The 288,358-nt window shown below is 37.9% G+C and overlaps 5 protein-coding genes across 11 annotated transcripts; 1 reads left to right on the top strand and 4 right to left on the bottom strand.

Moving 5' to 3' along the window:
- Positions 1-31,228: 31,228 nt before the first annotated feature.
- efnb2a (ephrin-B2a) lies at positions 31,229-49,797 on the bottom strand. The gene is made up of 5 exons (XM_067443841.1): positions 48,973-49,797; positions 42,590-42,873; positions 36,977-37,069; positions 36,446-36,553; positions 31,229-35,232 (listed from the first exon to the last, which is right to left on the bottom strand). Exons 1-5 carry the CDS (start codon positions 49,083-49,085, stop codon positions 34,829-34,831), a joined length of 1,002 nt encoding a protein of 333 aa, XP_067299942.1. The 5' UTR covers positions 49,086-49,797; the 3' UTR covers positions 31,229-34,828.
- Positions 49,798-53,104: 3,307 nt separating this feature from the next.
- arglu1a (arginine and glutamate rich 1a) lies at positions 53,105-60,004 on the bottom strand. The gene is made up of 4 exons (XM_067443840.1): positions 59,522-60,004; positions 57,745-57,970; positions 55,555-55,638; positions 53,105-54,393 (listed from the first exon to the last, which is right to left on the bottom strand). The coding sequence occupies exons 1-4, from the start codon at positions 59,803-59,805 to the stop codon at positions 54,229-54,231; spliced, it is 759 nt and encodes a 252-aa protein (XP_067299941.1). The 5' UTR covers positions 59,806-60,004; the 3' UTR covers positions 53,105-54,228.
- A 54,685-nt stretch (positions 60,005-114,689) lies between these two features.
- On the top strand, positions 114,690-164,883 carry arhgap15 (Rho GTPase activating protein 15). Of its 3 annotated transcripts, none has more exons than XM_067443839.1 (14): positions 114,690-114,788; positions 122,923-123,065; positions 123,621-123,680; positions 124,003-124,064; positions 124,367-124,454; positions 125,311-125,400; positions 133,930-134,028; positions 134,246-134,384; positions 135,787-135,909; positions 138,011-138,109; positions 138,200-138,277; positions 138,610-138,744; positions 152,847-152,952; positions 163,996-164,882. In XM_067443839.1, exons 2-14 carry the CDS (start codon positions 122,931-122,933, stop codon positions 164,171-164,173), a joined length of 1,392 nt encoding a protein of 463 aa, XP_067299940.1. In that variant the 5' UTR covers positions 114,690-114,788; positions 122,923-122,930; the 3' UTR covers positions 164,174-164,882. The 3 variants fall into 3 exon arrangements, with proteins under 3 accessions (XP_067299940.1, XP_067299939.1, XP_067299938.1); XM_067443837.1 differs by lacking the exon at positions 114,690-114,788 and adding an exon at positions 121,149-121,392 and having other exon boundaries at positions 163,996-164,883; XM_067443838.1 differs by lacking the exons at positions 114,690-114,788; positions 123,621-123,680 and adding an exon at positions 121,148-121,392 and having other exon boundaries at positions 163,996-164,883.
- Positions 164,884-168,387: 3,504 nt separating this feature from the next.
- gtdc1 (glycosyltransferase-like domain containing 1) lies at positions 168,388-213,840 on the bottom strand. The gene is made up of 11 exons (XM_067443836.1): positions 213,776-213,840; positions 207,282-207,509; positions 200,913-201,080; positions 199,654-199,827; positions 186,664-186,759; positions 186,364-186,552; positions 178,028-178,137; positions 177,117-177,261; positions 173,125-173,195; positions 172,707-172,798; positions 168,388-171,937 (listed from the first exon to the last, which is right to left on the bottom strand). Exons 2-11 carry the CDS (start codon positions 207,458-207,460, stop codon positions 171,836-171,838), a joined length of 1,326 nt encoding a protein of 441 aa, XP_067299937.1. The 5' UTR covers positions 207,461-207,509; positions 213,776-213,840; the 3' UTR covers positions 168,388-171,835.
- Positions 213,841-216,185: 2,345 nt separating this feature from the next.
- zeb2a (zinc finger E-box binding homeobox 2a) lies at positions 216,186-269,997 on the bottom strand. 5 transcript variants are annotated; one of them, XM_067443833.1, is made up of 10 exons: positions 268,753-269,997; positions 267,307-267,437; positions 231,593-231,811; positions 227,276-227,344; positions 226,077-226,265; positions 225,360-225,574; positions 222,716-222,824; positions 220,317-222,283; positions 219,714-219,816; positions 216,186-218,131 (listed from the first exon to the last, which is right to left on the bottom strand). In XM_067443833.1, the coding sequence occupies exons 2-10, from the start codon at positions 267,428-267,430 to the stop codon at positions 217,527-217,529; spliced, it is 3,600 nt and encodes a 1,199-aa protein (XP_067299934.1). In that variant the 5' UTR covers positions 267,431-267,437; positions 268,753-269,997; the 3' UTR covers positions 216,186-217,526. The 5 variants fall into 5 exon arrangements, with proteins under 5 accessions (XP_067299934.1, XP_067299931.1, XP_067299936.1 ...); XM_067443830.1 differs by having other exon boundaries at positions 219,636-219,816; positions 268,753-269,994; XM_067443835.1 differs by lacking the exons at positions 267,307-267,437; positions 268,753-269,997 and adding exons at positions 235,537-235,759; positions 235,924-236,096 and having other exon boundaries at positions 219,636-219,816.
- Between the last annotated feature and the right edge of the window lie 18,361 nt (positions 269,998-288,358).

Here is a 288,358-nt window from a genome sequence, read left to right as displayed (position 1 = left end):
TGCACCAGTGCTGAAAGGTGAAATTGGATATTGTCCCATAACCCGACAGAATTTCACTCAATTTGCTCCTGATCACCCTGCGGAGAGTAGATTTCATTGAGGGAGTTTAAAAAATGTAGGAGCCTTTCTGTGTTGTGCAACCCCAAGACAGCTTTGTGTGTCACAGCACCAGTGGATTGCAGCACTTGTTGTCCAGGGACATTGACTGTGGCACAATGTTTATATTGAGCTGAACTTTCTGTCCAGCTTCTCTCAAGTAAAGACCATCATTTATGGCATGGTCAGTTAGGGGGGCTCTGATTTGTTAGGGTTGCTCTGAAATCCCTCCTATCTGAAAGAACTACTCACACGTTCAACTGCAACTCGATCACTCCGTTCAGCAAACTCAAACCACGTCCATCTTCCCATGACTAAGCTCAGCACTATGGGTCGGGCTTTCTGTTCTACAGATTTGGAATGGCCTACCCGACCATCTGAGGACACCTCAAGCTCTTGAGACTTTTCTCAAGAACATTTCTTGAGAACAAAAACATTTCTTTTTAGGAGAACTTATGACTTTTAACTATTACCATTTTTAAATGATCTTAACTGAAGCAATTTAAGATTTGTTCCAAATGTAAAGTGCAATACAAATAAAATGTATTCTTATTTATTATTATTAATGCCATTGCCTTCCACTCTACCATCTTTTCTCCCACTCCTCTTCCACTGTTCTTCTCCTTTTCAATATTACTTTTCCTCTATCCTCTCCAAAACCTCTCACTCTTACACTCTTCCCATTCTGTTTTTTTTTTTTTTTTTTTTTTTTTTTTTTTTTTTTTTTTTTTTTTTTTTTATAGTTTTTGTAATTTAGATAGCTGTGTTAACAATTGGGATATTTGCATTTCCTGTGTTGAGTGTATTACTAACTCATCAGATATCAGTTTGGGGTTAACTGAGGACATAAGTTGTGCAACTGTTTTGTTTGTTGTGTTTCGAAAATGGTACAAAAATGCTTGTTAAGATCAATGAAAAAGCTGCAAATGTTTTTCCTAATATATTAAATATTTGGTTGGCTGTATGAACTGCTGTGGTAACATTAGGGAATTTAGTGCACAGTGTTTTGAGAAAACGATGCTTTTGCTTTGTAATTTTTATGAAATGAAGGAGAATTTACTATCTGTTTAGGACAATTACAAAGTGTACAGATCACTGTGTTAAATGTTTGGAGAGCAGTTACCTGAGTTTGGAGAAATGTACCAAATTGATTGAACAAAAATGTAAATGCAGCTACCTGTTTGAATCAATTCTGATGAATCTTCGTTGAATGAACAGGATACTTTACCCTTACTAAAGGAAAATATATTTACTAATATATTACTTGAAATATATTATAATATATTGTAAATACGTGGAATTGCGATGGTATTATACAATATTTTATATGTACATGTAATATATTGCAAAATATACAAACACTGTAAAAAAATTATTTAGAAAAAAAGTTACCTGGTTGCCTTAAAATTTTGAGTTCATTGAAATTAAAATTTTGAGTTAATACAATGAACATTTTTTGAGATTCGACAACCTTTATTAAAATATTATTAAAAGATTTTGTAAGCATATTGGGTAACTGTTTGTGTTTTATTTCTGATGTTAGTCAGTCAGAATTTTTTTTTTTTTATGTGGTTCAGGTACAATAACATTTTTAATTTCTATTTATTAAACAAATTTCCTTCATTGTATCAACTCAAATTTTTAATTTCAATAAACTCAACATTTAAGGCAACCAGGTTACTTACTTTTTTTAAGTTAAACCAACAAAAATGTTTTACAGTGAATGATTGCCACTTTCAATATATTGCAATATATTGGAAAATATAAATATGAAATCCCATATATGTGAATATATTACCTATTACATGTATTACATGGTATTTTCCAATATACTGCAATATATTTTTTTCTAAGGGTAGGCAGTAAGTGAACATTTTTGTCCTCAAAGTTGATGTGTTAGAAGGAGGAAAAATGGGCAAAGTGTAAGGATTTGAGTGGCTAGATGATTGAGTCAGAGTATCTCCAAAACTGCAGCTCTTGTGGGCTGTTCCCGGTCTGCAGTGGTCAGTATCGATCAAAAGTGGTTTAAAGAAGAACAGTGGTGAACCGGCGACAGGGTTAACCTAATATAAAGTGGTTCCAAAAATAGACTATATACTGAATTTAAAAATGTAATATATAAAACATTGGTTTGGTTATAGTCTTGTTTTAATTTTCCTGGTCCTGGTGTCCATTACACAGGACAAATCATAAAATATTAAATTAAAAGAATTCCCCATTAATTATAGTGGGTTCTATAGCATGAAAAAGAGTTTGAACCCCTAAACTGCACTCAAGCACTTGACTTTATGTATTTGAACTGCATTTAAACAAACAGTTATGTTAAACTTTAAAATAAATCTGCATATTCTGTACATGACTCTGGATTCTAGTGAATTGTTTGGATACACTTCTGTAATTGCATAATTTCTTTATCACGGTAAACCAAAGCTCAGTACTGTAAACAGCTTTAGTGAGTGTTTTCTCACAGACTCCGTAATGTGACACTGGCGCTGTACCTGAAGGGTCTGGGGTGAAAGTGTGTGTTTGGGGTTTTGAGTGACGGTGCATTTGTGCAAGAGAGTGCGTGTGTGTGTTAGTGAACACAGCAGTTAGGTGTAACGTTACACCACTCTTCCGATTATTGTGACAGGTTCCCACACACTCCCACCGGCTGGATGAGACTCACACACCCAAATATCCTCCCACACACACACACACTGCGGATATGTAGAGTTTTTACTGTGTGTGAGCGTGTGTGTATGTGCGAATGTCCTAGTTCAACGTCATTCTTACATTACAGGAATGTTCTGGGTCGGACAGCAGATATGTCGTCCTATCTTACCGCTACAGGCTGTTAAACTCGACACACATTCACCATTGTCCATGTTGTCATCATATACCTGCATGTGTGTGAGTGAGTGAGAGAGAGAGGAGAAGTGAGAGAGGATAGAGAAAAATTGTTTTCATCAGCTTGAGTGCTGCTAGAATAAAGCTTGCCGTGAGGAACCCACGAACACACACACACACACACACACACACACACACACACACACACACACACACACACACACACACACACACACACACACACACACACACCTTTCACATATAAAAGCCTGTAGCCCATCCATACGAAAAAGACAATGGAGACTTGTTCTCTTTGTTATGAGAGGAGATTGCTCTCTTCAACACACACACACACACACACACACACACACACACACACACGCGCGCGCGAGAGAGAGAGAGAGAGAGAGAGAGAGAGAGAGAGAGAGAGAGAGAGAGAGAGAGAGAGAGAGAGAGAGAGAGAGAGAGAGAGAGAGAGAGAGAGAGAGAGAGAGAGAGAGAGAGAGAGAGAGGGTCATGTTTTTTGGGAACTTTCCATAGCACAATGACGTTTTTTTACCATACACAGACTGTATATTATATCCCTAGCCCATATATATATACATATTGTCATGGTCAAGAAACCAATTTGTAATCATTCGAGCTTTGTGACATGGTGCATTATCCTGCGCGAAGTATCCATCAGAGGATGGGTACAATGGTGGTCATAAAAGGATGGACATGGTCAGAAACAGTGGCATTTAAACGATGCCCAATTGGCACAAAGGGGCCCAAAGTATGCCAAGAAAACATCCCCCACACCATTATACCACCACCACCAGCCTGCACAGTGGTAACAAGGCATGATGATCCATGTTCTCATTCTGTTCTCATTCTGGATCCATGTTCTCATTCTGTTCTCATTCTGGATCCATGTTCTCATTCTGTTTATGCCAAATTCTGACTCTACCATCTGAACATCTCAACAGAAATCGAGACTCATCAGACCAGGCAACATTTTTCCAGTCTTCAACTGTCCAATTTTGGTGAGCTTATGCAAATTGTAGCCTCTTTTTCCTATTTGTAGTGGAGATGAGTATTATATATATATAATATATATAATACAAATAATACAAGTGAACAGATAAGTGATAACGTCATTTTCCAAAATAATTTTCTGTAATTTTACACAGAATACAGCAATGAATGAATATATGAATGAATGAATGAATGAATGAATGAATGAATGAATGAATGAATGAAATATATAAAATAAAAAAGACATATTAAATAAATAAATAAATAAATAAATAAATAAATAAATAAATAAATAAATAAATAAATAAATAAATAAATAAATAAATAAATAAATAAATAAATAAATAAATAAATAAATAAATAATAGATCATTAAATGTGACCCTGGACCACAAAACCAATCATAAGGGTCCATTTTTTATTGTGATTTGCCGAAAAGCTGCAAGCTGAATAAATAAGCTGGAATCTAAGGGTGAAACAAAATCTTAATATTGAGAATGTGGGACCAAATCTAGCAAAAATATTAAATGATTCAGAAACTACAAAAGGGGTGGTGGTGGATCTTTGGGATAGAAATACAAACTCTATTTTTGCAGTGGAAAGGAGTTAGTAGACATTGTAAGAAATTGCAAAAATAAATCTTCTGTGGAGTGTGGACACTGGTGAATTGTGACAACTGGAATAATATTGATATGAGTTTAGTAAAAAAAAAAAAGTGATTGAAGACATTTCAGAACCATTAACTCATATTGCTAATTTGTCTTTTGATCTTGGTACATTTCCAGAAAAAAAAATGAAAGAAGAGAAAAAAGTAATATCATTATATAAGGAGATAAACCTTTTTTTTTATTTTTTTTTACAAATTACAGGTCTGTTTCTCTGCCACAGTTCTCCAAAATCCTAGAAAAATAATTATATTGAAACACACTAATTTGTGACATGGTACATTATCCTGCGTGAAGTATCCATCAGAGGATGGGTACATGGTGGTCATAAAAGGATGGACATGGTCAGAAACAATGCTCTGGTAGGCCGTGGCATTTAAACGATGCCCAACTGGCACAAAGGGGCCCAAAGTGTGCCAAGAAAACATCCCCCACTCCATTACACCACCACCACCAGCCTGTCAATACGGATTCCGGACAAACAGATCAACATCTTTAGCTTTAATGGAATTAATTGAAGAAATTACAAATTGTATAGATTCTAATACATATGTGTTAGGAATATTTATAGATTTAAAGAAAACATTTTATACCACAAATCATTACATTTTAATACATAAATTAGATCAGATTTGGAATCAGAGGAGTTGGACTGAATTGGTAAGTAGCTATTTGAGAAGCAGGAAACAATTTGTGGAAATCGGTGATCAAAAATCAATATGTATGGATATATAACTTGTGGAGTACCACAGGGATAGGTCCTAGCCCCAAAACTTTTCATAATGTACATGAATGATATTTGTAGAGTAACAAATATACTAAAATTTAGTTTGTTTTCTGATGATACAAATTTTTTTTGGGGGGGGGGAAATAAGCATGTTTTGAATGCAATAGCAAAAGAAATTATTAAATTAAAACGCTGGTTTGATGTAAATAAATTACATCAGTAAATATAGCTAAAACAAAGATTATGTTATTTGGAAATTATATTAAACCTGAAATAAAACTGAAAATTACAGTTTTTCTCGATTGCTTAAACACATTTCTTGAAACTATGCCTCATATTCTCAAAACTATAAACACAAATCCATAACACCTCACCCAGTTTCCCAAACAACCTATTTTCAGGTCAAAATGAAGCTCTACAATCAAAACCATTCTCTCTTGCTGAAAAACCAAACTCTGCCCTCAGACAAGACACACAAGCCCTCAAAATCACACACACTACAACATAGTCTAACACACTGGTGCAATAAATTCAAAACAACATTTCCAAAACTGGTAAGTTATGTTACTTGTGGTTCCTCTCCTCACAAACCTTTTCACGTGATGAACAAAAGACACAACCAATGGATACATTGGCACATTTTTATTCATTCAATCATACTACACAGTACAAAAAAAAAAAAAAAAAAAAAAAATTGTATTCCGCCTCAGCCTCCCGTCTTTGGTCTGGGTCAGGCCAGAGAATCTCATCCACATCACAGGCTATATTAGCCCTAGCCTGGCAGCAGGGGTAAAATCCTCTTGCATGCCTGATTCACCCCTGGCACGCATCTACTGACACATGGCCTTGGATGAGGTGAAGAAGCATATAAGGTTCTCGATCATACACTTTCCACTAGTGTTGTAGTCAAGACCACCTAAACCGAGACCAAGACAAGACCAAGACTTTGAAGGGCAGAGACCGAGTCAAGACCAAGACCAAGACAGGCCGAGACCGAGTCAAGACCAAGACCAGTGCATGTCCCCACACTTATTATAAAATGTGGAATATGCATATGATTGGCACTTCTCTCGTATGATCAACTAAACTGGCTCTAATTTCATCTGAGACTGCTTGTCGTCCTCCTCCTCCTCCTCCTCCTCCTCCTCCTCCTCCTCCTCCTCCTCCTCCTCCTCCTCCTCCTCCTCCTCCTCCTCCTCCTCCTCCTCCTCCTCCTCCTCCTCCTTCACCATGTCCTCTTCCTCCTCCTTCACCACGTCCTCTTCCTCTCCCTCCTCCTTCACCATGTCCTCTTCCTCCTCCTTCACCACATCGTCTTCCTCTCCCCCCTCCTTCACCACGTCCTCTTCCTCTCCCTCCTCCTTCACCATGTCCTCTTCCTCCTCCTTCACCACGTCGTCTTCCTCTCCCTCCTCCTTCACCATGTCCTCTTCCTCCTCCTTCACCACGTCCTCTTCCTCTCCCTCCTCCTTCACCATGTCCTCTTCCTCCTCCTTCACCACGTCGTCTTCCTCTCCCCCCTCCTTCACCACGTCCTCTTCCTCTTCCTCCTCCTTCACCATGTCCTCTTCCTCCTCCTTCACCACCCACATCCTCTTCCTCTCCCTCCTCGACCTCTTCCTTCATTTCTTTGTGGATCCATTGTTCCAAAGCTCAAATGAACTGACTCTGGCACTTTTATGTAACTTGAAAGTTCTGATTGATGTGTGTTAAATTTTGACTCTTAGTGTTTTCACCTGGGTAATTGTGTGCTAATTGAGCTGAAACTATGCTGACTTGAGTGAACAATATTGAATGCTAGTGTTTTCTAAATGACCACATGGTCTAGGCAATGAGAAAATAAGGGATTTGTGTGTAGAGTTTTGCAGTGACAGTTTAACAAATCTGACTCATGTGTCAAAACAGGGAATAGCGTTTATAGTTTAATGAAATGGGTGTGCTTTTTCATAAATGGCGTTATGGTTTTGAAATTTTAGTTCAAAAGCCTGGTTATAGTGTTTAAGCAATCGAGAAAAACTGTAATAATATTAGTATAGAAAGAGTCTACGAAAATACATTTCTTAGTGTTATTTTAGACCACAAAATTAGCTGGAAACAACATATAAAACACATTGAAGCAAAATTGGTAAAAGACTATAGCAATATTAAATAAAAAAAGATACATTTTGAATGATAAATCACTGTATATTCTGTATAATACAATCATAGTGCCTTCCTTAAGTTATTGTGTGGAAATCTGGGGAAATAGGCTACCAACCAACCTACAGTCCTTATGCACATTACAAAAGAGAGCAATCAGAATTATAAATAATGTAGGATATCTTGAACCCAAATTCACTATTCTTGGAGTCATATATACTAAATTTTATTGATTTGGTTACAGTTTTTTTCAATCGCTAACAAGCACGTTCCCATACTTCAGATACTTTTTCTAAACTCTTAACACAGACTAACACCTACAAAACACAATTAGCCAAATGGATCATTTTCTTATCACAAACATCTTTTGTTAAATATATACTAACTCTTCATTTCAAAACAGAACACATCTTTATCTGCACACACTAACTTTACAAAAACACTGGAAAACTGACTCAAAATCTAATTATTCTATCAAAGAATAACACTTGTTTTCACTTCACAAGGTAGATGCAGTCAATCAAAGTACAGCAGGATTCAAAATACTGGCTATTGTTAACATTACTAAAACTGCACAGACTTTTGTTTCAGTTTTACCAGTATTTGCATGCAAAACATGCAATCCGCCGTTTTCTTGGTTGGGAACTGTATGTCCACATGTACAGTGTTCACATGTTCATATTCAAAAGCATTACAATAAAAAGCAATTCATTTTTTCTTTACTCTTTACTGCAGGAGGTACAGTAGATACACTGTATGATAGAACAGAAAAAGATTTACAGTATTGTTTACAGTGAACAAAATATCCATGAAACACAGAAGAGCATTAGAAACAAAACAAAAAAAACAACAGAAAAATCCCAGATTTGAAAAAAAAATTGAGGGGGTGAGAGACACTAAAAAAGGCACAAAATTACTGTATCTAATCTCTGCGATCTTCAGGGTTAGGCCACATGTTTTCATACATCACTTCTGATATTATCCAAGTCGATGCACCTGGGATAAGACCACTTGGTATGTCGGATCCACCCTTAGCAATTACGAACTGTGATGTCCCTGCAGCCAGCATCCATGGCTTCAAGGAGGGACATCTGGTCATGTGGCTGATGGTCATAAACCTTCCATCTCCATGCACAGAAGAACTCCTCTATTGGGTTGAGGAAAGGTGAATAGGGCTCCTTGACTCTCTCACTGTTCCTCTCAAAGAGAACAGTGTAGAGCTGCTTCATCCACACTCTGTGTTTGGACAATGCCCACTTAATGGTTGTAAGGCTAATGCTATCGATATTGTCAAAAATCTCATGGTCCGCCACAATTCTAGTTTGAATATCTTGCGGTTTTATTGCATTATTTTCAAGAACCATGTCTACAATGGCAAGCTCTTGTTCATTATTGAGGAGCTTCTCCCAGAGGGTGGAAGACGTTGTATTCTTTAGAGGGACAAAACATTCTACATATGCATTACTGTATGACCTTATTGACATATTGACATGTCAAGTGAGAATAGAATTATTATCAGCTGAGATATATATATATATATTTTTAACTGATATCATTGCTGAAGCAGGGGTTTTATACTGTATCTAAAGTTTGGAATATTGTTTTTGCTATTGTGGGATGTTGTGTGTTAGCATTCGTAAATACAACAAAAACAATCCATCATTTTGTTGGGAGGTATAGCTTGTCTGTTAAGAAAATGTAAGCACTGTGGAAATGTGTTCAGTGACTGCATATTGTGTGAAAACGACATGAAATGTGTGAATGGTATGGCCACAAAAAAACAATGCTGTGCTAATTGTGTTTAGAGTTTTGAAAATGTGACAACTGATTGGACAAACGCTTGTTAGCGACTGAAAAAAACTGTAAATTTAAGACTGTACAAGTCATGTTTAAAGCAAGAAATAATTTACTTCCGGAAAATTTACAAAAAAATGTTTATGAAGGGGCAGGGTGGGTATAATTTTAGAGATTAATTAAACTTTAAAAAGCTCAATATAAGAACTACTCTGAAAAGTATCTGCATCACTATATGTGGGGTGAGGTTGTGGAATAAGTTGGACCAGGTGTTAATATACTGTAAAAACTTAAAACAGTTTAAAAAGTTGTATAACATCGAGTTACTAAAAGGATATGAGGTGGAACAAGAATGATGAGGGGGGGTTAAAAGATTGATTAGACATTTTTTCATTTTTTTTTTTTTTATTTATTTAAAGTCCTTAACAAATCATATTATACTATTAAATAAATAGACAATAATAAATAAATAGACAGTAAAATGTATGAATAAACGTGATTTTTGTATAATGTGAGAAGACATATGGTATGATAATCATCTAAATAACGGTTGCCTATAGGCTGCAGACAACTCTAGCAGAGGCGCTCAATATTTAAATCTAACCAAAATCATTTCATTTTTTTCTACCTTTTTTATTGAATGGTTGAAAATGAAATTTTGTTTGTCAACCAGTGTCATATGGAAATTCAGTGAGGGTTAAAAAAGTTATTCACTTGACAAAATTAAATCCTTTTAAAATATCAAGTTTGAATATTATATCAATATAATATTAACTATTCTTATTCGTTGGTATCATCGACATAGATTTCTCTTGTTATAATTTTGTTAAAGTTCAAACGTGAGTTAAATTACAGCAATCATAATGTGAATGAGCGGTACATTCACAAGTTGAGTACATTTTCACTAATGAACAAATGTGCATTTAAATGGGCCCAATCGATGGGATGAAAGTTGAAAGGATGAAGACCTCCCAGTAGACCAGATTAGTTTGAAAGAGCCTGTCGGCGGTTGGTCTCAAACTAATGCAACATAACAAGACCACAGTGATCGATCATTAGCAGTCAGAGATATTACACGCTGTTCCATTGATTTACAAACGCCACAGCATACACTTATTGAAGCATGTGTGCATGTGTAATGGAGAGACAGAACGACAGAGAGAGAGATGGATAGAATTTATGGTTACACATAAGTGCAAATTAGGCCTACTTATTGTTGTATCGCAAAACAGTTTAGCTGATATTGAGGTGGGATACGGGTATTAGGGACAGGTGTGGTGGTATGGGTAAGTTTAAGAGTAGAGGTGTAAGGGAAGTGTCGTCAACTGTGTCATTATAAATGTTATTACAATTACAGATGTAATTACATGCAGGTCATTAAAATGTAGCCTAAGTATAATGTAAAAACATGTATGTAGCCTACAACCCAAAACTATGAAATAAACACAAATTATTACCTTATCATGCTTTGTGTGTAGACAAACTTGTTGCTGAAAACATATCATGCGTTGCATTAAACTTTGCAATTGTCACATGTCTGTTTGTTAGGTCTGTTCAGTTGTGTTTTTACTTATGGCTCGTGTTCCTTTGTTCTGTTGCCCGCCTCTTGTTTGTTTCCATGGTTACCGTCATTATGAGTTTATTTATCCCAGCTGTGTCGTATTAATCGTCTCTGTTTGCTTTTTAAGTTCCTCTTGTTCACTCACTAATTTGTCCGGTCACTGTTTTCTATATGTGTTTCCAGTGTTGTTCTTTCCATGTGTTCCTGAGAGTTAAATTAAAGTTTGATGTTTGGATCTCCTGAGTCTACTGCCTGTTCCTGCACTGTGACAAAAATGTTAATTTTCTTATATGAACATAAATAATAGTAATGGTAATAAATATAATAGAAGAAAACATTACAACATAACTTAAATAAACGGTGTAACAAATTAGAACACACACACACACACACACACACACACACACACACACACACACACACACACACACGCACACACACACACACACACACACACACATATATTGTATATATATTATTTACTGTACATACTGACCACAGCCCTTATATATAGGGTTGTGGTCAGTATGTACAGTAAATAATATATATGATCATATTTATTTGTCAGGATCATATATCATAAGGGTTAATGTTTTAGTATCACTTTCAAGAGACATAACTTAATCTTTCAATGTTGAAGAAAACTGTTCTTCAGAAATGTGTTTTTGAAAAATATTTTTCAAAGAATCCGTCAGTGAATAGGTTTCTCAGACTGCTGGTGTCATGACATCAGCTCTTTCACTTTCATACTGTAAATGAATAGCCACGACTTGCTTTTCTACACAGAAACAGAGATAGAGGCAGATGCTTCCATGAACACATAAATGACTGCGCAGAGCATTCAGACGTGGATGATCCTAATTCCTGACCACAAAGCACTCTCTCACACACATACAGGGTGAAATAAAAAGCTCATTATGTTCATGGACCTGAAGGTATGGCTGTATTCTCTCATTTCATCTCAAGGGCTGTGAATATTAAAGGATTTCCTCTCTCTCTCTCTCTCTCTCTCTCTCTCTCTCTCTCTCTCTCTCTCTCTCTCTCTCTCTCTCTCTCTCTCTCTCTCTCTCTCTCTCTCTCTCTCTCTCTCTCTCTCTCTCTCTCTCTCTCTCTCTCTCTCTCTCTCTCTCTCTCTCTCTCTCTTTACCCTACAGGCTCTGAAGTGGAAATAAATTGCAATTACACCCATCCAGTTTCTTCTTCCCTTTCCTTATTATTTCATTTTCATGACAACAATTTTTGTCCTCATATTCTGTCTAATCCTGATACCTGCTCACGAGTGGCATGCACAGTGTGTGTGTGTGTGTGTGTGTGTGTGTGTGTGTGTGTGTGTGTGTGTGTGTGTGTGTGTGTGTGTGTGTGTGTGTGTGTGTGTGTGTGTGTGTGTGTGTGTGTGTGTGTGTGTGTGTGTGTGTGTGTGTGTGTGTGTGTGTGTGTGTGTGTGTGTGTGTGTGTGTGTGTTCATGTTTTTCTATCCTCGATGGGGACTTCAAACTAAACGCACACAGACTTGTGTCACTGGGGACTTAAATTGAGTTCCCCATGGAAACTAGCTTATAAATCATATAGAATGAGTTGGTTTTTTGTATTGTTTTTAAATGGAAAAAAATGTTTTTTGGGATGGTAGATTTAGGATAGGGTTACTGTAAGGGAGTGAAAAATACAGTTTGTAGAGTATAAAAACTATTATGTAGAGAGAGAGAGAGAGAGAGAGAGAGAGAGAGAGAGAGAGAGAGAGAGAGAGAGAGAGAGAGAGAGAGAGAGAGAGAGAGAGAGAGAGAGAGAGTTCAGAAAGGTAGGGGGTAAGATATCGATCTTAACTTGAGAGTGATGCTCTTCTGATCTCTGTTGGGTTCTGGGCACACACACACACACACACACACACACACACACACACACACACACACACACACACACACACACACACACACACACACACACACTCCTGGGGTAGATTCCACAGCCCAAAGTGTACCCATGGCAACAAGAGAGGTGTAAGACCCACAGCTGAAACATAGCCAAGGGTCTCACTTGTGTGTGTCTGACTCTAAACATGAAAGAAAGCACCCTGAACATGGCATGATATGTAGGTTTGTGCTGTAAATAATTTTGTTTTTTAAAGCAACCGACTGACCATGTAAGAAAATATGTGACATCTTCAGGAAGCAAAGGTGTGTGTGTGTGTGTGTGTGTGTGTGTGTGTGTGTGTGTGTGTGTGTGTGTGTGTGTGTGTGTGTGTGTGTGTGTGTGTGTGTATGTGTGTGTGTGTGTGTGTGTGTGTGTGTGTGTGTGTGTGTACGGTTGTGTGTCAGGGCTCCATGCGTCAGTAACAGCATCTCATTAAGGCCAATTTAAAAGCAGCTGCTTCAGTTTTACCGCTCAAGTCTCTTGATGTAGCTAACACCCGTTTTAGCTATTAAGTGGCATTTCTCCAGCCGAATTTATAATGCTGGCGAAATGGAAATAAAAGGAAAACGTATATGACCCTATAGATTAAACTCAGCGCTTTTAGATGCTATCTAAGCACTGAAATGTAAGCTAAAGCTGGAAGGCATTACAGGTCTTTACTGTAAAGTTATTCATCATTTTCCCCCTTTTTTCCTCCATCTGTCTCCATTCACTCCTGTTTGCATATATATTAGTGTGTGTGTGTGTGTGTGTGTTTGTGTGTGTGTGTGTGTGTGTGTGTGTGTGTGTGTGTGTGTGTGTGTGTGTGTGTGTGTGTGTGTGTGTGTGTGTGTGTGTGTGTGTGTGTGTGTGTGTGTGTGTGTGTGTGTGTGTACAGTATGTGTGTCTAAACAATGCTGCCCATTGTGAGACTGGCATTTTTAGCCCAGATTACACACACACACACACACACACACACACACACACACACACACACACACACACACACACACGTTTGTTTTTGTGAATTGTGGGGACATTCCATAGGCGTAATGTGTTTTATACTGTACAAACCGTATTGTCTATCCCCTTACACTGCCCCTACCCCTAAACCTACCCATCACAGGAAACATTCTGCATTTTTACTTTTTCAAAAAAACTCCTCCTGTATGATTTATAAGCATTTTGAAAAGTGGGGACATGGGGTAATGTCCTGATATGTCACCATTTTCTGTAATACCTGTGTCATACACATGTTATTATACACATTTTTGTCCTGACATGTCACAAAAACAAGCACACACACACACACACACACACACACACACACACACACACACACACACACACACACACACACACACACAAACACATTAGCATATTTCCTATAAACCAAGTGAGAACCACTAAAATAAAAATATAGGCCTAACTTTCTGAAAATGAGCGATATTACACATATTATAAAAACTTCAGATATGGGCATAAGTACCGTTGTAAGCCTATTATCGCAAATGCAAGATTGATTTTCACAACAGTACAATAAACAAGAAGTTTACTGAACTGAATAACTTACATTTTAGACACCACCAAAAATAGTTCCAAACAAATCCATCTCCGAGCCTTCTAGCAACACGCAGCGGTGGTGTTTAATTTGTGAATTAATCAGTTGTTGAACGAATCGAGTGAATGATTCAATGACATTTTGTTTCAGACCTATGTGTTCCCATTCAGTCGGTCACTACCAAGTTGGTTGGAGAACGACAAATATGAATCTTGCTAGAGCGAGCCAATCTACTTTGATTATAACTAAACGAGCCAATGCACATTTGCACAAAGACAGTTTGAAGAAGCGCAGATTGGCCTGTTTGCCTCTCCAGAAACTTCCCACTGATGGTTGTTTTATGCGTGACCAAGTGGACACTCAGCACGGATGCACTGACACACAACTGGCCCCCGGGTCTGTGCAAATGTGCGAGCCTACTTGCACAGACCCTGTGCAAAGTCAGGGAGGATGAGGAGAAGGTCTTGCTAGTTGCACCGTATACTGGCCCAACCGGACCTGGTTCCCAGAACTGAGGCTCCTCGTGACAGCCCCTCTCTGGCAGATTCCCTGAGGAAGGACCTTCTTACACAGAGCGTGGCACCCTATGGCACCCGTGTCCAGACCTCTGGAAACTCCATGTCAGATCCCTGGACAGGACACGTAGGCTCTAGGCGACTTACCCCAAGAGGTAGTTAACACCATCACTTTGGCACAAGCACCCTCTACGAGAAAGGCTTATGCCTTGAAGAGGAACCGAGAAGACTCTGAAGATGTTCGATCTTATCTGTGCTTTCCTTCCTGCAGCAGGGGTTGGAGCAAAGGTTGTCTTCCTCAACCCTCAAAGTTTATGCTGCTGCGATATCCATGACCTGGTCATCAGGTTGCTTAGGTCAGGTTCCTTAAATCTTCCTTGACCTCATGCCCTCTTGGGATCTTGCTCTGGTGCTCAGAGCACTTCAGAATGCTCCATTTGACCCTCTGCAGTCAGTGGAGCTAAGGATTCTCTCTATGAAGAATTTGCTGCTGGCTGCACTGGCCTCTATCAAGAGATTAGGGGACCTGCAGGCATTTTCGGTCAACAAATCATGCCTAGAGTTTGGGCCGGGTGACATCCATGTGGAATTGAGTTCCCGCCCTGGCTATGTGCCCAAGGTTCCTATCACTCCTATCATTCTATTTTCTCTGTCCCATCCGCGCTCTGCGACTGTATGTGGATAAAACACAATGTTTCAGGGCCTTAGAGCAGCTCTTTGTCAAGGAGGCCAGCAGAAGGGAAAGGCCGTCTCCAAGCAGAGGATGGCCCACTGGATAGTGGATGCCATTGCCTTGGCTTACCAAGCAAAAGGTGTGCCCTGTCCCCTCAGGGTGCGAGCACACCCGACTAGAAGTGTTGCATCCTCCTGGGCACTGGCACGGGCCACCTCGCTGTCATATATCTGTAGAGCTGTGGGCTGGGTGACACCCAACACGTTGGATAGATTTTATAGCCTTCGTGTAGAGCTGGTATCCTCCTATGTTCTCACCTCAAACAAGTAGAAGCACTGAGTGGCCCAGGATCTTGGTGGCTTGTTGCATCCTGAACTGCGGTGCTTATATTATCCAGAAGCAAACTCTGTCGAGTCTTTCATCACCCTCGGTGCCAGACACATGGCGGAGCATCTCCCTGTATTCCCACTAAATCCTTGAGAACCGGTATTAGGCTGGGTAAATATGAGTTACTCTAAATGGAAAACCGTGTCTTTCCCTTTCAAAAGGACTTGAGCCCCCTTTTTGCATTGTAGGCAACAGCTCGACACTTATACCCCACATTACTCCTTCGGGGTACGATTGGGGCTCTATAGTGTTCCTTCCCACTAGGAAGGCACACTTTCCCAGTGTTATCCAATAAGTCAGCGACTGAGTCATGCGAAACAGCAGTGATGGACTTCTCTGTGTGAGCCCCGTTTCAGAAAGCTCAGGAAGCTCACATGGGGCACTGGAAGGGTCAGAGGCCATGGCGCTTTTTCCTCACAATTTTGAATTTATATTTCTTTATATCTTCATATAAAGCAATTCTGACTTTATAACTCACAAGTCTGACATATTTTCTCAGAATACAGAATTGTAATTACTTTTTTTATTGTTTTTATTCTGTGGCGGAAACAAGCTTCCATAGTGATGTAATACAAATTTAGAATGTAAATAAAAGTTTAACTTTTCTGATCAAATGCATTTTGATGCAAATGTGAATTAAATTGATTGTGATGTCTGAGGGAGGTAATTCAACTAATCAAGCTTAATTAATTTAGAAATATAAAAACCTTTCTACAATATTGATTTTCTTACCACTAGCATAAATTTAATATAATACTGTATTTTAATTCAATACTACACCCTTGGATTCCCACATCCAGATTCGATCTTCCACAGGTGTCCTTTCATTCCATTAGCGTGTAATCTAGTACCATCATCTTCAGCATTCTCTCTCTCTCTCTCTCTCTCTCTCTCTCTCTCTCTCTCTCTCTCTCTCTCTCTCTCTCTCTCTCTCTCTCTCTCTCTCTCTCTCTCTCTCTCTTACTGGCTAATGTCCTGTTCTGTGATTCTTTACCCAACAGCCCTCGCATTGTTCTCTTCTCCTCCTCTCACACTCATCTTTCACTGCGTTCCCTCAGTCCGTTTCTCTCTCTGTACCTGATTGTCTTCAGATGACCTGCCATGAGATGACAGACTGACAGAAATGTGACAGGAGTATGATAGTAATGTCCATCACAACACGAATGTGAGGAAAAAGTTAAAAGAACCTGCTTCAGACATAACAAAGCTGGTTAGTAGAACAAAACATAAACTAAAATATAATGAATGGGGTAGAAGTGAAAATGCTAATATTATCGTGTTAATGTTGTAATCCCTTAAACAGAAAAAGAGTCAGAAACTGAGCTTAAGTTTTAATAACAAATGTCATTTAAAAAAAGAACATTGAATAAAGGTGAAACTTTACAAGTACAGTCATTTGACTTTCCTACTTTCACAATGTGTGTCATTTTTAAATGAGTGGCCGGTTTACTCCTTGTTTTGGCTCTGTCATGGCCAACACCACATTTTTTGAAGGAGTTTGAACATGACTCAATTATGAAGACAGGAGGAAGTGGAACCATAGAACTGAAACACATTGCAGAGAAAGACAGAAGGTTTCAAAAGAACTCAACTTAAGATGACCCTGAACAATCCGGACGTCATTCTCTCTGTAAGACATGCAAATGAATCAACAGAGTCAATGCAAAGTCATGGACAGACAATGGTTACAGGGTTGAAGAAAAGTAGAGCAGAGAACCACAAAAGTGTGATTCTTCCTGTATGGCAGAGCATCATAAAAATCATGATGTATATATCAAGCATGATATTGTTCAGACTGTCACATTTTTATGAAAAAAGGCAATGGGAAATCTACTTTGTGTATATTCTTATAACAATTACAGCTGCCAGCCAAAAACGCTTTGGTGCTCTCATGAGCTAAAAATAATTGTTTTATGCGAAAATATTAAGTTACACATTATTTTAGGATGACGTAGTTACATTGTATTACTCAAATAAGTACTGAGTAATATTAATTAACTACATGAACTTACTAGAGTTACGGTTAGGTTTAGGGTTTGGTTTAGGATTAGGGTTAGTTACGTAATTATGGATAATTTACTGTTATTATATAGTAATGTTAGCCTGACAAGCCAGACCTACATCAAGATGTTTGGTCTGGAAACTCACCATTGACAGGGCTCAATCTGAGAGGCGGGATAAATGGTTGTCTTTCAAACTCCCTCTGCACGCGATAGGATAGCGCTACCACCAACCAGAGCAGCGAAGGTGAAGCAAAGCTAATTGACAGATCAAACTTTCACCGTATCCGGTCAGCAAAACTCAGAACACATCTTGCCTTTTTAAGATTGACTTCAGTGCTGTTCTGTTTTCTTTTCTCAGAGAAAAGAGAAATTTTAATCTATCAGCTAGCTCTGCTTCACGTTGCTCTGGTTGGTTGTAGCGCTATCTAATTGCGTGCTGAGGGAATTTGAGAGACAACCCTTTATCCCGCCCCTCGGATTGAGCCCTGTCAATGGTGAGTTTCCTGGTGACTTGTCAGGCTATGTAAATACATCTTAAGATGATGTATTTACATAGCCTGGCAAGTCACCAGGAAAAGGGGGGGTGAAATGCTGTTTCATGCATACTGAGCTTTTTACACTGTTAAAGACTTGGATTCCCATCCTAGACAAAGATATAGACAAAGTTTCAAAAACTAAGTTGGACGTTTGATGGAGTATTTCTGTTTTAAAAATACTCCTTCCGGTATCTCACAAGTTTCGGAGAGTTTTTTCCGAGTATGGCTCAGCTTGACGTCAACAGAGCGGAAGGTCCTTGTATGGGCCGTACGGGCTCTTCTCCCGGTAGGGTGCACGCACGTGACTGAGGCGAAAGAGCAAATGCACACCCATAAACACTGCTCTCAGGTGCAGATCCAGTCGTCCGTGCAACACTTCTGTGGCGCCGCGCTCCATTTTATTCCTATGGGTGACGTCAAGCGACTTCAACCCTTCAGCACAGCATTCCGGGAAGGCAGCGCTGCATTTGAACCGATTTGAACGCAGAAATGACGGGAAGCTTCAAGGCATCGCTTCAGTCGCGTCGCAAAAGTGGATCTCCATGGTCACTGCTGTCAGGACTTCACGAAATCGTTGCGTAAGTAAACATCAGTAAACGACAAGATCGTGTATAACGTTAGTTAATTTATCAATGGAGCATGCGATCTATGGTGTGTGTTTAAATACATTTGTTTAGCTGATGAATATAGGTGTCAGTTGGTTTATTGTAAAACCACCCAAACATAAACCTAGCGTTCTCACAAAGCGTGCTTCGTCATTCAAATGCGCTAACGGTTACTCCATTGCTGTTCTATGTATAACGTTACACTAGTCTGACGTGCAAAACCGTTTTGCTTGCTACTAAGGTTTAGTCGCATACAATAGTCCATAAACCGAATCATGTCCTCATAAACTGCGAGTAAACACACAAATGTTGACAGGCCACTAAATACAGTACATACCACAGAGACGGACGTCCTGCTGCTGCTGTTTCTCCTGTTCAATTTATTTCAGCCTCCGGATCTGATTCTGGATCATATATGTATTAGTTGAATCTGATTTAGGGTAGCGTTTTCTTCTCCACGCTTAAGGACGCTCGTCATTCTTTAGCTCCGCCCACTCGATACGCCTCCATCCTATATTTCTTTTATAAATATAATAAAACTAAAGACTTTTCGGAGATATGAAGGATGCAATACTACTCTATAGGTACTCAAGATTGACATGAGATTGACTGAAACTGAGTGCCCCCCCCCCCCTTAAAATAACGTGTTACCAAAAGTTTTTATGTACAGTATTTTATTATGTTTGGTACTTTTAGATGCTACTAATGCTACACTGTGACGTTGTGATTTGTCTCTGATTGATTAAGCACTAAACGGATATTTCTTATTTTCATAATGCAGGTGCACTTGATGAAATAAGTAATCAAGCCCTGACGATCTCAGGCAAATCTGGATTTGACAGATGAATTTTCAACCCTGTCTGTGTTTTTCTTGCACAAACTCAATAAAAACTATACAGAGCAAATTTCCTGCTGTTGTCCTGCTCACTCCAAGGTCCAGCGGGAAATATCTGGCTCACTCTGGGGTCCCAGATAGGAATGTCTGTGATTGGAGTATTTTTTTTCCTCGTCTCCTCGTTTGTTTTGACCTTCGTTGAATACCGCGACTAAATCAAAATTTCTCGTTGAGCTGCCTGGTGCACCTTCATTATGGATTTAGACCTTTTTGCCAAGTTTTGGGGTAAAAGTAACAGATGGTGGTTCAAGTACTGCTGGCATCCCAGACGACATAAAAAGAAAATGAAATCAATAAGGAGAGCCTAATCACAGAAACTGCTCGAGAAAAAAAAAAAATCCCACATGATCTTCCCCTTAATTAATCCCTTCCATTATTACATAATATATCACACACATAAGTCTTGTGTATTATTTAGGTAGGTTTCGTGATGCACTTGTCCTTCCAGACAGGCACTCCCATCTTAGTAAATATAATGAGATCCCTATCCCATCTGAATCAGTACATGAAATCACAGATGTCATCTGTTCATATGTTTACTCAAACATTACTAATTTCATCTGAATAGTGTTTATGCTTGGCTTTATTGTATTGCTGATTAGTAAATTATTATTACGTTCTCATGTTCAGACTCGCTACTGTGACACGCATATCAAACACAAACACATAATGAGGCACATTATATATGATTGCTTTCAGATTGACAGCTCTCTGTGGAGCGCACGCAAAAGAAAAAAAAGAAAATAATGTCAAACATGTCTCTCGCACAGTTTACTGAAAGACTTTGGTTTATTAAATATGTAGTTAGGATGAGGGGCAGACAAAAAAAAACCCATAAGAAATTGACACATCTAAAAATCTATTGCTTTTCCATATAATAAATAGCCTTTAGTACTTTGTGAATAGTTCATACATGCACAAATGAGGTGTGAGAATTCAACAGGTCACTTTAGCATAGAGCTCACATGATCAAAGGCTTAACTATCTAATCACAGAGGCAAGGAGCTAATTTATCAATTTATATTTATGTATGCAAAGATCCACCGCCGTTATTCCAACAATGCAAATGAGCGGAGAATCAGCGTGTTAATTCAGATCTTTTACGCTCAAACCCCAGCGTGGCCTTAAATCCCGACCTCAGCTTTAGTCACACATGAGGGAATTCTGGAAATAAAAATGATTTTAATAAATGCATAATTCTGCATGAATGTGCGCGCCAGGGGAAGGACAGGCAGACTGTGTCCTATGCACTATTCAAGCATAGGGTGGTCTCACGGGGTCTTTAGAATCAGATTTTAGAGTTATTGTGTGTGTGTGTGTGTGTGTGTGTGTGTGTGTGTGTGTGTGTGTGTGTGTGTGTGTGTGTGTGTGTGTGTGTGTGTGTGTGTGTGTGTGTGTGTGTGTGTGTGTGTGTGTGTGTGTGTGTGTGTGTGTGTGTGTGTGTGTGTGAGTGTGTGTGTGAAAGTTCTTTCACATCAAGCCGAAATGGTGTGATTGCTATGACAACGTATTGATGGACAGCTCAAAGCTTCTTCAGTGACAGGTGGAAGTGACAGAGGGTGGGGTATCTGTTGTGACACGCCTCCTGAGAGCTGTCAATCACATTGATTGGTAGGCTTCAGTAAGCTGAAGCTCTCTAGACGTTTGGCCGTTTGACAGTCCATGACAGCAGAAGAGGAGCCACTGTGGGAATGAGGACAGTAAACAGTGTTGTTTAGTTTACCAACCAGCCCAGACTTAGTCTGTGGAGCTGTTTACATTTCGTACAGAATCTGTGGTATTCTGCAGAATTGATGAAAATGTAGTAATTTAATATTGATATTTATATATTGTATATATATAAAAATTTCTTTGGTAGGATTTTTCCAAATGTTTTTTGAAACATTATTTTGATAAAAAAAAAAAAAAAAGTCAAAAGTAATATTGTGAAATATTGTCAGTTTTAAATATATTTTACAATGTAATTTTTTCTATTGTGAAAATAAATATGACTGTTGTGAGTGACGTATATGGGTTCTGCGCTTCTGCAGTTGGTTATTATTGCTTTACACTGGCTTCCAGTTACATCTAGGATCGATTTTAAAGTACTATTACTTGTTCATAAATCACTCAATGAGCTGGGACCTCAATACATCGCAGATATGCTGATTAAATACAAACCCAACAGATCACTCAGATCAGCAGGATCCAGTCAGTTAGAAATACCAAGAGTTCACTCAAAGCAAGGAGAGTCTGCTTTTAGCTATTATGCCAGCTGCATTTGGAACCAGTTTCCTGAACAGATCAGATGTGCTCCAACAGTAGCCACATTCAAATCCAGACTGAAAACACATCTGTTTAGCTGAGCATTTACTGAATGAGCTCTGAGCCACTGTATGTCCGACTGATTGCACCCTATCTTATATGCATCATATTTTTTTTATATTTTTTATAACTGCTTTAGTTTACCTTTGCTCTTATCTTTGGTAATCACAATTTAATTATTTTTAATTCTCTTTACAACTGTATCTTTCTATTTCTTATGCATATGTTGATTATTGTTTTTGGTTAGGGCTGTCTGACTGGAAGCGATTGGAAAATAAGAGCAGTGCGCTTCGCTTCATTCTGCTTGTTAATGGTGTAAATAAGCGGACTCAGCAAAGGGGAGCCCCCAGGGCATAACATCCCCTACAGAAGCCCGTCTTGGACTGACTTGTAAGGTCCAGAAGACATTGCAAACCTGCTCCATCTCTTCCATCTAAGATAGGGGTACCCACATTTAGAATCAGGCAGATAGGGATTTATTTCTCACCATTTTTGATTTTTTTTTTTTCTTTACAACTGTTTTAATTGTCCTTATTTTTATTTTTATTCTTACAAATGGTATTCTTATTTATTATGCATGTTATCACCATTTTAGTTAATTTATATTAATTTACCTCTGATGGTAAAGCTGATTTTGTAGAAGCCATTATTGCAGTTTCACATGATCCTTCAGAAATACTTTTAATATTTTGATCTGATGCTAAAGAAACATTTGTTGTTGTAATTATTATTATTATTATTATTATTATTAAAAATATCAATGCTGAAAACAGTTGTGCTGGATAATAATTTGTGGAGACTGTTATTTTCTTCTCAGGATAGAACTGCATTTATATTAACAGAAATAATGTGTAACAATACTTTTTCTTGAGAAACTTACCATTCAAAACCCATTAAAATAAATCTTAAAAATAAGTAATAATATATATTTTCTATATGAAAAGAAAAAGAAAAAATAAGAAAGAAAGAAAGAAAGAAAGAAAGAAAGAAAGAAAGAAAGAAAGAAAGAAAGAAAGAAAGAAAGAAAGAAAGAAAGAAAGAAAGAAAGAAAGAAAGAAAGAAAAGTATATTGCTTATGTAGAATCATGAATCTTTTCTAAGCTGACTGTGGGAAGAAACATATTAATTCTGCAGAATTCATTTAAATGTATGAATTTAAATTCTGCATGTGCATGGGCACACAATTCAAGACCACAAAGAGAAGCTTGTCACGTCCATTATTAGCATTCACCAGTGCTAATCCATTAAGGTCATGGTGCAATTGCAAAAAGTTACAAATTTGACAAATAATGGGTTCCTCCCATCCTTTGGAATTGATTTTGGTTTTGTATTTATTTAGTCATATTTACAATACAGACATTCATGTGTCAGCATATTTTAGTGACAGATAATCTTTTTCACGTTGGCCAACCTGAAACTGCACTGGCTGAAAGCAAATACTGATCCACACACACCCAAACACACCCAATGCACCTCTCACAAGGCCGTGCGTTTAAAAACACTCAACATTTGTCGTCTCGTGTAGAGGGCGTATGTGTGTGTGTGTGTGTGCGTGTGTGTGTGTGTGTGTGTGTGTGTGTGTGTGTGTGTGTGTGTGTGTGTGTTGTCATGTCCAGGTGTACAATAGCAGTTAAACAGGCTCCGGATTCAGAGTGAGGTGAAATGCAACCAATGGCTATAAATAAAGACAGCCACGTTCCCTAAAGCCGAGGTGTGAAGATGAGCAACTGTGACGTCCACATTCTGGACATGAAACTCGTTCTATCCCAGATTTCTTCATTGACACATATCTCGGTGTTTTTCTTTAGTTTTTGTTGTCAAAAAAACAACGGATTATTCATGCGGTGATGACTCTTGTCAAGTGGGGATTTTTGACATTGTGTACATATGTGTAGTGTAAACACTGACAAATTGTTTTGTCATGAGCCATATGTGTATGGACAGGCTTTGTACTTGAATCATAATCATATGATATTACAAAAAATATGTTTTGGTGTCAGTAGACTGCCTGCGCTGCACCTCTGGTCCTAAGTACGATCATTGTTTCTCATTTACTCATCATTAAAGTCCAGAACTATCAACACATCCAGCGATGAGAGAACTAGACACTGCTTGAATGGCAAATCCCAGAGAGAAGATCTCTTGTGTTAACCCTATGCAAAGAAAGAATCAACGTTTTGAAACAATAACATTATTATCCCTATCTCAGTTTGATGTTTGCTCTTTAGTCTTCCCCAACGGAGACGTTCCCGGAAAACAAAGAGTTCAACTGCGACATGTGGCTCCTCTAAAAGTAATCGGCAGAGATTATTTTGGAGTGGATCTCCGGGGACTTCAAGCTCTCTCTTATTTTTTCGCTTATCTAGGCATATATATAATCAGAGGGGGGCTAAATAAATAAAATGTGGTTTAACAGGAACAGTTACAACTATGCAGTTGTTCATCCTAGATCAAGAAAATCGTGTTTCATCTTGTTTGTGTGACACGCAAAACGGATTTCCAGAAGCTTAGTCATTGATTTGAGGGACTATTTATGAACCTTGAAACTCATGACCTCATGAAAATGCTCCTTTATTCTTTACGAACACTTTAGAAAGACCTCTTTGATTCATTTTCCACTTCAAAAGGGGGGAAATATTATGGAAGAATGCGTAGAGAGACAGAAGAGCGATGAAGAAGCTCTCCAGAGTGCTGGAAGGAAGTGCTCTAGGGAGACCACCATGTAGATACTCCACTGCTTCACACCATGGAAAAACAAGAAAGAGCACGGGATGACAAAACTCAGCGTGCAGTCAAAGAAATGAATGTTTGTACAGCCTGAGCGAAGATCTTCAGATAAACTTGAGGAGAGAGAAGGGACACACTCAGTTTAATTCCTCTTCCTCTTTTGTTTCGCCTCAAGTGCTAAAGCACGCAGATGTTACGCATGAACTTTGCCTTAAATAATGACAACAAAAGACATGGACAAATTCACGTGCGTAACACACTTCCTCTAGGCATTGACATTTGACAGCTGCTGGGTAGAAATATTGATTTTCAGATTAATCGTGATATGCATTTGAAGGTGCTTTCCTGTTTGCAAGTGTTTCCTATACTGTTTTGAATGATGGCACAATGCCGTTGCTCAGGCTTATGCCAGGCTGTTTTTGTTGATGAGCTCTGCTTTTAATATCATGCAGCCACACCTTATGCTCTCCAAACTAGATAGTGTGGTTGTTAACTCATGTATCATCAAATGGTTCCATGCATTTCTTATTGGTAGGACTCAACAAGTTAGAGTCTGTAGGTCATATTGGTGTCCCCCAGGGGTGTATGTTCACCACTGTTATTTACACTGTACACCAATGAGTATACACTGAAAAAATAGATATTTTGCAAGTTTTTACATGCAGATTTTTAGAGTAAATTTCACATACGGACATTTTCCACCCAAAAATAAAATTTACCCCATTTTTTACTGACCCTCAAGCCATATGTATATGCCATTCTTCTTTCAGATGAATACTATCTGAGTTATATTAAAAAATGTCCTGGCTCTTCCAAGCTTTATAATGGCAATGAATGGCAACCCAAAATTTGAAGACCAAAAAAACAGCATCCATCCATCCATCCATCATAAATGTATTCCACACGGCTCTGGGGGGTTAATAAAGACCTTCTGAAGCAAAGTGATGGGTTTTTTGTAAGAAAAATATCCATATTTAAAACGTTACAAAGTAAAATATCTACACTGTAAAAAAAATGGTGTTGTTTTTTGTTGGTTTAACTTAAACAAAGTAAGTAACCTGGTTGCCTTAAATTTTGAGTTTATTGAAATAAAAAAATTGAGTTGATACAATGAAGGAAATTTGTTTAATAAATAGAAACTCAAAATATTTTTGTATCTGAACCACATAAAAAATTTGATAAATCAAAAAAATAGCACTGTTTGGCATGTTTCACTTCGTCATCAGAAATAAAACACACATAATTACCCAATATGCTTACAAAATCTTTTAATAATATTTGAATAAAGATTGTTGAATCTCAAAAAACGTTCATTGTATTAACTCAAAACTTTAATTTCAATGAACTCAAAATTTTAAGGCAACCAGGTAACTTTTTGTAGCTTCCGGCAGACTGCCTTCCATATTCAACTTACAAATAAAGTGTAATGCCTCTCGCAGTTCAAAATGCTGAATACTGAAGGCGGTCCACTGGAAGCTAGATATTTTACTTTATATTTTTCTTAAAATATACTCAAGAAAAAAAAAACAGCGATTCGCTTCAGAAGGCCTTATTAACCTTTTATTAACTAATAACCCTTTGTTAACTATTAGCCTTTACCATATTTTAGATTAAATATCTAAAAATAAAAATCTAAAGTAAGCGCAGTTTACTTAAAACAAGTAAAATTAACTGCCAGTGGGGTAAGAAAAATAATTCCATGCAAAAGGAAACCAGATTAGATGATTATTAAAAACACAGAATATTTTCCTACCCCAATGGCAGGTAATTTGCACAAAAAAGGCACTTAAAATGTTTTTTGTTTTTCAGGAAAGAAGACAACGTACCTTATGTATTTTTTCTTATGTATGCATCTTGATTTAAATTTTTTTTTTTTTTTTTTAGATATTTTGACTGGAAACAACAAGACAAAAATACAAAATAAGAAAAGCATTCTTTTGCAGTGCAGGAACATTCATTCATTGCGCACATTTTCATCATGAGGACACCGTCATGACACAAATGACATGTCCTTTTATACAGGATCTTGATGTTCACTTGATAACCTTTGGAAGTAACCTAATAATTAGAATGTCTTTTAGGATTTCCAATGATTGGATGCATTGATGACACGTATATTCCCATCATCACACTACTGTATGAAATGGAAGGATGTCAGATGGATGGGTAGTCCGACATATGCCATAACCACCACCACCTCCACAGCTGTTAAATAAACACGAATTATTCACAATTTATATTGTCATCTTTATTTCCTACAAATACTTTATTCTTTTTTCCTGTTGGATGTTAATATTCTTCCTCATCTCCTCTTCATCTGTCAGTGGTGCTGGAGTTTTGTGAGCCTCTGCCTTCTTGCTATTGGCTGAGTAGAAATCAAATGTTAATTTTATTACCCTAATTAAGAAATGTAATTAATTTAATTATGTAAAAAGAGATGACTATGACTAGACTATGTGGAAAAAGCTTCGAAATAGAAACTGAATGATATTTAATTTGTCAAATGTTTATAAAGTCATGAAACTTACACCCATGAACCTTTTATGCTTAAAGCTTTCCCTGCTTGAAATAAGGTTTTATGCCTCATTTTTAGCTGCTGCCACAACCTTTTTTTCCCTCTTTTTTATTTGTATTTTTTTTTTTTTGCCTGTGAAAAATATCATGAGAATTAAATGAAATTAAACTAATTAGGAAATAAAAGTACAAATTGACCTGGAAGTATGCAGATGTCTTTTGTCGGGTGCTGTTGCCATGGTGAATCATAATTTCGGAGCTCCGTTGATCATGTCTTTTCATAGCCGAGGTGCACACACTTAACTCAGAGGCTGAATCCGAAATCACCCCCTATACCCTCAAATAGGGCATTAGGCTATTGGGGACAGCCTTTTGTAGAGGTGTCTGAAACCATAGTGGACGTTGAGAGCACTCATTTTACCCCACATTGCACCGCAATAACGAGTGTACAGCCGACACAACGGCTGTCCGAATTCACTCACTCGTTTTCATTCACTCCTTCAAGTGGATTAAGTAGGGGACAGTGCATGAGGGTTTCTGAGTTGATGGAACTCAATTCAGCTGTTCTGAAACCCAAAACTCACATCTCAGGGTAAGTCAACTCAGAGTTCAAGTTTAAACTCAAGAGTTGGTTGAACCTCCTTATTGAAACGAGCCCCAGATGTCACAAAATGAAAAATACAGTTGGAAAACAACCGTATTAATTTTTCAAGTGCATGATGGTAACACCGGTATCAGAAAAGTTACTTAATTTTATAATGTTGATATTTATGCATTATTTTCTACGAACTTGAATTGGGTACTAATATAGAATTTACTTTCAGTTTTTTATTCTTCCCTGAATGAACTTTTTCATTTTCTGTAGTATTTACATTTTTATCACGCGTCCCCATCCTGGGAATCGTCCGATGATACTGCTATTCTTGGTCTTCTGTAAGGATAAGGACATCCAGCATTATACAGCAGAGTATGTTCTTGTAATTAACATTAGAAACAGTGGAAATAAGTTAGTAGGCAGCCGCTCACCTATAATGATTAATGAGCCCATTAGACAGGTTGCTTCGTACAGTCCCTTATCTGCTTTCTTATACTTATAAACTTTTCACCCACTTGATGGAAGGTGCATGTGGGTAATCTGTGTCTAAAGGTGCAACAGAAAAAGGAGGGTCATGTTGCATGTTGTCATGCGTGTATTTGAATTCATCTTACTGTAAGGTATAGCGGCCTGGTTTGGTCATTTAACAGATACTTTTGATGAACCATTTCATGCGTACGGCTGCTCTGAAGGTAATATGTTCATATTTAGTCTATATTCAACAAAATACATTTTAAACAGGCAAGGAAAACGACTCTGGAGCCTTTTCATGTGTTTTATCCAGAATTTGAATAACTTCCTTCAAGTCGATGTTTTAAGGTAATACAACTGCTATAAAAAAACAAAACAAAAAACTGTTAAACTCTGTTAAAGTGTTAAAATGGCTGTTAAACTCTAGAGCAAAGGACACAACTGTGTGATTGTTATGTGGTATCTTGTTATGCAGCTTAACCTGTATTGTCCAAAACAAATTTCCCTTGTATTAGTAAGCACAGTATGTAAGTTTGTACAGTATGTAAGTTTGTACAGTATGTAAGTTTTACATTGTACAGTATGCACAGTATGTAAGTTTCGCCACTGGAGGTTGCTTATTCAAAACAGAGGCGTAGATGACGCTGTATATGAGCATGGAATCATGGGAGTTGTAGTCTTGACTCTTTACTTGTCTTGACAATAATTTATCATATTAATAAAAACAGGATGACTACCAAATGACATGCAATTAATGTCTTTGGTTTTCTCCGGAAATCATGGGTAGTGTGGATATGACATCATTGACAGATGATGCAAGGACACGTAAAACTGCTTAAAATAGCTGATTTTTCGGGATTTAAACATTGTTGGGAATATTTAGGATAATGCAAGTACATGTTCTGGTCAACAAATAAAACATTGTGCTGGTGGTTTTTGGATATTTTAATCTAAGAATCATACATATTGTCCCTTTAAGGGGGGGGGGGATGTTTCATGCATACTGAGCTTTTTACACTGTTAAAGACTTGGATTCCCATCCTAAACATAGACAAAGTTTCAAAAACTAATGTTGGACGTTTGATGGAGTATTTCTGTGTCAAAAATGCTCCTTCTAGTTTCTCACAAGTTTCGGAGAGTTTTTTCCGAGTATGGGTCGGCTTGACGTCGATAGAGCGGAAGGTCCTTGTATGGGTCGTACGGGCTCTTCTCCCGGTAGGGTGCACGCGGACGGAGCGGTCCCGCAGCGATAAAGGTTCGGTCCTGCTTTGGAAGCAGTCGGTGAGTTAAACCTTATTCAAATGTCTGTGCTGTTGGCTATCGTTACGTGAGTAAACATCAGTAAACAACACAATCGCGTGCTTCGTCATTCAAATGCGCTAACGGTTACTCCATTGTTGTTCTATGTATAACGTTACACTAGTCTGACGTGCAAAACCGTTTTGCTTGCTACTGCTAAGGTTTAGTTGCATACAATGGTCCATAAACCGAATCATGTCCTCATAAACTGCGAGTAAACACACACAAATGTTGACAGGTCACTAAATACAGTACATACCACAGAGACGGACGTCCTGCTGTTGCTGTTTCTCCTGTTCAATTTATTTCAGCCTCCGGATCTGATTCTGGATCGATAGCCATGGGTTTCTCCACGCTTGAGGATGTCACCGCTTTGTGCGCATTCGTCATTCTTTAGCTCCGCCCACTCAATACGCCTCCAGGCGCTCGTTTTTTCCGGAAAGACTCGGTACAGCCTATATTTCTTTTATAAATATAATAAAACTAAAGACTTTTCGGCGATATGAAGGATGCAATACTACTCTATAGGTACTCAAGATTGACATGAGATTGACTGAAACTGAGTGTTTCACCCCTCCTTCAAAAGGGACAAATAAAGTAAAATCTAAAACCCCAATGCAAAAGAAATTAGTTGAAATAGTTGAGTTGAAATTCCAGACTGATTACATAAAAATGGCATTTACTGTTCAGAATAACTCACTGAGTGACTAGTGTAGTCTGATTTACGAACAAATGACTCTTTTGAACCGGTTCTTTTCAGCGAATCAATAACACAGTACATTACCGCTTCATCCAATATGTGAACACATGACTCATGAGCCTATCCGTTGTAATAAATTAAAAATATACAGCTTGACCAGTGTGTTCCGAGTCCTGAACAAATGACTCTTTTAAAAAAAAATGTTGAGTGTCAATGTAGTCCGATTCATATACAAGACTCATGAGCCAACCCTTTATTAGCGAATAAAAATATGCAGCTTAACCTGTGTTTTGATTCAAGTCAATTATTTTAATGAATAATTAAAAATATATATAACTGAACTGTTCATGGGTTCATCCTTTTATAATTTTACACATTTACCCATCTAAAATATGCCCGAATGAATCAGAATCAAGTTGATGCCCTGCCCTAACCTGATATTATTTCTTGAAAAGATTACAAAGCCCTCTGAACTCGTCTGTTTAATATGTTCGTGGTTGAGAAGAACGATCAAACGATGCACCACAATATTGTTAACAGCTTGTGAACCAACCTCAAATGTGTCAGGGCAGGTTTTCATTCATGAATGTCAGACAGAGTTCATTCATTTCAGGAGAGATGTCGAAAAATTAAGTCTAATTGAAAACAAATGAATTTTTCTTGACACAGTGCGCCAAACCCCACTGAATAAACATAAGAGAGAACTGAAAGTTCCATAGGAAAAACATTTTATTGTAAAACATTTTCAGTTTGTAACAGACTGGTGGAATGTGTGCCATTTCATTTCTATGACTTTTATAAGGTTGCACGTCCTGACCAGATTTTACTGCGAGAGAAAGATGGGCCATCGGGAAACGATAGCAACAGAAAGATAACAGGAAACTTAGAAGTTGGGGAAAAACTCAAATGATAATACTGAGCTCGTTTACAAACTGGGTAGAAGAATCCAACAGAAAAAAACAAAGAAAAAAACAAAGAACTAATTAAATAAATATCTATGGTACACACGTATGGCACAAATATGCAGCAAGCAGTCAGTTTGGCAATTCTCTATCTCATTTTCATTTTTAAACCAGATCACCATGGGAACAGTGCAAAAGGGTTGAGTGGGAGGGGTCTGACGAGTGCTAGCTAAAATACATAGCAAAAAATTCCAATTCTATACAAAACATCTTACTTAAGAGTTTATAAAAAACGATTTATTGGGTTCGTTGTCGATATTTACACAAGTTAATTACCAAAAAAATTAGTATGCTCTCTTTTAACTGAAGTGATTCATGTTTTTTTTTTCTTAACTTTTTTTATTTGCTAGAAATGTGAGAATAAGGCTATTGTAACAACCGGGGATCCATATACAATACAAACAATAATGTATTTACAGCCTCTTACTTACAGATGTACGGTGCAAAAACTAGAGTCTCGTGAACTCAGGGTGACCATACAAGCAAGGCATTTTACAGTGGGCCGAAGACACTTCTCCCAGCGTCTCGCAAACCTTCCGTCGACATCGGTGCAACATCTTACGCTACTAGTTAAGTCCTACCGCTCCTAAAATGTTACAGGAACATTTGCAACTTGCTTGCCGGGACAGTGTCTTCGGATTCAAAGAAACTAAGGAGATTGTCATATTTAGCCCATACGGGACAGCAACCGAACAGCAACATGTTTGTAGTTTTTGTAGCATGTTTTGTGTCTTCTATAGTTTAAAAACAACTGCTCAGTCTTCAATATGTGTGTGTGTGTGTGTGTGTTTGTGTGTGTGTGTGTAAGTGTTCATGTTTCACAGTTTACCTCGAACCTACAACACAAAGTAAAAAAAATAAAAATAATAATAATAACACACCGGGGTTGTAGTGTTTTCTTATGCTGTATTGTTTCATTTAATTTTCAGTGGTTAAGAACACTTTTCCATAGGTGAACGTATATCATCTTTTTTTCTCAATTGTTATAAAAATAAATAAAAATTGCATATTTGCAGATTTTGTGGCCTCTTACAGAGGCACAAAGCTCCGATCACACAAGGCTTGGCTTCTCGGTGAGATTCAAGAACCTCCATGAACAAGTGAAAACAAAATGGATGAACAGTTAATGTGCGCCTGTGGACATTTTCAACGCTCAAAGTCCACGTTTGGTGAACGATTTCAATTTCAATGTAAGAAACAAATGAAGATAACTGTCTGCAGGCTGGCATTGCTCACGAAGGGATTCGCACAAATGACAACACACACACACACACACACGCAAAGAGTTCCGAAATCCGCTGGGAGCTGCGGGTTATGGGATACGCTGGCCTCTGCCCGGTGACTTCCTCTCTAAAACGCATGCTAAATCCACTTGTGACCTCCATCGATCATAATGTGTTTTTTCCCCTCCAGAAACCTCCCACAATTTGAGCCTGAAAGATCCCATTTCATGCAATTTACTACATTTAGCCTGTGCTCGCTCTCATCTGGTATGCTTGCTAACCCACGTCTACTGCTTTCCTTCCAGATTAAGGGGCCTAATTTCAACCCAGAGCACATCTGAGCTTCATCAACTGAGACAGGCAGGCCGGAGAAGTTGGTTTAGTCAGGACTCTGTTAGACAGGCCCTTCCTTTGGTCCGTTTCTGGCCCTTCCCTCTCATTCCTTTCGGCTATTTTAAAACCCAACATGCTGTTTTCCCTGAGGGCTCCTTCCAAAGCCGCCCCTACCCTGGCCACGAGCGATGTGCTTTTTGTGCGGGTATGTGTGTGTGTGTTTGTGGTAAAAAGGCAACTATTCGTGTAGAGATCGATGGAAAAATGAAGAAATATCTGTTAACGAAAAGGAAAACTCGAAGCTTGCATAATGTGCACATTCGCCATAAATTATTCATATTCTTGCTGTTTCGCGCCGACCTGTCTGTATGCTATCATAAATAAGTTCTACGTGCACTCTTTCCAACCGTTTTCATCTACACCTAAACAAATCCACAAAGAAAGGCTAATTAAATCATTTGTTTCATTTAAAACTAAATAATTATTATGCGATTAGATGTCCCTGTGCTTTTAAGCAAAAAAGTAGAGCAGCAGTTCCACTTTTCCACGACCTGCACTGGCCACTGTTGAGCGAGTGTGTGTTTGTGATGGCAGAAATACTAGAAAAACAGGAACTTTTGCAGCCACATGCCTGGGGAAGGCAGCCATTTTGAGTCAAAAATGTTGCTAATAAGCCTTGAGTGATTCGCTCCCTGCGATCTCTCTCTGTTTTAGTGTGTTGTTCTTGCGTTTGTACTCCATGTGGGCAAGGTGTTGAGGCTTTCAAAGTGCTGCTAAAGTGTTCATGTGGGTCCTCCACCTTCCCAGCAGGCAACAGGACAGCAACTGTACCAAATATCGACGTTCGTTCGCTCATTCCCTCTCTATCTCTCTTGTTTTTCCAGCCCAGGCAGCGGGCATATACAAAATGAAATGTGTATGTGTCTTCCACGCTACTAAACGGCACATAAACCAGCACAAAAGGATCTCTATGACGATAGCTATTAGTCTTCTACCGAATGAATCTGCAAGTGGACTTCACTGGGAATGACAGAAAGAAATGCAAGTAAGACGCATGACCATACAAAAGACTTCAAGTAAACATTGTGAGCCATTTTGTAGAGGTGAGCAAATGAGGAGAGCTAACGTAAATGAAAACAGTACGAGTGAACGTGCAAAAACAGATGATGTCCATTCAAATGTCCGACAGTGCGCTCCGGAGAGCTTCCTGCTTCCTCGTTAAATCTACTTCCTGTAGCTGTGACCATTGGGCTGCATTCACTTCCTGTTTTGCGATGGATCAGCCAATCGGCCAAGCTAAATGAACAGCTCATGTTCTTATTTCTTGCTGTGTGATACCGACATGTCACTTCTCTTCTCCATCTCCATGTATTGTGTCTTTAAGGGAGATGATGTAGTGGATAAAAAAGAGGAAGAATCATTTTCTTGACCTCTCTTTTCACGCCCACCCCCTCAACCCCCCCTCTCCCAGCTCGTCTGATTCACACACGCTCCCTCGTACACACACTATAGTATCCAATATAGTGCACGTCAATCCCCCAAAAGGGTTTCTGGTTTCCATTTTTGTCATTTTCTATTTGTTTGTTTCATTTTTGCAGTTGCAAGAGCAGCGAATCAGGAGCATCACTCCACCATCAGCAACATCTATACTGAGAGTAATAATCAGGAATATTGTAAAATAAACAAGAACAACAAAAAATAAGAGGGGGTAGGACGAGGGTGAGCTTGGGCGTCGATGCCGCCTACGGGGGGTTCATCGAGGGGCATGTGAGGGGTTAGAGTTAAAACGTCCGAAAAAAGTGTGTCCGTTTTCACACTTTATAATAGATGTTCGCTGGGCTCTGCGGCGGCATTTCCTGTACGATGTAAACGGGGTGTCCGTAATCGCCGCTCACTTTCTCGTAATGTGGGCAGAAGACGCTGTCAGCAGTCCGCAGTGGGATGATGATGTCGCTCGGCTCCGAGCCGTTGTTGTTGCCGCCGCTGCCGCCCCTCTTCGGTGTGGCTAGCGTGCTGAGCGACAGCGTGGTGGCATGCTGAGGTGAGTGTTTGCGATGGCGTCTTCGATACTTCAGCAGGAGAAAAACCAGCATGATAATTATGATGATGACGATGACGCTGGCTGAAGCAATGCAGGCGAACAGGGCGACCTCTGAGCCGATGACTGATGACGATTTATTTCCGTCTCCCTTCTCTTCTCCATGATGAGACGCATCTAAGAGTGAAAAAAACAATGTAAAATTAGCAAAAAAAGCAATGAGCAACTAGTATTAAAGGTCGTTGATGCTGATAACTATATCTATGAAGTTTTGATAATCATTTTAATTCTTAGAAAAGGGAAGTCCACATCTATAACGATAACATCACAGAGGAACTATTTTCTAGAACAATATTTTCCAATGAACGATAAAAATGAGCCAATGAGCCAATCAGAATCCACCCGACTTTATAGAGCTTAAGCATTTCAAGTGGCAGGAAATATAACTGCAGCTCACGTTAATAATAAACAGAATATTAATAAAATATAATAAACAGAATGTTATGTCGGTTCATGTGGATGCAAATATATTTATCGTTATAGTAATTTTAATAATTAGCATTCTTGGTCTTTAGACAAGAGAGGAAGAGGCACACTCATAAGCAATTAATAAGATGCCTTGACACAAAATGAAATGTCTTTTAAGTATGGTGAAATAAATTTACATGTATTTATTTTGTAGATGCTTTTATCCAAAGCAACTTCCAAATGAGCGAAAACACAAGCGATTGATCATAAAAGAGCCGACGGTATTAGCAGTGCTGCAAAAACAAATTTCAAGAAGAAACCAGAGTACAAAGCTTGAGTAGAAGCGTAAGTGCAGTAGAGAAAAGAAAGATAATTTTTAATAAGAAGTGCCTTTATCTAAATGGCTTAAATGAATTAGTTATGTCATTGTGGAACTAGTCAGTTTTCCAAGTCATTTTGAATTCTCCAAAATGCATATTAAGGATAGATCACATCTCAGAAACAGCCCGTGTTCATGGAAAGCAGTGGACAGAGTGACCTCTCACGGCTTTGGACTCCAGTGAGTTTGTCTGGGACGGCCCGAGGCTGGCGGAACAGATGAACTAACACTCACACTCAGGCTGTTTTACAAGTGGCTTGTACCTAAGACACTCCACTCAAATAACTTTGATGTCCATATGCTTCTCTGTGGAGGGAAAGAAGCTGAATTCTACAAATGAATGTGTTCCAGCACTTCCCATCTTGCTCTGTCACATTAACGATTTGCTTGTCAGAAGGATTTTATGAGAACGAATCAGTGTGCATGTCGTTGTGACAAAGGACTGGCACTTGCTCAGCAAAAAAAGCATGAAAACGCAGAGAGAATGATGAATCAGTGAGCATCTCCTTACAGGTGTATGAGGTGATAAAGTGTTTGACGTACCGTGTTTGTCAAGTACTTCATTTGATTTGGTGTCCTTGCCCCCTGTGTCGGGGTTTTTGGGAGGGTAACTGGTGGGGTATTCTTTGGGGGAAATGGGATCGGAGGGGTCTGCAAAACATAGATAAGAAACACATTCATCACTCTGATATATGTATGGATTTTCATGTGGAGAGCTATTACTTTCACGCTGCTCAGCGAAATAAAAGTGTGCATGTGTGACTGATAGCGGCCATGAGGGTGCGTGTGTGTTCGTCATTAAAACACAAGCAGCCATGATTAATCTAGTGACCTTCAGAATGTGTCTTTATGTTTGTGAGAGAGCGAGGAATTCAGTCGCTTGTGTTGTTGGGTGTGGCCTATGGTAATTGCCACGGATGTCACTGGTGAGGTGATTTATGAATAATCTTCATTAATTACAGTGCAAGGTCTGCAGCAGGTTCGAAGGACTTTGCAATTGTTCTACGCCCTCGTGGCCACGGTAAAACAGTTATTAGACACCCACATACACACGACAATGGAAAGAGTACTCACTTTGTCCAACCTTCATGATGATTTTCATCGACTTGGTTTTACACACCCCTCCTTCCTGATTATCCAGGCCTTCCATCGTTCCATTAGATGTAGCTGAAAGATGACAACAAAAACTATAAATTATATAGGCAAATCCATTGAGATTGCTCAACAAGCTATCTATATGATGTAACTGCAACATTTACATAACTAATGAATGTTCATTCAGCTTTTTAAAAAAGTCTGCAGAACTTCATAAATGAGGAAATGAACTTTTAGTAGCCCTAACTGTGCTGTGCCATTTTTGAATTAGATTTTTTTGTACAGGGCAAAACTGTTTATTTTGGCGGTGAATGATAAAATGGTCAGGGCCCTTTAAAAGTGTGGCACTGCTGTTTAACAATTCAATGGGAAATAAGTAGGATTAAAGGAATAATAAAAAGCTGATTTTGTTCACCAGTGAGGCAAAGGCCTCTAGCACCAGGAGCGATTGTTAATAATTTAGCGAATAAGGCACGGCGAGAGAGTGCTATTAATGATTGTGAGGTTTGGAGCATATTTAAGAGTGTGTAACGCTTTAGCCGCAGCAGATGTTTGTCAAGAAACAAGTGTGGGAGAACAAAAGTCTAAATAATTAAACACAAAAAAAGCAGATGTTGGACTGGCCACAAAAACAAAGGGATGGAAAATAGTTTTCTGCATGGAATTTGATGTACATGCAAAAACATTTTCTTTTAAAGCAGAATGAAATACATTTAAACTGAATTAAGCCATGTTTGACGTCATTATCTGCTGCTAAACAAACGAACAGCGGTATTCTGGCCACTGGTCCCACGTGTCCCGTGTGGGCTTTTAACCGAACAATGCAGCTATGCCATGTCTGCGTGTGTGTGTTGTGTGTGTCCGCGCCCGGCAGGCTTGTGGTCTATTGGGTCAGTAACACAGAGCTAACGAGCTGCCAAGGGCTTAACGTCTGGTCAGCGTCCAGAACAATGTGGCCTGCATTCAGAGACAGAGAGAGAGAGAGAGAGAGAGAGGGTGAGACGGGGGAGGGCGGTGATGTTGGAGTCTATGAGGCGCCTGTCCCCCCATCATCACTTTTTTCCCCAATGCTGCCACTTTGATGAAGCGTACGGAGTGCGAGCGAGTTTATGTGTGAGCCATGTGACGAATCTTTCTGTCCTCTGATTCTACTTTTCTTCTTTATCTGTCTGTAAGGACTGCAGCATGACACCATCTGACTCTCTCTATTAGTTCTTTGACCTGTGGCTTTTTAGTGTTGAGAAGAACACAAGCTCATTACATGTAAAGCTCCTTAAAAGCTTGCGTTCCTTTCAGTGAGTTCATTTCATAAATCTGGCAAATGAGCCTACACACACACACACACACACACACATTATATATTTAAGCAAACACATCACTAAACAATAATCACATGATGATCTCACATTCCAGATCAACAGTATATTCACCATCACATGCCATTTAGTTTTAGTTTCCTTAAAGTTGATAAGGATACAGAGATACTCCTGAAGAATTTCTTCATAGTTGAGTTTTAACCAAAAGCCAGGCCACTCACATAAATGTATATTGTCATATAAAGTGCTCATAAAAATAATTTCAAGGTTAAGTAAAACTAGGAATAAAAGGTAATATTAAATAATTAAAAAATATATATTAGAGCTGTTTAAAAAAAAACAGATGTCAACAATAGACATTTTTGTTGTTCAATAACAAAAAAAATCCCTTCTCATTTGAAAAATAAAAATAAATTAAATATATGAATACATTTGGATTTACTGGATTTGGATTAGACCACTCAATTTATTATTTTTACGATGCATTTAAGACATTTTTGGATCTTTTAAGTTTGAAAAGAATGGACTTTAAATGGAGGCACTCTGGTTTCTTGAAAAATATCTTATTTTGCGTTTTGAAGTTAAATGAAAGCCTTAAAGGTTTGAAACGACATGAGGGTGAGTACATGATAGAATTCAGAATGGAGTGAATAATACCTTATAAAATACTGTAAGCTGAGCCTTGGATAAAACTATCTATATCGCATAACACATCGTTTACACCAGCGATACATATCGGCAAACCTCGATATGCGACATATCGTTACATCCCTAATATATAGTCTTATATAACAACAACTTAGTGGGGACCTGGTTATGTCTCCAGGTAGATAAATGCTTCTGTGTGCTGAAGGTAGATACAAAAAACTGATGCTCAAACCTGCTCCGTAAAAACCGGCTGTGAGGTATTTAAAGTCCTGCCATGACCTAAGGACAACCAGTGGGCAGGACTAGAAATTTACACTGTAGGCATTAAATGCATATTTGCCTAGTAATGCAAATATTATTATCATAATTTTAGACTTCTTTTTTAATTATTTTATTTTGTGTATATATACGAATGCTTTAGCAATACAGCTGCTTGAATGTGATTGTGAGTTGCGATGAGCTGTAGCTGTTCTTGTGTAGTTTGACCTGATCAACATGGCGTCAGGGTCACAGAATGGTGAATAGCACTCAGGCCAATAATGAGAGCTGACACACCATAATACACACACACAAACATTGCACATCTACTCTAATAAGATATGGCACAGCACCTCGAAAAGCCCTCACTGCCTTTGAACAAAGCCAAACAACATGCCTCTCCCTTTATGTCTCTCTCTCTCTCTCAAAGTCAACAATGCTTTATTGGCATGATTGTTAACGTTTATAATATTGCCAAACATATACAGTACAGAAATGACAACACTGAAGTACACAAGAATAAAACATGAAACAAAAAGGGGGAAACATAGGTTAAAAATAGAATATGATGGGGTATAATTTAAACTCAATATTTGATTTAAAGTTATAAATCACTTAAGTCTCATCGGTAATAAATGCTCATCATCGGTGAGCTCTGCTGTCATGTTTTCCCTCAGGCAATGTTACATAACCCGCTGCTAAGGTGCATCGTTTTAATTGATCATCACCCAGTATGGGGAAGTCTGAAAACAAATTCTTTCTCTCGGTTTCTGTTTCTGCCAATCACAGGACACACATAACGTTCCTACTGTTGTATTAGATTACCACAATAGATTGAATAGCCAGTCAAAGAGTCTTTCCTAATTGGAACTGATGAAGCAGTAATTAAAACTGCAGACAAAAACCTACATAACAATCAGATTTTTATGCACTAGCTTTTCTGTTACTAATGAACTATTATTCTATTATTTAGGGACTAAATTACTGAGTGCACCTTTATAATTTACATAGGTGTAGTTTGTCTCTGCTCCATTCAATTAGCACATCTTTCTGCAGATTGTGTTGTTTCTTTTTATCAAACATTCCTGCTCTCTCTCTCTCTCTCTCTCTCTCTCTCTCTCTCTCTCTCTCTCTCTCTCTCTCTCTCTCTCTCTCTCTCTCTCTCTCTCTCTCTCTCTCTCTCTCTCTTTGCCATATTTAGATCATGTATCTCTCTTCTTGCTCCCAGCTTGAGGGCAATCTGTCAGACCAGATCACATCAAGCTCATATTCACACACTCACACATAAACAATCATATCAGAGTCATCAGCATCAGGCTGCATATGAACAATAGAAGAGCCATTTTACAGTTTGGTCAGCACACATTAACACACCTAGGCTCAACAATAAAGCAATAAAAATGTACGATGACCTGGGGTCAGTGTGAGCAAGTTTGCCAGCTGACCGACTGCACGTTTTTTTAACCAGCAAAAATGTGCTCATGTACATACATCTGTCATGATGTAGAAGAATGTTTGGGGTCGGTAAGATTTTGTTGGTAACAATTTACAATAAGGTCTCATTTATTAGCATTAGTTAATTTATTAACCAACATAAACTTACAATGAGCAATACATATATTAATCTTTTTTCATTTTAGTGAATAAAAATAATGCAGTAAAATACAAATTTGATTTTAATAATGTATTATTAAATGTTGAAGTTAACAACTAAGATTACTAAATGCTGTAGAAGTATTGTTCAGTGTTAGTTCATCATAACTAAATTAGTTTAATAATGTTAACTAAAGAAACCTCATAAAAAAAGTCTCTTATGCGGCTGCATTTATTTGATCAAAAAAATCCAGTAAAAATAGTTAAAATGTGGAGCACTATTATAATTTAAAATAACTGTTTTATATTTTAATGCAATTTAAAATGTATTCATTCATGTGATGGCAAAGCTGTTTTTTCAAACATCATTACTCAAGTCTTCAGTGTCACATGATCCTTCAGAAATCATATTAATATGCCGATTTGTGCTCAAGAATCATTTCTTATTATTGTCAATAAATTATTATTTTGTAAATATATAAAATAATTAAAACATGATACATTTCAGGATTTGATTAATAGAAAGTTCAAAATAACATAATTAATTGATAATATTTGTATAACAATGTAAAAGTGTACTGTCACTTTTGAACAATCTAATGTGTCTTTGCTGAATTTCTTAAAAAAAAAAAAAATCCTGACCAAACTTTTAACAGTAATACACTGTATTTGAAGAATATAAACTAAGCATTAAAACATTAACTAAAACATTATAAACTAAGTTGCTCAAAGATAGATGCTTTTCATATTTATGTGATTATGATGTCAGGCCAAGTAAAAATCTAAACTACTGGCCTAAAGATAAAATCCTCATTGTTGAGTCCTGCACACACACACGCATTTGGCTTGCTGAACACATTTATAAGGGACTGAAATCATCTGATTGGTTTCTGTGCAGATCCAATTGATAAAGACAGAGTGATTAAACTGAGCTATTAGGATTAAACTTTTTAATTAATGACTTATCGAATAAACCCCCAACCACACAAAGCAGTCATATGTCTTTGCTCTTCACAACTACACACACACACCAGCTGTACACCAGGGCAATTATCATCTACAATGCAGCAAAATGAACTAATTTCTCTTTCTCCACCTACTTTTTCTCCTTCTCACTTTTCTCACCATAAATTAGAGTCGCTTAAGAGAAACTGAGAGACAGCAAAATAAAGGAGGAGCAAATTTTCCCAGAACTGCAAAATTGGATTTTCTCCTTATGCTGGAAGTGAACTCTCATTGTGAAAGAGAGCAAGAGAACGTCTCATGTCTGGGCGATGTGATTGACGCGGCCTATGTTTATGTGTGTGTGTGTGTGCCTTATTCCATTTGCTAGATCCCTGTGCTGCTCTTCCACCTTACCCGCTGTTTATACAGCTTGCTTTGAGCCTGAAGTGTGTGTGTGTGTTGGGGCCAGGTGAGCAGTTATTGTTCTCGCAAATGTGAAAATTAAACCCACATGCAAAACGATACAAGGCAAATATGAGAAGTCATCTGTGTTTGTGTACATACGCATTCATGGTCAAATGCCACTCGCAAACATAAACTTCTAGTCTCTGGAGTTAACAACCATTCCAACCGATGTAAACAAACACTTGCAAATGTGATATAAACGTGTCATTATTTGCACCACGACCCACTAAAACATAACTAATGTAATTCATACCGCATTGTCAACATTTCCCGATACTCAAAACCACATAAACAAACCCAAGCAAATGTAATTGGCCAGAATGGTGTGGCAACGGTGGTGTACAGATATATCTGCCATCATACTCACAGATAATGTAGTAGTCTTTCCCCCTGAAGAACTCCAGGCCCCAAAGGTTTGGGCTGAACTCCTGGAATTTGAGGGTGAATTTGACATCCTGGTCCGGTTTGACACAGTTGAGGAGAGGCGTGTCTGCCTTTGTGACTTGACAGGTCTTTAGCTGTTCCAGAGGAACCATATAGAGTTTATAATACTCCACTCCTTCCAGTGAACCACCCTCCACGCGTGGACAAACGATGTCCATCTTATCCCCGATCTGTGGATACAGCACCAGACCCTGTCCTGGCACAAACCTTTGAGAAAAAGAGACACACAGAGAGAGTGAGACACACCACAGATGTTAAATCATATTTTCGCACTGCTCTCAGGATCAAAAATACGCTGGATCATGAGGCATGGTGTTGATCAATAATTAAAAGAGGGTGATCAATTATTTAGCAGTGACTATAAAGGATAAAACACATTCTGAAAAACTTGCTGGATCATAAAAACGTAGGAGACTTAGATGATCTTAAACTGCATGCACGAGTGTTTTTTTAAGTTCCTTTATGAGACACCGGAAAAGAAAATGGAGCAGCTAGAAAGAGACAAAGGTGTTGACTCATGGCTCATACTTAAGAATAAAGGTAAATAGTCTCTCTGATGCCAAGCGCTCAAACAGAAGCACTACGAAAAGAAAATGATGTCATGAGAAATAAGGAGGAAAAAGTGCAGCAGCTCGTATCAGGCGACGCTCCCAGCCATCCGCCTCAAGGGACTGAAGCAGGAGTAGCTGGGAAAACTGCTCCGCTGTGTGTGCGTGTTTGACGTGCAACGGGGTAGCTGTCAGGACTATCTGTACGACAGATCTAGCCACGCAAATCCTCTCGAGCCGAACGCTGGATTGCTATCTTGCTCATGTCTTATCTCTACGCTAGCTTATTTAAAAAGCCAAGAACAGTTTGTTTGAATATTTGCCTTGGGATCGTTCAAAAGAATAGGGCGAGACTCATAAATTCCCCAAGTAAAACATGTTCACACCTTAAAAGTTTACACACACACCTACAAAACCACAAATCTGCACTTTTCCCCCCCAAAAAAGGAAATAGCTAAACATTTTAACGGAATATTTTCCCCTTCTTTTCAGAGCAATGCCACAGAAGAACCATTCTGGGTTCAGTGAACCTTCCAGGGAACAGTTTTCTTATAGTATGAAGAACATTTTGATAATATGAAGAAACTGTTTCCTCTATAAAGAACCTTTTGTGCATTACATATTCTTCATGGAACAAATCAATGCCGATTATGAACATTTAGAGTGTGTACATTCATATATACCACATGTTAATTCTATAAACTTCTATTTTATCGCATTTAATGGGAAAACACAATTGAGCAGTGAAACGGAGAGATATGGGGCAAATGTAAGCAAGTCGCGATATACATCTTGCAGCCCACAGTCATTATACTAAACCACAGGGTATACAAGGTCACCCCGCAGCCCATACACACACATTCCGCTCTTAAAAGGGTGTTTTACTCGTTTGTATTTTACAGGAGCTGCTGTTAAAACATTCTAGTTTTAGTTTTGAGGGAGCAGGTTGTAAAAGTGGGGGGTAGTTGAACAAATAAAGCCAGGGGTCACACTCATGTTTGTAAATTGCTTTAATCCCTGTCTAAAAGACACACTTTAACCCCCCAACCTTAGCCTTGGTGATTCTCCCAGTGGTCATAAATATTCTGGGACATGTGAATGTGAAAAAGAAAAGGACGACAGAATAAGGGTTTGCACACGTTTAACACAGACCGCTCATTCTGTTAACAAGACTGCAGCTGCACACAGAGAAGCCATTAAGTCGGAAAAGGCGCGCGCGTGTGTAAGAGCGAACGGTCAGGACATGTGCAGTACATCTAAGGAGACATGGCCGTGCCACTCGAGTACATTTCTCCGTAATTTCATTTGTGATCCACATTTTTTCCCCTCATATATCTGTTTTTTTTGTTTTTTTTTGCTCACAGGGCATCTGTTTTATCTTTTCTCTTTGTCTTCTTCCCAGTGACTCATTCAATCGAACTCCGATAGAAATTCATTTTTGGCAGCATTTCTAAAAGCACTACAAAATGAAGCCATTTAAATAAAGTTGGCCATAGACATTAAAGGAAAAGAAAATAACGCACAAACAGCGCCTAATGAGTCTAAGACTTTCAGGACTCTGGCAACTTAAACATGATATAAAACTGAAGCTGAGAAACAGGTGGGCTGGATGGACGGCTGAAAGATGTTAAAGAGCAAACAGTGAAGGATAAGACATCTGTTTTTTTCTATCTCCACTCCCATTTTCCTTGTTTTGAATGACTTCTTGGGGTCAAAATACATATTCATTTGCTAAAACCCACACATGTTCCTGATAAACTCATCTTGCTTTCTTTAGATGCTGCTTTTACATATGAATCTTTGTCCATCAGCTTTCCTCTTTCTTTCTTTTCCCATGTTAATCTCTAGCTGTGTGGGCCGAGCCGTGACACAGTGACAGCAGTAGCCTAATCCTGCCCCAATAGGAACACAGCGCTTTAACCCGAAGATCTAAAACAACACGGGGCGACGGACGCATATGGGCGGAGGGAACATAAGCTGTTTGACTTTCAATAATCAGACCAATATGGAGGTTCACTGGGCATAGAAAGACGTGGATGGAAAGCGGGGGACAAAAGAAATCAACAGACATCTCACGGTTTAATCGCTCCATCATGCTTTGCAACAGAGACCTGCGTCGGGTGAGAAGGCGAAGCGACCAGACAGGCGCCTTATTCCTTTGTCACCCTATCCCTTCATTCTTTCAAGTTTTCCTCGTCCATTCAATCTGTAATCCCGAAAGACCCCGTCCGCTCTCCTCTCACATTTCAGAGCAACATGAATGTCATTTTAATAATCAACTTTTATTCTCTTTGTTTTCGTGACTAGACGTTTTTTCCCTCAGTCCCTTTGCCTTTTCTCTTCTCTCTCTCCCAGCAGTGACACAATCCCCCCCCCCCCCCATCCACTAATATGAAGACGATAAATTTGGAAAATGATTAACTCTAAATCATAACAGCCTTTCGCCTGCAGTCTATCATTAAGTTCCTGCACCCCTAAACGTAGAAGGGGTGGGGGTGGGGTGGTGGGTTATTATTCATGGCCCTCTCGCCCCTCGTTCTTTCATGCTGTATCTGCATGTGTATAAAGCCGTGGATGTGCCCCCGTCAAAACCCTGCTAAGCGATGTAATCTCCTAATGAAGAGAAGGGGGAACCTCCTTTGACTGAAAATGTGTAGAGCAGACTGCTTTTGTTTCTCCACCTTCAACAAAATGGATTATCAGAAGGAACAAGAGAGAGAGAGAGAGAGAGAGAGAGAGAGAGAGAGAGAGAGAGAGAGAGAGAGAGAGAGAGAGAGAGAGAGAGAGAGAGAGAGAGAGAGAGAGAGAGAGAGAGAGAGAGAGAGAGAGAGAGATGCCTGTCTTTACATGCCTGATACATCCAATGTAAAGTAGTGGAGAGGTCAGCAGTGGAGGAAAGAAAAGAACAGCTCAGTGATTCAGTGTTGTGGGAGTTGGTGACGGTTGTCTCATGTACAGAAGGCCATAGGGAGTAGAGTACAGATTTTAAGCACACTCCTCCCATTATGCCCCATTGATACTTTAGATGGAGGCATGTCCCATAGCGCTGTTCGCTACTCAAAAACTTACTACCTATGGGATTTGTCTCTAATCATCAGAGAGTAAGTTGTTATGTGTTGTTTGAGTATTCGTGTTTCTAAAATGAAATCGGAGTCAATACAAGATGGGTGTCTGGTTCTTAGATCAAGCATTATTGAAAAATGAATTCATATCATGAAATACCATTGCTGAAAGAAAGAAAGAAAGAAAGAAAGAAAGAAAGAAAGAAAGAAAGAAAGAAAGAAAGAAAGAAAGAAAGAAAGAAAGAAAGAAAGAAAGAAAGAAAATGTAAAAAGATCCCTGCCATGTCCAATCGTTTTGCTCTGTTTATCTTGTCTGGTGGTAAATATACAGCTACAACGCTAACAATGCTATCAGTGCCATCACTCTTTAGTTCTGCGCTACAAAGAACTATACATTGAACTACCCCAACAGAACGGCAGGAATGTGCGCAGCGAGTAAGTCCATGGAACGACAGCTTGCCTGGGAGAATGAGGCCTGCATATTTACAGTGAAATACAATAGAGAGACATGCCGTTAGAGGTCAATTCATGGTCACTCGGGGTCTGCATCAATGAAGATGTCACAATAGATAACAACACGTTGGTGACACTTCAGTGTCAAGTTAATATACAAATATAATACATTAAATCATTTGTAACAACAATTACAAACTATTCCATAAAACAATTGCATAGTAAGTACGATTATCGGTACTTAAATATGTAATCACCCATAAACATAAACACTAATGAGAAACGTTATAACGAAAAGTTATAACAGAAATTTAAAAATCTCCCACACTTTTTACCACACAATTGCAATGACTGTTCATAATTATATATATATATATATATATATATATATATATATATATATATATATATATATATATATATATATATATATATTGTTGGACGGATGTCTAAGTACGTGTAAGGTGCTAGTCTTAGAATGAATAAAATGTTACTCTACAAAAGGACAGTGCAGTATTTGGTGAATCAATATTTTAAAACACTAAATCTATTCACTATAGAGATGTTTATGACATTTCCATTAGCCTACTTATCCACATCAATTAAACTGGCATATAAAAGGATGGTTAAAACATTAGAAGTTTTAGCTGTTAAAGTTCCCTATGGAGTATTTTTAAGTCTAAAAGAAGGTGTTATAAGGGAGTAATATAAAAGTAAGTGCAGTGGGCCAATAATCATGAGCACATTCAGCAAAACTCAAATGCAACACGTCATCCCCTCAAATTTCCAACAAACAGTCGATTACTTCATCCTGCATCTATCCTAACGTATTTTCACTCTACCAAGATCATTTAGACAAAACAATAATAGGAACTAAATATTTGTATTTATTGTTGGCTATTAATTATTTTTTTCCATAGATAGATATACAGATTGATAGGCTCTGTAAAACAGTCCGAGGATTCTCTCAACAATGCAATCGCTGCTCATCCTGTGCAGAGCAAAGCCTTTTAGATCAATTACACTCTTATTAATTAACGTACTTAAGGACACTTGCGACACCGCCAGCGGACTAAAGACAGCCGCTCTATTACCTGTTAGTAATAAAGCCCGTGATTATCAACACAGGACACCTGTTATGCGGTCTATCCTTTCTGCCCCTTGCCCCATACATGCTGGCCGAAAAGAGAGGGGTTTTTCTCTATTAAAAAAAACCGGGCTGAGAGCGAAACTTGAATTATTAAACGAGGGAAGAGTTTCTCCAAGAAGCGCTCGAGACTCCCGCGCGGGGCTCGAGACCCCTTCGGATTTCAGCTTTACTTGATGTTTCGATGTTGCATGATTCAACGCCGATGTGCTCGTCTTGACATTTTTACGGCTGAATTCGCATGGTGAGGAAAAAATACCTCTTTTGAATGCGCCTACTTTACATTTAAGGGAAAAAATGAATTTATTCAATTGATGAATCAGAACATTTTAGAAAATTGTACACGCAATTACTTTGATAGGCATAAGTTATTCATCACGCCTAAAATCTAGAATAAACCAAAGGAGGCATATCAAAGTAGCTCAAAACAAGACTAGGAGAAACCATGAAAAAGGAACATTTGCTAAAAAACAGTTTGGATACCTGATTTTCTATCAGAGGATGATGATGAGAATTACACAAACATTTTTCTGAGGTAACGTTAACGTAACGTAAAGGACTTTGGGCCTACGCCGTTCAATAAAAAAGATGCCTCAGTTGGAAATTCAACCAACATTTCTAAAATTAACCTTTCGTATTATTCTTTCTAAACATGAAATGTCACTCCTACGATTTCCTTTAATTGTTTTTGTCGAAAGAAGTCCGTGTTACGAAAAATAACTCGCACCACTGTGGGCAAAAATCCTCTGAGTTATGACCTGAGGTCCCGTGGGGCCATTGAAAATATATTTTTTCTTCATATTTAACTTACAAGTTAGCACGAAGAATAATTAATTAATGTGCGACAAGACTACCTTTTTATTATTGTAAGTTACTAAACCCCTGTTAGTGGAAACAACGCGTCACTCCCCTCGGCTCGATGATCCACATCACCTGCTATTAATTTTAATTTTACAGTAGGCTAATAGCCTACAGTACGGTGCCATTTATCCTGCTTTAGTGTATATGATTTTACCGACATCACCCAGTTTCTGCTCTGAGGCAGTGGGAGAAGGTTAGATGTGACTGACTGAGCTCTACCGCCTCGCGCACTTACTTGGTATTCGTGGTGTTCCAGTATATGGAGTCCAGGATGAGCGCGCGGGACAGGTTCACCTTGCACGCGATGAATAAAACTCCAAAGTAATATCTCCACAGAGAGTCGCCCATGGTCCGTTACGACCGTTACGGTCAAATTCCGTTTCGCGGGAATTTCTAATACGAAAAAAAGCGTCTTGTGGATTGCCAAACTCAATATCCCCGTTCCAGGAGAAAAGTAAAAAAAATATATGCTGAATTGGAGCCCGGTTAGAAGTGAACCATCCCGATGGGAAGAGCTACTCCTATATTAGTCCTGCTCGAGATGAGATGGAGCAGTACCGTGGAGAGTGTGCAGTTTCTCATTCGGTGAAAAATACGACTGAGGGGAGCAACTCTCCGATCAACCGGCCGTGGGGAGCACGTACATTCCTCACAGGAAGGCGACCCGTGTCGTCGCCGCCGTAATGCTGGATGTCCGTGGAGACATGAAAGTTAATCCCCCCGGTGTGGAGAACAAGCCAAGCAGGTACCAATTCCAAATACCAGGTATTCCGTTCAGGCAAACCACCGGAGTTCCCAAAATGAATGAGGCAGTTTAGAAAAGATGAACAAGAATGAAATAACTATAGCCTGTTTGATGGAGCAAAAATATAAGAATGACTAATGGTTGAAAATAAAAATAAAATAAAATGAAACGATGAAGTCAAATGAAAGTTCTCATGGGTCGCCGTGGAACCCGCACTGTAGCAGAGAACAGCTGCGTCTCGAACCCTGCAGGTCCGAATTGAAATGCTGTGCGCGTGAATTGCGGGACTTCTCCGTTCTCTGCGCGAATCTGTACTGCAAGTAGCTGCTAGCGTCTACAACACGGAATATTTGTCAGAGCGAGTTTTTCGCTGACTCCTCCCACCTAGTCTCTCATTGGCCACGGAGAGAAACCTGTCAATCAAGCGGTCGCCCGGCGACTGGTCGAGCAATGAGAGAATATATTGGACCTCAGGTCGCCAACCCAGATTTCAGTTCAGGGATTAATGGCATTTCTGCATTTCAAAGAAAACTCGTGGTAGAATGTTTATACTCGTAATAACTACATTAAAACAAAACACAAAAATGATTAGGTACTAATAAGTTCATAATATACTACCTAAATGCATAGGCTTCTATTGGTACTTGGTCTAATGTTTAATCACTATTCTTTCTCGTTATTAATATTTATAATGTCATTATGCTTCGTTTAAATATTAGATTTGATTATATGTGTTCCACGGCAATCCAAGTCCCGCATGGCCAATAATCTTAAAATAAAGGCATTTATTTAGGTTGAGGTCGACAGAAAGCCTTGTACTGGATGCGTGAGGGATTTATTCAGCGGTCAACAGCGCCCACTAGCGGTCATGAAGAGCCAACCGAATGAGTGTTCAAGTAAGAGCATTTGACTATTCTTCTTATTTTTGTTAATGGATCAATTAAATTACAGGTTTATTACAACAATTTCGCTCTGTGTTTGCATTTTAAACTGACAAAATATGAAATTATTCAATTTAATTCAGAGCATATGATGATTAGCCTACATTAATCTTATACAGCCAGCCTACAAGTAGACTGGTTCAGTTGTCAGATGCAGTTGTCAAATGAAATAGTCGCAAACGCACTAATTTAAAGAAAATAATTTAAATAAAAATAACAAACTATTATAATGTACGTTTAAAAAGTTATATAGCCTATAACGTAGAGATACGTTTAATGTAGCCTAGTTATAAACTATTTTCAAACTTTATAAACTATATGTTATATTACATTATATTATATTAGCCTTTATTTCGACTGTTGAACATATATGAAGTTTATAAACAACTTCACGAAATGCATTTTGGCCGTGCGGGGTCTTAGTCTAAAACTAAATTAGGACGCAAGTGAAAAGAAATCCGGCGTGAAAAGCATTCACACTTTCCAAAGGCTGTAGGCTAATTTAATCAGCGTATATTTACCGTTATCAGTGTTGCTTTCCGGGTTTAAGAGACCATCAAACGAGCAGATTCCACACCGAAGAGATAATTAACACACTACACATGCTTGAATACACATGACTCAATGACTGCTGTGCATTAATAAATGCTTTATTAAGGTGTTACATCAAAGAAACGCCAAGTACCTGTTTATGACGTCTATTTGTCAGGCATCTAATGCAAGCCTAATTCAACATAGACATATTTTGTCAATATAAGCATACAATTACAAGTGCAAAATTAAATAGGCAATCCTAAAACTGTATGTCAAGCACCACTTAAGGAGCTCCAAAGGTAATCAATTATTTACTTTGTGCTATGTAGTCTATTTCTGAGAAGGCTCCCACACTACTAAACAAAAGCAAACAATAAGATGAGCTAACACAATTTTCAAAAGAAGTCTTCCCAACGGGAAAACACGGAAACGACGATTTCCTGCTATCTTAAAAATAACCAGCGCAGATGAGCTGCAAGTGTCTTGGTAAAGAGGTAAACGTGCTATTTCTAGCATAGGGCCTATGTTCCTTTCTTAAATTCGCCACCAGAACAAACAAAGTTAATTACTTAATTGTATCAACATTTAGAAATTAAATTTATAAAGATGTTATTCCACTAGGAATTAAAACAGCCTAAATAACAATTCGAGGTAAACATATTAGGCTATAGCCTACAATTAAGACTATTTGTTTATACCTATGTGTGTGTGACATTTAAATATAAACTAGTTTTCTCTATCAAAAACATCTCGACCTAAAAGTTCCTAAGTGTCATGACACTCCGTAAATTAAAAACAAACAACGCTTCACACCTTAAAGATAAACTCCGATCTGAGCAACTTCTTTGAAATCGCAGGGTCAGATCGATGTTTATTCAGTTGCACGCGAGTAATCTCACGGTCCGTGGGTCCCTCGGAACCTAGCGTGTTCAAACAAAGCTACACTTAGGAGAAAACACACCTGATAGCCTCAACACAGACAAACAGTCAAGCAGCCTATGCGCGTTCTTGGTCAAACTTTACGCATCGTGTCTGAACAGTTCATTAGACTGTTAATACTATTCACTATTCATGTCAATGCGGAATTGTGGAGTTCAGCGCGCAGGGGTCGAGTATACGAGCACAGCTTCGGCGTTACATCAGTAGTTCATCAGCGCTGCATTGTTAAAGCTGACAGTGACTAATACACGCCAGGCTGCATCATGCGGGCTCGTCAAAAAATCACACGTCTGTAACAGAATAGTTTGCCAACATTTCCATTAGTCTCACACAGGCCACATGAGAACCACAGGCAGCGACCAGAAGTAACCTCGAGGTGAATCTATCAGTGGAATCATAAAATAAACTGAAACGCAGATTGACGTTGGTTGGTAGTCACTTTAGCCTTTAACTCAAAAGAAAGTTCACAACATGGAATTAAAACGATCATTGGGTTGGATAAGGCGATTGTAAAAGTAAATTCCTTAAGATTTACATTTCTGCTACACCAGTGTTATTATAACATTGTGGTAAAACTAGCAACAACAACAACAAAAAAACTAAACGTAAACCTTTTTATTATTATTGTTGGGATATAATAGCATTAAAAAGGCCACTACAACGTTTATTAGAAAGTAATCATTGCTTATTGTACAAATTCCTGTTCTTACTAACTTAAAAATTTATTTTTATTTGAGTCATTGTAGAGTTCACAGCCTGAAAGAATTATAATGGTTTTTCAGCTTAATTAAAGGGAGTTATGATGGTAAATGGTTTACGCATTTGTTCAGGAGAAACAAAAGACACTTTTTTCTTGGAATGACCCCATTATACATTTTAACGAGGGCCGTTTCTAGGAAATGTATTTTTTTGCACTAAAAATCCTGTAACACTCCTTCCATGCTGCAGATATTTTATAATAATTCATTTAACATTTCATTTGGAATCTTGCAAAATAACAATCTGCATGACCTATACGTATAAATGTAAAAGAAAAAAATCTTTCTTAGAGCTAATATTTTATAATGAATGGCTTGTGTTGCAGAATTAAAATAGTGGGTTAAAATGAAACAAGAGTACAGTTAGAAATTCCCAGAAGAGAACATTATGGCTCTAAACAAACTACTTTGTGGTTTGCAGAAAGCACAAGACACATTATTCAGGCAGTGTTGTGTTGTGTTTATGGGATTTATTGGTCAATACACTAAATGTCCCAGTTCGCAAGGAAAAGGGTAATTTACCACAAGACAAGAACACCCTCTAGCATACACTCATACACTCACACAAACTCGCTCGCATACACACCCTAACTAGTCTTACCTGTGATTCCCGATTTCCTTAAGGTACCAACAGAGCACTAGACATTACAAGACTTTGTAACATTGTAACCTTTTTTCATTGAAATGTTTGTATTATGAACGCTAGACAAGTTCTGGTAACAAATTTTATGTTCTACTTTTCAAAATTGAATCATTTGAGTAAAGTGTATAAAAAAGGACAAATATGATCTAGGTTACAATGCTATAATGCAGCTCATATCATGGGGATTATGGGATTTTGTATTAAGCAGCATTTTAGGAACTTCAGGAACTTTGAGGTGTTCAGTCTGCAGTCTAAAAAATACGAAATACTCTCACTCACACATACATTCACTAATAAGCATAAAACAAAAACTCTGCCAATTTACATTTTCTAACAAAATTTCTGTGTACTTCCCCATAGATGCTTTGAATGCATGTACAGTAGTTAAACTGGGGTGGTACCATTCGAGCTCCCAAACCACTGACATATATTGACCAACCACACACACACACACACACACACACACACACACACACACACACACACACACACACACATATATGCACAAATATTTACACACTTATTCATTCTTATTTGCTTGCCATTGAAAAAGGAAAAATGTTTCTGAAGGTGCATCCAGCATAACGGTGTCAAATATCAATACAACACATGGAAAAAAGAGCAAAAGATGGCAGCTGATCTGTAAGTCTATGGTGGTGCCTGCAAGTCCAGATTTGAAGTGTGAGGATTCCACTTTTGTTTTTCCTTTCCGGCATTTATGAAGAGCAATTTATGTGGGCAGAGCACTCAGGGCAGACCTCTCTTTGAGACTCCGATTCACTTCAACATGAAGCACGCATCCGAAGAGAAGAGAAGAGAAGAGAAGAGAAGAGAAGAGAAGAGAAGAGAAGAGAAGAGAAGAGAAGAGAAGAGAAGAGAAGAGAAGAGAAGAGAAGAGAAGAGAAGAGAAGAGAAGAGAAGAGAAGAGAAATCACTCTGTAGCTTTGAGAGTGAAGGAGAGGCGAGGTCGGGACTTGCCCTTCCCCAATATCATCCTCTGTTCCTCTTTCTGTTGTTTCTGCCTCTCCTGCTCTAGCTTCATGCGTTCCTCGTGGATCTTCCTTTGTTCTTCTACAATACGTAGCTGATCCTCAGCCTGAAACAAACACATGGGCAAAACAAGACATTTTCAATTAGCCAAGGCATACATTTAGGTTTACTTTTGGTTGTTTGATACATTAACACTTTAATGTAATTTAATTAAGATGTTTTCATGAAAAAAAAAAAATGTTCATTGTATTTGATCCTACTCTATAGATAAAAAAAAAGAGGTCACATGGGGGCATGGTTAGCACTGCCAAGCAACCATCTTTAAAACTGAGACATAACATTTCAAAAAGGGCAGGTACCACTATGCAAGTGCCAAAAAACAAAACAAAAAAACACTAGTGTTCACAATGACAAACCCGTCTAAACACTTCGAGCTAAAACCATGAGGGGAATTTTTTTTGTTGTCCATTTTGATAGAGAGCTAATTTGCAGAAACAGAAAAGCCTATAATTGTAATGACCTTGAAATTTACAAACACAAAAGAGATTTTAATTATCAGAGGACATATTCAATATTAATCCACTGGCTTGTTCTCTGCATTGAAGAGCTCATATCAGGGTTCCCAATTTTGATAAATTAATTTCCATGAACATTCCAGATTAGAGCTACGGTATAACTGGATAAGGATATTTAACAATTTCATAGAAATTGCGCTCACAAAACTCTATTTATAGCGAATCCAATATTTAAGAGAATATTATTATATCACATAATACATTTCCAAGACCTATTTGATTTTCCGGCCTTTATTTTCAACATTTCCTGATATTTCCAGAGGTGTATATGTACACAAGTTTTGACGGTAATCGTGATATTTAAAAAGGGAAATATTTATGTCATTTTATTACTACACTAAATATAATTGTAAATAATTCAACATCTGTCAAAACATCTGTTTGAAACTCCAACATAGTAGGCTAGGTAGCAGTATTGCATCTTATCATTATTCATAAAAAAATAAAATAAAAAATGGCAATATATTTTTTAATAAATATATCTTTTATATTTTCATACATCATGAAAAGACACCAATTCTGAGAGAGCATGTGAAGCATACTAATTACATTTAATTATTTTTGTTTCATGTATGTATTTTTCTTTTACGTTTAGTGCATTTATATTTGTTCTGTTGTGTTAGGCTTTAGTTTATCATCATCTAGAGTAAGTCATATGTTTTGCTGTCAAAAAAAACCAAAGCAATAAATACCAGCTTAGCTTGAGCATCAGCAATCTTTCGGTTGTTTTCTTCCAAAATTCTCTCCAGCTCTTCTCGTTTGGATTTTTCTTCCTCCTAAAGGGGAGACACGGTGACATGTTAGGGCAGGCAGACAAATCCACTGAAATAAGTCTACATAAACCCAGTTGCACACACAAACACGTCTACACTCGCACAAACAGGTAACAGTCAGCGACACTCGCACAATCTTTCACACACTCTCCACATTTCGCATTCCGAACTGCAGCATCAAATGTCTGAAGCTAACCTCTATGTATGCAACAATAAGCAAAAAAAACCCACCCACGAATGTATTCAGTCACACCTTTAATCCCAGCCACGTTTAAATATATATACACATCCAAACATCCATTTACGCATTCATTAAGATCCATACAGAACAGGTATGTAAAAGATACATCGACAACTAACGAAGAATCTCATTCGTTTGCAGATGGAAAAAATAAATTAAAATAAAATCAGTTTGTTCTCTCTCTATTTTATTTATTTATCAGCATCCAAAAGCAAGAAGTTTCAAAAGAAAATGAGAGAGACAAAGAAAGATTAACTTAAATAAAGGAGAGTGAATAGTAGTGGCTCACCAATGCTCGTATACCTACGCCTTTCTCCTTTGACTGTGTACTGTACCTACACAACTGCTGATTAAAGGGGTGAGTATTTACTGCCTGGTTCCGTGTGTCCCGTCCTGGACAGCGCAGCACCTCCCCTTTAAAAATTTCTGAGCTGCTAGCACGAGCTAGTGCTCTTACACAGCAACACCACATGCAGTATATAGCACAGTCCAGGAAAATGAATTATGTTAATCATACAACATTACCGTGTGGGGACGTCAGGCTATTAATGTTAAAGGATGTTATAGACTGCAAAAACACAAAGGTGGGATCATTCGTTAGATGTGTTTGTTTGAAAACAAAAACAGTGATGTGTTTGCGTCTAAGCTCAATGGCACAGTAACGTTGAGTGTGGATGTAGATGTGTGTGTGTGTGTGTGTGTGTGTGTGTACCCGCACGCCAGCGCTCCTGAGGAAAAGCAAATTGTGAGGACACAGAAGTACATTTAAAATACTGCACTTATAATGACGTCAAAACGGAATAGTCAAAGAAAAAATGAAGTTAGAAATAAAAATAAATAAAATCAATGCAAAGCAATTCGTAAATATAAAACACAGATGACAGAAACGGAAGAGCAATAAAGGGAGGGGTGTAGCGTTTCGTGATTGATGGTGCAAATGAAGACCAAATCATGTGCAAACGCTAAATGTTCTACAATACAGATTCATTTAATGGTTCAGTACCAGGGCTACAGATGATGGGGACAAATCTAAAATGTACAGAAGGAGGGCACATATCTAACCCTATTAGTGCTGAGCCGCTGAATTCTGTGTGTGCTTGTGGAATGGAATTAGTTTCTTGTCCATAACTCATTGCATCTTTACAATTAGAGCACAGTAACCCTCCTCTATGGTATGGGTGGAATTACAAGCTAGGGATTTAGCAAATTATCTAGTTTAAGTGTGGCCACAAAAGGTTTAATGTGTTTGTAACATCCAAAACCACACTACGTCTTGACCTATCAAAGTGTATTATGGTGAAAATAAAACAAAAAAGGCCAGGTTTGAATGCCGCGTGACCTTTTTAAGAAAAGCGTTTTATTGAAGACAAACAGTTTCATACATTGGTGACATTAAAACGATAACAGATATGTGTAACGAGAGCAGGGTAGGGGTGGAACATAAAAGGGGATAGAAAAGAGAAACATAATATTGGACCCGCACAGCCGTGGCAAAACGTTCACTTGAATCCGCTGAGAGTGCACTAGAGGTGTGTGAGATGCAATAAAATCACATTAAAGCATTACAGAGAAAGTACAGAGCTTGTCTATCAACAGAGTAAACGAGGACTCCATCATTCAATGGCTTTAAATATTAGCCTTCCCTAGAGAGCAGCTCGACTGAACATCTTCAAGCATCACGTCACACCTTGAACATGTTGCATTCTGTAATTGATTTCATTCCCCACCCAATCAATTGAGCTTACATCCATCCACTACCCTGCATCTCCTGCTCTGTCTCTGGGGAAAACGAGTGTCAAGTTGTGCCACGACTGCGGGTGTGAGGTTTGCGGCTGTTCTCCGCTGTGTTCCGAACGACCGAGCGTTACCTCTCTGGCTTTCTGGGCGTTCAGTTCGGCCTGCCTCTGTCTCTGTAGCTCCTGCAAAAGCTGCGCCTCCATGATGCGTTTGGCCTCCTCCACCCTCCGCAAAACCTCATGCTCAATCTCATCACGTCGCTTCTCAAGCTCCTCCTCCACGCGCCGCGCCACAAGCTCCTCCACGCGCCTCGCTGTCTCCTCCTCAATCAGACGCTCTTCAATCTCCTGCTGACGGCTGTGGAGGACACAAGACAGAAAGGATCAAACATGGCAGTTTCATTGCAGACCCTTTAAAGGGATGTCTAATGCTATTTCATGCATTCTGACTTACCTGTTAGAGTTGGATTCTAAATGCTAAACTTGGCCAACGTTTCAAAAAACGATGTATTTTTGTGCCAAACACACTCCTTCAGTGTTTGTATCAGTTTCTAGTTTCAGTGTGTTTTTTTGTTTGCTTGTTCCTGCCGTTTCTGCGACAAACGGCCCAGCTTGATGCTGGATTTTGTAGATCATTTAAAACTGAAAGATAGAGCGGTCCCAGCGATAAAAGGTCCGTGTAAATGTCTGTGTTTTGTTTTGCAATCAGCTCATAAATGCATATAATGTAAACAACACAAACGTATAGTTAATCAAAAGTTACCCAAGGATAATGCAATGTTGTGTGAGTGTTTGTGACTCTTTAGCTCTGCCCATTGATATATATATATATATATATATATATATATATATATATATATATATATATATATATATATATATATATATATATATATATATATATATAATTCATGTAATTTCACAAAGGCGCAATTTATGTTAGCCAGTTTGATAACTTTTACCTAACATACAAGTTTAAAAAGATAAGCAAATTTCTAACAACCAAATGTATTTCACAAAATGCACTGCTGAGGCCGATGATACTGGTAGGCTTGACCTGTCATCTGCATAATTCTGAAACGAAACACGATGTGCATGCTCATGCTGACATGACATTATAAACCCCCATAAAGGGAAGTATGCCACTCAAAGGAAGGCCATAATTACAAAAGCATGTTTTACCTTTATTTACAATTTAAGCATGACTAAACCATTAGAGGAGAGCTAGCTGTCACACCTGGCCTTAAGAAGGAACACAAAAACAAAGACACATTCTGAACCAAGTGACCATAACATTGCCCAAAGCCAAAATAAATTTTTTTTAACAACAGCAGCCATCTTTTGATTTGATTTCAGTGCCATGAAACCCGATCCAGGGCCGCTTTTTGAGCTTTAAAACACCCTGAATGTGTTTACAATGTACTCCGGGTGAAGATCAAGCCTGGGGCTGCAGCAGCACCTCTCTTCCTGTTCTTTCACTCCATCCCTCCTCCCCCTCCTTTCCATCTCTTCCACAAACCTCTTAACATTATACTGGTGGTCTCCAATCACAATAGAGAGATGTCAACAATCTGTGATAGTTACAAAAGCGTATCAGCTAACACGGGCAGCAGATTTCAGTGATGAGATGACCTGCTGTGTGACAGCTTCCAATGAGAGTCCACAGAGTGATGAAAGTGCACTGAATAGGTAACATGAAACATCACTTTTTTCCACACTAGCTCAGTATATTATATTCGTATAAATATTAAACAACAAAGAGTTGCTACTTGAAACCTGAAACAACTGAAGTGAAAATGCTGTCCAAACAGTGACACTTCATACAAGTGTGTAAGGCCATGTGTGGTACATAGACACACAGACAGACGTGTGTGTGTGTGTAAATATATATAAAAGATAGACATCTTACATCTTTCTCTGTCTCTCTATCTCTGCTCTCCTCTCTTCTTCTTCTCGCTTCTGTTTCTCGTCGTTGTGTCTCTTGCTCAGTGTCCGGCCAAACATGTCGGTTCGGTCGGGAGGTGAGCCACCCCTGTCCCTCCTGCTGCCGGATCTCGAGCGGGACCGTCTGCTTCTCTTTGGCTCCTTCGATCTGCTCCTTTTCTTGCTGGATTTGGATCTGGAGCGGCTCCGTCTGCGGCTGTGTTTAGAGTGTTTGGACCGGGACGAGCTGCGGCTCCGGGAACGACCCATATTCTGCACGAATAAATCCAACTAACACCACTAAAGAGGGTCGTATGTATGCAGTAATATCTACAAAGACCTCATGTAATATTCTATGGCAGTTACCTGTAAAATTGATTAATATAAGCTAGTTTAATAAGAGTATTTGTTGCTTTCTGCTCCAGTGAATCTGCGGAATCAAACAATATGGCGACCGCCTCCGGTCTTCCTTTTCCCAGAATGCAACGGCTTCGGCTTTTTTCGGATATCTCCGGAATGATCCCGAGTGGAACACGACACGAGAGGAGTCGGAAGTTAGGAACAAAAGCCCACTGAAGGCTACTCTGAGGTATCTTCACACAAAAACGTTATCAGTGACTGTAAAGTAGCAGCCTTGTGTTTTGAACACTGCAATGCAGTATATTAGTACTGCACAATACATCATACACGGTACAGGCTAATTGAGGTTGTGGTGGCTACTACATATTTTAGTAAATCTAAAGGTCATTCAGATATGAATACAGAAAAAAAGGTAACTGTCCTCAATATTATACTATCCATATGTTATAACAGAAATAGAATGCTTCAGGGATGACATTTTTGTGTAGGCCAAACCCCAGAAATGAGTTAGCATTTTGGCACTTTCTCTGTAGTAACCATTATGCATTCTACACTGTGCAGTATCTCAACTGTGTAGTCTATAAATTAAACGTTATTTTACCATTCAACATCGGAGTCGTTGAGGCAAGTGTCCACATATTTTTTTAATGTGGGCTAGTACATGTGTTTGGTAATTAAACTTAACTTTTCAGTGTGAACACTACAGTAGGCTACAATAAAACTGCACAGGATACATGCAAATTGGGACATATCTAAGGATATTTTAAATTAATTTTTGGTTTAATGGCTGAAATATGGTCCATGGTTAACACAAGCTCAAAGTATTTTTATATTTTATTCTATAACATAAAATACATCAGTAAACCCCATATGATTTATTTAAAGCTTTTACTTTTTTGAAAAAGGTGGTTGCCAGCAAGTGGCTATGGGACTACAGAGGTTGTCATGGACATTAAAGCCGTTTAAGGTAAGGTAAACTTATATATCACTATTCTGGGTTACATCCTCAATTGTACTGGTATGGTAATTGTGCTCTTGCAAACTATTTTAACTTGTACTATAACTACGTTTAGCTTTTTACTTTGATTGCATTTAGACTTCATAATTCATAAATGTTGGATTTAGTTTTTGCTGATATAACTAAGGTGATGCTAACTTCTGAGTTGGCCCCACTGATCTATATAAATGACTGATTGTTCATGACATCATAAAAAGTGAAGCCACTGTGCTGCCATATTGGTAATCCCTAGTTTTCCCTCACATTCTATTGAATTAATAGGAAATCGTCCAATTTTAAGGAGAAAACAAGTCAACATTTTTATATCTAAAGTCTCCCTGTACATTCTTAAAATGCAAATGTCCTAAACATTTAAAGGGTTATTGGTTTAAAGTCTGGTATTTCTCCTGCTTATTAAAAGTTACATTCATCTTCATTACAGTAGACAATATCGGATCATCTGACAAACGAGACAGCACCGCATTTATATTACAAATGTTACAATGATTTATGAATACAGATTAATGATTTGTAATGCATTTGAGCTGCCTTGTGGCTTTTTAACAGTTTCCAAGATCTCTGAAGTGGATGAGTCTGTTTTCTGTTAGTTCAATTAGTCGGGATTACAGATAATGTTCGAAGTGTCATTTAATGTACATACATATTTAAAAACTATTCATGTGTGACTGATACTCTACAAATTGGGTGATTTTTAGATCAGTGTTTTGGCAATGTCAGTGATTGCAATGAAAAATCCAGTCATTTACAGATAAGTGGTTTGGCCCACAAAAATACGTACTCACTCTATAGCAAAGATTTCCAACCCTCCTCCTGGAGTCCCATCATCTTGCAAAAACACATAATTTCCCATGGCTTCATTGATTGTAAAGTGTCAATTGAATACATACAGCAGAATCTCACCGGAAGTACTACTGATTTCCGGCTACTACATAGTAGAGAAATAGGCATATTGTGACACAGTGCGGCTTTCTGAGCAGAGGTAAAGACCTCTGATCTATAGTATGAATATTAAGTCTATAGGCCCTGGCAGTATATTTTAACCACCTTTTTTTTAACGTAAGAGTGGGCACAGTCATTTGTAATTCGAATGTGGCTTCCAGTGTCATCTGCTTCCAGTTATTTTTAGGCAAAGACGGTCTTTGTGCTGTTTAATGTATTATGTAAGCTAGTATTTTTACCATATTATTTTAATATTATAAAATGAATTATAAAAGCACAGATTTGTAGCACATTGTTTTACCATTTAATGCACTTTGTTATTCTTTCAGTTGTTTTGAATAATTAAAATCTCATGCATTCACATAAATTAACTTACTTCCGCATTGAAATACTGGTTATTTTTAAAAAAGTAGTAAGTGAAATAGTAGGCATTATTCCACACTCAAACAATCATGTACTATTTCTCACTGATCTCATCTCATTGCGTATGTAATTTGGTGAGTGACATTTTAGTTACCATCCTGGAAATAAATATGGCATTTTAATGACTTTTTGACAATCAAATAACTTAAAGGGTTAGTTCACCCAAAAATGAAATTTCTCATTAATGACTCAGCCTAATGTCGTTCCACACCCATAAGACCTCCGTTCATCTTCAGAACACATAAGATATTTTATATTTAGTCAGAGAGCGTATGGAAGTGTATGCACACTATACTGTCCATGTCCAGAAAGGTGAAGAAAACATCATCAAAGCAGTCCATATGTGACATCAGTTGGTTAATTAGAATCTCTTGAAGCATCGAAAATACGGGCCAATAATAACAAAAACTACGACGTTATTCAGCATTGTGTTCTCTTCCGGGTTTGTTTTCAATCCTCAAATGAAGATTTGGGCGGTTATGAATCAGCGTCAGTGTTCCAGAAAATAATAATCATTCTCTTGGCCAGTTGTTTTTGACAACTGATCTTTCTTGTTACATTTTGCTAGTCCTTTTTGTTGGTTTCCTTGAGAGATAAGCTTATCCTAGCTCTATATGAAGATCAATTCATAACTTTTTGTCAGGCCCATTTGCTGACAGAATGGCCATTCTAAGATTAGGTTCAATCCCATTTGAACTCTAGGGGGGCATTGTGACAGGCAGTTGCTTATTATGAAAAACTACAGGCTAAAAATATTTAACCAGGGCTATTTTAAAACACACATGAGCAAAGCCATGGTGACTCTGTTTTAAGAACTGGGAAATCAAGTCCAGTTAAGAGTGAGAGAGAGGATTTTCGCTCATATTTTGGCATGCCAAATTGGGGTTTAATCATTAAATGTGTGCATTCGAATAGTTGTAGCTGTACTTTCACACAAATAAAAGTAATAACATTTATGTCTGTAGTTTATTTCACAAAATACACCATGAACTAAATTAATCAGAAAACAATATAAAAACATTTTCTTTTCTTTTTGTTATAAAAAAAGAGAAAAATACAGTGCTTTACAAATTTCAGGTTTTCTATTTAGCGGTAGCATTCAAGTTAGACATAATGCAAAAATTAAATAAAGTCATCCCGTTTTATTTTCTCAATAATGTGTGTTTGTTTATAGCGCTAATGTAATGTCAGTTTCGTGTTTTCGAAAGGTTGAGCTTGTGTGTTTTCCTAGGGCAACCTGGAGTGAACTGCTGCGCTTATGTATTTGTCGTGTGCAAAAGACATTAAGTCAGGATTCACGCTCAATAATAATTCAAATTTTGCTTTGAATTTCACCAAACCCTATTGTATGCTCTTAGAACACTTGGAATATATGTCACAAGCCCCATGATGCTTCTGCAACTTTTTTTCATTTGCTTGAAGCTTATCATTATTCACTGCCATTATGAACACACACGAACAGGACATTTTTTCCTTTCATAGTCTGTCAAAGATAGAATACTCCATTAGAAAAACTCCAGGGTGAGTAACTGAATTTTCATTTTTGGACTATCCTTTTAAGTAGTCCTGTTCAGCACAGATATGTAGAGCAAAGTAATATAGCAAAATTGTAATGCATTTAAACTTTTTTTAAATGTATTTTTTATCATCACCATGATCTGTACCACCAAGCCCTTGTTCTTTCGTGTTCCAAAACACAAAGAAAGTCATACAGGTTTGTGTGAACTGCCCTTTTAACATTTAGGCACTTAAGGGCACAGTGATTTTATGGTTGAAGCTCGGTTTCCAGGTCATGGGTCACACATAGCTTTATGCCTGTAACATATTGCCAGTTACCATCGGTAAGCTGAGGCAAGGCAATAGTATCAGCTATATTGAATAAACATTTGCACTCAGTTTTACCAACATAACCTCAAATTGAGGGAGTCACTTGGTCTTCATCATTCAGTGAGGTGTGCTCTACTTGAAAATAATTTGTTCAGTGAGAACGAGAAAGTTTTACTGATTTAGTTTAGTGTTCATGGTTATTGTGTGACAGAATCATTTTTGGGAAGTTGTTGTTGAATGAACGTTTTAGCCATGTGGATCAGAAAAGCTACTAGAAAGAGAGCATTTTCACTTTCCGAAAAGCAGCATAGTAATAGTGGTAGATATTAGAGTGGGATTTAGAAGCCAAATTCTTTTTTAAATTCATGAGCACAAACAAACTGATCTCTTTTGTTTGCCGGAGGAAGTCAACAGTATTATATGTGTCAGACATGATCAGTAAGCATCCAACTAAATGGCTTACTTCCCAGCTGCTACACTAAGATCCACTGCATTTCCTTCCAGTGGAGTAACGTCACACAAAAGACAGACGTCACTGCTACCTTGGGCCAGACCACTCTCTTTCAATCAAGCCATTTTACAATTCTCAAACATATTAACCTCATCTTTAAATGATTAGTTGAGCAGTACAATACCACTGCTTTTCCCGCTCTCCCAACATGAATGGCCTTCATGCTACTCGAGTTAATGAAAAGTCGCTGCACTCTTTCTTTTTTATTCGTTTGATCAAAGATGGCCTCTCCTCTCTGGCTAACCTCTCCTCTCAGTTGGCTGTAGCCTCTGTCTCTTGAGGGTGAGGGCACTTAACAAACACAGGATCCCACCGCTGGGGCACATTGTCATGTTGATGTCCCAAGGGCCCCTACACAAAGGGCCATTGAGGAGAGGAAAGGAGAGAAAGACCTGAGACAGAGAGAGAGGGAGAACAAGGCTCTCAGGAGGAGTTTCTTTAACCCGTCATGCAGCGTGTCTGACTGTGTGTGTGTGTGTGTGTGTGTGTGTGTGTGTGTGTGTGTTGAGTGGGGGAGGGTCATATACCGGCTATAGCTCCAGTGTTGTTGGTCACTGGACTGATCTTGGTCACCGACTTCTTAAAGTCTCCTGGGGTTGGTTCTGCAAAGAGTCACCTTACTGTGAGTCTGTGTGTGTGGTTTCATGGAAATTCAAGAAGCTTTTCAGGCCGACATGCTTCAGTTGTTTGTTAACTCTAGATATATCTTCCCTTTAGGCGCCATTAAAACTCTGAATTAAATACCTGACCTACATTAGATCATATTTTACATAATTTTTACTATTTTTCATACTTGGGGATTTGAACAAACTTGTCACCCTAAGAATAAAAAAAAAAAAGTCACATCCATTGTGCAGCTTGTAGGCAAGTTGTGTTATGTTTGCTTGTTTTAAAGTGGGCACACACAATCTTATAGATTGAAAGAGGGATGAGAGCCATATCTAGGTACTATAATTATAGGCACTGTTTCGAATGGTACATCCAATGTGTACTTCAGGTTTTGCAAAAGTTTTTGAATGTGAAATCTGACCTTTTGGTTTCCCATTTGACATTTGAGGTTGAAGGGTGGCTATCAATTTACTGATTTAATCCATCCCTTTAATTTGCAAGGTCTCTCTTAAAAAAAAATCTAATTTGATTTTGATTTGGTTCGGTTAGATTCTGATTCATATGAGCATATTTCAGTTCTAATGTATATTTGCATATAAAATAAATAGTCTCATATAAACACGGTGCACTGTTTATATATGTTGTTCTTTTAAACTTTATATTCATCAAAGAATCCTGAATTTTTAAAAAATCCTTTCCCACAAAAATATTGAGCAGCCTGACTGTTTTCAACATTATAAGAATTGTTTTTGAGTTCCCAATTAACATAATATAATGATTTCTGAAAGATTACATGACACTGAAGAATGGAGTAATGATGCTGATGAGCTTTGCCATCTCAAGAATAAATACAAATGTATTAAAATTGAACATTTTACTTTTAAATTGTAATATTTCACAATATTACTGTTTTAATGTATTTTTTATGAAATAAATGCAGCCTTAGTGAGCATAAGAGACTTAACTTAAGAGTTTAACAAAACCTTGAGTAACGTGTAAAAAGAACAGAAAAAAAAACTTTGAATGGAATTGTACAATTTTTTAAATGTATTTTGTTAACATTCTTAAGTACAGAGACAGAGATTTGTAGGTGAGTTCTTTGTCCAGTATAAGCAACCATCCAACATCCTTATGGTGTGTGCATTCCAAAAGTGAAGCGGATATTCTTAATGCGCTACTCGCTCTAGATTACTCGTGGGGTTACTTGTTTTTTTACAACACTCACACGATAAAAAAAGATTGTGTGATGAGCAGTGTCTTCACCATAGACTGTAAAAATAAAATTGACATATTGTGTGTGACGTCACCAGTATTTTTGAAGCCTAAGTGGGCAGAGCTGGACGGAGCCATCTTGTCCGCACGTCGGATAACTGAAAATGAAAAGAGGTGGGACCTGGGTGGAGCTGAGGTGCCAAGATCAACTATAATGGCAATCCACCTGTCACTCAAGTGGCCATGCCCTTAAAGGGGGGGTGAAATGCTGTTTCATGCATACTGATCTTTTTACACTGTTAAAGACTTGGAATCCCATACTAAACATAGACAAAGTTTCAAAAGTTAAGGTGGACGTTTGATGGGAGTATTTCTTTGTCAAAAATACTACTTCCGGTTAGTCATAAGTTTCGGCAAGTTTTTTGCGATCATGCGTCCCCTTGACGTTAATGGGGGCGGAATTTCCTTGTATGGGCCTTACGGACAATTCTACCGGAAGAGCGTGAGAGAGAGAGAGAGAGAGAGAGGGAGAGAGCGAAAGTAACAGGCTACGCCCATCAAAGCGCTGGCTTGTAGGATGCGCTGCACAGGTGATGTGCACAATTAACAATGACATCAAAAAGTGCGTTTTTGGTTGCCAGACCAAGACAGTCCTGCACAGATTCCCCAAAAACCCTGCAGTAAGGCAACAGTGGATGGAATTTGCTTTTCCGGATCAGCAACTGAGTTGCGCGAATGTTTATATCTGTTCGCTGCATTTCGGTACCGACTGTTTCATAAACAAGGCCCAGCTCGACGCCGGATTTTCCGATCGCCTAATGCTGAATGATGGAGCAGTCCCAACGATAAAGGTCCCAACGTTAGAACCGCAGGCTGTGAGTAAGACTGCTTCAAATGTCTGTGTTTTTGCCTATGCCCATCAAGTAGCCCAAACATGATCACGTATAGTTAATTGATCAATGGAGCATGCGATGTGTAGTGCGTGTACATTTGTTTAGCTGGCCACTATATGTGTAACTTTGTTTGTGTATTGTAAAAGCACTCCAAACAACAATACACAAAGAGTGGGGAAATATGTTGAACTAAATAAGCGCGCTTCTTCATTCAAATGCGTTTCTATTCCGTGTCTTTCTATGTATACACTAACTTAGCCTGCCGTGCAAAACCAGTCCGCTTACTAACGTTACAATTGTCTACACAAACCACGCGTAAACACACACACACACAGTTGTGCACGTGGCACAACTGCACTTCCCACATGTACACCTTCAAAGACAAAAATACGACGATATAATTCAAGTATAAATATGTAAATAACACAAGCCGCTAAGCATATTATATAGTTAGTGTATAACTTGTAACTTACCACATACAGACGTCCTGCTCTAGTCGTTTTTGCTGCTGCTCCTGTTCAACTGCAGCCTCTGGGTCTGATTCCGGATCATAGATGTATGGCTGTATCTGATTAAAAGCCATATTTTTATTTTGAATAAAGTGTTTTCCCGCTGTTAGGGATGACACAGCTTTACGACACACTCAACCCAATAACAGCGGCGCGCACACGTCATTATTTAGCTCCGCTCACACGATACGCCCCCACCCGCTCGGCTTTTTTCGGAAAGACTCGGAACAGCGCATCTTTCTTATATAATTATAAAAAAAATAAAGACTTTTCGGAGATATGCAGGATGCAATGCTACCCTATAGGTACTCAAGATTGACATGACACTGACTGAAACTGAGTGTTTCACCCCCCCTTTAATAACTTAAATGGATAAGTTATAAAAAAAACGTACCTTCCTAACAGCTGTCATGAAGGGCAAAATTAGCTGTATAGACAAAAACCTGTATTTGTACTATGCTGTAAACATCTTTTTTTTCTGCAGTAAAGTTGGGCATTTTAACATGGGGCAGATACAGATTTGACTCCCACTTGCGTGTTCTCTTCAGGAGAGAGGGATGTTGCTGCTTGGTCTTCACACGCATCAACAACAAAAGAAAAATTGATCTGTACCAGGTAGTCCAACTTCCTCACTTACTTTTCTCCAAGCGATGTCCTTGTTTTTTGTCTGGTATCTGTATGAATAAGAAGTTGACATAAATTTCGGGGGTTCCAGTAATGCTCTCCAACATTTTCTGATACAACCGGACGTCAATAAGCGCATCGCTGATTGGCTTGAGCGACAATGTGCCATTCGAATTTCCCACTCAAGTTGAACTTTTTAGTTTGAGGCGAATATCGCTGCAATCGCGTTGCCCAGTTCGCATCCTTTGCATCACCCGGGGCAAAATTTGGTCTATTCGTGTCTTTGCATTGACTACTATTATTTCAATTAACTTTTGATGTGCACACATTAAAACAACATAGAAACTAAAAAAGCCACTCAGAACATCTTAGCCACCACATAATAACCACCTGTAGGTGCATGGTGGCAGTGAGTTTTGCATGTACAAGAGCTAGAAATGTTCATAAAAAAGTTAGAATCTTAAAGTGTTTCCCAATTACCAGAAGCAGCAAACAAGACAATCCCTACATCCGCTATTGTTCGGCCAAACAGAGTGTCCCGCCCCTGTCAGAGGTTAGCCCAATGTTGTTATGTTTCAAACAAATAGATTGCAATTCTGTTTGGTGCAGACACATTTCAATTCATAAGTTTTAAAAGTTTAAATGTGGATCCAATCCATTGAATCCATTAGATGTGGAACCAAAGCCTCTGTCATTGTAGAAAAAAGAGAGTTAGAGAGCTCTCTGTCAAAGAGCATTGAGCTCTAAGACCCTCTTTCATAATAAATGGCTATATGGATGGAAGGCTGTGACAGGCCAAGCAAAGAGGTGAAAGGTCATTTCTGCAGTATTGGATTGACCTTAAAGGTGATCAGACACAGATGAGATGTACAGGTCTGTCTCATTCACTCTGTTCCTTCTCTTGTTTCGCTTGGTCAGAAGGAGGAAAATATTTCCCCTTTTATTTAATCGTTTGATCTCAACCAAGAGATCCTTGAGAAAAGAAAACGGGAGGCTCTGAGACTTTGGCAATACAGGAAAAAGAGCCTGAGAAAGTCCCTGCAGGAAAAGAGCCACATCCATCACGGCTCCAGACCTCCTCTCCTCCTCTCACTCTCTGTCCCATTCTCTCTTTACCTGATCTAGAAACAATGGACATTTCCTGCTACTGAGTCTTGAGACTGGAAGCTGGGATGACAGAATGAATAATCATGAGAGAGAGAGAGCGAGCGAGCGTGAGAGACTGTTCTGCAAGGGAAATAAAACAAGAGGCCCTAAAGTTGACGTCACTTTTGCGTGTGTGAGCGAGCACACGTGTGCTTCCATGCATTACTTACATATGTTTTGATGGTCAGAATAATTTATTAACAGAACAGTACAAACATCCTCACGACAGACCACACAATGAAAAGCAGTGTTCTGGATGGATCATAAATTTTCCACGGCCATAAAAGGCTTTTGAAATTGTGTTTTGGCTAGATTGTATAGAGTAAAAATGTTTGATTTGTCTGAGTGAGTGAATTGTTCTTTTGATTCAAGTAGTTTGAATGAATCAATTGAACTGATTCACACATCTGTTTGAATGATCCAGTTTGAATTAAAGGGGTGGTTCCGTGTTTTTTTTCTAGGCTTTTTAGGCGGTATTTTTCTTATATTTGACCTTTATTCCACACCGCCGTTTCCACTGTCCTTTGAGTGACTGGTTTGCTTCCTGCTTCTATGAAGCCCAGCCCTCTGAAAAACACAATGGTCTTAGATTGGTTAGATGGCCAAATGTAGTTTCATGTATTTTTATTGGCTGAAGTGCCAAGCACAGGTTGTCTGGAAACGCCACGCCCCTTACCATTACAGGCAGAAGTTACATCTGTAGTGACTAGAAAGGGTTTAGGATGTCACCAACCCAGGAAGAACCTTGTTGTAGTCCAAACCGGACATTTTTGAAGGCAATAAACTACCCTAACTTTAAAAGACAATATCTCCTTTTGCATTGAACTTTCAGCACTGTAACTTTGCAGATACTGTTTATGCTCAAGCAGCAACATTACACACTAACTAAAGTTGAAAAAGTGAAATCGCATGCAACCACCCCTTTAAAGGGATTTCTAAAAGTCCTTATCCTGTTGTCACAAATGTATAGATCCCCTAAAGTGAAAATCCTGAAATCTTCAGGAATCAAGTAGCGCGAGAAGTAAGTGTAATTTGGCGGGAACTATACATATGCACAAACAACTTTTACATGTGCATGGGAAAACGTTTGCATTGCCATGGGGAAAAGTACACATACATAAACCAGATAACGGCAACACATGAAAACAGAAGTTTGTATTGCATTTCCATTTCATTTGAATATTCCATTTCATATGGAAGTATCATTGTTTTTTTTTTCTTTTTCTGCACAATATGAGCCCTTCAATGTAGGGACTTCTATACAATTGACTGTGAAGATTATATATGTTCATTAATTGCAGCCTTTCAAACAAAGGTCTTACTTACTCTTCGTTCGTTAGTCGTGTTGCACAAAACAAAAATCTTATTCACAGTAACTATTCAAATACTACGTATTTGATAATAGATAGATGTAATAAAGTATCCATCGCTGGAACAGTTTGTAAAGGGCTCTGAACATTAGGAAACTGAGTTTGGACAATGCATACTGCGCAACAATATCAAACTCTTTTTAAATCCCTGTTAGCCTCATTCCCTGCATCCCTAAAGACCCCCTTAGGACCATGCCACACTCTTTGTACAACAAGCCCGCACGCACAATGAAAGTCCCTCATGTTTGACTGATGTCCTGCATCACAGTTAGATGTGATTGATACATTATATCCATCACCTCGGCTGTCCGGCGCACAGTTTGCCGTTACCCTCTCAGTCTCCACTCCCTTTTTCATGCGGTGTGTGCGTGTCACTTTCACTAAGCCGCCCTTTTGTTTCTCACCTCGTCCGTCTCACTGACGCTCAATGAATCAGGGTTTTAAAGTGGGCTGGGGTTTGCATTTACACATGTCTGTCTACTCGTGTCATAACACTCATATGAATATCGTTATGATTTGAGAAGCAGTTTGAGGCTGTGTATCTGTAGGCGTTATGTGTTGTTGTCATAGGGTAATCACAAGCTTTTTGTTGTAAAACTTTTTTTATTTTTCTTGGGGTTTTGCTCCAGGAGGAGCATACTAAAATTCTGATAAGAAAATGGTGGAAGATTTGTATTTTATCGTATGGCTGTTTTATCATATCAAAATGTTTTTAGCATTTTCTTTTGAGCATTTCAGAAATTCAGATACCTAATTTTCTCAACAAAAATAAGGTACCATATGTGTACCGTAAACTCTAGTGTGAAGTGACTTGCCGTCGCTTTGTGTGTGTGTATATATATATATATGTGTTTTATATATATTGCCTCTTGCCTCTTGCTTTTTTTTGGTATTCTTCCAGAGTTGTTTATAAGTTTGGTTTTGCTACTGTTGTTATTGTTGTTCTCTCTTATTTATTTTCTCTAGTTTTAGGTCTAATATGGCAAATGGACTACCCATGAAAACTAGCTTTTGGGCTAATTTCGGTACCTTTACATTCATGAATGTCGACGATTAATGTACATTGTTCCTTTTAAAAATAAATAAATAATCAAAAAAGGATAATATAATATCAGGTATATCAGTCTGGTGGCTTAACAAAAAAGTTGACTAGCCAATGTGATTATGTTGCCAAGGTATGCGTAGAGGGTTGTCTCGGAAAATATTATGCTAATAATTTGTGTGTTGTGTGTATGTATGCGTGTTTACATGCCTTTTGGGTGAAACCCTCATAAAACTTCCTTCTTGGGATGTCCTCATTTATAAAAAATAAAGGTACCCACTTAACTACAGGCTATGGACTAACATTTAAATTAATAATTTGATACAATGCACTTATAAGAATGTTTTCTCTTTATTTGTAGAGTATATAACTAGCAAAACTAAACTCTGCCGTATATGTCATGCAAGTGAGGTCCCTGAGTGAGCTGATCATGCTGTGATCTAGTTATTGACCGCTGGGGTCAGGTGTGATTGACAGCTCTATTAAGGCCAAGAGTTCATGTGACACATACATTCTAAATGGAGGAGTGAAAAGTTTCACCTTCTATCACCTCACAGCGACACAGAGCTGCTTAGCACTGACACTCACTGTGACACTTTTGATCACTTTAAAGGATGGCCTTTAACCCACCGCTCTGATGCCAACTCTATTATACACGCTCTCAAACAGCAGAGCAGCCATAAGTAATACATCTATAAAAAGAGTCATTAAAGATTTTTAATAAAGCAGTCCAAGAGTGCAATAGTGAACACATATCCCATAAAGACCACATGAACTGAAGAGCTGACAGATTCGAAAAGCTGAAAAACAAAAAAGGCTTAAAATGTGAGCTGAGTTGCTCTTTCAATTGTATTTATTTAACAGTGACCAAATAAATTATTTTCACAGATTTTGATCATACATCATAGCTAAAGAACATATAGGTCAAAGGACAGTGCCAACATGATGGATGTAGTATGTCTGGGAATTTATTTGTCCTACTGCATTACAGAGCTCTGCACATGACATAGAGGGGGAAAACAAGATATATCGGCCTCAAATGAAGAATTTGTACTTACAACTTAGTGTTCCCTCGGTTTTAAATCGAACACAATTTAAAGGGTTAGTTCACCCAAAAAATAAATTTCTGTCATAAAAGGAACACGCAGGCTTTTTGGGAAATTAGTATAATTCTTATTAACCGTATCCCCCAGAGTTAGATAAGTCCATACATACCATTCTCATCTCTGTGCGTGCCATAACTCTGTCTGATGCACACACCGCTAGCCTAGCTTAGCACAAACACTGGATGTAAAAGGCTCCAGTATAAGTGACAAAATAATGCCAACATGTTCCTATTTTTATGATGTGATGTGTATAGCTACACTATGTATGAAGACTGATGGAAAATTAAAAGTTGTGATTTTTCTAGACTGATATGGCTAGGAACTACACTCTCATTCCTGCATAATAATCAAAGAACTTTGGGTGCCATGGGTGAAGCGGCACAGTGATATTACGCAGTGCCTGAAAATAGTCCTCAGCATGCACTTTGTGCAAGCAGGTTGTCACGGTAGTTAGCCTATTTTCAGGCACTGCGTAATATTTCTGCGCCGCTGCATCCAAAGTTCCTTGATTCCTTGCAGGAATGAGAGTGTAGTTCCTAGCCATATCAGTCTAGAAAAATCACAACTTTTAATTTTTAGTTTCATTTTCCCTCGGTCTTAGTACACTATGTAATATATGAAATCCGAGAGCTCTCAGGCCTCTCCATAGACAGTTATTTAATTTATACTTTCAAGGTCCAGAAAGGCAGTAAAGTCATTGTTAAAATAGTCCATGTGACTCCAGTGGTTCAACCTTAATTTTATGAAACGATTAGAATACTTTTTGTGCTAAAAAACAAACAAACAAAATAATGACTTTATTCAGCAATTTCTTCTTGTCTTTGTCAGTCTCCTACACAGTTTACGTTAGTCAGCTCCTGCTTCAGCATCACACGCATGCGTTGTAGTGCTCATGTGAACGGCCAATGGTAAGCCAGCGTGCTGGCGTAGCTGTGACACGATGGACTGTATTTACTTCATCAACCGTGTAGGAGACTGACACAGACGTGAAGAAATTGTTTCATTAAAAATATAATATGTGTTCCTGAAGATGAATGAAGGTTATGGGTTTGGAGCGACATGAGGATGAGTAATTAATGACATAATTTTTATTTCTTGGGTGAATACCATACGCAAGAACAGTGTCTCACCCTTCAAAAAGTCAGCCGAAGAAACGTGCTTGGTTTTGATATGCTTATTAGCCAAATGCCGCAGGTCAAATTAGAAAGCAATACAGGCATTTGGTGAAGACAGCTTGTGTTTAGGGGTTCAAGTCTGGTGTATAATAAGTGTGAGATACTTTGGCTGATATTTTTGGGTAGTTTTAGTATGTGAGCACCTCTGACCTTCCAGACCTCCAGTATGTAGGTGGCAATTCATGGGGTGAGACAGCTGCTGCCGGTGTGTGTGTGTGTGTGTGTGTGTTTATTTCTTTCTAGCAAACCTACATATACAACTCTAGCATTCCAGCCCTACCACATGCAGATACACACATACATGGACAAACACATCCATCTAAACTAGAAGTAAGTGGGTGGTAATAGTGGCTTGATGTTGACCCGAATGTGACCCTCAGTCACTCTCTCCTGCCTAAACTGGGCTCATTTGCGTGGAATGCTCACACCCATCGTTCCCACATATCTGCAGAAGATAACAGTTTTATCTCTTACAGAGCAACACACACACACACACACACACACACACACACACACACACACACACACACACACACACACACACACACACACACGCTACATCTACACCTGTTCAATCGAATGTGCCATGCTTAAATTAAACACCTCTGACAAGAACAACAATAGAGATTAGACAAATTCATACTCAAATTACAGGTAAGAGTGAGAGTTTTTTTTTGTGTGTTGGATATATCAGGATCCCTTCTTGTCCTCAGTAACTTCAAACCCTGTATTTTCGTAAATAATTATTAATTAAAATTATGATTATCATCAATAGATGACATTCCTACGTTTTGTGTAGCTCAGGCAGTTGCTCAAGTTCCCCATCTGCCTGTCACACACTCTCACACACTTTCATCACAGGTGATCTCTGCCATCTGTTGCCACCAGTCAAAGTTGCTAAGATATGCAAAGTACAGAAATGGCAACACACCGGCACTCATTCACGCACATATATTCAGCCTTTTACATTTACATTTACATTTTACAGGGTAACGGTCTGAGCAGAACGCAAGCCTCTGGATGGCACGTAGGTCTGAAGTAATGAGTTTAGGTGTAGGGCTGCAGAGCCATTGCTTTTTCAGCAAACATCAGCATGCTTTGAAATTGATGCATGGAGGTGTTGATTTAGATATAAGATAAAATAAGTTAGACTACTGGATTGCTATTTTCTATAAGAAAATGTACGGTTTTGGCCAGTTGAGCCCCCCAAAAAAGCATGAAAAGCATTTAAAAAAAACATCGAACACAACATTTTGCAGTATGAAGATGGCTATATGGAGCATTAAAGGGTTAGTTCACCCAAAAATGAAATGCATTACATTAATGACTCCCCCTACTGTCGTTCCACACCCATAAGACCTCTGTTCATCTTCAGAACACAGTTTAAGATATTTTATATTTAGTCCGAGAGCGTATCCAAGTGTATTCCCACTTTACTGTCCATGTCCAGAAAGGGAATAAAAACATCATCAGTGTAGTCCATATGTGACATCAGTTGGTTAATTAGAATCTCTTGAAGCATCGCAAATACATTTTGGTCCAAAAATAACAAAAACTATGACTTTTTATCAGCATTGTCTTCTCTTCTGTGTTTGTTTTCAAACCTCAAATAAAGATTTAAATGGTCATGATTCAGCGAATCGATCAATGATTCGGATCGCCAGTGTCACGTGATTTCAGCAGTTTGGCAGTTTGACATGCAATCAGAATCATGAATCAATCCGCTGATTCATAACCATTTGAATCTTTATTTGAGGCTTGAAAACAAATGCGGAAGAGAGTCTTGCGGGTGTGGAACGACATTAGGGTGAGTCATTAATTACATAAATTTCATTTTTGGGTGAACTAACCCTTTAAGATAACCAAAGGCCCCTGGGCTATGTCATTACGGTAGGCCCCACTTCCCCAGATAATTTTTTTTTTTAGCTACCTGCCAATTATTTATGCCAAAATGTATCTCGTACATTCAACATTTACAACACTGTGCATATTTCTGCGTAAAAATATGGGTCAAATTTTGGGTGAATATACAAATTCACTCTTTGTTCAAAATGCAACTGGCAATGATGTCAGTTATTTTTGCACACCGAATTGCTGAAATAATTCTTTATTGGAATAATTTATTATGCTTTTATAAACACTAAAATATTACAGAGAGGTAATATAAAAAGAAAATGCCATCAAAACTCCCCAAAAGGCTAGTTTACCAGCACCGCTTTATGATATAAACACCATAAAGTATACAAAACGTTAATTATTCATCATCAGTAGATCCAAAAAATCACTTGGTGTAAATGTGGGCTATTTGGCGCAAACTGCTTTAAAAGGGCAAGCATGTAGAACATGCAACATGCGCCATACTTTGCTGGCGTTTAATTAATGAAATCAAAGCCTTTTAAAGTCTAAATGACACATTTAAGTAGTTTTGTGATATCTGCTTTTCCATCCCCAGATTTAAAATTGAGACTTTAAAGCAGAACACGATGGAATGCAGTGACTGAATTTGCATTTAGCGCAGAGGGGCTCTCTCGCACTGAATGACGTTACAGAAAACTAGTTGTCCAGTAAGGTTCACACAACAGGGCTTTGCCCGAAAAGGCAGTTGCGAGTCCTGAAGATTTAAAGGCCCACTGAAGTGCCTTCAAACGCGCCGCATTATTCAATGTGTTGACGTAATTTCCCCTAAAACAGCTCCAGCTGTTAGCAGCTCCTCCCCTTTTTTGAAACAGCCAATAGCATTTTGTTAATATAAAGTTTGACTAGAGCGTAAGAGCGGACCTTTCTGTTTGGTAAAGCCAGTTTCCTCTAACACTGTTTACCATCATAATCTCCTCCATATCGCTTTGAAATGCAGCATTCTGTGCAGAATTCAAATAGGTCGATATGTTTGTTGTCTGCGCGGACTCGCACATATGATCCGCGCTGCGCTCTCGTGTCTGTAGTCTAAATTTAGACCAGAGCCGTTGGCGTGAGTGCGCTGCTGCGGTGCGTGAAACTAACGTGAACACTTTATTCGCCTCAAAAGAAAGCATATTTACATTGAATTGTTTCCTATCACATATATAGTGTGCTATGTGCCTTTCACCATGTAGAAATTAGTAAATGTGTGTTAACAACTGACCGATTTCAGCAGCAGCTTCAGCAGCGTAGGGGGTGGGCTTTAGATTCTAGAAAGCATTTGATTGGACAGAAGATTTAACGAGAACGTGAAGTCTGCGATGATGTCACCTAAATCTGAGATTCGTTTTAACGGAAGTGGGAGACTAAATTTTGAATGCTCATATCTCCTAAATGCAAATTTTGTTATAGTTTTGGAACATGCCAGCTTATTCATAACTTTAAGACTAACACAGTCATACTAAAAGCTAAAAAACTTAAATTTTGATTTCAGTGGACCTTTAAGGGTGTGAGTTTTGTTTATAGAATGTTGTTGTCACTGCTGCAAACTCCCATATATACAAATGATTATTTGAAAAATAGGTAACACTTTATTTTGATGTTCCCTTTTGAACACTCTGTTGACCATAAGTAACTTTGCAAATACATGTCAACTTATTCTAATCATAACCCTACCAGACTACTAATAATCTACTAACACTCTAATAAAGATTTAGTAGACATGTAGGCGCAACGCTACTTATTGTCAACTGAATGTGTTAAAGGGGCTGTCTAAATAAAATGAAACTGAAAAATGTCATTTTTGTGCAGCCAGTAGGCCCCTCCCCAGCGTAGGGTTCCTGGGCTTCGGCCCATGGAAATCGCATGATTTAATGCACCCCTGGATATTAAAGGCTAAAATAAATTTTAAACTAAACTGCATAACAAATAATTACAATAAAGAATTTATTTCTTCAATTCAGTATGCAAGTATCACATTGACATCATTGTGGCATTTTGAACATTTTAAGGGGTCGTTCAAACGTGTTTTTGTATTGCACCCCGAAGACTGAACATTACATTCAGGTAGTTCAAGTTGAAATAAAAGCAGGACATTTTTAATCAACATCTGACTTTGTGTTAGAGCTTTCCTGACCTGAGGAATCTGTCCAGTGTAAAATGGATGTGTCAGTACTATTAATGAGTTCTTGTAAGCACTGAACCAGTTGTGAGTGTTTATGTTGTGGCAGCAGTTCCGGGCTTTCTGCTTGAACGTCACAGGGGAAGCCCCTGCACAAAGGTGGCTAACACACACAGACAATTACGCACACGTTTGTGAATTATACACACGTAATGAGCATGTGTATTTATAATTTAGCACAGTTATGACGTTATAAAAGAGCAGTGGTTTTCTACCAAGGCTTCTCATGAGTATTATATTATATTATATTATATTATATTATATTATATTATATTATATTATATTATATTATATTATATTATATTATATTATATTATATTATATTATATTATATTATATTATATTATATTACTAAAACGTAATAAAACTAAAATGTTTATTTTATTTCAGTAGAATTTTTATTTTCATTATTAAAAAACTAAATTCTAAATTTAGACAAATTTGCTGATAAATTTTTTTTAACATCTTTCCAAGTAAGCACATATGCTAAGATGTCTGCCATTTTCATCTGATGAACATGTTTTTGTTTTTGTTTCATCACATACTAAAAGTTCTAATGTTACTTTTTCCAGAAGAAAACACACTGAATAGATGCTTATATGCACACAAAATGTGATGCTTCTACTTCATAAGGCAGCTTCATAAGACAGATCTACCTAGCACCTTGCTCCACATCACTCTGAAGAACATTTATGACTGCTAGACACACACACACACACACACACACACACACACACACACACACACACACACACACACACACACACACACACACACACACACACACACACACACACACACACACACACACGTTCTCATCAATTGTTTTCTTTTTGCTATTGTTTACAGCTGCTTTGTGTCTTATTGTGGGAATCTCTTTTACATAGAATAGAGAGTGGGGAATAATGACAGGAAGGGAAAGAGACTTCTGTCATTTTGTGTGACCATCATACGTTCCATATGCTTATTTAATTACTGGACCCAAGCCATATAAACAAATGGAGAAAGACAGTTTGAGAGAAAGACAGAGGTGTGGTGTGATGTGATGTGATGATAATAGTATGCACTCCGTATTAGACTGTAGTCTAGTGCATATATGCAAAAGAGCTCAGTCAGAAACAAGGGAACAAACAGTTACATCACCTGAGACACACACACACACACACACACACACACACACACACACACACACACACACACACACACACACACACACACACACACACACACACACACAGAGAGAGAGAGAGAGAGAGAACAATAGTCACAGATTTAGAAGGCTGTGGGAAAAAGAATACAAATGCACTGTCTATCCCACACACACACACACGGTACATATCCTCCCCACCCATTACTACACCAACCATCACTCCATAGCCACTGTCCTGTCTCCACAAGTCACAGTTTATGCCAAAACTATGAGCTGCAGGTGCAGTCTCCCAAACTAGATTATCACAAAGACAGAGCCGATGGGTATCACGGTCACATTTTGCATATATTTTATAGCGGCTTTTTTTTTTGCTGCATGCGGCCTTTGTCTCTCACCAGTTCATTTATGCAGATTCCTATCTGAATTATAATTGATATAAGGGGTTGGTCTCATATCTGATTCTAATGTGTGCCTGCGTGTGTGCTGTGCATTGTGTTTTGAAAGTGTTATGATAGTAAAAACTGGGCAGAATCCCCAAAAGTGTTTTTGTCAGCGTGTGTTGGGAGGGTCAAGCAGTGTATGCGAATCAGGAAGGTCGATGTGTGCTAAAATAGCCCTGGCCTTTGTGGCTTGAAGGAAGTCATACAAAAGGAGGGACCTGAGAACTGACAGTGAAGTCAGAATAGACAATGACACGCACATAATATTGAAAACAAACCTGCAAATCTGCATGGAAATGCATGACATGCAACACTTTTTTTTGTGTAGTCAAGCTATAATCTTCATCTGTGTGTCCAAGACAAGTATACATAACACAATGAATAATTGAATAATGAGTACATTATATGATTTCAGTTGAATTAAGAAGCGATTAGATGAAATGTAAAATATGGAAATAATTGGTTTAGTTTGACAGAAAAGTGTCAAATGTACATTACTGTTCAAAACGTCTAAAACCGTGATCTAAAATACAGTAAAAACAGTAATATTGAAATTACAACCTTTCTTTCTTTCTGTTTTTTTTTTGTGTGTGAGTGTGCATTTTTTGTGCAACAGCTGGAGCACAAGTGTCACACACAAAGGTCACAAAAACACACATTTATCAATATATGATGGACAAAGATCCTTTTTTAAAGGTAATTCATTTATGAATCAAACCCACATGAGACCATTAACAAGAGTAAAGTCGTTTGCATGCATTACACGGTGAAATGTAATTACTATTGAAGCTTGACAAACAAAATCCATCCATGTAACGTTAGTATAGGGAAAGTTTTTTTATTGAGCAATTGCAGATTTTTTCATAAAAACATCCAGTCGGGCTTAAAACTAGTTTTAATAAGTAGTATTATATAAATATAGAAACAGATTCAAATACATGGTTCTCAAAGTGCTGCCCTCTTCCACTTTCCTTCATTGCGAGGCTTCTGTCATTCACACCCCCACTGTGATGTCACCATCTGTAGCCCTAGACCTGTCTGCCACCAGTGTGTGTGTGAGTGAATACACCATCTGTCCTCTATGGTCCTCCCCTTGATGCTTTTACATACTCTGCTTGTGAGTATATCACTAGCACATCTCGCACACATGCATCTCACACCATTAACACTCTCCATTTCATTCATGTACTCAAGGCATGAAACCCTTGAGGCAGTATTACATTTCTCTAATCATGTACATATGAGCCATTAGTCAAGCACTCATGTTCCTATTGATTCCTTCGAGCATATGTCCATGCAACATTTTATTCAGTCTTTACAAAGTGTCAGTTTGAGTTCACCGTGTGTATAGCCATGATTTATTGTGGCTTGCTACATGTATGTTAGCTATTCTAAAGGCCAGTGAGCTGCCTAATACACAAACATATGATATTGATTGTTTCTGCTTCTTCTTCACCTGTTTTTTTGATCTATGGATTTTGTACTCTTTCAGAAGATGTGTCACTGGACAGAGCCTAACAGTGAAAACACGGAAACCCAGAACATTCTTTGTTTGACGAAGAGGAAAGAGTTAAAGGTGGGGTCACATTAGTGAAATTACCAAATTTACCAAATTTACCAAAAAAAAAGTTGAATTGACAATAGTGTAGCAATGCATGATGCACAGCTCACACAGATGCCATTTTTAAAACAAGCATATTTTCTGTTGGTCATCATGTGACCAACGTGAACATGAGTGAAATAATGACTTTCATGTTATGACAGATAAAAGCCTAAAAATCACAATTTTTTTTATTATTTTGTCTAAAATAATGAAAAATAAAATATAAAAAAATATTTAACTGAATTTAGACATTGTAAATTGTAACCAATTGTAAGGTACAGCATAAAAAGGTGTGTGAAAGATTATAACTTTAAGTATAAATAACCATGCACAATTAGATATCAAGTATCGACCGACGCAATACATCTCTAAAATATTTGTAAAATTGACCGATAGCCAAGATGATGCTTCCCTAGTTTCATTGTTTGTGTTTGTGTGTATTTTTTATCATGTCATTAGTTTTGCAGCTTGCTACATCAAACTCTTTTGGAACCAATTTTTTTTTTTTTTAATGAGGTTTCATTTAAGTTAGGATGCTGCAAGGCAGTTGTCTATGTAGGCAATATACAATGAGGCCACCCACTAGGGGTTCGAACAGAACCATTTCTAGCTTAAATGTTTTCATAAAGGTAGGAGGACTTCAAGGTTCACACCACCCAGACACATGGCTGTGACCTCTTAATTAGTTTCCCACTCTAGTGTACATCAATCACCTCTGCAAGTGTGAAAACAGACACTGTAATAATTGAAAAGTGACATCTGAAGACAGCTCAACAGCAAATGGCTGACCAAAGAGCTGCCAGTCGATGGTTGATCAAGAAACGTGTATTTGAGGCATTGTTGTGTTAGTGATTTCTGTCTGTACTCTTAGGTTGCCAGACATTGTTTTCTGTTTCTGGATGTGTTAAAGTTAAAGGGTTAGTTCACCCAAAAATTAAAATTCTATCATTAATTACTCATCCTCATGTTGTTCCAAACACATTAGACCTTCGTTCATATTCAGAACACAAATTAACATATACATTAACATAACTCTCTGACCCCTCCATAGAGGGCAATATAATTAACACTTTCAAGAGCCAGAAACCATGGATAACATTCTTAATGTTATGAAGCAACGAGAATACTTTTTGCTCACAAAAACAAAACAAAAAAAGACTTTATTCAACAATTTTGTTCTAGCCTGTGTCAGTCTCCTACGCAGTTTCTGTTATAAATAGTGTAGTTCTCCGTCAGCTGATGCTGTTCACGTGAGCACCACGACGCATGCGTGTGATGATGACGTGGGAGATGCAGTGTTTACAACATAAACTGTGTAGGAGACTGACACAGATGAGAAGAAATGTTGAATAAAGTCATTATTTTTGTTTGTTTTTGCACAAGTAGTATTCTCGTCTCCTCATAAAAGTCACATGGACTATTTTAACAATGTTATTACTGTCTTTCTGGATCTTGAAAGTGTTAATTATATTGCTGTCTATGGAGGGATCAGAGAGCTCTCAGATTTCATCAAAAACATCTTCATTTGTGTTCCGAAAATGAACAAAGATCTTGCGGGTTGGAGCGACATGAGGGTGAGTGATTAATTACATATTTTTCTTTTTTGGGTGAACTATGCTTTTAATCTCCTGTATTATAGCAATACTAAAATACTTGCCTTACTATAATAACTCTTAGCAGTGTGTCTGAGAATGCTACATCAAACCGAGCAGTGAATGATATAATACTCCCACAGCAGTCAATCTTGGCATTAAGTATAACATTTAGCATTTTTTGTGTATGAATATGGGTCAACCCTGCTTTGGGTTCAGGGACCTAAATTAGCAGTGACACCTGTTGTCGGTTTTATAAACTGCAGCAGGTCAAGACTGGTCTGGAGAGATGCACTGGAGGAAAAAAATGGTGAAGAAATAATCATCACTCAGAAAGTGCTAGTAAATTCTAAAATTAATTACAAAAGAGACAGCAAGTATCACATTGAAATAATAAAGGATAAACATTACATTCTGAAGTTTAAAGACACACCAATTTTTTATTTATTTACATCTTAGATTTTTTTTTCCATTGTAGGCTGGAGATGTGCCATAGCAAATCTCAAATATAACGGTTAATTCCACGGTGGTTATTCCTTAGTCATCAGTGTTTCTATTGAGTGGATTTGCCAAGTCCGTTTCAAAATCAAATGCTAATATCCCGTTCCTTTTCCAAAGGCTTAATGAACTCTAAGAACACTGTCTACTGAAAAGAAACCATTACCCTTGAGAACACTCAAGAGAGGATGTATATTAGTGTGGGTGTGTTTCTAACTTTGCTTTTAATGTTTATTCATTTAGCAGATGCTTTATTAAGAGTGATTTTGGCGTACTTTGAGGACACATTTGCTAAAAAAATGTCTCCGGAAGTTAGCTATATTTGAACGATGAGATTTGGGAACATCTCAAAAAGTGAAAATAGTTCAACAATCTTTAAGGACACTAAATAATGTATTTTATTTGGTATATAAATAAATATAGATGTAGAAGTCGCTGGTATGTCCCTATATAGAGAGTTAAGTAAGCATGTGCGTGAGTGTGTGGGAAGTGAGCCGTGAGTTTTTCCGTGGTGTTTTCTCAGCTCCAATCATTACCACTGCGGAAATGCTAATGGCTGTTTGAATAAGAGCAGGTTCGAGGGGGCACTGGGGGCTCAAGGCTTTGTTTGACTTGCTGATCCTGTCTGCCTGGCGGCTCTCAGACGCTGTTGTTTTTAAATTACGTAGGGGATATTGCTGGCCAGGCAAAGATATACAAGTGGAAGCCCAATGCTTTTAAAAACCACAGGAAAAATGCTGAAAGTTACAAATTATAAACCCTTTTCTTCAGCTCGCCTCTCGCCACGAATGATTTATGTTTGAAATAATATTGCTACAAATCACTTCTGCGAGGCCTCTGATGGGCCAGCCTGTTTTTGGATTTAGGAGTAATGACGGATTAGACAAAGTCTCGGGTCCTGTTACGCTATAGAAACCTTGCATACGGAGACACACACTTTACTTTTTAAACTTATAAATCTGTAAATATATTAAGTTGTTGATCATGTGTTTTAATGCTAAAACATTTTTGAACAAATTGTAAATATATATAAGTGTTTGTCTCTGTATGCAAGGTTTCTATAGCATAACAGGACCCGAGACTTTGTCTAATCCTTCATTACTGCTAAATCCAAAATCATGTATAAATTAAATTATATTTAAAATTAAATAATACTTTTCAAAATGTATTTTTAATTTTAAAATGCATCAAAATATTATTTATTTACTTTCGCAGAAGAAAGAAAGTCATATAAATTTGGAATGAAGTGAGGGTGAATAAATGAATTAATACATTTTTACTGGGTGAACTCCCTTTAAGTAGCTTTCTATAATGTATTGTACGTACAGACATAAAAAAGTGCTACCAAAATGAATTTTGCCCTCCTGCTTTCTCAGGGATTATTATGACCATAAACTTTAATATCTTCTGAAAGGGCGCAGCGTATTTCATTAGAGTGGAATGTCCAGCTACTCAACGGAAGAGCGCTCTCACTAACATGATAAAGGATGTGTTTTGGACAAACTGACTCAGCCGAGCAGAACCACATACATCCCTAATTATCTCTCGCCGCACCATTACATCCAGGAATCTAAACAATAAAGGTGAAATATGCATCATCAGAAATTAGAATTAGAAAGACAAGATCACATTTATGGCCGATGTCAGAAAATGAACAAGCAGCCTATATGGCCTCAATTTGAACATAGTTATTAGCTAGATTGAATTTTCATATAAATAATGACGTAGTTAAGCTGAATAAACCTAAATTATACAGCACAGTAGCTACTAAAGACCATGGTTAAACTTAACTTACTATGAAATAAAGATAAAGAGTATTCGCTAGTAAATGTGCTGAATTAAATTCCAATGCAATTTGTTAGATAACTGAGACTATTAGACCAGCACACTGAGAACTTAAGTTGATAAGAACCAATATTCCTCCCTCTCTGTATCTCTCTCTCTCCTTAATTTTTGGCTGAACAGTGAAAAACATTCCATTACCACCTAAAAGTCACAAAAACGCTGTAACACAGCACTGCAAAGAGCTTTAACAGGGGTGTTAAATGTTTTTGTGTGTGTTCACCTCACAACCCACACACAGTCCCCAAAGTAGTGCAAATGGACACTCATGATTTTACTGCAGAGATTTATTGCCCTCTCCTTAATTCTCTTTCTCTGGGTGGGTTGGGAAACATCTGGAGGTTACAATGGCTTTCACAAGTACCACCAAATCCTTACCCCACAAACACACATGCTCTAATTCCAGTGAGTGACATCACCAGTGATGTTGTCAGTTCTTGTTAATGGAGCAGTTTTGAATGTCACGCTTTATAACATCATCAAAATGGAACAAGCATGTCACCAGCAGATGCACATCCTAAGACACCAGGGATTCACAGAGCACTAGGTTGTTATATGATTTATATGATTTTTTTTATTATTGTACTACAGAATTGTGCTTCTCCATTTAATATTTTTTATTTATTTTGTTTTACCTGGTTAAAATCCTGAAACATTATAGCCGCTTTTCCACCATCGGGCCGAACGGTTCTCATCGCGTAATTGTTCCATTCCCTGCCACAGGCCAGCTGGTACAGTTACGGTTTCATTTTAGACAACCATGCTAAGATTTCCAGGCCGAGAATGGTTTGTAATCATGCCCTGCCATACCAGGCTAAAGTAGAAACATAACTGGAAAAGTTTCTTAGCATTCTAAGAACCATTTAGCCCAATGGTGGAAAAGCAGCTTATGCTTATTTACAGTTCTGGCATTTATTTGGCATACATGTAATATTTAAGGTTTCTCAACAATAGGGTACCAAGTCGGTACTGAAATAAATAAAAAAAATGACGATACCAGCATTTACCCCTAGCATTTTGAGCACTGTCGAGCGGATTCTGACTAACTTAAACACCTCTGATTTGCCATGGTGTTCACACGCTCAACAGATGTGTCTGTGATTGGCTACAATGATCAATGCTCCAAAAGTTTAATTAAAATATTGTAAATATACCTACACGGATACACACAAGAGTTTCACATAATCAAGGACAGTATTTTTCAATCTGATACAATAGGGGAAGTTCACTAGAGAATGATGTGCATTTATTTGCGTCTGATAACTGGATTATGCAAATAAGGTAATGTTAACATGCTCACAGGGTTGGTGCTTAGTGATAGAACTAGGGCCGGGACTTTAACCCGTTAATTAAGATTAATTAATTACGTGACTTTAACGCGTTAATTAATTACGCAAAAAAAAAAAAAAAAAAAAAAAACGTATTTTTGCACCGCGGAACGTTTTTCAATGAATGAGTTTCGACGGACCGATTATACTGGAACACCAACTAGCGCTCCGGAGTCACGACAACAACAAACCATGAGTGAACATGAACGAAGAAGCTGATGAGACTGCTTTGCTTGGCCCCGTGGATGGGAAATTTTGTTTTAAAAAACGAAAGAAAGGAAGCGTCGTCAAGAGCATGGTTGTGTGCAAGCTATACAACAAGGAATTTGCGTATCACCGCAGCACATTGAGCCTCAAATATCACAAATATTCTTTTGCTAAACTTAATGGCAAACATTGCACTGCTAGACTGAAATAAATAAACTATATTTAGTTGATTAAGCTTATGTATTCAGTCATTATTCAATGGTATACTACAAATACATGTGAAAAATTACTTCTCAGTGTTCTCAGGTCAAATATTTATATGCAATTAAAATGCGATTAATTTCGATTAATTAATTACAAAGCCTCTAATTAATTAGATTAATTTTTTTAATCGAGTCCCGGCCCTAGATAGAACACATGTTTTTGCACTGAAATACTATATGCACAAAAGTGGCACAAATGTTAAGTTGCTTGTTTGTCAGATTGTTACAGCATAACTCCAGAGAATTGAAAGTTAAGATCTACACCCTCTCAAATGTGTATTTCTGTTCCTTTCCCTTATTTCTCCTCCAGTTTCGTTGACTCTCTAAGTGAGATGGATGGTTATGATTATTCACAGACAGCACAGGAAGAACAGAGCTCTCCATTGGTGCGCCGACAGCCAGTGGCTATCCTAAACAGATCTGAAATTCAGAACTGTGGTTTCATTCTATTCAGACATTGGCCTGGGAGAAAAAGTGAAAAAGACAGAGAGAAAGCAAGATCAATGTTTGATGGCTGAGTGGTAACATCCACAGGTTAAGCTCTGGCCTCTAACATAACAGACCAAACCTAATCACGGCGAGATCATCTGTTTTTTAAAGCACAACAGCACCGTTACAGATTTCAATCAGCACCTGGGGACACCAGCAACACAAAACAGCCTTTTTGATTAGGACTGATTCATTAGATTGAGGAAATATGAGGGTTTGGAGTCGTTTTGTTTAAATGAGATTCTCAGCAGAAAATCCTGTTTCATACTAATTTGGAGAGCAGTTCCAAAAGTTGTATCACCACTTCCATCTCTCTTCCTCACTCTCTCTCTAGCTCTGAACTGAACTGCATTGCTGTCATCTATCTACTTGCAACTAATTTCTAAGGTTCTAAGCATCCTAATGGAAATAGAATCTCAAAATAGGCCTACATATAATCAAGAGTTTTATGTACGATTTTGATGTAAATTTGAGGAATTCTGCTAAATGTGTTAAAATGTGAAATTTGAGTGCTCCTAATTTTACATGAAAGCATAATCTGGTTATCCAAAATATTTAATAATCAAGCATACAAGACTCTTAGTATATTTAGGTGTCGGTATATCGTTTTGTAAATGAGTAGTATATATTTTTGACTATTCTTCTATAAATCATATTAGCTTTACACACTTTGCATTGCACTTGGTGATGTAAGGCTTGCAGCTGCTCGACCATGGAAACCCATTCCATTAAGCTCTCTATGCACTGTTCTTGAGCTAATCTGAAGACCACACCAAGTTTGGAGGTCTGTAGCTATTGACTCTGCAGAAAGTTTTCTTCTGTGCACTGTGCGCTTCAGCATGCGCTGATCCCACTCTGTGATTTTATGTGGCCTACCACTTTGTGGCTGAGTATCTGTTCCCAATTACTTCCACTTTGTTATAATGCCACTAATTAATATTTAGTATTTAGTAGGGCCGGGACTTTAACACGTTAATTAAGATTAATTAATTATGGGACTTAAATGCAAGTTTACACAAAAAATGCATTAATTACGCAAAAAATAAATTACATAATTTTAACCACACTTTTTTTTGGATTGCGGAACATTTTTCAATGAATGAGTTTCAACGGACCGATTATACTGGAACACCAACTAGCGTTCACAAGCATCTTCACGAGTCACGACAACAACAAACCATAGAAGCTGATGAGACCGCTTTGCTTGGCCCCGTGGATGGGAAATTTTGCTTTAAAAAACGAAAGAATGGAAGCGTCGACAAGAGCATGGTTGTGTGCAAGCTATACAACAAGGAATTTGCGTATCACCGCAGCACATCGAGCCTCAAATATTACAAATATGCTTTTGCTACACTTAATGGCAAACATTGCACTGGTCTGCTGGACTGAAATAAATAAACAATATTTAGTTGATTAAGCTTATGTATTCAAGTCATTATTCAATGGTATACTAAAAATCCATGTGAAAAATTACTTCTCATTGTTCTCAGGTCAAATATTTATATGCAATTAAAATGCGAATAATTTCGATTAATTAATTACAAAGCCTCTAATTAATTAGATACATTTTTTAATCGCGTCCCGGTCCTAGTATTTAGTAGTGAGAAAATTTCACGAATGGACTTTTTTGCACAGGTGGCAACCTATCACAGCACCACGCTTAAATTCATTGAGCTCCTGAGAGCGACCCATTCTTTCATAAATGTTTGTAGAAGCAGTCTGCATGCCTGCCTGCTTGATTTTATACACCTTTGGCCAGTGACGTGATTGGAACACCTGAATTCAGTGATTTTTACACATGAATTGGTACTTATGAGTCCAGACCTTAAGTTAATTGAAAGTCTTTGGGATGTGCTGGAGTAGACGTTACAGAGTACTCTTTCATTGTTAAAACAAGATCTTGATCAAAAATTGCAACATTGATGGCATAACAGCATTTACTTTCATCAAGAGTTGCATACAATTTTGGTCAAGATATATATATCACATGAATAGGCACACCTCAGAAATGTGATATTTTATATTGTATTCAACACCTTTTTCTACTTTAAAGAACAATGGAAGGCAACACTGTAAGCCGTTGAGTTAATTTATGCACTTTTTAATATGTCTCTGGAGTGGACTTTTTAGATGGCTGCTGAGGCCTTTTAGGTTGGGTAAAATCTGCAATCTCTGACCTAGCTTTTTGCTGGCTTCCATGGCTACAATTTGCTGTGTTTTCCACCAAATGGCAACCCAGGGAGTTAAAATACTATTGGGTGAATCACACAGACCAAAACAAGAACAGACATTCAGACATGGAAAGCATTTGTGAAAGTAGAATAACTAGCTGTAGCATTGTTTTTTGGAAAAAGAAGTATGCGAACTTAGCATGTCTCTTAAATCTTATGAATTTAGCATTTTTTTCTGTAATATTTTTCTGCTTTAGTACAGCCAAAAAGTACATACAACACCTTTAACTTGTTGCAGTGGGATTAACTTTTCCCTGAACAATGTGATACTACTTTGGTCAAAGTTATCTTAGAAGGCGGCATAATGTTATTGCCAACCTTTTCGAACAGCCTTTGTGTTGAGAGAATATCTGTAATCTCTTAAATATCTTGTTTTATATCTTGACTTCTAGGTAGGCAGCTCACAAAATTTAAGAACCAAACCTATGTCTTCCTGCTCTTTTCTCTCTTTGTGCCTGTTCAAACACACGCTCACAATACTGAACATCCACATTAAACTTTGACCCTGAGGTCATCTGATAGAGTTCAGTTTGATCCTCTAATTGTGACACTTGGCATACTCTCTCATGCCTGATCACACTCTTTCTGTCTCAGTCTCTTCCTTTCTCACAAACAAGCACAAACACACACGCTGAGCTCACTGACCTTTTCTGACATACGGTTCCCTATGGGTTCAGTTTATCCTCTAATCTTCAGTTTAGAAAAATCCAATGTGTAATATGGTATAACAGGTCATAGTTAATGGCCTGTGTGGATAACATGAACGACCCCAATGGGCTTCTCAGTTTGCAAAACTACCAGGGCCTTGCAAATTAATGCCAATGCGGTGATGTTGACGTGACATTAATCTTACCCAGTGACCTGAAATAACGTTCATGAAGACTGCTATGCAAACGTCCGGTCCTGCTGTCTACTGCGTTACACGCACACAAAAAGACACATGGTGCCCAGATCACCCTCAGACAAATACAAAATGTTTGATAGGCACAAACAAGAGCTTTATGTTCATGGCATTCACTCATTTCTGTGCTTTATCTTTCTTGTTTTTCTTGCCAGATCATGTTTATTTGCCTGGCTGTGAGGTGAAATCATGTCTGGTTCTCACTGTGCTGTTGTGCTTTCTTCAGGTCAGCCACAGCCTCGCTGCTGAGAGCTTGAGCTGATGTCCACTCCGCCATACCGCTTACTATTGTTCTAGTGGGAAAAAGTTCATAGATTTCATAATCTACCGGAATCATCCACTCTGAAACGGGTTACATGAGAACCGGCTGCTGTTGTGGTGCTCACAGTTTAAGGTTTGGAGGCATTTGCTGGGTAAATGTTTTCTTTGGCCCAGCTATGAAACGTGTTAAAAGACTGTCTGGATGTTTTACTTTATATCAATAGACAACCTCAGCCTTGAGGTGTTAACAATGTCCTGTCGTGTTTGTAGGGAGATGACTTCTATTAAAGCTTGTTGTGTTAACCGTTGTAAGTGGCTGTTTAACACTAAGCTGTTAAGACATTAATGCATCTAAACAACAACAGATTTAGCCAACAGGGAATCCTGGAAGACATTATCCACACACTGTGCTCCAAATCCTAGTGAACTTCCTTGCTGTTTGCTGCTTATAGTCAGCGTTATATGTTTTGTTATAGTTTATTTTTGATTGACAGAAGAATAACCAGTCCTCATCAAACTGCAAGCACAACATGGTCAACAATGCTTCTGACTGCCTCCAGATGTGGAGAAATCTCAGTTTGTTGGACCTTGTTTACATCTGCATGTAGTGTTGTCTCGTTTTGAATGGATTGCCTGAATCAGTGGTGTAAACAAGACTTTAGAGTTCTGCCCTGAAGACCCTTTGTTCTGTAGTGTGTGTGTGTGTGTGTGTGTGTGTGTGTGTACTTCTTTACATTGCACATTACATTCTTATATTACATTTATATTACATTATATTACATTTATATTACCCCACAATGTAATATAAACCTGAGATCACCTACATTGTGGGGATCAGCCAGCGGTCCCCACAATGTAAATGGATTTATAAACATACTAAATTGTATATATTTTTTTGAAAACGTAAAAATGCAGAACGTTTCCTATGAGTGGTAGGTTTAGGGGCAGGGGCAGTGTAGGGGGATGTAATGTACAGTTTGTACAGTATAAAATCCATTATGCCTATGGAATTACGTGCAATTACTTCCCTACAATTCACAAAAACACAACGTGTGTGTGTGTGTGTGTGTGTGTGTGTGTGTGTGTGTGTGTGTGTGTGTGTGTGTGTGGTCCTGGTAAACCCTAAAATGTCCCCACAAAGAGGACAATATATAAAGTCATTGTCCTTTTTTGTCCCCATGACCAACTTTTTTGCTCCCCACAATCAACTTTTTTGCTCCTGATTAAGAAAACCACTTATAAATCATACTAAGCGATGCTTTTTGAAAATGTAAAAATGCAGAATGTTTTCTGTGATGAGTAGATTTAGGGCTAGGGGATAGAATATAGAATTTGCACAGTAAACAATCATGTCTATGCAATGTCCGCATAAAACATAAAAAACTAGTGTGTGTGTGTGCGTGCGTGTGTGTGTGTGTGTGTGCGCGTGTGTGCGCGCGTGTGGACACAGAAAAGCCAACTCATGCATTGCTGCCAGGTGACACACATCTGTGTGTTTACGACATCTCCTCAGGAGTTCACAGAGATTAATGAACCTGAAATAACTCCTGTTAACAGGTGAGAGAGGGGGAGAGGGTTTCCAGGTGTGAAATGGAGGAGGTAAAGAATAGGACAGACAGAGAGATAGAGGAGATAGTTTGTCATTGATTAAATGAATTAGTATATAGCTGACTGATCTTACACTCTACTCCTTGTAATGCTGTGTGGAAGTTTAACCTCTCGCCCAGAAAATTCGCCAAGTATGACAAAAACACCATTTGAAATAAAATGTAAGTGAATATACACTACTGTTTAATAATTTTTAATTTTTTTGCTCACTAAAGTGGAATTTTATTTGATCAAAAATACAATAAAATTATTATGTATTTTACACACATAATGTATTTTATGCCTGTCATGATTTGATTTAAAAAAAAAAAAACATCTCTTATCATCATCAAAATAGGAAAAACAGTTTCTTAAAGGGGTGGTTATATTTTTACATGCAGGGGTAACTTCTTCAACTTTAGTTAGTGTGTAATGTTGCTGCTTGAGCATAAACAGTATCTGCAAAGTTACAGCCCTGAAAGTTCAATGCAAACTGAGATATTGTCTTTTAAAGTTATGGCAGTTCATTTTGCCTACAAAAATGTCCGGTTTGGACTACAACAAGCTTCTTCCTGGGTTGGTGACATCCTAAACCCTTGCTAGTCTCTGCAGATGTGACTTCTGCCTGTAATGGTAAGGGGCGTGGCGTTTCCAGACAACCTGTGCTTGGCACTTCAGCCAATAAAAATACATGAAACTACATTTGGCCATCTTACCAATCTAAGACCATTGCATTTTTCTTTAACTGAACCAACGCTGGTCCTTTAATGCTCCTTTAATGTATAAATAATATGTCAATGCATTAATATTAATATTTCATATTAATATTACTGCTGATTTTTCCCCATGTTTTAATCTATGGTGTTTTGATTTCACAGCTATTTGTTAAAAAAATGTCGGATGTAAAAATGCAAAATACTTTGCCCCATTACAATAACGGACTTGTCTTTGCAATATCTCTTATCTTTAACCATTATTTATAGCTGAAAATATTCTTAAAGCTGAAATGTGTCATTTATGCTATTTGAACTCTCTGGGGAAATCAATCTATTCGTTGCTTTCTTATAGTTCTCTCTACACATTAAGCCGGGATAGGAGAAAGTGTTTTAACATTCAAAAACTTGCTCACTTCAGCTTTAAATCTTCATTCATTCATCACAAATACGTTGTAGAAGAGTTGGCCAAGGAAAATGGAGTTCCCACATGCATTTCTAACATTACAGTGCACAAGGAAATTGCACTTTAAAATCCTCTCCTCTTAGTTCACTTTTCATTCTTTCTTCACCCTCTCTCCATCTCTAAATCCCATGACCTGGAGCAGTGTGCAGGGATAAAACAGACTCAAAACACTGGCTGGTTCTCTGTGTCAATTAAATACTTGTGTGCTGAAAGAAAGAGAGATAGAAAAACAGAATTGATTGACACTTTAGAGTTAATCCCCATATCAACGACTCCTGGAGAGACGGGATACACTTAGAGCACAGGGGATCACCGACGGGCGAGAGAGAGAGAGAGAGAGAGAGAGAGAGAGAGAGAGAGAGAGAGAGAGAGAGAGAGAGAGAGAGAGAGAGAGAGAGAGAGAGAGAGAGAGAGAGAGAGAGAGAGAGAGAGAGAGAGTGTGAAATAAGGGAAGGAAAGGAGAGAAGACAGGGGAAGGTATCAGAATACATTATGGACGCATACACAGCCTTAGACTCATCAGTCTATCTTTATTCCCTCCTTTTCTCTGTCCAGGCTCCAAGGGGGATGGACACTGCTGTCCGTGTCTGAGGTGAAGGCCCCTCGCTGGGCAGAGGATGCAGCAGCAGTGGGGTTGGAGGTCTGGTGGTGTTGCTGGTGTCTTGCTGAACAAAAGGTCTCTATGAGTGAAACACACAACAGCATTTTAATGAGCCACAGTCTGTTAATATTTTAACACACAGTTAGGACTCTTCCAGACTCGGGGCAGCAGGGAGTGGAAAGGAAGGTGCTTGGAGAGATGGATAAGGGCCATAAATTGAGCTCTGAACTGCATGAGATGAGTTTTTGAGGTTTAATCACAGTAGATGTCCTAAGGGTTCAGTCTCTGAGACTAACTAATGTGTTTGTAGTGTCTCATATGTGTCTGTAAATATTGCTGGTTTTATTGCGGAATGCTCAGAAATAGAAAATACACACATCTACAAAATGAAATGAATCTAAAGTTTGCATGTGGGGGAGGAATGAACTGGAGTTACAAGATTAATTTACTAGAATTACAAGTAGAAATGGAAATAGACACAAAGATCGAGAAAGATAAAATACTTGTGGATGTCTCTAAAGGGATTAGTAGAGGAAGTCATTTACCCATTTACCCATCAGCCCCTGCGTGGTAGAGTGAACGCCCACCGGTGTGGAACGCTGCTCTTGAAACACACCCACCATAGAGGATCATGGGATACTTATTCAAAGCCACCACAATGAACCCTTTTTTGAATCTTTTTTTGTTGTTGCATGGACTGCAAAAGGCTATGTTTTGTACATATTAACATTTATTACCAATTGTATACATTACCAGTTCAAAGTCAGGACTTTACCCACTTTATTAAACTTTCCACCAGTGTTACAACTGGGCTACACTGTTGCAGCGGGTTGTTTTTTAGTCCGTGGGTTAAAGTGACCACCGTCTTTGGACCCCATGAACGCGATTGGGCTAGTTTTGTCTATGATTGGGCTAGATTTGATTAGCAATCAGGCTGATTTTCTTATGCAGACCTGGTAACCCTGCTATCCACAGCACAGAGTCTTCCTTTGTAATTATATTTGGTGCAATTAAATAAAAATTAAAATAAGATCATGAGCCAAACACACATTTTTGACTGGTGCGGCACATTATAAAATGTTGCATAAATGGCTCCTCGCTGCTCCAGACATTCTCTTGATTGACAACGGTACCAGCATTAGTAGTGAAGCTCTTTCAGAAGTGAAATATTTATCTTGGTCCTGTCTGTAATCTATCCCTCTGGTTTTTGTTGTCTTCAGGTTAAAGTTGAGACGCCTCTTTTGTCCTCACATGTCACAACACTGTTAACCAGCAGCTGCTGCGGAAAGGCCTCATGAGAATGCCTTCCCTATACCTGTGCTAAAAGCTTTTCAGGTGTGTGCGTGTGTGTGTGTTAACCTTTGACAGCACTGGGGTTCAGATGCGTTAACACTGACTCTCTCACTGTGTTTGAAAATAGTTAAAGCGAAGGAAAAGAAAGGAAAGAAAGGAAGAAAGAAGAAAAAACAGAGGAAATCAAGGGGACAGACCCTTGGGCGGACGCTTTTTTCCCTCGTTCAAAGGAGCCGCCGGATCAGCCGGAGACTTCAAGTGAAACCTGATAATGTTAGTGGTCAGAGAAACATTTACAGGTGGCATACACATTACTCTCTGTTGCTTGTCCTCTCCCCTCCCCCCTCCTTTCTCCTTCTCCGAGACAGAAAATCTCAAACACCTTTTCTTTTCCCCGGGAAGACTTTGTTCTGAAGTGCACTGGGATCATTGTTGTGGCTCTCCTTCAGGCACGTTTCATTTTTAAACAGTTTCCTCTCTGCGATGCTCTCAGATACGCTCCTCTCTCCGAGAAGGCCGATAAACAGACAAACTATTTAACCGGCGAAAGACAAGAGATTTTTAGTGTGATCGCAAGTCAAAGCCATATGTTCTCCTCTCTCTTTCTCTCCCACTCGCTAATGAGTGTATTTCTCAGCTCCTCTGAGGATTAGGCGTGCAAAGAAAGAGTGAAGGAAAGAAAAGATCCAATTGAGAGACGGCGAGGTCCGCCGAGCTCAATGGGAGAGAAAAGCGGGTGAGAAAAAGAGGGCGAGAGGTAGAATGGCATGATCTGCAGGGGGCAGACCCTCACTCCAGGACCTTCCTCTCTTTCTGTCGTCTCTTTTTTCCCCCTGTCCTCCTCCGCTATGCCTTTGGGATTCAAATGCCGTCTCATTAGTTTTTATTGGATTGAAATGTTTCGCGAGGTCCGCGTTCACGCGGGGTTTGGTGGTGGGATTCGAGAGGCTAAGAGTGCACCAAATAAGTTGTATCCTTTTGCCTTTCTTTCGCTCGGCTTTTCACAAGCCCATTCCCATCCCTCCTTCTGCGCCTGCTAATTGTGCTGTCATCTTCACGCTTCAATTTGCGGCGAAACCGCTTAGAAGTTAAAATAAAGGAGCCGTTTTCTCTCTCTACACACTTCAGTCCTCTGTTTGTGCTTTTTTGAGTGCAAATTGATGTGTTTGACTCTCACGAGAGACGAAAGGAATGGGGACACATTTTAAATATCTATTCATGTCCGGCTTTTGAAGACAGTACAAAATGTGGTGCTATATGGAATTGCATATGCATATGTCAATTATTTTACTCGCCCCAAAACAGAACAGCATTCTTTAAACTGCAGGTGGCAATATGTTTAAATATTAAGTTGGATATTTGCTAAAACATTGTGCATTGTCTCTCGACTTCACCTACATTTGTAATGGACACAAATATTATGTACATGTAGTTTTTATTATTTTAGCCAGTTGATATTCACAAACCTTTATTTTTTTTACGTAATAATGTCCTTCTCTTAAGGTTCTTTGCTTACAGGGTCTGTCTCAGTCTCCTGCTATTGTGTTGTTTCCTGTGCTGGCTCCTGTTATCAGTGGAGATCTGCCTCTGTAGCTTTCTGCAGCCTGGGACAAAAACACAAAGAGCCACTACACACACACACACACACACACACACACACATGTTTGTTTTTGTGAATTGTGGGGACATTCCATAGGCGTAATGGGTTTTATACTGTACAAACCGTATTGTCTATCCCCTTACACTGCCCCTATCCCTAAACCTACCCATCACAGGAAACATTCTGCATTTTTACTTTTTAAAAAAAACTCCTCCTGTATGATTTATAAGCATTTTGAAAAGTGGGGACATGGAGTAATGTCCTGATATGTCACCATTTTCTGTAATACCTGTGTCATACACATGTTATTATACACATTTTTGTCCTGATATGTCACAAAAACAAGCACACACACACACACACACACACACACACACACACACACACACACACACACACACACACACCTACACAAGCACACTTTCCCAGGCTTACCCCAGTTCAATGTAAATTAGGCATATGTGCATTTGTCATCTTACCATTTTCAAATCTGATTTTCTTATGGGTGTTTCAGCTAGGGCCTCTTTTAGGAAATAAACTCTCTTAAACCATTTTCACACTCCCACTATTTAATTAATAACAGCGTGCAGCATTTGAAAATACAGGAATCTCAAGAGAACCTTTTCTGAAACATTTCCACAATTCAGCCACATCCTAAATAATGTATCATGTTTGATAACATTATGGATATGATGGACTGTGATGTCAAATCAGTTTTGAATATTTAAAGGTGGCAATTCATACTTTCTGGATGGATTTTCATATTTTAGGATAAGGTTAAAATATTAAAAAGTACATATAATAGAATAATAGCAAATGTTGAAGGCATGGGGACTTTGATGATTTTTTTAAACTGCACAAACTATTCTATCCCCTAAACCTACACATCACAGAAAACCTGCATTTTTACATTTTCATAAATTATATTTTAGTATGATTTATTAGATAAACAAAAAAAAAGTCTCACAAAGGGCAGAGATTTGTGGTATTGCCATCAGTGTAAGGATGTTTTGTCCCCCCCCCCCCCCACACACACACACACGCGCGCGTCTGGTTCACTATCTTTGTTGCAACTCTCCATATACGTAATGGTTTTTATACCATAAAAACTGTACATTGTATCCCCTTACACTGCCCCTCCCCCAAAACCTACCCATCATAGGAAACATTCAGCATTTTTACTTTCTCAAAAAACTCATCCTGTATGATTTATGAGCATTTTAAAAAGTGGGCACTGCTGTCTGGTCCCCACAATGTAGGTGAGCTCAGGTTTTATGGGGACATTTGGTCCCCCACAATGTAATATAAACAAGGATACATGCTCACACACACATATCATTTTAAAATAAGATAAAAAAATGCCTTTAGTTGAAGAAACCCCCATATGATAAAATACTAATACAGCATATTGTACATAGTATATTGATCTCCATTATAAATGTCCATATGTAAGCTCAGTGTGGGCACGGGCAAGGCATGGACAAAGGCCTTTTTCTAACAGAGATAACAAACACACTGACGAATACACACAAAGATAACACCCCTCCCCTGCAAAACTGCCCCTCGACCTCCCCTCTCACCCCCAAATCTACCCTCATTGTCACTAATCCCATCCAAAGATGTTATCAGCTGTGTGTGTGTATGCGTTATCAGCTGCATTGCTTATCTTAGAATAGGTCAAAACAGCAGAGTGCGGCTACCGGTAACTTTCACCTCAGGTTAAACTCAAGCGTGCTCGCAAGCACACAGACGCGTGCATTTAAACACCCCGGCGAGTGTTCAAATTCTTTCCGAAAATTACGTCTGATCCCTGCGGCATTCATTAGACCACCATTATGACGTTACCTCGAACTCGTTCTCTGGGATTAAACCCTGAGAACTGATTACTCTTTTTTTGTTCTGTCGTCCACTCACCCTTGCTTTCTTTTCTTTCTTTCTCTGGCTAATAAGGATGACATGACCTAATCTAGGATCAGCGCTCTTACTGCACAGTTTTCTTGACCCCCTCTCTTCTTTTAGTTCTTCGCCTCATTTTCTCTCCTTCCCCCAACATCCTCTTAATCAGCTCACTTTCCCTTGTTCTCTCTCTCTCTCTTTCTTCTACTCACCCATCCATTTTTCTATCTCTTTCAATTCCTCCACAATTCAAACAATATAATTGGTCATATGGTAGGCTAACATGTGAATTAGCTAATTGGCCTTTGCCATCTCGTATGTTCGATCATCCGTTCTTTTCTCGTTCTTTGTTACGTTTCAGTCACCCTGTGTGAGAAACCATGCTTGCTGAAAGCACGCTAACTCTGTGTTTTGTTTCTCTGTAATGAGTTAGCGTATGTCTAGGAGCGCGGTATATCCTGACTTTTGTTATTCAACTCTCATTTTGTTATTTTTTTCCTGCGTGGCGTGTGATTGAAAGCGCTAGCCTTCCTCTCTCTCATGTGAACGAGGGATGACAGAGAGCTACATGAACCTTGCTGGCAGGAGGAAGGAAAATTAGACAAATATGGTGGATAACTACACAGAGCAGGTGTTGAACGAAAACAGTCATTAATATAATGCCACGTGTTTGATTTGGCTTATGAATGTGGTTACACTGCCTCAGCATCTTACATCTGTGTCAAATAGCAGCCATATTGTTGCCATATTGGTCAAATCATACACAAATATGAGTTAGTCAATGTGTATGTGTGTTTAAACAATAATGAAACAAAAGTGATGAAGGTGCTTTGGAAAACGTTGGAAAACAATCGCCTCCCCCCCCCCCCTTTTTTTTCCGTTTTTTTTTTCTTGATTTATCTTTGGCACTCTTCTTGACATTGTATCACATATTTATGTGAATTCTGAATATGTCAAACTCATAAAACATTCGTTGTTTATGTCTACATTTGTTTGAAAGTGTAAACTTTACACTCTCAGAAACAATTCCTGCAGTCTTAAAAAAAAGAGAGAGATTTCTTAATCTCCAGCTTGCATGTTCTGATAGAATGATATCAGATCAAATGCACATGCAACAGATGGACTGTATTGTGCTTGTTGTAAATATTTGCAAGGTCGTGACAAGAGTATGAGAGAATGTGCATTTTAATTGTGAAATCAGATTAGGCAGCGATCACAATACCCCATACACACACACACACACACACACACACGTGCACACAGTTTTCCTGAGGGCTGATGTAAGAGCAGGTGGAGTGATATACTTCACTTTGTTGTCATGAAACACAACCCTTCCCCCAGGCCACACGGATAAAGAACCACACTCACAAGTGTTGTTTTAAGATCACCAGATATATTTGTACTATAAAACAATTATTGGTAGCACAATCTTTTAGCCATTACCTAACATAATGTAACTATTAGTTGATAAGCTTTTATTTTTGATCAGCCTTTTCCCACTTAAATTAATATTAAAATATTAAAATGTTGTGTATTGGACATATACTGTATACTCACATAAAGGAGTATTAGGAACACCATACTAATGTTTGACCCCCTTTCGCCTTCAGAATGGCCTTAATTCTATGTGGAATTGATTCAACAAGGTGCTGAAAGCATTCTTTAGAAATGTTGGTCAATACTGATAGGATATCATCTTGCAGTTGATGGAGATTTGTGGGATGCACATCCAAGGCTCTTTTTCTTATGGGGAAAAAATCCCTTGCTCACCCTAAATCTCATTGTATGATTTCAAATCTTACAAATTGAGCTATTATTTCTTAGAGTCTTTATTTACCAATTATTTATAATTGTCTGTATTTTTCACAATTTAAAATGGTGCAACATATGATGTATAAAAATATCGCTTTTTTTAACCTAGACTTTTTTAAAACCCAAATTTGGGTAAAAAAAATAAAATAAATAATAATAATAATTTAAGAATTTAACCCAATGGCCAGGTTTGTATATATTTGACCCAACTTAAAAACTTTATATAAAAAGTTAAAACAACCCAGCATTTTTTTAATGTACATTTTAAATTTAAAGCTTCACTGTATGATGTTAAAAATGCCACCTACTTCAACTTTAAAGCTTAAATTTAGTTGATGCCTTAAATGTTTAAGTCGCCTAATCAAATTGGCTGTAATTTCAGCTTAAATTAGTCTTTTAAAAAATGTGTTGAATCTTGTATATCTTAAACATGAAGTTGAAATTGGTTAAATTATTATGATGAGTAATGGGAAAACATATGTTGCCATGACTTATTAATCATATTTTTTTTAGAGTGAGCTGCTTGAAGATGTTCAATAGGCCACTGATTCAATATGATGTTTAATTAATTCATTTCTACATTCTCTAAGCAGATCATTAGTTCAGGCACACACTCAGCCATAGTGGATGAGATTGCAGATGGAGAGAGACACTGAATTTCACACATCGGCAGTGCATGTAGTTCTGGCAAAAGCATTTTTAGCAGTGTATTCATTGACTAAAGCATGACCAGACTGTATTAGTTGGTTTAATGTTGGTTTTAGTGAAATATCCATTGATGTTATTGAAATATGTAACTCCAGGTGGTGCTGTACAGTCATTTCTAATTTATATATAAAAATATTTTTAAAAATAATCTTTGGAAAAGAAATAAGGCAGGTGAATGTGTCATAAATAGTTTATGATTTAGACTAGCAAACATTCAGTCAACTTTGACATGTGGGTTGTCAAATAAGGTAATATAATATCATATATGGTAATATAATATGGTTTCAATTGAGATATTTAGGTATACTGGTGTGTCAGCGGTTCCCTTAGGGTTGCCTGATGGGTATAAATGAACTGTGGGCCTTGTGGATGTTCTTTTATGTTGAACGGTTTGTCTCATTCCGGTCATTCCTGTGATTAGCAATGCTAGCCAGGAGCCGTGTAGCTACAATGCGTTTCTCACGCGCAGACAAGCGGCCTATTGCTCTGTCCTTCTATTCCTTCTCTCCTTTTCTTTCACGCCCTCCTTCGCTTGGCAGGAGGGTCAGGAAAAAAAAAGGAGATTCACACTTTCATTCTCTCGTTCTTTTCCTTTCCTCCCCCTCATTCTTGAGCATTCCTGCCGGTGGGACAACATTCCAGGGCTTTGTTTAGGGTCAGGACGGGCTCAGAGATGTTTAATGATGGGGTTAGCCGTACAACATTTCTTCTTTCTTTTATGAGAGACGGGGAGAGGGAATCTGAAGTGTGCAATCATGTGTTGTTGTAACTTAAGGACACAGTTTCATAACGGGATTGGATTACACACACACTACTAGCACATATCAGCAGACTTTAACTGGGGTATCGGTGAAAAAGACAAACATAGTCTCACACACACACAAACACACACAGTATTGCTGGAGGGATGCAGGTGTGAAAAGCAATAAAGCACTGTAAGATGCAGGGAGGTCTGGGTAGTTTGAGGACTGCTCCGGGTTCAGAAAGGACTAAAGGAATTTATGTGGACTAAGTATGCAACCTTTAGACCCAAACTAAATCCAGAAACACTTAAATGAATGAGACATTTACAGATAACACTGATGATTTTTATATTATACATCCAAGGAGACCAGAAGCCTCCAAAATGTTGTTTGCTTGCATTGTAAGTGTGTGACAGTCACACATGCTGTTCATAGAGCTTAACTTATATTGAAACCTAGAATATTGCTTTTAAAGGAATAGTTCACATAAAAATGAAGCAGCGGCATTGAAGTTCAAGATTTAATTTAATAATAACACATTTTTATTGATAAAATATTGATATTTTCCTTACATGGAGCTATCACATAGTATATTTGCTGAAAATATATTTCACAAAACATATGGACTAATGTAAGGCTGCTTTTTGCCATTTTGGACCTCCGTCTGCCCCTGTTCACTTTCAGTAACAGTCTAACTTTAAAAAAAAAAAAAAGAAATAAATAAAATAAAATAAATTTTAAAAAAGTTGATCAAAAGGGGCAGTAAATACATTTTACAAGCATTACAAAATATATATTTTTAAATGGTTGTTTATTTTGATCTTTCTGTTCATCAGTTATCAAAAATTTCCACAGAAATTTATTAGAAAAGAATATAAAGCAGCACAACTATTTTAAATGGTGATAATAATATGAAATGTTTCTTGAGCAGCAAATCAGCATATAAGAACAATTTCTGAATGATCTGAAGATTGGAGTAATGATGCTGAAAATTCAGCTTTGTCATCATAAATTACATTTAAAAAATGAAATACAAAACAGTCATTTTATATTGTAATAATAATTCTCAATATTAATTTTCTTACTGAACAAATAAATGCAGTCTTTTTGAGCATGGGAGACTTCTTTCAAAAACATTACAAATATAACAGACCCCAAACTGGTGAACCTTCAGCTAAACATCATTTTAGGTGTTCCATCAACATGAGAGAATATTCATTTTGGGCTGAACTGTGCTTTTAGCGATTACACGTCGCACAGAATTATTATACAATAAGTAGTGACATTAACAACCAACAACATCAGTGTGTCATGCCCGAATCTGCTCGGTTCCTGTTTTGTGCATTACAGCATTAGTTGGTTCTCATGGCTGACCTTCTTGAGAAGCACACGCACACCACAAATCAGATTTGGCTTGACCTTAAAGTGAAGAGAGTCATTCTTTTCAGGTATTTAGATACACAATAATAGATTACACACTTAAACACACACCTCTCATAGCTTTGCCATTTGTGATAAGGCCAAGAATGTCCTTTAATCTGCTAAAAGTCCATTGAGTGAGTGAGAAAATGCCTGTTTTTTTTCTCTCTCTGCACTAACTCAAAAGCACGCAGAGTTTCACACAATATCTAACTTCCTGTCTCTGTGGCATTAATGCAGGAGCCCAACAGTGCACCAGCAGGGCCCACAATAACAATCAGGCATGCGAGAGACAGTTCTTCTCAGTTCACATACCACCTGTGTGTGTGTCTGTGTGTGTATGTGACTAAAGAGTCATTATGGGCTCAAAGGATTTCTGTGTTTGCCCACTGTACTCGTAACACATGATAGTGTATCAGCAACCGATGCTTGAAATTCTCCCAGGTCGTTCATTGCAGATCAACAGCATTGTTTTCTTCGCTTGTATCAAATGGTCAGATAATGATAACAAATGGAGATGTGCTGACACAAGAATGTGAGAAAGTAGATCAATGGACGGTTGCGACCCTTAAATATGGATGAGACGAGACTCAAAGAGAAATATTTAACATTATCAATAATCAATAAGCTCAGAGTTAATGTTATCTGTATGAATGCTTTTTTGCTGACCTGATTTTTTGCACTGGACCTAAACTTTGAAGAAAAAATATATAGATCGTCTGTGCCTTTAAAAAATCGATTTCTAAGATCAAAGCTTTTAAATTTAAAAAGCAAGAGGAGTTTGTATACTTAGCAGCATTTTTAATAATCTATTTGATGTGCAATTGATGCTTGATAAACTGGTCTGTAAGATATTGGTCAACTCTTATGTGATCTTAGTAACTCCTACATTGTTTTAAAGCCCTAACACACTATGTTCAGCTTGTACTTGACTCTATTACACACACACACACACACACACACACACACACACACACACACACACACACACACACACACACACACACACACACACACAATGTGTATCAATATCTTGCAGTAGGATACAAAAAAAAAATGCCTGTACAATTTAAATCTTTACAGTCACTACTTAGACCTCTTGTACTGGCCATAAATTATTGTTTAAGGCCGACTTAATAACTCAACTCTACAAGGAATAGTTTGAATGGTGCACTTTACTGGTCAGCATGAACTTTTCTCCAGTTCACATTTGCTCATTGTACAAATTTTTGGGAGACACAAATCTACTGGATGACTGACCACTGCCCCAGGTAGTTTATGGGATGCAGGTGGGATAATCATGTTTAACGCCTCCAAAAATACACTCACACACACCTGGTCAGGTGCTGCCCTGCCCTGACACACAGAAATCATTTTGTTATCGGTGTCTATAGACCTAGTTATAGTTGTCTATAGACCTAGAGACCTAGAGCAGGTGTAATGAATAGGTAAAGTTTCACATTATTTTCAACCACACAGTATCATTATTTCTGTTACAAATTCAAATGATCACAGAAGTACTCAGATAAAAGTTTATAGTTTGGATATTAACACTGATGTCTATGTCTACAATAGCATTCAAAATAGAGTTAGCCAACTTTTGAAAGTAACTTGACACTTAAAATAAAGATCAATTACACCAATAGGTGAGTTGCTCTCATAAAATGTATTTGTCATTGAATAATTAATATATGAATAATTCAAGAGATCCCTTCAAAAACACTGATTTATCCCATACTTAACCTGTAGGGTTTAATATGGAGTTGGCTCACCCTTTGCAGCAATAACAGCTTTAACTCTTCTGGGAAGACTTTCCACAAGGTCTAGCAGTGTGTTTATGGGAATTTTTGACCATTCTTCTAGAAGCGCATTGAGGTCATGCACTGATGTTGGATGAGACTCTCTAATTCATCCCAAAGGTGTGTGTGTGTGCTATTGGTTTGAGGTCACGAACTATGCAGGCTAGTCAAGTTCCTCCACGCCAAACTTGCTCATCCATGTCTTTATTGACCTTGCTTTGTGCACTGTTGTGCAGACATGTTGGAACAGAAAGGGGCCATCTCTAAACTGTTCCCACAAAGTTGAGAGCATGAAATTATTCAAAATGTCTTGGTATGCTGAAGCATTAAGAGTTTCTTTCACTGGAACTAATGGGGCAAGGCCAACTCCTGAAAAACAACCCCACACCATAATCCCTCCTCCACCAAACTTTACACTTGACACATTGCAGTTAGGCAAGTACCATTCTCCTGGCAACCCCCAGACTTTGTCCATCAGATTGCCAGACAAAGAAACGTGATTCTAGAGGTCGTATCCGTGTGCTTTATACCACTGCATCCAATGCTTTGCATTGCACTTGGTGATGTAAGCCTTGGACGCAGCTACTCGGCCTTGAAAACCCATTCCATGAAGCTCTCTATACACTGTTCATGATCTAATCTAAAGGCCACACGAAGTTTGGAGGTCTTTAGCTATTGACTAAGTTTGCTACTTCTGCGCACCGTGTGCCTCAGCCTGCTCTGTAATTTTACGTGGCCTATCACTTCGTATCTGAATTGTTGTTTCCCATTGGCTTCCACTTTGTTATAATACCAATAATTATTATTTAGTAGTGAGGAAACTAAATCTAATCCCTTTATATGAATAGATTTAGTTTAAAAAAAAATTGGTAGTGAAAATTGCAAAGATCATAAAAATTTACATTTTGTACAAAATGGCAGAACCTGTAATATCTCGGTTATATTTTATGTAAGCAGAATATGTCACTAAAGCACACCTGTTGCTGCAAGGTCCACATTCTGCATTCAAGGCAGCCCTGAGGTCAGAGATGTGGCCTGGCAGGTGTTATATATGCTCGGATGCATTGCACGCTGGCACTTATATACGGGCACCTCGAGACCTAGTGGTGGGGGTCATGTCTCCCTCCCACAAGCCCATCTTCACTCTGTTGTTTGATGTCACCTCTCGGACAATCACTATCAATCCAAAATGGCATAGTAAAATATATATATATAATGGGTCACTGGATAACTACAGGTTCCCAGACTTTCTTTTCCATACAATGTTTCCTGGATGTGTGAGGAAAGTGAGTGTTGTTTCCGGGCCACTCAGAGGGGTGTCTGCATGAAACTCTTCCATCAATGCGTTTCCCATGTCCCTTTACTTGCATACCAGTTCTCTTCTCTTTTCTGTTACATGAAAAACTGCATCATATTTTGTTGTTGTTGTTGACAGAACATAAAAGTGATCTTTGTTTTAGGTTGATGCCAATTTTTCAAATAATTTTTTGCTTCCATTTTAAAGTTAGGTTAGTAAAGTTGAGTCAAATTTGCTAATTATAAAGTTAGAAAACAAACAGTAGCCACCTTTTACAGTTTTTCTTGAATCAAAACAACAAGCTTATGCTGCGTTCATGTCATGTCGTAATTACCTTAAAGCTACACTGTGTAACTTTTTTAGTTTATTCTTAGCTAAAAACACTTCTTTCAAAAATATATGTGCTCATTAATGTATATTTACTTCTTTCAAGTAATAAAGTATTCTCGTAAGTTTATAATATGCATTTTGTGTTTTGGAGGAGGCATGGTTTTGGAGAGCACTCTGAAGGCTAGCTAGCTTGCTATTGCTAGCCTCTCTGAAATTGCTTGGCCTAGCTTTAATGATAAAATGCTCATTGTCCTGCTGGGATCTGTATCAAGGTGTTTACATATCTTTATCTTGAAATCACGTTGACCTTGTGCCTCATTCATGAAACACGAGCAGAATGTATTTCTGTGTAAACTGTTTGTAAAACCATTCTTATGTAAAATATTACGTTCAATAAATTTACCCAGAAATGATTCTCATGTTTCATAAATGAAGCCTGCTGAGTCTAAATGTGGCTCTAGGTTTGGAGAAAAATAATTTTCAGTAAGTTTGTGTGAGGCCTAACTTGCGCAGCTTGGCCTGAATTAATTAGACAGACATATTCCCTGGCTTGGCTTTTTGACAAATAATAGATAAGTACCGGTATAAACTATTTAATAGAAACTAAAACATAAACCCTTACAAAAAGTAATGTGGAGGAACCAAGATACAGTGACAGTATCAGATTGTACTTTTTGTCCACTTAGTGTTATTATTTTTTTGCTGTAGTCTTTGTTTTTAGTTGAATAAATGCTGTCTAAAAACATTATTTTTAGTCTATTTAATACTGATTCAAATTATATAATTGTATTCAAGTAAATACTTTTTTTAAACAATTACTAAAATGTTAGAAAAAAATATAATTATTTATTTACTTAATTTAAAGATAGTCTTTTTTTGTAGAGCTGAAGATTGATACGATTAAAACTGTTTCACTGATTTTATTGCATAGTAATGCAGGCAACTATGCAGTCCATACTTAGCTTCATATTTTTGGTCATATGATAGCTGAATAAATCCCTTTTAAGTAGATAATAATATCTTTCTACCTCCTGCCCTCTGTCGGACAATGATTAGAGAACGGCTTTGTTTTCTCGCTCATAATGAAAGAAAAAAATGGAGGAGAGAGAGAGAGAGTCCTAAGAACATGAGGTCAGAGGCCAAAGCTGTCGGGGGTCAGAGGCAGAAGTTTGCTTCTGTGACAAGATGAGCTGCATTGAGGAGATCTGACCTTCTGTGACCTCTCTGTCATACTGGACGTATACTAGAGCGGGCGCTGACTTTAATGGACTCCAACCTGTGCACATATATCAGTGTGCGTGTATCACTCTTTCTCCTTTCATGTTTAAGCGAAGAGAGAGACTCAAAAGAGCGACAGAGAGTACAAATGAACCTGACAAGGCAGCATATTAACAAAAACACATTTATGATCTCTGACATGCACATATACAATTCACACATGTATACACATAAAAGCACACCCACATTTCGTCCATCTCTCTTCGTGAGTGAGAGAGAGAGAGAGAGAGAGAGAGAGAGAGAGAGAGAGAGAGAGAGAGAGAGAGAGAGAGAGAGAGAGAGAGAGAGAGAGAGAGAGAGAGAGAGAGAGAGAGAGAGAGAGAGAGAGAGAAATCGTGTAGTTGTGTGTGTTTTGGGCTTTACTGCCCTCTAGTGGATAACTATTATCACACTATCAGACTGACAATGTTTTCACACCTTGTGTTTGTTTGTAATCTGGCCTATAGTTTTACACGTAGATTACATAGATTTTTTTAGATAGATTTTAGTGTCCCCATGCAACATGCATAGAGATTTTTGAAGAAGAACATTATTCATAATATATAGTCATGCATATGTATATTACCTTTATGCTAATAGGCGTCATTCAATTTGTGTGTGTGTGTGTGTGTGTGTGTGTGTGTGTGTGTGTGTGTGTGTGTGTCATGTGAACTGGAGTTTCTCACGCCATACCTCATAGTTGTGTCTGTACTCACCGAGTGCTACATTTCCTGCTATTGAAACAACAGCTCTCTTCATTTCTGCTGCCTTTTAAGCCCTTACACACACACACACACCACTGATGATTCAACCAAACCCTCACGCATATCTGCCAATATTAGTAGATTTATTGCTTTGGCATGATTTATAAAGAAAATATTGAAGACCACTTCAAATGCCCTCACAACTCATTTAAACTCCTTTATATTTTAAAATGTCATTTATTTTTGTAAAATTGATCATTACTCCAGTCTTCAGGGTCACGTGATCCTTCAGAAATCGCTTGAATATTATGATTTGGTGTCCAAGAAACATTCCTTATTATTATAAGCACGGAAAACAGTTGTGCAGATTAATATTTTTTGGATTCTTTGATGAATTGAAAGTTTAAAAGAACAGCATTTATTAGAAATTGAACATTTTTGAAACATTGTACATTTCTTTGCTGACACTTTCGATCAGTGTATAAGATATTACAAAATAAGATATGACTGTATAAATAAGGTACGACTTGGCTCATATTAAAAGGAACAGCTTTCATTTTTCAAACAAGATTTAGTTTTAGGATTTGGGTAAGCGATTGTGCTTTATGGTTTAGGTTAGTACCATGACCTTATACACATTGCCTAGAGCCCTTTATTTTCCATCCCATCCCTCTTTTTCTCTACCCCTTCCTCCACTCAATTTCTCTTTCTTTCTCGTTGTCTGATCAAAGAGCCCCAGTTCTGTCAATGTGAGGTGCTGTTTGGGATTAACACACCTCTGGTTCAGGGTTTAATCTAAACTCAGACATGGGAACCGAGCGCTCTGGCCATATGTCCCGGCAGAGACGCGGAAAGAGGTCGGACCACACCACCGGGCCTCGGCCTTAGACCTAAACGCCTCTCAAGATATTCATGAAGGCGTCCTCTGAGACCGCTCTCTTTTTATTTGCTCACAGCTTTGTCTCAAAAGTTGCTTGTTTATCGACAGGCTTAAGATTCTGCTCACCTGTCCTCACCTTTGAGAACTTTTCTTTCTTGTGTCTCATTTACCCATCCGCTCTCTCTAAGATGAAGTGACGGAGCAAACATACATCACACAGCAGTGGAGTTTGAGTGTGACCGGGCCGGCTATTCACCCTGCGTGTTTCATAAACACTGGATTAACCCCACTCACACACAGCACCTCGCTCACAGGGTGACGCCCCTGCGCTCGTAATACAATCTGACATTGTTTGTGAACTCCAGCACATTCCTGCCTCTAATTCTCTTTTTGTCTAACTGTCCCCCACCTCCTGCACACTGAAACATTAGCTCATGTCCACGCTTTCATTCTTTGAAGAGGGAACGTTTGCCAATATGATTAATACAGGTCTTGATAGCGGTTTAGACAAATAGGACAAAGGGATGAAATTAAATCCGATTCAAAATAAGGGAAATAGAGCAAGCATCACCATACTTAATATATATATTATTAATCTGTAAATTATGTGTCATCATCTATTGTTCTCATCCAGTCTTTTGTCAGTAAATAAAACAATTTCAAATAAAATCGTTGAGACCTGTAGGCTATGGGCTCCCCTTTTTAAAGCTGGGTCTGTATGTGCAATGTCTGCTTATGTTCTTTACTGCACTACGTTTACTGTTTAACCTTACCTGCTTATGCTAAAAAAGACCTAACTTACTGCAATCCTTCGAGAGCAAAATTTATGAAGCCTCTCAATATCACATTTCACCCCAAAATCGTGTCAAGTGTAATCAGATTTCCTTGATAAATTCGGATGAGAACCAGCTATCATCTAACCTTCAGAACTCTGAAAATGTTTCTTTCTCAGCGCAATGAGCAATTCTCTGATTTGACCATTTCAGTCTGATCTTAAATGTGTGCACTTGTTGATTTTTTTAATAATAAATATTTATAATCAACCTCACAAAGACTTACTTTTTTTAATGCTTTAAAGAACAAAACAATATAACGTGCACTTTGGAGCCAGGGTGGCAAAGAAACACACGCACACACACACACACACACACACACACACACACACACACACACACACACACACACACACACACACACACACACACACACACACCGTACCGTACACACTGTTCATTCTATCCCCCTACACTGCCCCTGCCATTAAAAAAAAAAAAAAAAACTCATCCTGTATGATTTATAAGCCTTTTGAAAAGAGGGCACCGCTGGCTGGTCCCCACAATGTTGGTGAGCTCAGGTTTTACTATCCTTATGGGGACATTTGGTCCCTACAATATGAACCAGGACACACACACACACACACACACACACACACACATTCTCTATTCACAGAGATACTTTTTATCATTAAAAGATTTTGAAGACAGATTTAGATTTTGAAGACAGAACACAGATGAATAGTTTAATAGCTTTTAGTACTAGTTAATAAAAAAAATATTTAAGGACTACTGAGAAAAGCAGATTTTTTGTTAGAAAACTTACATCAAAGACAGTGAAATTTGACACACACTAAAAAAATTAAACAAATCCATTACAAAACCTTCCTTATTCACACTATTGTCATACTTTAAATATCCAAAGATTTTTAATGACCACAGGTTCCTAAGTTGATTAATGTTTATTTAAAGAGTTTTTATTTTTATTATTATTAATTGCTGTATTGTCTTTGTTGTTTTTATTTTATTTTACTGTTACGCTTTGGGTTTAAGAAAATAAATAAAATGTATTATTATTGGTTGTTGTTTTAAGACTGTATAAACTATTATGGCCCCACATTATATTAGATGGCCTTAAGTTTTGTACAATGTACTTACTGTGTTCAAATTGTATTGCAAACACTTTTGCTGATATTGAGGTGGATACGGGTAGAGTTAGGGACAGGTGTGGTGGTGTGGGTCAGTTTAAGGGTAGGTTAGGTGTAAGGGAAGTGCCAACTGTGTAATTACAAATGTAACTACAGAAATGAATTACAGACGTAATTACATGCAGGCATTTTTTTTTAAATGTAAGTACAATGTAAAAACATGTATGTACACAATAAGTGCATTGTATCAAAAGATTAATTACAATGTTAGTACATAGTAGTTAAGGCCACCTAATATAAAGTGGGTCCTATTATCATTTACAACATGCTGTATCAGTTGGGTTAATTATGGACATATCAACCAACATCACATCTTTACATAATGAAATTACTCCAAAATTAATGGCTAAATAAATAAATAAATAAATACATAAACAAATAAACAAACAAAAAAACAAATAAATACCAGAGAGAATTCCTTGAGAGTCACAGGAAAATTAAATTGCAAAAGAAACTCATACATGTATATAACTCATATACTGTATGTCATGCATCATAAGGCATCCCTGAGTGTTAAACAACTGACAAATTAAAACTATACTCTTATCAAACCAGGTATTATATATATATATATATATATATATATATATATATATATATAAGAAATATATAAGAAAATACTTTTACAAAATACAACGGCTATTATGGGGAAAAAAGTTTTTAAAATGAAAGGCAGAAAGTTTGGCAGTTTTTTAATCTTAGAATCACACATTGATAAAAAAAGAAGAAAAAAAAAGGAAAAAGAAAAAGTTGGTCCCAAGTTTCAAAAAATAAAAATAGAAGAATTTAGCCAATTCATTATTAAGCATATTATTTAAAGTATAATCTAGAAAATCAAGGCTACCACTTTTAAGCAAATGTATGCATGTTTAATGTAACAATTATTCCATTAAAACAATTAAGTAAGATGTGATCAATGGTTTTAACAGTTTTATTGTCTAAATGTAGCCTATAGATGAAGGTTGGTCTAGAAATTCCTTCTGTTTTTGATAAAAGAACAAAAGGGCAGATGCCTTAATGAAATTACAATTCAGTCTTTTTTCAGTTCACTTTTCGAGACAACAGCACCTACATACAGCTTCACAAAGATTTCCATATGATGGGCTATAGTTTAAATAGTGCTACTTCAGATCCTCCTTCTGTGAGAGTGTTTGTCCATCTGGTGGCTGAATCATAGTACTGCACGTGGATGTTTTTTTTTTTTTTTTTGCTTTCTAAAAGGAATGTCTCCATCTAGTGGCGTAAGTGTGTTCTGCATAGGTCTTTATTTATAGTTTAATTTTAGTTTAGAAATATTACACCTTCAAAACAGAACCATATTTTTCTGGGTAACACTTTATTTTACAGTGTCATTATTACATATGTTACATGTATTTACCATAGTAACGACTATAAATTACACACAATTACATGCAACTTACCCTCAATCAAACCCTAACCCTCTAGTAAGTAGTTGTTGTTAATAAATATTACTCAGTACCGAAATATATTTATTATTATTATTATTATTATTATTATTATTATTATTATTATTATTATTATTATTATATCATCATCATCATCATCATCATCAAGAGACCCGTGTCCCCAATATATTCTGGTCCCTACATTTTGGTCCCCCTATTAATTAATTAATTAATTAATTAATTAATTAATTAATTAATTAATTAATTAATTCATTCATTCATTCATTCATTCATTCATTCATTCATTCATTCATTCATTCATTTTTTTAATTTACCTAGTTTAATTACCTAGTCATTTAATTATATTTTTAATTATTTTTTTATGTCATTGTCATTTCATGTATTATTATTTTTTTTCTTCATTTCTTCATTTATTTAATTTAATTTTCATTATTTCATTTAGTCATTCTGCGTTCAGTTATGTTTTTTTTTTTACTGCAAAATCACAAAGACTGAGAAGGACTTCAAACCGGTTATATTATTATACTATTTCCTGTTTGAACTGAACCAAATAGAGTTACGGTCTACCAAAGCTAAATGTACACCCTCAGACAGTTGAAATGAGAAACTATATATATATAGTTTTAAAGAGCAAAAAAATTATGTGGGCAGGAGTTTACTGTAACAAATGTCAGTTATGTAAATTAGATGGAAAATCACTATACCTTCAACATTATACAGATCAGAAAGCCAAAGTTTGGCCTCAAAACCAGCCTTAATTTGTCTAATATTCTCCAAAATAAGATTCAGTTTGATCATATGTGGCCTGAAATGTTGCTAATCTCCTTTCAATGTGTTGTTGTGAGCTCAAACAGCGGCCATCTTGACTGAAAGTGTTGTCACAGGCCTCAGGAAGTGAAGAGTGTGTGTTAGCAGAAGCCCCATGTATGCACTAATGCTTGCACATCTTGAGAGACGTAGGGTTTGAGTGTCCCATGTGACTTGTACACTTCCTCCAAACGACACTTTCTCTCTCTCTCTCTCTTGTTTTTTCTCTCTGTCTCTGCTGAAACGGTTTTGAGCAGTTTTTTTTTGGAACCCGACCGAGAACCAGGTATGAGAACCACTTTATACGTTTTTAGGACAGCAGCTGTGGGGAACGAGAATGTGTATGAGAAAACGAACAGAGATGATGCGACTAAAGAAATGCTTTCTGATTGACAGCTGGTTGCTGAAGATTCACTGATGGTTGCGTACATTCTAAGCTAACCTGCAAACCTGTTTCCAGGCTAGATCCTGGTCCTGATTTTATACCTCTCTTGAATGTCAAGTAAATGATGCTTAAAGAAAAGTTTGATCTAATTTGGCTGGCCAGAAGTTAAAGACGTTTTGTTTCTTGAACATAATTGTTTTAACACCCTGATAAGTAAATATTTGCATGCAAAGTTTGCAGATATTATGCCCAAATGTCAGAACTAGAAATATAAATATGTTCTTCCATTTGGAAACTTTCTTTGACAATTCAGCCCCCTTAATTTTTGTTTTTGTTTTTGCATGATTTTTCCCACTCTTAAACCACTGTATATAAAAAAAAAGGTGACTTGTCATGCAAGACTGAGCATGGCATTATTTCCGCCGTACTTTTTTTAATGTGAAGATTTATTTATTTCCTGACATGCTAGAGTGTTATCATAGCAGCAGCGGAAACAGAAACATTTGAAATAAATCTACACATAGAAAGAGTCTTTGTATTGCCTCAGATGGACATATGATAATAATACAATAATGTTATTAGAATATGAATAATATTGGACATAGTGTGATTTGTGTATAAATCTCTAAACTGCCACTGATCTAGACGTGTGTGCGGTGGTTAGAACATGCTTACAAATTATAGTCCAAATAAAGTGAATTCAGAAAAATGAAAGTAGTGGCTGACAATGATATCGGTCTAAAACCTGTTACGAACTGACAGAAATGGCTGTTAGTGTGATGTGCACTGAAGGGTTTTGCAAGAGATGGTTGTTTATTTTGACGTAGAGCATTTAAAGACAAATTAGGGGGATATTGTTAACATATAAAAACCTTTCTATTTTTTTAAGTGTCTATATAAATAGATGTGTATCTAGCTAAAGAATAAAATAAAAGAATAAAATAAAAAGAATAAAAAAGAACAAAAGTAAAAAGCATGGCAGATCAGTTCCTCCACTCTCTGCCCGATGGTGCAATTACTCTTTTGAAACGTTCACAAGAACCATGTCATATAAAAAGCTGCTAACAGACAGCACAATAATGACACAATAGTGAAACATGCTGAGGAGACCTTCCAGATGCACTGTCTTTATGTACTTAACGATTTAATTTTTTTATAAAAGCTCAAACTTTAAACTGTTATTGTAGCTTAGAAAATGAAATCAATTCAGGAAGTGATTGCAGTCCATAACTTGAACATTTAACTGTAACATTTTAAACTGTATTGATAAATTATAATGAGTTTGTCAAAGTGTATGAACTGCAATTCTAGTCTGATGCCTGCCATTTTGTTAGAAAAAACATTATTTTACTGAGGCATGTGCTACTACAAAGCCAACTACTGGTAGGGAAGACTGGGGCTACTTGTCACATGGGGAAGTTGTCACCAGGCCTACACGCTTAGAAAAAAAAGAAAGAAAAAAACCCCTGTGTGGTTCTATATATACCTATGGTCTTTACCTCAATTTAAATGGGTACTTTAGTGCTGGGAAGATGAGTCTGTATTTAACTGGGTCATTACTGTAGTAGAAATGTGAAATAATTTTGGAATTTTTATTTATTTATTTATTTATCTTTAGACTGAGAAAAGACAGATAATGTATTTATGTCTCATGGGGATGAAAAATAACAATTCCCAGAATGCTTTGCTGCCCTACGAGGCCACTCCCAAAGCCACCGCTACTAGATTACTGAATCACTTTCACTTCCCCACCGCTACAGCGTTTATTTTCATAAAATCAGTTCAGTTAGAGAACAGACACTACAATTTAAAACTGAACGTGTCTGTTCAATATAATGAGTGAGTCGCCGCCCGAGTGTCACAGCACAAACCCAGCAGGAGTCAGATTACATTCATCGTGATGATTGAGCTGAATGAGCTCTTGTGATGAGTTGTGGAAAGTGAAATCAAAATCACGTTGTTTAAATTTTCTCCTGTTGCTTTTGGCTCACTATCGGCTTCTCCCCATTCTTCTCCCTTGACTTTATCGGACTTTATGTTTCCACGTCCCCCCGACTGCCTTTTGGAGCTCTAACAAAAACAAAAACAGCTTCTACAGGGCGATAGTGTAAGATACAAGGTAATGGAGCCTTTTATGCATTGTCATGTTTCTTTATAAATAAACAATGGACAAATGGAGTCTTTAAACGCCTCAGATGTAAAGTTATTCACTGTCAAAGTGACTCAAAAATGAATGGGAGTCAATGGGATGCTAACAGTAGGTGATTGCTCTGTTAGCAATGGCCGCCCCTATGGGTGGAACGCTTTCCGAGTGCTAGATTACCCCCTTGGATCTCCCACTACCTATGCACAGGTTGAAAACATGAGGAAATGGCTCCCTCTGCTGGCTGTAGTCTTTAGTCTCTGGCCAAAAATTCCTTCGATGTTGCACATTGACAATATTTGCGTCATCGGAGGCTTTTTCCCAGAAATAAAATTCATAAATCTCTTGTCCCATGAAGATATGAGGGGGAAGCGCGATCATTCGAATATACTCCAGGGTTTCTACTGATACAAAGCCATATGCTAATCACTGAAGTAACCCTTCAAAAAAAATCCTTAAAAGATTTTATTTAATATACGTTTATAAACTGTTTAATTCATAAAACATAATTAAAATTAAAAATGAATTAAAACCAAATGAATTAAAAGGTTAATTCACCCAAAAATGAAAAGCCTATGATTTACTCATCCTCGAGTCATTAGTGTATATGACATTCTTCTTTCTTCTGAGTTATATTAAAACTGTCCTGGCTCTTCCAAGCTTTATACAGGGAGTGCAGAATTATTAGGCAAGTTGTATTTTTGAGGATTCATTTTATTATTGAACAACAACCATGTTCTCAATGAACACAAAAAACTCATTAATATCAAAGCTGAATATTTTTGGAAGTTTTAGTTTTTAGTTTTAGCTATTTTAGGGGGATATCTGTGTGTGCACTGTGCAGGTGACTATTACTGTGCATAATTATTATAGGCAACTTAACAAAAAACAAATTTATACCCATTTCAATTATTTATTTTTACCAGTGAAACCAATATAACATCTCAACATTCACAAATATACATTTCTGACATTCAAAAACCAATCAGTGACCAATATAGCCACATTTCTTTGGAAGGACACTCAAAAGCCTGCCATCCATGGATTCTGTCAGTGTTTTGATCTGTTCACCATCAACATTGCGTGCAGCAGCAACCACAGCCTCCCAGACACTGTTCAGAGAGGTGTACTGTTTTCCCTCCTTGTAAATCGCACATTTGATGATGGACCACAGGTTCTCAATGGGGTTCAGATAAGGTGAACAAGGAGGCCATATCATTAGATTTTCTTCTTTTATACCCTTTCTTGCCAGCCACGCTGTGGAGTACTTGGACGCATATGATGGAGCATTGTCCTGCATGAAAATCATGTTTTTCTTGAAGGATGCAGACTTCTTCCTGTACCACTGCTTGAAGAAGGTGTCTTCCAGAAACTGGCAGTAGGACTGGGAGTTGAGCTTGACTCCATCCTCAACCCGAAAAGGCCCCACAAGCTCATCTTTGATGATACCAGCCCAAACCAGTACTCCACCTCCACCTTGCTGGCGTCTGAGTCGGGCTGGAGCTCTCTGCCCTTAACCAATCCAGCCACGGGCCCATCCATCTGGCCCATCAAGACTCACTCTCATTTCATCAGTCCATAAAACCTGATGAATAAAACCAAAAAAAATCAGTCTTGAGATATTTCTTGGCCCAGTCTTGACGTTTCAGCTTGTGTGTCTTGTTCAGTGGTGGTCGACTTTCTGCCTTTCTTACCTTGGCCATGTCTCTGAGTATTGCACATCTTGTGCTTTTGGGCACTCCAGTGATGTTGCAGCTCTGAAATATGGCCAAACTGGTGGCAAGTGGCATCTTGGCTTGACTTTTCTCAGTTCACGGGCAGTTATTTTGCGCCTTGGTTTTTCCACACGCTTCTTGCGACCCTGTTGACTATTTTGAATGAAACGCTTGATTGTTCGATGATCACACGCTTCAGAAGCTTGGCTATTTTAAGACTGCTGCATCCCTCTGCAATATATCTCACTATTTGTGACTTTTCTGAGCCTGTCAAGTCTTTCTTTTGACCCATTTTGCCAAAGGAAAGGAAGTTGCCTAATAATTATGCACACCTGATATAGGGTGTTGATGTCATTAGACCACACCCCTTCTCATTACAGAGATGCACATCACCTAATATGCTTAATTGGTAGTAGGCTTTCCAGCCTATACAGCTTGGATTAAGACAACATGCATAACGAGGATGATGTGGTCAAAATACTCATTTGCCTAATAATTCTGCAATCCCTGTAATGGCAGTGGATTTTGCTTAATTTTTGAAGTCGATAAAAGTGTATTTGTCCATCATAAAAGTGCTCCACACGGTTCCAGTGGGTTAATAAAGGCTTTCTGAAGCGAATCGATGAGAGAAAAATTCCATATTTAAAATGATTAGTTATGAAGTAAACAGCGAAAGAATAAGTCAACTGACACATGAGCAGAGGTTTTGCTCTATCCGCTGCGCATGCGTCAGTTCTGTTGTTATTCTTCTGTTTTCTTCGGTGTCTACCGGAAAAATGTACCATTAAATGCTCAAGCTCTTGGCTGTCAATGTTTTTATCGTTCATCAGCTGGAATAAATAATTCTGAAAAGGATTATAACTGTGCTTTTATAACTGGTGTTATCATTATACTTGTGGTGTTGTTTATCTCTGCGTTCTTACTTTTACTCATAACACACAGTTGGTTAGGACCGCTCAGCATCACTTTTTAATGCACAAGATAACACCCCTTTAGCATAATTTGTCTAAAGCAATTTCTTAATGTGTACATGATCTGCGAACGGAGACAGTGATCACTTTAGGGTATTTTCTTCACACAAATACATTTTTGGCCTCAGAACTTTAATATTTGTACTTTTTAAATAAGTTGTGCCTGCAGTTGTATACGGTGGCCTGGCAAAACCACAACAAAACACCACACAACACCACAACAAAATTTAAAAAGCAAACTTAAGTTCACAACAAAATCAAACCACAACACAATGAAATCAAGTCACAACACAATGGAAATGCTCCCGACCACTGGGGGGCTCTCGGAGTGTGGTAAATAGATTTGCCAGTCTTACAAAGTTATAAACATTACGAGTTTTAAGTGTGTAACCATTGTATATCGATATGAAATATCAGTGGGGCAAAAAATTATTTAGACAGGCTAAATGACGTTGCTGGATCAGATCCAATACGCACTGGATGTTGGATCGTTATGGCAATTTCATTCATACAGATCTCTGAGTTAATTTATAATGCATATGCGCTAATCATAATGTATGATCATTATTGTATATAGATAATGTTCTAAACTGTGTAGTTGTAGTACTGATAAATAGTATTAAGTAATTATTGATCTTTTCATAAATGTGATGCTTAAATTATCCTAGTTTCGCTGTACATGCATGCAAAACAGTTATTTTTTATATATTCTGATCGTACTTGCTGTTGAGTGGAAGGAAAAATGAGTCAAGTAATTGTCTCTGTTATTTTAATCCTTAATGCAACACGATCTGTAAAGAACTTTAAAATACCAGCCTACACATTCAAGGAAAAATGCAAAACGTGTGTCCTGATGGCGTGTGCATGTTATTAATCGTTATTTTTGCGCGAGCGGTTTGAGTATTTATCTATCCAGCAAAACTCTCTTGTGCATTCAATGTCCCCAAAACTCTTCTGCGTATGCGTATATGACGTCATCGAATTGTGAATGAAACCTCGGCGCATGCGCGTCCAGTACGCGTTGGATCTGATCCAGTACGTCAACGTGTTACAGGCTGCAGCGAGGACTTCTTGGGCATTCCCACTCCACAGTCAAGTTCTCCCACTTAAAAAGATGAGAGGCCTGTAATTTTAATAATATGTACACTTCAACTATGAGACCAAATGAGAACGAAAATTCCATTGTCTGATTTTTAACGCATTTATTTTCAAATTATGGTGGAAAAGAAGTATTTGATCAATAATTAAAGTTCATCTCAATACTTTGTTATATACCCTTTGTTAATAATGGCAGAGGCCAAACGATCTCTGTAAGTTGCCACAAGGTTTTTACAAATGTTTACTGGTAGTTTGGCCCATTCCTACATGCATATCTCCTCAAGAGCGTTAATGTTTAGGGGCAGTCGCTAGGCAACATGAATTTTCGACTGGCTAGGCCACTCCAGAACCTTAAAATGCTTCTTACGAAGCCACTCCTTCGTCGCCCAGGCGGTGTGTTTGGGATCATTGTCATGCTGAAAGACCCAGCCACCCTTGCTGATGGAAGGTGGTGTTTACTCAAAATCTCATGATGCATGGCCCCATTCATTCTTTCCTTTACACAGATCAGTCGTCCTGCTCCCTTTTCATAAAAACAGCCCAAAGCATGATGTTTCCACCTCCATGCTTCACAGTAGGTATGGTGCCACTCAGCATTCTGTCTCTTCCAAACATGACACATTGAGTTTTTACCAAAAAGGTCATCCAAAAGCTCTCTAGCAAACTTCAGGCCCTGACATGTACTGGCTTAAGCAGGGGGACACGTCTGGGTCTGCAGGATTTGAGTACCTGGTGGTGTAGGGTGTTACTGATGATAGCCTTTGTTACTTTGTTCCCAGCTCTCTGCAGGTCATTCACTAGGTCCCCCCCTGTGGTTCTGGGATTTTTGCTCACCGTTCTTGTGATCATTTTGACCCCACAGGGTGGGATCTTGCGTGGAGCCCTAGATCGAGGGAGATTATCAGTGGTCTTGTATGTCTTCCATTTTCTAATAATTGCTCCCACAGTTGATTTCTTCACACTTTAGTCTTCCCAGCCTGGTGCAGGTCTACAATTTTGTTTCAGGTGTCCTTTGACAGCTCTTTGGTCTTGGCCATAGTGGAGTTTGGAGTCTGACTGTTTGAGGTTGTAGCCAATACAAAATGTCTTTTATACTGATAACAAGTTCAAACAGGTGCCATTAATACAGGTAACAAGTGGAGGACAGAGGAGCCTCTTAAATAAGTTCTTACAGGTCTGTGAGAGCCAAAAATCTTGTTTTTTTTGTAAGTGACCAAATACTTATTTTCCACCATAATTTGCTAATAAATTCTTTAAAAATCAGACAGTGTGAAGTGGACATTATGATGAAAATGACAGGCCTCTCTCTTTTTAAGCGGGAGAACTTGCACAAATGGGGGCTGACTAAATACGTTTTTGCCCCACTGTACATGCATTGTAGCTGCATAATGAACACTCATGTTCATGAGCGCCTTTACCCGCTACCATGGCGCTTGATGCCTAAGGGAACATCTGCCAATTCCACCATGTAGTTGAAACATATAATCTGTATTAACTCATATAAATGTTATAATTCAATCAAATAAATGTAACCTTACCACACTTTACTTCCCGTCAGCCAGTTCTTTGCCTCTACGTAATGTATTCAAATAGTTTTATACTCATCTAGCCATGGGTTATTCTCCTTGGTTTGAACTGGCCTTAAAGGTATGTTATTTCGTCATTTACTCATCCTCAAGTGGTTCCAAACCTGTATGAATTTATTTGTTCTGCTGCACACAAAATAATATATTTTATATTTTGTATATTTTATATTGTTTAGTTTAGTTCCCCATCCTCAAAATATAGTATTTTTTGTTCAGCAGAACAAATGAATTCATACATGTTTGGAGAAACATGGGTGAGTAAATTATAGAATTTAAATTTTGGGGTGAACTATCCCTTTAAGATTATATATTTTGGTCCACTGGAATACATTCAGATGAGTCAACTATAAAATCAAGGCAGTTTTTAACTATTTTGAACTCTCAATTTATTGCAATTTATTTTGGCCAAAACAATGCTTTGATTTTTTTTTTTTTTGTGTGTCTGACAGATGTATTGTTTATATTTTCAGCAGCCAATCAAAATGAAAAATAACAGTTTTTATCTTATTGCTATTTTATCAGTGTCAGCGATGCAAAAGCAGCCAGCACTGGTGCTTCCTGGAGCCGTTCAGATGAGGATCAAGAGCTCTCAAAGCAGCACTGGAGAGAGACTCAGCCAGACAAAATCTATGGTCTTACCAGAGCCTGACACACTACAGAAACCTGTGAGCATGAGTGCAATAACACGGCCCAAGACCAACTAAATTATTTCATGCCTCTCTGTCCATCTATGTTGCATGAGTGTGTGTAACTACATGCACCATGTTATTTGCAGCTTCCTGATGCATTGGCTTTTTTTTAGAAACATGCATGGAACAGTAGAGGGCAGGCAAGCACTGCTGCACAGGGCTGGCTACTTTTACTGCTGGGAAAATTGTGCCATTTTATCAACCTAAAACTACCACAAAACATAAAATGATCTGCATCCACTTTCTTGTTAATGTAATATGCTAAATGAAATATGCAGGGAATTAAATGAAATATCAGATGTTATGTATGCGTAATGTAGTAAAATGTAGTGCAGTTACTGTAAAAAAGCAAACCATTCACTGTAGGATAATTCAAAATACCTGATAAGATATAATCTGTAGTTTGATAAAACGTTTAAGAAAGATGCATGTATAATTCTCCCCCAAAAAAGTTAAAAATCAATTTAAATGAGAATTTTGATCATATCATGGTCCACATTTTCATTCAGGCAACGCATGCTCTTTGTTTAGATCAACCGTCACCGGAGGAACCAGTCTCAGCATAACATTGATGGTTCTGTTGGGCCACAGGTATGATCTATCGTACCGCCTCCATTACCACAGCATATAAAATTGAGTTTTTGGATGTGAGAGATTGACAGAGCCTGCAGTAAATGATTCATGCTCACAACAGTGAGGATGGAAATCTGAGCTATATAAACAGATTTCATTAAACAAGAAATGGGAAGCATGGTTTCAAAACTCCTTTTTTACCTGCAAATTAACCAATTAAATACATTTAAATGCAGCAGTCAACCAGAGTGTTTTTAAGCTACTGTAGTTTCTTTTGTTTTGTTTTTGTTTTATTCTGGAAGTCTTTATTTTTCTGTTGTCTGTTTCTGTTCTCTTACAGACTGTTTTAAAAGGAGAATATTTGAACAAAGCCAAAATTGCTGAAGGAGGAAAGAAATTACGGTCTGTCTGTCTGTCTGTCTGTCTGTCTGTCTGTCTATCTATCTTTCGAGTTTTGTCACACTTTATTTTGGGGAATATATATTCACTATTAACTATTTGACTTTTTCCACAATAAACTCGTAATTTACTGCTCATAACAGTTAGTGTTGTAGTGGTTATGTTTAGGTATGGGACAGGATTACAGACAATATGCTGCAAGTAATATGCAAGCTAAGAATAGCTAGAATTAATAGTGAAAATTATTCCCCAAACTAAAATGCTATTGTGAGTTTAAAGTGTAATAGTTTCAATTATTTTCACAGAAAAAACTGGACTTCAACCTGGGTTGTTCTTTACTCCAATCAACTATTATTCTATAAAGAGAGCAAACAAGAAGCTGTTGCAAATTTGGTAAGACTACGGCAAATATTTGCACACACCCACAAACAGAGCAACTGGATTCAGGGGAAAAAACAATGAACAAATATTTGTAATTTATAATAAAAAAAACAAATACTTGAATAATGTGTAAAAACAGGACAATAAAACAATAGAAATGACTGAATCGCTACAGTGTGCGGTAAGCAGCATAACTGTTAGGAACTGGGTGGGGACACATAATGATTTCCATATTTGTCTCAATTCTTAACTTTGCTTTGATTCCGACTATTTAAAACACTGCTGAAAAAAGACAAATGCATCATGCACGAGACATCATGCTCTGGACTTTACAGCCATATTATTATTCTGCTGATTTGAGCAGCATGTGGCAGTGATAGAGACATGAGAGAAGAATGGAGGTTTACTACCTTCACATGCTTGTAAATGGTGTGTCGGGGCCATCGATGGGGTCAACTCATATTTGTTTCAACATCACTCATGGTCAAGTGGCCATAAAGCCCCCGAGCTCTCTGCCATTTCTTAGGGCGATACTCACAGAGGTTATCAGGATGAAGTTAAGTATTTTTGCCACCTCATTAAAACCGTAGGACTGTAAGAAATGCCTCTTTGCACAGCTTAAAAGCCCGACACAGAGCTTTTTTTTATTATTTTAATGCAAAAGCGATTTAAATATAAATGTGAAAATCCCTAGACAAATGTAATCTGTTATTATAAAATGTTTGATTTAATAGGCGGTCTGTCCTGTATCAAAACATTGTGTTCATCAATTGTTTATTACTTCACAGAGTCACGTAAGACATGAGAAACGTGGTGTTTCTATTAGATTCTTGGCAAAAATGTTAATGTAAATGTGCTTTCTCCACAGAAACCAGGTGGTAAAGCAGATGGTGTGGATCTGTGTGGGGCTGCAATCGAGTGGACAACAGAGAAATCCAGTCGAAAGAACGTGATTCAGGTAGGACAGTCGAACACATTCAGCCAAAGTTCATCCATTTAATTATCTGTTAGGACAGGAAAAACGATTCAAAAATGAACAATTGCACTGCAATCTCAATAGCTATATAACACAAATGCATGTTATCTAGTAAATCCTGATAGTGAAGATTTGCCAGAAGTGATTGGTCTTCCCGTTTCAGCTCAAACTTTGTAAGATCACAGCTTAACCAAACTCTTCAATGCATTTATGAAGTCTCAAGGGATTGAAACATCTACAGAGAAACCCAATTGCTCAGTGAGCTTAGCGTCCACTTCCGCCAGGCTTGATATTGTCTGTCGGAGCTGGTGTCACACCTCTTAAAAACCCTCATGAGAAAAAACACACAGTCTTTCATCTGCATACCAGTGATTGGATGGATCTTTAAGGATGCAAAGTTCTTTAACATCCAAAAAGCATTTCCTGACATTTCTGCGCAGTCATTGTTGTCACAAAGACTTTTTTATTAGGATTTATCTAAAGCGAGATAATCTTTCGGCTGGTGTTTTCGGGTGCGCCAAATGCTTATCAATAGATTGATAGAAGAGTTAGCTCTCATAATGAGGCAAAGCGAGGATAAAAAGCCGATTTCTGATCTCATTGCGCACTTATAACATCTTATCACCGCCACTGTACTTGCTGTCCAGTATTTTGCCCAGAAATCTTTTTTTTTTCTTCTTTTTTTTCTGCAGGAGAGATTAAAAAGGCATTAAGCAGTAATCTTAAATAATCCCAAACTCTCACACAGAAAAAAGTGCTTGTAATGATGGTACAAGCCATTTCGTAGTCTGCCACCGCTGTCAATCAACCTCAACCGGGATTAGAAATTAGTGTGCAGGCTCGTTAATTCAGCGGCGTGGAGAGTTAGATTTGCAATCTGTGAGGCATTCAGCCGAGGTCTCGAAGATCTGCTCGGCTTAAGGCAAGACAAAACACTTGTGTCAGATTGAGGGATAGTTGTGATTAAGGAAGTTCACGTTCTTTCATTGGAGGTTTTGATCAGTGTCTTAAGCATCTGGAGTTGACTTTCATTCCTTTTTGTGCTTCTGTCACTTCTGATATTAACCTTAAATGCTGGTGCAGATCCTTATATCTCTACTAATACCAGGATTACAGCATTTATCAGTTGAAACTTAGCAGCCTTGAACCTCAATCACAACGCTGGAGGTGCTTTATTCAGCATTTGCGCAAATGAACATATTTAAAATGGCCATACATTTGGAAATTGTGAACCAAGGGCTGGAATATAAGTTTTGCTTAACGCAATGCCGTTCAAAAGTTTGATGTTTTTTTAAAGAAAGAGCTTATGCTCACCAAGGCTTTATTTATTTGATCAAACATGTTAAAAAACAGTAATATTGTGAAATATTATTGCGATTTTAAAATAGCTGTTTTCTATGGTAATGTATTTTAATATGTAATTTATTCCTGTGATGGCAAAGCTGAATTTTCAGCATCATTTCTCCAGTCTTTTACTATGCTGATTTACTGCTCAAGAAACATTTCTTGTTATTATTATTAATGTAAAGAAAAGTTATATTTTTGTGGCAACCGCGATGCTTTTTTCAGGATTTTCTGACAAATAGAAGTTTCAGCATATGTTTGAAGAGAAAATTTTTTGTAGCATTACAGATATCTTATGCCCCTACTTGCTGAATAAAATTAATTTCTTTAAAAAAAATATCACAGAACTTTTGACTGGCAATGTCAGAAATATTTTATATTACTATGATATGCTGCAAAGCACATAGCATTTATGTCAACTTCTGAGTAAAAATCAAGCTGCATTTACTCTGTTCTTGAACTAAGAATCTACTTCACTAGAAATTCTCATCACGGTGTTGTTCAGCAGTTTGACTCTCACAGACTTTCTGGTTCATTTAAAAGGGTTATGAACCCAGGGAGACATATGCATTTATCACTTTCAAAGCTCCCACAAAACTAAATCGGTTTTCCTAAGCACATATGAAACTCCAGTGCTTCTGAGAACACCTCGTTTCTTTTAGAAAAAGACCACTGAAACAACTGATTTTAACATACACATTTATGCAAATCACATCAAATTCAAACACAGAACTAAAAATATGACTGAACCTGCACCCTTTCTAATTGGACCATTTGTATAGTCAGATTAACAAATTTCAACCCTAACCCAAAACTTCACTGAATGGACAGATACAAAAATAAATCATTTGTTTTACGGAGCACAAAGTAAGTTTGGAACCAGCATTGTTATTGTTAACTAAAAAACAGGGAATAAATATATGACAGAACTGCATTTTTCTTTGTTAAATTAACCCTTTTACATCTTACCTGAAAAAGAAAGGAAAAACTAAGTACAAAATATTTTCATTGTACTAAACAACCCACGGAAAAGTATAATCTTCCAAAACATTCATCCTGAACACCAAAGTCCTTTCTCGCACAGCCTATCAGTTTTCAGTGCAGCAGGAAACAAAAAAGCGCCAGACAATGGAAATCCAATTCTCATCGCATCCGTGTTTGCGTCACCTGCGTGAAAAAGACTCAAATCCAGCAATCCTGTTACACAAAAGCAACTGCACTAAGACCTTACAACTGTCTCATATTATTGACAATAGCTGGCTGACATGAGTGTTTGAGAATCAAGAGGAAACATCTGAGGCTGATTGAAATATCATATGCTGGCATGTGGCGTCAAGCTGGAGAGAGAGCAGAGCTACAACTCAGACTATGCACTCTCCTTTCACCTGACACACACTTTGAACATGAATTAAAGGGGGAATCCTTGGGTGAGGTCAGTCAGACATGGTGAAGGTAAAATAAAAAATAAATCCTTCCTCAAAAAAGTGGGCATGCAGAGAATAAGCAGCAATTATGAACCAATTTGTACTGTTTGGAACAAGGCCAGCAGAGGCTATTGCGATGTTTATAGGCACTCTGATAAATAGCATGTGGTTGATGTCCATACACCATCTCCTCAACTGTCCGTGGAAGTGAAAATCTTTGGCCATGCACTGTCAGATCTTGTGTCTCATGCACTCGGCACCTTTCGGGCATGTTTACTGCAGATTATGACAGACTGACAGGCTTACAGTGAGTAGCAGAGATCTGACTCTTCAAATGGCTTGCCTAGAAGGACTGCTAAGTATCGTTTGAAAGGACACTTTACAGAATTGAGCTAATGAAGTGATGTGCTGTCTAATTACAAAATGTTTTTTAGATTGTCACTCACTGCGGTACATGTAAACAGGGTTAACCTGACTGTCACACCAGTGGGACACTCAACGCTGGACTTTCTATCAAAATATGTTTGATCCAAATGACATCGAATTACAGGCTAAAGGCGTAGCGTATTTAGTTGTTTGTGAGCAATGTTAAAACAATGCAAGTTTACGTCTTTTAAGAAGTACTTTAAATGTTGACTGTTTTCATCTCTTAATTTAAAACATGTTTTACACTCCTACTAGTTATTTTCTTATTAATGTTACTATTATTATTAGTTATTCCGTCACAGTGTCATTTCCATATTTATTATACTTCCATTGACATTTTAAACACTTTGAAACAAAACAGCTGACTCCTTAGTAAGGGTAATTTCATTGCTGGGATTTTATCTATCCTAAATACATAATTAAATAATATTGTTACCCGTTTTGCGTCATTTTGACAAAATTGCAGTTAAATCGTAAATGACAATACATTTTGTGATAATTTTAAATATTTTGAACAATGAAGTCAGTACAAAAAGTTTAATCGAAGCTATTAGGAATAGTTTAGATTATCTTGAATTTTAAAATGTAATATGTAAAATTTAAAATATGTAAAATGTATAGTATCTTAGATGAGGGTAATTTTTTTTTTTTTGAAAAGTAGTAAACATAAATTATAAAGTCATGTTAAAAAGTCGCCAACAAACTCTTAATGTCACCTTTAAGTTGAAATCTGTTTGAAAAAAGATCCACTCTTGTGACATACTGTACAAAAGTCAAGTAGAACATCTACATTGTGTAGTTTCAAGCACTAAGAGATGAGATATAATACTGCACCTAAGCTTGCGATCACGCAATCTTTTTTCTTAAGACCACTTTGCAAGAGAGTTGAAGGAAAGGTATTTGCTTGCCATCAAAGCAGCTTACATTGTATTGAGCATTAATTTCAGTATTCATAATAAAACAATATACTTTATATTCTGTAATAATCATGGGGTGAACAAAAGGATTTGAGAATAAGACAGCAGATTACAAAGGAGATTAGAGCTGCAAAATGACTCTCTCTTTGCAAGAGCATACGATTTACAACGCCTCAGTACAAATAGTCGTTGCCCAGGAAAAATAAAGAATTCACTTTTTGTTTTTTTTTCAATTTAAAACCCTAATTCAAACCAACCTACAAAACCACTGCTACAGAAAACACATAGTGTAGCAGTACTTTTGACATAAAAGCCCCTGTGTGTGTGACGGCAAGCTCTAGTCGCTTTTATGTATCATTAGTATGTTTTTTTTTTTTTTTTTTTTTTGTACCACTTTGACTTTCAATTCAGCTGTTCAGTTGTGGAAGTTTTTGTTTTTGCAAATTACAACTCCCAATTTTAATCAAGACTGATGGTTTAATTATTTACGAGAATAGCTCTCTTATTTAAAATTGCAATCTGGTGAATGTCAGTTGCAGAAACTGTATTGACACTCGTGAAACACTTTACGGAGATTTTGTTTCTGTCATTGTTATTATTAATATTTTGAATGCAGCCTATGCAGTCTAAACCATTGAATTAAAAATTGTGCTTGAGAAAGCATCAGGGGAATGCAGTGCATCTTCCTTCATTCCTTCTGATTTTGCTTTTGCTTTCTCTGGGAAGCCAATAGCTCTCTCACCAAGACCCATCTCAGGAGTTGTGGAAAATTGGAGATAATTAACCCTACTATCTAATGCGCTTCAAAGTTGAGTTGTGTCTTTATGTAGCTTTCAAATTAATGTTTAATTTAACAGCAAAACACAAATGTTAAGTCACAAATGGCATTCTGGTCTTTGTACTGCTCTGCATAATTAAACATTAATGAAGAGTCAAAGTGAGAGCCCAGATATTCAAATTCCTCCTCATTAAACAGTGTGATTAAAAGCGTAGTGCTTTTATATGTTATACTCTTTCTTATTTCCACTCATACAACACAAAACTTTCCACTAGCCCCAGTTTTCCAATCAGCAACTCTAGAACTTTTCCTGAGGACTAATTCTAATTCTTTCACAACATTTTTTAAAAAATATATCATTATTATTATTATTATTATTATTATTATTATTATTAGTTTTTTTAGTGATAAGAAATTGACTAACAAGCTATCTGGGGCTATTTTCACTGTTTCGCCAATCATTATTACATATTCGGGTCTTTAACGACCCGGATCTATGTCTAACATGGATGGATCTCTACCTGTCTCGATAATATAAAACTCTCATGATATTAGAGTACCAATTACAGAAGAATAAAATAAAACATTTTGTTACCTTTTGGAGCTTGGAAGGGTTCAGTTTGAGAAGATGTTTTGTATCATAATCACTGTCCTCTTCAGAGCTCATTTCCCAGCATCTGGCTCTTATTCACCATCTCAAACATATTCTAAAAAATATCATATAATAGTGACAGTGACAGTAATATTTGATTGCATACAACAATTGGTCTGCAGTAACTCACTTAGCCGTTTCAAGTTGTGCCTATATTTTTGTTTTCTGCCTGCGGTAACTATGAGTGAAGCGTCACTTCATTGTGTAATGTGAATAAAAGTGAATTGCACATATGCAGACAATTAAAGATCAAATTATTGTTGTGCATAAAAAAATAAACCTAAAATTATATTGTTACACACTTTGGGTCATTAGCGACCCTTTATAATTTTTACAACACACACAAAAAAAAAAAAACGACTGGGAAAAAAGGCATTCTTTAATCATTTTATAATTGTTTTTCTTGCTATAATGTTTCTAATAAATTGATTGAGGAATACTAAAAAGGTTCTAACTTCAACAAAAAAATGAATAAGGGATAGTGAATGAAGTCCCTTGTCACTAAAAAACCCAAAATATGTGTTAAAAAGGATATTTATTAAATATTAAATAAAGTATTTAATGCACACAATAACAAATTTAAGTTGAAAGTGTAATGTAGTGATGCAAAGACAGTGAAATGGCTGTGCATTGATTATTTATATATATATGAAAATATATGTAGCTGTTTATACATACAAAAAAAAGAGAGTTAACAGTTATGAGATGAAAGAGTATGATTTTAGAAGAAATATATACAGCGTTAAGCCCAGTGCAACAGTATAAACAGAAGATTTGTTGTGCCCATAACAGCATTAACTGTCCATAGCAATACTAAAAATATTGGCATTATATCTATGGGCCCTTCTTTTCCATGGGCAGCACCACATGCAGAGATGAAACATGGTATAAATTATCAGAGCTTGATTCTAGAGAGGTATTGGTGAAAATAGCAAGTGATAGTTGAAAAGATGATTATCGTTTTTAGGGAGAAAAAGAGGACATAACTCATGACTCATCAGCTAAACCTCTCAGATAATCTTCATGAAATCAAAGACCAATGTGACGTTTGGTTTTGAAACAGCTTGATTTACAGAATGAGACATTTTGAAAGACGTATAAAATGTGTTTCAGTTTAACTTAATCGAGCTTTGGTGTTGAATTTATTAAGGCTGGTTTGGCTTTGAAAGTACTATTTGAATTATTTGATACATTGCGTGCTGGGTTATGGAACATTATCACTGTGCTGTCTTCTGAATCAAAGTCGAATGGCAGTACGTCAGTGGTTCACTTCATTTTGACTGTCCGAAAAGAATGAAAAAAAAAGAATGTTGTGTCACATGTATAAAATATCTGTCGAATCTGCATAAAAGGAGATCACTGATATTGCACGAGCTTCATGAGTTGTAAGACAGCAAAACCAGAAAGAGATGTGAAACTGCCATATGAAAGTTTCTGATGACCTGCAGCACAAATATCCTTCATTAAAGTGGATCTGTTTCACCCGTTCGAACCGCCAATGAGGATTCCAACAAGTCCACCCCACTCCAAACTATTACTGTCATGTCCGCAGGCACCCTCCAGGAAAGAAGGAGCTTCAGAACAAACATGCTCTCTCGGATGTTCCACTCTGAAGAATAGAGGGATCGCAAACACACTCTGACAAGAATTGTGCCCCTAACCATTCCCTCTATATTCACTCCATCCCCAAAGAGACTGCTTGATTCCCCCTGCCACCCTCTCTCAAAGTCAGAAAAGTCTGTTTTAAACGGGGAAAACTTTGGATGTCTATGTGTAGTGACTGTATTGGGGGGGTTGTGGTGTATTCTGTGATCCGGCCTGGTATTTTTAGAGACTGACCACTCTAAAATGATTTTAGGTTTTAGAAATATGCAGTGTCCACTCTCTTTAAAATAACAAGTATCTCTTCTCTGCAACGGTATTTGACAATTCTGACCTTAGCGTTGGTGTTTGCTTGCATTCTTCTGGGAATGCCACTTATTTTATGCGACTGTGCCATGTGACGTTACGCCAAGTCTCAAGAAATATGTCTGTTTAGTCAGGTATCACGCTAATAACTTGTCAAAAGGCTTAGTGCATCTGAAATGTCTCATTTCCCATCTACTCCCATCACATAATGTTTATTATTGATTTGCAGTGGTGTTATAATAAATAAATGAAAATATGTATTAATATATTGTATACATTACCATTCAGAAAATTGGAGTTGGTAAGTCACAAAAGAATGCTCACCAAGGTTAAAACATTAATATTGTGAAATATTATTCCAATGTAAAATAACTGTTTTCTGTTTAAAATTTAAAAATAATATTTTATATATAAAAATTATATGTATTCATGAGATGGCAAAGCTGAATGTTCAGCATCATTACATTCTTCAGTGTCACATGATCCTCAAGAAATCATTATAATATGCTGATTTGGTGCTCAAGAAACATTTCTAATTATTATATATAAAAATTATTGATGAATAGAAAGTTCAAAAGAACAGCATTTATTTGAAATAAAAATATTTTGTATTATTATGAATGTCTTCACTGTCCCTTATGATCAAATTAATATGTCCTTTCATTTCTTTAAAAATATTTAAAAAAAATACTGGCCCCAATTTAAAAAAAATAAAAAAAATAAAAATAAAAATCAATGTAAAACCAATATTTCTTTGGTTATAGTAATACAGAAAAAAGATAAGAAAAGCAAGCAATAAAAGGTCATACCATTTTTTATTTTTTTTAGCTTTCAACCAAATATGTAAATTCAGTAATATTGTGGAGAAGGTAGATATCAGAGACACAATTATATAAAAATAATTGTTGTATTCAGTTATAGGATTGTGATGTAATACAGTTGGATTACTCCATTTATACACAGGTCTGTTTTTGGCAGGGGAGCATTCACACAGAGTTTGCCTGCTCTATTTGTTCGAATTCCACTTTTTTAACTTTAATTTCAACCCTCTTTTACAAACAGATAACAACCCCAACTGGTCATGAGTTTTTGCTGCAGGCAGATCACTTTCCAACCATCTGTAAATGGCATGATGCCATCAAGAAAGCAGTGGACAGTCTGGTATGTAATTTCTTAAAAAGACGAAATATTTTTTTTACATTTTTACATTAGAGAAGTGAAACATTACCTAAACTATATATGAAGGAATCTATTAAAACAATTGGAATAGATAAATAAATATTTAAATGCATTGATAGCTAAGCGTCTAACACTGGGATAAATGAGCAATATTTTTTGGATTTTATTTCTGATTCTTTTATATGATGTTTTGGTGTAGTCGAGTGGAGCTGGAGGCCAGAGCTGTGGTAGAGCAACCATACACAGATCCAACAGTACAGAATGCTTGCCCAGGCCAACCTGTGAACCCGCCAAACCTAAAGCAAAAGAGACTAAGTCTGATCACAGACGCTCCATCAGTGAGTAGTGTGTGTGTGTGTGTGTGTGTGTGTGTGTGTGTGTGTGTGTGTGTGTGTGTGTGTGAGAGAGAGAGAGAGAGAGAGAGAGAGAGAGAGAGAGAGAGAGAGAGAGAGAGAGAGAGAGAGAGAGAGAGAGAGAGAGAGAGAGAGAGAGAGAGAGAGAGAGAGAGAGAGAGAGAGAGAGAGAGAGAGAGAGAGAGAGAGAGAGAGAGGTGATAACTGGCAATCAGCACAGATAGTTCAGAAACAGTGAGTGTGTCGGGGTTGCAGCCTCGCTTCACCACTGTTTATTAACCACATTAATGAGTTAGCAGTACAGATGACAGTCTGTTCACAGACTTTATTTCTCCAAAAGAAATTTAGGTCATATTTTACCCCAATATCCCCCCAAAAAATATTTAGATTTTTTGTATTGTAACATCTTTTTTTTGTGTGTGTGCATTTATTTTCATGACAATTAAGCAGTTCTCAGTGCTGTAATATAAAAAAGATTATTCATCTTTTTTCACTTCTGTTATTTAATATTTTGATAATTCATAAATAAAATGTGCCTAATCGTCATTAATCAATACTCTGTCAAACAACTATATCATAATGGTCCTGAAAAAAAGGCCATTTATTTTTAAGAAAAATATCTTTTGCTATTTTCCTTTTGATTTGTGGGGTGAAATGTGACCCTGGACATGATTTTGTGATTCATTCTTATGACAGATTTTTTCAACACTTCTTCCTTTGTGCGTCTGTGGTCACATTCTGAACAGGAAGCATAGCAGCACCTTGACCACATGCAGTTTGGTTACTGTAACGAGAACATCCGTGTCTGCAATAACTTGACAACTATAATAAATGCAGATGCGCTAGCACATCTCATCGTTTACCGTATGAGACAGAAACCAACAGAAGCTGAATTTCAGACAATATATATACCACTGTTCTGAACTCCACTGAGATGTTGAGTAAGACGGAGTCAGTCTGCTCTCTGTCAATCATTATTATACATTACAAGCTACTTGACACTCTCCAAGCGCTTCTGTCATTAGTAATTGCAGCATTTTCTGCCCTGAATGAGTATCAAAGAGAATTAATTTACTACTGTACCGAATACTGGGCAGTAGCTCCGAGCTCTCGCTAGTCACATACTAATCACTGGACTTGTCGAGATAGTGTAATATTGACACCAACATTAGCCGTAATCAATAAATAAATGCTGTGAAATGAGAAATTCACGTACACCGGAGAATATTTCAACAGAAGTAGTTTTTCTGGTGTGCTTTTGAACAATGTGGAGAAAGGAGACAGTCTTATTTGCATGAGGAGGACTTGCACAAAGACAGCCTCAAAAGAATGTGGTGAGTGTTCAGTGACAGCATTGTTCCTGTGTCTCCTCTGATCCCCCGCACAGTGTTCAAGCTGAATTACAGCGCCTCAGACAGCGCGGACAAGAATGGAGTTAAGAACAGACTGAAGAAGTTCATCTCCAGACGGCCCTCCATGAAAACGCTACAGGAAAAAGGCCTTATTAAAGGTGAAAGATTTGCCATGTGCACTCCATACATTCATGTGATGCTCGTTGCCAACTATCAGTTTCAAAAATCCCACATTTTTTACGTATTCATTTAACAACCCTGCCCAGTTGTAGCCCAGTTAATAGTCATAATTACATGCTACATAATTGCCGGTTACATATTACGTGATGACATACGAATGTGCAATCTTAGGACATTCGTTTATTTTGGCTCTGCGTGTTTCCATATTAAACGCAACTGTGACCCAGTTAAAAAAAAGGTAGCAAGACATTCTTTTTCATTTACACATAATACCAGTTCAACAAGCAATCCCTAATATGAATTCTTAAAGACTGTAACTAATTTATTCCATTCATGGCATACACCAAACATAACATTAAAGGATATTTTAAGCACACTTGGAACCCTCGGATGAAGGTAATGATATCTTTAATTTCTTCTGGTGTCAAAAAGACCCTTTAATGTAGTATCTGTGGGGGTAAATGGGAGATCAAAGAGCACAATATTGAGGGAATGAATAAAACTACTGTGGGATTAACAGAGTAGCGCAGGTGGCCCCTAACACTGCTATCGCTGGCAGAGCTCCAAGGCGAGCTACGGCGCTAAACAACCATCTTGAAATTAGGAACGTTCCATATTGTACTGATGCTTTTTAATAGTCATTTATTTAGAAATGCCCCTCCTGCCAGATATTTCTCTAGGAAAGTTCTGAATGCGCATTTGTATGCAAAGGTGGCTTGCTTGCAGTCATTTATGCATTTAGCACATCGCCACTTCCCCCCGTTCCTTGCGGGTGCCGAAATGAGAGCAGGACATCTTTGATGTTCCAGAAGCCTCTGGGACAGCTCGCCCGGTCCTATATGAACTCGAACAGCCAAATGATGAGGACACTTACACCTCTGCGCTTACAACTGTAGTTTTGCTCATTATGGAGCGTTCTGATCTTTTGTGGGCCATCTTTGAAATTTGACTGCCTCAAAACATTTCACTATGCATTTCAGCTGTGAAATTCCTGGGTCACACTTTACATTACATCGCTCATAGTGATGTGTCCTTAAATAAGCAGGTCTACTGAGCACTTCGTAATCTGTAATTAGTTTCGAAGCAGCTTGTAATTACTCATTGCTATTATCTGCAGCTGTCAATAATTTATTTATTTTTAAAAAATCTAATTAATTACATGACATGATGATTAATTCATCACCGATGTTTTTTTAGATATGAAGATACTTTAAGACTTTGTGGTGGCAGACAATTAAATGAATAGACAATACAAAAAGTACAAAAATATGATTAACATAAACGCACATCTTCAGAGTCTCGCACCAAGAACAACGTTAAATTAAATGCATTATTTTTTCACAATGAAATGTAACAAATTAACACATTAAATTGACTGTTCTAATAATAAGTATTATTATTGTTAATAATAATTTTAAATGCTGTCTTGTTATTTTTCATAATTAATAGTGCAGAATTAATCTAGAGATCTACTGTTATTATGATTAATAATAACTTTGAATGAAATATGTTTTATTATTAAAATTCTACTGTTTAACATTGTTAATATGTATTATTAAATTAGTATTATTGTTATTAATAACAATTATGTTAATGATGTTATTGATTATTATTATTATTTTTTTATATTAATAAATGAACACCTGTGATATGGACACTTTAATACAAAGGATGTTAGCAAATCCTACTTTAATCTTTACACTGTAAAACAAAAAAAAACTTTGTTTAACTTAAAAAAGTAAGTTTTAAATTTATTGAAATTAAAAATTTGATACAATGAAAGAAATTGGTTTAATAAATAGGAACTCAAAATATTATTGTATTGTATCTGAACCACATAAAAATGTGATGAATCATAAAAATAGCACAATTTGGCATGTTTCACTGCATCATCACAAATAAAACAAACACAATTACCCAAAATTCTTACAAAATATTTTAATAACATTTGAGAAAAAGGTTGACAATTCTCAAAAATGTCCATTGTCAATGAACTGCAACCAGGTAATTTATTTGTGCAATATTTTTTTTTACAGTGTATACATTTGTAAATATTCTCACTGACATATTTTTCCATAGACCGTGTGTTTGGATGTCACATGCTGACCCTGTGCGAGAGAGAAAGGACCACTGTGCCCAGATTTGTCAAGTTGTGTGTGGAGGAAGTAGAAAAACGAGGTATAGTTTACAACAACAACACAAAATGATGTTGGTTTTATCACATGCCTGGCTGAATAACAAACAGATGTCTTTACCCTGTCCTCACAGGTCTGGATGCTGATGGGATATACAGGGTGAGTGGCAATTTGGCCATTATCCAGAAACTCCGCTTCCTAGTTGACCAAGGTAAGTTTAATTCAGTAATTATCAATTACCAGTGCTTGGTTTAAGGCCAACTGATGCATCAGTGTTCATTTAAATGACGTATTATCATTTTAGTTCTAAAGGCTTAGCTGAAAGGTATGAAGTGGTTAGTTTGTAATAGGCACCACAAATTGTTTGATAAGGATTTTCAGTGTGGTTTGATATGCAGTGAAAAGCAGGCAGGACAATGTGCTCGGCTCTCAAGGGGCGTATTAACGTTGACATAATGATTAGCATTTTTTAATTTCCTCATCAAATGACTGTTGTTTTAATTCTCTCTGTTGGCTTCTCTAACTGTGTCTCTCATTCCCCAGAGGAGGAGCTTGACTTGGGCGACAGCCAATGGGAGGACATCCATGTCATCACCGGAGCGCTAAAGATGTTTTTCCGTGAACTGCCAGAGCCCCTGTTTCCCTTTCGCTTTTTTGACTTGTTTGTGGAATCCATTAGTAAGTACTAAAAATCGATGAGCAAATCACTATTATTGCTACAAATATTTGGGATTAGATCCTTCAAATGTATTACAAGGAATGATTAATTACCTTTCCCAGAGATGTTAGACTTTGGAATACTCCAAATGTCCTCAAGAATTCCACGGCAACATCAAGTCATTTCTTTTCATGGTTTACAGTTTAGGTCCTCCTGACTGTAATTTAAGCCACGGATGGCTAAACCGCTCGCCACTCTTGGGTTGAGCTGTGCTATTTGGGATTGACCCTCTTAGACGCATTCTTGCAGATCTGTCAGCCAAAAGGGGTCGCTCTTTGACAGGGAGGTGCTGAGATCATTCAAACTCCCTGTTTGGGGAATGGGGGAATTTCTCAGGCCAGAGGGCAAAGTCAGGGCCTGTGGTCCAGACAGAAACTGTCACCAGATCGGCCTTAGTGTCACGTGTAACCTCCCTCCAGCAGCACAGAGCAAACTCTGGGCCTCATCTCAAGCGTCCTGCTGACGCCAGTGTGTTTCTCTTGGGCAATCTACCTTCTGAAAGGCATACCTTCTGAAATATATGTATGTACCTTTGTGCTTGAAACAACATTTGTCCTGCACTTTTGTTTTATGACTTGTTCGATTTCTGACGCCCTGTTAGTGTAAAAACAAACACTTTCAGATTAGTGGCCGTGTGAACTACATAGTGGCGATAAACTATACTAAGCCGTATATGGGCATGTAAATACAGAGTAAGTATAGAGCAAATAGGGAGTGTAGAACATTGTAGGCACAATTGCAGCTTTATGGACCTAAGGACTGTGAACAGGAATGACGGAAGAGTTGTTTAGAGAACAACCAAACCCCCTTTCTAATATATTAAAACAGCTATTTTCATTCATACAGATTTAGACAAGTTTGGTGTCAATTTATTTATTTATATTTGAGAAAATTATTCTTCAGCAAAGAGACATTGATAAAAATCAATTTGATCAAAAGTGATAGGCATTTATAAGATTTTATTTTATATAAATGTTTACTTTTTATCCATCAAATAATCCTGAAAAAATATTAAGCAGCACTATCATTTTCATCATTGATAATAATAAAAAGTTGTTTCTTGAGCAGCAAATCAGATATTAGAATGATTTCTAAAGGAGCATGTGGCACTTAAGATTGGAGTAAGGATGCTGAAAATTCAGCTTTGCCATTACACTAATAAATTACATTTTAAAATATATTAAAATAGAAAAACATTATTTTACAATATTACTGCTCTATACTATATTTTTTGAGTAAAATGTTACTGTAGATCTCACCTCCAAACTTAAAGGGATCATTAACTGCATTGTTTTATAATGTTTCATGTGGTGCACTTATAATGTTAGCATGATTTTTACTTTTAATTTAGAATTTAAAAAAGGCATTTGTTCTTCCCTGATTTTGACATACCCAATTTTAAGGGGCTCGGAAACTTTTAGAACGTTTTTACTATTACAGCTCTCAAGGTTAACTAATCATGAAAAGTGTTGATTATAGCATTATAGAAGGCATCATATTTAGACCGTGGCATGAAAGGTTGCAGTGATGAGCATTGTAGCCAATCACAGACATGTTGAGTCTATGAATGCAGTGATTTTGTCATTGAAACTCAATTTATGCAAACTAACGAATGCTTTCTTTATAACTAACAGTACAAAAATGATGTAAGAGGTTTAGCCTTTAGCCTCCTTGTCAGAGCGTCTGACTCTCATGCCAGCTGACCCGAGCCCGAGTCCCACTTAGAGCGGGTGTTTCAAACAGGAGGGGTTACACAAGTCCAGATCTTTGATCACTTTATATATAATTTAATTACAGTTTTACTGACATATATAAAGAACAACTGACTGTACATGAATCATTACATATCAGAAATCACTGATGTCGTGTTACTGTCGACTCTTTATAGATACAACTCTGTTTGCCAAGCCTGCGCCAAAATTGCATCTGATTTACCAAAGAGAATCCACTGTGAAATGTTCCAAATACAATTAAATAATGCTCAACTGAGATATTCACATTGTTGAAAATTAAAAAATGACCACATTCCTAGCATTAGGATCTTTTGGAAGGTAATGTTATTTTTAGCCCAGTGATCCTGTATTGCTCTTCTCATGTCAACATCTCACTAAAATGCCGGTGGGCGGGGCCAAAGTTGCAATGATGAAGTAGGTGTTAATTTACTTCTATATGAGTCTGATTCTGTTACATTGGGCTGTGATTATGAGGCGTGTTACAACATTCAATTGGATAGACCTACAACCAATCAGAGCAACGGAGTAAGTAATGTATGTTGAACGACACATAGTTGTCAACAGAACTCAATTGCACACATGCTGGAAGAAGTAGAAGAAGAAGAGTGTAAACGATCTATCTTTGCCGTTGTTGTTAAAGGCCCACTGAAGTGCTTTGGAACGCGCCGCATTTTTCAATGTGTTGATGTAATTTCCCCTAAAACGGCTCCAGCTGTTAGCAGCTCCACCCCTTTTTTTGAAACAGCCAATAGCATTTCGATAATATACAGTTTGACTAGAAGCACAAGAGCGGACCTTTCTGTTTGGTAAAGCCAGTTTCCTCTAACACTGTTTACCATCATAATCTCCTCCATATCGCTTTGAAATGCAGTATTCTGTGCAGAATTCAAATAGGTCGATATGTTTGTTGTCTGCGCAGACTCGCACATATGATCCGCGCTGCGCTCTCGTGTCTGTAGTCTAAATTTAGACCAAAGCCGTTGGGGTGTGTGCGCTGCTGCGGTGCGTGAAACTAACGAGAAAACAGCCTTTATTTGCCTCAAATGAAAGCATATTTACACTGAATCGTTTCCTATCACATATATATATAGTGCGCTATGTGCCTTTCACCATGTAGAAATTAGTAAATGTGTTTGTAAACAACTGACCGATTTCAGCAGCAGCTTCAGCAGTGTAAGGGGCGGGCTTTAGATTCTAGAGAGCATTTTGATTGGACAGAAGATTTGACGAGAAATTGAAGTCTGCGATGATGTCACCAAAATCTGAGATTTGTTTTAACGAAAGTAGGAGACTGTACATTTTGAATGCTTATATTTCCTAAATGCAAATTTTGTCATTGTTTTGGAACATACCAGCTTATTCATAACTTTAAGACTAGCACAGTCATACTAAAAGCTAAAAAACTTAAATATTGATTTCAGTGGACCTTTAAAGAATTTAAGAATACACAGATTACAAATAAATATCATTATCATATCATTTTTTAGAGAAATAGTAAAGGTGAATGCATATATAAACAAGTTCTCCGTTTAGTAAACAAATTCAACCCAAGCGGTCTTTGGTGACGTGGATGATTGCGTTACTGTTGATCATCTGAAGTTCAGACCAAACTTCCCGGCCTAAAATGCTGTGCTAAGTTCACTTGTCATCCAGGCTAGGTCTTTCACCTATCTATTATAGGCACATTCCACAATGAGTCCTTATTGGTTACAATACAAGTTACCAGTTCTGAAACTTACAGGATATTCTTATAGTAGCATGACCTCTTATGATATGTCAAAAGCTTAAGGAAAATTTGATATCTCAATTCATGACCCATTTAATGTAATTTTTCCATTGTTAGCGTGACCAATCGGGATCACAGAAATCAGGATTGTTTTCACACAGGTTTCCAGAATTTGCCCATCAATGTTTTGTTAGTACTACAGAGTCATTATGTCTACACTAGGAAAATCAACCTACAAATGGTGTACTTGTTTTATTTTAGCATAAAATTACTTACAGTAGCTTTAAGTAGTTTGATTTTCACTAGTTTGTTTAAATCAATGAATGTTTAATTGTCTCAGAATCTTGAAATATGGACCTAAAGGCCAGTGCGCACACTGTAATAAGTGCAGGGGTATCATTATTAGCACAGCATCACAGAATATCCCCACTGGAAGGAGATATGCAGGAGACAGAATGGGAACAGGCCTGGGGTGATGTTGTAATTTGCTAATAAATATTTACTCGCGCTGCATGTAGGCCAGAGTACCGCAAACTGCTTGTATCCAATTAATCAGTAGATGAGCCTGATCACTTACAGATAGTGTTTAGACAACTAATTATTACTGTAAAAGGCCCATAATAGCAGGAGGTATAATTAGTTCAACCTGCAACATGATGTATGATGAAAAAAACATATACTGTACTAGACATACTGTACAGTGAATAGGTCAAAAAATCATTGGTGTAACCTAATTTAAAACCAGTACTGTATGACAAGTGAACCAGAAGTCACATCGACATATTGTGATCTCTTTCTTGACTCATTATTTGATGAGGCTTCCAAGGCTTGCTTATATATATATATTCAGTGTGGAAAATAAGTATTTGAACACACCGCTATGTCTCTCACAGTGAACATGCTCCTACGATGACAATTTCAGACCCCTCCATTATTTCCAACTGGGAGAACTTGCAAAATAGCAGGGTGTTCAAATGCTATATATATAGCATTTGAACACCCTGCTATTTTGCAAGTTCTCCCATATATTATAATTGAAATCTGATTAATTTTCAAATTGTTTGTTATAAATCAACCTCTCAGGAAAATGCTATGGGGTTTCTAATCAAAATAGGACTTTTTGTTACAAAACAGGGCATTGATTTCATAAATGTTCACTGTAGAGGACACCAGGACTTAAATCATGTTTATCAGGCATTTTTGAGACACAAGTAAATAGGGAAATAAATTACATATCAATATTCCTATGAAATATTACATATTCTTATGAAAATGTTGCCAATTATTACTCCTATAATTACACTTCTTTTTTCATTACATGTTGCACCAAGAACACAATAATATGCAAATTAGATGCAGTGTATCGATAAATTGTATTGAATGGAAAAATCCAAGTATGCCCATTTTACCCACATATTGCATAAAGTATGATGGTATGTCAAAGCATTCAGTTATATATTTCATAACATAGCTCAGAATCATCTTTAAAAAAAGGTTTGTTTTAAAAAAATCCTAACTTAAAAATGTATTCGTAAATTAAAAATACATCCCATTGTTTTTCCCTATACATGAGTCCTGGTGTCAACTACAGAGGACATATCATAACATATGAATACAATATAATTTTTCAAACAAAGTATGTGTCCATTTGTTTCTTATGCTCTAAACAATCTAATGACATGAAAAAATACAAAATTCAAAAAACTGTTTTTTTCTGGGTCCCAGGAGGATATATTTAGTTTAAGCTGTCTTTTATGTGAGACATGTCTGCTGCTGTAGAACAGAATTGTTGACTTGGGAAATGTAACTTGTTGGCACAAAGTCTTGATTTCTAATATGTAGGTTACAACGCTCCTCCCCTGTCTGTAATATTTGAATGGTTTAATGAACCTTGCAGCTCTTCTTACATACCATTTACTGAAACTGTCCAACAGACTGTTTCATGGATCTCACCCGGTCATTGACAAGCAATTTCAGTGAATCCTGCTGATACTTGAGTGGCTCAGGTCTTCTGTATTGGTCCATCATTGCCAAAATAGGTCAGCTCCGCTAACCATGGCTGCCCTTTATATGGGTGGTATTAACTAAAGGTCTCTGGAACGGTACTTTGGACAAGGATCCATTCAATTAGGACAGCTGCCCAATCACAGACTGCTTCTGGAAGTCTTTGTGGAACTCAAACTCATTTAGGCTTATTGGACGTTTGGGCAAATTATTCATATGTAATCTTCAGGCTTAAGACTTCACCCAACATTTAAACAGCCCCTACCCTCACGATTTGTGAGAAGCTCTGAGCACATTTCATCTTCACACTTGGAATGTATGTTTATGTAAAATAAGTGCTCACTTCCGCAAATCAACATTTGCGCTTCCCAAGGTCCTCAGGTGAACAGTTGGCCTAATTTTCCATTCTTTCACTCTGTGCCTGTTGTGGATGTGGCAGTCACCAGCTCTTGGCTCACGACGGACTAAATCTATTATTCATATTGCCTGGTATCTTAGCGACATTGTCCTGCCACCTGTCCAATAGACAAGCTCGCCTTGTTATACAAAGTGAAGACATACTTGTTGACAAATGGAGGCTTTGTTCTCCGGGCCCACACACACAATCCAGCGTTTGTGTAGTAATCTGGAAAGTTCATTCAGATGGACTGTATCGTTACATCACATTTGAAGATGACCAATTGCAGGATCGTTACATCTTTCCAGTTTGACTTTTATTGTTATTTCATACACTCTAAAAAATGCTGGGTTAAAAACAACCCAAGTTGGGTTGAAAATGCACCGACCCAACAATTGGGTTGTTTTAACCCAATGGTTGAGTTGTTCTTACCCAGCAATTGGGTTGTCTTAAGCAACATTTAACCCAACCACTGGGTTAAAACAACTCAACCATTGGGTTAAAACAACTCAATTGTTGGGTCGGTGCATTTTCAACCCAACTTGGGTTGTTTTTAACCCAGCATTTTTTAGAGTGTATGAAACTTGTCACAATGGTAGTGTGAAATAATGCCAATCAGAGCTGCGTCAGACAGTACATCTGTCAGAACATAATTGTTTGCCTTTTCTGATGTTATGCTCTTTCAGCTGTCACAAGTCTTTACATTCTATGCAGCTTTCCTCATTTGTGCAACGTGGCCTCATTGCCATGCAAAGCTAGCATGCAGAAATATTTTCAAATGCATAAATCTCTTCCCAGTCTCTATATTTCATCAAGAAGTTTTTCATGTTTAATAAATTACAGCACCAATCCTCTAAGACTTTGTTATTCATAAAGCAAAGTATTCAATTGGGATACATTTAAAATCTTAATCATAACCTGCAGGACTATTTGCAGTGTGCTAATATTTGCCTTGACGGGGCTTAAAGAAGCCCGCAGACAAAGCTCGCAGATGGGCTTATCCTGAGAAGCAAAGCTGTACCGCGGTAAAGATGGTCTCATTGTTTGTAATTGGATTATATTCACAGATTTTTGTAACCAAAAGTACATCTATTCTTTAGTGTACATCAGCTCTTTTCACAAAACAATGATGCTCTCAGTTTGATTTATAGCAATGGCACTGGCACATTTGTGCAGTCATAGGTACATTAAAATGTTTCATCTGAAGTATAATGTCAAAAAGTAACATCTTTTGTCAGACAAAAACACAGTTACAAGCAAATACTAATGATACCTAGACTGGGTAAACCCAGCCTGTTCTGCCGGCGATTTGATTTTGCCCGGCAACTCAGTCTGGAAACCTGTACACTGAAAAATCTCATCCACCTGGCGCACTATTGGCGGGTTTAACACTATGACGGATAGAGAAATGATGGTTTGTTCCCTGTTGATCACGCCTCTTGTGGTCTGATTGGTTGAAGGACTATCCAATTGCATACAGAGTAATTTGAATAATGCTCATTTATCACACCTCTTGTGTAGTTTAAAATACAGAACAGACTCCCCTGACCAATGTTCAATTAAAAATTGAGCTTGGTCTGGGGATATTCAGACAAAATGATACCTGTAATAAAAAATTAAAAAACAACTAAAATATTTTTCATTTTGAAAAATAGTATACCAGATTTATCTCCCAGCCTAAAATTGTTTTAGTTTTGTATGGTAACAGTGCACAACTGTATAAACAATGAGCAAAAGGTGCAGGTTTTTTTTTATTATTTTTTATAAATAAGCCCTTTGTGCTGTTTTTCATATAGTTTTGTATTATTAAAATGCATTTATTATTATATTATATTAATTATATTATATTATATTATATTATATTATATTATATTATATTATATTATATTATATTATATTATATTATATTATATTATATTATATTATATTATATTATATACACGTAATCTAAAAATTCTAAAAATGTCAACTGCATGCCTTCATCAAAACATTGCCATTATTTTGAGAGTGATCCCTTTCGATCAGAACACTGTAAATACAATGCTTACCATGGTGAATTCATGCTGATTTAGGGTGTAGGCATTTTGAACGTGTTTTATATTAATGACACTGTCCCACCATCTGTCCAAAATACAGGACAAGGGACCATCTCCAATATGCTAGCCACCAAAGGCAAAGTAATTAATGACAGCAATAATGCCAGCAATAATGACTAGATTAAATATTTTACAGGCCGACTGCCATGCAGTGTCAAAGCCAAAAGAAAGCTAACGGCCTCCACTGAGATAATGCTTGAAGAGAAAGTCATAAAAAAGATATTGCTTGAATAAAGTAATGACTAAATGTTGATGAAAACTGTAGTGAGAATTTCTAGTTGATAACACATTGTTTCACTAATTATGTGGCCTTGACATTAAAAATGGTCTTAAAACATTATTTAGATTGGTTTAGGGCATCATTTGCATGATTTTGAGGCCTAACATTGTAACTAACCTCATAAAAAAGCACAAAACCTTGTCCCTCTGCTAGTGGTACCTAGAGGAGCGGGTCAGATATTCACTCTCTGTCCTAGAACATGGTCTCTGTCTGTGCTCAATTGACAGACCTGGCATCTGACAAGGGCATCTGCTCGCCGAGCCTGTGCCAGCGCGGTGTATACACGGAGACATCTGCTCCATTAGTGCCCAGGGGGCATCCTGGGCAGTACAGTAGACTGGGGGCATAACTACTGCCAGCTCCCTTCCATAGCACATCCCATGAATAGCATGGTGTAGCTGTTAGCCATCCTCAGTAGGAATGAACAGTGATGTTTTCTTAGAGTGTGTGTGTGTAGGGGTGGGTGGGGGGTGAGACAGACAATATTTTCCTCTGTTCAAAATGTGAAGACATACATAATTGATTTACAGCATTGCAATTTTCTTTTATTATAATAGTAAATCAATACAGTTACACTAGGTATCGTTTGATGGTGCATTTTTAACCTTTATGAGTACCTATAATAAATTGCATGCTGTAAAACATCTTTGGTCATCATAAAAAAAACATCTCTCCCATATGGAAATTATAATGCCAATGTCAATAGCATAGTCATTTATTTGTATCACAATACGATTGTTTGGTGTGATATACCCTATAAGCAAATTATTCAAAAGTTTAGGGACTTAAAGATTTGTATTTTTATAAATATAACTTTTATATTATTATTATTATTATTATTATTATTATTATTATTATTATTATTATTATTATTATTATTATTATTATTATTATTATTATTAAATAAGGGCATACATTGATTAAATGTGACAGTAAGGACTTTTACATTGTTAGAAAATATTTATATTTCAAATAAATGCTGTTCTGTTGAACATTCTATTTATCAAAGACTAATGAGAAAAAATATATCAGTTTTCACAAAAATATTAACCTTCACAACTGTTTTGCAATGTTGATAATAGTAAGAAATGTCTCTTGAGCATCAAATCAGCATATTCGAATGATTTCGAGAGAGAGAGAGAGAGAGAGAGAGAGAGAGAGAGAGAGAGAGAGAGAGAGAGAGAGAGAGAGAGAGAGAGTAGAGAGTTCTGTTGTTTTTACTGTATGTGATCAAATACATGCAGCTTTGACCTCACAATTTTGAATGGTAGTGTATATATATATATATATATATATATATATATATATATATATATATATATATATATATATATATATATATATATATATATATATATATATATATATATATATATGGGTGTTTCTGCAACTACGGGCACTTTTAAGTCCCAGCAGTGAAATTTTAGATTTATGTTAAAATTTGTCATATAATGCTTTATAAATATATTCACAGTGCCATTACACACCTTGACAAAAAATATAATTACTGAGTAATGTGATTTAATATAATATTATGAAGCGTTTATAGCTCAAAACACCATTTTTGTTAGTGTCCCACACCTGTGGTCTCAATGTTGAGATACATAACATAAGCTAATTTAATTAAAATTTGATATTATTTCAAATGGACTTGTTTAATATACAGATTCATTTAAATCATCTTAAAATTATTTGTATTATTTACTGATCATTTTTATGATTTTTTAAACTAAATGTGCCTGTCCCACACTTTTGAGTCCTTACCGCAACAATGAAAAAAAACTTTTATTATGAAATGTCATCAAACACAAACAAGTCTAGTTTTTATAGAAACAGAAATTATCACTTGAGCACATTGCTGACAGACTGGGCCACTACACTACCTCACTCAGAAGATGCCAAAAAAATAAGGTAAACATGATCTTTTCTGCTCTAGTATTTATTGTGCGTCCTTACCATTCAGCTTAATAACTGTGTATTTTGGACTACATTCAAAAAATAAATGTAAATTACTGTTGAATTATTGTATATTAAGATGCTAAGAGTCAAAACTAATGTAGTAGGCCTTGCTAGCTGCAATTAGCTAAAATATTAGCAAAAATGTCATTACCGCAACATGTCTTTACCGCAGCAAATTTAGGTGTTGCGGTAAAGACCTTGTATCGCGGTAGAGACAAATTCAAGGTTTACTTTACATTCTTTTTAAATTAAATGACAGTATTAGTACTGAAATATATATTATATATATATATATATATATATATATATATATATATATATATATATATATATATATATATATATATATATATATATATATATATATATATATATATAACATATTGACAGAAAAACACAGAATTGTTGACATTTTTGCAGATTTTTATAAAAATCTAAACTGAAATATCACATGGTCCTAAGTATTCAGACCCTTTGCTGTGACACTCATATATTTAACTCAGGTGCTGTCCATTTCTTCTGATCATCCTTGAGATGGTTCTACACCTTCATTTGAGTCCAGCTGTGTTTGATTATACTGATTGGACTTGATTAGGAAAGCCACACACGTGTCTATATAAGACCTTACAGCTCACAGTGCAGGTCAGAGCAAATGAGAATCATGAGGTCAAAGGAACTGCCTGAAGAGCTCAGAGACAGAATTGTGGCACGGCTCAGATCTGGCCAAGGTTACAAAAATATTTCTGCTCCACTTGGCACTGTGGCCTCCAGAATCCTTAAATGCAATACGTTTGGGATGACCAGAACCCTTCCTAGAGCTGGCTGTCTGGCCAAACTGAGCTATCGGGGAGAAAAGCCTTGGTGAGAGAGGTAAAGAAGAACCCAAAGATCACTGTGGCTGAGCTCCAGAGATGCAGAGCTGGGAGAAAGTTGTAAAAGTCAACCATCACTGCAGCCCTCCACCAGTCAGGGCTTTATGGCAGAGTGGCCCGACGGAAGACTCTCCTCAGTGCAAGACACATGAAAGTTTGCATGGAGTTTGCTAAAAAAACACCTAAAGGACTCCAAGATGGTGAGAAATAATGATTCTCTGGTCTGATGAGACGAAGATAGAACTTTTGGCCTTAATTCTAAGCGGTATGTGTGGAGAAAAATATCACCAGCATGGTGGTGGCAGCATCATGCTGTGGGGTGTTTTTCAGCTGCAGGGACAGGACGACTGGTCGTAATCGAGGGAAAGATGAATGCGCCCAAGTACAGCGATATCCTGGACGAAAACCTTCTCCAGAGTGCTCAAGACCTCAAACTGAGCCGAAGGTTCACCTTCCAACAAGACAATGACCCTTAAAATGTTCTTGAATTGCCCAGCCAAAGCCCTGACTTAAACCCAATTGAGCATCTCTGAAGAGACCTGAAATTGGCTGTCCACCAACATTTACCATCCAACCTGACAGAACTGGAGAGGATCTGCAGGAGGAATGGCAGAGGATCCCCAAATCCAGGTGTGAACAACTTTCCCAAAAAGACTCATGGCTGTATTAGATCAAAAGGGTGCTTCTACTAAATACTGAGGAAAGGGTCTGAATACTGAGGACCATGTGATATTTCAGTTTTTCTTTTTTAATTAATCTGCAAAAATTTCAACAATTCTGTGTTTTTCTGACATTATGGGGTGCTGTGTGTACATTAATGAGAAAAAAATGTTGTGGTGAGATGTTGTTAGTGCTATGGGTTTGTGTTATTTTATTACTAAGGTTTGTACAGCATCAACTTTAGGAGACAATGTTTTTAGCACTTAACTATCCATTAATTTTTGTTTGTTTGTCCCCAAAAAAAAAAAAAAAATAGTGTACTGTGCTAATTAACTGAGACTTCTTACAGCTCTTACAGGTTGTTGGCCTTGTTTGTTTCGTTGATTCTATTGCTCTCCCCTTTTTTGTAAGTCGCTTTGGATAAAAGCGTCTGCTAAATGATTAAATGTAAATGTTTTTAAAGTAGTTAAAAGAGTTAATTAAAAGAGTTATTTAGTAGCAGTTTTGCAGTATCTTGCATGCAGTACCTGTTTCTTTTACTGTTGTTTTTTAGCCTGTTTTTGATTTCGTGGCACTTTAACAGTGTCCTTACCGACACAAGATGTCATTACTGCAGCACTGCTCTTTTTCTATTTTTTTCACATTTTCATTTGCAAAAAAAATATTTTAACACTTAAGCTGACATGATTTACACATTGAAATTGCAAAATCTGTTACAAAAAAAAATAAATGTTAAATTTTGTGCGTATGGAGACAATTGACATCTAAGGTTACTGTACATTTTTTACATGGCATAGAAAAAAACATGAAATTCCCTATTTTGTATATTATCATTTTTATATCAGTATTTACAAAACTGTGTAAAATTTGAAAAAGCTATTTAAATATGATATTTTTTTTTAGAAACAAATAAAGGAAAATGTATGAAATGAACGTTATTGTAACGTTGCGGTAAGGACACTTTTTAAGAAGATGACCCCAAAAACATAAAAAATAAACATGTTCCAGATTAAAATCTTAACGACTACATTACATTTTGTGTACATTGTTATGTGTATTACAGACCATGATGGTTAAAATGTAAATTCAAAAAGGTTGATTTTTTTAAAAATTGGGATAGTCAAAAGTGCCCGTAGTTGCAGAAACACCCATATATATATATATATATATATATATATATATATATATATATATATATGAACAAGGAACTGGTGACTTATAGTCTTGGAGGTCCGTTAATACTCTTTTAAACAAATCCGTTACGGTGAAATTCGACCTGAGGGAGTTTGAAGTGCACACAGGTGGCCCCGTAAAAGCTCCATTTCAACATCTGCTCAGGTTCCATAATGATATTGATCAAAAGCATCGATTAAATTATTAAAATACTCTCTAATCCTCCAGATTCTTATCAAAAATAAATGACCCTTTTACTTATTTTACCATACAATCTTCTTTACACTAACAGTGTTTGAAATAATACAATCAGCTGCATTACTATATCATCATAATGGGTTTAGAGAACTCCAGAGTGTCAAAGGTCAGGTACTGACACTGATGTAGAACAGTCAGCGCACAGGTTGGTGCCTCTCAGGAGTTTGCCATGAGGTCATCAGCCATCTGACATGTAAAGAGCAGCGGGGTCAGGAGGTCGCCGGTTACAGCTTGTGTTACAGCATGACAGCTTTTAATGGACGTGGACTATTGCGGACCATTAGCACCATTCACATGTGCTTTCATGTAGGAAAAGTGAAAACCTGCCTGCAAAATTACAGCATTATAGGGGTGTGTATGCTCTGATCCATACAGATGGACAGGGCTATTTTTCTAGAACATCTTTAATTTCGGAGTGTAATGGCAGATAACTGTGCAATTGTACTCAATATATTTGCATAGCTTCATATCTGCATTGAGGTTATTATAACTGCATAGCACAGTTTGACTAAATGCTGATGGCTCCTTTTTGGCAGCTTAAAAGGGGATTATGTTGTACATAAGTTAGAAAGAAAATTAAAACAGTCATAATTAACAATTAAACATACCGAAAGTAAGACGAAATCATCAGATAAATGGAGTAATCTATTCGATTACACATTGGCTTTCTGGCAAGTCAGCATTTTGGAATGGGACACATTCTGCATGTGGCCTTCTCGAGCATGTCTATATAATTAATAGAGAGAGGGATAATGGTCCAGTATTAGGGAAAATTTTGATGTTAGATGAGCTATGTCAATGAAAAAGTGATGGAAAAGACATTAACTTCTCTCTGAACCTAGAGGTTCAAATGAAGGAGCAATACTCAAATCAAAACATTTCATCATTTCTTCCCTGCCAACAGAAATTAAGGAGCCCACACAGAAGGTTCAAGCCATGAAGAAACTGATCCATCAACTCCCCAAACCCAACCACAACACCATGAAACTGCTCTTCCGCCACCTGAGGAGGTATGTCTCCATCTATACACACACACAACTATGGGCGCAACACCAAACACTAGGTCCCGCAGGACTTTTGGGGACCCCTGAATCGTTTAGGTGGGCGGATACCGTCTACGTTGATAGTTTTCTTGTTGAAAATCACGCATAACAATAAATTGGACATTTTTAAATACAGATGTTAGATCTTTGTATTGTTCTCTCAGTGTCTGTTTTAATTATTTAAGCTTCATTGATATCTGTTGATAGTTTAGAAAGTTTGTGCAAACTTCTGTGGTGTGAAACTTTGCGCTTCACTCGCTAATGATAGTCAAACTCAACGAAAAAGACCTTGAGTTTGAAAGCTTGTCTCCCTGCATGTTTCAACATATGAGCTCTCATTAGGCATTTTCACTTTTCATTTTTGCATGTCTAGGTTGTGAAATTGACATTTACATGACTATCTTGCAATCTAATGACCTAGATTTCTTCATAAATAATGACAGAATTTTCTATATGAAGGAAACAATTACAGGATTTAAATTTATGGGTGAGCTATCACTTTGAGGACTACCTACCAAAGTTACAAATCACAGGTTGTGTCTGCTCTACACCACTAGCTGACCTTAACAGTACAAAACCAAACTGGACTATAAAGAGAACTTCCCGTTTTTACAAAAAGTTATGATGTATTACCATAAATTAGAAAGACATTCTCTTCATTCAGTGAGACCGACAAATAATGCACAATCTAAAGACCTTCTATGATAGCCTCAGTAAACAGGATGCAACATGAACAGAGGACTTAATATGAACCATAATGTGTGTGTGTGTGTGTCAATGCTCAAGTCCTTGTCCATGATAGCGCTACTGGCACAGCCAGAAGGCCATATGGCTAGTCTCCATCTCCCAGGAGGGGTGTTCTATCCCACTTTACCCTTCTGCACATTTACCACCCTGCACAGGAGGGCCACAGGACTCATCTCAGATTGATGAGCACCCCCTCCCCCCTCCCCCCAATGGAACATGCCCTTTGGCACTAGTGCTAAAGTCTGTTGGGTTGCCCATGCCAGGTCTCCCAATCAGAAAACACTAATGTGTGACTAAGAGAGAGACACTCATTGAACGACAGTCGATTTCTAGACAGGAACATGATATTCTGAGAGTCTAAAAATGTGCTGAAAAAAACTAGCTCTGCATTCCATTAAAAAAATGCTTGATTATTGTTATTTCTGGTAAACGTGCTACAACACAGCTCCCTCTTGTCATACACTATGGGTCATGAGTTTTACAAATGCATTTGCTACAGCTAAAGAAAATTGAATTAAATTGTATAATTTATTTTATTTGTAATTATTCTGAATATTGTTTAACATTTAATATGTATTATTATTATTAGATGTCATTATTGTAGATTTGTATTGAGCTTTGTATTGATATATTGTTATTTACCCCAACAACAATCAACTATCAAGGTTGTTATATATTATATTATATTATATTATATTATATTATATTATATTATATTATATTATATTATATTATATTATATTATATTATATTATATTATATTATTGTGTATATTATTTAATGGATTATCCCGCTTATACAATGGTAATGTGTCAGCATTGACCGCTTCAAGCTGTTATTGAAGTTTGCAGCCCAATATCTGACTGAAATTGGTGGTTAGTTTGGTCAGTTACAGCTTGTTAGATCTAGCATTCTGCCCACTTTGAATCAGACTCAGCGATAGTAGTAGTGCGTAAGATTACATTTATTTGAGTTATATTATTTATTTGTATTAATTATTGAAAGAGAGAGAGAAATGAGAGATGTGTACTCGTGTAAGTTCAGCGCCTCTTTCTTCATTAACAACGATTCAGTAGTGAGGCTGTTTGTGTGATAACAAGTGTCTATACTCATGAATGTTTCTATGTGTGCAGTTTCGCATATGTGTGCGTTTCAATGAAAACATTGATATAGAATTTTGATTCAATTCAATTATATTATTAATGATTATATTATATTATATTATATTATATTATATTATATTATATTATATTATATTATATTATATTATATTATATTATATTATATTATAGTTAGCGTCAGGGTTATTTTTAGCTTATTAATTTGACGACCGCCATCTCCGTAGTGAACGCGCCTATAGAGAGAAATGCACATCATGGATTACACAATCAGAGAGTAGCCTATTTCTTATCTTTTCTAAGATCTATTTCATGTCTGCGAGGCGTACGCTGAGTTTCGTTAAATTAGGATGAGATGCGCTCCAGTTCACGAGCAATGCGAGTGGCCGCGAGGGCGCCTGCATGATTAGAGCATGTAACGTTAGTAAAATATGCAGCCGAGAATGATTCACACAGACACAGCGTTTGACTCAAACTTTCTTTCTTCTGCTCCGTTATGCACAGCGTGCGCGGCTCGCGCTCTGCTTCTGCCCTATTGCGACTTATAGTCCAGAGCGACTTATGTTATTTTCCTCTTCATGACGCATTTTTTGACTGATGCGACTTATACTCCGGAGCAACTTATAGCCTGAAAAATGCGGTAAGCACTGCATTGCAATACTTGCATTTTGTCCCGTCACTCTCATTTTTAAAGTGCTCCCACGCTTTCTTTGCCCGATTAGAAAGGTCATGACTTCTTCTTGTGGATATTACAAATGTCTGGGAGCGCTCTGGCGGTCTCTAGGGGTGCAAACATATATTACAACTAAATTCAAGGCACGTCATTGATGCCACTTAACCGAGCAAAATGTTTCACTCGGTTACGCAATTTTTAACGGTTAATCGGTCAATCGGTTAACCATGGACACCCCTAATTATAGTATATTATATTATATTAATTATATTATATTATATTACCCTCACCTACAGGATTATTAGGAACACCTGTTTTATTTCTCATTAATGCAATTATCTTATCAACCAATCACATGGTAGTTGCTTCAATGCATTAAGGGGTGTGGTCCTGGTCAAGACAATCTACTGAACTCCAAACTGAATGTCAGAATGAGAAAGAAAGGTGATTTAAGCAATTTTGAGCATGGCATGTTGGTGCCAGACGGGCCGGTCTGAGTATTTCACAATCTGCTCAGTTACTGGGATTTTCACACACAACCATTTCTAGGGTTTACAAAAAATGGTGTGAAAAGGGACAAGCATCCAATATGCGGCAGTCCTGTGGGCGAAAATGCCTTGTTGATGCTAGAGGTCTGAGGAGAATGGGCCAACTGATTCAAGCTGATAGAAAAGCAACTTTGACTGAAATTTGCACAAGCTCACCAAAATAAGCCAATTGAAGACTGGAAAAATGTTGCCTGTTCTGTTGAGTCTCAATTTCTGTTGAGACATTCAGATGGTAGAGTCAGAATTTGGTGTAAACAGAATGAGAACATGGATCCATCATGCCTTGTTACCATTGTGCAGGCTGGTGGTGGTGGTGTAATGGTGTGGGGATGTTTTCTTGGCACACTTTAGGCCCCTTTGTGCCAATTAGGCATTGTTTAAATGCCGCAGCCTATCTGAGCATTTTTTCTGACCATGTCCATCCCTTTATGACCACCATGTACCCATCCTCTGATGGCTACTTCCAGCAGGATAATGCATCATGTCACAAAGCTTGAATAATTTAAAATTGGTTTCTTGAACATGACATTGAGTTCACTGTACTAAAATGGCCCCCACAGTCACCAGATCTAAACCCAATAGAGCATCTTTGGAATGTGTTGGAACGGGAGCTTCGTGCCCTGGATGTTTATCCCACAAATCTCCATCAACTGCAAGATGCTATCCTATCAATATGGGCCAACATTTCGAAAGAATGCTTTCAGCACCTTGTTGAATCAATGCCACGTAGAATTAAAGCAGTTCTGAAGGCGAAAGGGGGTCAAACACAGTATTAGAATGGTGTTTTTAATAATCCTTTAGGTGAGTGTATATTATATTATATATTAATTTTATTACATGAAAGCTGCACACACCCGGTGGAAAACAATCAGGATAGGACTCAGGCAGAAATCATGTTAATGGATGCGGTTATTAATGTTACTGTAGTGTGAAGCAGAGCAGGAGCGTATGTTGAGAGAGCTTAGCAAGGCCGCTGGAGCGATTGTTGAGCAATACATGGCGCCAGGACTTTTATTATGACGGGACACAGTCGGTGGTGCTATTTCCGCTTTTCCTTTCATTGAGTATGAGGTCACGCTGCTGTTTATCATATTAGATACATTTAAGTGTGTTTAAAATTATTTATGATGTTACTGTGCGTTCGCTCAGCAGCTGCTGTGACACTTGTTCACACTGCTAAGAGTAAAGCGTTTCTGCAGAATAAAACCGAGGAGATACCGCAGATATGACGCAATTGACAGGAGACTCCCTTGGACACTATGCACAAACATCCTGGTTGCTTGGTTAAAATAGCAATTTCCTCACAATTTACAAATAGTTGTAAACATTTGGGATATTGTAAGAACTCAACTGAACAAAATATATAACACTGGCCTATTGGTTTTTGGATATTTTACTGGAAAAAAATACTACTTAGTGCACATTTAATTCTATTAATTATATTAGGGTGTAATATGTGACTAAAATGTAATTTAGGGTATCTATACTTTACTGGAGTAATTATTTTTCAGCCAACTTTTTACATTTTCATGCAATTATCTGTACTTTCTTCTCCTTACATTTAAAAAATAGCCTCGTTACATCTATTCCAATATTGACACCCTATTGGTTTGTACTCGATCCATCGCACCGGCACATGACAAATCATGTTAATGCTCAGTAGTACACATATGTGGTTCTTTAATGTATTTGTATTGTACTAAAATGCATTATTTTTCAATGGACATATATGTGGCTAAAACAGGTAACCTAGTGCATGCCAAATTTTTGAACATTAGCATTATAGTCATTATGGCCTTTAGAGGTGGGGTAGTAGCCTAGAAATCTAGACGCACCTTAGCGGCAGCAAATCTAAACTGCCGCTAGTGTCGTCTAGCAACTCTCAATACACGTCTGAGCTGTAAAAACCAAACTCTGGTCAGGCCAATCACATCGTGTATAGAGTCGGTGGGCGGGGCTTAACATAATGACGGCAGAGTTGCGCTTGCGTGCTACTAGTAAACACAGAAGCTGGTGAACGGCAGTCGAATCAGCTTTGACCGTGACTCTGGAAAACTTGGAGTTAAGCTTTTCTCTGAGAAAAGAACAAAGAACGGCACTAAAGTCAATCTTAAAAAGGGAAGATGTGTTTGGAGTTTTGCCGACCGGATACAGCAAATGTTTAATCTATCAACTAGCTCCGCTTCATGTTGCTCTGCTTGGTTGTAGTGCTATCAAATTGCGTGCAGAGGGAGTTTGAGAGACAACCGTTTATCCCGCCCCTCGGATTGAGCCCTGGTGAGTTTCCAGACCAAACATCTTGATGTGGATCTGGTTTGTCAGGCTAGTCGGGTAGTGCATTATAGACCTATAGCACAGCCTAACCTTTTGTCCTTAATGTCATTTATTTCCATACATTACTTTTACTTTTATACTTTAAGTAGTTTTGAAAAAAAGCATGTTTACTTGAGTAAAAAGCTTGAGTTGATACTTTAACTTCTACAGAAGTCTTTTTAAACCCTATATCTATACTGAGTAATGAATGTGAATGCTTTTGACACCTCTGGTCACTACAGTTTGAAACAAGCCTGCTGCACTCGTGTTGAAAACTGAAGCTAAAACATCTTGATCGCCCCCAGGTGGTTGGTCCCAGTATAGATCATAGATGATCTATACCCTACATGTATACCCTACCCATTAGAATACATGCCCCTACATGTATTCTAATGGACGTCATAAAATCTAAACAATCATATTACACTTTTTTACACATTTTAGGCAGTTTTATCACGCTGATTTCATTTCATTTCAAGTTTGGTTTTAGTTAGTTATTTGGTGCTATAAAAAGGGGCGTGGCATCATGATTGACAGCTGAGATTGGCGGCTTTTCTGCGTAAAGTTGTCACTGAGACACTAACATACTTTTTTCAGGAGGAGATTGGAGCTTTCCATAACTTTTTATTTCACACCAACATAATGAATAGTTTTGCATCTGCGAGAGTGTGGGTGGGCTTTTGATACAGCGGCTCTACTTCCTGCTCTCTACTGCGCAGATTCGGTCCCAAATATGAGCAAGATGTCAGCTCCATATTTAGACAATGACGGCTTCACTTTACTTTAGTGAAAAACTTTTTTTATAATGGAATATGGTTTGAAACATGTGAGGCATGTGAATATCTCTCAGTATGAAAGCTGTCTGTGTAGTTCCATCTCTTACCTCTGTATCATGCTTGAAGAAAACATTGGTCTCTATTTGCACTTTGAATATTGAGAATCTACTTTGATTAAGGTTGCACTTATCGTTTGCACTTAATATCTATAATCAATTTGTGGGAAGGAGTTCAGTTAGGAGGTCAAAAGTTGTAGATAGAAGCTCATAAATCATGTGCAATTCTAAGATCTGAAGAGACGATCATACAGGAAAGAATCCGTCAGTTGAGTTTGTGCAAAACCATTTACAGTACTTAAGTATTGTTGTCTTTTACTGCATATGACGGCAAATTCATTCTCAGAAAGTAGAGATGACGAGTTAAAAAATGTCAAATGCGCCTGCAAACTATTTTTCTAGTCATGTATATCATCATTGAGGATTTCTTAAAAATACATGTGAAAAATCTCGTCTCGTTCTCGTAAACCCAATCTCATGTCTCGTCTCATCCTGTTAGATACGTGTCTCATCACACCCCTATATTAGTTATATTAATTACTATTCTGCATTTTGTTTGCCATTTAATATTGATATTTTTATGATTAATAGTAATATTAGTAGTAGTAGCTGTAGTACTTTTATTACTATCTAATTACTGCATGCCCATTTGTATGGAAATTGCATTTTTTTTCCTTCCCAATTTGTTTTTCTTTTTTTGGCAATTTGTAGTTTCTTCTGTCTTTACAGATTTTACAGACTGTGAATGTGAATCTACACAAACTGCCCCTCAAACCTCAACAAAGTAGCCCCATAGTTGGGACTCGCTGTTGGTTTTGCACCGTTTCCAAATCTGCAGTCAAATCTACACACAGGCACGAGGGTAAAGCATTACCATAAATTCACTGAATGGTGGCATTAGAAAATTCATTCAGCTTTTATTCTGCTTACTAAAAAGCTGTTACAGTGGAACTTGTGGTGACACTGAAAATCCCTGTAGTGCCACCAAGTCTGTTCCTTCTCCACAGCGACATTCTCGCTGCTCCTTTCTCTCACTATTAGAGCAATAAAGTGCTTCGAATCCAAAGCTGTGCTTTGCGGGTACCACACCCTGGCCAAGTGATGTGGTTCTGTTTATTTTATATTCTCACTTAAGTCATTCTTGTTTCTGTCTACTGCTTTCCCTCTCTAAATATCAGGATGACTTTCCCATGAATAAAGGCAAGGAATGTGCGGTCACAGTGAATTAGGTTAAAGTGTGTGTTGTATCTGTTTTCTAAGACAAATGTAGCCATTTTGAAGTCCAGAGTGAGATGAAGACAGAACAAGGAGGTTAGATGCCATGCAGATTATGGGACTATGCATAAAATAGTATTCATAATAATGCATAATTAACTTTATTTATCAAGCAAATCTGGCAGATGTTACTCAAAGTATTAATCAGCTTCATATTGGCTCAAAAATCCCTTTTCGCCTGTACACTTCCTGTCCTTCTCCTCTAAAACAGGTATACTTAACTGAAGTGGCTCTCTGAACTCCTACTGTCATGCCTTTGTAGGTTATATTTTGCGCTGACTTGGCTCATCTAAAAAGTGGTGAAAGTCTAAAGCTCTTTGTTGTGGGCGCTTTCTATGCCCGCATGGAACCAATGTTCTTTTTTTTTTCTTTTGGTCCATGGAGCCTGGATTCAATAACCAGTTGTGTGCTCGCATTGTGATGATGTGGTCAAGGCAACCAGATTTTCTCAACAGTACACTTGCTCAGTAGTGCTATTTATGTCATTTTTTGTGGGAGGTTTTGTCACCACCGCTCATATTTCCCGTTTACCACAAGTGATTTAAAAGGCCACAGGTTTTGTTTTTTGTTAGTAATTCAAGGTTCCGTTTGCCTTTGTGCTGGAAAAGAAACCTGGAGAAACCTCTGATCAGGAAAGCCAAGAAAAAAAATTCTTCTCATCTATGTTTGGTGTTTCTTGAATTAGAATGAAGAGATGTGCTGCTGTGCAAATTTTGATATCCACAACAATATGCACAGCAATTTATAGGGCTTTAATGGTGGAGACAGGAAATTATAATAATTATATATATATATATATATATATATATATATATATATATATATATATATATATATATATATATATATATATATATATATATATATATCTGAATGTCCAAACTGTAATATCCAAACTAACAATATTGTAAGTGGAAAATCAAACTCAAGCTCAAGACCCAATGATAATAGCGAGCCTTTCTTTTATTAGTGCAGTCAAGGCCGTCGTCTTATAACACGAAAATGACACAGTTTAAAGCTTGGAGCGATTCTGTAACCCCCACCCTACCTCAATTTATTATTCGTCCCATGATTCTTCAGGAGCCAGTTAGGCTGACCCAATTAGCACTGGCCTCCTAGGCGGGGAATGACGGCATTGTGCGCTATCCTCCATTTCCTGTCATGCCCCGCTTGCAAACGAGATGCTAATTAATAACCATTGGCATCTTGAGCCGTACACGTCGGCTTATGTACGGGATATCAATGATTTGTCAGATTCAGCCAAGCGTAACGCAGTCACCTCCGGTCAAGCTGCCCACAGCCTGGCCCTTACCCAGACACCAGAGCAACTTCACTGGGCTCCAAGTCAGCTGATGGTTTAATGAGCACATTTTGCCATAAATACCCAGATACTGAGAACCAGATTGCATCCTTCCCTTTTCCAAATCAACAAATTTCTTTACTGAAAGTGTGAATTTAGATTAGGCAAAGATGCATTCTCTTACAAATCATTGGATAAGCAGGACATTATTTCAACAGAAGATTTTTTTTTTTTTTTTATGAAAGTGGGGGGTATATTACAAACACACACACATTGTTTTTCAATGTTTTATGGGGACAAAATCATTATAATAGACATAATGATTTTTATACTGTTACTGTATATTCTATCCTCTATCTATATTTAAACCAACTCTCACAGAAAACTTTCAGCATTTTTACCTTTTCAAAAAACTAATTTTTGATATGATTTTCCTAATTGGACCAACACCAAATGTCTCCACAAAGTCAAAAATTACTTGTAAAACTTTTAGGGAATAGAAACAGAAATACAGAAATATGTTTTTCATATTTAATTTTTTTAATGCATTATATATATGTTTATATTCATACATGTTTTTTGTTTTTCATTCATGCTGCTCAGGACTGTCACTTTGGGTCATATACATAATTTTATTAATAATAATATGTTTAAGTAATACTATTAATTGTAATTATAATAATTTTATAATAATATTTTATTATATAAATATAAATACACATATACAGTTATCAAATATGATTTTAGAACAAACGAAAAATGAAACGTTTTATATATGTATTTTTATGTTCAAGATTTTTTTTTTAATTAAAATGAAGAAAAAAAGTGTTTTCTTTTTCTGTGCATGTTATATCATTTGGACATTAAATATTTAAATATACCACTCTACATGGTTCTCTTTGATGGCTGTGTTTACAGGCAAAAGAACAGTTTTTTTTTATTTTTTATGCCTGCTAGAAAGCGTCTTCGTATTGCACTTCTTCTCAATATGTGATACTACTGTAATTGAAAATGATAATGACTGTAATTAAGCTTCTATCATGATTTTAATCGATCTGGCATTACTGATAGCAGAGATGAGTGTGAAGGTGGGGGGGTGTGGGGGTCATGTATATAGTGGTGTCACAGTGGCATAATTACCAAAAAACACTAAAAGGTTCAACAAAAAGCTTCATATTTAATGTTTTGAAAAATCACTTCGGGAAATGAAGTCTCTCTCCTTAAGATCATTAGCAGACCATTAGCAATGGCAGCCGAGATCCTTACATCATAGTGCGCTAATTAGGTTAAAATGCTCATGGCAGGACAAGCGTCTAGCTGTGATGTACAGGGGAAACGAAATGGCCGAGGTTAATTATACACATTAATGGGGAATTATTGAGAGCGCTTGGCCTGCCTCTTAAGTTGTGTTTCTCAGCTGAGATGGCTTCCCTAATAACACGCGCGGAGGGACGTCGCATGTAGCGCGATCATTACCTCCTTACATCCCAACGCGTCTTGCCGAGGAAGCTTGTGCGTGAGTATTTTGACAACATCGCAGGGATTATAGATTGTTGAAGTGCATTGCGTAATTGTAGACCATTATTTTGATAGATGTGACCATAAATGCAAATGGCACAGGACGTCGGTTACACTACGGTACAATATACGTGAGTGCAGAAAACCCAACACGCTCCTAATCAGTACCTTTCAGAACTGGGCCGCTGTAAAACCATGCAAAGTTTACTTCAAAATGTTAAGCCTGCTTCCCACCTCTTAGTCAGGATCCCGTTGACAACTTGGAAGGCAGCCCTCCACCACAATCCCTCCCTCCCTCCCTCCCTTTCCAGGCCTCAACCCATAACAGAGCCAGAGGGCTCCAATCTGGCTCCTTCTAAGAGTCCTCCAATACCCCAGTATTGATTGTCTCTCCACCACAGCCAAACCTCAGCTCAGAGACATTCTGCTAAAAGTGCGCTTAGATGCCTCCAAAGACCAGGCGCAAGTCCTCAAAAACACCCTGCCGATGGTTCGTCACCAATGTTCTAAGTAGGTTTTTATGACGGGAAACGTGCACACTTTAAGCTTGGAGAGGATGATTGTACTCGTACGCCGTAGTCAGTTCTTCCATTAGGGATCTTCACGAGATGTTTTCTGAAAAAAAAAAAAACTATATTCACTGCTATCGTATTACATCAGTGATCCTGTGTGTTTCTGTTTTACAGAGTCTTGACGAAGTCACAGAAAAACTTGATGTCGACCCAGGGCATCAGCATTGTGTTTGGACCGACCCTCATGTGGCCTGAGTTTGAATTGGGAAACATGGAAGTCAATATGGTGTACCAGAACCAAATAGTGGAGTCCATTCTCATTGAATGTGTGGAGATCTTTGGACCAGAGTAAAGTGACCTCAGAGTATTCTGGAAAGTGACTGAAGAAAAGAAAAAAATGAAATGTAAAATAATCTCTTGCTCCTGACGTTTTTAATATTTGCCATTTGAAAACAAACAGTCACATTTATAATTTTATATAAATTTTTTATTTTTGTATTATACAAATTTCACATTGTATCATACCTTAAAACCTTATTGATAAAGTTGAAAAGCTGTATATTTGTAATGTTATAAATGGTAGCCGATCACAGGGAAATATAACTTTTGTAAATGGGTTTCGTACAACGATATTTCATAATGGATCTTTTTCGTTTTGGCTGTAAGCTATTTTTGTGAAACGTTTATTTGGCAGACCTGAGATTAACCTGAGATTATAAACCAGGAGCCTCTTTTATAAAGCATGCAGATTGGAACTGTACGCTAGATTCCACTGCAACGTTCATATTTCTAAGAACATACTTTGACCCCGTTTAAAACGCATAACTTTTGCACAGTTACGCCACACTCCGGCATTTTTGACACCACAAAATGGAGACTGTCGAAAACTCCAGGGTTGTATTTCAGTGTAAATGGACCAAAAAGGAGACTTTTAAAAATGAAGGTGTGTTTCCCGCAAGCGTCGTAAGCCTAAGGCTGATCTTAAAGGGATAGTTCACTTTAAAATTAAAATTCTGTCATCCTTTACTCACCCTCAAGTTGTTTCAAACCTGAGTGAATTTCTTTCTTCAGCTGAACACAATGGAAGCTTTTTTTGAAGAATGTCAGTTACTAAACAGTTAACTGGAGCCATTGACTTCCATAGTATTTTTTTTTTACAATTATGGAAGTCAATGGCTCCAGTTAACTGTTACTGACATTCTTCAAAAAAGCTTCCCTTGTGTTCAGCTAAAGAAAAAAAATTCATACAGGTTTGAAACAACTTTAGGGTGATTAAAGGATGACATAATTTTCATTATAAAGTGAACTATCCCTTTAAGCCTGATTTTGAGCCCGATTTACACCCCTCAAGCGACCGGGGGGCGTGGCCCGATTCATAGCTTGTTGCAAAAGACTGTCCAAAAAAAATTGTGTGCAATTGTGCACTACAATTATTTTACTGCTCCTGATCACATCATTGCCCACACGATACCAAATCGTACATATTAAACATATTTTTATATTATTTATATAGAATATGTACAACTCTTGCTCAGGCTGCCACTGATGTGATATCCACGATAGCCAATGAGAGCGAGCTAGTTTCACCAACCGGATGTTGCGTGCTTCTATAGCTGAAACTTAGTAGAAAGTTGAGTATTGAGGGGGGAAAAAAGATCACCCATATTCTTTTTTTCTCCTTTGTGGATGGAGATTTCTCAAAACACAGTGTAAACGCCAGTATAGACGAGGACCGTTTTCATTTTAAAACACGTTTTACACACTAGTGTAAAAAGGGCCTTTGACGTAAAAAAGTGCTTAACGCCACATCCGTTTCTGAGCAAACATACGCACTTTTCCTTGTGGCAGTTATTAGGAGTCCTTCAGGTATTTGGATATTAAAGCAAGTCTAGCCGCTTGCCATTCTCAAGCTAAGGATTTGGACATTGACTGTTAATGACATTAATTGGCTGCGTTTACAAGGCAGAGATCACAATTTCAAGATTTATAAATCACAATTTAATTTTGCGATTTATAAATTTCACATCTGGAAGAGAGACGTACTCTTTTTTTTAGTAGTACGGTTTCTATGCAATATTTTATAAACGAGGCCCCAGATCTTGTGGTTATTTTCTAGCAGTGCAGACTTGCTGTTGCCACATGTATTTGCTTTATTATATTGCATTTTTGTGCTGTATTAATGGTAGATATGTACATGTATTGGGTTGTTTTTGTTTGAAGTCAAATCATTTTTCATTAAAAAAGTAAAACATCTATATATGCCTTTCAAGAATATTTCATGTTCTATTACAAAGTCAGCATTCTGAGTTTTCTGCCTTCACTACTTTTCTTCTGTCAATGGGCTCTTTGCATTGTCAGATAACGTACAGCGTGATCACATCGGTTTCTAATCAAACTGCCAAAGTCCTCTCCAATTCTCGAACAGCAGTCTCTTTTTATTTGCTTCCCGCAGGCCAGTACTGAGACTGTCTGCATGGAATGTGTTTTTAATTCCATCCCAAAGATAAGAGAGAGTCTGTAATTACGGGAAGAGCCATCCATCCTTGTAGCATTCTCCCTGCATCAGATCCCTCATAGTTTGGCATCTCGCGCAGTAATGATGAAGGGGTACTGGAGGAACAGGAGGGCGACATAAACCAGATTTGCGGGCTGTGCGTCTTTCTGAATCTCGACTGAAAATAACGCAGTGAAATGAGACACAGCTTTTAGTGACCTCTCTGGCACAGCTGCGCTTCACTCGGGGACCTTAACGAGTTCGGCAGGCCACCAAGACCTTCATCTCAGAACCTTTGAAAAGAAACACAGTTCGCTTTTTTCTTCCTTCACAAAAAGTTTACAGAAAGCTTGGATCTTGTATTGAACGCACTGGCATAGTCTGTCATTATGTCTTCACACCTAAAAAAAAGTTTCACATGCCAGACATGTTCAATTGCTTCAATGCTGGACAAGAAGGAAAAAGAAGAAAAAATAATTAAATAAATAAGAGTGTAATACAGACACAGCTGTACATTAAACACACCCCGTGAACTCAAGTGTGTTCTGTTTGACACTTAAGTTCCAATAATAATATAGGATGCACTTTAAGTGTGACTTAATTTACTGTATATACACAGTGTTGGGTAATTTACTCTAAAAAGAAATTACTTACTAGCTACTAATTACATCTTCAACAGTGTAATTAGATTACTATACTAATTACTCTAGTTATTGGATTACTTGGATTACTATATTACTTACTAAATCCCATATCAACCTCGACCAGTTGTACAATACAAAGACAGAGATGAAACTGCACTTTTGATTCTTTCAAATATACAATTGCATAAATTATTCTTGAACTGACCAAAGTGTGTAAAGGGAGGAGGTTATATTAAAAACACACATGCTAGCGTAACATTTTTAATTATAAATCCATTATTGCTTTATATAGATTTTTTTATAATCTATACAGTATTTAATCCGGAAAAATTATACGGAAAAATTAAGAGTATTCCTTTTTAAGTAATTAGTTACTTTGTAATACAGTATGTACACAGTAATATATACATACATACACAGGTGTACTTTATTTATATATTATATATATATATATATATATATATATATATATATATATATATATATATATATATATATATATATATATGTATATATATGTATATATGTATATATATATATATATATATATATATGTATATATATATATATATGTATATATATATATATATAATTATACATTATATATATATATAAAACGTACCCTAAAGTATACCTAAGTGCTTTATTTCACAGTAGGCACTGAACATCAGCAGCCCAAGCAGATCACGAGAGGGCACGCTGTAGAGTTCATTCTTGCATTAAATGCTTCAAATAACAAGAAATCAAAATGTGTGGGTGGATGGACTGAGGTGGAAAGTAACCCAGGGGAGAATATTGGCAGATATTTGCCGTGCACACGAAGCGAACGCCCAGATTTATTTTGTGCTAGATCCCATGGTCACATGACACTGCATGGGCATTGTGCAACAGAGCTCACACTTTGAGAGCCGTCGTACTGCAGGTGGTGCTTTGCTCATTAATATGTGCAAAATTAACGTCTCCTGTCAAATTGGCTTGTGAAAAGGTGTGGTGCATTTAGAGTGTTTGGAACGTGGTGTGAAGTGACTAAATAAAATAAAAAAAGCCAAAGTATTTATTCCAGTATTTCACAGATTGTTTGCTGCACGGATTTTGACCTCGTCAAGTGTGTGTGTGAGTATATATATATTTTCATTGCCATTAAAGTGAAATTACTGAACCTAAACTTAGGATCCTGGAAAAAAAAAAAAAAAAAAAATTAAAAGAAAAATGTGTTACAACAGACTTACATTGAGGTTTTTGTCTGCGTGTGTGTATATATATATATATAATATATATATATATAATATATATATATATATATTATATATATATATATATATATATATATATATACACACACCACACACATATATACACACAGTACATCCATACATACATAGAGTGGAGGCCAAAATGATTAGAACACTGGGAGTCTTATTGGCCGTGGATTTATTTTTCCAAGAGGACAATGACCTGAAACATTCTTCGAACTACCTGCAACACAAGGAATCTGCTGAAACATTATGGACTGGCCCTCTGAAAGTCCAGACCTCAACCCCATCGAGCACATTTGGGGCGAGTTGGAAAATAAACAGATCGATTATACATTCAAAGGAAAGCCTTTGGCTTCCGATGCAGAAGGCATGGGATAACACACTTATATTAGTGTTGATCGTTAATTTGATTTAAAAAAAAGACAATAAAACTATTTAAAATGATTTGTTTACTATTAATTATAAATGTAATAATAAATGTGATGGCAAAGCTGAATTTTCAGCATTATTACTCCAGTCTTTAGAGTCACACAATCCTTCAGAAATCATTATAATATGCTTATTTGATGTGCAAGAACTATTTCTTATTACTATAAATGTTAAAAACGGTGCAGCTTGATAATTTTGTGGATACTGTGATGTCATTTTTTGGGGAACAAATAGCAACAAGTTGATGAAATGTTCAGGTCTGCTAGCCATTGTGCCCAGTGTGAAGGGCTCTGTTGACGCCATGCGGTCGGTGGGCAAGGGGCGCACAAAGCCTTATGAAACGGCAGCCTTCATGTTTTCTCTACACAAGCCAAGACGTTCCACGTCTAATGATTTCATGTAATAACTGGAGACCACTGCGCTTTTCCGAACCCCGACAAACTCCCACACACCCCACCCCCACATTTTGTTTTCCCATCCTTCTTGGCAGAGCTTCATGGAAACGAGCGTCTTTGTAAGTCCGCAAAAAAAAAAAAAAAAAAAAAAAAACAGAAAAAGAAAACGAAATGCAAGAAAGGGCCCAAAAGTAAATGAAAGCATAACAATACAGTGTCCCTGTGAGATGCCTGCCATGTTCTAACCACCAGGCCCCATTAAAAAGAGCCTGGGCTCCAAGAGAACATGGCAGCATATTGATAGCATATGAATGAGTCACATGAGGACAACGACGTCTCTCTCTCTTTCTTTCTTATCCATTCCTCTGGTCTTCCTTTAATATCAGAGATCAGGGCAGCTTTATAAAAACTCGGAGTGAAAAGGAGTATTCTACCTGTCACTCACTTCAGCCTGGACTGCCTCCTTATCCTATGAGGAGATACAAACAAATGATATAATCACACAACCGTACTGTACAACCACAAACAGTAGTACACACTTCCCCCTTGGTAATAGTATAATTGGACAGCGTGCCACAACATGAGCTGGTGTGAAAAAAAGATAAACTGGCATCGAGTGGTATGCAAAGAAAATTAAAGCCTCTTTGTGTACAGTCCATCCCTAACAGATAATTCACAGCCCTTAACTTAAGGTCCTTCCCTTGTTCATTTAAAATGATTGTACATTATTGTTAGGTATATTATTATTATTACTATTTTTAGATGCTAAACATGCCATTTGATGAATAATTATGTCATGGAATTTATACGAATAAGGCGACTACATTACAGGTAGTCAGTCGGGGTTAATTAGAGAGCTGTTGACCTAGAAGGTTGATTAGGAAAGCATGTGAAAATAAAAACTCTATTAATACATATGACGATATAAATCCTTTCCTAATTTAGTGACAGCCATGCTCAAACTACTGTGACCACTAAATTTTGCTCAAGTCAAAACTTGAGGGTTCTCATTAAAGCGCCATTTCCATTTTCCATTTCCTAAATCCTTTTGCTGGTTTCGGAAGAGGTTGGGATGATTCTGTGCATTTCATTTGCAGCGAGTTGCTGCTTTGAATTCTGGTCCTTCCAAGAACTGAACTGAGATAACGCTATCTGAAAACGTTCAAAAGTCTGAATATCATAACCTCGAAGCTGATCTCAAACAGACGGGTATTTATACCTGATGCTGTATCAGATCAAATTCACTTTAGTGATTCCCCTGTCAGATATTAATATATCTACAAATGTAGTCATATAATATGAATGGCAGCTTTCCAAGTTCTGTGCAGCTCCAGCAACGGGACACCAAACATGAACTGTGGGGGGGGGGAAAGAAGACCGCACAAGTCTTAATACCATTTGTTTTGCCATCGAATTCGGCCGGCATTAAATTAGCTTCCCTAGAACACCATCAGTGAGAAAACAGCAACAGGCCAATGAAATGGTTTAATGTGCACTGAGTTTTATAGAGGTTGCTATTAACTTTTTATATGTGAGGTGACATTTTGTGCCGAAACGGCAGGTTATAGGCTTTATGGCGTCATAAGGTCCTGACCTCAGGTCGGCCCGGAGTAAATGGCAAACTCATCTGAAGACGCAGGATAAGGTGTAAACAGGTCAATCACATCCATCTGACCCTCATAAATAACAAAAGTCACAAGTATTCGCTTTTAATAAAAAGAGGCAAATCATATGCGATAACGCACTTATTCAAAATATCATACGGCACACAAAAGTATCTCACTGACTCCCTATAATATGAAATACATTACATATGGCGGTAGGATATTAGGACTATTTTTTTATGAGCTCTGAATGAAGCACTCCTACTAAATGAGGAGTAATGAGACTAATCTCGACTGCGTGCGAGAAGACGGGGACGTGATTATATTTTAGCCTTTAATTCGAATCCTCTGTCCGGCGCACCTGAAATATCGATGCATCTGAAATAATAACGCCTGAAAGTCCGCAGGTTTATTGAGAGAACGTCTGATAATAAAGGAGGAATCCTTCAATAACTCCCGCAATAAAAGTCAGGCCTCTTTTAATAACACATATGTTGGCAGGCCTGAAGTGGGCCGTGTGATTGTGGCATTGCTGTGATGTGAAAGCAGACACTTATATCTTTATGGAAAATCTGACAGGCCATTGTTAGTTTGCCCAGATTTTACATTTTGCAAACACATATAAATAGCTAGTTACCATGCCCCCTTAATTATGCAGCGGGTTCCCGGCTGAAACGTACAGCCAGATCTCCGACGCAAGGAAAATAAAAGAACCATATTTAGATTCAACCACAGTCCCGGGGAAGCCTTGCATCAACCTTTACTGAGCCTCGGGGGACTTTGTCACAACCTGGCAACCTCAGGTGGAGCAAAAGCCCACAACGTTTCAAGCCGCAACTTGGCTGCCGCTCTGTCGGAGTGGGAACCAAAGACTCCAGAATTCCAGGCTGGAGTCCTCAGGCACAAAGGATAAAAATGGATATGAACCGAAATATGAGGCGGGCCCGCCTTTGCGCGACACGAAAGCGGTTTCAGGTTTTTTGATTGTTTATTTTTACTTTGTTCTTTTTTCCATTAACCACAAATATAAAGCTTTTTTCCGGCATACGAGGACATTAAAATCACATATACATGGTTTTTCTTAAATAATAGCAGAGAGGTAGACAGTTTTTTTTTTTTTTTTTCAGGTCATAAACTCTCTTTAACAATGAGGCTGGATTTGAAATCATAATGTATTTCTTGGGGGGTCACGTCATGTCATGTGTTCCTCTGTTAAGATCATGTCGCTGTCTGCTCTCAGGAGAGATCTGAAACCGTGCCCCAGAGTGTCCCAGGAGAAGGCACTGAGGTTCACCTAGGAAACAGAGACAAAGGGAATAAAGGGAACGAGATGGAAAAAGCAGAGGACTGTGAAAGTGTTATGAGAGCATTGGAATCCTATTGTTTTATGATTAGTTAAGCAGTGATTCAAGTGGTTTCGCTTCAGATTTTAATAATTTCATCATTTTAAATTTGGCATCAAGTGAGACCTAAGGCTGTTTTATGCAACAACTTTTTTTATAATTGGATATTCATTATTGGTATTATTAAATGTGTATAACAAAACAAAACTTTAAATTGTGGATGACAATAAATAATGACAAACCATATGTAGCCGGTTTCGTATTTTCTTTCATATTGTATTAACTACAATGTACAAAATTTAACTACAAAAGGCAAATTCATCTCAAAATACAGTGGATGCCTGACTTTTGACCTCAACAACAAAAGAAACAAGAAGCAGAGTTGCTTTTTTTTCCTCCTGCTTTTCACAGGACTTCAGAACAGACTTGTGATCAACCAGTTGATGACTTTTATCAATTTCGCTGTACCTCTACAATGACAATAAACAGCTTGACTTGACTGATTTGTTGTTCACCTCAAAGGGATTTAGGCAGGTTATGAATATAATTCCTGCAAGAAGCCTGACTTGCAGGCATTGATTGCTGATCATCTTTTAGCCTTGAATGTTTATTAATGTACAAATCACAGTATTTTAGGACTAAAAAGTGCTGAACATGTTTCAATTCTCTGTAGAAGTCTTTGTTGTTGCTTTGATTTCCAGTGAGATGAACATTATTTACCTGAATAACATGTTGTCTGACTAATTGCGGACGCTTGCAGAAGTCTTGTAGTCTTTTGCACAGCTGTTCAGGTGTTGAATACAGATATGTTGCTACAAGAGGAAAATACATATTTGATAAGTAAGAAACCTCAAAGAGCAGATGAGATCGCAGGCACTTTCGGCATTAAAAATTCAGCTGACACCATGCTGTGTGTGATGCTGTACATTATTGAACTGTGGTTATATTTATTTATTTATATAAAAATGCCAGAATGGTTTATGGCAAATTCTTCGATTGTGCTTTAAGATGAATAAGTCATTATACACAGAAGTTGAACATAGCAGCTTTGCCTGTGACAATAAATCTCCTTTTGCATATGAAATGGAGCTAGTTTTCTCATCACTGGCAAATCATGAAAATGAGAGAGGAGTTTTACCAGGGAATATTTCAGGATAGACCAAAGCCTTCGGACAAAGGGGATAGCAACCGCAATGGACCGCTTCTAACCTGAAAGAGAAGATTTATGTCATGTAAGGTTCAATTCCATATTGACCAAATCTGTTGAAATGACTCCATTTCTCCAATTAGCGATTTCTGAAACCGCACTAATAAAAGTTCAGCACTATGAGGCTGACAACAAACCAAAACAACTGCCAATACTAAACAAAGCCATCATAACCAGCTGAGGGATCGTTAGTTTTCCAACTGACCGCCTGACGGATGCAGCGGCACCCTGGACTGCACCTTGATCAATTCCAACCGTTATACGCAGCAGATCAAAGCATTTTAAAATCATTTTTCTACTTCAAATACCTAATGATCTAATGCTACCTCATAACTATGGCATAGTTTTGCACACTATCTAATGCTTTTAGTTCATCAAATAGTTCAATCTAGGGCAAACTTTGCTCCCAACTGATTCAACTCATTTGAACCCCTATTGCTGGCAGTGGAAATGACCGGCTGTTTAAATATTTTGTAGAATGAGTATTAATATTTAATGAGTCTATCCATCTCTCCCTTCACCATCAGATCCTCATCTCATTTCCCATGCTAAAACCATGCATATTTTAATATCCGATTAGCCCTCTGCCATTCACGGCAGAAATTTCAAGATTCTGATTGAGCAATGGGACAAATCTCCTCAAACAATCTCGTGGATTTGTGAAACGTCTCAAAGTTGCGTTTCAGAGTGGTTTGTTTCATTACATATTTAATGGTCACTCATACACTGCTAACAGCAAACCTTCAGATTTGTGACATAAGGAAACCAAAGCGTACGCTTTTCTTTTCTTTTGCAGTTTTAAGAATCATCGCTTTTGGTGGGTTCATATATTCGCACCGAAGCAATAAAACATGCCTTTATTCACATCTCTTTATTCCAAGCCAGTTGGAGGAAGAAAAAAGAACAAGAAAAAAATGAACACGTCGCCTAGCAATTATTTCTCTACAAAGAAAAAGAAAAACAACAGCACAACAGTCATCGTCCTTGAGCAAACACTAGACAGTGAAGGTTTAGTGTAGTATTACCTACTCCGCAACGTCAACATCCCCTTCCCTGATCAAATTCACAGTGAACACAGTAAATCAAAGTTGCTCGGCTGGAGTCTATGACAGCCCGTCGTATGAAACTGATTAAGGTCAGTTGCATGTCAATGCAGTTAATGTGTGAGCGTGCAAATGCTTATCAGGCTTTTCATCTCAAATATAATTAGGCGATCATTCTGCTTGGCTGCCTTACTGTTTTTCTGGAGGGCACGGATGGGCGTCTGCTGACAATTAATCAGATTAGGCTAATTTCCACAATAACGAGGACAGAGCACGGTGGAGAAAAGTCCCCTTGCGTGGCGCCGGCTGACCAATGAGACGCAAGGACTGATCGGCGAAGGCGTTTGAGCAGGTGACTCAAGTTCTGGGGTCTTACGGCCTTTTTCTCGTGTCATCAGCCCTTTGCAGCAAAATTGATTTACTAAGTGGCTGTTTCTTCAACTTCAGGCACTTTTATGTCCCTGGGGTTGATTTTTATTAAAACGAACAGATGTTTTTTTTTTTTTATATAGCCACATTATACTTTTCAAAAGATATCATTGTTTAACCTTTTCCCAGATTTTATATCTTAAAATATTAAAATCTTTCATAAAATAGAAATGATTACATTTAAAGGGATAGTTCATCAAAAAATGAAAATGTGATGTTTATCTGCTTACCCCCAGGGTTTTCAAGATGTAGGTGTGTTTGTTTCTAATTCTAATAAGACCCTCGGCCTGACAAGCCAGACCCACATCAAGATGTTTGGTCTGGAAACTCACCATAGACAGGGATCAATCCGAGGGGCGGGATAAACGGTTGTCTTTCAAACTCCCTCTGGGCGCGATAAGATAGCGCTACACCAACCAGAGCAACGAAGGTGAAGCAGAGCTTGTTGATAGATTAAACATTCGCCGTATCCGGTCGGCAACACTCCGAACACATCTTCCCTTTTTAAGAATGACTTCAGTGCCGTTCTTTGTTCTTTTCTCAGAGAAAAGCTTAACTCCAAGTCTTCCAGAGACTGGTCAAAGCTGATTCGAAAGACGGCGTTCGCCAGTTTCTGTGTTTACTAGAAGCACGCAAACGTAACTCGGACGTTGTCATTATGGCCCCGCCCACCGACTCTATACACGATGTGATTGGCCCAGCAAGAGTTAGGCGAATACAGCTCAGAAGTGTATTGAGAGTTGCTAGACGACACTCGTGGGCAGATTAGATTTGCTGCCGCTAGGGTGCGTCTAGATTTCTAGGCTAATAAGACCCCATTGACATGCATACGAGCAACGGTTGGAGTTAAAAATCTTAATTTGTGTTCTACTGAAGAAACAAACACACCTCCATCTTGGATGCCCTGGGGGTAAGCAGATAAACATCACTTTTTTATTTTTGGATGAACTATCCCTTTAAGATTATGATAATTTAAACAAATTAAGAGTGAATAAAAGATGATACATTTCAGTATTTATTTTTGTGAAAAGGATGCATATGTCTTGATGGCATCATTTCCATCAACCAAACAATATTCCCAAAGAAAGTTTTCCTTTCTAAATTTGTTTTACTTGTTTAGGAAACAGGCATCTCAGTAAAGAGTATGCTTCAGATGAAGTATGAATGAGAAGTAAATACATATTAAGATAAATATTACTATTATTTTAAAATAATTTCAAATCGATATATTCTTTTTTAAATGATGCAACTGTGAATTGCCTGAATATTATTTAAGTGCATTTACTTAGGTTACATAATATACTAGCTATTAGCTTTAGACATTCACCGTAACAATAAAAATGAGTCAATTTGTTTTACAAATGTCATTTTTATGTGCATTTTTTATGATGCATACATTAAGAAGTGGTGCAATATGACATTGTGGTGGGATTTTTCCTTTAAAAAAAACAAAAGAAAAGGGAAAAAAAAGACAATTCTCACATGGTGTGTTCATAGTTAAAGAAACACCCGAGCATTAATTACCCTATTCATCTCAATTCAAACGAGATGTTTTTGGAAGTTAAACATTATTAAGAAAAGCCGACAGCAGGTGTTTGATCAGCGTTTGAACACACACATCGCCTGAGGACATAAACGTAAAACACACACAGCTGAGGAGTCTCCTTATTCCTTCTCTCCACTGGACTTTGATCTAATGAAATCGAGAACAACCTCAGCCGTATGTAGCAAGAATCCCAAAGGGAACGCGAGTCTAAACCGTTACCTCGCAAAGCAAAGGATGTTTCCATCCAATCGATATCACAGCCTAGAAAATTCATCAATGCTGTCATCTAATAGGATGTATACATTTAGCGTACAGAACAAGGATGACCGAAGTCCCCCGGTGTAGAACGAGCCCCTGCTAGCAGGCTTTGGAGGAGTGCTACCTTGGCTCAGGGCATTATCTAACAAACTCTTCAAAAGTCAAGCACAGGTGACTGAAGATATTGATCCAGGCGATACCGAACACATCAAGGCTGGTGCTTTCAAAGGTCGCTCCAAAACACACGCAGTACCCTCCTGACTGTGAAACACCCCCCAGGAGGAGAGGACAGGCCTTTGGGATTGAAAGCAACCTTTCAATTAATCCGTGAACTTTTCTGGGTCTGTTTGGGGGTTTGGAGAATTACACACTCGTGGTAATCTTCACATTTTGTGTGTGTATGATGGAGCCGTCTTTCTATATAAGCGATGATTTTGTATTGTTTCACTTCATTTTGGCTGCTAAACAAATAGGAGTTACTATAAATTCTGTGGTAATGTACTAATATGAATGACTAAATTCACTAAAACTGATACCTTTCTCTAAATTTCAAACAACACTTGCGCTAATCAACATAAATAAACCATTGTGGTGACTTTCTGTTTGGAGAGAACATATTTCTGTGACAGACAGCAGATGAAACTCACATTGCTACTCCGAAAAACTCGTGCTTGGCTGTGGAAACGACGACATCTGCTTGGCACAGCGCTTTGAGGTAATCTTCCTTACTGGGCATGAAACCCCAGTGCTGGATGTGGTCAACCAACTGTTCTTTGGCTTCTGAAAAGATGTCTATAGTGGGAAGGAATGGAGAAAGGGACAGAGGCCTCAATATCGACGTGTAGTAATTAGCAGAGAGAGGGATGTTTAAAGTTTTGGTCATATTTTGCGAGGAGATAAAATAAGCAAGGCCGTCATAAATTTGGACATAAAACGGAGAAGGGCACAAATAATCAATAACATGATTCTATTAGCAAAATCAAAATAGATTAAAACCGTTTCAATGTGATTGCCTTCCGAGCAATCGTAAACATAATTTCATAACATGAGCAACCTTTACGATCTGTTTATTTCTTTCGGTCCCGTGGCTGTTTATGCCATGATAAAACTTTGCATCTCAATATAAGAGATTGTGTTTCCTGTAAGTCTCTTTTTGGCAGCGCTAGAGTGCGCGGGCACATAAATGAAATGAATGCAACTCCATAAATACCTAAGACTGTCCGAAAGATATTAAAGCATAATTGTCCACTAATGAGGAGTGTATTTTGCCAATGAAAATGTTGCCTGTGTGCGATAAACAGACGATCTTTGAACCTAAAGCGATGCACTTAACAAATTTGTTTCAAAGTTAAACATGTAATCACATTTGAGCATGACATCAGAGGTGTCAAAGAACTAAATCATTCTATGAAAAGTAGGGAGATAGAGGGAAGGAGAGAATAAAAGAAAGATTTTGGTGAAGAAAAAAATAACTAGAAGAACTGTTGTACAAAAGCAATATCACACCATAATTGCTTAATTATATCCCCGTCCCTAATCCCTCCAGAACATGATGTACCTGGAACGTCAGTGAAGGTCTCTCCCAGGACAGAGACTTCAAAGCTCAGCTGTCGTTCTTTGAGTTTCAGTAAGGTCTGGAAGAACAGCTGTGGGTCTTTGTCATGTTCCCTTTAGCCAGAAAGAGAAAAAGCAGAAACAAAACACTGACTATTTCACAGTTGGAAACAATAACATAAATACAAATTAATTATTAGCAGGAAAGTAATAAATAATATTACAAAAAGGAATATAAAAAATAAAGTACCAAAAGTGTGTGTGTGTGTGTGTGTGTGTGTGTGTGTGTGTGTGTGTGTGTGTGTGTGTGTGTGTGTGTGTGTGTGTGTGTGTGTGTGTGTGTGTGTGTGTGTGTGTGTGTGTTGGTAATCCCTACGTTATGGGGACAAAGATGGCAATATCCGAAATCCTTGTCCTCATGGGGACATTTTTTGGTCCCTGTGAGGAAAACATCTTATAAAGTTTTTTTGAGAAAGTAAAAATGCAGAATGTTTCCTGTGATGGGTAGGTTAAGGGGCAGGGGCAGTGTAAGGGGATAGAAAATATGGTTTGTACAGTATAAAAACCATTATGTCTATGGAAATTCTCCATAAAACGTGGAAACACTACGTGTGTGTGTGTGTGTGTGTGTGTGTGTGTGTGTGTGTGTGTGTGTGTGTGTGTGTGTGTGTGTGTGTGTGTTTGTGTGTGTGTGTGTATGTGTGTGTGTGTGTGTGTGTGTGTACACATATACAACGATCAGGCATAACATTATGACCACTGACAGGTGAAGTGAATAACACTGATTATCTCTTCCTCCTCACGGCATGTGTTAGTAAGATATATTAGGTAGCAAGTGAACATTTTGTCCCATTGGACAAAGTTGATGTGTTAAAAGCAGGGAAAATGGACAAGTGTAAGGATCTGAGCGAATTTGATACGGGACAAATTGTGATGGCCAGACGACTGGCAAACTGCAGCTCTAGTAGGGTGTTCCCAGACTGCGGTGGTCAGTATCCATCAAAAGTGGTCCAAAGAAGAAACAGTGGTGAACCGGTGACATGGGAGTCATGGGCGGCCAAGGCTCATTGATGAAAGTGGGGAGTGAAGGCTGGTCAAACAGACCATAGAGCTTCTGTAGCGGAAATTGCTCAAGAAATGAATCCTGGTTCTGATAGAAAGATGTCAGAACACACAGTGCATCACAGTTTGTTGCGTATGGGGCTGCATAGCTGCAGACCAGTCAGGGTGCCCATGCTGACCCCTGTTTTCTGCTGAAAGCACCAACAGTGGACATGTGAGAATAAGAACTGGACCAGAGCAATGGAAGAAGGTGGCCTGCTCAGATGAATCGTGTTTGTCGTGGATGCCCGGATGCATGTGCTATGCTTACCTGGGGAACACATGGCGAAAAAGGCAAGCCGACGGAGGCAGTGTGATGCTTTGGTAAATGTTAGGTCCTGCCATCATGTGGATGTTACTTTGACATGTACCACCACCTAAGCATGGTTGCAGACCATGTACACTCTTTCATGGAAACGGTATTCCCTGGTGGCTGTGGGCTCTTTCAGCATTATGATGCACCCTGCCACAAAGCAGAAATGGTTCAGAAATGGCTTGAGGAGCACAATGAGTTTGAGGTGTTGACTTGGCCTCCAAGTTCCCCAGATCTCAATCCAACTGATCATCTGTGGGATGTGCTGAACAAACAAGTCTGATCCATGGAGGTCCCACCTCACAACTTACAGGACTTAAAGGATGTGTTGCTAACATCTCCGTGCCAGATACCACAGAAAACCTTCAGGTGTCTAGTGAAATCCATGACTCGATGGGTCAGGGCTGTTTTAGCAGCAAAAGGGGGACCAACACAATACTAACATAATGTTAATGCCTGATCAGTGTATACAGTATATAAAAACAGATAGAGAGAGAGAGTTTTATCAGCAATTATTATTATTGGCATCTTTAACTGATGATGATGATAATAATAATAATAATCTTTAACAATTATTATTAGCATCTTCAAGTACTCTTTATTTTTGCAACCACAAAATTTCCATGAAAAAATGTATGACCAAAAGGCCATTTCTGCTTTTCATTATTTTTTAAATGTCCTTCAACTTTTCTATGTTTATAAATATTTTCTAATGTTATTGTTGAAATAATAAAAAACATACTGAGAAAAGGTAAAATCAAACTCTGATGAAATTTCAGTGTTTGACATTTTTAATTTTGATTTTGCGGAAACGTGTAAACAAATGGAAATGTTAATACAATTATTTACATTTGAGGTGCGTGGTATGAGTTCTCAAAGTTTCTCCTCGAATCTCAGCTCATATACCTTAATTACACATCTGAAGCTGAGGCCACATGTTCTGTCACTGTGATCCAGCCAGGCCGCTGATTGCTGGTGTGCTTCCATTAAAGTTCTGAGCTCAGCCAAGAGATCTGGTGAGCAGCTTCACAGCGATCACTGGCAATGCTTCATTACCTCAAAAATAGTTCACTCTGAAGTCTAAAGTCTGCCTTTGAAATCCAAGGCACACTTTACAGGTTCTAATAAGATTAAATGAGGAGTACTTCAAAGAATTGGTTTTATTAAATGCCATTTCAATTTTATTTTGTACTATGAGAAGATCAACGGGTAATTTGCCCAATCTTATGTACATGTATAAAATAAAACAATTTACTGCTGTGTGTCTAAAATGTAAGTAAGTAGTAGTAAGTAGAAAATACTTACTTATACTTACTTACTTACTTACTTACTTACTACTAAAATGTCAGAGCAGAAATCACACACTTTCCAAATAAAACCTCATGGAATTACTTACTAAGTGCATTTCAGACCGCTCCATGCGAGCCTGTTTTATTCTGCAATCAAAAAGACTAATGTGGCTAACCAACATGCAGACAGCACATCTGATGAAGAAGCCTCCCTCTGAATACAACGACCCTCGACGCACTGGTTTGAAATCCTTCTCTTTGGCCTAAACTGCGTGCCTGAAGACCTTTTCAAACTCTGACAGTCGAATGATGATCCATGCAGCTCATCCACTTGATAAAGCAGAGGTACATTACCGAACAACGGCCTTACAGAGCTCATACACGTTGCACAAAAGAGGCTTTGACAAATCTCTGAGCTCGTCAGCGCTGCCGTTCTGTATACTGTCTGAGAAAGAGCCCTCTTCACAAAAATGACGATGTTGAAGGTCAAAAACAATTACCGGGGCAGAAGCGCTTTGACAAAAGACACCTCCCACTTGGGTGGAATCTCCTTAGATGAGGTATTAGTGAGGGCTTATTTCCTCTCATTTCCGGTTCTTTTATGTTGCCTTTTCCCTCCTGGCTTGACGTTGATTCCCTCATTAATTTTGCAGCCTCTTTGATTCGCTACATTGTGGATGTGATTGCTACCTCCTCCGGACTAAGACTGGTTGACCTGCAGGGAGGTGACATGGCGACTGCAGGGATGCCTATTACCCGGCCTGTCAGTCTAGTAACTAAAACAGCCTTCATGAGGACCGTGATGCCTTATTTCCTACTGACAGCATAGCGGAGGGTTAATTAATATGTCAGTTATGTTATGCAGGGATTGCTGGGGCTCAACGTGCCTCTCGCACTAAAACTGGAAGAGCGGAGACCCGCGCAAACAAGTTCACTAAAATGCACTTGCGGCTGCTGCTGGTCTGTGATGTCTGGTCTTGGCATTAATGCAGATTAATAAACATACAACACAATCATATTAGTGATTAATTATTGGAAACTTTCTACAAGCTATACTTGAGGGACATTTTAAATGCAGATGTTAATGATAGGTGGCAAACATGGATGACCCAAATAAGGTTGAGATTATCTGGCTAGTATGGACATGCTGCAAAAATCTATCAAGATTGCACTTACTTTTTAAGTAGTATTCATAAATACTTGTATTGTATTTTATATGTATTATTAAAAAAAAATGGTGTGTATATATAAAATTCCATTAAATAATGTATTAAATATATGTAGTATTATACACACAGACATTGGGTTTTCAAGTTTTTTTATGGGGACTTTCAATAGACGACCTTCCCCTGAACCTAACCATCACAGAAACCTTTTTCTCATGGGGACCAAAACATGTCCTCACAAGAACGAGGATTTTGAACATTTTGTCCCTTGGGTCTACCTGACACAACACACATCTATGCTTGAAACCACACACACACACAGAGGAGGAAGAGGAAAAGGAAGAGGAAGAGGAAGAGGAAGAGGAAGAGGGAGAGGGAGAGAGAGAGAGAGAGAGAGAGAGAGAGAGAGAGAGAGAGAGAGAACTTTTGAACAATTCAATGCACCCAATGAATAATTTCTTTCAACAACAACAACAACAATCGTACTGCCACCAAACTTTTAAACAGTAGTGTAAATGCCTACATACTGTATACACACTATGTTACTTCCTAATACTAAAATAGGGAATTTTCTTACCCTTTGACCTTAGAGTGCAATGAGACAGAAACCAAATAAAACAAATATGAAAAAAAGGGTTCTGCAGGGACCCAGCAAATCCTCATTAGCAGTCATCCGGTACCACTTAAAAGAATATGATCCTCTCATTTAGACAGCTATGATTAAATATTCCCCTTTAAGTCGCACCCATGAGGTGCATGTTTTAAAATTAAAACTCTATTTACTGCAAAAGCATGACGTTAAAGGATTCAAATCAGAAGGAAGCGAAAGGGCTAATTAATGGGGCTCTTGAAAGACCAGGATTCAGTTATCTGGGGATTGATTAGGGTCAGCTGAAAATAGCGGAGGCAAAGCCTCCGGTAAAACAAGACAAAACAAACCATGACCGTGTCGATCGTTCTCACTGTTCCTCCGCTGGGAGGGGTGCATGGTGGGGCCATAATAAGGCTATATACGGATGGTTGTGAAAATGCATGTGCTGACGTCTTTGATAGCATTTGGACTGTCAGTAAACGATTCGTTTTCCACTTCTCTACTGTTTCCTGACCCTGATTCATTAGTTTTAATTGCGAGCAAAGGCAGAATTCCAGAAAATATTTGACTTTTGATGTTTGCACACAAGTCAGCCTTAAATCCTTTGTGCCGTTTTCAAAATTCCAACATATCATGTCCTTCCAAGCACCGTCCCTCTCTAATGGGGGTCTCGGCGGCACGGCTCTGGCGATGAGCAGCGCAGGAGGAGTTGTGGAACCAGTCACGATCCATGCCAGCACAGTGTGGTGACGAGTCAGTGGCCGTGTCTTTTTTACTTGGTCATTAGTGCCCGCTGCACAGTCTGGGAAGACCGAGAGATACACAAATATGTCTGGATTTCAAGACAGGCCACAGAAGAAGGAGAAAAAAACATTGCGTAATTGCCTGCAGAGAACGATCGCCTGAAACACAAAGGTCCAGCAGAGGGAAAACCCATGCCAGCCCATGTGACTGTCTGATGGTGTACTTTAGTAAATGTTTTCTTTACTGGAGTTGTTTTTTTTGTTTTGTTTTTGGGTGTGGGGGTTGGTAAGAACATGTGCCTTTTGGTCACTGTGAAAATCAAGGTTGCTCTCTTAGGTAAATGGGCTTTTCAGAAGCAAATTTAAGCTCTCATCACATGCACCTGCAAACAGCTGCCCTCTCTGACCATACGCCCCAGTCAGCGCCTGCAATAAGACAGTCCTGTAATCCAACGGATGAAGACCTATCCAGGCCACATGGAGATTAACAATCTGCAACCAGTGATGATGACAAAAAGAGAGGCTGGAAAAAAAGGAAAAAAGGATGAAATGGGACACACTGTCAAAGATAATCCAAGCCCCTTCTTATTTTCCAGCAGCTCTCGCCCTGTGTAAATCCCAATTTAACTCGGACCAAAGCCAACGTTTACGAGGCACGGATGTTAACAGCGCTAATCCATCTGTGTTTTGCTCAGTTTTGAAGAGATTACACAATGGATGGTTTTGTTACTGATACAAGAGTAGGTGAATGACAGATACATAACACAAACAAACATTGCAAAATCCCTGTGCCAGCATCAAACTTCGACACCGGTGGTCTTTTCGGTTGTTAATCTGATTTATGGGTGTTTTTTGGTAAGGAAACATATCATCACTGCCAAGAGATGAGCAAAGAGTCATGGGAGAAATATGTGGCTTGTGCAACAGTTTCTTTTTTTTCTTTTTTCTCAGCCCATGGCAGATGAGGTAGAGATACAATGCTGTTTGGTTTCCACTCATGCCAAGAGGAGGTCTAAAATATGGGGAGTGGAAGATATTTAAACTTCAACAAAAACCACAGAGCAATCCTGCGGGCAATAAAATATTTTCTCATCCCTCCCCCAATGGTCCCTGTGAACAAAACTCAACGGCACAGACTTCTGTTGCTGTTTCTGCACTTGAGATTGTGTTCATACAAACATTTTAAAAATGTTATGAGAGGAATCAAATGGCGATGTCACTGATAATATTCTAACAGTGGCTTTCGCCAAGATTAATTTTGAGAAAACAATGAGATGATGCTGAAATATATAATCCGGCCCACAACCATCGAGGGGGTCGGAGGACACATTACACGCTTCAAACTGCTTCGAACCAGTGGTCTATCTATGCATATTGTACCAAAACAAGCATGTTATCCATTTGCCATGCCTCTGCTGTACTGTCAAACAATTCCCTGGACAGCCCAAAGCAAATAACTCACAGAATGGTAGTTGTGTACAGGTTGATGTTTGAGGCGCTTTCATGTCGCATGTGTTTGAAGTCTGCTGAGAAATAAGGTCCTTGCATTACATTTCTGTGTGAGTGCTTTGTTTAGTGGGAACAGTGACAGCTAAAAGCTATTATTTCAACATGAAAATGCTCGACAATCTTCTAGAATTGTTCAATTCTGCAGTTTCCACAATTGAAAGCAGCAGCACTTTCATGTACCATGGGGTTGATTTTTATGACAACAGGAATTTTTCTTCTTTTTTTGATTTAATTGTTTTTATTTTACCATGCCTTAGTTATTTATTTAATTTACTTCTATCTACTTTCAAATTCCTTATACCTAACATTTTATTGTAGTACCTTTGCTAGACAGAAGTTCATATGTTACATTTTAAACTCTATTTTAAAACTATGATTGTATAAACAAATAAAAAGAAATAATCAAAACTATTCCAATATTTATAGCAGGAAAATGCCATTTTAACAAATTCACAAAAGGAATATATATATTAATTGTGTGTATTTAAGAATACAAAAAAATGCTAGATATGAAATTAGTCTTAGAAAGACAAATAGTCATCCATTTTATTCCAAAAAAAAAATTGTCATTTAACCACAATGTTATCAAAACCTATTTATGTAAGCATGTTTGTTTAAGTATCGTTAAGTCGTTTTTGCATTAGTTTAAGCATTAAAGGGTTAGTTCACCCAAAAATAAAAATGATGTCATTAATTACTTACCCATATGTCATTCGACACCCGTAAGACCTTTGTTCATCTTCGAAACATTTTCTTCGAGATATTTTTGTTGAAAAACGTTGGCTTAGAAAGGCCATCATTGGCCACAATGACATTTCCTCTCTCAAGACCCATAGAAGGCACTAAGACACCATTAAAAATTCCATTTCACTACAGTGGTTCTACAATCATTTTATGAAGCAACAAGAATAGTTTTTGTGCGCAAAAAAAAAAAAACGACTTATATAGCGATGACTGATTTCAAAACACAGCTTCGTAAAGCTTCGAACCGTTCTAATTCGTTATGAATCAGTGTATCGAATCTGCGGTTTGGATTGCCAAAGTTACGTCAGCTCAGCAGTTTGCCGATACGCTGATTCATAACGCTCCGACGCTTCAGGAAGGGATGTTTTGAAATCGGCCATCACTATACAAGTCGTTATTTATTTATTTTTTGCGCACAAAAACTATTCTCGTCGCTTCAAAAAAATATTGTAGAACCACTGTAGTGAGATGGACTTTGTAAAGATGTCTTTAGTGCATTTTATGGGTCTTGAGAGAAGAAATGTCATTCGTGTCAATGAAGGCCTTTCTGAGCAAACGGTTTTCAAAAAAAATATCTCAATTTGTGTTCTGAAGATGAACAGAGGTCTTACGGGTGTCGAACGACATGAGGGTAAGTAATTGATGACATAATTTTTATTTTTAGGTGAAATAACCCTTGCAAGCAAATATACAAGATCAAAAGTGCCCAAAGTTGAAGAAATATCTTTACAATGCTTTGAAATTCATTATAATTATGAATGAAGAATAAGTTAGTTAATGAATGATTGAAAGTATTTTGTAAAATCCACATTTCTATAAATACATGGATGTTAAATAAGCTCTTCATGAATAAATGCATCAAATGTTTTCATGTACGTCTCACCAGCGGTGTGGCCAGACTATGTGGAGTGGCCGAAGTTTTCCTCTCTCATCATCATACGGACGGGACACTGGCTCCTTCTCCAATGTCTCCTGATGGGGTGTAATACTCGTGGGCTTCAAGGACTGCTGCGGCCCCTCCACATTAAGAACCTTCTCAGGTGGCTCCGAGTCTATCGTGAGGTCTGGACAACTGATGGTGTTTATTATAAGGTCATTAGTTAGGCCCCCATAATTTACTCAAGAAATAACCAGTCTTAGCCATTTTAATGTGCAAACAGCCTTCAGTGCTACAGAGCATTACCTTGGACCTGATGTCTGAGCGTGGCTTTGAGCTGCCAGAGCGTGGATATCATCACACCGCACTGAATGCCTGAGACGTTTGTGTGCAGGGAGGAATCTGAGGACGAAAGGGGAAAAGCCCTATAAAACACACATAAGAGAAACTACGGAAAAAACTATTTTTAAAAAATGAAATAAAAAACACTACGACTGTAAACACATTCCTAATTCAAAGATGTTTTTCCTTAAACCTTCACTGATTTCTATAATGAAAAACAACATAAGGAGCAAATAATTCATATGCTACACCAGTCAGAACATTACATGTTTGAACAAAATAAACAAAGAAGGTAACTAAAACCACATTTTAAAAAAGAAAAAAGGGCCCTCATGTGGCATTTCTCTCTCCCCGGCCTTAAAATATGTCTTGCACACAGCCGGACTGATGTATTCTGCAACCACGATGATTATTGCAAGTTAAAGAAGTTAAAACAAGTCACATTTTCACATAATTCTCTGCCAAAAGCAATCCATGAAACGCAGAAAGCACTTTCTCCGTTCTCTGCGACTGCACAGCCCATGCGCTGCCTCGATGGCACCGCGAGTCCTAATTGTAGGTTGTGTGATGGACGCGAGCCAATTAGCTGCTTGAGAGCGAGATTCCCCCATGCTTACTGACGCGCTATTATTTTTTGCAGTGGAGCAAAACCGAAGAAAGATATATGGCACTATCTTTAGTCCAGATTGAGTCCAAAACAAGTCAAAACATTTACAAAAGCCCTTCAAGATATTCATGATGCAACATAAATTTTCCGAAGATTAATGAGCAGATCACTAACAGCAAACACTTGGCTGCTGATGCAAGCTTCCATTACGGTTACAGTAGATCCTCTTTCTTTTTAAAACAAGTAATTTAACATTGCCACTCTGTAACAAGGCACGTTTGGGAAGGGAAGATTAAATCAAATATAAAAGTTAACAAAATAAAATGAAAAAATAAGAAATGAAATAAAAAATAATGTAATAGTACAGTTCATTAAATTGGCTTGAATAAAGAGGATGTCCTAAGTGGCACTTATATGTATTTCTGTGAGCCAAAGTCTCTGTGGTGGAGGGAAGCAATACAACATGACAAACTACTAACCGATTTAGCACGACTTCCCACAATATGTTTATAATATATGTGGATCCTTCCAAGTGCTGGAGAACTCATCGACTTCAAAACAAAAGGGGCTGTAAAGGCAGTCGAGTGTAAAGAGAGTTTCTCTCTGAGTTGCATTCAGATGGCTGCCTAGACTCACCACAATTTTGGGTGTATTTCTACCGCCCACTTTTTCCGAGTTAGCTGTGTACCGGTCATGAATAATTATACAAGAAGACAAAGTGGCACTTTATTTCCCTTTTCTCATTGGTTCAACTTCTTAACTGTGTTGAAAGCATTTCCGGGTACAGGACACAAGCGTGTTTGTGCATTCTGACCGCACTTTCGTCTAGATGAAATCGAGTTCAGGAAGTGTTAGTCAAATACAGATAGGTAAATTAAGGTCTGAATGGAAGAACCTTCAAAGAAAGCTGTTAAAGCCTCAGAATAAATGTCCAGAGCACATTCACTATTTGCTCTTTTGAAGTTGTCGTTTCAGACGCGTTGCCCTAATCCCGTATTCATCTCAGTAAATATGCACTCTGCAGCGATCAATGGCTATCCAAATATGAAACGGTGCCATTATAATTCTCCAAACGTCCCTGAGAAAGACAGAGTATCAATGAGAGCAGTCAGTCAACAGTTCACCTCCATTAGATTAGCCATTGATAAAAGTGCCAGGGAAGAGTTTCACAATGGATGAATTAACTAACAGATGTGGACAAGGGAGCCAGGCTACATAAAGCTGCACTAAAGAGATGACAAGAAGGTGGTTGCGGCAAGGTATGAGGGATGGAGCTGCCTTGCAAGCTGGGAGGAAAATTTCATTTCGAGGGCCATTTTGAAAATTACACGAGGAGGTTTTGACTAGGCAATAAAAACACAGCCGTGTCCACTGACAGGAGAGGGAGAATGCCACCAATTAGCTTATTTATAAATCAGGCGCAATTTCAGAGATGACTTTTACCTTGCATTTGATTAAATGTGAAAGGATGGTTGGGGAAAAGAGGGAGGAAGGAAAATCAAAGTCAAAAATCATTTCATCTAATTTCCTTTATTGGCAATAATCACAAGCGGTCTCTTTTTCCCAGGCTAATGAAAAATTCCATTGATCTTGAGGTTGGCCGTTGTGACGGCTTAGAAGCGGAGAGAGCTACGTGTGAGCTGTGCAAACTTTCTCCGGCAGTTCTCCGGGGTTGCTCTCGATAACTTTAAGTAACTGGGTTCATTACAAGTTAACCTCAATTGCTGCATAATGTTGACTAATACCAAAAACATATGCAAAAATTGAAAATGTGATGGCAATGAGGCGCTTACAATTGAAGTAAACATGGCCCAAAGGCTATAAAAATTGAAATCGTTTTGTTAAAGCACGTATTAACTAAAATGTAGAGTCGTCAAGAAGTGAAAGATTATAGCAAATGTTACATCCTTTGAGAGCGCTTTCCCTTTAAAAGCACAAGTTTGACTGAGTTGCATGAAATTATAACAAAAAAGTTCAATAACCTTGGTTACTTTGACTACTGGCGTTGAAAGAGAAGGATTGCCTATAACGTTACAAATGTAAACATACATTTTGAAGACAGAAATTAATGTTTTGGTAACACTTTACTTAAAGCCCTTATGTATAGCATATTTTTAATGCAGAATTTCTACCTCATAATGAACCTTATAATGCATTGTATGATCTCATGAATAATTCTAACCACATTTATATTTTGACTTTGTATTATTTTTTTGTTATTTTCTTTTCTTTGTAATTTCTATTGTATCACTTTGAGATTCTTCGGAATTAAAAGTGTTATAAATAAAAAAATATTATTATTATTATTATTATTATTATTATTATTATTATTATTATTATTATTATTATTATTATAACATTATAATACTTTTCTATTCATTGACCACAATTTTAGAAAATATTATGCATTAAAACACATAAACAGCCACCTGCAGCAAGCATTATTATGCCTTTTTTTTTTTTTTTTTACTTCAGTTACAATTATTTATGAAATAGAAGATATGATGTATTATAATTTACATTATAAATACCTTTATAATGCATTATTCATATGGGCTTTAAGTAAAGTGTTACCCATGTTTTTATTCAGCATGAAATCAAAAAGATTAAAACTGACAGTAAATACACTGTAAAAAATTATATGTTCAATAAGTTATGACAACATAGGTTTTTACATTGTTTTAACTCATCAATATAAGTTAAGAAATGTTAAACTTGTATTTATTAGTTATACAAGATGTAACTCATTTTTTAAAGTCAGTTTAACATAATAATAATAAGTTGAAATAACTTAAACATCCAAGTCGATTCTACTGCAAAAGTTCAAAATGTGCCTTTTTTTTACAGTGTAGATTTACAAAGTTTACAAAATATTTCCACAAATATTAAGCAGCACAACTATTTTCAACATTGATGATAATAAGAAATGTGTCTTGAGCATCAAATCAGTATTTTAGAATGATTTCTGAAGGACTATGTGACACTGAAGACTGGAGTAATGATGCTGAAAATTCAGCACACCAATACAGGAATAAATAAAATATATAAAAAACAACAACATTGTTTTAAATTGTAAGAACATTTCCCAATAGTAATATAAATATTTAAGTTTTGTGGCTATGAATTGTTTGCTATCAGCTCCAATAATAATAAGAAATATTTTTTTTTAATAATTATTGTCAGTGATAAAAGACATTATGCCATAAACACTGTCAATTTAACTTTGTATTGAACCTGAAACCTCCCTGTAAAACTCTCTGCCCACTGAGGGAAAGCGACCGATCACGCAAAGGTTTAATGCGGCCAAGTGTGTCGTTCTGAAAGCACCGTGGCCAGCATTAGTCTCATCAGTGTGGGTGCCCTGTAGGGTGGCTTGACAGAGGTCTGGTATGATGGGCACAGGAGACCTGAAGAGAGCCTCTGAGATGTGGACAGAGAAGGTCATTACTGCACATTAACATCTACATTCATTATTACCAACTGACCTCATAGTCAAACGCCAAACTTCCTGTCCCAACTGTGGCACACATCCTGGACTTTAGTCTACTCTACGTGACACTGAGAATGAAAAATATCATACCTCTGAGGGCGTTGGGATGAGGACTCCAAATTTTAATGACAAAGGCTGACATGCAGTAGAGCTAAAGTAGGTCACAGGAGGTAACCAAACAGAAGGCTAGTAGAGGTTTCCAGCGACACTACAGCCTTGCCCCATTTCCATTTAACGCAGATGACGGATATGATTGTATCGGGTTATGGAATGCCTTAGCAATGACAGACTTTCTCTATTATGTAATGTGCATATGGCTTCCCAAATCTGACATGGCTTGTGCAGTTGTGTCAAAATCTGCCCATTCTATGACATCTGTCATGTGAAACAGAGACATAACAGCCTGATCACTTCAAACAAAATCTCGACATCTTAGTCCTTTACAAGCACATAGCTGTTCATCATATTTAACAATCTTTTCGTGTAGTAGGATGTTAGTAGGATGTTAGACATTATCAGTGGCAATGTAGTGTTTTATTGTAAACAGAAATGTCTTTGCTTAAAGGGATAGATCACCCTAAAATGAAAATGTGATGTTTATCTGCTTACCCCCAGGGCATCCAAGATGTAGGTGTGTTTGTTTCTTCAGTAGAACACAAATGAAGATTTTTAACTCCAACCGTTGCTCGTATAATGCATGTCAATGGGGTCTTATTCTAATATAATCTTATTCTTATAGACCACATTGACATGCATTATACGAGCAACGGTTGGAGTTAAAAATCTTCATTTGTTTTTGGATGAACTATCCCTTTAATAGAAGATAGGAGATTGAAACTAGTTTAAAATAATCAGTCATCATTGTAGAAAGTTAATTTGTGTAAAGGTGCTGTTTCCATAGAGACAGGAGAGTAGGCAAAACAGTAGGCCAGTTCTGTTTCAATTACATTTGGATCATGAGCCCTGATGTCACATTTCACTGTCTGTACTTTGCTTACATGTTCTCTTCTTTTTTTTAATAAGCTGAGCAGGTATAAGCAGGATGAAAATGCCATGTCTGTATCAGGTAGAGAACTCAAGTATTTGTCTTCCAAGAGAACGGTTGAACTCCAAAAGACATTCTTGCAGGGCACTGCAGAAAAGAATGTGAATGTAACATCAGTCTTTATAAAGGCTGTTGGCTAAATATACAACGGCCACATCAAACTAAACTAAGGTTTCTAAAAGAAGGGTTCGGAAACCCCTTGGGGTTTGTGATTGAACTGCAAGGGGGTTGGTGAGTTGATGAAAAGCTAATAATTAATTATATCAAATCTCAAATTGAAATAAATAAATGGGAATGCAAGATAATCGCGATATAGTGTAGTGCACTATACAACAAATTAAATAACTGTATAGCCAGATGCGCTGATGTGTTTTAGAGCAGCTTGTGATCCGGAAGCATCTTAGTGCCTCTCGGTTCACAGTAAATACAGCAAACTCCCTCTCTACATAATACCGTAATAATTGTTTTAAGTATTCAATTTGATTGAGTTTCTAAAATGGTATTTTGAGACTAGAAAATGCATACCTGGTGATGCACTTGATTACATATCCCCCTTGTCAAGAACAAACAATCAACGAAGACACATTTTTACTTGTGTTTTATAAATACCTGCATGTCCTGATTACATCATGCCAAAACCTATGGCCACAAGCCAGCTGCTTGGGACAAATCTCTGAAGCCAGGGGCTTTATCCTTGATTCATTCCTATTTATCACGGTTCGCTCCTAGCACTTGAAAGCACCATATGGACTCAATTGTGGTTCGTTCCTGGCACACGTGATCTGGAGATCAGACGCATGCCATACCTTTGGGCTTTACCATTGGATTATTTTCACAGGGCACATACTGAAGAGTCTTCGTGCCACAAGGATAGAGATCCCTTTTGAAAATGTCCTCCGAGCACGAGGTGGTGGAATCCGATGTCAAAGAAACAAATGAGAAAAGGTGCCCGCCAGATGTTTCACCGACAAGATTAAACGCTCAGCGATTTGATTAAGAAAGCCCATCTCCTCATCACCCCATCCTGCCCACATTAAGGCTTAAGAGCAATCAAAAAAGAGAGTGCTACGGGATGAGTAGCAAGACGCATGAGGATTTGGAGCTTGGGTGCCAAGTGATGAGTTTCTGACCGCTGGTGGCTACCGACTCCAAGGGAGTACAGTGATAATCAAGGCCTCCACGGGGACCTGAGCAAGTATGAAAAGCAGGATTAGCAGAAGTTCAACATAAGCAGATAAAGGGCAGCTATATCACAAAAGCAGCTTTTATTAGTTATGCGTATTTACAAAACATGCTTGTGCTGGACCAACAGCAAATTTTCCAATACACTGGAATAGTTTCCTCCGCCATCCAGGGACGAAATCACTGAGTGAAGTTCACAACTCAATGTTCTACACACATTTCTACAAAAACACACCCACTCGCTTCAATTAAATAATGTAACCCACAAAACTATGAAGCCGTGGCGCTGGTTTATGTAACAAGGTAATCGGCGTCTTTGATGCGACTTTATTACTTCGATATGGGACCAAGGCGCATAATTTCCACTGCGCTGTTCCCTTTGAACCGTTCTGAGACAATCTCTACAGCAGGATATCCTGCCATCTGCTTCAGTAACAGAATCGCTCCGCCAGTCAGTCATTGGCGGCAGGCCGCCTTACAGAGAGTCACATCCATGCCTTTGAACTGCTTTTTAAAAAGCAGCCAAATACCCTCTTTTCCCCACCAACTTTGAAAAGTAGCTTCAGTTATCTGTGCTGAGTTAAATGGGCTAATGAAAACCTGGTCCTCCTGACAACAAGAGTCTAGCAAGAGATTCCTGTGAAAGATTTTCCCTTCGATGAGCTTGATAGCACTGTGTTCCCCCTATTAGGAGGGACTGTCATTGTTTTAGATCACAGCATTGGGATCAATACAGTGCTGGTCATCAATCTTAGCACTCCAATCGGGTGGGACTTTCTGCAAACATCTGATGCCAGTTAAGAGCTATGGAAACCAAATTCACTCTTCTGCCAGAGCGGAGAACAATGGAAATCAGAGCAGCATTACATTTGAGTCCTCCTTCCATGAGTGTCTTTGTGATGTGGCGGCTCCTTCGGGCTGAAACTCATGAAAGGACACCTGATTGTCATGTGACTTTATGCAAACATGCCCAGTTGGCCTGTTGTGTTTTAATACAAAGACTGGCCTTTAATAGAGGCCACCAGCGTTGTGGATTTCAGTGATTGATGATGTGGTATGGCCTTGCTCAGCTGGGCTCCTGCTCACTAAGGTCAATCGCGATTGAATTACCGCTACAAGCAGAAAGCCAATTAATAAGTGAGGTCTGATGAAGTTGATCCAAAGGACACTGCGAGGGAATAGAAGCTTTTAAAAAAGAGATTTCTTTGGATTATCCAACATTCAATGAGATATTGCAAAATATGTTTTCATTCTGAGGTTACTTTTACCTTGTTTATTTTTCTCCATCTTTCTCCACTAAATGGGGATGGTGACTGCGGGCTAACCCGGTACTTTATTTACTTTAAAGGGAGTTTCCTTATACTAACCTTTCTGGGCTGTCCTCGCACGGCTATACCTTGCGTTTTATATCAGTATTCTTGATATCATTCAGTCCTTTCTGTTTTTAACAGCATCTGTTGAGAATATGGTATGACAGTAGAGCCAATATTTTCATAATTATAATAATTTTACTTCTTTGTTCTTGTTTGTTTGTTTTGACAGAAAAAGAACAAAAGAATGAAATAAATAAGAAATATGCATCACAAAAACAAGGGACCAACGGGAGCCCACCTGCGAGACATTTCATATCAAATACTCTGTTTCTTCTCTTGTTTGTCTCTGGGAATATTTTTAAATTCTTAAAAGGCTTGGACAAAGTTGGTTGCTGAGAAAAGAACCCAGGGCATGTTGACGGATGGCCGGCCATGCATATAATCGTTTCCTTACACTCTGTGAGTTTGCTTTGGAAGGGGCGAATTACCATCTGAAAATGAGCTGAGAAACACTGTAGGCGAGAGCCCTGCGTCATCAGTGTCAGCTTACTTACAGCGTCTCTTACCCATGATATGGACAAACACACTCGCAAACATGCACACACAGTAGTGTGGACCAACATTACTAATGTCATCTTAACCCACATTTTACACACAGGGCAAATTTGTCATCCAACCAAGCGTAGGGGCACATCCATCCCCTCACAGAAACAAAAAACAACAAAAAACACACATAGACATACAAACACAAAGACAAAGGGTGGGATCCAATTAAGAGTGCACACTGATAATGCTCTTTATTTGCACATGCTATTAGGGGTATAACAGTTCTCTGTAAAAATCAAACCTGCCGACGCATCGATAGTAGCGCGAGAGTTCTGCTAATGTATGTTTCCGTCGATGGATATGCTCAGCATGCGTTTCACATCAGAGTATCTGTCCAATCAACTGTTAGTATGTAAATGTATTTCTGACATCTTAGTTCCTCACATGTTGTGCGTTGCAGCTCAGTATGGCAAACGAAGGAGACAAGGAGCTGCCGCCTGCATCATATAAATCATCAATATAAATCTCTCTCAATATAAAGAGTCACTATTTGTAAACTTTGTTCAATGCGAGTCCCATATGCTCTAATATGACCAGTACCATTTATGCCATCATCACCCGGGCGTTGATGCGCAGGAGAGAACGAAACAGCACACATTACCTTCTGTGTTCAAAACAGACACTCTGTGCTAATTCGGACACTCACAAAACAATAATGAAAGTGCTGGACAGGGCTCAGGACAGTTGACGGAAGCATCGTTGTCATGATCGGGCCAGTGCTACATCGCCACATAAAGGCTGGCCCACACTAGGGCTGGTCCGAATACCATTTTTTTGGAGCTTCAAAGCTTCGGTAGTAATCAACAACTAATATTGAAGAATCTCGAGAAGTGGCGTGCCTCACACATATATGCTTCGAGAACGGACACTACACTAGTGATACTCTCAAAATGTGAGAGACCACAAACGATGATAAAAACAAACTTTTGACAATTTTGTTCCTGTAGTGTGTGGAGTGCCTCGATGTGACCACACAATAACAGATTCTATTCACAAACAACCAGATTCCAGACTGTGAACATGGGAAATCTCTCAAAATCTCTTGTGGTCAAACATGTCTTTAGAGTAAACAAACACGCCGGATGACAGAAATGGCGATAATAGTGTCAGATGATTTGTATATAGCAATATCAACTTTGACAACGCAGTGTTTTTACATGCCTGTTTTGATGAGTATGCATGTGTACATTGTAAGTATATTAGATTCATGTACTGTTTCTTAAAGTGACAGCACCATAATATTCCTTCTTCTGTTCTTCTGTGTTTTTATTGTTTAAAAAAATAGCTCGCTGCTCTTGACTTAATGAATAACTTTTGTAACTTTAATAAGGATTCATCTTTATTTAATTTTTAGAGCGATTATATGCATGTTATTTTTTATTTGATTCATTTTCTTTAACTGAAAAGTACCGTTAAGGCCCATTCACACCTAGGACGATATAGTTTTAAAATCGTATAAATATAAATAGTTCTAAAAATCGTTCTCAACAGGGCCGTAACCACGATAGACAATGAGGGGGACAAGTCCCCTCCACTGGTGTTGCTCGTCCTTATATGCCTCAGAGTTCCCTCATCAGAGACCTCGCACCGGTCTCGCTCACTCCTCCCACGTCTCTCGCTCGCAAACCTCGCCACAGTCCCAAAAGGATTATTTCCCAACTAGAATTAGACTTATTTAATTCAGTTTCTCTATGCTTTATAAAAATAAAAGAAAAAATTGGTCCCCCCAATGTTCAAGACATGGTACGGCCTTGGTTCTCAATATTAAAGAATAGCAGAGTTCATACCACAACTATAACAATAACAAGAGAAACAATATCGTTTGAATCACTTTCAGAATGATTTTATCCAGCTGATGAACGATAAAAACATTGACAACTAATCAGAATCCACCCTGCTGTAATGAGCTTGAGCATTTAAAGTAACAGACAAGTGTGTACTTAGAATAATCAGAGCAATATCATCTACTGGTGTGGTCAATAAAATAGTTATTTTTATAGTTATCATCCTTGGTTTGAATGGGCTTTTAGACTTACCTGAAAAGCTCTGTTTATTTTATTTGTATTTTTTGCTCTATTGTACTTATTTGTGCTACTAGTAGTTTGATGATTTGTTCTTATTTTCTTTTCTTTGTTTATTTTTGACAGTAGTCCTTTTTTCCTGAACATAGCACATACCTACCGAACCGTATTGAAACCGTGACCTTAAAACTGTGATACAAGAGTAATTTGAATCAATGTTCATCGAAAGAATAATGCAAATCAGGTAAGAGTACAAAAGTGCTCACCAATCTGTTCTGAGCACAATTTATGATTTTATTTATTTTAAATTAGATTTTTATTTTAAATTCTCCGGAAGCTGATGCTGTTCACGTGATGATGACGTGGGAGATGCACTGTTTACAATGTAAACTGCGTAGGAGACTAACACAGGCTAGAACGAAATTGTTGAATAAAGTCATTATTTTTGTTTGAATTTTTTCTTCACACAAAGTATTCTCGTCACTTCATAAAATTAAGGTTGATCCACTGGAGTCATATGGTTGGTTTTAACAATCTTTTTAACACCTTTCTAGGTCTTTAAATTTTTAATTAAATTGATGTGTATGGAGGGATCAGAGAGCTCTCCGATTTCATCAAAAATCAATTCCATCAGTACAGTGCTTTTTTTAATTCAGTTTGCAAAAGTATTTTCTTTAACAAAAAGGGAGAGCTATGTTATCAATATAGGTGCATTAAAAAAATACAGCAAAGCGTGCACAGCTGTTTTAGTGATGACAAACACTGAAACGTGACCTCAGTGATCTACACCGGTCTGGCTCTTCTAAATCACGAAAAACAAACTTGAAAACACAAAGCGGCTGGATATTTCTTTTAAGTGTGCATTAAAAATCTTGATTTTGTCAACAAAGAACTGACTAATGCAAAAAAAAAATCATGCATCAGAGAGATAATGGAAAGCATGCCTCGCTCAGACCTGAAGATAAACATTTTAGATATACAGATAGAAAGAACAAAGAGAAGGGAGAAAAGTAATGGACAGCAAACATATAAAACTGAAAAATGTGATAATATATGACATGACCCTTTTATGCTGAGCTAACGCATATATAGAAATTCAGATTCAAATATACAGATTACGCTTCTATAATACTGGGTCTTTGTGTGTTTACATGTATATTTTATTTTAAATGTATTTAAAATCTTCATATATATCCTTTTTTATATCATTTTGTGTATAATTTTTATATTCATATTTCTAAATGTATATATTTTTTATATATATATATATATATATATATATATATATATATATATATATATATATAAATATTTCTAAATGTATATATTTTATATATATATATATATTTCTAAATGTATATATTTCATATATATATACATATACATATATATATATATATATATATATATATATATATATATATATATATATATATATATATATATATATATATATATATATATATATATATATATATAATAAAACTTAACCTCAATCCTCAGATTTTAATGTAATATAAAGTTTGTATTATGAAACCTACTAACTAATTTTGCAACCGATCCACAACTTTTCACATATTTCTAATTCAATAGCGACACGCACATCAGAATGACAATGACTGCTATACAGCTATGGGAGGATGTGAAATAGAATGCACTACATGCTTACAGCCTCTGTAATCTTTAAACCAGCACACATAAGCCAGCCCAAGAATGCCTTGAATCAAAATGAATTAGCAATATTGTTCCACTCGTTTCGGGTCCTGCTTGCTGTTCATTAGGAATCTAATAAGATACAGGCCCCTCCGTGGAGTTGCTTCTAGCCGACTTATTCTTGACATTGCTTTGGAAAGGGGCGATGAAAAAAGCACCACCCATGCTTGCTGATCGAAGACGACAGTTCGAGAAGCAAATTCTGAAGCCAATCTAGACTGCGCAAGTCAAAACGAAGTACACAGCACAGTGAGATTTTAAAGCTGTAGGGGGGGAGCAGTGTGCTCAGAGACCTCAGAGAATAAAAGTAAAAATCAATTCGGGGACTTGCGGGTGAGATCACAAGGACATCACGCATTTTAAATATTTGCTTTTAATTGGTTTGTTCTCTAATTAAACAATTTCAAAAGGTAAGATTTTATTTTAAATAAAAACATTTTTCATGATAACTAACTAAATGGCAGCGCATGAATAATCAGTTCACTAGATTTGCTTGTGTCTGAAAATGTTTTTGGAAACATGGTACATTTTTAATAACCTTTCCAATAAAACAGTTTGATTTGTTGACATTGAATGCAGATGAAATGCCCTGAGTAAAAATCCTCACAAATTATTATACTGCGGTCGCTCAGCCACACAAAAATCAAACACTAATATCTACACTATCTACAATCAAACAGACGATAACACAAAGAAATCGCTTTCTGTCCCAGTGGGCATGTTGTGTATGTCCATGCATGTGCGCCCAAGCAAAAGCACGTATCTGTAGCCGGAGCGTGTCAAGTGATCCACACAGGATATTAAAGCTGTCTATTCTAATCACTTTCTTACACAACTTTGCCCACTCGCCATTAACCACGCTTGCATACGCGATCAGCTTTTGGGGGCGGATTAAGAGTGAACTTGCAAGCACATTTTTTAATCAGTGGAGGAGTGATCCCTAGAAGGCTGTGGTGAGGGATATAAAGAAAACAGACCTTGTGACATCGGGAAAGCGAATTGGGAAGTGGAGGACGCGGCACTTGGGTCGGATGAGCCTGTCCAGATCTTTGGGCCGATGGTCGGGCATGGTCCTCATGAAGGTGGAGATGGAGGAGAGGAAGGACTCCATGTTGAACGAGGAGTTGAACGCCACCACATCCGCAACCAGGCTGGGAAAACAGAGTAATTTCAGATGATGAAGGAAGAAAACCTCTGACAAACAAAGCCACAAAATGTAACAACAACTGTCACAGTAAATCTCCTTAATTAATTCTCGAAGATAAGCATTATTGAAAACAACATACGTTTTGAAAGGCGAACTTCACTCATATATGTACAGCTGCGCTTAGCAGACGACTACAGTAACTAGTCACTTAAAATATCTAATACATGTTGATTAGAATCCACAAACACACCATGTTTTTAAATGGCACACTGATTAACCCCAATTGCCAGAATCAATCACTGCATTGCACTCAATTAGAGAGTGAATTAGAAGAGGAGAGCTCTTTTTTGTGTCACTGTTCTGCCACGTTAATAAAGTTGAGCAAGCAAAGGGCCTTTGAATTATTGACATGATATTCTGACAGACAACAATCACAATGTATTCCAATTAGAGCTCTTAAAACCCTTTCTTTCAAGCATCAAGATTGATTATGACATTAGGCTTTAAAACATTGAGTTCTTAAGAATTAGAGTGCCATTATACGATCCCATAATTAACCAATCACATCATGCCAAGTAACGCGCATGATAAACTATTCTCAGACACACTGTCTCTCTTGTGAATTAAAATCCATTCTGGTACAGAAATGGTACTTGTTACTTGTACTGACATACAAACATGCATTAAAATGACCAGATTTTTGGAAATGTCTAGTTCAACCATTGATAGACAAATGTTTAATGTCATTAGCTATGAATTAAAAATGGCATATATACTCTGCCATCCTACTATAAATTATATTTTGTCATGCATACCTATGAACTGTAAAAAATAAAAAAAAATAAAAATAAAAAAGATTAACAAAATGACTTGTGGGCACTTTCATTCTTCTTAAAACAATGTATATATTTTTTTATGTATAAACTAAGTTCTGCATAAATTTGCATATTCTTTTTTTCTACAGTGGAAAATATTTTTTTAATAAAAATAGCATGTATAATATCTAGCACATTAGATATGTCTGGTAACCACAAGGTATGTTTTTCTTCCACAGGTACTTTAGTAAAGCTCATCAAACTCTACTATTACCATGAGAGGATCTGGTTGTAACCATATTGGAAGTCCCTTTCTTGACTCTTGCGGACTGGATACACCAGCTGGTTCTCATGGAAGTAGAGAACCTTCTTAAGATGAGCGAGATCAGGCCGCAGGGCTACAAGCTCGGCAAGATTGACAACGGAGCTTGTGAACAAAACCCTGTGAGACAGATAAAAGAATGAACCATTAGTTTGCTGTCTGCCATGGCGCTACTTGAACATCAATGCTCCATCACAGGCCTAAGCATTGATACTCACTGTAACATAAAAATTGTTCTGACCACAAAGGCCTGTTTTGATTTTGTTTTTTATTGTTTTTTTAATGCATTATGCATTTATTTGATCAAAAACTATCATAATTTAAACAGTTTTCTAGTTTTCTGTTTTATATTTAACTGAATACATTTTATTTAATATATTTAAAAATGCAATGTATTGATTAATGTTAAATGCAGTGCTGATTTTTAAGTGTAACTGATTTGATACAAATATTTCTTATGATCAATGTTGATAACAATTGTGTTGCTTGAAATTTCCGTGGGGTGGGAACAACATTCAGAAATCTGTTGTAACATTATGTCTATAAAAGTATTAAAGGGTTAGTTCACCCAAAAATTTAATTGATTTCTTTAATGACTCACGCTAATGTCGTCCCAAGACCTCCGTTCATCATCGGAACACAGTTTAAGATATTTTATATTTTAGTCCCAGAGCATATGCAGTCTATGCACACTTTACTGTCCATGTCCAGAAAGATAATGATCTATGGAAGCTAATTAAAGCTATGGATCACGTGTCAAACTGCCAAACTGCTGAAATCACGTGACATTGGAAACCCGAATCATTGATCGATTCACTGATTCATGGCCGTTTGAATCTTTATTTGAGGTTTGAAAACAAATGCAGAAGAGAAGACTGATGCTGAATAAAATCGTAGTTTTTGTTATTTTTGGACCAAAATGTATTTTCGATGCTTCAAGAGATTCTAATTAACTAACTGATGTCACATATGGACTACACTGATGATGTTTTTATTCCCTTTCTGGACATGGACAGTAAAGTGTGCATAGACTGCACATGCTCTGATACTAAAATATAAAATATCTTAAACTGTGTTCTGAGGATGAACGGAGGTCTTGCAGGTGTGGAACGACATTACGAACGAGTCATTAATGACAACAAATTCATTTTTGGGTGAACTAACCCTTTAATTTCTCAACAAAAAAAAAACTTATTGACCTCAAACTTTTGAACAGTAGTGTAAATATGACTAACATTTTTTAGTCATAAACATTTTAGTCAAAAAGTTTTATAAACTTTTGTATATACAAATATGTACTTGAAAGTAAAAAAAAATGAAATCCTAGATCTGCAAAAAAAAGGCATAATTCGAAACACAGGAGGACACAGAAATCTCTGCACAGTCCATGGTGAGAGAAACATTACTGAGGTTAATGAACACTCCTTTAAGATGTTATATACACAAGTAGGAGACCATTGAAAATTTTACCCTTGTATGTGCTAAGAGCCATGGGACAAGGGCTTTGAAGTTCAGTTCTGGTCTCCCTAAATGAACCCAGCCCCCTCTTCTAAGCCCCCACCGCCTGTCAGTCTAACCCTCCAGCCCGCACGCCAGTCTCTTTGATGTGGGGAGCCCGCGGCCTCGCGACCGTGACTCTGTCGCTGTCAGAAGTGTCCCTTTTATGCTAATCTACGACCAGCTCCCCCTAACCAATTCTTAATCTTAACTATACGAAAAAACCAATCACGCTGCTTTAAGATCAGCGTGAAGGGGCAACTTCTACCACCCCGTGCCCTCATAACTGTGCGGCAGGATTACGTCTCCATTCCTCAACTCCATCAGGACGAGCGCCGAACGGCACCTCCCAAATCCTTGCTTGCACACAACTCTGAAATCAAACCAGATGATGGAAGTTACTATTTTTAGTCTTGCTTTCCTCTTTAAAATTGTCAAGTGGAGTGCGTCCAATAATAATGAAACAGGAAGGCTTACTTTGGGTCCCTTTGAACTGGAGGTGAGGACAGACACTCGAGTCTAATGCATCTTTTTAGGTCAGTTCGGTTGATGTGGTTGATGAGGCGAGTAGGCAGACGGTAAACGGTATCGGTCATATAAACCTAATGAGCGATGGGCCCACCAAAGGCCAAAAGCTAAATCTATTTCAGTGGAAAACAGTTTCATCTCAAATGAATGAATTTGATAAACTTCATCCAAGGTGTGTAAACAATCCTTCACAGGAGCCATTGTTGGCTTTCATTAAACTGTGATGTAACCGCAACTATCGCCCACTGACTTTTTCCAGCACATACTATTAACCGTAACTAAACCAGACATTTTGGCTTTGTGAGAACCTGTAAGATAAGAGGCACAGTGGGTGGGCAAGCTGCTCTGTCCTGAGTCAGGTTTCTAACTGCATTATCAAAGGTGCCGATCTTGAAAAGCAAGCATTGCTCTTGGCGTGCTGTAGTTTTGGTAACACTTTACAATAAGGTCGTATATGTTAACGTTAGTTAACTACATTCGTTCAAAAAAAACTACCAATTAAAAATAATAATTTCAACATTTACTAATACATGATTAAAATTTAAAGTTGTACCTGTTAATATTGCTTAATGGACCTAAACACTAACCTGAACTAACAATAAGCAATTGTATTATTCTTAACTACTACCTAACTACTGACTGGAGCGGCATTGGCTCAGTGGTTCATCTAGTGGTCTACAAAACGGAAGGTTGGTGGTTTCATCCCTGGTTCCAACTGATAACCTGGATGGCACCTTGCATGGCTGACACCGCCGTCGGTGTATGAATGAGTGAATAAATGGGTGAATGTGAGGCAATATGTCAAGGGCTTTGATTACCATGAGTCTGTTGAAAGCGCTATATAAATGCAGTCCATTTACCATTTACAACTAATGTCAACACTAGATACTGTACCAAAATACTTAACAAATGTATGGCTCATTGTTGCTTGCATGAACTAATGTTAACTAATGGGACCTTATTGTAAAGTGTTACTGTACTTCCTCATTATTTCTTTATTTGCAGGCATGATAATCACTATTTAATGAAATGGACCACGTTCAAATAGTTACAAACTGACTGACAGTTGATACAGGTTTTGAAAGTGCATCCAGGTCAATTTATGACACGTGAAAGGTTATGACTGTGCATATTTTATACCTAACTTCAGGAATGAAATGTACATTTTGCCTTTTGCTTAACTTTGAGTGCAGCGAGATGAGATCGCAGCTGAAGGAACGCTCAGGGCTCCCCCCACCCACCTGCGGTTTCCCCGTCCCTTAAAAGGAAGCAAGAAAGTCCCCATCGGATCCTAGTCTCTAAATGTGTTTGTGTCCTTGTTTATGCAGTTTTAGAGTTCCATCAAGTAATATAAGTGTATAAACTCCCCGTGCAGTAAACATTAGAAGCAGGCACTTTAATAGCCTAATTACGGTAACATTGATTAGTTAGCATTAGCTAACATATCCTAACAATGAAAAATACTTTTACAGTATTTATTAATCTAGACTTATGTTCATTTCTACCCTAACACTTCACTTACTATTACATTTTTCACATTTGTGTAAATTAATATTTGCTATAATTTGAACAACCATGAATTTAGAAACACTAGTATATTCATTAATTAATATTAAAATAAATGTAATATTAACAACATTTATTTAAATGTAATAAATTGATTAATAATAATAAAAATGTTTTTCATTATCAGTTTATGATCTGAAGTAATGTTTAAGTCACCATGAAATCAAAATCAACAATTCTTTTTTTTTAATGGAACATTGTAGTATTTTTATAAATGATTTATCCATGCACATACATTTTTTAAATGAATGTGGCCTTATAATCTGTAATGAAAATAACTTCCCCTCCCTCTTGCAACGACATCTCTTCCCTTCTCTGATGATGTATTTAATGGTATGAGGGCAACCTGTCACTCACATGACAGCACAGGAATCAATACCCAATGGACAAAATCAAGTCCCATCCTAAAATGTTTTGTTGTTCAAGAAGTTATTTCACGAAACGGCTATAGCAACTTCTGTGTCATGCCAACTTTAACAAATTGAACCTTGTTGTAGTGTTACTCTGGGTTCTAAATGTCTTATGTTGAAGATAAAACAGGCAGCTATAATTACACTACTTACATTTAGCTCTGCATTGAAGTTCTTCTTCATCAGATATTTATCTAGAGATCGTATAGTGACTGATCAAACTGTGGACCCACATGTGCAGCAACACCTTAAATTTGATAAAGTTTGTTTTTGACATTTAAGAACATCCTGGTAGGGGAGACCGGGGAGGATTGTAACACATGGTTAGATGTAACACTAAGTTTGGCGGTTCGGAAAAGATCTGTGGTAACGTAATCAATATCACACACTCCAATCTTCTTTTTGAGCTCACATGAGAAATTACATGTGACTGTGAGCAAATATGTTGATTTTATGACCCCAAAAAATATTTTCAGTTAAGAAAGTAAATTTTTTCATCAAGATTATGTTTTTCCTAGCAATCATTGAATTGTAGCAGGTACAATTATTTAACTTAAATGAAGACATTTTTTATATGATTGATTTATATGATGATCTATATTAATTGCAATGAGTCCAGTCATTAATCACATCCTCTGTTGAGGCAAAGTATTTTTTTAATATTTATTTTTTGTTGCATATCAAGGGATTTGTTCGATAAATGTGTTTTCCCTCATATTTTATGCACGTCTTTTGTACCAGTTAAAAATTATCTGCCTCAATTGTGCATATTATTAGAATTTATGCACATATTGATGTTTTCATTCAGCACTTTTTATGTAATTTCTCAAAATTTTACAGAAAAAACATCTAAAAAGTGTTGGTCAAAGAGTGTTATTTCAGCAAATTTCCTCTCTGTTATATCTATCCCCAGCAAGTAACTCACACCAGGGATAGGTTGTAACAACAGAACTCTTTTTATTTAGCATTAACACTGTGATTGAGTATTACATGTGTACTACACATATTTGTAGCAGACAGATGCGGCTACCATGAAACATCTAGAACAAACTCTCACTGAGTAACTGATGCTCAAACAAAAAGTGTTACAGCAACCATCCCCGGTCTCTTACGGGTAAAAATGTCAAAACACATTACACTTAATTTCATAATTTATTCCTACATTCCCTTGGGGATAAATAAAGTTTTGATCAAAAACTGTTATTATTATACAAAGCTACTGTGATGTGTTAGTAGACATTAGCTTGATAGCTATGTCTGTGATTTCAAGAAGAAAGCAAAAAGCTCTAGAACTTACACCCGCAGCGGATAGAAAATCTTAGATTAAATCTTAGATCAAAATAATATAAGAATCATTGTGTATATACATAATGCAAAATAATATTATACAAAATAATGTATAAAAAATATAACCTCAGACATTCCCAGAGTAAGAAAAAAAGTACGAAATCTGATCCATAATTTTTTCTTAGGTTGTGCGGGAAATAAGGAAATGTGTTAGATTCCGCACGATGTGAAAGTCTGTGCATCTAAAAGATTTGCTCCTGCAAATTGTTAGCTATATAGCTACAATATCCTCAGCCATGCTTTGCAGTAAATAGGAAACCACAGTTATGTGGCTTTAAAGTATGGGACTTGGGGGGATGACAAATGTCTGAAGTATGAGTAGAACTGAGTAAATCAGAAAGTGCATTGTACATAATTCTGTGCCAGTATAACATTTAAATATTTATTTCTTTAAAAAAAAAAAAAAAACTATAACTATAAAATTACTAATGATGTGCAATCGATTAATCGCATTTAAAATACAATTTTGTGTTTACATAATATAGGTGTGTGTAGGAGTGTGTATTTATATATACATAAAAATTATACAAATACACACACCTATATTATGTAAACATAAACTTAGATTTTGGATGCAATTAATCACAATTTATAGATTGCCCAACACCAAAAATGACGGGTAACACTTTACAATAAGGTTTCATTAGTTAACATTAGTTAATGTATTAACTAACATGAACTAATACATTTGTTACTGTATTTGTTAATCTTTTTTAATGTTAGTTAATAAAAAATACAGCTGTTCATGATTTGTTCATGTTAGTTCACTGTGCATTAACTAATGTTAACAAGAATTTAATAAAGTGTTAGTAAATGTTGAAAATAAAAAGATAAATGCTTTATAAGCATTTTCATTTATATAAGTGCAGTTCATTATTAGTTCATGTTAACTAATGTTAACTAATGATCCTTATTGTAAAGTGTTACCAAAATGACTTTAAGGAACACAACCAGACCGATGACCTCTGCTGACCTGTACGAGGAACTGGCTGGAACTGCTTCCATAAAGTACAGAGCAGAAGTTCTGGCCCTCCAGTGCCATTTCTTCGCAGATAGAGTGAAGCTTACACAGTCTTCAACACTATGCTCGAGAAGATCAACCAGCTGTTTGTGGGAGCCGCCGTAGAACGCCTCCAGCAAGAGCACACTCATGGATACAGGCCCAATCAAACCTGATGTTTATGGTGAATGCACGTTATTACTGTTGAGTTCAAAAGAACAGGGAAAAAAGAACAATCAGAAAAACTACTAAAATAATCACATTTCAATGACTCACATAAAAAAGAAGACCGTAAACAACTATCATAGCGAAAATGATATTTTAATAACCTATGATTAATAACCACGTATTGGAGTGTTAATAATAATTGCAATGGCAAAATTCGCCCACGTACAGTACTTTCCGAGTCACCTAGAATTTCATCACATATGTGTCACGGTTAAGTCATAACTGGAGTGCATAATGAGTTATGCAGCAAAAAAAAACAAAATACTTCAGCTGATCCTTTGGAAATTTAGCTCGCAATTTAGTTATGTTGTTTTGACAATTTCACTTAAAGCGAGAAATTCACTTAAAGCGCCGTTACTAATTTAACTCACTCCTTCAGTAAGATGAAACCTCAATTTTTTTTCAAAAATAGTTTTGGTTTTCTGGTTAAAAATAATAATTAAAAAGCATGTAGCTCAGTCAAATAAATAAATAAGTGTACTACTGAAAGCAGTTAACTCTGCCTCAAGTTGGATTCATTTTAGAGAATTGGTTCATTTGGACAGAAAAAAATAAGATTCAATGATCCAGGTTCCTATTTCCTACATTTTAGGTCTTCTTTTCAATGGCATAATATTTAGCTAAATGCTGCTGTCACCAAGTTGTTTTTATGTTAGTGAGTCATTCATTCAGAACCCCCTTATCGTTAATGTGGCAGATAAATACAGCTAATTTGTGAAAATGAGTTAAGCATAAGACACGGCTAATGTAGTAATAGCAACTTGTTGTAATAGCTAACTTTTTAAATACCTTGGCTTTATGTAGTTAGCTCGTAGCTAATTTCAACCTTGTAGCTTGAGAAGCTAGAGATTTGAAGTAGCTTCCTGAGCAATGAACAATTTAAAAGCAACGCAAGCTTAAGCTCTTAGACGACACTCAAGTTTAATTTCAAAATGACGATAACTTGAATAAAAAGTTATGAATAAAAAGTAGAATAAATTAGCATGTAAAATGTGGCATCCTGTGGTGCATTGACCATGCTTTCTTTACCAGTCTAAACACCCATGTGATAAACACTGCTGAGCAAAGCACTTCATAGCAAGCAGAACAGTGAAAACGAATCAAAACTTTGCAACAGGGAACTGGAAATGTAACAAGTAGGTTTAAATATCGAACCTGAAAGGCTGGGGTTTTCCAATCGCTCGGATACACAGAGTGGGATTTTCTCACACAGTGATTTACCTCTACCCTTTTACCTCAGAGCCTCCATTTTACACAGGTAAGGCGTGAAAAGCATGAGACCTCAAGATGGAGAGGAAAGTGAGGGGTTAATGTTGAAGCATTCAGCCCACCACACAGTTCATGCGAAAGGGAAACCCCGCAGTGCCTGACCTAACAACCAAAAGCAGCACTATCATGACTGTCGATGGATGCTGAGTCATTGCTCAACTGCATTCAAAAAGGCTCGCCTGTGTAAGCATTAACTCCAGCAAATCAATGAGACGCCATAACAACACCAGTGTGGGGATTCAATTTCTACTGATTTAGTCAAAATACCTTTGAAGGCGGCATGAAAAATGGCATTTACATGGCTAAGAATATTATAAACAACTAGCTAACATTTTGCCAAGTCATGACCATGTGAAAAATAAAACCATTAAAGCAAGCACAGAATAAATTAGCATATAAAATTAAAGTATTTATAATGGATATTACTTATATAAATACATTTATAAGAAGCTTGATGAAACTCACTAACATCAAAGGTGGCAAGTTTGCCTATGTTCACCTACAGAATTAACCATATTCCTTACTGATTTCTCATAGAAAAACATACACCCCCCACCCCTCCCGTGGAGACAGACCGTTATCTATGCTGCATTATTCCAGATGAAATAGAGGATTTCCTTTGGCTCTCAACATTCTGAGGAAGAGGCAGAGTTGGAGAGATTCAGCCTCAGAGTACAGAAGGAAAAAACTGGGATGCAGCTGATACATCCGCAGGGGCAGTGCACGAAGACGTCATATCAAGCGCCAGTACCAATCCTGACGATTAAACCCATCAGTAAAAGTGACTCTACCAATGGCACCAATAAGTGCCAGTACAGGGGGGCGGATAGCATGGCACTGCCCAGTGACAAGCACCCAGAAACATGGCGCATTGAAGCGTGTGAGCCAACTCTCAACACCTCATTTTAACAGCCTCTAGCCATCCGTGGATGTCTTGAGTGTGTGTGTATGTGTTTGTGTGTGTGTGTGCGTGCGTGTGTGTTTGCGTCATCACCCGCGATGGACTCTGACAGGGCAGGAGGAGGCCTTAAAGTGATGTGGTCTTTCTGGAGGGCTAATTCAGCCAGAATGAAACATCCGATTATGTACTCCCACACAGCAGACCAAAGCCACGGCTGATCACTTGAAATTAGACTTGAGCGATACGAGGAACAACATGAGGACGAGCCTTGACCGTGCTGCATCAGGATTGTATCCAAAGTAAAACACAGAAAAAAATAAAGTGGGCTATTAAAATTACATACGCATATGGTGCGGTCAATGGCATGATGCTCATCTTTACAATATCTATTAAATAAATACATTTCATACAATGACTAAGCCAGTTTTATCACAAGCCTGTTTTTAATTTCTGAATTACATTTTAATTAATTGTATGCATAAAGTCGCATAAAAATTGGACGACTGAACTGTCCTGATATCAATAATAAAGAAAAAGGCCTCATTAAAAGAAAACCTTGTATAGTTTTGCATAATATTTTATTTATATATTATTAATTTATGATCATTATAACTATTTCTTTATTTATGATAATGATGATTATAACGTCCGATGAGTATTATTATTAAAAACTGCTTTTCTGCATATTATTAATAATCAAAATCAGCCATGTGATGTCAACAATGTCACATGCTGCAGCCAACATGCATGAAAAAGAACCTGAAAATTACATACGATTTTATACAGACCCTCATGACTGTCAAGTCTCTTAAAATGTCATAATTTGGCGTTTTGACAAGGCAGGGTTAGTTTAAAATGCAAAATATCATGTGGTGCAGCTCATATTATATTTATTATTTAAAATTAATGATTTGTGAAAAAAGCACTAAAAAATAACATTACACACAGATATTCAATCAAGGTGTAAGGGAAATTAATTAACCGGCATGTATTAAAGTAGAGATTTATCTTTTTTTCCAAAGACTTTTTTGTTATTGACCCATGTACCACTTAGGTTCTCATTTCGAAAGTCAAACATGTCTAGTCACGACAGATTGGTGGGCATGTTATGAAGTGCAGAATAAAAGCTGCAGTAGACGCATATCATTGCGTTCTGTTTTCACAAGTTGGTCACTCAAGTAAAAAAAAGCTAAACCTACACAGAGTGAAAAAATATTAGTGCCATCACATACTGGGTCACGAATGAGTTGGCAAACCATGGAGCTCTTTCAAAGGTGCAACTAAATTCAGACACTGGACCATAGCTCGCATTCAGATGAATTAATATCTCTTTTAACTGCAACAAATATTGTACCTTGTAAATACCATGGCTATGATTTTACACTGCCTAAGATGTGAAAACTTTTACATTATATGTCCTATGATTTGTTAAAAACCACACTGAATAAAAGAAAGAGCTAATTAACGAAAACTTCTTTCTAACTATCCAACCTAACTTTCATTTTCAATGTCAATGGATACAAGTAATAAAATTTCTTTAGCTCAAGCAGCATGAAATAACTGTCGAAAAAGCTGTTCTGCCATGATATTGTTTAACAAACTGGTCTAATGAATGTTGCCAACACAACCTCTTCAACCTCCAGACCGTCTCTGCTGAACTGAGTGGCATCCCAATCAACTAAAACACTATTAAGCCTTGTAAAATGATAGTCATTTGTTCCTGAAACCTTTTAATTCGAAGTGCTCAGACTGACATTGCCACTTTCAGAAGGTTCACCACACGCACCGAGGGCACAAAGTACTATTCATAAATGCCTTTGATCTCACATTAGAAAAGCGAGAGGAAGTTCACATTTTCCACGAATTAAATTTTCAGACCATCCAAGTGTCTGTTCTGTCTTTTAATAGAGTGAGCCGTGTCCTCATTCACCTCGTCAGAGGCTTTGTGTTAACGGTAATCATTAAAGGAAAGGAAGCTGCTCTGTAATTACATGCTAGCACTTACATGCTAATCACTGCACACTCGGCTGACAGAGATGAAGCGGCGAAATGGCAGGCACGGTAATCATGTGCCATGAATTGAAGAGTTTAACCTGATTCTTTATCATTTATGGGTGACAATTAGGTGACAGACAGCATTATGAATTACACTAGGTTTTTAATTATACAAAAGCTAAACACTTTTGATTCCTGTACAGTTCGTCTAAAAGAAATTTCCTTCAGATGGCTCATTTCAAATGTCTAGAGGAAGAAAATTATGTCTATTACTATTCAAAGATTTGATAAGATAACAGAAAATGATCAAATAAAGTCCAAAGAGCCTTGTTTAAACTATCAAGACTTAACCAAAAATGTAATTTAAAAAAAAAGAAATAATATAAAAGTGGAAAAAAAAAAAAAAATTGTGACAAAGATACCTCAAACAGGCAAAACTGTGACTGGATGTGTGGATGACAATATTTAAACATTTTGAGTATTAGAACTTCATTTGGAAAAACATCCCAATGCTAAATTTCTCTTTTTGTCATTATTGAGAATTTAAATTTAGGACAGTAAAAATCACATTCCTCATCGATACAATTTACTGGAATTGATTAAATGTAGCAAGAGATTTTACCAAAAGTCCCTACGTTTCTAATTAGCTTTCCATGTCTATATGCATTTCCATTTGTGGGTAAAAGACGTTTCCTGTTTAAAGTGTAATGCAGTACACAGGTTCTACTTCATTTACGGGTAATAACATGCGTACTGTTAACTCCACAGCGACCTACAAAAATAAGTAAATCAATTAAAATATATATATTTTAAAGGTACAAATTCCTGCTTATTGTTGTCTTCTGAAATTATGGCAAATGGCAGGTATATACTGTGTTATTTGTAATAGTCTGGGGTGTTTAAAAGTCATTTTACATCCCTTTTCTCTTTACAATATGACAATTGGGATTAAACTAACATTACACATTAAGCTAAACCGGTGACAACATCTCAAGATGTCTCAACTTTGAGACATTTCGAGGCTATGTTCTCCATTTTCTCTAGCTGACTCATTTCAAGCAAAACACAGCTGGTCCAGCTGAAACCATGTGAATTAAGATCTGAAGAAACTACTCTGCATCATATTGCAACATTTAGAAGAAAAAAACATATGCAGTACCATATTGATGATCTAAATAAATAACTTAAAGCACTACAAAAAATCACTTATCTACATGTATTGTAGCCTATTTGTTTACTATTATAGCATCTCTGAGAGCACTGATTGATAATATAATGATTATATAATATAATAATTCTGAATTAATATTTCTTAAAATCTTTGTCTTATTTTGGTCAAAATGCTGACTGCTTTTTAAAAACATCTCGATTTTATTCAGCAAACAAGTTGAATAAGCTAAAGACATTTTACATATTCATTTCAGTGCACTGATAATAAAAAGGTCAAAGCAAATGGCATCTGGTAATAAATGGTGGCAGCGCCTTTCTTCCGAAATAACGTCACGTTTCCAAATGTTTGGTATGACTTTCGACCAAATTTTAATAATTGTAATGATGCATGCATACAGTTCTTATTATGTTAAAAGCAGAATAGCCATGCCCATTTCATCAAATAAACTATGAACATGTTATAGTACTAACGTCTGAGAAGCTGAGTCGTAACTTTGTATCTGGTTTCATTTCAATCCTTGCAAACTTCTTTGCATGACGTTTTGTTTGGAAAGTGTGCTTTAAAAAACAGCTTGATATATCTATAATGAAAAGATATCAAAAGCAGTCTTCAAATATATTTTGAGCCACTGTATGATACATTTGTAATGTTGTAGAAACGACATCGTTGTTTGTTTTATTAATATTATTAACTTACATTAATTGACATCACAGCAGTGAGAACAAATTAACTATAACATTTGTTTAGAAGACAATAGACACCAAGACACATAACGTTATCGCTATAACGGCACAACCACATATACTTATTTTTCGTTAGTTGAACTATTGATAAGCTTGTACATTTTAAACTAGTAACGGAGGCTGATATATCCTAACATTCGCGTGTTTAATTCAGTCTTACCTCTTCCTGGTAGGAATCACGTCGAGTGTTTACGTCATGACGTCTTGTGCGTGATCACGTTTTCCAGCTGTACCGTGAAGTCGTTTGAAGGCAACAAGAACTATGGACATTTACAAAGGAATTAAAGTAAACTCCTCTTCTTTAATTTGAGTGGACACGTATACCCTTTTTGTTATTATTATTTGTTTTAATGTTATTACTATTATTGTTTCATGATGTTATGAAAATGTTTTAAAAAAATGCTGGGAATCCCATTTCATAGCAGCTTTTTGAAACTCGGTATAGCTGGTTTGATTTCCAAGCAAGGTTGTGTACTAACCCTAACCAGCTTGATCAAGGTCTAGAAGACTGATCTCTGTCCCACCAGCTGGTAGTCCAGCTGATCTATCATTTAGATCGGCTTGGACCAGTAATGACCATGAACAGCTTGGTCTAGCTAGAATCCATATAAAATCTCTCATTTGTTGGTGAATTATTTTATGAGAGCGTTTATTTCTGGAAGCATTTAATAGCTAATTATTAAAATATACTGATATTAAAAGGACAGATAGTTTTAAAGCTTATTTGTCCCACATTGTATCTGCATCCCCTGTAATTTCATCATCTTAATATATTGTCAATATACATTTTGCACTCAATATGTTTAAACACTTCTCTCTCACACACACATATCTGTCCATCATTCAAATAATGTAAAAAAGCTTTTAGCATTTTTATTGATTCATTTATTGATGACAGTGGTGCTAATTCTAAGTGACCACAGTTTTACAGTAGTATAAATATGTCATTTTTGGTGAAAACTAGGCTACTGTACTCTACAATTATAATGCTTAATGTTGTTAAACAAAAGGGACATATTTATTGTTCATATTTAATTGTGGAGGTGTGTATACTTAACTGGATTATTTATAGCCATATATAATGGGATCTTGATTGGTTTAAATTTGGATTTTTTTAACTCTTATTTACACAGCATAACCTTGAATTCATATGAATTCTATATATTTTTTACTGTATTGATTATTGTATTGTATTTTACTGTATTGACCTGTAAATAATTATTGTCAGTAGTCAACTTCAATGAGTCAGACTGATATGCTTTTAATAATTGTCATAAATGTCCTGGGCCTTTTATTTATTTGGATGTTTGTGTTTAATAAGTGTGTTGTGTGCAGAGGTCAGCGTAGGTAAAATACATTGTGGTCAACAGCACTTACAACAGCCCCTTCAGATGAACACCTGAATGGAAAACCACATAAATAGAACAACTACAGGTACAGTCTCAGAACAGATCAATTACACTAATTCACTGAATTTAATTGTCAAGTTATTTTGCATATTATTTCATGTAAAGTGTTCCAAATATTGTCATTCAGTGTAAGAACATAAATACATTTAAGTGGTTTTCCAACTCATGCATGATGCATTTATTCCCCCCAACCCTTAAATATAACTTACCCCATCAAAAATTGGACAGCAGAGAAAACGTGTACTGCAAAAAAAAACTAGCTATGTATAAGTACGATGCGGTTCATTTTGATATAGGGCCATTTATACAGTAACCTTAGCTTATAAAATGAAGTGGACTGTACATCCCTGCAGGGAGAAAAGTGTCTTGAATAGTTCCTTGAAAATTAAACTTAAGATGAGTATGTGAGTTGAGAAAATTAGCAAGGTCATGGTTAATGGAACTCCTTAGAGTTCCAACATTGAGACTTCACAGCCAGTTTGGCAGCCTGCAGCTGATGTTAATTTAGCGCAACCCAACATCATTCAACTTCAAAGAGACTAATAGAAGGCTATCATACTGTGAGAGACTTTGATAAGGTGGATTATATTTCTATGTGTAATCCACATCAAAAGGTAAAGGTTCCAGTAATTAATTAAATGATAGCACCGAAAATGATACAGGGGAATATTAAAGTCTGATGTTTGATAGCATTTTTTTTTTTTTCCCAATTTATGGAGGTAATTTATAATGTGGATGATACTACTTATTACTTACACACACACACACACACACACACACACACACACACACACACACACACACACACACACACACACACACACACACACACACACACACACACAATATAACAAAGATACCAAATTGCCTATTTATTTGAACACATTTTTTTCTATACTGGAATGATTATTTTGTATTTAAAGTAATAAATGTGTCAATATCTGTCAACTTGTGAGGAACTTTAAGTGACTTGTTGAGTGAGATGTTACACAGGCTTTCAAAATTAAATTGGGCTACATTTATTCGAGCAAGGTCATTTTCAAGAAAAATTACAAATTAAAAATTAAATTATACTTCAACAGACATTTCAAAGAATCCCAACAACCCCATCCCCCACCCCATTATTTCTTTAGCTAAAAAAGGGAAAAAAGGAAAAACAAATAAGATGAATAAAGTGGAATTTTTTTTCCTTTCAGTCAAAAATACAGTGTTTTCACAATATTGTATCAAAAGTTCCCAAATTGTAGATTCTCCTTCATCAGGTAAGTGTAGTATGAAGAGCAATTCACAGCAATCGCTCCAGATACAATAAATGCTCTCTTTACGTAAAATTTGCTCCACTTGTAAGGATCCTTATTTACTAAAATATATCTATATCAAGGAACTATAATACTGTACACTACAGTATGAAATAAATATAATTAGGAAATATAAAATGAGTCACATAAATAAAATGGTAGTTTAAAATAAAAATGAATTTTGTATTGAACAAAACAAAACAAACCAAGATAATACTGACAGATGATCTTAAAAAAATACAGAAAATTGCACAAACAATATGTAAACTAAACAACTGCAGTCTAGATATACTAATACTGACGTAGGTATTTCAAACGACAAGGTGAAATAGTTCATTTAATACTAAAGCAGGTGCAAAGAGAACACTAGTTGACTTCGCTTTATACTGTACAAGGATGGCACTTGCAGAAAACACAGGTGAAAGGGTTTGCATATAAGGCTTTTCTCGAACGAAAAAACAAAAAAACACAGGGGTTCTGACGTCACCTCATACAATGAGCCTTCGTCATTACAGTTACCCAGGACTCTTTCCATCCACCCCTGGCCAACTTTAAGACTTTGTACGTTTAAGAATCATATAGGTATTATTTAGTTAAAGTTGCTTCATAAAAAAGCCATGGTGAGATGCCAAAACTTGAATGGCTGGTCAGGAAAAGAAAGGTAAAACCAAGGGTATCACAGTAAGTGATAGACGAAATATAACACTTACACACTACTGCGTCTTCAAACGCAGTATAAGTACATATAGGCAATGCTTTTTTTACCTAAGTGTTTTTTGTTCATTTTATTTTTGTTTTTTATTTTTCTAATACTTTTTTTTCAGAGTGCAATTTCCAGGCTTGTGCTACGACCACAATGAAACACAGGAGTTATATGGAAATCAGCACCGCACAGCTTTCTGGCTGAAAACTCTGTACATTTTGAAAACCTTTCTTTTATTTTTTTTCTGACAATCGTTATCACTTGTATTTTTGCATAATATGGGTTCCTTCGTGTTCCATCCTAGTTTCTGATGCCTGATTTTGAAGTTCCACTCTTTATACCAATGAGTGCAAGCCTCAGGCGCACGCTCAGATAACCAAGACGTGGCAGTGTGGTACAAATGTGAATCTGGCTCAAAGTCCCTCCAAAAGTGTCGGAAGAAGGGCACGGTGCAAGCTTGAGGGAAAAAGAAAACAAGAAGCTTATTCCGAAATGCAGTAGTTAATCAGCATCCTCATTCTCGCCGTCAGGATTTCGTTTGCTCGCTAATTTCCCCTCTTCCGAGCTCTCGTCCTCTGTCCCTCCCATTACTTTGCTCTCTTTCTCATCTTTTTCTGTCCCTTCAGGGCTCTGAGTTTCAAATCTCCGCCCCTCTACCTCCATTTCCTCTTCCTCCACCAACCCTGTCTCTTGCCTGTCAGTCACTTCCGGATACGCCTCCTCTGCCTCCCTGGCCCGACCCTCAATGCCGTCTCTCAAGATGGTGTTTTCTCGTGTGATGTCCTCGGTCTGGTCCTCTGGATCCGAAAAGCCCAGGGGCCCGAGGCCTTGAAGGTAAGCCCGACGCATTAGGAGCTCCGTGGGCTCCAGGGGTCCGCCATTGTCGTGGCTATCTTGTTTGGCGGCCTCACGCTCTTCCGCCTCCCGTTTGCAGTAGGAATATCGGTGGTTCATGTGCTGCGAGTAAGAGCCGGAGTGGGAAAACCGCTTGCCACATTTGTCACACTGGTAGGGTTTCTCGCCCGAGTGTAGGCGTGAGTGCTCGATGAGGTGGTGCTTGTGTTTGAAGGCCTTTTTGCAAATCTGGCACTGGTGGGGCCGCTTTCCTGCAGAGACACAAAGAGAGAGGAGCCGAAAGGTTAGCACAGCATCCATAACATCTTCAAGCTATAAAAAGCAATTTGAGGCAATTCTCTCTGTGGAGAATGCACAAAATTGTATCAAATATATTGTTTGCACTACAGTCAAATGTAAGGTAAAACATTACAATTTGCTACGACACACATTCTTGAAGTAACCACACAAATCCCTCCTTCCTCACTTGTACCTCATGATAAATTAAAAAAATAAAAATAAATAAAAGCTTGTTTGGAATTAGTTTGGGTTAAAAATTGAGGGGAAACAAGAAGTCCTGACTAAAAAACCCTTCGTATCAAACAGTGACAAACCCTACCAGTTTATTTTAGATGTTACCAAAACCAGTGCAGGGAGGTGAGGGGGAAGCCACAGTCCTGAGGCGCTATTCTGAGGTTGTCTGTGACTGTTCTGAATGCAGCCAAGAAGATCAGGTGATTATCGCTCCATGCCGCACAAGGTGAAAGTGAGGCGGTCAGCATCCCTGACAGAGTTTATGACATCATGACTTGGGATATGAAAATGCTTACATAAGACATACATCTGTCTTGTGATGCCTTGTGTATTACAAACACCTCCCGCACACCTTCCTCTTTCACCAGCTTGGATCATGTCGTCTACTTACAGAAACTAGGAAATGAATTCAACTCTAATCAGTGAAGTAGGAGGAGGCACTTGCCATTTGGCATTCAGTAATTCCACCAGTAACATACTTGCCATAAAAACCCACACACTCGCCATCAGCTCCAAGCACATGAACAGATGTACTATATTCTTGGCCATGAATAGCCCTGGCATGCCTGCAACACCTTCCATAGCAGCCATACTTGAGATGGTCCCCTTCCCCACCTCCCCTCATCAAGTTCAAAAATAGACGAGACGGCAGATTCCTCTCTATGAATTCCGACCGAAGAATGTAAGTGAGGATGATGCAAACGTGTGAAAGAGAGGAGTCCCCAAGGAGGGTAGGTCACATTGTGGTGTAGAAATGCCATGCACACATCAGGCTTTCACACACCTGGCACACTGTGCCATGTTGGTATGCCAGCAAACTGTACTGACAATGTGTCGCCATATCGACTGGTGTTTTAAATCTTCAATTTAAAAGCAATGCGAGATTTTGTGTGGTTCATTGAACAAAATGCATATACGAGAAATTGTGTGTGTGTGTATCTGCCATTGAAAGTGGTAACTGTTTTTGTAAATTTTAACTGTATTATAAATATCTGTCAGGTGCTAAATAAAAAAAAAACCCTTTGAGCCTGTCAAAAGGAAGAAAACTGTTACACCTTTGTCATGGGTTTGAAATGTACAACAAAAGTATGGCAATGGACAGAAAAAAAAGTAGGTATGAAAAAAAATTAAGAAGGAAAGGAATGAAAGAAACAAGAAAAAAACACAATGTGGTCAAAGGGAATTACTTGGAGGGGGGATGGACGAGGGTAAAAAAAAAAGAGTTGTCTAAATGTGATATACCTGTGTGCTCATATTTGTGTCTTAGGAGGGAACTGGTCTTCTGGAATGTTTTGTCGCACAAGTCACACGCGTACATACCACTTTCAGTCTTCTTAATCTTCTTCCGGGCGAGCAGCGACTCGCTGTCTGTCAGGTCCTCTAGCCCTGACAGATAGTCCCCTGCGCTGTCCAGTAGCTCCCCCTGCAAAAGAAACAGATTTTAGACACTTCGCACAATCCTAACCTGCCACAAATCCTAATCCTAACCTGCCACCTAGGAAGAGACAGCCCATGCCCCATGTTTGATCCCACGTCTGGACAGAGCTTATCTCTGTAACCTGTATAAAGCCTTTATCGCCTGAAGAGGTCTCAAAAGAGGGACATATGGCTTGATATTAAGAGGACTTTACATGGGTTCTCTTAGTTTAGTACAGGAAGTAGTATGAACTAATGTAGGTAACAGAGTGAGGAAAAGCTGTAGACAACATTTTTAGGAAGCAATAACCTATTATAACTTATATAATTGAATGTATAGATAATTTCTTTAATCATTTTTTATACATTTAAATAAATCAAACTTTGGTTGACATGACAAAACATTAGATTTCAAATGTACTTATCACAGTTTTTAAAAGGTTTAAAGAAAAATAAAATGAAATACACTGGGAATTTGTTTTCCCAGTACCATAAATTTCGATTTACCTGGAAGCCTGGTTTCCGCTGGTATTTCCGCCGTTGCTGCATCTCAGCAAATGTGGCTGCCCCTGCTGCGTAAGTGTAAGCCATAGGTGGTAAGAAACTCATGGGATCCAACCCTGGGTACGGCCTGAGTCCCGGGATGCTGGCTTGAGCCGTGGACATAAAAGTAGGTGGAGGGAATGCTCCGTGAGGTGGAAGCGAGGTGTACATGTGCCCACCACCGAAGGGGTTAATGCTAAAGATGGGGCTTGAGCTTTTCTCCAGCTGATTTTCATTGCCCAAACTATTGGGCCCATTGAACTCCTTCTTGATGTGGGCCAAATTTAAAGGCTCTGTTCCTTGTTCACGTGTAGAGGAGTTGCTAGTGTGGTCAATAGAAAAACCATTCGGTTTGGGCCTCCGTTCTGCCTTGGAAATTTGTTTTGGCAAAGATAAGTCCAGTGGTTCCCCATGGGCATCCTCAGATACGAGGCTGTTAGGGGTGTACGAACTGCTATGTGAGTGTTTGGATGATGATGATGAGAGATTCAAAGGTGAGGGTGTCTCACCTCTTAAGTGGTCCATAGAGTCAAGGGGCTTTTCATTGGTCTGCCTGATGCCTGTAAACTGATGCGGTTTGGACAACTTGTGTCCAGAATCCCCGTTGGTGATAGCATGCATCTCTGCTGTTGAGTCACCATATTGACCCAGAGAAACAGGTGAACGGGCAAAAGTGGACTCCCTGCTCAAGCCATGGTTGAGGTCTCCACTTCGCTCAGGAGGAGGAGATCTTTTCCTTGAGAAGCTATGGTGAGATTGAGCTTTCCATTGCACAAATGAATCCTTCACAAACTCCTGGGGAAGGCCCACTGCCATGGAGATCTTTCTCAATTCCTCTGAGTTGGGCTCAGTGTTCATGGCAAAGTAGGCTTTCAGTACTGACATGTGATCCTTGAAGGGGTTGACTGGGCTGGTGGCATTCCTCTCAAATGATGACATAACACCATCATGATGCTCTGAGCCGGTAAGTCCCCTGCGGCCGGTTGGTACAGTATCATTAGGTTTGAGGACAGCCTTGATCTCCTCGTTCATCTTGCAGAGATAGCGCTCGTGTTGATGTAATGGAATAGGGCCAGAAAATGTCTCTTTGCAATACTGACAAGAGAATGGTGCATACTGCGCATCCCTTTCCTGTGATTTGTCTTCAGATAGAAGATCCATGGTGTGGCAGGGTCTTTCTTTTTTTATATCCATCACCCGCCTCTTAGAATCTTCTGTTAAACTCTGGAGACACGCTTTGGCTTCATTGACCTTTTCCAGTGTATAGTCAATGATAGTCTTGGTGGGACTGTTGTGTCCAACGCCAAGGAAGCCTTGCTGGGAGGCCAGTACCCGATTCTGTTCTTCCATCTGGGATCCTAATTCCTTCATATATGCTCTGAGCTTAGAGATCTCTTCAGGGTTGCCATCCATTTTCTGTCGGCAAACTGTGTTGTCCACAATCTGAAGAACCTTCTGAACCTCACTCATGTTGTTGATGAACCCTGGATAGCCCAATTGATGGGAATCTGACCCAATGCCCAGATGTTGCAGGGGGTTCTGAGATGAACCGTGCATCCCTGGAGGACTACCTCCACGGCCTCCGCCATTGAGAAAGGTTCCTGATCCACCATATTCTTGTTGAGATGCGATCATAAGACGGTATTCATTGAAGTCCATTGGCTCAGACTTGATGTCTGGGTGGGCAGAAGGGTCTTGAAGGCTCATGGACCTTCCATTCTCCAGCTTGTGACGGAGCTGAGCTAAGGCAGGACTTCCAGGGGAGGATCCAGCAGAGTTTGGTGATGATCCAGGCTTGCTGTTGACTCCATGGCGTACCCGTCCATTAATAGAGATAAGGCCAATGCACTTCTTGCTACTTATGTGGGAGCTGTAGGAGCCAGAGTGGGAGAAACGCTTCTTGCAGTTGGAGCACTCATATGGCTTCTCACCTTAAAAATCAAAACAATACAAAAATGAAGTGATGTTCCTTTACAAATTTTACACTTTAAGTTAGAGTTTGCGTTTAACTTTTTCCCCATTCCATCTTTCAACTTAATGATTGATAGAATGATGGGATCCTACAATAACAAATAATTCATGCATAATTATATAATTATGGTTTTAAATATTCATCATCTGTCCAAACTATCCAAAACCACAGTGAATTACCATTAGGCAAATTGAAGACAGATGAATAAGATTATATATATATATATATATATATATATATATATATATATATATATATATATATATATATATATATATATATATATATATATATATATATATATATATATATATATATATATATTATTGGCATTATTTTGACAGCACTTATGAAAGGAGGCTCTCAGCATATTATTCAATGAAACACTTACCACTGTGAATGCGGAGGTGCTCCTTCAAATGATGCTTGTATTTGAAGGCTTTTCCACACTCTGTGCATTTGAATTTGCGGTTACCAGCCCCTTCGTTCAGCAATTGAGGCTGCGAGGGAGAGAAAGGTTATAGAAATTGATACAGGTAGAAAACAGTCATGATATAGTTTAATTGTTACTATTATTATTATTATTATTATTATTATTATTATTATTATTATTTATTTATTTATTTATTTATTTATTTATTTATTTATTTATTTATTTATTTATTTATGTTAAGAATCATACACCGAAAATATGACAGAATTGTATTTAGGGACATATGACCAAGACTGCTAAAGCAACAGTTATTCAGTATCTATTTTTTCTGCATAATTAAGTTCACATGATCAATTGGTGTTGAAATGCTACCTTCTACATTTGCAGTACCTTATTGATTAAGCTACTATCTACATGCTTTAAACATTTCCCGTCTAGGTTTAGTTAAAACAGTGTAGGCTGTATCTGCATTCACCATTCAAAGTTAAACGTAGGTGCTCTTCCTCCATTTGAAATTCAAATGTGGGCCCCAGATGCACAACGAAAACAACAGCATTCACCCTGCACCCCACACATAGACACAAAAGGTCTGTGAAAAATATGTGGGAGTTCACGTTTGTTTAATAGTCACTATGTACAGTACTATGCAGAACTTATTTCTTCAAAAGTATAATCATACTCATGTACATAGGCCATTTTAAGATGTGTATTGGGATTTCCATTTACTGTAGGAGTCTATGCAAGTATATACACAGAATGCACATTGAAATGTAAAACTAAGCCTAGCAAGGTGAACCTTTGAATTGATGTTCAAAGCCTTAAGGAAAATACCCCTTTAGAGCAAATAAACAAACACTTAAAGTCATTTAAGGATTAGGATACTCTAGATCACCAGGAAAAAAAGCCATCTGGTCGTGTTTAATTCAGTCTGGAGAGGTGTACATATGTGTCTATGTGAGTGTGTGCATATGTGTGAGTGTGAATCAGCCAGTAAGATGCGAGTGCAAGGAAAGTATTCCAAATTCTTTTTCAGTGTGCCCAAGTCTACTTAAGGTTCAAAGTTGAAAGCCTAAATGCAGGATATCCTGTTATAATCCTATCAAACAACCGAGAACCCTTTCATCACATCAAAAAACAGACATTCTCCTTCAGTAATAAAGCAATATAGAGTTTCTTCTTCAAAATAAATCCATATCACTGCATTTTTCACAGCATGCTCATGTTCAGACCAGCCTAAAAGGCAGAATTAACATCAGCTTTCCTTGCATCTTTCGAGTTGACTCCACTCCAACAGCTGATGCGAAAAGTCGAAAGGCCTATAGGACTCAATGTGCTAGAACAGCCCACACATGGGCGGCTGTGGGCGGACACTCAGGGGAGTATGACAGTGCACAGCTGTGGCTCTGGCGTGAAGGATTCGAGTATTAAGGAGCTTCCGGAGGAGCTTGTTCAATGCTGGAGCTATCAACAGGCTAAAACATGTTCTCCTCTGGCATGTAAAAAATTCTGTCTTCATTTACTCACCCCTGGGTTGTTTCAAACCTGTATGAGCTTCTTTCTTCTGTTGAACACAAAAGACAGTTGAGGGTAGCCATTGACTTCCATTGTGTTTTCTTTCCTACTAAGGAAGTCAATGGCTAGCGCTAAATGTTTGACTACAGAAGAAAGAAACTCATACAGGTTTGGGACCAGTGTTGGGGAAAGTTACTTTGAAAAGTAATGCAATACAACATTGTATTATTCCCTTAACAAGTAACTAATTGAGTTACTTAGTTACTTTTTGTGCTACATTACTTTTTCTCACCTTTATTTTTTATAACAATACAAGTTTGATTTTTGAGCACATGTAAAGACATCTTCACACCAAAATTGAAATAAACCTCAGACCAAGGTAAAGATCCAAAATTCATGCATGTACAGTAGAGGGCACAGCTCAAACAAACCTTTTGGTTTGATAATGGAATAATAGGATGCAGGAGAAAAAAGTTTAACAATCACTCTCACAAAAAATCGAAAGTAATTTTTGCTTTTGGTTTAACTGAATCATCGAAAATTTGCAGCAAGACATTGGTCAATAAAGGAAGTTTTTAACAGTTTTATTTAATATTTAATTATTGAAGGTTTGCATAGTATTCTGATTTTTTAAGTTCTAAATCTTTATAGTGCAAATGAGATAAATGCACACATTTAGTTTAGGTATAACCTGTTCATACAACGCCTTTGCACTTTTTTTCTTCAAAATGAATGTCAAATGAATGTTGGAAAAGTAACTTGCATTACATTTTTTTTAAAAATAACTCTGATGTAAGATATTCAGAACAGATATTCTGATGTAAATATTAAAAGTAATGCGTTACTTTACTAATTACTTGAAAAAGTAATCTGATTACGTAACTCAGGTTAATTGTAATGCATTACTGGTTGGGACAACTTGAGGGTGAGTAAGTGATGACAAATTTTTAAAAATTGGGTGAACTATCCCTTTTAGTAAATGCTCAGAATGTAAGATGCAGCATCTTTCACAATTCATTTCTATAATAATCCCAAAAACACACACACAGTTAGGAGTGTGGGTAGAGACTGAGGTGGGCACTTGTCTCACCTGATCTCTGGCAGGCTTATGTGTGGCCATATGGCGCTCTAGCTGGGTGCGGTAGGCGAAGGTGTCACTGCACAGGGGACAGGGGAAGCTCTCATCGTTTTTCTCATGTCGGTACTTGATGTGCTCCTTTAGAGAGGTCAGCCGCTTGTAGCCCCGGTCACAGTAGGGGCAGGTCAACAGTTGGGCAAAGGCATCTGGCGTCCTCAGTGCCAGATCTGGGCAAAATTGAAAGAAGCGAACAGAGTGAAGGAGGGGGACTGAAGAAGAGAGAAAAAAATCTGCATATGTGGGACAAACAGTTGCCATATGAGGCTATGGGTGAACGATAGGTAAGGCACTGCATTCAGAAATATGAAACACGCAATAATTACTTCCTTTATTTTATTTGTTTACTTTTTATTCATTTGTTTTTTTAGTAAGATATCACAAATGGTCACAATTTGCTATTGATTTATATATAATAATTCTTCTGTAATAATAATTATAATATATAATTCAAATAGCATAAGCCAAATTATTTTATAAAGTAAATATTTGCACTTTGTCCACCAATAGACACTAATTTGCACATAAATTAAAATATAAAAACGTTTATATATTGAATATTTGTATATATTGTACTGTACAAATTTAGAAATAAAAATATTTGTTACTGGCCATGAAACATTTATATATATATTTTTTTTTTTTTACTATTATTTTTATTTGAATACCTACCATTTTCATTTTCATCTTGTCCATTAGCCTCTGGTGTTCCCAGTCGGGTGCCCTCCTCTGGGTCCTCTGGATAAATGATAACAGTATCATGCAGGTATTCTGCAATGCTCACTGCATGTCCCTCACCGTCATCCAGTTTCCTCTTGGTAAAGAAGCTTTCCAGCTCTGAAGAGGCATTAATACCCTTAACTGCACACAGGAAGTGGGGAGAAAAAGCACAAATGAATCCAGTGGTTGATGCTCAGTGTCATTGGAAAGGACCAAGCTGAATATTAGGACACTGCCCCCTCTAAGTGTGATGTAGTGGAGACCAAACCATTAGAAGGCCTTTCAAGGTGGAAGTATTTATTTAAGTTACAACATAATGGCCACTTCAAAGACTAATAGGAGCCAGCTTGATCATCAAGCACTCTTTAAGCATCCTCTTGCATGTTTGAAAATGCTTTAAACATTTCCAGCATTATGGGTAATTGAGTTATATGGCAATTAGGCGTGCCGGGGTAACTGATCTCACTTTGTATTGCTCATCGTATACATAAAATCGGACCCAATAATCTAATTATGGATCATGTGTTATGTGTAATTGTACAGAGCAAGATTTTAAACGTGATTTTCGTAAACAATAGGTTTTTGGAGGCTTTATGGAGAACAACTAAAAGATACTGACAGGATGAAAAGACAAGAGTGCCTTATAAAAAAAGTAGATTTATATAAAAAACATGAGGTAATGCGAGTAGATAACTAATAATATGACAGAGGTTAGTCCAAATGATACTTTTTCTTCAGATGACTGGACCCTGGGTAAGCAAATGAAAATGTTATTGTTTCTTTGTAATCAATTTGAAAGTACATGGACTGAACAAATTCGATTTTGGTCTTAAACTCAATTTGGCTGCAAAATGTGATTTGCCCTGCACTCGCGCTCAACTAAAAAATGTTTACTTTCTTTCTCCAATGGACACACACGGGGAAGCATTATCTCAGATGCTCAAGTGTGTGCCACACATACATTTATGTATGATCTTAAGAGACATTTCACACTTGCAGAAGCATTTCACAATGAATATGCTCAAGATTTGATTTAGTAACTTGATTACTACTTATATGTGTTAAAAACTACTCTCTAAATGTAGTTATTTATTGTGTATATATGGTAGGCTTCAGTAGAAAATATTCAACATATTGTGAAGTGATCTCACCTGTACCATTTCCAATTCCATGGAGAGAGATGTCCGGGCTCATGGAGTTGTACTCAGCTTTTCTCTCCTCTGTAATAATAGAAGAGAAAACACATTGTTTTACATGATAATGATGATCACAGACAAATTCTTCTGCCTTTATCAGTTCATTTTAATGACCATGTTTAATGTATGTTTAAATGTGGTTAAATTAGATAAATATGACACAGCAAATGAACACAATCGTCCTGATGATGAGAGGACATACCAGGAAGAGATATATCTCAAACATGTTGACAGCAGCTCAGAGAATGATACGCTTCTCTTAAGCGAGGCATAAGAATCACGTCAAGGTATTTAGGGAGGAGAGGAGGGTGGTCTGAGAGGAGTTTGCTCATATACTGCAGCTATTGTGTTTGTTCCTCCTCCTCCCCCTCATGTGACCTCGTACCGGCAGTCACAAGTATCATAAGCTTCCCCCACAAAAGGAGGATATACAGCACCTCTTACACCACATCGCAAGGAGAAAGCAAGGGTACTCAAGACTCCTGACACACACGCGCGCCTCTACGGCATAAGTACTGTTTAATTTCAAAACTGCCTTCCACTTCCTTCCTCATTATCTAAGTATGACAACCGAGAGAGCTTCTGAAAGTCGGTGAATTCTCTCACTTTTCACCACATTTAAGAGACGTCTTTCAAAGAGTTTGAAATCATTGTGAGAGAAATTTCTCAGAGCAATGATTCTTGAAGGGATGTTTGGAGCATCAAAAGCCTTACACGACTTGGATGCGTTTTATTGAACAAAGTTTTAACAAAACAAGGCATTTGCTAATAGGGGGCTTGCCTTCGCGAAACCCCTTCCTGGTGAAATCGTCTCCTTCTGTGCCATGCAGATAAAAGTGCAAGGCCTGGAGCCAGCGAAAATATTCTCAGCATTGTGTTTTTCCTTTGAGGTACATTGGCTTAAAACTTCTTTGGGAGGGTTAGCGATTAGTAGCATTAGCGTGTGGATATTTTAAAGGTCATAAGAAGGACCGAACGCGAATGTGAGGCGCAGCTAAAATACGTTTACAAAAATACGTTTCCTCGAGTGACAAAATGGCAACTATATTAGAGTCTCAGTTCTGCTTGTGGTAGCTGCAGGTCCCATGAGGTAATAGTGTGATTTTAACCACTGCAACACTAGAGAAGTTCCAGATCTCTTTTGGTGCACAATTAATATATATATATTTCTTTTATGGTCAATTTGACATGGACTTATTAGGCTTCTAAGTATGCTTGCAAACACTGGAGCTACAATACTGATAAGTGCGGATACTACCAAGTGCTGATACTGTTATACGGTGTAAAAAAAACAAGAACTTTACATACAGTCATGGCCAATATTATTGGCACTCTTTGTAAATATGATCAAATATGGCTGTAAAAAAGCTTTCATTGAATTAAAAGAATTAAAGTGGGGGGTAAATCACATTATGAAATAAATGTTTTTCGCCAAAACACGTTGGCTATAATTTTTGGCACCCTTATATTAAATACTTTTTGCAACCCCCTTTTCCCCCAAGATAACAGCTCTGAGTCTTCTCTAGTAATGCCTGATGAGTTTGAAGAACACGATTCCTCCATGCTGAATCTCTCCAGATCCTTCAGATTCCCAGCTCCATTTGGTGCTTCTTCTCTTCAGTTCTCCACTCATTTTCTATAGGGTTCAGGGCAGGGAACTGAGATGGTCATAGCAGAAGCTTAGATTTGTGCTCAGTGAAACATTTGTGTGTTGATTTTGATGTTTGTTTTGAATTGTTGCCCTGATGGAAGATCCAACCATGGCCCATTATAAGAATTCTAGCAGATCCCATCAGGTTTAGGTTTTTTATCTTTTGGTATTTGCTAGAATACACAATGCCACGTATCTAAACAAGATGTCTAGGACCTCCAGCAAAAAAATAGGCCCACAACATTAAAGATCCAGCTGTGTTTTTAACCGTGGATATGGGGTACTTTTTATCCCTGTTTGCACCAAAACCATCTGGTGGGTTTGCTGCCAAAAAGCTCTTTTTTTAGTTTTATCTGACCACAGAACCATGTCCCTTTTGAAGTTCCAGTCGTGTCTGACCACTGAATATGCTGGAGTTTGTTTCTGAATGAGCGAGGAGGATTTTTCTTGAATCCCTCCCAAATAACATGTGGTGATTATAGGGGTTGTTATATTTTTTTAAAGGCTTTCTGAGTCCAAGACTTAAATAATCTCTGCAATTCTCCATCTGCGATCCTTGGAGAGTTATTGTCCACTTAAACTATCCTCCTTACCGTGCATTAAGACAATATAGATGCCTTTTTTCAGGCAGATTTGTAACATCTTTAGTTGATTGGAACTTCTTAATTATTGCACTGATGGTGGAAATGGGAATTGTCAATGCTTTAGCTATTTTCCTACCGCCACCAAATCAACAATATTTTGCTGTACATCAGAACTATACTCTTCGGCTTTATTCATTGAGATTAATGTTTAAGGGAATTTGGCCTTTGTGATTCCTCATATTTATACTTCTGTGGAACAAGACGTCATAGCTGGACAATTTCATGTTTCTTGTCACCCTGGTGTGCTAAAAGATATATACATATTAATGGGAATATACTTCAGAGATATTTTACTTATAAAATATTCTAGGGGTGCCAGTAATTGTGGCCAATGTGTTTTGGAGAAGAAAAACAATTTCATAATGTATTTTTCTCCCGACTTTCCATTCTTTTACTTCAATGAAAGGTTTGATTTTTGTGCATTTTTGAATGATAGCTCAAAGGGATAAACAATGCAGATTTATTTTTACAGCCATCTTTAATCATATTTACCAGTGGTGCCAATAATTCTGGCCATGACTGTATTCACATTCTTCTTGTGTATAGTAATTTGGAACTTTCTATTTATCTAAGAATCCTGAATAAAATTTCACAAAAATATTAAGTAGCACAATTGTTTCAACATTGATAATAATTGATCAGAAACAAATGTTTCTTGATCAGCAAATCAGCATATTACAATGATCTCTGAAGGATTATGTGACATTAGAGACAATTCAGCTTTGCCATCACAGGAATTACATTTTAAAATTGTGACTTGAGACTTCTTTCAAAAATATAAAAAAAGTTAATCAAAACTTATCAAATAAGCAGTTAAAACCAAATTAAACTGGTAATGTCTGTTCAGTGTTTAATTCAAATTAAATTCTGATCATATCATTTTATAAATAAAATAAAATAAATAAATACAAAATTTAAGAAAAAAAAAACTTTATAAATCAGAAAAAATCTAATTAGAAGCATTTTTTTTTTTTTTACAAACGATTTGTTGAACACCACTGTCTTAGATACACACATAAAAGAGACTTGAGGTGCATCTACTCAGGCAACCACAGCAAAGAGGAAGCACACAAGATGATTCATTCAGCCTCTTTTAAGTTGCTGCATTTACCAGCATATACCACAGTACTTTTTCCCAGCTAGCAGACTCATCTCTTTGTATTTAATCACTAAGATAAAATAATGCTTTGCTGCCAGAGGCATGGCGTTCGAATAAACTCAGATGACGTTCATTAATCTAGCATATCATAGTGTGAACATCAACTAAACAAAACACTGTTCAAGCGAATGACACATCCCTGAAGACCCTGTTTAGTTCTGTGACTGTGACACTCTCTGAAGTTAAGTGATGCATATGGTTTAGTCATTAGCTGAGACTGATTGCTGGGGGTCTGGTTTTTTGTCTTTCTTTTTCTTTTTCTTTTTTCAAACCGGGCGATTCGCATGAGTTCTCCCTTCACTCTGTAACTGTCAGCCAGGCCCAGGGAATTGTGGGCCTATTATGTATGTAAATGGCCATCATAATGCTAAAAATTTCATTTAAGGCCTTTAATGAGTCTTCAGCAGGGCAGGCTCCTGCTAAATGATAGCTCTGCTATCCTAATTAAGAGAATTTGTCTTTAAAGCCTCACTAGCTTGAGTCTTGTCCGTGATCTTGATCGCTTCTGGTTTTGGGTGGGTGAGTCAAAATGAAGCCAGAAGAAAGGGGTGTGGACTGATGATGCACTAAAGATTAGGTGTAACCTACTTTGTGACAACAGTAAGAAACCAAAGTAGAAAAGTGAGCTAATAGTCTAAACGTTGCCATTACATAAAAAATGCCAGACTGCTGCTAGGTGTTGGCCTTGTAAATAAAGCTACTTTGTCCTGGTAATATGAAAAATGCAAGTTTGATAGTTTTTTTTTTTTTTTCACCTCAGCTATGTTTCATATGTTAATACCACAATCCAATCTAATATTCTCAGCTCTCACTCTTACCTGAACCATTTAGGTCTCCGTGGCGCCAGGCATGGGCCCCTGCCCCATCCTGGCTTTCGTTTTCTTCATCCCCCCTGCAGGAGAGCAGGGCATGGGCTACCCGGGGTGAGGCCTCCAGACTGGGCACACCTGCTGGACTGCCTTCTCCCTCAGAACCCAGCAGTCTGTCCTCCTCATCGGACCCTGAACCCGCATCCACCACGTTTTCATAACTCAGCACTGAGGACAGAAAAGAGTTCAAGTGTTATTATGTGAGTTCACACATCTCAAAACACATTTGTGCAGTATTATTGGTATGGCTCTATACAATTTTAGTTTGTTACCCCAATTCTTCACATATGCAATAAACACAAGGTAATAAAGTCAGAGCAGGAAAATACCAGTGACAGGAAAATAAATGGGGGAAAAATTTCAGTAGATTGTTTAGTAGACATTTGGGTAAAATGTACATAGCCTGAAAAAAAGTACAAAAAGAATGGTATATATATATATATATATATATATATATATATATATATATATATATATATATATATATATATATATATATATATATATATATATATATATATATATATATATATATATATACACTCACCTAAAGGATTATTAGGAAAACCATACTAATACTGTGTTTGACCCCCTTTCGCCTTCAGAACTGCCTTAATTCGAATTGATAGGATAGCATCTTGCAGTTGATGGAGATTTGTGGGATGCACATCCAGAGCACAAAGCTCCCGTTCCACCACATCCCACCACAAGATGCTCTATTGGGTTGAGATCTGGTGACTGTGGGGGCCATTTTAATACAGTGAACTCATTGTCATATTCAAGAAACCAATTTGAAATGATTCAAGCTTTGTGACATGGTGCATTATCCTGCTGGAAGTAGCCATCAGAGGATCGGTACATGGTGGTCATAAAGGGGCTTCACAAATGCTTTGCTCCATACCTCGGTTGTAACGAGTGGTTATTTCAGTCAAAGTTGCTCTTCTATCAGCTTGAATCAGTCGGCCCATTCTCCTCTGACCTCTAGCATCAACAAGGCATTTTCGCCCACAGGACTGCCGCATACTGGATGTTTTTCCCTTTTCACACCATTCTTTGTAAACCCTAGAAATGGTTGTGCGTGAAAATCCCAGTAACTGAGCAGATTGTGAAATACTCAGACCGGCCCGTCTGGCACCAACAACCATGCCATGCTCAAAATTGCTTAAATCACCTTTCTTTCCCATTCTGACATTCAGTTTGGAGTTCAGGAGATTGTCTTGACCAGGACCACACCCCTAAATGCATTGAAGCAACTACAGGGTGATTGGTTGATTAGATAATTGCATTAATGATAAATTAAACAGGTGTTCCTAATAATCCTTTAGGTGAGTGTGTGTGTATATATATATCATCATATTTCCAAAGTCTTGATGATAATGAAAGTCTCATGGGACCAGATTGCTTAATACACAACAAAAGAGAGCATGATAAAGCAAACCAAAAAACCAGCACAACTCTGGGGTGAGAGGTGGTGAGGGTCTAATAAACTATGAAGCTTACATCATGGGAACAACAAGTTTAACGTTCAGGTTCATTTGGAATTCTTTCCTTGCCTAATACAGCATACATCTCCCCAGGCTCCCAGAGCACCTTATCTCAGAGGCACGCTGCCAAAGCAGTGAGAGCTAGTGGGAAGTTTCTCTAATGGTTAGATTAAAAAATCTAATTGCTGATTTCGGGACAATTTTCTCCCTCTTCAGAACACAGAGTTTTAAAAAACAACAAACTTTCCCTTCCATCAGTGCACTATTTCCCAGTTCATTGGCGTCAAATGGACTCAACTGGGCTGTGGAACGCTCCATTCCCTCCTCCGTACCTTAACTACCCCTAATCTCTCCCTAGGAGCCCATTCACTTAAAAAAAAAAAAAAATGCCAATGACGTCTTTTTTTAACAGGTTCCCATGCAAAAAAAGTATGCCTGCTTCCCTTTGCCGGTTCTCGCCAGAGGACGTGAAGATTAGCCGCACGTATCTGATCATAATATGATCTTTGTCTGATCCGTGGGGCTGCATTTGCTCCCCCGGACAACTGCGCAACAGGTGCAAATTAAAAGGGGAACCATCTCGGGTACAAGGGATGGTCGAAATGCACTGACCCGGGCTGAATACCAAAGAGAGGGGTGAGGTGGTATGGCGGGGGTGAGGGGCGTGGGACAAAAAGCTTTCTAACTAAGAGGTGTGACCAGCGGGATTATTTAGGAGCGACTTCAGGCCGAGGGTGAAGACCCCCCCTCCTTGAATGAAAAGGAGAAGGCGAGCGAAAGAAAGCAAAAGAGAGACATAAAGGGAGTGGTTGAAAGTAAGACATGAGAGGCTCTTTGTGTGGTCCAAGTATACCTTGGACGTAAAGCAACTTTATCTTGCCTTCTTTTTATCCCCTGTTCCCACCTCCCACATTTTCATCCCTTTCTCTCACACAAATCCATATATTTCTTCGCCTTTAAGCCAGGAATAAGTGCACTTCACTTTCTTGCACAGGTACCGTATGAAAGACAGCTCTGAATTTTGGTACCGGAGCTAAAAAGCTGCGGCCAATCATTCAGAGTTTGAATGGTGGGAGTGTTCTGAAGAAAAAGAAAGAAGTGGGAGGACTGGGAAAAGAATCAAGAGGATGAATACAGAGGTCAGGGCTGAATATTAATAATAGTGAACTGCTGAGTGGTTTGACTTCAAGCCCACACAAAACACTAAACTCTTTACATCATATTTTCCTGTTCTTGCTTGTGTTTTTCGACAGCATATGCTAGCAATCCACATTCCTAATGACATAGCCTGAATACTTGAGTGGATGCTTGAGATTGTTTTAGTTTGTATGTTTTACAGAAAGTCAGTATGGTTTGTTCTGAAAGCATGTTCTAATTTTAATATAATTGCATAGATTCTCTCATGACACAAATAGCAATAGAAAACGCTGAGGTTTCATTTTGGAAAAAGGAACAGGCATGTTTTGAATTCTGACAAGAAGATACTTTGCCTGTGCGTGCGTGTGCGTGTGTGTGCGTGTGTGTGTGTGTGTGTGTGTCAGTGATAGAAAAGCAAGTGATGGCCACTCAAAGCAATCCATCAAACAATTTGCCTTTAAGGTCACATGGGTCTGACAGATGTGACCGAGATGTTGTATGCAGCTGTGCACTTGAGTGTGTAGGAGTAAAAAGTGATAAAAAAGGGGGGAAAAATAAAAATAAACCTAAAGACATCACTAAATGTTTTCATCATTGTAATAAGATGTCTGTTTTTATCCATCTAACTAGTCACAATCATGTCATTTCATTGTTATGTCCTCATAAAATTTGATCTTTTTAAAATTGATTGAAAAGTGGAATGAACTCCTACAGGTTGTAACTTGATTTAAGTTAAATGTACAATTTTGAATATTACTATTCATATTATTTTGAATATCTTAGTAAAACTTAAGTAAGAATAGAAGTATTGTTAAAACATACCGATACTTTGTAACTTTATTTTGGATCAACCAATCAAATGTGCTTTTCCTTGTGTAGACCAGCCCCCATTGTAATTCTATTGGCTGCCATTTTAGTGTGTCATTCCGGCAGCTGTCCTGCTGTATAATTCCTGCAGTGAACGGTCCATTGTGCTCACCCTAGAGACAAAGAGGCCACCTCTCTTCACTCTCTCTCTCTCTTGCCCTGACTTCTCCTTTCTCCCCTCCCTCCCTTTTCTCTCTCTCTCTCTCTCTGAGCTCTCTCTTCATATTCTCGAACAACCCCACCTATCATTCTGCTAGCTGTCCTTTGAGAATAAGGCATAATGCAGTTCAAGATGGTTCTAAATGTCATCCTTAAAAAGAACTCAGTAGCAAACTAGGCAGAATCTTTTGAATGATGAGAATGGAATTAGCAAACAAATATTTAATATAATTACAGAAACAATACCTTGTGTCCGTCCAGTTTGGACAAACTAAGTGTCTCTCCGCTAACTGGGAGAGGTTCGCACATTCCATAGCCTGGAGTTGTGCGCGCACACACGTACACATGTTCTTCTCAGCAGTTTAGCTGTTTAGACAGGTATGTGTGTGCTCTGTCACAATCTCTTACAATCCTCTCATCTCATATACGTAGTGTGTTTCCAGTGCTCGGGGGAAAACTGCAGACACACCTGCAAACCCAAAGCCACAGTGTCCATTAGAGCCATTTCACTGGTACATGGCTAAGGAAGATTCAAGCGTTCGATTATTTCAAACAGGAAAAGCTTCTGTTGCGGCAAACGCTCAACAATCACATCCATCTGTACGCTGACGACACCTCTACTGGCTCACACACCTTTTCAACATTCCCTGTTCACAGGTAATCCGTCTGCTATCCATCTTTTCCCCTTGCTTTCATCTCCATATCGTCTGTTCCTGGCGGCCGAAACAGAAAGGTGAGTACGTATTCCACATCCATATTGAGAATCAGGCAGCCTGCCGCAGGTCTTTCCCAGGTGCCTCTCTGCCACGGTAATGAAACCCGGCGGAACAGACGGTGGAAAATAACTGCTCTGTTCTCTCTCTCCCTCTCTCTCTCTCTCTCTCCTGTGCGGTGCGCATCACCTGAGTGAGCAGTGGGGGAGGGTGCGACTAGGTAAGACTTCAAACGGTTGAAAGGAGGTCGCTGCCTAGTGGCTATAGCCTGGAAATGATCCATGTAAATCAAATCAGCCATCTTCCATTCATGCACAAAAAGGACGAGGGAGGGCAAACTTTTATCTGTTTCGTGCTTCAATAAACAGCACAGAGGTAAAGAACACACTGAGGCATCGGTCTAATCTAAAATGAATGGAAAATAATAGTAAGATCAGTTTTGTTAGATTTTTTATGCAAGGGAACTGACACATTCTGAATGGAAATTATATGATTTCACCTGTTGGACATAATCATAAGTTGTACTATGTGTCCAATTGTAGGTCTAAAGAATAAAATAGCTTTAAGTAGTCAATGAAGAACATGAAATCGTTCGACGAGTGCTTATGTCCTACTGCTTTTTGGAAAGAAGTACCTTTAATATAATAAAAAATTAAATAAATATCAAATCAAATCTGTGCAGTTTTTAAAAGGTATATAAGTATTAAAATAAAATCTCTGCAGGATTTAAGTATATTAGCTTTTAAAAATATCAAATATTGTACATGATTTAAGAGTTTTTTAGCATAAAATAAATAATGCAGTTTTTGGTGTATTTATATTGGTGTATATACACTGTAAAATATATTGTTGGTTTAACTTAAAATAATAAGTTACCTGGTTGCTTTAAAAAAAATTGTTTATAAATGTAAAATTTGAGTTGAGACAATGAAGGGGATTGGTTTAATAAATAGATTAAAATAATTATATAAAATATTATTGTTTCTGAAACGTATAAATAAAAATGTGATTAATTATGAAAATAGCACAATTTGGCATGTTTCACTGCGTCATCACAAATAAAACACACAATTACCCAATATGCTTACAAAATAGTGTAATAATATTTGAATAAAGGTTGTTGATTCTGAAAAATGTTCATTGGATTAACTCAATTTTTTTATTTCAATGAACTCAAAATTTCAAGGCAACCAGGTATCTTTTTTTTAAATATTTTTATACAGTGTATGAGAAGGGAAAGAAAGAGTATTTTCATATGCAAATAATGATACTTGTCAATCTCAATAAGAGTATTTTAGCATATAAATAGCCTCAAAGCTAACACACATGGGCTAAAAGTTGCAAAACTTTAATTATGATGATGATGGAGTCTTTAAAGGCAACTCAGTACAAAACTACACACTTTTCAACAATGAATCCGTGACTCCCACGCAAGGCTGCTTATATCAGCGTCAAGGCCTTGAACCTGACAGATAGCGTCTGGATTGAGTCTATTTTTTCTTGTAGGGTTAGCATGTAGATAACTGCTGGTGAAAGGGCTCTTGTTTACGGCGCATGTGATGGGGGAGAAGGCTCTCCATGTTTGTTTTAAGGCCGGGCAGCCGAAGAGGTCACACTGGTGCTGGGGGAACAAAGGGCCCAGGAAGAGAGGGGCCGCTTTTGTGCTGCGGTGATCCTCAGTGAAAACTCAGCTATGCGTGAACCATTACTGCAAACCTGGAGAGGGTGTGTGTGTGTGTGTGTGTCTGTGTGTACTGTGGTGGTCTTTGTTTTCCTTGAATTTAAGTATTTCAGTACTTGCCAATATTTTTGAGTGTGAAAAAAGGAGAGCGAGAGAGACGGCTTGTGCGCGCGCACTTATCTAGTGTGCACCCATCTGTAAATGGGTGGCGGTGCTCCACAGACCCTGCCGTGAAGCAGCAACAGTAGCCTGGCCCTAATTGAATTAAACTCCCATTTGTCTACTATAGGACCCAACGCAACAGGCAAGAAGGAGAGAAGGGGAAGAGAGGAAGCGAGAGAAAGAGAGAGAGAGAGAGCTCTCTGAGGCTTGCTCATGCCGCCAGACGGCCCACCTTTCCCCCTTCCTCCCCCACGCAGACCCACCATCTGTGCCCACCCCATGCACATGTTACCCCTCTCTCTCTCGACAACTGTTCTGGGCCTCTACCAGCCTCAGAGTGCCTGTGTATGTATGTGTGTGTGTAAGTTCGCAGGGCTGGAGACACACAAAAGCTCACTGGGCTACCCCGAGGAAGAGAAAAGACAGGAGGAGAGGAGAACACAATATGCTGCACAGAGGAAGATAAAGAAGTCAACCTCTATCTCAGGCAAACTATCAGTCAGGTTGCACTCTGGGAGAAAAGAACAACCACAAAAAGCCCAAACCGCCTCAGGGCGAGAGGGCTGAAAAGAGACGGCGCAAATTACACACGCCAACAAAACCTGCAATTTTAGGTTTTCTTTCCTTTGAGCACAACGTCTTTGTACCGTGATACTCTACCATAAAATCGGCAGGTGAGGGTTTAGAAGCACAGGCAGATGAATTTGTTGGCTGAGTTCAGAGTCTATCAATTTTTTTGGAAGTTAATATGGGTCAATTAATATGCAAATCTCCCGGCAGATGCTCGGTGGCTCTCAGCATGCGATTGGCCCGTCGGTCACTAGCTGTTCAAACAGTTTCACGAGCAAAACAACACCAGGTTCCCTCTCAGAGAGAAACCAACGAGACACTTTACATAATTTTTTGTTACATAAGCAACGTTTTTGTCCTTTATAGAGAGGTAGAATTAATTATGTTTCTCTAGTAAGCATGCAAAGCACTCAAACAACAACTTCCATACTTATTTTGTTTCTTCTTTAGGATTTAAAAAGGTAGTTCACTCGCAAATTAAAATTCTTTTATCATTTACTCACCCTCATGACATTCCAAACCTGTTTGACTCATCTGTGGAACGCAAACGAAGATATTTTGAAGAATGTTGGTAACCAAATAGCAGTTTTACCAGTGGGTAAAAATCTAAGGCATTTCTCCAAATATCTTTTATGTTCCACAGAAGAAATAAAGACAGTTTTGGACTGGCATGAGGGTGCATAAATGATGACATCGTTTTCAGTTTGGGAAGAACTATCAATTTAAAGCATATACGGTGTAAATATAATTATATCTCCCTATAGTCCATCAACATAAGTCCTATTGCACTGCCTGTTTTAGCTTCCAACTTCTCCACTTCAGAGAAAATGTATTCCAGTTTTTTGGTTACTTTTATTGAAGGCTGATTTAACGGAACACAATGATCTTTCCCTAATACCTGTTTGCTATCAGACAAAAGGAAAAACTTAAAGGAAACAGCTTGGGTTCTGCTAATACTCCTCAGTGGCATTGCCAGAGGTGCTTGTTGGGTTTCTGAAAGCTTACAGGTCCAGATGGAGCAAAAAAATAAGACCTCAAAGGGGGGCTTTAAATGAAGGCTCCAGACCAGCAGACAGGTTGCTAATGAAATATTCATGTAAGGAGTGGCTCTATCTATCTATCCATCCGTCCATCCTGCCCACAACCTTCCCACACTTCCTTCTTCTGCCCTCCACCATTTTATGGTGTGCTTCATTTGAGAAGAAAAAAGAAAAGAAGAAAACAAGTACTCTTTCACTGGCACCACAAAGACGAACTCTACCTTATCATAAGAAACCCTCAGAGAATTTAGTGAAGCATGGTTTGATTTCAAGCCTTCTTCTCAAAACTCCTTTTTGGACATTCTTCAGTACATCTTGGCAAGTGTTCACAGCATAAGACCGCTAATTGTAGTTTCACAAGTGCTGCCTGCATGGGAAACCGTTCGTTTATAGCAATTCCCTAAAAATCCCTCACATTCTCTGAGTTCGTAAGTGCTTCAATTATGGATAGAGAGTTGTACGTTTGATTCAGAGAGAATAATTCAAGCCTAGAGGTGCGTTCGCATTTACATTGTTCAGAAAATTTCCATGGGTCTTTTCAATATGATTCAACGCGATCAGGAACTTTGTGTGAAGGTAAAAGATTTCCCCATGCAGATTTCACAACGGCTTCAAGTTGGTTGCGTTGATCGACAGAATGCTGCTTGCTTTGAAAATGACTTATGTGTGAGCTGTGCTTCAATGTTTTTTTGTGCCTCAAAATTTCGCACCTTAACAGCTGAGACTGGTGTCTTTGCTCTCAGGCCATGCATTACCATGCCATTTCACCCACCTCTAGCTCAGCTGAATGCAATTTCCCTCCCTATATCTCTCCGTATACATTGGGTGCTCGTATCTGCTGCTGCGAGGGCAACGATGGCTTTGTCAAACACACATGCACGCTGGATGGAAGCTGTGCTCTCCTGTGTTCGGCAGGCCCAGGATCAGCTGGGGTGGTATTAAACATGCACAAGGTTGCCTGTGAACAACTGTCAGCGCATCTGCTGCGTTGTTCTTTAGCCTCTCTCTCTCCATCACTCCCACAGCCCCATCAATAACACTCTACTGCAAACAGCTCCTGGCTACCGCCGCAAGCGTGTGTGTACATGCGCCTTGTGTGCTGTGTGTGCCAAAACACGAGTGAATAACACAGATTATTCCCGCATCCATTTATGTGTACGTGTACATGTCCATTTACAGCAGCCTAACCTGTTTCACGCGTGTGTGTGAGAGAATCTGCTCGCGATATCATAATGAAATAAAGAGCCTGCTTTAAGCACATGCAAATTCAAAAGCGCGTAATCAGGGCAAAATTAATTTTGCTGTTGCTGATTAGAGACATTAATTAATCTGTGTGAGGTGCGGGCCTAATCTGAAGTTGAATTACACCTCCTGTAAGATTAATTAGGACACGATAATAACATACGGCGCTGCCAGTGCAGATTACAGTAAGCCTTATTCCTTTGACTTGAAAAAGAGCCGGGCGAAACCCGAATCGCCATGCGACTCGCCGCTTAAGTACTTTGTTGACGATTGTGGGTGCCGTATTCTCAACTAGTTAACAGTTAGCAGGGATTTCGAAGGTATTCAATTTAAAAAGGTTTTTGAAATTGGGTTGTGGCTGATACATAATATCTCAGAGCTTATTTCACGTTTTAAGATGCTTTTGAAATGGATTCAAATGGGCCATTTGACCCTGCAGAAACATTACGCTGGGAAGATCATATGCGGCAAGTGCATGCCTGTGTTCGGCTGCCAACATGTTTATCGGTGTGTGCGACCTGAGGTGTTCGGAGAGCTCATGTGCATGGATCTGTGGTGTGGACTGTGGAGACCACAGCAAAACCTAACCAGTTGCCAGCTGGCAGTGTAGGTGGGAGCCTTTTAAAGAGGTCAGTGTGTGTGAGTGTGTGTGTGAGTGAATGGGGACAGTCCACATCCAATGAGAAATAGAGCCCCCTTGGTCCAGGACCTTCAATCAGAGCGGCTCTTTCTGATGTTAATGAGGGAGTAAAACACATCTGTTCAGCACCCCCTCCCGTACACACATCCTAACACATACACACTTGTGTGAGGCGTTTGGTCACCTGAATAGTTTCCCCAGCAGGTAGCACACAAGGGAGCGATTCGGCCCTAAATGTGGTCATTCTCTGACCCCCAACCCCCATTTCCATGCCCTTTCCCCATAACTACATCAAAGGTCAGATGACCCATGGGATGCACCAGGGACCCATATTCGGCCCTTCTGTATTGTCAGAACTGTTATAGAGACAAGAATAGAATGAATGAACTAAAATATCAACAATGATGACAATAGTGCTGATCCGTGACTCGTATTGGCTTGAGAAGATTGCACCAAATTCATTTTACTGGCTGATATATTGACGAAGGCTAAATTAATTTTAAATTAGAGCATATTAAAGAAATATTAAAATATAAAAAGTACACATATTTTGATATTTGCATACATGCATACATATTATACATAATATCTTATTAAAATAAATGTATAAAAAATGTATGTATATAAATTAAATAATGTAATAAATTGTTAAAATAATTGTATTAATAAAAAAATAAATCGAAAAAGCATCCTAAATCTATATAATCTGTTTATGTGTATTTGTAAATATATATATATATATATATATATATATATATATATATATATATATATATATATATATATATATATATATATATATATTTATATATATATATATATATATATATATATATATATATATATATATATATATATATATATAATGACTTTATTAAATGACTTTAAATTGAAAACAATTGTATTAAAATCTGTTTCAAATCATTTTTAGAACACCAACATTATTTTGCAAACTGGGAAACAAGCAAAGGATGAAAATCTTTTTTTCCGGGGAGGAGGTGCTGGATTAGGAGCACATCAAAGAGTGTGAAAGTGAGCTACTTTGATGATGTTTACAGTAACACACCTGGGGTAACGCAAGGTGCTAATTAGCTCAAGTGGATAATTAGAATGCCGATTACAGGAATCAAAAGGTACTGCAGAGCTTAAAGCTACAGCCTCCCTCTGTAACCACTCCTTTGGGTAAGCTCTCTCTCTCTCTCTCTCTCTCTCTCTCTCTCTCTCTCTCTCTCTCTCTCTCTCTCTCTCTCTCTCTCTCTCTCACACACACACACACACACACACACACACACACACACACACACACACACAACCACACAGAGCATACATACAAATAGTCCAGGGGGAAGCCATAAACATCTCTTTGGCTCAGGCGATTATAAGACAGGCTTAGAGTGGAGAACCAGTAAATATTGAGGGGGCCATTGTTCCCTTCACTTCCTCTGTTCAGTGATGAGGATTCGTCTTTCCCCTTGATGACACCTCCAGGGAGCACACGCGGATCATATTATCGTCTAAAACGGAAGTCGTATTCATTCCGTCGACTGTGTTAAGGCTCTCAGAAGCCACATCATTCGTAATGCTGAGGACCGCAGGGCTTTCACAGAACAGGAAAGACCCATGTTAACTCCTGAGCAGCCAGGGTTTGCCGCTTTGTTAGGGAATCATCTATGATTTAACGCAGGGAGTGGCAAAGCGTTGGGCTAATAAAGCTAGCCGAAGCCATTTACAAACAGGCTGAATTATTGGCGTTAGAGTTACTGTACCCTGGACAGTCACTTCAAGAGCGTATGTAGCTCGATGCAGCTTGATTTGTGACTAAATCCCTCATGATAATGGCCATCAGGAGGAACCACCAAAAACAAATGAGTGTGCTGTAAAATATTAATCAAATTATTGCAATTATATTCACTGCAATAGTCTAGAAAAGTTAGGTTCTCGATTTCCCAGATGGTCACTCGTTTTAAGTTATACAGATATCACCATAAAACTCTTTATTTGTTAAGAAATGGCATCAGGTAGTTTGTGTTGAAACCTACAGACTAAAAGGGACCATATAAATGCCCTATAAGACAGAGTTTCTTATTTCACACCCCAATGTTTATTGTTCTTTTTCATTCGCCACAACTCTACTGTATAATTATCCCTATTATGTTCATAAACTTTCAACGCTGGCTCTGTGATTGTTGATTTTAGCTGTTGGGTAATACAACCGTGCCTTTAAAAAAATGCAATATGGCTGAAACCTTTCAGTTAAAAATGGCTAAATAAATACATCAATAAATAACACGATCTTTGTATGGTCACCTCAAAGGAAAGCTGATTTCTGACCTTCTCCCAGAGTTCCATGGAAACCAGAGCTAGACAGTGGCCAAAAATACATGTTTTCTTAAAATACAAAAGCCTGTGAAACTGTCTGTTTTGGGGAGTTTTGACTTCAACAGGTGCCAAGAAAAACCTCCACGGTCTCAAAACCTGTTATTTAAACAAGGGTGAAGGACCGTAGGTCACATTCTCCCATATACGGCTTCTCGTTTTCTGAGCTCTTATAAGGCAGTTAACCATTTGAGCTCCGTTAAACAATATTTCAAGGCATTATGAATGCAAAATAAAGAATTTAATCAATTTCCTTTTTTGTTTGTTCTCAACATCTCCAAAGTATGAGCTGATAAACAAAACATTTGCACGTTAAACCAAAACTCTTAAGTACACCGAATGTCACAGTGACTTAGTGACAAAAAAGAAAAGGACAAAAAAAAAAAAACCTTTTGCTGCTTTGTGTGTCACGTATTTGCTAACACGAGCTCTTTTCTGCCCTTGTGCTGCTCTTATCAGTCATGAGGGGAATAAGGTGTGACCTGGTAAGGGTGGCAAGTTCCACTTTCAGAGGTGTGATCACTGGGGCCCAGCAATTCAGCCAGAGGCGCTTATAGAAGGAACTTAATCAGCCTTTAGCACCTTGAGATGGGCGCTGAGCAGACGTTAACCGAAATGGCAGCTGCACCTCTTTTACACACGGACTACAGTTTTTGTAGTCTAGAAATCCTTTCCAACTATAGGTTGGGTATGTGTCGTTGGCAAATGATTTGTCATTCAAAAATATAAAAAGAAATAAATAAACAAGTAGATTTCTCTTATTTGTTTATGTAGATTAATGTAATGTGTATGTCCTACATAATTACCTCTCGTGATAAAGTGAACTCAGCCCTGAAACAATCTTAACAGTGTTATTCAGGTTTTTTGGCGTAAACAACCTGGTGAGATTGTGAGTCACTGTAAGCTTCATTTGAACTCAGATAGAGTATCACAAAGCATGTGATATACAGGCCGCTGATGTGCGCTACCGTGCCTTCACACACACACCGCTACACACATATTTTCCTTGGGTCCTCTGCCTGTTTACCAAATATTTTGTGTTACCATGGATCGTACAGAGAAAGAAGCGAACATCTGACTGAGAGGACGTGTCACTTGATTGAGTTCAACTTCCTTTCAAATGAAGAAGAGAATCTATAGTCGATGGACAAAGTTGCTACATCAGAATGCCATTCCCTTGGGATTTACTTTCATATCGTTTCCTGTACTAAAACCGTTTTTCGAAACGTACACGATATTAATTAAAACAAGCTGTAATATGAACTGTCTGTGCTGTCGCTTACAAACTGCATGTGTAATTGCTACTACATGTAAACTACAGTTTTTTTTTGTTTTTTTTTTGAATACTTATACTCAGCAAAGACACATGCTATTTATCAAAAGTGACATTAAAGAGTTTTACCTGCTTTACATAAATGCTGTTCTTTTCAGCTTTTTTATAATCCTTAAAGAAATGTATCATGGTTTCAAAAAAAAAAAATATTAAGAAGAAAAACAGTTTTCAACATCGATAATAATAAGAATGATTCTTATCAGCATATTATCATAGCTTATCAGCATCATCGGCATATTAGAATGATTTCTGAAGGATCGTGTGACACTGAAGACTGCTGAAAATTCAACTTTTCCATCACAGGAAGGATTTACATTTTAAAATATATTAAAATAGAAAAGGTTATTTTAAAATGTAATAACATTTCTTAAATATTTAAAAATATTACTGTTTAACGGCCTAGATGCAGCTTTGGTGAGCACTAGAGACTTCTTTCAAAAACATTAAAAAGAAAAGAAAAACAAGAAGAAGAAGAAAAACTTTTGAAATGTAGTGTACGTGTTAACATATTCTAATATTAATATTTTTTTGTCCTATAAGACTATGGAAATTCTATCAACTTTTTACAACGTTTGACAAAATGTATAGATGTCTTTTCCATACAAAGGAAGTGAATGGGTACTGGACCTAAGAAGCTCTAAACATGACAAAATACATCCTAAAAGCATTCATGAATGTAGTCCATACAAATCACGCACAAAGTCTTTTAAACCATACAATATTGTGAGGAACACAGTATAAGCTGTTATTCACTAAAAAACATCCTCTCAGGCAGAGCGCACCAATTTCATCTAGGTTGTGGTCAAAAAAATAAATCAATAAATTTAATGAAATTAGCCATCATTAATGCTGAAAATCATGTTTAAATAAAGGGGGGCGAGGGAAAGATTTTCAGTGAGATACTTTAATTTTATTCACAACTACAACATGGTATACGGCTTGCTCAAAAGATTCTCAATATATCTGCTAATTATTTCCTCTCCTTTTTTATAGAAGACAGAAAGACACACATGTTTGAAATAGCAAACAAAGACAGATCCTTTAGTATTAGTACAAATATATTGTGATAAGTTTGATTAATGTGAACAAAACACAGTCATGTAGAAGAAAAACAAACTGAAAAAAAACCCCACTTCACCTCATCATACCGGTAATGTTGCTGCAACAGTGTGTCGTTTGACAAAAGAGAGGAAAAAAAGAAAGCTCTCTAGCTGCTTGTCTCTGATAAGGCCCTAACACATGAAGATATGAACTGCTCTGTTTGTGTATGCGAGTGTGTGTGTGCTTAAGAAAGGTATTCTCCCTTTTTCTCCTAACTCTAACTAATTCTTCTTTTCACATTCACATTTTATATTACGTTCATTTGCAAGAAAAATCGCTTTGGGGAATCACCTCGCGCCGTTGTGAAAAACTAGACGTTCTTCAAACCTGAAAAGTTGCCTCCGAGAAGATGAGCTCCAGTCTGACGGCACACAGTATGCCCGTGCAAATGCTAGAAATGATGAAGCCATTCCGGTTTCAGCAGCCCGCTAGCCTCTCAAGGGGACGCAAGGCCTACTTCCAAAAAGCCTGAATTATTTATTGACCTAGGTGGGAGTGCTCTCTGGAAATGTTCAAACCCTTTTTGACAAAAGAAAGCAACATGTTTAATTCCTAATGTTTCAGATCAAATCAAAAATGCATCTTCACTTTCTCCATGCATCATTTAATAATGACTTTACATGCAAACAGTGTGCAGTATTATTTCACTCTGTTGCTATATTAGAGTTCCTGATTTACAATTTTAGCCCCCAAAAAATAAAAAGAAATTGCCCTCAAAACACACATTCACGTTCGCACACACAAACAAAGCACTACGACTTGATCTTTGCCAGGTGGCAAATAGTACCTCAAGGCTCCCTGGCCCACACATCTTAATGTGCAGTATGTCAGATGTGCCGGGTTGACCTTTCACCTCTGAGAGGCTGACTGCAGGGAACCCTTTGTTTCACATCTAACACATTTCAGACCTTACTATGTATTGTAATCTCTGCAACTGGCTTGCATTGGTCCAGGGCATAGAATTCGTTCTGGGTTTTTTTTTTCTTTCATTCCCTTGTGAAATATTAACTGGTTTGTATGTGATGTAATTTATGCGTGCTGGCACAGAAGCATGCCCTGCTAGTGGAGTTCATTTTTGGTTCTACATTTCTGAGCGCAGACTTCACATCTCAGCATGTTTAAAAAGTTAGGAAATATAAATGGATAGACGATTCTATGATAATATTGTTCGGTGCGTTCTTTCCTCTTTTTCCAATTTTTGACTAGTGTAACCGGGGGGGAGTTTGATGTGGAGCTTTGTGTGTGTGTGTGATAGTGCCGTGATGTAAATAAATTAAAAAAAAAAAAAATTTGTTGCAAATCCTTTCATTCTTATTTGCCGTGGATATCCTAGCACGAGTGTTGTTCAAGTAGATCAAGGGAGCAGTATAATATCTGAGATTAAATGTGTGGGGCATCTGGGGTTCTCTCACCGAACAGGATTTATGCAATTATTCTATGATGAATAACACTACAGATTTCACCAGAGCCTTATGAATATTCGTGAAAGTCACTGTATAAAAGATCCCATTCTAGTACATCACACACTTGCATGCACATGCACACACACACACACACACACACACACACACACACACACACACACACACACACACACACACACACACACACACACACACAAGACCGTTTGTAGGCTTCCATCTCACACACGTTCAAGCATGTATGCGTGCATGCACAAAAAAACAATGTCAAATTTTTTTTGTCCTTAAACAGACAAAATGCAATTTTTAGCCACTCTCAGTGTGTCCTTCCACTTATTTGTTAATTTCCTGTGAAAAGATTTTGCAGTAGTGAAACTATATAACTCAGCAGACCTCTGTCGATTGGCCACTGCTGCTCAACGACCCAGATGAACGTAGATGAACACGCAGGCCTCCATCATGTAAATCTGACCTCTAGCCATGTTTGACCACCAATGCATGCTGGGCTACACACTTGCGTTTTAAATGGGTCAGTTGCTTAAAGGACATTTACAGTACATCGACCACTGTACAAGCCAGCTAATGGTGGTGATAAACCACCACTAAAGATTCCAATCCACCACCAAAACGTGCCAAATGTGCCAGATGTCAAATTTCTACTATATGATTTTATACAGTGATATAGATATGTTGTTTCCTTAAAATCTCTCTCTCTCTCTCTCTCTCTCTCTCTCTCTCTCTCTCTCTCTCTCTCTCTCTCTCTCTCTCTCTCTCTCTCTCTCTCTCTCTCTCTCTCTCTCTCTCTCTCTCTCTCTCTCTCTCTCTCTCTCTCTCTCTCTCTCTCTCTCTCTCTCTCTCTCTCTCTCTCTCTCTATATATATATATAGACATTTCGAACATAAACTGCCAGACTCTCAGTGGGTTTTGAGGAGCAATCATGCCATTAATCAAATATAACAACAGTAAAAAATTAAATATTAATACAGAAATAATTAAATACAGATAGAAAGGTAGACAGACTTTTTGTCAGTCACTAACACTACAAGTAAATGTCTCACAAAAACAGCTTCATTAAAGCCTTCTCGTGTTTGCTGAAGATAAACTACACATGAAAATGAACGACAAATGAAGATAAACAGGTTTGTTTAGACCAGTGAAATGTAAATTCTGATACTGGTCTCCTCACACCTGTCCTTGAGCTTAAAGTTACAGATACCAGTTTTGGGAAACAGAACTAACAGAATAGGCTACAAGACTTTTTTTTAAAAGGATGACTATTTTCACACTTATTTAACACTTGTTTTTTCTCTTTGCAAATATCTTTCTGTTGTCCGCAGCAACCTGAGCTCAACTCACACATGTCTGACTACTGTATACTAATAAGATAATGTGAAAAGTCCTATGGGGGAATTAATTCTAGTGTTGAATTAATGGCAAATAAACGGGTCCTCAATGGAACTGCATTATACCTCGTCTAGCTCTAGCTCTCAGATGATTCGTCATGTTGATAAGCGGACAAAGGCCTAGATTACCCTAACAAACCCTGCTTTGTGATTCTGTCCTCCGGTTAAAGAGGGCAGAGGGAGTAACGAAGCAAAAGGTACCACCGTCTGTCAATTTGAATCAATTTACACATCAGGGAACGGAAAGCCGTGTGTCCCCCAGTGCTACCTTCACAGTGACAGATGTACGTCTACTACATGTGACCTGAGAAAACGACCCCTAAAAGCCACCTGCCCCCTGGGCACAGTGCGGGTAATTTGTCCCACTGTTCCTATTCGACACTGTCGATGGCGATGGTTGTCTGAGGTAAGAGGAACTGACAACCATGGACTCCCCAGGGCAAAACTTTCCACCCAAGTGAATCGGTAGGATGAAGGTTAAAAAAAATCTAATAAATGACTTCTGAGTAATCATTTGGTGTTCATTACTTCCCCCCCCTCAAAAGAAACAAAAAAAGGTTTCTCCTGTTCAACACCCACATGCTTTCAATGGGACTAATAAAGTTTGTTGCTTCATTGGAAAGACAGCAATGATAGCTGTAATCTATTTGTATCTTTGCTCTTGTGTGAGTTAAAAAACATATATACTGTACATCATCAAGGAAGAATGTTTTAACACTTAACAAGTTTAATATTTAAATTAGTTTTGGTCAATTAATATAGAATCTGACCTAAGCAACTGTACAACCTTAGCATTAGCTCCAACCGTACCCACTGCGTATGTGCAATCCCTAAAGTCCAATCCAGCCTTAAAAAGCTAATTGAGCAAGACTAACTAGCTAATCTATCCCATGATAACAAGAACATCAATTAAAAGAGGTGAGTTGGCTGCACAGCGAAATGTATATCAAAATTTACAGTGGGTCATAATGCTAATGAAAACACAGAAGAGTTGGTAAAATACTCTTCTGAGATGGCCCACACAACTGTTTCCCTCAGTCATACTGTACAGTAATGATCAATCTCAGTGGAAATAACTTTCACTCCCACTTAACAACAACCCAAATTTCCTCCATGTGGGCCCGTGGCCAACACTGACGATTCGTTCTCAGGCTAGCATGTAGCAGCTGGACTAAGCTAGTGAAAAAATACGCATGCCTCCATCATGGGTGCGGAATGTGACAGCTCATGCTCAGAGCATTTTCCCCATCCTCCTCCTTTTGATTCAACAAATCGCCATAAACTTTTCCTGTCATCGAAGTGCATTGTGGAGTGCAGTGGGTCCCAGCGGGGGAAGAGCCATTCTTGCTAGCTTTTCACACTCGTATTTTATTTCCTTATTGTGTTTGGACTCCAGCCTACAACATCCAGGTGGAGATGATTTCAAGGGCGAGCACCAAAAATGTGCTCTAGCAGCCAGGGATGGACAGGGATAACTAAGCAAGCTCACCTCTTGGCGCTGAGCTGCCATTTTGTGTCCAGCTTTGTATAAACATGTCTTTCTTTGGAACATGTGGAACACAACAAAGAGATTCAGTACAACAAGTACGCACTTAACCAACAAACACACTGTGCTAAGTGGATATGCGAGGAAGCAACTCTGATTGTATGAAACAGAAGACATTAAATCAGCTCTTTTTTTAATCAATAATTAGCCTACTGCAGTTGTAGGGTTTTTTTTTTTTTTTTGCCACTTCCTGTTTTATCATATGACTTTGCAAAAATACAGAAGCTGATTTTGATGTGAAAACCTAAAAGACTAATTTGAGGAGAAAAGCCCAAGAAGTTACAGGAATCTGGTTTATTTTTAAATATTAAAATATTGTGTGTATCATTGTCATGAATTATTCATAAAAACTGTATGATGCCCAAAAAGAACACACTATTAAATGCCAGTTCACAGAAATTATATTACAAAATAATTATCTGAAAAACAGAGAAATACAGAAAAGAAGTGACTATATTACAAAGTGATGCGCCTCGCTGTGATTATTTACACGTGTTGAGCAGTAATCCAATTCACGGCAAGCACAAAATGACACATAGTCCTTTAGAATTTGCTATCTACCTGGTTATTAGAAAAAGCTACATTTGCTTGATGAAAGCACAGCCAAAAGAAGGCCATCCCCAGGAAAGGAGGGCTGGTCTGGGCTTCCTTTAACACAGCAGGGTCTGGTAATAAACGCTCGGCCTTTTGTTCCCCGCACAGTTGGCAGGAGGTTAGCCAACAATACAGCAGCCATAATGCCCTCTCCCAAGGGATGCTAGAGGCTAACACTGATTCTGTTACATTGAGTCGCAGCAGAAAGAAAGGCTAGGTCATGAACTACTTTTTGAATCACCTCAGCACCAAGCCATTGTTTTGTTCTCACACTAAAAACACCCTTTGAATCCAAAGTTCTTTCTGTCATTTAGCTGGTCACATAATTGTGAACATGCACTACAGCGCAAGGTGTCTTTGATGCATATTGTTTTCCAGGCTTACTATTTTTAGGTGTATGTGACTGACAGCTATCTTTGGACCGCTACAGTGGGAGACTGCAAGATCAAAAAGGCTACAGCTGTCTGAACCCCAGCTTGTCTCGCAACCTTAAAGATCACCCGCCGACAAGACCTAAATTGCTGATACAATCTACCCTTAGACGGCGGTTCCCTGCTGTAGGAGAGGCCTGTAGGGCTGTAATCCCAGCGGACCCTCAAATGCCCTGAAAATTAGGCCAGAACTTTAGTCTAGACTCATGAACCCTGGTGGTGTCAGGTTGCCAGGCCACCTGAGTTAGCATGTGGCCTTTTTTCTCCTCACCAGCATGTAATGTGTGCACCTCTGCGGGGAGGTAGGAGAGGAAGGGGTCTCCGGCAAGCGTGCTCAGGTGTTTTAACAGCTGTCGACCCCTTTAAGCTGTGAGGGTGGTTAAAAGCACTAGGAAGTGACCGCTTGATCAACTCCAGATGTCGGAATAAGAAGTGGGGGGATGACACCTTTAGAAGGTAGGACTGAAATGTCAACCCGCCACGTCTCATTCCTGAGTCATGCTGGCATCTTACTGCCTTTAGCCTGGCAGATCACACCCGGAGATACTTATTACTGAGGGAGTGCGGCAGTACAGTGTAAATCAGGAAATAGGGGGGTGGAGCTTGAAGGTCGAAGTGCATTTCCGAATAAATCCTTCCATTACCGGCAGATTATGCCTCGCGTCTCCCCCCACAGACCCCTTTAAGTCATGCAGCTTACCGGCTGCCTTACCGGTGAAGTCGGCAGAGGGATAAACATTTTGAAAATGGAAACCCGAGCACAACTATCCAAAGCCACAGACTGGGACCTGCGCCACCGTCTCTATGCTCTTTAAATCCCAAGGCAGTGACACACTAGCATACCCACTCAAGGTGCACTCTAAAGCAAGTGCGTGGAGGACCCTTCTCTCTTTCTTGTTCTCCTCCTGTCTTTCTTTCCCAATCAGTCCTCGGTCAAATTGACTATAGGCTCCAATTAGCAATTGCCTGGTTCTATTGTGGGAAAACAATTTGCCACTTAAAACTGGACTTGTCAAAACGCTCGAGCTGTTTTGCTTAGAATAGTTTTAAGAGCACTAGTCGTTTTTAAGAGTCTTGATAGTGCAGCAGAAATAGGGATCGGTGTGAGGACATTATCGTATCTGAAATAGAAGTGTCGCTGAAAAGCAGAATGAGTTACAGCTTTTATCTGAAAAAGCTTTCTGTACCTCACACACCCATCCTCACGCATACGCACACGTTCGCTCTTTGCACTTTTTACTCCCCCTAAACACTGGTCTTGTTTTTCTTCAGCCACAATCCTACAAGAAGTCTGTTAAACACTAAGCACATGTTTGTAGGAAGCACTTGCACACCACTTCTTCACACTGTAAGTTCAGTTGTATCAGTTCAGTAGCGTCACTTTTCAAAATAGCCTTTACTGTCAGCTTCTGTGGTATAGGTGTGGAACAGTCATACCCTTCAAGAACCGAACCATGTAATAGGTCAAGATAAGCAGCTTCAAAATAACACTAATGCACATTTACATGCGCAGTTATAACTGAGCTACAGTAGGATTTTGCACAGTCTGTCTACAGTAGTCATCTGTCAGTTAAAGTATAAATGCTATTAAAAAATGTTTTATCTCCACCTCGCTTGTGTTGCATTTGACTTTTGAATGAAATGCTCATTGCGAGCCCCCTTTGTCATCTGTCAGTAGATGTGCATAACACCAAGGCCATTGGAGTCTGATTAACGTGTATACTGGTCCGAGTTAAGCAAAAATAGCGTTATCTAGTTCTGCTAGTCTAACTTCAAAAATAAGACCGAATAGAATAGAATAGAATAGAATAGAATAGAATAGAATAGAATAGAATAGAATAGAATAGAATAGAATAGAATAGAATAGAATAGAATAGAATAGAATATGTTTGACTTATTTGGAGATCAAAGCACATTTACAGTTATTAAGTTTGCTTTCTGATTAAATAAAACAATTCATCATAAAATAAATAACAATAATTATTATTCTATATTTATTATATTATATTATATTATATTATATTATATTATATTTATTATATTATATTATATTATATTATATTATATTATATTATATTATATTATATTATATTATATTATATTATATTATATTATATTATATTATTAATTTAATGTTTGATTTATATCACCTAAGGACAGACTAAATTTATATTTAAAAAAAAAAAAGCTGTAAAAAAACAAAAACAAAACTGCATTACTAAATCAGATGAACTGTTTTAATTATTTTTCCGTAACCGCTCTGAGTTCTGGGTTATATTTTGCAAATTATTCCCAGATTCCTTGGGGACACCTTTTCATTGGTTCCGAAGCTTTCTCCCATCTTGGCGAGGGAATGCATTTCTCAGCCAGGCAAAAAGGAAGAAAAAAAAGAGAAAGAAGTATCCTAGAATTTTAGTGGGAAGAACACAGGCCCACCCACATGATGCAGGCTAGGCTGTGCTACACATTAAAGAACAGATTTTGCACAGTTGGGAAACGGGATTTATTCATTTCCCCAGGTGGAAAGCGATATTGTTGCCTCACTTAAAGGGGCCTGTGAAACCATGCAGCTTTTATTAGAACGGTTTAATATTAATCATTCTGTTAGCTGCTGTGAAAAGCAACTTTAGGTTTCATGGTGTCACGTCCCTTATATTTACCAGGACAGATATTTCCACTTCTGAGATCTCTTTTGACAGAGAGAAAACCACAAGCCAAAGGACTAAGACAAGAAATGCTCACAGTGTTTCTGGTAAACACTCAAAGTGTGTTTGTTTGTTTAGAGTGTTATTTATTTTTATATTTTTGAGAACGCTTCTATTGGACTCAAGCCATGAGAAGGCATTATAGTTTATATTCTAATCAAGAAACGAACGGTTTCCTGAAGTCCAGTTGCATTGCCAGCCTAGAAGTATAGTAAACGTGTTGCTAGTTAAGATCTAAAAATAAACACTCAACACCAAGCAAGCTCAGATAGTCATCACGTCTGAACAGCTGGACGTGCAATATAGACTTTACACAGCACTGAAGCACTGACAGTGAGGGTGCTTATCAGGGATGAGTCAAATAATACACAAAAGGTACTGCAATTGTGACTGTTACTGAGCAGCAGAGGAAGTATAATAAAGAGGAAGTCTAAAGCTTTCTTCATGGTGTCTTTAACCAGCAGACACTGAAGAACAAGTGTGTGTTTATCTAAAGATGTTCTTACCTATGTTGATGAACAGATGCAGCACCGGGGGAGAGAGAGAAGAGAAAGAGAGAATTAGTGCATACAGATTTAAAATAATGACACAGAAAATTAATTATTAAATGAAAATTATCATTTTATGCAAATTTCACCACTATAATTCACCACTTATTTTTTGCCATTTATAAAATGCATGATGCTTTATTCTATGGGATCATCATATCAATCATTTTGATCTTACGTTCACATATATATTTTCTCCCTCTCTCACGTGATGTGAAAACATTTCCTGACAGTTTTGGCTCTTGCTCTAGGGAGTGTTTGAAAAAAAAAAATTACTTTTCCTTCAATTGATTTGAATAGTAACTGTAGACATAACCAGATCTTAATGAATGACCTTCTGGTCTAGTGAACGTATACACATCTAACATGTTAATTACTGTCTGGTATTGCTTGAATCAATTTGCATGTAACCTAGATTTCCAGTTGACAGGGATTACACCATGTGATTGGTGTGGTCAATATGAACTAATACAGATCACCTCTACAAACTCTACAGACCTCACCCTATAGCATTTTCATAGGATTTATAGTTTTATATAATTTTGCAATCTTTTCAACATTTAATTACTTAGATAAAAAAAAAACAGTAAAGAAAATACACCAATGTTTGAACTTAATTTCAAAGTCTAATGCTCTAACAATGCAAAAAGATAAAAAATAATCTTTATTGATAACATAATTACAAAACTGTTAATCCGTGGGTAATATGCCTTCCCTCAAGCTGTTCATAACAAACCAGGCATAACACACAACACTATGGTCTCACTAATTCCCATGTCTCAGACATGCAAACAAAAGACCCCCTTAGACAAGAGGTATGACCCCCACCCTGGCCTAGTGGGTCACCTATTTGTGCCTCCCCGTCTTCTTTCCCACGCCAACCTCATACTCATTAGGGCCATGCATAAGGAAGAGTGTCTGCTGGGGCATTAGTTTCAGGTGAACTGGTTGACACGGTGCCCCAGAAGGATTCCCGCTCCTTCCACCCTTCCCGTCCTGTCTCCTGTCTCACCCCACATTGTTTATTTGTTTGTTTGCGTCTCCCTGTGTTCTTGGTCGCCAGACAGAAAGAACGGGTCCCCTCCGTTTCAGCAGCGACTGCCATAAACAAACGACTCATCATAGTAACACACACACTTATGACAGCCTTAGCAGAAAATATGTCTAGTTTTACGTGATCTCGCAAATGCTATGCAAATGTAAAGTGCCTCATCTTAAAGTTCACTGATATCTCATCCAATTCACTCAAGTTCGTTTCAGATGAGCCCTGGTTCAAATCAATGCAGCAGGAAGTTCCCCACGCATTGTAATGGCTCATGTCAGAGTGTCTAATTTAGGACACGGTCGAATCTCCACCCTTGCTAAAGTGTTTTGGAGAAGACGTCAGCAGACCTTCTCATTCTTCACAGAGAGGTGCAGTTATCACATAACCTGTGGAAAAGGGTGGGCGCCATCCCGGATCTTTAATTAAAAGGGAGAGACTGTAAGCAAACTCATCCTTTTAAATGTTTACAGATGGCCGTGTGTCAACAGCTCGCTGCTGATTGCCGTCAGTAGAGTAGCAACAGACAGCTGGAGCGCACTGTTTCTCTCAAACATTCGAGCATAGTTATCTCATGTGGTATGAATGTTTTATGCCACTTCCTATGTTGAGAAACATTATGAGTAACTATTTCAAACATAAAGCTGCAAGTTTTGACCAAACAAGCAGCTTTCCAGCAAATATTTGTAACCGAGCAGCTACAAAAACATAGGCCTATGCTTCCTTCTCACCTTATACTATTCTGTGTTAGTCAACTCAGAATCACAAAAAGAAAGCCAGTTAAAAGACATTCGCCCTGCAGTCATGGGAAATAAGTGTGGAGCTGGCCTGAGAACTGTTTATTCGACGCAAGTGTGCTGTTGATAGCATGCTTAGCTGAAAGAAAGAAAATGAAGGTAAAAAGCAACAACAAGGGTAAATAGCTTGTGCAGACAAATTTATAGATAACATTCACGGTCAGCTGGGAGGTTCCTGGAACGTTTTTCGGCCGATGGTTTTTTTTGGCGCTGCTAATGTAAACTACTCTTCCTTGAATCAGATGAAATGGGAAAATATTGGCTGGTCCCGAAGACATCAGCTACCCTTACATGACATGGGATAGAAACACAATTATCCAACCAACAGGACCCGGTTCACAGCATCCACCGCAAAAATGCAGGGATGTACTGTGGTGTATTTTTAGGGAGAACATGGAAAATGAAAATGGTAGTGCTCTCTGTGGCTTCTCAGAGCTCTTCGCCTCCAGGGACAGTAACCACCCATTCTAAGGAAAACAACATGTACAAGTACAATGTCTGAAGCAGTGACTCGTCCAACCTAAAATGAGCTGGCTTTTCAATAACAAATATCTCAGCAAAAAGCAATTCAGTTCCACCTATTTCATTTCTATTCTAATGGGCTGTTCTGTCAAGTGAGGAATTTTTGAGATTGTGACAAATTGTCTACCAATGTATGGTTTTAGTCATTTCTCTCATTCGACTGTGATGGATATAAGCCAATGGCCACATACCAATACAAAAAGAGAAGCCTCATATGGAAAAATTATATTTATCATTTCCCCCCCCCATCCCTCCACATCACTTGTATCATTACACTGGCCCTTGACCCTATTGCATCTGCTCTCTCTAGGGGAGACATACACAAACAGCAAAGGCTGTTTGTCAGAACTGACGCCATAAGTTTCTGTTTGACTGCATCATGTCTGAAGAAATAAAATTAACAAATCTCACATTGAGCTCCTGTGCGGTTATTTCAACAGCTCCCTTGGCAAATGAGTCAATCACCGGTCTGAGTAATCTTGTTACCTGTGAAATGCATGCATGCCACTTCTATTGGCACAGAACTACTGAAAAGGAGGCTTAGCTCAGGCAAAACAAACTAGGCGATCGAAAGAGCCATAACTGTCTCGCTGGCCATGATTTTGTTTTGAAGGACCTTATAGGACCTCACGGTTTGAGGAACCTTTCACATAATAGATACAAGGATGACTAAGCGTCACAGAATGTCTTTTGGTTCTGACTCTGCAGAAAGCACTCTTCGATATGCTAGGTGCTGGTGGGAATTAAAGAGCACCTTCTTTTTTATAACCCTGACGCTTTACACCACGTTTGTGGGGAACCATCCGTCTCACGGGAGCTCACAACATTCTGAAGCACCTTGTCAGATGCCGCCTGACCTAGTCGCTCCACACAGCACCCCAGGGGAGAGAAATAAAAAAGAACGAAACAATGACTGAGGGGTTGTGTGCAGCCAAGAGGAGAAATGAGGGGAGGAGGGGAGGTGACAGCGACAGGGAAAGAGAATGGGAACGCTCCGATGCTAAGCCCACCGCTCTACCATTTCCTCCCCCTCTGCATACACACACACACAGCCAGGCCATTGTACACCCAGGGGGCTTTGCAGATAAATGGCCGCATGTTAACCACATTTGACGTGCTGCACAAAAGGGGACACCGCGGGTCCCATGACGCAACCTGCAACAACTGAAACCCACCGCCCCCCTGCTTCCTCACCTCACCTCCTCCTCCTGCTTTGCCCATCCTAATGGAGAGAAAAAAAGACATGAGGTGCAGTGATTGGGTGAGGCTGGGACGTCAAGTGCAGAGAGAGGCAAGACAATTTGTCGCTAGGCTGTTAAGACTCCTCAGCATTATGCCTGACTGGGCTTTTTGACCCGATGCCATGTCAGAGGAGTGACAGGCCCCATAACTGACAAAAATACAAAAATAATAATAATATTGTTGATGGCAATAATGTCAGTATTAAGTCAGGCAGTAATGTTGAAAGACTTTCATGTCTGTAAGTCTCCAAAACACATGAATGTATTTGTTGTCATTTCAAAATAATAATTATAAATAATAATAAAATACATTATGTTAGTTTAAACAAATCTAAAGTGACATTTCAAAGCTGGCGAAATATAATGTAGCTTAACATGATCACTTGACTTTGGTTAATTGAACACTTCATAGGTATGATGAATTTACTGTCATATAAAAGATTGATGGGACTTTCAGGACCCCTGTGTGTCCGACTGAAGCACATTTGTGATGACAGGCCTGCAAACAGGCTGTTACGGAGCGGAAAACTTTACTTTGAGCATTTGCCATGGACCTCTCTTCCTTTGGAGCCCATTCAGGTACAAAAATTGACCTCTGAACACCAGAGCATGGGAGCCAGCCTTCACTTTCACTCCTGCACCCACTCTCACAAGTACGGAGCCAAAAAAAAAGTATGTGTTTGGGGCGGGGGGGAGTGCTCGCTTTGCAGCGCCAGCACTAACCTTTTCAGCCTCGTCACGTCTTTGATGCCTGACGGACTACACAAAAGCACCTGCTCCATCCCCGGAGAGCTTCTTTGGTTCCCCCCGCACCAACCCCTGCTGACCTCACCGGCATTCCATGCCTTTGGGGGGCCCTTCCCATGGCTACCTCTTCCTCAGCTGCCCCCAGACCCTCCCGCAGCCGCCCCCTTCACCCCCCTAATCCCACAGTAAACACGGCAGGGCCGGCCTGTTTGGAGGATGCACGGGACTTCTCACAGAGCTCCAAGGAAAGGTGCACCATGGATAGGGCCTCGTTGCGTGGGAATGAGGGAGGAGAGGGTACGGCACCTCATTGAGATGCAAAGGGGTCACTGGCAAAGTGAAAACCTCATAAAGTGACAAAGGCCTCTCCAGGTTGATGTGGAGATGGGTAAAGTCTTTGGTTAATGCAAATGTAGGATTCAGTTTGGTGTGATAAAATAATTTAAATCAATGCTGAAGTCTTGACTGCCATAACAAATTGTGTGTTATATAACTGGAAAGTTCACAGGTAAAAAGCTGACATTCTGGTCGAATAAGCAATTATTCAATGTTTCCTCCCACTTTTGTGTTTGGTTGAACAAAACAACATTGGGATCTGTGTCCATCTGTCTCAATGTGTGAGATATTAGAGAAAGAAAGAAGGAAGAAGAGAAAGAAACGTGTGTGAGAGAGAGAAAAAGAGAGATCAACTAGTGGATCAACAGCTGTTAGCTTTTTTTGAGCTGCGTCCTGTTTTCTAATACAACGTAGCGGAAGGAATTTTTCAATACTAGATACATCGTATACAAATGGAACACACTGTAAAATGGAGAAAATTAGCTCTGCATTATCAGTAAGCACTCCACACACACATAATAACTCTCTGTCTCACACCTCAAACCTCTACACAAGTACCACTATCCTTGCCTCCCTGCATGTTTGCACAAAAGCTGGAGTGTGAAGTGAATCAGCAGGCGGTGCCACCCTCGCATTACAAATGGCTTGATTGGTCCTTCCCCTTTTCCATTTCCTGTGTACCTTCCCAAAGCATCACGTGACCTCTCCGACATCTCTAACACTCCCCTCCCCTCTCCTCCAATCGCTACCCGCCATACCCAGCCAGCACTGCTAGACAGCGCACTAATTGCAGACATGCCAGGCTACCACCATAATAAAGCAGGGAGTTGCTTTGAGGGGGGTGGCATGGCTTGCTCATTTGCGAGGATGGCTAAGGAAGGTGCCACACATGAATATTTCATTAGCTTTAATTGCTGAGGAACCATTTCTTTATAGCAGTCTCGCCAAAGAGGCCGCCGTTGGTAATAACGAGGCCTGGCCCATTGTAAAACTTGAAAAGCCGATGGCATTAAGACAGTGATTTTGCCAGCCTGAAAAGGTGGGTTCAGTTGTACCATCTGGATCAGTGGCACACATGGCAATTCAATCCCACTACTGCCTAGCAATTGGAACACAATTAAGGCCTGACATCATTCAGTTACAGTAGACCCTCAGGGCGCATTGCACATCAATATAAGGAAGTCTAGCATCATTCAGTCAGGCAATTGACAACTTTAGCACTTCACAGCCAAGGTTAAGTTGAAACGGACTCTCCACAAAAAAAATAAAAAATAAAAAAAATCCCACACACTCTGTTAAATAAACTTTACTTTAAACACCTTTGAGCAGCTCAGATTCCCTATTGTGAATAAATGCGCCAGTTGAAGTGAGGGAAAGAGCTAGTCCATGCTGTCTCATTTGTAGCAACCAGAGGCTGCTTTGACGGGGCCATCAGATCCAATCCTCCTGAGTGCTAGCGCTTACACTAAGGAAGAGGATCATTTAGCCCAGGAATGTAAAGCACAGGACATCCTCCCTGATAAGGAGCAGGCATGCCTTGCCCGAGGTTGTGGGCCAGGAGTTATCGACTTGAAAGGCAGCAAGTCAGCACTACACTCATGCCTTGGCTTCTGTGAGTGGAGAGTCTCCTCATTACTTTAATTGCTAGACCTGCAACCCTCAAAAAAAAGTTATGCCCTGTAATCTCAGCCCTGCTGGTGGACAGTAGGAAAAGCAGTAAAACAGAAAAGGCAGAGCTCTGTAACTGCTTTCAAAACCTCACCTCAGATAATGATAAGACAGAGCAGATTTGAGGAGTGACAGGGAGTGAAGTGCTACAAACGCAGTCTGTCAAACGGGAGGCATAAAAGGAATGCTGTCAGGAGTAATTCCTCAGTAGCGTTCCTTTCCTGAGGTAGCAGGTTGACATTTGCTTATGACAGTGCCCTCTGTCCCATGCAAGCGCCTGGAATAGCACCACCTTTTCACACTTTTGAATCTACATCTGTGTAAGAAGATGCCAGAGCCCATTGCCAGTCCTTTTACTTTCACTTTTATGTTGAAAATTGATGACTGAATAAGTATGAGTTTAGATAACAAGGCTGATGTAATTACAGCTATTGGCCCTTCTAACATAGACGTGCATGTTTAGTCCGATCTCAGAGCAGTGCCTGTGACTGTGGGTCAGAATGAAAGAGGCCATTACACTCAAGCTAATCTCTGAGAGCAATCTATTCCAATTACTTAACCACTGTATCACAGGCCAACATCTCCACCCTCATCACAGCAAAGGGAAGATACGCGCCGACAGACGCAGCCTGTGTTTTCCTAACAGCTCAGTGAGGGGAAACCTTCAAACGCAGATGACTGGCAGCAAGGCCGCAGCCCATGGACACGGACTCTTTGGGCCTGTAATATAGATCTGGCATTAGGGCGGGAGCATTGTCAACAGAGTGGGCTTTAAGAGGCATTCACCCATACACGGGAGGTCTGGGCCCACAGATGTCATGACACCTTAATCCACCGATCCGTTATTGATTGTTCCATGTGTCTGTGACCTTGCCGGAGGTGTTCCACTAATCAAACGGGACATATCCATGTGAGTGCGTACGGTGTGCATGTGAGGTTTGTGAGAGAGCATCCATATGTGTAGGCAAACATAAGTCGGACTTGAGGAAACAATTAATGGTGATTCAAAACTGTCGGGGAAATCGCAAAAATATTGAGGGGTTAAATGCATGCAAAACAACTTTTATCAAAAGCTTATAAAAAATTTTTTATGCACGTTATATTCACAACAACACAAACAGACAGACATCCCAGTCGAGCTCAACCTTAGTTCCATTCATTATCACCGGGACTGTTGTTTCTGCTGCCTGCAGTGACATACCTCATTATTGACCTTGGTAAATCCTCGCTGTTTAGGCTAACGGCAATTCGGCGCCACAAAATGTCACAGCGCTACTCTGTACTCACTCATGAAGAAAATGTGCACATGGTTAGTTAGGGGGAAGACGCACAGCAAACTCTGTCAGTCACCTTGAACCACAAACATACAAGTCCACGGCCGAGCACCTTGAACAACAACAGATAACTTGTAAAGTACAGCCTCTGACTGTGGAAACATTGCACGCTATCTTGATCATCATGGCCGGCGTGGGTGTTTTTGGCACTCTTAGGCCAACTACCCACACCCAACGTAGCGATGGACTGCATAAAACAAGAGCTGTGGTATTTGAAGCTGTATCATCTAGTAGAGAGTGGGAGAGCAGGAGAAAAGAGGAGGGAACAGACTCACTACTGTGAATTGCCCATTCCGGTTAGTCACAAGTGACATAGGACTAACGAAGCCTCCGGTGGTGTTCTCCTGTCCCTCTTAGCGGTGACAGATGTTAGGAGAACAGAGTCAGATAAAGCTCTCTGCACTAGCTTGGAGAAAGAAAAAAACTGGGGGATGGGCTTAATGTAGCTTAACTTGGAATAAAAACACCATAGTTATGCCCCGGTTAGACAGTTTCCTGCCACAAAGTATATAGGAATCTAAGCATCTCCTAGCAAATATTCCAAAATATCACAAGCTTCAGCAAGACCTCTTTGAATCGGCATTTACTCAGACCACAATGCACTTTGTGCAGATGCTCCCAAGACAACTCCTCTACCTAGACCCATCTAATCTCTCGCGTCCAGAGAAGAAGTTTGAGGCACACAATGGGGGCACGTCTCTACACTAATGTATGTTCCCTTGTCTTTGGCAGATAGCAGACTGCTTTAGCTTTAACCAGCCTCCCTGGGCCACCAGCATACAGCTTAATGCGATAATACGGCCGCCCGGTGAAGCATTAGGCCTTCTGCACCCCAGCAAACAAAGGACCCCCTCTTTCCAAGCAGGGTCCGTCCCCTCCCCAGTGTCCATAGGTGTTTGCTGAAGTAAATCGGCCTAAATCCTGCACAGCTTGGCCCAGCTGAAAGGGGAGGGGACTTGAATGAAGGTGTACAGATAATCTCCTTTTCTTACAAACAAAAAAAAGTCGAGGGGGGAGGGAGCGAAACAGATAAAATTAAGAATTCATATCACATGGTGCATTTGAGTATTCTTACGTTCCCTCTCTCTCTCGGTATGCCTGTGGATTTGCATTTGTGATCCCTGACCTATTGAGGTACAGGGGGAAAAGCGAATGAAAGGCTAACACAATAATGGATGTCTTGTCTGTCAGTGAAAAGGCACAGGCGTTTGGCCCCTGACTAGATGTTTTGTCTCACTTCGTGAAAGCGATGGACTGCTAGAAAGTGTCGGTCCTGAGAGTGGCATCTGTCCCGCCACCCATACAAATCTGTGAATCTCTAAAGACCAACGTCCCGTTTCTCTTATCTCTCTATATCTGGGTCGTTGGCTTATCTTGAATATGGCAGATGTATGGCAACTTTACGGTGGTGTGGGGAGGGGGGGGGAAGACAAAATATCCCCAAAAGGAACTCAGAATAAGAAACAAAATAAGTCAGCTAAAACTGAGCGTGTGATCTTGCTACAAAGTGACAACATAAACAACTAACACCTAACGTCTGTAGCAGCACTTTAAAAATGGATTCCACTTAGTCTCAAGCACTTGTGATATTTCTTTTGGGTCCATAAAACAATCTGTTGCTTGCCCCCCGGCCCCCAGCTCCCCTCCCGTATACACACGCTAACTTGTTTTCTCTCACTCAATTCTTGCTAGCCTTATCAGTGTCTCTCTTTTTTTGTCTCTCAAAGTCCCTCCCTATTCTCACTCTCTCTCTCGTCTGCTATTCGGCCGTTAATAGTTCCAGACTGGCATCCAGTAACATTATCTAGCCATTAGTAAGGACCCCATCCCTCGCTGGGGCAGTTGACTGGCGTGGGCAGCGTAACCAAGGGAGTTTAACAATCGCAAAGAGGCACCAAAGTTATGTCACTCTACCTCTATACCTCTAGCTCTAGATCATAGTTTCCACCTTTTCTTTCCTCACTCGCTCGCTCTCCCTTTCTCCTTTCTCTCTTGCGCTCTTTTCATCTCTGGCTTTGGGATGCTGAAAGCGAGAGAGTGGCCTGGCGGCAGTGAAAGGGCTGAATTGTGATTAAGAAGGAGGAGAGGAGCTCCTTTTCTTTGTTCTGCCCTCGGGGGTGTTTACTGAGGGGGTGTGTGGCGGAGGAGGGAGAGAGGGAGTGAGGGAGGGAAAAAATAGAGAGAGAGAGAGAAGGAGAGAGAAAGAGAAAGAAGGAAAGGGGGTGGCTGAAACATGGCATAGCAGATATGAAAGGCATTCAGGTCAGCAAAGATGATGGTACTGCTGGAGAGCTACTTGAGATTGGTGTGCACATGTGTTTTAGAGAGCGAGACTACTATTTGTAAAAGTGCAAATAAATAATTGCCAGATTTTTTTTTTTTTTTTTTTAAAGCTGTATTTAATAGGAAGTGGTTGAAGGAGGGTGAAAGGTATCTGCTGCAGCTGCATTCACAATGGCCCGGTTGTGCGCAATACTTGCCAAAGACAGTACACTAGACACCCTGGTACTGCCGATTATAAGAGCATGCCAATGAGATGCCCCAATGACAAGCCATTGTCTTAGCGCTTTGTCTCGGTGAACCTGCTAGCCTCTTTATGCCACCCGAACAAAAATCACACAATGTTCCCTTCATAGAAACAAGTGATTTAATCTGTTAGCTGCAGTGACTCAATACAGCGACTTCTCACAAAGGCTTCGGATCATCTGTATTAGTAGCTTTAGCATCAGTTTCTAAAACGAGCCAAAAAACGAGAATGAATCACAAATAAATTTTAAAGTGACAGCTGTAGTACACACATCACAGACAAATGGCGCTTAATAAGAGAGAAATTAAAACCCGATGCAGCTAAACATCACAACAAGCTTACAGCGATCTGTCATTAAAGAGAACGCGACAAACAACAACAGAACCATGACAATCTATAGAATGCTGCAACTTTTATAGTCTTGCGCCTCTGACAGTTTTGTCAAGCTGGCCCTCACAGCTGGATGTGACGTGCTGTGAAAAAAAGGGGGAGGTTGGGGGTGTGGGAGGGTAAATGACAACCACAACACAACTGCAGCCAGAGAGAGGATCGAGTTTCACATAGGGCCTAATGTGACCTCCCATTGGGCCCTCAAAACAGCGGGGTGGGGCCGCACTGCAAAGAGAAGAGGACCTGAACTACAAACTATAAAAATACATTTGGAATCACTTTTTAACAAAACTGTCATTTTGATATTCAGTATCAAAATTGAAGCATACTTGACTTAATGAGGCGATAAAGTAAACAATTACATTTATACATTCAATAATACATTTTAATGGACCATTTAAAATAATAATATAATTTGATGTAATTATATGTAGGCTTTAGAATCACAAATACATTTTAGCTGTTCAACAGAACAACTTGCATTTGTAGTTGTTCAACAGAAAAGTATCCAATTAGCCAATATTATTAATATGTGTGTCCTTTCTATTATTTACATGTATAATAACGGCCTGTGAAAACGATTCAAAACATTTTACTCAACTCACATCTCATACAATACTCGTTTTATAGTCATCGCTCGGTATGTATTATATATCTATTTATTTTCCTCAAATGCATTTTCTGTCATAAAAAAGGGAAAAGGGAAATTTTCCTCAAAAGTTAAATATATGGGCAACTAATGGTTTCCCTAGGAAATGTTTTCAAATAGCTGAAAATATGTATAAATCCAATATGATGCGTTCCTGTTTCAATTCAAATCACAAGAAGGGATTGACCGTTTCACTCATTTTTGCTACCATTTGAAAATAGTTTCAACCCATCGACTTTATTCAGTGTCATACACCCCGCGACAGGCTACATTGATTTTTATAAAATCAATAGATCGCATTTAATAAAGTATCGAGGTCAAACATAGCTAACAGTGTCCGGGAATATGTGCAAATTCTATTACCAAAATAACCAAAGCACGATTCACATTTATTTACATAAAATACAGCTTGATCAGCATCATTAGAAGTGTTTTAAAAATATTAGGCTACACTGATCCAATTAAAAATATATATTTTCTTTTTACAAATATATAATATATATATTTATCTATAAAAGAAGGACGGGCAAGCGAGGGTAATAGTCCAAAGATGTTTGTAGATGAGTTTGTTTTTCTTTGTGTCTAAAATTCTCCTCAGGCCAATAGCTTACACCAGGACATTTCTTTTTGTCTTTTTTCCCCTCATGATCCCAACAAAAACAATCGTTACTCCAATTCACCTCCATGATCCCTTCAACACAAATCAAAAGTCCTGTGTTTAATAAGTCATAACGGTTGTGACCATTTATAAGTAAATAAAGTGACGAAAAGTGTCCCAACACATAACCTGTGACCGTAGAGCACTACTTCACTCCTTCACAACTCCACAGAAGACTTGAAGACTACCAAGCATAAGTGTAAAAGTTTGACAAAACAAGCACAACACTCAAAACAACTTTCACAAGTATTTTAAGGTATTTTAGAGCCGTATTGTGTCCTGCAGAAGACACGCGTGCGCGCACGCGTTCACGCGCACATAACGGTTTTGTGCTGTGAGATAATAGACGCACATCTGAACTCTCCCTCTAACTCCTACTCTATTACAACTTAAACATTTCCACGGCAATGAAAACAACTTCAATCAGTAGACTAATACCTTAAGCACACAGCAAAATAGTTTACACTGTCGTTGAGTTTTCCGCACTCCCCTGTACACCGCTTCAGTTGACAACGCACAATCTCACCCAAATCCAACTGTTTTTTAAAGACGCGAGAACAAGCAGGAGACAAGTTTTTCGACACAAGTCACTTTCTTACCGTTCTTTCTCCTCGGGTTGGCCTGTTTTCTCCTCTTACACCGGGGACCCTCCGCCATGATCTCCTGCTTCATTGATAAGAGTGGGTCAGATGGCAGCAGTCCGCATGGGCTCCGCTCCTTCATCCAAGATCTAGCAACCAACACACACACGGCAACAATTGGACTCTCAGGGCAGGAAGGAGGATGTGTGTCGCTCACAGGAGAGCAAATGATATTTGGGGGGTAGAGTGACTGAGACGTCCGAATGAAGTTATCCAGAAGGGTTTGTTTGGAGGGACCGTGAGCGTCCTGCGCGTCGTCTGATCTTTTGAAGTGTGTGTGTGATCGGACAGCAGCGCGTGAGTGCGCGAACGAAGGGGGACGGACACACCGACACCTTCAAGTCACCATAAAGCATGTGCTGCGCGTACAGAGCATATCATAGAATGAAAAGCAATGTAAGTTTCCGGCAACTTGTGTTTAGTGGACATGCTTCATGTATTTTTTTTTTTTGTTCTCCACTTTTCTCTCTCTTTATGCTTTAAGTTATTATAGGCATCATATCTTGTGGGTTACTTTCTTTTCGAGTCTGACGGATGTAAATATTGGCTTCATAATTTCTGTACTGCCTGACTTCTATGGATTGACTGAATTTAATCAAGCATTACTTTTCCTCGGAATTGACATGAGATTCCCGTTAGGTTATGTTTTAAAGTAGCTGCTAAGAGATACGGTGCTGATTAAAATTATTGCTCATAGATCCATTTTTATAATTTGTCTTTCTTTTTAGAAAAATATGAAAAGGGTCCAAAACATTACATGTTGCATTTGTTTAAACTATTCTAATAATGGCTTATAATAAATCTTACATTCGAAATTTATATTAGCCTAGTCAGTTTATCACAATGAAAAAAAATGTGCAAGCGATGTGCATGCGAATCATTAAAATAACAAACGGAATCAAAGCATGCTAAACAAACAAACAAACAAACAAGCCACGTTACCCTTTCATCGCAGTTTAGATGCGAGTCTTGGACAATTCGTGGATACTGATGACAAAATGTAAATCATTTTTAAGCGTATTTATGCAATCAAATATGTTTAAATATTTAAACTAAAACTATAAGTCATGTACCTAAAATTGAGAATAAGAATGAAATGAGATGCTGATTTAAAAAAGAAAAAGAAAAAAAAGTGTTGTGTTGTTTTCTAAAGGGAAAGCATCCGTTTGTGAGAGCCGCGTAAACATGCTCTGATAAATTTAACGAGCGACATCATCACCATCATCCCTGCGTGAGGCTGCCGGTGTGTCAGCATCCGTGAGGCGCGCGCACCTTTCTCACCTGAGCCGGCTGAAGCCAAGTTGTTATCAATCTCACATTCGGGAGGGGGGTTTAAAAAAAGTCAAACAGGCTGTATAAAAGCATCCACAAGGACTCAAGTACACACGAAACAGGCTCACCTACCCGATTCTATATGAAAATTCCCCAAAGAGCCGGTTAGAGGGGAGGAAAACGCCACAGAGATGTTTGGAGCGCTGAGGAGGACTCTGCTCTATAATGAGGGACCGTTATTCCTGATGGACAGGTTTGGACTGATCTCTGTGAGCCACAACACGGAACAAACCTGAGGACGCACTGACGTGTTCCGCCTCTTCAGATGACATTTCTGCGCTCTCTCTTTTACTTTTGCGCTTCGAGACTCTGACACACACGCCACCTATCTTTACAGGGCGGGATAGATGGAGAAACACTGAGGTCGTCTGATGATCCAGATCAGGTGCTCGCGTTTATCGTCCTGCGACACAGGTGGGACTTTGGAAAGGTGAGCGTTCTGTGGGCGTTCTATCCAGTGAACAGAGCAAGAACGGTTAGAACTCGACCATAGACAGCATGAGCTTAAGGATGAGGAGCTGAAACGATGCACGAGAGGCTGCCGGTGCTGCACTGATCTGACAGGTAGCTCACCTGTGTGTGGTGTGTGTGTGCGCGCGCGCGCTCCTTTCACCTGGCATTTCATTATTCTTGTCTTGCGCACTGATGAATGTCGCGTTTGCAGTTTTCACGGATATGTTTTTTATGTGTTCTCTGTATGAAACGGGCTGCTTATGGGCTCAAGGGTGAACAACGCAATTAAACGGGATAGTTTAGTGGCTCTGTGTTGCCTATTTCAAAACTGACCTGCTGAATTCGTTGCAGTGTGCGATCAAGAGAGATTTATTTGGATTTATTTGAGAGATTTATTTGTGAGATTTATTTTTTTCAAACGTTTTTCCTCCTTTCATCAGCCTTCTTTGCCATCAGTCTTTCATTTTAAAACAACCCTCCGTAGTGTATTAAAGTTACTCTGCTTGGTACAGTGTAAAGCAATTGACCCTCCCTAAATTCGTTTATTTTTTTAAGCATTACTAATTGACCAATAAAATGCCAGTGCTGTTTGATGTACTCATTAAAGACCAATTGGATTTCACTGGAGGCGTTTATATTAATCGATGCATTTTATTTAGACATTGCTTGAGTCTTCTTATTATGAATCCCTCGTTCCGCATGACGAATATGATGATAATAATAGGCTAGCACATGCATATTGATATTATTATTATATAATTAATAATATTTATTGTAATTGTTGTTATTGTAATATTAAAAAAACGACTTTTTTCATAAAACATGGAATCACTAGACGCTGCTTTTACTCTTTTTCCCTCTTCATGCATTTTTATTTTTATGAATGTGTGTTTGTGCCGCTGCAGAGTGTGGCGTGAAATTGGATCATAGTCGAGAGAATAAAACCCTAACCTAGAAATTTATTTGTGTCGATTATTTTTTTGTATTCTGAGACACTATGACCTATTTTCTGGAGAAGAAAACGAAAGAATCGAGTGCAACAAGGACGGTGCTCAGCTAACCGTTCTGTGTGTGCTGTTGTGTCAATTGGCAGCAGAAGTTCTGCTGTATTACTCATTCACTTTGACTGGAATCAGCTCCCCTCGCGAGATTTCTCACTAATACATTCCGAGGATAAAACGGCATATATTCAATTTCTTATTCTCCAACTGCCATTCGCAATGATAGAAACCAACGTGACCTCATATTCTTACGTTTCACCCACATACTTCTGTTCCCAAATGATCCCTTTGTCTCATTTATAACAAGATTCCTCTGCTCTGGTTTGCCCAGAATTCAGTTTTGTTAAATTGTCGGGATTTAATGATTACTACTACTTAAATATTTGTTTTGGCATAGGTTAACTGAAAAAAGGGTAGTTAAATTTGAATACATAAAAAAAACAAGATCTGACAAAATCAGTCAAGTATATTGGTTAAGTGTGAAATTGCTGAAAAAAAGAATAACAGTGAGTGTTGAGAACAAATCAAACTATCACAGGATTTGCAGACAACAGAATTGTTAGACATTTCCTGTTGCATCATCAGTGGGAGTTTATTGCTTTCAGAAAACATGAGAGCAGAGAATAAAATCTTCACCCAGAGTCATCACTTAGAACAGTTTGACAGGATATCAGATAGCACTTTGATTGATCTCTCAGGAGGAAAATGTCAAGGCGACAACTGAATGGTCTTTTCTAGTAGCCTACTGAAGAACTAGTTAGGCCACAAACACCCAGAACACAGCCCGCTGACAAAATACCTGTGGGCGCAAGACGGAAAGAGGGAAGTCCTGCCACATCATCTATGCAGCGCCATTATCCCCTCGTAGACGTGAGTTACAAAGTTTAGTCTAGGCGATGTTAGTTTAAAATCAGCAAATTCTTGGAAATATAAAAGAGAAGTGAGAGAGTGAGTCAACAAAAACCTGAGGAAAGGTTTACCATACTGTGACCATGTGAGCTCCTAGTCACCTCCCGTCAAACCAACACACAGACACGCATACTGTTGCCTAAGTACATCTTGCAACATTACAAGAGACACATCTCTGTATAAACTGCCCACCAGGGTGAGAAACTGGAAAAACAACCTTTTTTTCTCCCAAACGGTGCAATTTATTGATATTGTATGGGTGTCGCGGTCTTGTTTCGCGTGTCCAAACTGACACGGCCCATTTTGAACTCAAATTTGCCTCTGCTTCCGTGACACCTATGCTGCTGCTCTGTCCCATATTTCCATTGTCACCACTCCCGCTCCATCAAGTTGCACACGTTCCACCCCCTCGGTGTCTGGGCCGCTCTACGTCTCGGGACAATGAATGTCTGCATGGGGCGAGGGTCTTGCCCAACCTATTGTCAGCTTAGCACGGCGAGGCTGTAGGTGCAGGTCAGACGAGACGGGGGCCCTCGATGCGCACGCAGACAGACACAAACATCCCTCCCCTGCGTCCCACAAGCATGACCTAATCCAGCTACAACCGCTGTCAACATAAACACATGACTAATCTGAGTGCATCTATGGCAATAATACCGGTCTAAGTGGAAAAGAGAAGAGTGGGGGAGAGCTGTGGCCTAATCCTGAGGGGGGAAAAGTACAGATTAATAATAGACCTCGGAAATATAACACTATTTTGGGGAGGGGAGGTCAGGGCTTGGTTTCACCTAAAATTGAGTGAGTGATATGCAGGGGCATATGGTTGCTCTATCAGCTTACAAAATAAAGGAGGATTAGTGCTTTTGGACGAGGTTCTGTGACGTGATTACACTAGTGTCTTGGAAAAGACTTTGTGTTAAGGGGCTATTAATTGTGTAACGATCTTCACCGCTTGTCAGATGCTTATTAGATATTCTAAAATCAAGTGCTATACAACTTGAGGGTCCCACATTTTATTATGACAAAGGAATTATATATATATTTTGTCAGAATTATGTGTGATTTGTTGACCTGGACATAATGCAGACTCTTCACTCCGAATCTTACAGTGTGTGCAGCATGACAGTGACCTCCTGACCCTCTCTGAAAGACATCAGGACAGCACAGATGGGAGGCACACCTTAGCCCCCGTGTGATTCACTTTCGTTCTGATTACTGCTTTAATATGGTGAAACAGCTCTTTTCCTGCCCAGGTTCCTGTTTAGAGGCCTTCCTGTAAATGTCATGTGTTTCCATGAATATATCAGACTTTATGACTACACAATTGCAGCATTTCTATGTTCATTTTTTTTGTATACTGTCAAAACGTTTGCTTTGTCTTACTTCTAAATGATTAAGAAAATAGGAATTAACTGTTTATTGTAGTGGCTTGATAGAAGCATGCTTCCACCTCAAAGTAAATAAAAAGGTAACTTCAAGACAAGAGTTTAAACTAAGAAACAAGAAATAAAGATGCAAAGTCAAAATGTAAACTTATAAAGTTAATTTACAGAAACAAAATGTTATATTTTGAAAAATTGTGTCACACTGCAAGATATGAAATCATAATTGGATCTCTCAATTATGAGTAGCAATTGTGATGTGAAAAGTCACAATTACTTTTTTATTTATTTTTACTATGAGGCAGAAATGGGCTTCCGTAGTGGCATTGGCTATTTAAAACATGATATTATAGTCAAGCTTCGTGTTTCATATAAGTAACTGCTGTAAACATCTACAGCATCATTCAAATAGCATTATGTCTTTTAGTGCTTGTTATGTTTTGAGATTTGGACCCCCCACAGCCAACCGGATTTGGACCCCCCAGCAGGCGCAGGAGTATGATGTAGCGGGTTAAGCCAAATGATACATTTTACTCACGTATGCCTCACTACCATCCTTGTAATTCCACCCATCCCCAGCCATCCATCTATCCTACCATCCCTCCATCCTTTTCTCTCTGCCCCTCCTCCTCTAATACATCTTCAGATTAAGGTAGACCAAATGTCACCACTGGAGATTACCGTACCTAGTAAGCTATTAACATTTATGGCCCATGGAGGGATTAGAATACCTAGCTGGCTATTAGAGTCAGAGGTCCGGCGAGCGAGTCGGTGACTAATGTGAGTGTCACGAGCAAATGCGGCGCAGTCTGGGCTGAAACCCAAACTTCAACACCTGTCAGGAGTCAAGGGTGTTTGCTGTGCCTCCACACACCTGTTGTGGGTCTATCAAATCGTGGGGCCCGCGTGATTTGTGCCAGGTGGTGACATTCAGATGCACGTTTACATACATACACACACACACATGCACACGCACATGCACACACACATGCACAATCATGAGCTCCCTGACAGGATGCCTAACATAAGCTGTATCAGTAAATCCCTGCCACAACACACCTACGCTCAATTTTTCTTGGCAGATGATGTCAGTGGAACAAGAGAGCACTTTTTGAGAATGTAGAAATGATCTAATTAAACTTAATTCAGAATTCTTAAAACATTGATTTCAACCTGTAAATACAAACAGATCATCTTATAATAATAAGCAAATGTTCTAAATAAATTATAATTGTAAATAATAAATGAATTAATGTGGTAATTAAAAAAACATTGAACAAAATTTTATCAGGTGATCAATGTGTTGCCTGAATTAAAATCAAATGCAGTCAATGATGGAAAATATGATATCTCAAATATAGATAACGCACAAGGTGTTAGACAACAACGAGACAGATATTACAAACCACAAGTTGGGCGGTCTAGACACAAGATACCACAAGATCTTCAGTTCGAAATGCATCAGTGCCGAAGTGGCTAAGAGTGCCAGTATGATCATTCTTCGGGATATTTATATATATGCGTGTGTTGTGTATGTGTGTGTGTGGGGGTGGGTGGGTGGTTCCCCAAGAATGAACATACACCTCACATTTTCTGTGATGTTTTCTGTGATGCGTAGGTTTGGGGATAGGTATAAGGTTAAGGGATAGAATAAACAGTTTATTTAATAAACAGTATGTATATATATATATATATATATATATATATATATATATATATATATATATATATATATATATATATATATATATATATATATATATATATATATATATATATATATATATATATATGTATATATATATATATATATATATATATGTATATATATATATATATATATATATATATATATGTATATATATATAGTATATTGTCAAAAAGTATAACAAAAGATATACAGGAATATATTGTTAATTATAAAATATTCAATACACAAATACTTTTTTTTTTGCTTGGAATCAAATAATTGTAATTCATCTTATGCTAAATAGGATTTTAATTCTAAAACTCAACTGATGTTCTTTACTGACCTTCAGTTCTGATGGCAGGTACTAATTCACAATTGGAATTTAGGACACAAAATATGTTTAATATTTTCAAAAGCATAATTAAGGTAACAGTTTACTTAGCCTTTATATATAATGCATTTCAAAGCATTTGAATACTTATCTATTCATTGAACACACCTTTAGAACGTATAATGCATTAAACATGTCAAACAACCATTTTTAGATGTAATGAATCTGTAAATATTATAACATTTCAATTTAGGCAACAATAATTTATGAAAAGATAAATTACTTTTGTTTTATAAAAACTATTTAATCAAATATCACAAACTATGCATTACTTGAAAGTTAAAACACTCAAGTTCTGAACTCGTTTTTGCAATAAATACCAGAGAGGAAAGGGTTAAATTAAATGCCCACGCACTAGCTATTTAAACATTAGCATAATAAATGCTGTGCTCATCTTTCATCTCCTTTTGTGCAGATCAAATCGGACGAATCCACGAAACAACAGCTTACATGTCCGTGTAAGAGTCCACTCTTTAAAATGCATCCCAATTTTAATCCAAACAATGAAAAAATAAGGGGGGGAAAAACTAAAAAATCCTCCGTTGTTTGAGATGAGCGTTTTGAGTTAGAGTAATCAATCATGTCCATTTTCAATGAAATATCAATTATAATCATTATTCTGACTATCTTTCCTGTATGTTAGATCGTTCCTGTCACATTAAACCCTCCCAGGTCTCTCTCCTTCAATCACAGGCTCTCTGATGACACATGATACGAAGGGAGCGTCTATAATGGCTGCGAAAGCTGTCTGTCAACGGTTTTGGTTTTCGTTGGATAAATCCAGTCAATACCTAGCCAATGTCTAGTTAGCAAGAGTTTGATTAAGGAATGTTATAACGAATCAAAAGTTGCAGTGTTTGTAAAATATATCATAATCTTTGAATGAATAAACTATCGCACTAGCTCAGCCTGCCAGTTTTAGCGCACACACTTAATCGCAGTGTAGACTTTTATCAACAAAATTATTTTTTTACACTTGTAAATTCTGTACATAGTTGCTTTAGTTTTTCAGGGACTGTAAATGCATTATAATTAGCAGTTTATTGCAGATTATTTGAATAAAAACTACTCTTTACAATTACAAATATTCCAATATAATTGGCCTTTTTGAAAGGACAGTCTTTTTTTTTACATAAAAGCTTACAGAACCTACATTTTTGAGAGAATCATCCTCAAATTTGAATCAAAACATGATCAGACATTCAGCTTTATATTTGGGTTATTTTCAGAACCTCAGCATTAAAATCTCATTAAAAAAATTACTAAGAAAGAAAAAAAAACAGATTTTATTACATATTACATATTTCACCTTGTTTTACTCTGTTCCTATACTTTTTTTTGTAACAATATTTCAAGTGTCTAGTTTAAAATAAGACCAGATTTATGAAAATAGGGTTTAAGAGCTGCAGATTTTTTTATTTGGGTATGTCGTTTTCAGAATAAAAAATTAAAATAGGAGCGCAGATTAAGAGGATAAAATTATCATACATGAAGGCGTTACCAAAGTATTACCGAAATAACATTTCTGGTACATAGTTATTTCATGTTCTACATTTTAATTAGATGCTCAAAATATTTGGTTTGATTAGGACAAACTTAAATGGAACAAAGTAGTTCAGTTAAATTAAATATTTAGAGCTTAATTTTTCTTTTGAGTTCACAGTACTGACATAATTCAAGTACACTGAGCTGTTTCATTGTTTTGAGTTGTATGAACTCATTTAATTTAGGTCCTGTCCACACAAACACAGGTATTTTCAAAACTGTAGCTTTTTGTTTGGTTATTTGTCCACACGCAAACGCAGTATCCGGACACTGAAACCGAAATTTGTGAAAATTCCTGCCAGGGTAAACATTTTTAGAAATTCCGGTTTCAGTGTTGTCATAATGGACAGTGAAACCGGAGATTTTGGCTCTTTGTGTCAGAATTGGCAATAGCATTTCCAGGCTTCTGATTGGCCAACATGGCTTTACGATTAGGGTTATTTTGCCACCTGTTTGTTTGGTATGGTCTTGACAATGCTTTATAGTGTGTGTTTTTTGTTTTCATGTGGATGCTTTTTTTTTTTTTTTACGGAGAAAGGAAAAACGTGTACGTGTGGACAAGACCTTATAGACTAACTTAAGTTTAGCTGAAACTGGGCTTGGATTTGTTATGCTTTGCCACGGCACTCGGAAGGGAGAATAAATGCTACAAAACAACAACAAAAAAAAAGTTTTTGTGCAAGATTAATAGTAAGGGAGATTTAGTAGTGATTAATGTTTTGTTATGCTAATGTTGAAGAGTTGTTAATGTGGGGTTTTGGAAAGTTACCATCATGATGACAAGTGGCGCATGCTGCTTGTTTTAAGCAAATATTTAAACAAACTACTGGGTTAAAACAACCCATTCACTGGGTTTGTCCATTTTCAACCCAACTTGGGTTGTTTTTAACCCAGTATGGTATTGGTCTTATTGGTTTATTTAAAGAATTTCAATTAATAGGATTAAAAGGGATTTATGGAAACAAAGACAATGGAAAAAGAACGGTAAAAGTTCCAGTTCTAGACTTCAGGTAGTTGTAGTTGAAGTAACTATTTGCAATTAATATTTCCGGTCCCACTTTATATTAGGTGGCCTTAACTACTATGTACTTACATAAAAAAAAAAAAAAAAAAAAAAAATTAAATAGTATGCCTGCTTATTGTGTACATATTGTATTGCAAAACACTTTTGCTGATACTGAAGTGGGATACAGGGAAAAGTTAGGGACAGGTATGGTAAGTGTGGTGTGGTGTGGGTAAGTTTAAGGGGTTAGGTGTAAGGGACGTTTCAACAGTGTCATTATAAATGTAACTGCAGAACTTAATTACAGATGTAATTACATGCAGGTCATTTTTAAAATGTAAGTACAATGTAAAAACATGCATGTACACAATAAATTAATTCATTTAAATGTTAGTACGTAGTAGTTAAGGCCACCTAATATAAAGAGGGTTCATATTTTCTTTTAAATATGCACACAAGTCATGTCAAATGTCAAGTTCTTGTCATGTCAAATTTTAGTTATGATACACATAGTGATATTTTTAATTTTAATTTTTAAGTGAAGTTTCTTTAAAAAATGTCATGCAGTTTGTATAACTGGATATTACTGTTGGTCACTGATCTAAACTATAAAATGTTTAGCTTCTTATATCTTACAACGCTCTTTCGCTAATATAAAAAGTGTATAACAGTAAGCCCCGCCTTCTTTGATTTGATTGGCCCTCTCACTAATTCTGACAGGGACGAGCACTGTTAGACCGCTGAGGCAGACCAACCAAAAAAATTAACATTTTACTTTTGTCATCCTAGCAACAAAAAAAGTGGTGTGTCATGGAGTACAGCAGAGCAGCATCAACAATATCAAATATTGGGGGGGGGGGGGGGGACAATTTGGCCATTTCTAAATATCCAGGGGTACTTGTCCCCCTCAATGTCTATGGTGGTTATGGATTAACAAGCATGAGTACTACCAGCGCCGCTACCACCACGCGCATCACGAGCTGCGCGTAGGACACCAAGTGCTGAGGGGGCACCAAAAGAAGGCCTCCCACCCACCCTGGTAATTCACCTCTCTAGAAAGTAATGAAGAAGAAGAGACAGCACCACCACGACCGCACGCCCACCTCCACACCAGCCCCCATCCCTGCCCCCCGCTGGGGCATTTTGTATTGTGTTACAAACTCAACTTGTAACAAACAAACTTGATAGTTCTGTAGGCTTAAAATTGGGAACATCAAAACTCAATAAACTCAATTGTTTTGCCTAACTTATTCCGGTTTACAGTGTGGAAATAAATACAATAATTTTAATAATTTAAACCATTTTCTGTTAAATAAAAATGATGATGATGATGATGATGATGATGATGATGATGATGATGATGATGATATTTTATTTGCATAGTGCTATCCATTAGTGAGATTGGAGTGTTCACCTAAATGAGTCAAAACTTGTTCTGCTCATCATTGTTCTGAAAGAGAGATGGGAGTTTTTTGTCCTCTTCATTCTGACAAGAACAGTAGTGTGAGGGGGAGCCACACAAGCAGCAGATGTCTTTGTCAAGAGCACACAAACAGTGTGCAAAGTTTGGCTTCGAAGTTCAAAGTTGTATACTGTACATCACATAGCATTGCTGCAATGAAAGTAAAATGTTTAAATTGTAAAAAAAAAAAAAAAAAAAAATGAAGAAAAAGAAAAAAAAAAGAAAACCAAAAAGGATTTTATAAGTAGATATGATAAAGAAACTAACTAACTAACTGGAAAACCAACCAACCAACTAACTTTAAAAAAAAGTATAATAAGCCATGCAAAGAGAAAAACACAATTGTGCAAAACAGCAGGAAGTACGTTGAAGAAAAATGTGACCTGTAGCAACAGTTCTTGAGCAGAGGTAAATGAACTAAAGTGCTGAAGTGTGCTTCAAAGGTCATGATTATGTGGAAAAGGTAATGAAACCTCTTACTGGAAAATGTGCAATGGTGGCTGACAGACTCTTTAATATTAAAAAAATTAAATGTAAACACACACACACACACACACACACACACACACATACACGCGCGGGCGCACATGTCGTGTTTCCATGTTTTATGGGGACTTTCCATTGGCGTAATGGATTTTATACTGTACAAACTGTACATCCTATCCCCCGACACTGCCCCTGCCCCTAAACCTACCCATCACAGGAAACATTCTGCATTTTTACTTTCTCAAAAAAACTCCTTCTGTGTGATTTATAAGATGTTTTCCTCATGGGGACCTAAAAATGTCCCCACAAGGACAAGGATTTCGGATATTGCCATCTTTGTGGGGACATTTTGTCCCCATAACGTAGGGATTACCAGGCCACACACACACACACACACACACACACACACACACACACACACACACACACACACACACACACACACACACACACACACACACACACACACACACACACACACACACACACACACACACACACACACACACACACACACACACAAACACACATATTCATGAGCTCACATACAAATATTCATGAGCTTAAACAGGAGTCAGCAACCTTTTATGACAATATGTTTAATTTAAAAATATTCTTGTAAATTACTATGCCAATCCTATAATAAAAAAGGTACACTCTTAGAAGAAAAGGTTCTATCGGCGCTATGTATTTGGAACCCTTAAAAGTTTATATATAGAAGTATAGTTGAGTATACTCCAAAGACCCTTTTATGCTAAAAGGGTTCTATAATGACAAAAAAAAAAAAAAAACACTTTGGCACTTAAAAAGGGTTCTATATAGAACACTGCAAAAAAAAAAAAAAAAAAATTCCTTTCTTATCAAAGAAAATAATTCATTTCTTATCTTAGCAAAAACTCTCTTAATTTTGAGTTATTTTCTTCCAAAAATTAAGACAATTACTTTTGATTGTCTAGTAAATACTTCTTGTTTTAAGAATGTTTAGATGTTTGGACTAGAAACAAGACAAAAATACTAAGTAAGAAAAGCATTTTTTGCAGTGAACCTTTTAGGGGTTCCAACTACGTAGCCCCTATAGAATCTTTTAAGGTTCTATATAGAACCTTTTCTTCTAAGAGTGTAGATATGAGGGGATAATTGAAATTTCTGAAATAAAGGATTTAATAAAATGAATAAATTTTCTCTTAAGCTGATGATACACAGGGCAACTTTTTTTTGTGTTTTTGTCACAGGGCAATGTTGCTGAAAGATGTTGCTGTGGGCTATTTTTTCCATCGGGAATGGGCAACAAATTTCTCTTTGGTTATCCAGATAGTGCCCAAGTGCCCAAGCAACATCTTTCAGCAACATTGCTCCAATAGTTGCCCTGTGTACCATCAGCTTTAGTGTTTTTTCTTGTGCTTACCAACGGTTACCCTGTCTTGATTTTTCTGACCACTGAGCAACAGTAATTAAAATAATTTCTGATTTTAATCGAAATTAAATCAATCGAATACTGAAATTCAAGAAAATTCTGTGTACATTAGTTTTACTTTCATATTTTGCAATGTGACACCACATAACAAAACTATAGTGTTCATTGCAGAAGTGAAAAAAGAACATGATTCTCAATTTGCACTCTGAAACATCTTTGAAAAGTTTATATAAATAAAAATTACATTTGCCAACCTCAGGAAAGCCATTATGAATAGGCTGAGAAATCACCATTCATTTCACATTCATATTTGAAAGTGATTTCTCTTTTAAGATGAACTAGTAAATAATTACAAATTAGACAAATTTGCCTCTGGCTGCTAAACCTGTGCTAATGAAGTATAGCTTGTGTTGTTGTCAGTTAAAGGACAGAGGTAAAGACGGTTGAGAGAGGAAATATTCAAGTAATATCACTTCAAGTGACACAGAAGCCACAATGAGCTCAGAATTGTAATCAATGGTGCCCAGAGTGATGTGTCGAGCTCCTGTCAGGCAGACAAAGAGACAGGCTGTCAGGTCAGGGCTAAATTTACTCTTGAGCTGGTCTCTGGTGTTTCCTCAGGCCTGTCATAGCTGCCCTCAGGTTTGCCGATAAAGAAGGCCGGATACTCAAGTGTCTTGACAAGTCTGACAAAGGATAGGAACTGTAGGTTGGAGCATGCGTGTGTGTGGACAGCAGTGATGCACAGTGTCCCTGAGCTCGAGAGAAGAATGATACAGGAAATCTGCACTCTCCAGATGTACTAAAAGAGTGTGGAAAGTCATTTGTCCTTCCGAACACACAATACATTTCTAAAGTTCACATATTTCCAAGGACCACTGAGACTGTGCGCACCTGTGATCGATATATTGATACAAGCACACAGCTGGATTATCACCAGATTTAGTTGTTTTTTTTCTTAAAGGACTAGTTCACCTAAAATGTTTTGTCATCATTTACTCACAACAAAAGAAAATATTATGTTTTTTGAGGTTTTTAACAATGAAAGTCAATGGGGCCCTGTGTTGTTTTATGGACACCATTTTTCAAAATATCAGCTGTCTTCAACAGATGACAGGAAAGTAATACAGCAAATATATGATCACAAACTTCTTAAAGGGGTGATGAATTGAGAAACCAACTTTCCCTTGAGCTTTTGATATAAAAGGTTGTGGTGATATAAGAATATCCTGTAAGTTTAAGAGCCGAAAACTTACTTTTTGGTGGAAGGAAAGCTTTTAATAGACACCAGGCCTAGAAAACGATCGTGTTTGCATCTTGACGTCATCGACTGACGAAACACGCCTCTACAGAATAATAAGCACGTGTAATTCAGTAGCCCAGGCCACCAACTCATTGGATCACCCTAGCGAGCAGCAGTAAACATGTCGAAGAAAATACCAAGATATTGTGAAAGAACACAGTCACTGCTTCCTTCGGATCATATTAGGAATGTGTGATACTTCATTTTTTTTATGAAGTTCCAGCTCATGTGGGGAAGACAATGCACACATGTTCACTTCATTTCACTGCAGAATCGTTTGTAAACAAGCCTTAAGTGCTGGATTTGCAGGAACAATGCTATGCCTTCTATATTGCATCTGACAAGAATGGTGCAACAAACTTATGTGAGTAAACATCTTTTTTATATGTAGTAATAGTAGTCTGTTTTCCAGATGGGCTACCAAAATGTACACCTGTCGGCAGAAATAATAATCCTTTCTTGATCTGGGCGCACAAGTGTGTGTGTGTGTGTGTGTGTGTGTGTGTGTGTGTGTGTGTGTGTGTGTGTGTGTGTGTGTGTGTGTGTGTGTGTGTGTGTGTGTGTGTGTATTCCAATCAATCATGGGTGAATGAGAAATAAATAATTGTGTTTGTTTGATAAAGACGTTTACGAGATCTGTGAGAGAATCATCCCAGTTGCCGCTTTCAAAACAATCCCTCCCTCATGTGAACTGAACTGACAGGTGAGCTGAAGCTCATTAAATATGCAAATCTTATCCAATCCTAGCCGTGGGTGTTTACTTCCAAGTCCCCAGTGTGGCACGCCCATCAGAACCCAGAGTTTTGGAGAGAGCCTCAAAACCAGTGGAAAAAAGCCTATTACTTATTAGTTATGTTTTAGAATGTAAAAACCACACAAACGCCATTAGTTGACCTCAGACAACAGTATAAAAAAAGAAAAAAGCCAGTTCATGACACCTTTAATGTACAGAAGAAGTTATACCGCAATTCATAACACTAGCATGTGTTGTATTTTCAGTATTACAAGGGCATGAGTGGACATAAGTGTAAACCGTGCCCAAACCAAACAAAATTGGCCCATTAAGACCTTTGATTTGGCCTGCCATGCCATTGAAGCATATCTTACTTATTAAAAGATGACATTTATAGCTATCCTCTCCGATAATAACACATGTGGCTAAAGGTAAAAGCACTTGAAAGTAAGTAACCCTATGAGACCTATATACACCCAGCTCAATATGATGCAAGTGTTTTTTTGTTTTTTTTTGATAGTTTCAACCCGATACAATTATATGCTCAGCGCCACGTTGTTTAAATAGCAAATGCATTCGTGCCCATCTGTCCGGCCATGGCTGTGCTGGTCTGAAAACGAGGCGTATTCAGGTGCATTGTTGGCACGTTGTTATTTATAACTGCGCCATTGATCAACAGATCAGTAGTATTTTTGTGTTATTTAAAGGGCGTGTTAGTAATATGCGCCCCTAGGCGGGTACACAACGCATGTACACTCTGTGCTTGTTACAAACACAGGGACTCGCAGCAGCACACAAACATTTTTAAATATTAAAAATAAAGGGATTCCTCTTTGGAGAAGTGCTCAGTCTTTCCGCTCGCAAATTCCACCATGTAAATAGCGAATCCGCTATGGTGCAAGCGCAACTGGCTTTTAAAGGGAATGGGAGATGAGACTCCGATCGGTTTATTGCACGTTAGGCCCAAAACACACCCTTAATTTATTAATAGACTAGTTACAACCTCCTTGGACCATGCGGCAACCATTTTTTCCGTTGTTTAACTAGCAAAAGTGGATTTGGATAAAAGTGGATTGCCCTAAGTGCACCTCCACCATGTGCTCAGATCATTAAATTAGGGCCCTAGATCACTCACTTTAAGTACTTAAGCAAAGCCAATTGTTCATAAATATGTGAAAACACAAAGGCCACAAATGAAATGCATCCAAAAGTAAACAAACAATTCAAAGGGGGCTTGTCCTCTGAATTCATGACACATACTTCTTTCTTTTCTTTTTTCTGTGCCACATGTGTCCATATATGACCCTATAAGAAGTGTGCAACCTCAGTGAGCTTTAGCCAATGTGTTGGACCCTTAATCGGTGCTCAGGAAACAGCAGAACTAATCTTCTGGGGGAAGCAGCGAGGTGAAGTCTGGTGGGCTGAAGAGGGAAGTCTGCAGGAAGTGACCAGCCTCTGATTACTGTACACACGGCTGTCACAGCCGTCATCACCTCCCCCGCTACACTCGGAGTGTGTGTTGTACGTGGTTACCTTCTCCCCATCATACCCTCTCTGTGTGTTTGTGTGAAAGAAAGTGTTTGAACATTTTTTTTAATGTACATTCACTGTCAACACCCCACTTGTGTTGTGCGTGCTGAATAAGGGGAGGTATGAAGCTCATTATCGGGCGGCCTGCTCACAACGGAAGTGCGTTCAGCTATGATAGTCAAACAAAGTGTGCTTGAACCAGGCTAAACTGATGTTTCTTACACAGACTTTTCTGTACTCATATCCAAAGGCTTAAACACACAATAAAAAAAGGAATTCTGATAAATAGAGAGGAAGGGGTAAGATGTGTCAGAGGGTAAACTGCGTCACCCCATGAAATCTAGCAAGCTGTGCATCATATTTGTCACATTACTGTACATTTAGAAAGGACCCATCGTATCTAGCTGCTTATTTTGTCCCCCACATTTTTGCACATTAAAGTAAGTTTACCAAGGTTGTCAGAGCAAAATTATCCAGGTCTAAATGTTGGTAAACTGCCAAAGTAAACCATATACACTATTTGGCAAAAGACTGCTTACAAATTATTAAACTATTATTTTAACTATTATTAACTATACTATTATTAAACTTTTATTTTTCCTAAAATCATTATTTGTGGTAAAATGTATCAGATGTTTGAGGGTAAGATGTGTCAGTGGCTTAACTAATAGCGATAGTGAGCTTCCAAAAAAACATGATGTACTATATAAACAAAATATAAATACTACAAAGTCTACAATAACTATCCGTGCTGGGTAGATTACTTACAAATTGTAGTTCATTACTGAATACAAATTATATGATTAAAATTGTAGTTAGTGACATTATCTATTACATTACACATTTTAGGTAATATAATCTGATTTTTTTTTATTACTTTTGACCTAACTTGTTTATTTCATTGATTTCAATAGAATAATCTTGTACCCTATTGATAAATACAAATAAATACAAATTATTTTTTATTTTTTTATTTTGTTGTTGTTGTTGTTGTTATCAACAATATGAAGTGTGCTAAGTATTACATAATGTTATGGTTTCCCTAACTAGGGTTTGAAGCGGTTCATAAAACATATAAAAATGTAATAATTATGAAATCATAAACAAGTTTAAATTATAATAAATACATATTTTTATATAAAAACAATCACAAAGATTAGATATGATTTGTTTATGCTAGTGCAGCCTCTCAATTCTCCATGAAGTTATAGTTACCTGACTAGGCCAATCTGTGTGTGCAATTCCACAACATTTTTGAGAAAGGAATATTTAAAAGATAGAAAAGAAGAATTAAAGGGTTGGTTCACCCAAAAATTAAAATTCTGTCATTAATCACTCTCCCTCATGCTGTTCCAAACCCGTAAGACCTTCATTCATCTTCAGAAAACAAATGAAGATATTTTTGATGAAATCCAAAAGCTCTCTGACCCCTCCATAGACAGCAATATAATTAACACTTTCAAGGCCCAGAAAGGCAGGAAAGACATTGTTAACAGTCCATGTGACTCCAGTGGTTCAACCTTACTTTTATAAGCAGTTTACTGCAGCATTAATAACAGTATAACATTGTTATAGACAATATATACTGTAAATACAATTTTCACAAAAATCTGACTATTAAACCTTTAATTAGCATTTTTTTCAAAATAAGATTTGAAAAAAAAAACACTTTTTTTCTAAAGGTATGTTTCTATATATCTATGTTATGGTTGCGTTCTTCTAATTTTGGTTGATAGATAATTATTTCAAGATGTCTTCTAACTCATTTCTCATTGGCCTAGAGCAGGGGTGTCCAGTCCTGCTCCAGTCCTGCAAAGTTTAGCTCCAACCCCAAATAAGCACACCTAGGCACACTAGAAACTTCCAGGCAGGTGTGTTGAGGCAAGTTGGAGCTAAACGCTACAGGACAGTGCCCCAGGACTGCGTTTGGACACCCCTGGTCTAAAAGATACTGTATCTAACATCTAAAGTGGTACAGCTTACTCCACTCCTCCCAATGTGCTGTCTTCCTAATGTGATTTATTCACTATAGAATTGCATTATGGATAATGAATAAAGTAACCGCATGTAGATACTAACCATGTTTAAAAAAGAGATTAAAATATTGTGTTTGTGACTTATTTTCTACATTAAATTCTATATTGATCACATTGTTAATATGTGCCTCTATTCCTTCTTAGGAAATCTAAGGCTTTAAAACAGAGGATGTTTTAATTGGTTTACTATTATGTGTATATGTTTTACTATTCATTTACCGCGGCAAATACAGTACATCATGCCCTTTATCTGTTTATTCAGTTGTCATGTTCATGTATTAACTGTAATATATCTAAGACTGGTAAAAAATAAAAATAAAAATAATCCTGTCATAACGATTAGAAAAACAACACAACAGAAAAGAAAAGAAATGAAGATACTGCCTTGATGAAATGTCAGCTCTTTTGTAAAGCACACCGACTGCACCAACAAGGAGAGGATGGATGTTTGATCTCATCCGCTGTTGTGTAAAACACTACAGACATAGAAAGACAGAGACTGCGAGAGAGAGAGAGAGAGAGAGAGAGAGAGAGAGAGAGAGAGAGAGAGAGAGAGAGAGAGAGAGAGAGGCCACAGAGAGGATTAGGTTTACCTGTGAGGGGCCTGTCAGGTAGATTTAGCAGCAGAGATGATAAGCGAGGGAGTGTGTAGGAGGACGAAAGCGGGAATGAATGAGCGTTTCACAGCGCTGTCGGGCAGACAGAAGAATAAGACACTATTTCTATCACAACATCAGGTTAGTCTGTCGGAGAGGAGTTTGACCGAGTTAAACAGGATGTCACGTTATCAGGGACTGCTGAAGGGAGTGAGGGAGAGCGAGAGCGAAGAGGAAAAATAGAATGCAGTTATGCACTTGAAACTGACCAGAGCCACAGCCGCTGGCTCAGAGCACCATGGGAAGAGATTAGAAGTGATAAGCTAATAATGTTCAGTTTACAGCAATGCTCCTAAATATTCTTTAGAAAATGCTACACTACCATGAAAAAAGAGCAACTCGAATAATTATGTGTGAAGTTAAAATGCTGGTTAGCTTCATAGGCAATTTATTTATGGGGGCTTCAGTCTTCTAGTCTTTCTTCTGTTATTATCCTTTTCCCCTTCATGCTTACTGAAAACAGCGACTGCAGTAAGCATTTTTTTGTATAATTCACTTTAAATTCTTCCCTAATTCTTTCGTTGTTAATAAAGTTTGTTGCTTTAGGTATTATTCCTAATATTCTTTCAAAATTTTGAGCAGAAATACACTACATACTATATGTCTAGAGGGTCATGCACACAACTCATCCATAGCTGTTCTTTGGTCGAGTGAAATAAATATGTAAATATCAACATAACTAAATGCCATTATTTATACAGTTTTAGAAAGTTTAGAAAGTTTTGGGATCTGTAAGAATGTTTTATGTTTTTGAAAGAAGTCTTGTGCTCACCAAGGCTGAATTTATTTGATAAATAATAGCAAAAACATAATTTGATAATAGTTTGAACTATTATAACAAATTAAAATAACAGCTTTATTTTAATACTTACACCGATCAGACTACATTATGTACTCAATATATACCTAATATTGTGTTGGTCCCCCTTTTGCGACCAAAACAACCCTGATCCATCGAGTCATGGACTCCACTAGACCCCTGAAGATGTGCTGTAGTATCTGGCAACAATATGTTAGCAGCAGATCCTTTAAGTCCTGCAAGTTGCGAGGTGAGGCCTCCATGAATCAGACTTGTTTGTTCAGCACATTCCACAGATGCTCGATTGGATTGAGATCTGGGGAATTTGGAGACCAAGTCAACACCTCAAACTCGTTATGCTCCTTAAACCATTCCTGAACCATTTCTGCTTTCTGGTAGGGTGCATTATCCTGCTGAAAGAGGCCACAGCCTCCAGGAAATACCGTTTCCATGAAAGAGTGTACATAGTCTGCAAAAATGCTTTGGTAGTTGGTACATGTCAAAGTAACATCCACGGGGATGGCAGGACCCATGGTTTTCCAGCAGAACATTTCCCAAAGCATCACACTGCCTCCTCCAGCTTGACTTGTTAACTTGACTTGAGCATCCTGGTGCCATGTGTTCCCCAGGTAAGCGACGCACACACCCGGCCATCCACGTGATCTAAAAGAAAACATGATTCATCTGACCAGGCCACCTTCTTCTATTGCTCCGTGGTCCAGTTCTGATGCTCACATGTCCACTGTTGGCGCTTTCTGTAGTGGACAGGGATCAGCATCAGCAGGGATCTGCAGCCCCATACGCAACAAACTGATGCTCTCTGTATTCTGACAACTTTTTAATATATAACATTAATTAAACTGTTATAAAACAGCTGTGCTGTTT

The sequence above is a fragment of the Pseudorasbora parva genome, chromosome 5, assembly GCF_024679245.1.
Source record: "Pseudorasbora parva isolate DD20220531a chromosome 5, ASM2467924v1, whole genome shotgun sequence".
NCBI lineage: Eukaryota > Metazoa > Chordata > Actinopteri > Cypriniformes > Gobionidae > Pseudorasbora > Pseudorasbora parva.
This window is presented reverse-complemented; position numbering and strand designations above follow the sequence as displayed.

Bases quoted from the DNA above. Each gene is read 5' to 3' on its own strand.
- arhgap15 (XM_067443837.1), top strand. From the start codon at position 121,284: ATGATGCATGGCCCCATTCATTCTTTCCTTTACACAGATCAGTCGTCC. The intron at 138,110-138,199 runs GTATAGTTTACA...CTGTCCTCACAG, and splicing joins GGAGGAAGTAGAAAAACGAG to GTCTGGATGCTGATGGGATA. The intron at 152,953-163,995 runs GTATGTCTCCAT...TCTGTTTTACAG, and splicing joins CTCTTCCGCCACCTGAGGAG to AGTCTTGACGAAGTCACAGA.
- efnb2a (XM_067443841.1), bottom strand. From the start codon at position 49,085: ATGGGCGACTCTCTGTGGAGATATTACTTTGGAGTTTTATTCATCGCG. The intron at 37,070-42,589 runs GTGAGTATGATG...GTCATCTTTCAG, and splicing joins GAAAGACTACTACATTATCT to CTACATCTAATGGAACGATG. The intron at 36,554-36,976 runs GTGAGTACTCTT...TATGTTTTGCAG, and splicing joins CATCATGAAGGTTGGACAAA to ACCCCTCCGATCCCATTTCC.
- gtdc1 (XM_067443836.1), bottom strand. From the start codon at position 207,460: ATGAGTGTGCTCTTGCTGGAGGCGTTCTACGGCGGCTCCCACAAACAG. The intron at 199,828-200,912 runs GTAATAGTAGAG...CTGTTTTCCCAG, and splicing joins TACAACCAGATCCTCTCATG to CCTGGTTGCGGATGTGGTGG. The intron at 171,938-172,706 runs GTAAATAATGTT...TCTGTTTCCTAG, and splicing joins TCAGACAACATGTTATTCAG to GTGAACCTCAGTGCCTTCTC.
- arglu1a (XM_067443840.1), bottom strand. From the start codon at position 59,805: ATGGGTCGTTCCCGGAGCCGCAGCTCGTCCCGGTCCAAACACTCTAAA. The intron at 57,971-59,521 runs GTAAGATGTCTA...TGTCCTCCACAG, and splicing joins ATAGAGAGACAGAGAAAGAT to CCGTCAGCAGGAGATTGAAG. The intron at 55,639-57,744 runs GTAACGCTCGGT...TCTCCCCTTTAG, and splicing joins ACGCCCAGAAAGCCAGAGAG to GAGGAAGAAAAATCCAAACG.
- zeb2a (XM_067443830.1), bottom strand. From the start codon at position 267,430: ATGAAGGAGCGGAGCCCATGCGGACTGCTGCCATCTGACCCACTCTTA. The intron at 227,345-231,592 runs GTAAGAGTGAGA...CTATTATTACAG, and splicing joins CGGAGACCTAAATGGTTCAG to AGGAGAGAAAAGCTGAGTAC. The intron at 225,575-226,076 runs GTAGGTATTCAA...AATTTTGCCCAG, and splicing joins ACAAGATGAAAATGAAAATG to ATCTGGCACTGAGGACGCCA.